This window comes from Rhinoraja longicauda, chromosome 29 (genome assembly GCF_053455715.1).
Source record: "Rhinoraja longicauda isolate Sanriku21f chromosome 29, sRhiLon1.1, whole genome shotgun sequence".
NCBI lineage: Eukaryota > Metazoa > Chordata > Chondrichthyes > Rajiformes > Arhynchobatidae > Rhinoraja > Rhinoraja longicauda.
In genome coordinates this window covers 15,080,628-15,331,009 of record NC_135981.1, presented here as the reverse complement: position 1 = coordinate 15,331,009, position 250,382 = coordinate 15,080,628, and the positions used below count along the sequence as shown (strand labels likewise).

The 250,382-nt window shown below is 44.1% G+C and overlaps 7 protein-coding genes across 10 annotated transcripts; 3 read left to right on the top strand and 4 right to left on the bottom strand.

The window, feature by feature from the left end:
* Positions 1–37,331: 37,331 nt before the first annotated feature.
* Positions 37,332–81,290, top strand: vat1 (vesicle amine transport 1). Its single transcript, XM_078424801.1, has 6 exons — positions 37,332–37,839; positions 45,491–45,701; positions 56,718–56,888; positions 57,516–57,605; positions 67,178–67,413; positions 78,542–81,290. The coding sequence occupies exons 1-6, from the start codon at positions 37,492–37,494 to the stop codon at positions 78,641–78,643; spliced, it is 1,158 nt and encodes a 385-aa protein (XP_078280927.1). The 5' UTR covers positions 37,332–37,491; the 3' UTR covers positions 78,644–81,290.
* On the bottom strand, positions 80,584–102,671 carry LOC144607754 (uncharacterized). Its single transcript, XM_078424800.1, has 6 exons — positions 102,658–102,671; positions 98,607–98,787; positions 95,845–95,948; positions 90,443–93,469; positions 88,507–88,718; positions 80,584–83,675 (listed from the first exon to the last, which is right to left on the bottom strand). Exons 2-6 carry the CDS (start codon positions 98,779–98,781, stop codon positions 83,606–83,608), a joined length of 3,588 nt encoding a protein of 1,195 aa, XP_078280926.1. The 5' UTR covers positions 98,782–98,787; positions 102,658–102,671; the 3' UTR covers positions 80,584–83,605.
* Positions 102,672–105,300: 2,629 nt separating this feature from the next.
* Positions 105,301–128,673, bottom strand: ifi35 (interferon-induced protein 35). 3 transcript variants are annotated; one of them, XM_078424736.1, is made up of 10 exons: positions 128,459–128,672; positions 127,464–127,525; positions 122,142–122,216; positions 120,198–120,356; positions 117,986–118,102; positions 115,615–115,762; positions 112,876–112,991; positions 110,056–110,242; positions 108,113–108,225; positions 105,301–106,912 (listed from the first exon to the last, which is right to left on the bottom strand). In XM_078424736.1, the coding sequence occupies exons 2-10, from the start codon at positions 127,491–127,493 to the stop codon at positions 106,721–106,723; spliced, it is 1,137 nt and encodes a 378-aa protein (XP_078280862.1). In that variant the 5' UTR covers positions 127,494–127,525; positions 128,459–128,672; the 3' UTR covers positions 105,301–106,720. The 3 variants fall into 3 exon arrangements, with proteins under 3 accessions (XP_078280862.1, XP_078280863.1, XP_078280864.1); XM_078424737.1 differs by lacking the exon at positions 128,459–128,672 and adding an exon at positions 127,856–127,945; XM_078424738.1 differs by lacking the exon at positions 122,142–122,216 and having other exon boundaries at positions 128,459–128,673.
* Positions 128,674–134,964: 6,291 nt separating this feature from the next.
* On the bottom strand, positions 134,965–141,827 carry rpl27 (ribosomal protein L27). The gene is made up of 5 exons (XM_078424972.1): positions 141,720–141,827; positions 140,012–140,094; positions 138,721–138,890; positions 135,908–136,018; positions 134,965–135,052 (listed from the first exon to the last, which is right to left on the bottom strand). The coding sequence occupies exons 2-5, from the start codon at positions 140,090–140,092 to the stop codon at positions 135,004–135,006; spliced, it is 411 nt and encodes a 136-aa protein (XP_078281098.1). The 5' UTR covers positions 140,093–140,094; positions 141,720–141,827; the 3' UTR covers positions 134,965–135,003.
* A 7,586-nt stretch (positions 141,828–149,413) lies between these two features.
* rundc1 (RUN domain containing 1) lies at positions 149,414–166,018 on the bottom strand. 2 transcript variants are annotated; one of them, XM_078424513.1, is made up of 6 exons: positions 165,597–165,993; positions 160,983–161,038; positions 159,117–159,275; positions 157,406–157,604; positions 156,352–156,462; positions 149,414–155,339 (listed from the first exon to the last, which is right to left on the bottom strand). In XM_078424513.1, exons 1-6 carry the CDS (start codon positions 165,847–165,849, stop codon positions 154,483–154,485), a joined length of 1,635 nt encoding a protein of 544 aa, XP_078280639.1. In that variant the 5' UTR covers positions 165,850–165,993; the 3' UTR covers positions 149,414–154,482. The 2 variants fall into 2 exon arrangements, with proteins under 2 accessions (XP_078280639.1, XP_078280638.1); XM_078424512.1 differs by lacking the exon at positions 160,983–161,038 and having other exon boundaries at positions 165,597–166,018.
* Positions 166,019–180,012: 13,994 nt separating this feature from the next.
* On the top strand, positions 180,013–210,843 carry LOC144607507 (ceramide synthase 6-like). The gene is made up of 10 exons (XM_078424395.1): positions 180,013–180,292; positions 190,111–190,216; positions 191,562–191,692; positions 194,571–194,628; positions 195,871–195,921; positions 198,334–198,426; positions 202,797–202,925; positions 205,822–205,928; positions 207,524–207,680; positions 210,465–210,843. The coding sequence occupies exons 1-10, from the start codon at positions 180,102–180,104 to the stop codon at positions 210,549–210,551; spliced, it is 1,110 nt and encodes a 369-aa protein (XP_078280521.1). The 5' UTR covers positions 180,013–180,101; the 3' UTR covers positions 210,552–210,843.
* Positions 210,844–220,462: 9,619 nt separating this feature from the next.
* ptges3l (prostaglandin E synthase 3 like) lies at positions 220,463–238,195 on the top strand. The gene is made up of 6 exons (XM_078424452.1): positions 220,463–220,649; positions 224,597–224,710; positions 229,019–229,085; positions 233,292–233,390; positions 235,613–235,699; positions 238,124–238,195. The coding sequence occupies exons 1-6, from the start codon at positions 220,627–220,629 to the stop codon at positions 238,193–238,195; spliced, it is 462 nt and encodes a 153-aa protein (XP_078280578.1). The 5' UTR covers positions 220,463–220,626.
* The last annotated feature ends 12,187 nt before the right edge of the window (positions 238,196–250,382 follow it).

Sequence of the window (250,382 nt, the reverse complement as noted above, 5' to 3'; positions counted from 1 at the left end):
CATTATTGCACACCCCCACCAGTTACAACTCCATCAGACAGTGCCACAGAGTGGTGGAAGGTGGATTCACATCTACAAGAGTGTTAAAATTGTCATGTGTGCCAACAAAGGAACAATGAAATGCTTTAACTGCACAATGCAACAACTACATGCAACAACTCATAGATAAATATATAACAATCAATCAGACAATAAATTCATTACCGTAATCCTAGCTAACCAAATAATGCAAACTCGGAGTCCTTAAGTGCAACCAAAGTCTCAATCCCTCTTCTGTACCAAACCCAATTTTTAAAAAAGGTTTTAGATTTTAGAAATACAACATGGAAACAGCCCCTTCATCCTACAATGGTCCTCACTGACCATTAATCACCAGTTCACACATATTCTATGTGATTCCCATTTATGCATCTACTCCCTAGATATTAGGGGTAATTTTACACAGGACAATAACCTGCATGTTTTGATGGAATGTGGGAGGAAATCAGCGCACCAGAACAAAACCCACGTGGTCACAGGGAGAACGTGCAAATTCCACACTCACAGCTATCAAGGTGAGGGTCGAACCCGGGTCTCAGGCGCCGTGAAGCTCTGACCCAAAACATGAGAACATAGCCAGAAAGTGCAAAATTAAATGGAGGAGCAGTTTCTTCCCGACAAACATCAGGCTATCTAACACTGCAGCCTCCAGGAAGCTCCAAACCACATGGACGAGAGCATTGCCTTTAACTTTGCACTAGTATTGTTTGTGTTTTATATACTGAACAGCTTTTTTGTTGGTGAGGCAACATCTCTGGAGAAAAGGAATAGGTGGCATTTTGGGTCAAGACCCTTCTTCAGGGAAAGGCCTCAACCCGAAACATCACCTATTCCTTTTCTCCAGAGATGCTGCCTGACCCGCTGAGTTACTCCAGCATTTTGTGTAAACCAGCACCTGCAGTTCCTTCCTACCTTATTTTTTGTTGTTTATTATGTTGTTTACAGAGAAATATGTTTGCACGTCTGTTCCGTTGCTGCAAGTAAGAATTTCATTGCTCCATTTCCAGACGTATGACAATAAAAAACTCTTGACACGACTCTTGAGTGTAATAATTCATTATATTCAATCACAATGAAAATTGCTCACACTCCATCCAGAGAAGAGAGAAGACGTAATGAATGTGTGATCACCGTTCTGTTAAACTGGTGCTGATATGTACCTCAGATCATTTTGAGTAAGGGGAAAATATAGTATCCATTTCAACTTGATAAAAATGCTGCATCAATTATTTACTTTTTTACGTCATTTGTGATAATGGAATTGTACCTGAATGCCTTACAGAGGAAGCAGAGTCCAATTAGTTTGAAGAAGGGTCACCTGTTCATTCCCTCCATGGATGCTATCTGACCCTGTTGAGTTATTCCAACACTTTGTGTTTTGCTCAAGAGTCCAGTGGCAGTTGATTCTACAAAGATAATAATCATCTTACAGTTTGGAAACAGTCCTTGTGTATCTTGCATTCCTTATTGAAGGGAATCAGTTCTTAGAGTCATAGAACTCTACAACACGGAAACAGGCCCTTCAGCCCACTTTGTTCTTGCCAAACAAGTTGGCACACTGGACTGGTTCTTTTTGCCTGCATTTAGCCAATAGCTCTCTTAAACTTTCCTATCCACATAACTGTCCAAATGTCTTTTAAAAAATCATAATTATACCCGCTTGTCGGGCAGCTCATTCCAGGTAGGGACTGCCATCTGAGTGAAAGTATTTGAATCTCTTTTGATCTTCATTGGATACACACAGGAGCAGTGGGGAGAAAGCCACAAGGCATTGTCCAGAGGCACAAGAAACTGCTGGTGCTGGAATCTCTGTGCAAAACACAGTGCTGGAGCAAATCAGCGGGTCATGTCGCATCTCCGGAATATTGTTACATTGAACTGACTGCTCCTTTCAGAGCCATTTACAGAATGTAATAAAAAATATTCAGAGCCAGCTTGGACAAAGAGCAATGATGAGGTTTCAATCTGGAAGCAGTGGGGGTGGAGTGCAAAGGTAGGAAGAGGTTAGGGTGGACCAAGACTGTTGTACGACCATTGGCTAACGATAGAGGGGCTACTAGGGAGGTGCAAAGGTTACAGACGGAAGGGTGAAAGGGTGGCACAGTGACGCGGCAGTAGAGTTGCTGCCTTACGATGCCAGGGACCCGGGTTCGATCCTGGCCAGGGGTGCTGTCTGTATGGAGTTGGCTCATTCTCCCTGTGACCTCGTGGGTCTTCTCCAGGTGCTCCAGTTCCCACCCACATTCCAAACATGTACAGGTTTGTAGGTTAATTGGCTTTGGTACAAATTGTAAATTGTCCCTAGTGTGTAGGGCAGTGCTAGAGTACGGGGTGATTGCTGGTTAGCGCAGACTTGATGGGCCGAAGGGCGTGTTTCCGTGCTGTATCTCTAGAGTCTAAAGTCTAAAGCTGTCAAAGGAGACACTGAATTGGATGTGTCCTCAGGTGATTAAGACACAAGTGAGGTTTTCATCAGCAGGAGGCGAGAGATATCATAATGTTAGAGACAGCTGGTCTTGCCGATGGCAGATGTGAGGGATTTGATGCACAGCTCGGCATCAAGCAGAGCAACGTGACTGGGGTTCTGTAAGTACCTGGCTGAGCAAACAGCCAGCACAGGAATGGAGTCCTGGAGTGCAGACAACCGTATGGAGACTCTGGAAGTACAGATATGAAGAGAAAGATGATTGAAATGTCATAAAGAGGATAATAAGCAGCCACGAATTCAAGAGGATCGTCAAGTACGATTTAAAATGTGATGGAGAGGAACAAAAAATATGTAGGAAAACAATTCTGAAATCCTAGTGCAAAAGTGACATTGGGACAAAACAAAAGGCAGGGCATTTATCAAATGTACAGAACATAGAACAGAACAGCACAGGAACAAGTTCCTTTGGCCCAAAATGTCCGTGCCAAACAAGATGCAAAATTAAACCTATCTCCTCTGCCAGCACATGATCCATACCACTCAATTCCCCGTGCATATATATGCATGTATCTGTCCAAAAGCATCTTAAATGCCACTGTTTTATCTGCCCCCACCATAACCCCTGGCAGCATGTTCCAGGCACCCACCATCCTCCGCTTAAAAAAAGTTGCCCTGCACATTCCCTTTAAACTTGGCAATGGTGTGAAAACGCACACCTCCAGATTCACGACACAGTTTCTTCCCAGCTGTTATCAGACAACTGCACCATCCTACCACAACCAAAGACCAGTCATGAACTACCATCTACCTCATTGGTGACCACCCTTGCACTGTCCTTGTTCGGACTTTGCTGGCTTTACCTTGCACTTATCTTGTATCTATACACTGTAAATGGCTCGATTGTAATCATGTATTGTCTTTCCACTGACTGGATAGCATGACAACAAAAGCTTTTCACTGTACCTCGGTACAGGTGACAATAAACTAAACTGAACAAATGAACTGGTTAATCAGTAATTGAGAATATGAATAAGAGGGAAAAGCATTTTCTTTTCCCTGTAATATCATGTACACAATGACAGAGAATCACACAATGCTGACAAAAATATAATGAAACTGACAATTGTAATTAGAAACGTCAAAAATGTAAAGGTCTACAAGAAATGATATCTACAGTGAAGATAATTAAAAATGGAAAGTTATCATTAAATCAGTGAAATGAATCTGTTGGAGAATATAAAAAAATAAAGTTTGTCACTTTCATGGATCCTAGTACATTATACTCTAACTACATAGTTCAGTTTGACAAGAGTTCAAATCTGATTAGAGTTAGTCTACAACATGGAAAGAGGCGCTTTGTCACAACTTGTCCATGCTGACCAAGATGCCAAATCTAAGCTAGTCCCATTCCTCAAAACCTTTCCTATCCATGAGCAAGTTACTGTGCAAAGTTTTGCAGATGCTAAACATTGGAAATAGTCAGCAGATTAGAATGTGGATGTGCAGTTTACCAGGGAGTACAAATAACTTGGAGTGTACCTGGGCAGTAAACTGGACTGGTCCAGGGACGCCGAAGCCCTGTACAAGAAGGGACAGAGCCGGCTGTACTTTATGAGAAGGCTCCACTACTGCAACATCTGCAGTAAGATGCTGCAGATGTTCTACCAATCGGTGGTAGCCAGTGCCAACTTCTTCCCTGCCATGTGCTGGGGCAGCAGGGCAAAAGCTGCGGACACCAATAGGATCAACAAATTCATCAGGAAGGCTGGCTCCATCCTGGGGTGGTTGGATTCATGGGAGGTTGTCTTGGAGGGGAGGATGCTCCTCAAACTGCGGAGCATCCTGAACAATACAGCTCACCCCCTCCGTGATACACTGGTCAACCTGAGGAGTACCTTCAGCAACAGACTGGATCCACAAAGATGCAGCACAGAACGCCACAGGAGATCATTTTTCCCTGTGGCTATCAAACTGTCCAACTCCTCCCCCCTCTGTCATGGGGTAGACTGAGACTGACTCCCCTCCCCCCACTCCCCCCAATCTTTGCACATCCCCAATCCTTTCCATTCGTCACTTTAATTTCATGTTTCATGTATTTTGTGTTTTTATGACTGTTGGCAGATCAATTTCCCTCCTGGGATAAATAAAGTTCTATCGTATCGTATCGTGTGGTATCGTATCGTATCGTATCGTATCATATCGTATCGTATCATATCGTAAGATGTGAAACAGAGTTAACATTTCGAGTTGAAGGAATTTAATTTTCACTTCTATATGGGTAGGAAGGAGTTAGAGGCATGTAGGCCAAATGCAGGCAAACGGGACTAGCCCGTTCGGCCAACTTGGTTGGCATGGACAAGGTGGCCATGGGGCTGGTTTCTGTGCTGTACAGCTTTATGAGTCTATGTTCTATACACTTAAACTAAACAGTGTTTGCTTGTGATGGACAAAAACTGCTGGAGTAACTCAACGAGTCAGGCAGCACCACTGGAGAAAATGGATGGGTGATGTCAGTCTTCAGACTGATTGTGGGGTGTGTAGGGGGAGGGGGGGGGCTGGAAGCAAGAAAAAAATAGGGCAAATTGGGGCCGGCTTTTTTTGTTTGCTGGAATGTTTGGAATTCAATGATCATCTTGCAATTACAATATGTAGCAGGCAGAACACAACTTGTTCCTTTATTCTATCTGTTTTAATGGCAATTCACGTTGATGCCACAGCGATTCAATAAAGAAAAGTGATTTTTTTAAATCACTTGCTGAGTGAAAAACTAGAAAGAAAAGCATTGTATTTAGCCACCTTTTATTGCATGGTAAAGTGTATCATATTTTAAATCTTAATTTACCATCTCCTTTGTGGGAAAATACTAAATTCTGAAGTTCAGTGAATGTTCACCAAGGTTCTGGAGGCAGTCATTGAAATAGTCATTTGAAGGCGGCTCAGCTGGTAAGAGTCACAGCCTCACGGCACCAGAGACCAGGGTTCCATCCTGACCTCAGGTGCTGTCTGATGTACAGGGCTTGTAGGTTAATTTGGCCTCTGTAAATTGCAGCTAATGTGTTGGACGTGGTGCAAAAGTGGGATAACGTAGAACTAGTGTGATTACCCGGTCGATGGTCGGCATGGACATGGTGGGCCACAGGGCCTGTTTCCAAGCAGTACCTTCCATTCAATCAATCAAAACAATTAATTAGTTTGCAAGTTAACTTTCAGGGCCTCTTCTACCCGGTCAACAAACAGAAACACTGCACTCTGATTTTCTGTCTCCATTGATGCTACTTGACCTGCTGAATATTTCCAGAATTTCTGTGTTTATTTCAGATTAGGGTTGCCAACTATCTCACTCCCAAATAAGGAACAAGGTGACATCACCGCCCCGTGCCCCACGTGACCTCAACCAGCCAGCGGCCACGTGTTCCCGCTCGACCAATGGTGGTCGCCCGGGCCGGGAGGCGGGTTGCTACGCAACCTCCAGTAGATGGGGCCCGGGCCTCTGGACCTACACTGTCCGTACCCACAGCATACGGGCCTACAGCGTCTGGGCCTGCAGCGTCTGGGCCAACAGCGTCCGGGCCTACAGCGCCCCCGGGCCTAATACGGGACGAGGGCAGTCCCATACGGGACAAACCAAGTTAGCCCAATATACAGGATTTCCCAGCTAATACAGGACAGTTGGCAACCCTACTTGTAATTGATTCAGATTGGAGTTGACTCAATCTGGGCAACATCCTGGTTAAACCTTTCCTGAACTTTCTCCAATGCCTCCACACCCTTCCCACAATGTAGTCACCAGAACTGGCCACAATGCCCCGAATGTTGTCCAATCAAGGCTTTTTACATCTGCCACAAGACTTCTGAACTTTCAATGCACGAAGGCAAGCATGACATACATGTTCTTTACCATGCTATCACCTGTATAGCCACTTTCATGGAACTGTGAACATGCTTTGAGGATCCCTCTGCCATTTAATGTACAATTTCCTTTGCATTTCACCTCCCAATATGCATCACCTCATGCATCTCCAGATTAAACTCTATCTTCCTTTTTTTCCACCCAAATTCCCAACTGATCTATACTCTACTTTAACCTTTGGCAACCATCCTGGCTATCCAGAACTCCACCAATTTTAATGTCATCTGTAAACTTACTAACCTGCCCGAGTTTATGCTCATATCCTGGTGTAGAATTAATTTTGGATAGGACATAGAACTTCCTTTATGTTTTCAACAGCACTATGTGTTCCTTCAGTTTGACATAAGGGTCCCAAAGGAAAGATAACAATTTAGACTCTCCTGCACTCATCAGGGCTACATTGAAATATCCGCTTAGGTTTATTCACTTGGGTCCCTTCACAGAAAACTGACTGTAGCATATATTTCATCTTGACGTATAATTTCCATGGAGAGTGACTTAACTCAGGAACACTAGAAATTGCTCTGTTTTATTTCCCACATAAAATGAGTGCATGGCAGTTCAATTCAGCAACACGTTGCATCATGGCCCGGCTCAGGCACAAAGGAGGTTGCAGAGTGCGGTAGACATTGCCTGGTCTTTCACAGGTAGACATTGCCTGGTCTTTCCCACTATCGAGTGCGGTAGACATTGCCTGGTCTTTCACAGGTACTGACCTCCCCACTATTGAAGGGATCTACAGGAAGCACTGCTTCAAAAAGGAGGCCAATATCATCGATGACCCACACCACCCTGGCCATGCTCTCATCTGACTACCACCATCGGAAAGAAGGTGCAGGAGCCTGAAAACCATGAAGAACAGTTTCTTCCCATTAACCGTGAGTCTCTCGAGCACGACACGACAGAAACCACAACCTCACCTCAGCAACAACGATCTAAAATGGACTGTGTTTTGGTTATACTATGTTTTCAGTTTTGCTGTTTTCTGTTTTGTGTTTTGCGGCATGATGGCCTGGTTACTGATTATTAATTAATTGCATTATTATATATTTATCTTTGTGTTATTATGTTAATGTGCTTGTAAGGCTGCAGTAAGTAATAGTATCATTGTTCTGTTGCTGGTATGTATATATGACAATTAAACACTCTTGATTCTTGAGTTGACTCTTGCCTTGACCATCTGTGTAGCTTTATGTAAACTGGTGTATTGATGTAAACATGATTTAAAAGTTTGAGGAAGAGCCAAGGCCAACTTGTGTGTATTTTGCTCACCTGACTTTTTAAGTCCAAAATTATCTGTCATTTCTTGGCTTTAAATTGCGTGAGAAAATTAAACGGCTTCCATTAGGAAAAGCACAGTTAAGTCCTTCAGCCAAACATTTCATTGTAATACTCTTCCTGTGATTAGTGAAATTCCTCAAAAATACTGCTCATTCAAACGGCAACAAAGAATTTGTGGAATTTTACGAAGTACAATTTCTTACTGTCTTTAAGTACAATGGGAAGTTTCTACAGCACAGCAGCAGATAGAATGAAACAACTTTCTGTATCAGTTTCTTGTTGCCCTGGGCACTTGATATAATTTCACAAGTGAACTTGTGCTTGTTCAGCGCACAAAGAGAAAGCCACTTGCCTAATTTGATGTGTTACATCGTCTCAATTAAAGATTTGACCCAATAATGCGGTCAATTAGCAAGAGCTAATTGGAAGGAATGGTTTAATACAATGGGTGAAGATAAAACAAATGATTTCAGTTTGTTCACTCAATTTAAATCCATTCTACATTTACTTATTTAAAGATTGGTCTCATTTAGTTTCATTTCATTTCATTTTGTTTAGTACAGTGAGAAGCTTTTGTTGCCTGCAAAGCAGTCAGTGGGTAGATAATTCATGATTATAATTGAGCAATGCACCATGTACAGATACATTAAAAAAAGATACAATGTGAATAATGTTCAGTGCAAGATTAAAGCCAGTAAAGTCTTGTCAAAGATAGTCCGAGGGTCTGTGGTAGTCTGTGGTAATATGGTTTAGTTGCCTGATAACAGCTGGGAAGAAACTGTCCCTGAATCTGGAGGTGTGCGTCTTCACACTTTATACCTTTTCTAGTTTTGGAATTAGCTGAACAAATACTGCACAAGAATCTTTCTATCAAATTACAAGTGCTGACATCACCAGTCAAGTTAGCTACAATATGTAGAAACAAGGAACTGCAAATGTTGATTAACAAAAAAACCCACTTAGTGCTGGATTAATTCAACGGTTCAGGCAGTATCTCTGGAATACGTAAATTGGGAATGTTTCAGTTCGGGGCCTGATTGGAGGGTCTCAATGAGTCTTCAGACTGATTGGAGGGTCCCAACCCAAAACGTCACCTATCCATGTCCTCCAGAGATGCTGCCTGAGTCACTGAGTTACTCCAGCACTTTGTGTTCTTTTAGCTAAAATACTGTATATGCTATTTTCAGAAATACGTAGTGCATCTCACTTAATTTACAAATTCCAAGTAATATATTAGTTTGTCAATAGGGCTAAAATCTTAGTTTCCTTAGGGTGATATTGGAAAGAAAGTGTCACAAAATGCTGGAGTAACTCAGCGGGTCAGGCAGCATCTCAGGAGAGAAAGAATGGGCGACGTTTCGGGTCGAGACCCTTCTTCAGAAACGTCACCCATTCCTTCTCTCCTGAGATGCTGCCTGACCCGCTGAGTTACTCCAACATTTTGTGATACCTTCGATCTGTACCAGCATCTGCAGTTATTTTCCTGCACAACTTGGAAAGAAAGTGACTCATAGCTATCAATAATTTGGGTTCAAAAAATATAATAAGTGCTGGGAGGACCATACTGTTTGGCAAAGAATCCAATCCTGTCATCAGATTAAAAGAACAATGATGCTAATATTTAATCTAGGTATTCTAAAGGGGGATAAGCAGAGATAAATTAAATCATTGGCTATATTCTATCAGGTTTAAAAAAAGATTATTTTATCAAACTAATAGAGGCGTGAAGGTTGGATGCATTTAACAAATTCTACTGTCAGATACGTGGTCAGATTGGGCAGGAGCACGGTGGCGCAGCGGTAGAGTTGCTGTCTTACCACACTTGTAGCGCCAGAGACCCAGGTTCGATCCGTGCTGTCTGTGTGGAGTTTGTACGTTCTCCCTGTGACCTGCCTGGGTTTTTCTTTGAGATCTTCAGTTTCCTCCCACACTCCCAAGACGTCCAGGTTTGTAGGTTAATTTGCTTGGTAGAAGTGTAAATTGTTCCCTTGTGTGTAGGATAGTATGAATGTGCGGGGATCGCTGGTCGGTGTGGACTCAGTGGGCCGAAGGGATGTTTCCACGCTGTATCGCTAAACTAAAAAAACAAACATGAGTATTGAGTATCACAAAGAGCATTGACGATGGGGTTGTGGGAATAATTATCTCGCTCTTTTTGGTTGTTTTTGAAGTCAGAGGAGAATCAAAGACCGCAGCAAGGTTTTGGAATGACTCTGCAGGAAATACTTGGTGTTTCAACATCTGGTGTTTTTGCTGAGTGGTTCTTTTACATCTGTTTTTTGCTGCTGCATATTTTGGAGCTGATAAATATGTTTGATTTCATAATAGATTCTATAGAAACTAATACAAAATTAGCCCTTGCTAAGAGTTCTTGTTAAAAGGGATTGATGTTTTAATCTCACATGGTGTTTAATGAGTTTTTAAGTGCCACGGCAAGACTTCTTCATATTTTTGCTAGCTTTTTGTTGTCTGTAAGTGTGATTGGACGGATGGGTAGGTTGTACTGAGTTCAGCTATGACTCAGTTGGCAGCAGCTTTGTCTTTACAGACGAGTTTAAAGTCCTTTAGCATAAAAATCTAGATTAATTTGATATTCTAGGTTGATTATTGCACTAATTGATGTCAGGTTCTGATATTAGACTGTTGACATTGTCATGTGATTCCTTTGTGTTGTTCTGAATGCAAGCAGACTAGTTATCTTGGCAATCTGGCTAACATTTATTCCACAATCAAATGAATGAAAGCTGATTATTAGGTCCTAACAACATTGTTACCTGTTGGAACTTGCCCAGGGTAAATTGGCTTCTTTGCTTCCCAAAACCTCGATCACTTATCAGAAAGTATTGCATTGACTGTGAGATATTTTGAGATATATTGTACGTACTGGTGTACGATGGCAGCCTCGCCACCAGTCTGTCTCATCCGTTTCTTCTTTTGTTGTTTTTAATCTGTTGTTAAATGTATGTTTTAGTGTATCTTTAGTTTTGTATTATATGGGGGGTGGGGGAAAACATTTTTTATCTCTTTCCTCGAAGGAGATGTGACTTTTTCCGTATCATATCTCTGTCCCGCACTGCAGCCTAACATCGTGGAGCTGGCGGCTTCTTGCTGGGGATCGACCTCGGGAGCTCCAACCGCGGGAGCCTGCGGACTTAACATTGTGGAGCTCGGGGTCCTTGATTAGGGATCGACTTCGGGAGCTCCAACCGCGGGAGCCTGCGGACTTAACATCGTGGAGCTGGCAATCCCTTTGTCAGGGACCGACTTCGAGAGCTCCAACCACAGCGATGTGTACTTTTTTTGTAAACCAGCATCTGCAGTTCTTTGTTTCTAGAATTTGAGGATGTTGTCAGGATTAAAGGCTGGAGCTATAGGGAGACGTTGAGTAAGATAGCACTTTAATCCTTGACGGGTAAGAGGCTGAGTGGTGATTATTCAAGAAGTGTATAAAATCATGAGGGGAATAGATATGGTGAATGCAGCCAATCTTTTCCCCAGGTTAGGGAAATCAAGAACTAAGAGGACATAGGATTAAGGTGAGAGGGGGAAGAGGGGGAAGATTTAATAAGAACTTGAGGTACAACCTTTTTATAGAAAGGGTGGTGGGTATATGGAACAAGCTGCAAGAGGAAGTGGTTGAGGTAGATACAATAACAACATTTAGAAGACACTTGGACAGATACATGGGTAGGAAACATCTCAAGGGATGAGGGTCAAACGCGGGCAAATGGGGCTATCTTAGATGGGGCACCTTGGTCACCCTGGATGGATTGAAGGGCCTGTTTCTGTGTCCTATGACTCTATAAGGATCTAAACACCAAGTACAGACTCTGTGCCATCCTGCAGGCTTTATGCCTTTATACAAGAAGAGGACATGATGAGCTGTGGAATGGAGCTTGGGGCAGCAATGCTGCGGTTTGTGACTCAATACTCATTGCAAATTGGTGCAATTTTTTTTTCAATATCAAAAAATACTTTATTCAAGTAATAAATATTTACAAAACATCTTCTTTTCAACAACTCCATCCGACATTTCCGGAGGTTACACATTCAATGCAGATATTCATTTCCAATTTTACACAGAATTCCTTATTTGGAGGGGCGTCTCTCTCCACCACACCCTGCCCCCCCCCATGAGCAGCAGCGGAAGGACCCTAGACTGTGGTCCTCCCCCACAGAGCCTTGGCGTTGGCTGCACCGAGCTTCAGTGCGTCCCTCAGCACGGACTCCTGCAGTCTGCAGCGGGCCAATAGACAATAGACAATAGGTGCAGGAGGAGGCCATTCGGCCCTTCGAGCCAGCACCGCCATTCAATGTGATCATGGCTGATCATTCTCAATCAGTACCCCGTTCCTGCCTTCTCCCCATACCCCCTGACTCCGCTATCCTTAAGAGCTCTATCTAGCTCTCTCTTGAATGCATTCAGAGAATTGGCCTCCACTGCCTTCTGAGGCAGAGAATTCCACAGATTCACAATTCTCTGACTGAAAAAGTTTTTCCTCATCTCAGTTCTAAATGGCCTACCCCTTATTCTTAAACTGTGGCCCCTTGTTCTGGACTCCCCCAACATTGGGAACATGTTTCCTGCCTCTAACGTGTCCAACCCCTTAATAATCTTATACGTTTCGATAAGATCTCCTCTCATCCTTCTAAATTCCAGTGTATACAAGCCTAGTCGCTCCAGTCTTTCAACATATGACAGTCCCGCCATTACGGGAATTAACCTAGTAAACCTACGCTGCACGCCCTCAATAGCAAGAATATCCTTCCTCAAATTTGGAGACCAAAACTGCACACAGTACTCCAAGTGCGGTCTCACTAGGGCCCTGTACAACTGCAGAAGGACCTCTTTGCTCCTATACTCAACTCCTCTTGTTATGAAGGCCAACATTCCATTGGCTTTCTTCACTGCCTGCCTTGCCTGCATGCTTTCTTTCAGTGACTGATGCACTAGGACACCCAGATCTCGTTGTACGTCCCCTGTTCCTAACTTGACACCATTCAGATAATACTCTGCCTTCCTATTCTTACCACCAAAGTGGATAACCTCACACTTATCCACATTAAACTGCATCTGCCATGCATCCGCCCACTCACACAACCTGTCCAAGTCACCCTGCAAGCTCATAGCATCTTCCTCACAGTTCACACTACCACCCAGCTTTGTATCATCTGCAAATTTGCTAATGGTACTTTTAATCCCTTCATCCAAGTCGGCCACATTCGGGCCAAGTCGGGCCAGTCGGCAACATGCCCCGACGGACAGCTACATGCATCTATAAAAACGTATAAACACCATGGCATAGCTTTTGTGAACACTACATTGCCAATGAGTGCGTGTATAACTGCTGAGAGTGTCGGAACGTTTCTTGCACAGTATTTGTCTTGTACATATTAATTATTCTGAAAAATATTTATTTTTGGAAAAATAAACACCATGGCATCACTGTGAGGTCTGCGATTTTCACTGCTACGTACAAATAAAAGGTAGAAGAAGGTAAATGTGACCAGTGTCTTCATGATCAAAGCCACCTGGAACCTGCTTAATCAGCTTTGTGAGCCACAGAATGACTCTCTGGTGTGTTTTCTAAATTCCTCTTGGTCTCCCCCCTCCTACCCCCTCCTATTTTATGGCCCATATCATCCCCACTTTATTTCTTCACTGGACATTACACAATTGGAATATGGATGGATTTATGTTGACTAGAACAAACTAAATGGATCTGTGGACCCACGAGTCCTTCACTTCCCTTTTTTCAACTTTCACAGTTTGAACTATTTAAAGGCTTACATGGCAATCGGCACCAAATAAGAGATGTGTTGTAATCCAAACTTCTGCATTATTCTTTTTGCTTTTAAAATCCGTATCAGAAAATCCATTTGTTGTTTTAGTGTTAAAGCCAAATTATAATGGCATTGTATGAATGAATCAATTCCACTGCTTGCTTGTAAAGGTCCAGCTGATCAAATCTGGTGATAGATCTTGTCATCTGGGGCAGCCCAGTGATGCAGCTGGTTGAGCTGCTGCCACACAACACCAGAGCTCCTGGTTCGATCCTGACCTCGGCTGCTGTCTGAGTGGAGTCTGCATGTTCTCCCGCTTGGGTTTCCTCCGGGCGCTCCGGTTTCCTCCCACATCCCGAAGATATGCAGATTTGTAGGTTAATTGGCCTCTGTAGATTGCCCCCAAGTGGGCAGGGAGTGGATGAGAAAGTGGGATCACTTAGAACCTGTGCGAACGGGTGAACGATGGTCAGATGTGCTCGGTGGGCCGAAGGGCCTGATTCCAAGCTGTATATCGAAACACTCTAAATTCTGTACTCCAGATCTATAATGGTGGGGGTTTATTTTTCTTCCTAACTTTGGCCGCAGAGTTTGATCACCGCACCTGATCATACCTGTGAGGAGTAATTGGGAATGTGGGAAGAATAAAATGGTTAATGGGAGGATTAGAGTAAAAAGGGGACTGGCCCTGAAGAAGGGTTCCAGCCTGAAACATTGTTTATCTATTCCCTCCAATGCAATGGATGCTGCCTGACCCTCTGAGTTCTTCCAGTGGTTTTTTGCTCAGGATTCCAGCAGTTTCTTGTGGAGCCAAAGGGCATGTTGGTGTGCTGCATCTCTCTGTGACTCTGTGTAAATGTTGTTGTTGGCACACAGGGTGATCTCAATCTCACTTGGACCAGGAAGAGAGCTGAAAAAATGGGAGTAATTTGAAAGAGTGAATGTATCGGACGTTTGTGGAGCCTTGCCAGGTCTTTTTGTCTGGACATTGAATGACTTCAACAGACTTCCAATAGAATATGTTTGGCCAGGGTATTCTGGAGCAGGACATCTTGTGGCAATTGTAAGTCTCGACCGCACAGCTACAAAGCTTCGGGGCGGGAAAAAGACTAGCCGATAAATTTTTGGGAAGTACAAAGAGTGAGAGCATTGTAAGAGAAAAGCAAGATATCAAGGTGGGTCCACAGTGAAGAATGGAATAAATGAAAGGTTGAAGAGGGAAGGATGTGGGCCAAGGAGGTGGGAGCTAAAAGGGAGAGGGAGACTGAGATTGGGAAAGAGGGTCAGAGGTGGGGAGACTGAGGGAGGGGTGATTGCAAGGAAAGGTTTCAAGGAAAAGTGTGCAGGTAAGATAATTTCTCACTATTTGTGTGTGTTTGGTCAGATTGCATCTATATGAGGCTAATATACTAAAGTTGAGCCACAGACATTGACTCTAGTTGACTTGGACTTTTTCACTTGTTTGTAAAGCGTTACTGACATTTCATGGCAGGTGCTTTTGAAATTCTTTCTTCAATGAAAGAGAATGAGCTCTAATTGATGCTACTGACTCTAATCCTAGTCTTGGATCTGTTAGCATTGTCGTACTATTGAAAATTCCCCTGGATCATAGTTTGACACCACATGGCCAGAGAGAACTGTTGTCAATAGTAAAAGGCAACTTCACACTTGTGCTGCAGGGGGTGCTGTTATGAGGCAGTCATAGTGCCAGTGCAGGGAGGAAGTGTGAGAGACAGAGTCCTATGCCCAGCGTGGCCCCTTGCCATTGTGAAGTATGTGCCCTCCCTCCACACTGGCAGGGCTTGTAGCTCGTATCTGCACAGTGAATTGTGTGGAAGGGGAGTGATGGCACACCCAGCAATAAGCTGGTGAACAAAAACCAAAGCAGGCAGATGCAGAGCAATGTGTGAATTGAACAGTGGAAATCCATACAATCATATCCCCACGCTGATCGGCTGCAGGTTCATTCCCCGTGCAATATTAAACGCAGATTGGTAGGTTGCATTTTAGAGTTTCTGTTGGTAAGTAAAGGATTGACTCAGGAATCAATGCACCAGTGATGCCATATGATAGGCATTTGACACCAGGCAAATGTCAGACCTGCTCCCAGTCTAGAAATGTCCAGGCTAATTTCCCAATGCTCAGTATCTGACCCTGAAACAATCGCTCGCACAATGTAAAGGCACAAGCAGCTTTATAGACAATAGACAATAGGTGCAGGAGTAGGCCATTCAGCCCTTCGAGCCAGCACCGCCATTCAATGCGATCATGGCTGATCACTCTCAATCAGTACCCCGTTCCTGCCTTCTCCCCATACCCCCTCACTCCGCTATCCTTAAGAGCTCTATCCAGCTCTCTCTTGAAAGCATCCAACGAACTGGCCTCCACTGCCTCCACACCTTGCAAGTTCCATGTCTGATCTTTCCAGGTGAGACAGAGGTTCACCGGCACCTCCTGCAACCTCATCTATTGCATCCGCTGCTCCAGATGTCAACTTATTTACATCGGTGAAACCAAACGCAGGCTCGGCGATTGCTTCGTATGCGTGTGATTTATGCATACAAACGTGTGCAAATGAATCCAGTTTCCACTTACTTATTTCCATGTTTATGCAAGTTTACTTTCAGCAGGAAGCTTAACTGTCATGAAGGCAGCAGTAACTTTGGTTGTTTTTAGGGTGCGATTTCTTGATTTGTCCCTGAAGTGGATGCTCATCTCCTACCGCCATAGTCAGTCTGTACAATGCAACTGTCCTAGTCCCCACTGGTGGCGTGAGGTGTGTGCCGGTGGAGGTCGCCGCAGGAGGCCCTACAGCAGCCGGCTGGCCGAGCGCTACCTGTGGAAGGAGCTGACAACATCGCTGGGCCAGGCCGACCCAACGATGTCATCGTTCCAGTGCCGCCAGGACACCCAGGCCTTAAAGTGAGAAAATATGAACTTGCTAATCACCTCGGTCCAATAGGTCAGGCAGCATCTCAGGAGAGAAGGAATGGGTGACGTTTCGTGTCGAGACCCTTCTTCTGACTGATGTCAGGGGGGCGGGACAAAGGAAGGATATAGGTGGAGACAGGAAGATAGAGGGAGAACTGGGAAGGGGGAGGGGAAATGAGGGACAGGGGAACTATCTAAAGTTGGAGAAGTCGATGTTCATACCGCTGGGCTGCAAGCTGCCCAGGCGAAATATGAGGTGCTGTTCCTCCAGTTTCTGGTGGGCCTCACTATGGCACTGGAGGAGGCCCATGACAGAAAGGTCAAACTGGGAATGGGAGGGGGAGTTGAAGTGCTGGGCCACCGGGAGATCAGATTGGTTAACGCGGACCGAGCGCAGGTGTTGAGCGAAGCGATCGCCGAGCCTGCGTTTGGTTTCACCGATGTAAATAAGTTGACATCTGGAGCAGCGGATGCAATAGATGAGGTTGGAGGAGGTGCCGGTGAACCTCTGTCTCACCTGGAAAGATCAGACTTGGAACTTGCAAGATGGCGCGATGTGGTGACTCTCCAGGTGCTGTCCCAGGAGAGGATCTATTGTATGCCTGTATAGAATGACTTGACTGCCTTGCACAGAGAGCAAGCATTTCACTGTATCTCTGTACACATGACAATAATAAACTAAACCAGACTAAACAACCTTTTTGTTACAAAGTTCATGTATTTCTTTCCTTCGGTGTGATGTTTTAAACATTAATAGGTTTGAATTTTGATTGTAAAATAAATTAATTGGGCAATTGTATTTGCATAAAATAAAACTTTCCTGCCTGTTTATCTTCAAAGCTGGGAGTGAAGTGCAGAATCCCACGGAGGGCGGGCACATCACAAACGTAGCTGACAGTAACCATTTCACACAATGAGGGCCTGCAGATAAGAGCAGCAGGAGTCCATTGGGCCATTTGTACAATAGGTCAACTTAAAGAAACCAAACAGTTCATTTATTATTCCAAAGGACAATCAGATTCATATGTTAATCTGCTGAATCCAACACCCTTTTGAATTGTAAACAATCTGATCCGAGCCACTGTGCTCCGTCCTCAATCAAGTCAAGTCAAGTCAAGTCAAATTTATTTGTCACATACACATACTCGATGTGCAGTGAAATGAAAGTGGCAATGCCTGCGGGTTGTGCACAAAAATAATTACAGTTACAGCATATAAATAAAGTTAATAAGTTACTAAACATAGCACAAAAAGTGTCGACAAAAATTTAGTCTCTGGGGTTATCAAAGTTGACAGTCCTGATGGCCTGTGGGAAGAAGCTCCGTCTCATCCTCTCCGTTTTCACAGCGTGACAGCGGAGGCGTTTGCCTGACCGTAGCATCTGGAACAGTCCGTTACTGGGGTGGCAGGGGTCCCTCATGATCTTGCTTGCTCTGGATCTGCACCTCCTGATGTATAGGTCCTGCAGGGGGACGAGTGTAGTTCCCATGGTGCGTTCTGCCGAACGCACTACTCTCTGCAGGGCCATCCTGTCCTGGGCAGAGCTGTTCCCAAACCAGACTGTAATGTTGCCGGACAGGATGCTCTCTACAGCCCCAGAGTAGAAGCAATGAAGGATCCTCAGCGACACTCTGAATTTCCTCAGTTGTCTAAGGTGGTAAAGGCGCTGCTTAGCCTTACCCACCAGTGCGGCAATGTGCGTTGCCCACGTCAAATCCTTGTTCGTGGCTCCATTTTCTTGTGTGCTGGGGTTACAGCTCCCCGATACAGACCCTGACCCACGGCTGTTCTTCTCCCTTGTCTTTGCTCACATTGTTCACCGGTCTCTTTGCAGGGCCAATACACAGGGTTGGCTTAACGGCAACTCTCAGCTGACATGAAAATTCATGCGCTGGATTATCTCACAGGCATGGAGCTTGTTTGCTCGGTGCAGCCTGATGCCATCTGCGCTCGGGGTGCCATATGGGTGACGGTAGCAGGAGAAATAAAACAAACTGACGCCAAATATCATGAAAGCAACCTGGACTGTGTGAGTTCATTGCCTGTTTAAAAGGAGATGCTTTTTTATGCTGTCAAATCCCATGCCTCTGGCGACATCTTCACTGCCTCCCTAACCCATCCATATCTCCTTGCAGCTGCTTCAGAACCTTACACTGAGCTCAGCAGAGACTAAAGGAACACTGCAGTTTAAACTACAACATGGAGACAAATACACGCACAGAGCACAATGGTAAATGGACACAGAGATTACACTCATACACACGACACACATTTACACTACACCCACACACTACACATGCACACAGACATTTACATTAATCATACATTACACACACATGCTCAATTGCACACACTTACAACACACCCACACACTTACAATACACCCACACTTACAATACACACACACATACACAAACATGCAAATGCATTTACATTACACCCACACACTTTACACATGTGCACACACCTACACATATATGCACACCTAAACATACAAACACACACTTTACCCAGATGTGCAAACACACACACACACAAACATTACAGACATTTGTGCACACACACACACACACACACACGGTCAAGGATGACTCTGGTTCTACTGGAGAACATGGATTGACAATGTTTCAGGTTGGGATAGACACAAAGTGTTGTAATAACTCAGCAAGTCAGACAGTATGTCTGGAGAAAATGGATAGGCACTGCTTTGGGTTGGGACACTTCTTCAGACCCCAGCGCTTTATGTCTATCCCAATCTGAAACAGTGCCGCTCCATGTTCTCCAGAGATGCTGCCTGACCCATTGAGTTACCCCAGCACTGTGTGTCTTTTTATGTAAACCAGCATCTGCAGTTCCTTGTGTCTACAGTCTTCCATTGACTAAAATAAACCCCCATGCAGTCATTGCAGTACACAGAGAATGCAGTGCAGATTTGAAATGGCTTGCTTTAAAGATATCAGATATTTCTGAGTCTTACGATTTGCATTTATGAGCACTTGATCAACCTTTCCCTTGACGTAGTCTGGTTGCCATGGCACCAGACAGCTCCACTTCCCTCTGGGATGTTCATCCAGGCAGGTTACCATGCACGATCACTGCCTTCTCTCAGCTTCACTCCGACCTTTCCCTGTGATGTGGATAATATTCGTCCTGTGTGAAACTGCGGTTAATCAACCAATTGCTACAATACATTCAGAGATCTCCGGATGAGCTTTCACCTAAACATTTAACCCATCGCAAATTTTCCAATATCTGTTGTGAAAAGCCTTCTCAGCTTCGAATACTTTGTTCTAAAATCCCCTTCTCATATTATAATTCTCTCAGAAATCACCACATATCAAAACCCTCTGGCCTCGCTGAAAGCTTTCTGATTCGGGCCACTGTATCATCTCAGGTGTTCTAAATTAACACCACGATAAATTAAATTCGAGTACACAACGCATCATCATATGCACTTTCAAAACACGGCTCTCTTTACAAAGGCAACTGGATGGGTCTGGAGTACATAAAGGAAACTGAGGCAGGTCAGGCAGCAGATATGATCACGAACTGGAGATCCGGTCAGAGCATGGAGGGGAGTCGGGGAGAGATACATGGCCTCCAAGGGAGTATTGGAGAGTCAATGCTTTGATAGAGATGAGTTGGAGGATGGAGAATGGGGCCTCCATGGGACAAACCGAGTGCTGGGCAATTGAGCTCACATGGTTTTCGACAATGTGAAAAACTGGAGCACGTAAACCAAGCAGTGGGATGGAACAGCACAGGGGGCAATGGTAGAGTGAGGTCAATGATTTAGGAGGAGGTCAATATCATAGGAAGAGGATCTGAAGGGTAGAAAGTGGGCACCAAAAGAGAGGTTTCAGTCTGATGCTATTCTATGAATAGACGGTTGTCCTGGCAACAACTAGTGCTTCATTTGATGGTACGCACAGGCTCGACACGCCGACACCTCTGATGTGTCACGTATGTTTATTAATCGTGCATAGCTTATGGATAACATAACATAAGGGGGGGGTGACACAATGGCACAGCGGTAGAGTTGCTGCCCTACAGTGACAGGGACCTAGGTTCACTCCTGACTACGAGTGCTGTCTGAACATAGTTTGTACGTTCTCCATGTGACCACGTGGATTTTCTCCGGGTGCTCCAGTTTTCAACCATGCTCTAAGGTTAATTGGATTTGGTAAACATTGTAATTTGTTCCTCATGTGTGTAGGAGAGTGTTGGCGTAGGGGGTGATCGCTAGTCCACAAGGACTCGCTGGGACAAAGGGCCTGTTTCTGCGATGTATCTCTAAAGTCTAAAGTCTGAATGAAGTCGGACTTAGAGTTCAGTTATTATATTACAAGTTAAAGTGTCCCCAGTGTTAGGTACAGTATATTAATGTTAAAAAAAATTGTTGATAAATGTGGTTTGGTTTTTAATTGAGATGCATACATATATATAGTGTGTATATATAGTAGGGTGTATACACACAGTGAACTTTTTTTCTCATTTATAATATTGTTACAGAGTACTATTCTAGCATATTCTGCTGCTGCAAGTAAGAATCTCATTGTTTTATCTGGATATCTGGAATATCCATATACTAAAGCTCTCGTTTGTTTGTTCCTGAACTACGGGCAAAACGGTACACGATAGCGCGATAATGTTAGGCCCACCTTACTCACCATCGTCCCTTTGGTGCTAATGGAAGAAGTTTCATTGAAATCGGTGTTATATTTTTTAAGTTATTCACATCTAAAGTTTAAATCTATCTCCTAGGGAGGGAGGGGGGAGTGAGGGAGGGAGGGGGTGAAGGGAGGGAGGGGGATGGAGTGGGGGGAGGATTAGTGGGGAAGGGGGAGGGTAAAAATGGGTAAGAGGGGAAGGGGGAGGGGGGAGGTGGGGGGGGAGGTAGGGGGCGGAGGGGGAGGGGGGTTAGGAGGGAGGAGAGGGTGCTGCACCAATGCAGGAGAGGTTTGGGCCCATCGGGTCCACTTGGTCTTGTGTGACAATAAAACACTCTTGAAAAGGTCATTAATGCATTTCACACGAGGAAGGGCACATCTTTAACCATGTAGGGTTGAAATAAACAGCACAGTAATGACCACATTTCAATTAGTATGATGAACTGGAGATTCAGATTTAAGTATTTTTCTGCTTCTTCTTTCTAATTACTCAAACCTTGATCAGGAGACACACTTGATGATGTTGGTTCAGTTCCAACATCTCATTATCTTGTTTCACGACCACACTAATCAGTTGTTTTACTCACCACTATTGGCAGCTCAGTCCAGGCTGGGAGGAGGGTGTTAATTGGGAGCACCTGGCTGTGGCAGAATGTGCGAATGCCTTTCCTGTTTCGCTTGGACTTCCCAGACTCTCCGCGATGATGTGCAGAGTGCCTTGCGAGAGGCAGCAGGTGGAGGGGAAGAAGGAAGGAAGGAAGGCTGAGGGAGGGTAGCATCAGCGAGAAGGCTCAGGCTAGTGGGAAGAGGAGGAGGAAGAGCAGCATCTGAATATGCTGCTAGACATCGGCAGGAGTGGGAGATGGGGAGGGAGGGAGGGAGGGAGGGAGGGAGACAAACAAACAAACAAACAAACAAAATCAGCACAAGATATCGTGCCAGGTGGCAGTACAGCTCTGGGACAGGCAGCTGAAGGAGAGTGATGAACATTGTAAGTAATAGAGATAGAATACAACTTTTGTACAATGAGCCACCTGTGCTCACTCACTGTTCTGGCAATGTTCCTTGCCTCATTTGGCATGCAGTCACTCCTTCCCTTCCAAAGCGGCACTGGACTTTGGCAGATAGGAGACACCAGTCTGGTGTTTACTAATGCCTACAATGGTCCACATAACTGGCAACATAACTATGGAAAACAAATGAAAATGCAATTGCTGGAATCTGAAGCAAAACTGAAAACTTTGCATGAACTCAGCCTCCAACGGGTCCCGACCTGAAATAATAACAGGGTTGTCTTTCCACAGATGCTGCTTGACTGGCTGAGTTCTTCCAACATTTTTTGTTCGAGGTACCAAAATTCTTCCGTGATTACATTTTAACTACGGCAGTTGTGTAAAGGCTAGGCTTTGGTTTAGGTTTAGGTTTATTATTGTCACCTGTACCAAGGTACAGCGAAAAACTTTGTTTTGCATGCTATCCAAACAGATCAGATATACCGTACATAAATCCAATCAAGGTAAACTCAAGTACAATAGATAGAGCAAAGGGGAGAATATACAGTGTGCAGAATATAATTCTCAGCATCAGTTCCACAGGCAGAGTCCAATGTCCTCAATGGGGTAGAGGTGAATCAGATAGTACCCTAGCTTACAGAGCCTGAGGGGAAGACGCTGTTCCTGAGTCTGGTGGTGTGCTTTTTCATGCTTCTTTACCTTCTGCTGGACAGGAGCAAGGAGAGAAAAGAATAACCGGGGTTGGACAAGTCTTTGATTATTTTGACTGCTTTTCCAAGGTTGATGGATTCAATGTGTAGGAAAGAACTGCAGATGCTGTTTTAAACCGAAGATAGACACAAAAAGCTGGAGTAACTCAGCGGGACAGGCAGCATCTCTGGAGAGAAGGAATGGGTGACGTTTCGGTTCGAGATCCTTCTTCAGACTGGTCTCGACCCGAAACATCACCCATTCGTTCTCCCCAGAGATGCTGCCTGTCCCGCTGAGTTACTCCAGCTTTTCGTGTCTGTCTCAGACAGAATCAATGGTGGGGAGGCTGCCCTGTGTAAAGGACTGGGCTACATCTACACCTCTCTGCGATTTCTTGCGGTCTTGGCCAGAGCTGTTCCCAAGCCAAGTTCTGACGCAACCTGACCTTTCTATGGTGCAACTGGAGAAGTTTGTCACTGAATGCATGCCAAATTTTATCAGTCTCCTCAGGAAGTAGAGGTGTTGGTGTGTCCTCTTGGCTGTCACACCAATGTTGTTGGTCCACGACAGTTCATTGGTAATATTAATGCCAAGGAACCTGAGACTCTCAATTATTTCCACTTCCACACCAGCCATATCTAACTGGATGAACACCATTATGCGTAGGTAACCATGTCTTTGGTCCAATGTGGACAAAACATGATTTTACAAGGACGTACCAGCACTTGAAGGCTTGAGCTTTAGGGAGAGGTTGGGATTTTATTCTTAGAGCACAGGAGGATGAGGGGCGATCTTATAGAGTACAAGATGATGAGGGGAATAGATAGGGTAGATGCACAGAGTGGCGCAGTGGTGGAGTTGCTGCCTTACAGCACCAGAGACCTGGATTTGATCCTATCTGTACGGAGTTTGTACGTTCTCCCTGCGACCGCATGGGTTTTCTCCGGGTACTCCGGTTTCCCCCTACACTCCAAAGACGTACAGGTTTGTAGGTTAATTGGCTTTTGTAAACTGTAAATTGTCCCTGGTTTGTAGGATTGTGCTTGTGTGCGGGGTGATCACTGGCCTATTTCTACACTGTACCTCCAGAAGTCTAAAGTAAAAAGTACTTGAGGGCAACTATTTTACACAGAGCATGGTGGGTATATAAAAAGGAGATACCATGGAGGGTAGTTGAGGTAGGTACTGTAACAACATTTAAAACACATTTAGACAGGTACATGGATAGCAAGTGTTTTGAGGGACATAGGCCAAACACATGCAGGTGGGACTAATGTAGATGGGGCATCTGGTTCGCATGGACATATTGGGCCTGTTTCCAGAACATATTGGGTCTGAAGAAGGGTCTCGACCCGAAACGTCACCCATTCCTTCTCTCCCGAGATGCTGCCTGACCTGCTGAGTTACTCCAGCATTTTGTGAATAAATGGGCCTGTTTCCATGTTGTATGACTCCATGGCTCTAAGTGGAGTTAGTTTGAACAGGATGTCTGTCACCAGTTTAGCTGCTGGTCCTTTGCTGAAAACTTCAATGGTGCCCATGCTTCAAGCTTAGGTAACTGGACACTCTCCAGTTTTGGCATTGAAATGTGCTGCTCAGTATCCATGTGATGGCTGAGATACTGGGATGCTGAGATAGAGGGCTCATTGGAAGTAGGTCCAATCAAGCCAGTGACATGTATAGAGTTTGGATGAACCCATGAGTGGTATTGGAAGAGAGAGGATGTTAAGGCAGCAGTTATGAGAATAGATTGAGAGATTCGAGAAAGGATGTGGCAACTTCCACTAAATGGTGCATCTGGAGACAGCCATTTTCATTAGGATGGTCGCATGGGTTCAGGGTCCGTTATTCTGCTAAACCCCAGAACGAGTTATACATGGATGACGTACTGTTTAGCTAGGAAGTGGATATCACATCAAGGATGACATGCCTGGATTTTAAGATTCCAGTTTAAGATTCCAGAGCAAAATGGACTGAGTAAAGATTAATAGAGAGTGTATCAAAACAGCCAGCTGCACAGAAAGTGGATAATTTACCTGGACAAGGTGGCATATGCATGCTACATTGCTGTGGGGAGTGGGGGATGAAAATGCACAGAAACGTTCCAAACACCCAATATATTCACGGGTGGTGCTGGAGGACAGGGGAATTGCAAAGGCAACACTTTTCCTTAAAGAAAATGTGCGGAGATAAGTCGAATAACTACAAACTAATCAGTTTTAAATCATTGTTGGATAATGTCCCAGAAACAATAACCAGAGGCAGGATTAGCATTCACGGGGATACGGGAGGGACGAGGGACGAACACGGAAAAATGGATGAGCTGGGACAAACGGCTGGCCATTATTCATCACAAATGTGCCACAGAACAATGTGATGACCACTTGATGGTGAAGTATTGGTATCGGTTTATAATTGATCCATTTCAGTATTTGCTACCAAGCAGCACTCAGGATAGTGTTAATGTGCGGGGATCGCTGGGCGGCGCGGACTCGGTGGGCCGAAGGGCCTGTTTCCACGCTGTATCTCTAAATCTAAATCTAAAATCTAAACATCAACTGCAGGCAGTCAACATCGTGAACCTGGTAAATTAAGTTCATAATTGCAGCTTTTCAATTTCATTTCCAATTAATAGTCAGGTTTAATTAATGATAGAAAGCCGGTCAAAAATAGATACGGTACCTGGGAAAAAAATGTATGCGGGCCGCAATATAAATTTGGGAAATTATACTTACTACTGATACACCAAGGCATGGACTCATTGGGCCAAAGAGCCTGTTTCTGTGCTGTATCTTTAAAGCAAACCAATGCAATAGATTTTACTCTTTTCCAATTTTGCACAATTCTGTATTTCAGAATTTCAAAGCTCAATCCAATTTATCTTTTTCAATATTGTAAATGTTTGCTTTGAATAAATCTGAGGCAATAAGCAAGAATATCACAAAGTTACCACAAAGAATAGTAGTAGGAGTAAGGATATTTTCATGAGACTGAAACCAACCAGTCTAAAATAGATAAAATCATAAGAAACTGGTTGTCTCATTTTATTTTTATTAAATAACTGTCAGAAATTTATTATTCACCGAGTGATCATGAGCAAACATAATTACTGCCCCACACCCATGAGCACCAAACACTCAAGAACTGCAGCTGACCTTTCTCTAATGCAATAAGTTGCTTCATTCCTGCATTAATTCACATAATGCAATAGCTTGCTTTGTCCATGTTAATTATTTTTTGAAACTGGATTTCTTTCTCATTTCCACAAATGTCAAACATGGGATGAGCGTAGAGATGAATAACAAACAATTCTGAGATTTAAGAAATGTAACACATATACGTTCGTGCATTATTTATTATAATGTAGCGACCATAGAGAATGGTCCAGGTCGTCGAACCCTCGGATTGGCCAGCGAGGTCACGTGGGAACGCGACCATAGGGATTGGTCCAGAGAGCGACATCGCTGATTGGCCAGCGATGTCATGTGCGCGTTTGGCGCCCGATTGAGTCAGTTCGGCGAAGTCTTCAAGGAAGACAGTAAGTTTGTATTGGTTGTCCTTTACCTTGTTGTTTAACTCTGTATCCGAATATTGCGGCTGCAATAAACTCCTCTTACAACCAACAAGTTTCGGACTCGCCATATTGGTGACCCCGACGTGATCTGGACGATCACCGACTGAGCAGGAACCCGACGCCTCGTTGACGATGACCGAGCAGGGCACACCGGAGTCAAGCGCGGCAGGCGTTCATCTACCGTTGTTTTGGACGCACGCACCGCAAGCTTGGTTTATCCACGCCGAGGCTCAATTTCATATAAAGAAGGTGTCGGACGAATCCACGAAGTACTTCTACCTCGTCAGCGCTCTATCGCCGGACACAACCAAGCGCGTGATGCGGTTCATCGTGAATCCACCTGCGGAAAACAAGTACGAGGCCATGAAGAAAGTATTACTGCGAACCTTCGGGTTTAATAAGCATGGTGGTGCGGCAAAACTTCTGCACCTACCGGATCTTGGAGACCAACTGCCTTCCGTCCTCATGGCCGAAATGATGATGCTAGCCGGTGAGCATACGGATTGCCCTATGTTCGAGCAGTCATTCCGCGAGAAACTTCCCGAGGATGTCCGACTGCTGCTCACGGATTGTTCTTTTAAGGACCCCGAAGCATATGCAGCGAAAGCGGACGCGCTCATAGCGGCAAAAAACAAGGCGAGTGGTTCGATCAACAAAGTCTCGACATCAGTGACCACGCCACAGCGACGGCAAGATGGCGCCATGTCTCCCGCCAATTCTCAGAAAGCCCGCCAAAAAGATCCGCACAAGCGCGGCTGGTGCTATTATCACCTACGATGGGGTAACGAATCCCGCAACTGTCGTTTGCCTTGTACCTTCGCGGGAAATGCCTCGGCCGATCGTACATAGGGGCAGTTACGATTGGCCAGAACCGGCGCCTCTATGTCCATGATCGATTCACGGACACAGAATTTTTGGTAGACACGGGAGCCATCGTCAGCATAGTGCCGCCGACCGACCTCGAAACCAGATCGGGTAAGACAGGTCCCACCCTCATCGCGGTTAATGGCAGCCCAATTCGCACTTTCGGTACACGGAAGATGTCCCTTGTGTTAGGCCTCCGCACGTACGAATGGCCATTCATCATAGCCGACGTCAAACAAGCGATCCTGGGCGCAGATTTTCTCTGGGCTTTTTCACTGGTTCCTGATGTCCGCGGTAACGACCTCCGACCCTCCGCCGAAGATGAGCACGTCGCTCCGACAATCGCCTCCTCGCCCAGCCCTACTGTCCAGGCCGTCGTCGCGGCCCCCGACTCGTATGCTGCGATTCTGGCAGAGTTTCCGGAGCTGCTCGTCCAACGTTTTGACACGCCTTCGGCTAAGCACGGTGTGGTCCATCACATCCGCACCGAAGGCCCTCCCGTTTTCGCTCGGGCCAGGAGACTACCGCCAGACAAACTGGTGGTGGCAAGGGCGGAGTTCAGGAAAATGGAGGAAATGGGAATTGTCCGTCAGTCTGACAGCCCGTGGGCCTCGCCATTACACATGGTCTCCAAAGCATCTGGGGGGTGGAGACCATGTGGCGATTATCGGCGTCTCAATGCTGTCACCACGGCTGATCGCTACCCCATACCGCACCTACAGGATTTTTCATCTGGGCTGGAAGGAGCGGTGGTGTTTTCCAAAATCGATTTGGTGCGAGGATACCATCAGATTCCGGTGCGACCGGAGGACAAACAGAAAACTGCAACAATTACTCCGTTCGGGTTGTTTGAATGGTTGCGTATGCCTTTCGGTTTAAAGAACGCGGCACAGGCTTTCCAGCGACTGATGGACCGCGTGGGCCGGGGTTTACCGTTTTTGTTTATTTATTTAGACGACATCCTGGTAGCCAGCCCCTCCGTGCAGGAACACCAGGCCCATTTGCGGACCGTGTTCCAGCGGCTCCAAGACCACGGGCTCATAATCCAACCCTCCAAATGTCAATTCGGCCTTCCTGCTCTTGATTTTCTAGGGCACAGAATTACCCCTGCCGGCGCCTCCCCTTTGCCCGAAAAGGTGGAGGCTATCCGGGCATTTCCTAGGCCCACCACAGTAAAAGGGCTACAGGGGTTCGTAGGCATGGTTAATTTCTACCATAGGTTCGTTCCGGCAGCTGCGCGAGTCATGCGCCCACTCTTCCAATGCCTTGCAGGGAATCCGGTAGAGTTGTTGTGGTCCCCGACCGCTGAGTCGGCTTTTACAGCAGCTAAGGCAGCTTTGGCGGACGCCACCATGTTGGTCCATCCGAGCCCCTCCGCCCCCACGGCCCTGACGGTTGACGCCTCTGACGTGGCGGTGGGCGGGGTTCTGGAGCAGCAGGTCGGTGGCCGTTGGCAGCCTTTAGCGTTTTTCAGCCGGCAAATAAATTCGGCCGAGCTGAAGTATAGCGCATTTGACCGAGAGCTTCTGGCTCTCTATTTAGCTGTTCGTCATTTCAGGTACTTCCTCGAGGGCCGCCCATTTGTGGCCTTTACGGACCACAAACCATTAACATTTGCTTTTTTGAAATTGTCTGACCCATGGTCGGCCCGCCAGCAGCGGCACCTGACCGCTATCTCCGAATTTACCACCGATGTCCGTCATGTCGCGGGTAAGCTTAATGCCGTTGCTGACGCCCTGTCTAGACCTGCTTTTCCCCCTATTTCGGCGGTGGACTGCGAAGTGGATCCCAAGGAGCTTGCGGAGGCACAGCTCCTAGCGGATACCGTTTCGGCTTACCGGTCCACCACTTCGGGATTGAAGTTGGCCCAGGTAGCTTGTGGGTCGGAGGGCACGAAAGTCTGGTGCGATGTTTCTCTTCCCCGTCCCAGGCCGGTAGTACCGCCCTCCCTTCAGCGCCGGGTTTTCGATGCCATTCATGGGCTGGCGCACCCGTCCATCCGCTCCACCTCTGCCTTGGTAGCAGCGAGGTTTGTCTGGCATGGCCTGCGGAAACAGGTAGCGGGGTGGGCACGTTCCTGCGTGCCCTGTCAGACCGCTAAAGTCCAGCGCCACGTCCAGCCCCCCGTGCAGGATTTCGAGGTCCCGGCTGTTCGTTTTTTCCATATCCACGTGGATTTGGTCGGGCCTTTGCCTTCCTCCCGGGGCTACACCCACCTCCTCACGGTGGTGGATCGGTTCACCCGGTGGCCAGAGGCTTTCCCATTGTTTGATATTTCGTCAGCGTCTTGTGCTAGGACTTTGGCCCTTCATTGGGTAGCTCGTTTCGGGGTCCCGGCAGTTATTACCACTGACAGAGGGCCACAGTTCACTTCGTCCCTCTTGGCCGCGCTGGCAGAACTGTACGGGTCCAAGTTACAACCCACGACTGCATATCACCCCCAAGCAAATGGACTCGTAGAAAGGTTCCACCGCCAACTTAAGGCGTCCCTCAGTGCAAGGCTTGAAGGCCCGGACTGGGTAGACCAACTCCCTTGGGTTCTTTTGGGCATCCGGACTGCTCCTAAGCCAGATCTCGGTGCGTCGTCCGCAGAGCTAGTATATGGCTCGACACTTCGAGTACCCGGAGATCTGTTTCCGGACCCTTCAGACCTGCTGCCTACAGTCCCATCAGTGTTAGCATCTCTCCGGGAACGGGTGGGCTCCCTGGCTCCAGTTCCGACTTCACGTCATGGGTGTCCCATGGTACATGAACCGTCTTCCCTGAAGGACTGTGAGTTTGTTTTTCTGCGTAAAGATGCCCATCGCGCCCCGTTGCAGAGGGTCTATCAAGGGCCGTTCCGGGTTTTACGTAAGGGAACGGCTACCTTCACCTTAGACATGTGCGGCAAGAGTGAGCTCGTCTCGGTGTCCCGGCTCAAACCTGCCCATTTGGACCCGGATCAACCAGTCCTGGTCGGTCAAACCCCTAGGAGAGGCCGACCTCCGTTAGTTCCGCTCAGTACGGGACCCCCCGTTCCGACAGTTCCTCCAGGACCCCCCGTTCCGGTAGTTCCTCCAGAACCTCTCGTTCCGGCTGTTCCGCCAAGTCCGGAACCTCCGGCTCCTGTGGTTCAGGCTGTCCCTCTCCGTACTCGTTATGGTCGCGAAATCCGGCTCCCTGCTAGGTTCCGCACCTCGGGTTCTGGGGGGGGGGTCATGTAGCGACCATAGAGAATGGTCCAGGTCGTCGAACCCTCGGATTGGCCAGCGAGGTCACGTGGGAACGCGACCATAGGGATTGGTCCAGAGAGCGACATCGCTGATTGGCCAGCGATGTCATGTGCGCGTTTGGCGCCCGATTGAGTCAGTTCGGCGAAGTCTTCAAGGAAGACAGTAAGTTTGTATTGGTTGTCCTTTACCTTGTTGTTTAACTCTGTATCCGAATATTGCGGCTGCAATAAACTCCTCTTACAACCAACAAGTTTCGGACTCGCCATAATAATGTCAAAAGGTGGGGCCTCCTGTTTACTTTCATACAAGATTGCAGCCATCACCCTGCAAACAGCGCAACAAAGCTCTCTCCAGAAATTGCCCAACTTGGCACAGAACAAGAGCCTGTGAAATGTTTCGACAGTGGGACAAGCAGAGAATGCAGGAATTCAGCCTGTCCGCTAACCCTGTCCAAATTCCGTGCATCTGATTATTTTTAAAGATCACAATGCATTAAAGGATGTTGCTGGTAATGGGGGGCCTGAGGTACGAGGAGAGATTGGCTGGGTTGGAGCTCTTTTATCCTGGAGCACAGCACCTTAAAGAGGCATATAAAATCATGAGAGGGCAGATAAGGTCACAGTCTTTGCCCCAGGGTCCGGGAGTCTAAAACTAGAGCGCAGAGATTTAAGATGAGAGGGAAAAGATTTAAAGAGGATCTGAGAGGCAGCTTTTTCACACAGAGGATGGGGTGGGTATGTGGAATGAGCAGTCAGAAGAGGTTGCAGAGGCAGCTACATTGCAACATTTAAAGGCAGTTGGATAGGAAAGGCTTGGAGGGATATGAGCCAAATGCAAGCAAATAGGACTAACTCAGAGAGACAAACAAGTTGGCATTGATGAGTTGAGCAAAAGAACCTGTTTCCATTCTATATCTCTTGACTCTATGAGGAGATGCACTTGCATAGCCTGTATGAACAGGTTTTAAAGAGAAAGGGGGGTGAGGGTAGACATTTCCATTTGGCACTTCCGAAAAAGACAGGACCCCGATCAGTAGTAGACTTTCAAGTTGGAGTGAACTTCTCCACTGCATCCTACCTCATGGAGAAATGAAATGGAAACCTCTCAATCAATTGCCTAACAAATCTCAGGGTAATGATTGACTTGCCACACTCATGGAGTAAGCACGAGCTGCATATCTGTGAGATACAAGGAACTGCAGATGCTGGTCTACAAAAAAAAGACGTAAAGTGCTGGAATAGCTCAACAGGTCGGGCAGCATCTCTGGAGAACGTGGCAAGGTGACGATTCGGGTGGGGGCTCTTTTTCAGATGCAAGAATTGTGTGCAATTACTGTTGTTGCAGCAGCAACATCAGACCATTGGTTCACGTTCCTGCTAATGCTCAGTGGCTTTCAGCTGTAAGCTTTACACAAGTACGTAGTATCACAGAGGTGCTGATCACATTCACTGATTCAATTTCAGCTTCCAATCCATCATGTGGTACATTAATACTGTGCATCTCGAAAGAATTTCTAGCTCAATATATGATAACAATATTTTGAAAAATACAAAAATACCTTTACTTCATTAGACAGAAATATCAGAGGAAAGTGAGTCAAAAATATCAGTGATATTCCTTTACAATCGAATAAATGTCAAAGGGATTTGTATAAATTAGTTTCACCTTAGCAAATCTGGAACAAGAAACAAAGTGCTGGAGGAACTCAGTGAGTCGAGCAGCATCTGGGGAACCAGAGAGATGGTCAGGTTAAGACAGTCAAGTCTGAAGAAGGGTCTTGACCCAAAACATCACCTATTCCTTTTTCCCCGAGATGTTGCCTGACCCGCTGAGTTATTTATCACAGGCACATCGACCCAGACATAAATTCTAGAGAAACATGAAACAGCTGATGCTGGAATCTTGAGCAAAATCAAAGTGCTGCAGGAACTCAGCGAGTCAGGCAGCATCTGTAAAGGACAAATGACATTCTGGTACAGGACCGTTTTTCAGACTGGTTGGTATGAGGGGAGATTATATCTCGGATTGGGACCCTGACAGATGACAGTTAGTCTGAAGAAAGCTCCTGGCCTGGAACACCCACGGTCTATTCCCTCCACAGATGCTGCCTGACCCGCTGAGTTCCTCCAGCAGTTTGTTATGCATACATAAATTAAACATAATTACACGTAAAATCGTGTAAGACGATTCAGTAGAAAGAAAGAAGACAGTATTAGAAAAAAGACATCCTTTTAAAACACAATCAGTTTAGCTTGAGGGGGGTTTATTATTGTCACGTGAAATGAGGTACAGTGAAAAGCTTTTGTTTGTGTGCTATCCATTCAAAGAAAAGACTATACATGAATACGATTGAACCGTCCACAGTGCACAGATGAGATCATAATCATAATTGTAATTTATTAGCCAAGTATGTTTTGCAACATACGAGGGATTTGGTTTGCCATACAGTCATACCAAAAAAGCAACAAGACACACAACTACATAAAAATTGACATAAACATCCACCAGAGCTTTTCCTTCACGTTCCCCACTGCGATGGAAGGCAATAAAGTCTTATCTTCATTCCTCCTTTATTTCGAAATAAATAATTAGAAATAAAGCAAATCGACACTTCAGATCGGGACCTTGCATCAGGTTTGAAGCCATTTGGGGTGTTTGGGGTCAGGTAACTGAGGTGATTCAGGCAAAATGGCAGCTAATCTGTGTGCAACATGCAAACCCAGTGATGAGAGAAACAGCAGACTCTGCTTTAGTGCTGGTGCTGGAGCGATAGATGTTGGCAGCGTAAGACCTGCATTATGTGGTGCCATGGCAACCTTTCCACCCACTGGAGAGGGACGTCAAGGCTGTGGTTCAGCATCTCATTGAAAGACCACGCGCAGGGCACCCTCAATAATGCACTGAAGTGGATGTTTTGCAAACATGCTCTGTCCTTTCGAGAGGATCCTGAATGCACACCTTTCAGGGACAAGAGTGGCACAGACTGAAACTGTCGAAGTAAGAGAGCAGAATGGGTAAGATTTCTGAGGGTGAACCCCTTGCCAGTTTTGCTCTCAGCTTGAGAAAGGCTGTATCCACTTCAGGCGATATGGATCCACGGTAAAATAGTGATAGAGACGCAACAGATGTACTTGACATCTGTGATAGTGTGAGCAGGTGATTGATGGCCGGCATGGACTCGGTGGGCCGAATGGACTTTATCGCCATGCTGTTTCTTTCAATCAATCAAACACTGCCACGGCTCTCAGAGATCCTCAGTTGAAAAGTTATTGAATGACGGAAGCAGATCCACCTGCTCCTTACGTCTGCCTCAACACTCATGGTGAGCGTGATCTCTCTCAGGACTCAGCTCTTCTGTGCCAGTTCAACATAGACCTCATGTCGAAACAAGGACTGCAGACGCTGGTTTGCACAAAAGGACACAAAAGGTATGGAATAACTCTGTCTAAAGAAGGATTCCGACCCGAAACATCTCATATCCATGCTCTCCAAAGATGCTGCCTGACCTGTTAAGTTACTCCAGCACTTGGTGCCCTTTCTTTCCACCAAGACCTCCGTTTCTTTTGTCAGAAGATTCAAACCTGTGCTGAGTTATCCAGGTGAACACTTGCAGTCTTTTTTCCCCAAGGTAGAGGATTCTACAGCTAGAGGTTCTAGGCTTAAGGTGAGAGTGGAGAGGGTGATCCATATCTGGAATGAGCTACCAGAGGAATCTATAGAAGCCGATACAATTACGACTTTAAAAGACATTTGTTCAGCTGTTTAGAGAAGATAGACACAAAATGCTGGAGTAACTCAGCAGGACAGACAGCATCTCTAGATAGAAGGAATGGGTGACGTTTTGGGTCGAGCCCCTTCTTCAGACTGAGAGTCAGGGGAGAGGGAGACAGGGATGTGGAAGGGTAAGGTGTGAAAACACAGATCAAAGGGGACGATGATCAAGGAAATGTAGAATGGTACATTGTTTGCTGTGGGGAAGGTGACAGTGAGATCACCTCGAGTGAACAACCATGCTGGTTCTGTAGGAGGCACCAATTGACAATAATGGCTTGATGCTCAAAGTAAAATGACAATCTGCCCAAGCATCTCCAGGGAATGGGAAGCGGAGGATGGCACAGTGTCACAGCAAGTAGAGCTGCTGCCTTACTAGAGACCCAGGTTCAATCCTGAATCCTGCTGTTGTCCATGTAGAGATTGCAAGGGCTCCCTGTAATCGAGTGAGTTTCCCCCGGGTGCCCTGTTCCCTCCCAAAGATGTGCTGAATGGACAGTTAGTTGGCTATTGTAAATGACCTCTGGTACACTTACGTGGGAGAAGCATAGAAGGGGACAAGGTTAAGTTGCGAGAATCAACAGCTTCAAGTTCTTGGGCGTGCATATCTCTATAGATCTATCCCGGGACCGGCACATTGATGCAATCACAAGGAAAGCTCTCCAATGCTTCAATTCCCTTAGAAAATTGAAGAGATTCGGTATGTCGCCGAATACTCCATAGAACTTCACCAGGTATATTGTAGAGAGCATATTCACTGGTTGCATCAGGGCCTGGTTTGGTAACTCAGATTATCAGGAATGGACAAGGTTGCAGAGAATGGTAGATACCACCCAGTCCATCATCAGGATTTGCTTCCCCGCCACCGATCTACAGCAGGAGCTGCCTCAAAAAAAGCATCTCATACCATTACTGACATACATCATCCTGACCACACACTCATCTTGCTACTACCATCAGGAAGAAGGTACAGGAGCCTAAAATCTGTGACCTCAGGTTCAAGAGCAACTCTTTCTCAGTAGTCCAGTGGGCGGCACAGTGGTGCAGTTAGATATGCTGCGATACAGCACCAGAGACCCAGGTTCGATCCTGACAACAGGTGCTGTCTGTACGGTGTTTGCACGTTCTCCCTGTGACCGTGTCGGTTTTCTCCAGGTGCTCTGGTTTCCTCCCACATTCCAAAGACATGCAGGTTTGCAGGATAATTGGCTTCTCTAAATAGTCCCTGGTGTAAAGGTGTCTGGGATCATTGTTGATTGGTGCAGGCTCGATGGGCCGAAGGGCCTGTTTTCATGCTGTACTCTAAACTAAACTAAACTCTTGAACATAGAGTCATACAGCGTGGATACAGGCCCTTCGGCCCAATCTGCCCATGCTGACCAACTTGCCCCATCACACTAGTCCCATATGCCTGCATTTGGCCCATATCCCTCTAAACCTACCCAATCCATTCCAAACCTACCCTCTCCCTTCTAAACATACCCTATCCATCGCACTACACTTAACACTGCACACACTAATGTCAGTCCAACTCAGCAACTATGATTTCCTGTGGACTTTGTTTTGATCGAACATACTTTGGTTTTGTATTATTATGTTTTAGTTACCTAGTATTACTGATTATTAATGTATTGTATTATAAATGTATATTTATCTGTGTGCTATTGCATTAATGGGCCTGTAATGCTGTGGCAAGTAGGAATTTAATTGTTCTGTTGTTGGTATATATGACAATGATGCACTGTTGACTCTTGAAATAAGCGGAGAGAGAAACATAGAAACATAGAAAATAGGTGCAGGAGTAGGCCATTCGGCCCTTCGAGCCTGCACTGCCATTCAATATGATCATGGCTGATCATCCAACTCAGTATCCAGTACCTGCCTTCTCTCCATACCCCCTGATCCCTTTAGCCACAAGGGCCACATCTAACTCCCTCTTAAATATAACCAATGAACAGAGGGATTGATAGGATTGCTCCAAGAGCCAGCATTGACTCAATGGACCGAACGGTCTCCTTTCACATCAGTCGTGCTAATAGCTGTTTCGTTTCAGTCTGTGACCATGCCAGATCCCCTTCCCTTAACATTTTTCCCTGGCTATTCACTAAAATTCCTCAAATCTTACAACATCACTGTAACCTCTCAGCATTGACACCAGGGGAATAATCTGAACTGTCAGCATTCACACAGGAAACCAGAAGTCCACTGGTAAAACAAACAGTTCAGAGTGTATGTGGCAGATAGAGTGGATTGACAAAGAAAAATCTTCAAGCCACATTCACAACAAACATCCTCCCTGACCAGGCACAGGAAGCAGAATAACGGGCCAGGCAACACATGGTGTGGGATGCAACAGTGGGCTAAATTATAGTTTAATCAAATCTATGCAGAGGAGATTACAATGAAAGTTGCCTCATGTTGGTATGTTATTGTAACATCCATCACCACAATCTTGATTTACATTTTAATATTTCCCATTGATGCTATGGGGGGGGGGGAAACCAAATTCTGCTTGTAGACTGAGTTTTATCTTGGGAAATTGTTTCCAATTAAAAATTGATTTGTTTCCTTAAAGGCGTATTATCATCTTCGGTGACCACAAAAGACAATTGAATAAGGCCTGATTAGAGATAGGGCAGAGTGGTGTGACCACAAGAAGTAACCATTGCTTTTGCATAAGAAAATAACTGCAGATGCTGGTACAAATCGAAGGTATTTATTCACAAAATGCTGGAGTAACTCAGCAAGCCAGGCAGCATCTCGGGAGAGAAGGAAAGAAATGCTTTTGTATTGTTAAGAAGGGTCTCGACCCCTGAAACGTCGCCCATTCCTTCTCTCCTGAGATGCTGCCTGACCTGCTGAGTTACTCCAGCATTTTGTGAATAAATACCTTCGATTTGTACCAGCATCTGCAGTTATTTTCTTACACTATTAGATTTATTAATCATTTGGGTGGGAATGGGGAAGAGAGGGATCACGTGTCAGTTCTGCTTAATTAATTGAGGAATATAACGAGGGCATCTTTTTAAAATGCTTGCTGTATATATAATATAAGGCTGAACAATTGGTTAAAAAAAATGTAAGGTTGACGCGCTTTAAACCCCCAGCTACTGGTTGACGGTTCAGTGACGTTGGGTTGCACTTTAAATTTCTGCTCCTTGTTAGCAGTGTATTGGCTGCACTGGTTTGCATTGGTTGGCAACTGGGCTGTGCTCCTTGGAAGACCCCTTTTGATTCTCCCTGCCTTCAGTGTAGCTAGCCTTTTTTATTTGTGTGTGTTCTATTCATTCGAAGGGAATTTGAAAGCAGCTGAGGGGGGGAAATATGACCGGAGAAGAAATCAAAGAGCCTGAACAACAGGCACAGCCACCACCGCAAGAGCAGCAAGAGCAGCCACAGCAGCCTAAAGAAGAGAGCAAGGAACCGGCGCCAGAGGTTTCCTACAAAGCCGTGGTGCTGACTGGGGCCGGGGGTTACGATAAAGTGAAGGTAGAAGTCAGGAAGGTTGCCCCGGTGCTGAAAGCAGGTGAAATCCTGGTGCGGGTGCACGCTTGTGGCCTGAATTTCATCGACCTGTTGGTCAGACAGGGTGTGATCGGCAAACACACTTACCTTGGCACTGAATGTGCGGGGGTGGTGGAGGCGCTCGGGGACGATGTGACCGATAGAAAGGTAAGGTGTTACCTGCGAAATATGTCCACCCTCTCCTCTCCCCCCAAGTCCAAGTGAGTGTGGGGAAATGAAAGCGCTGCTTCACTTGGCAGTGAGCGAAGCCACTGCCCCTCCCTATCTCCACGGACAGTCAACGGGTCGGGTGACTGAGGCTGAATATCCCTCAACCCACTGGCTGGCTTTCAGTGTGTGTGTGGGTGGGTGTGTGTTGGTCTGTGGGTGTTGGTGTGTGTGGGTGGGTGTTGGGGTGGGTGTGTGGGTGTTGGTCTGTGTGTGTGGGTGTTGGTCTGTGTGTGTGTGGGTGTTGGTCTGTGTGTGTGTGGGTGTTGGTCTGTGTGTGTGTTGGTCTGTGTGTGTGTGGGTGTTGGTCTGTGTGTGTGGGTGTTGGTCTGTGTGTGGGTGTTGGTCTGTGTGTGGGTGTTGGTCTGTGTGTGGGTGTTGGTCTGTGTGTGGGTGTTGGTCTGTGTGTGTGTGTTGGTCTGTGTGGGTGTTGGTCTGTGTGGGTGTTGGTCGGTGTGGGTGTTGGTCGGTGTGGGTGTTGGTCGGTGTGGGTGTTGGTGGGTGTGGGTGTTGGTGGGTGTTGGTCTGTGTGTGTGTGGGTGTTGGTCTGTGTGTGTGTGGGTGTTGGTGTGTGTGTGGGTGTTGGTCTGTGTGGGTGTTGGTCTGTGTGGGTGTTGGTCTGTGTGGGTGTTGGTCTGTGTGGGTGTTGGTCTGTGTGGGTGTTGGTCTGTGTGGGTGTTGGTCTGTGTGGGTGTTGGTCTGTGTGGGTGTTGGTCTGTGTGGGTGTTGGTCTGTGTGGGTGTTGGTCTGTGTGGGTGTTGGTCTGTGTGGGTGTTGGTCTGTGTGGGTGTTGGTCTGTGTGGGTGTTGGTCTGTGTGGGTGTTGGTCTGTGTGGGTGTGTGTGTCTTTACTTTTTTAAGTGAAGCCAGTACAAAACTTTTTTTTTGTCTTTCTCGTCTCTTTTCTCCCCTCCCCAGCCCAGCCTTGCAATCAGCATCTCTGCCCTTCCCTGGACCCCAGCGTGAAGCTTTTCACGTTCGGGCTGTGTGTGTCGTCCTTCATGTGTGAGAATCTAAGGTCTTTACATTTAAAAAGAAACAACTAACGCCCCCCCCCCCCCCCCCCCCCCGCGGAATTAGCTTCTATCCGAGCTTTTTTTTTAAAAACCGGGCAAGCGTCAGCGTATTAAAATATGTCCTTGAAGGAAAGTGGAACAGCAGATGTTTTGAATAAACTTGGAAATGATATCAGTCCCATTTCCTCCTCCTCCTCCTCCTCCTCGTTGAGTAACGGGACCTGTCCTTTGTGCCTCCGCCCTGTGTTACTGCAGGGATCTCCAACGTGTTTTATGCCATTTTCTCTCTCTCTCTCTCTCTCTCTGTACGGACTTTCTAAAAAAATTAATTCTGCTCACAGATATAACGTTATGCCGAATATTTTCGAAGTGCTCTGCTTTTTCTCTCCTCCCCCCTCCCCCCCCCATTCCCTTCTACTGCCACTTCATTGCACAACCGATGTTGGGACCATTGATTCGACCGCTTGTTGCTGCCCTTGTGCGTTTTCATTTCGAAGGCTTTGGGGAGTAAACGAGGAATGAACTTGCTGTCTGCAATGGGAGGCGCCCACGTCCCCACCATCTCCTTGACCCTGGCCGGCCACGCCCTGCAGCAGTGCGGATTTTTTTTTCTCTTCCCCCAGACCGCTTGTCTGAGCAAAGGAATACATTTCCACTTGTTGCGCGACCATTGTTATCTTACTCCCAATAACTTCACCAGATTGGCATGGCGCCTTCCTGCTGTGTGACTAGTTAATAACGGCATCAGTCAGGCGTTTATTCTTATTCATGTAGTGCATGGAACGATAATCACACAGGAACAGACCATTCGGCCCACAGTGTCCGTGCTGGACACAATGCCAACACCCTTCTTGAGACTAGTCACCCATTCCTTCCCTCCTGAGATGCTGCCTGACCTGCTGAGTTACTCCAGCATTTTGTGAAATAAATACCTTCGATTTGTACCAGCATCTGCAGTTATTTTCTTGCACTATAATGCCAAGTTAGACTAATCTCCTCTACCTACATTTATTCCATGTGCTTACCAAAAGGCCTCTTAAACGCCACCTCCAGTATTTGCCTCCACCTCCAGTATTTGCCTCCACCTCCAGTATTTGCCTCCACCTCCAGTATTTGCCTCCACCTCCAGTATTTGCCTCCACCTCCAATATTTGCCTCCACCTCCAGTATGTTCCAGGCACCCACCACCTTTTTTAAACTTGCTCTACACGTGTTCTTTGAACATTCCTCCTCTCACCTTAAAGCAATGGCCTCCAGTGTTTGATATTTTCGCCCTGGAAGGAAGAAAAGTTCTGACTGTCTACCCTGTCTGTGCCTCTCATAATTTTTATACACTCCTATCGGATCTGTTGGTGACAGCTGCACAGATGTGGTCAGGTGAAAATGTATAGATACTGAGCCAGTGACAGTCTTGGGAAGGTTGTCCAAATGTCGAAGGTGGGTTTTTGAGGTGAGGTTCAGTGGAGACTGGTTGCAGTTCTGGGGAAGGAATGGGGAGAGGGGATTGGGAGAGGGGATGGATTCACATGCTTGAATCGGGCTGTGAAGTGTGGTTGAGTGGTGAGCTGTTGGGTGATGGGTTTGAGCAGGTGGGTTCTGGGAATTAGGGGACCACAGGAGGTGAGAAATGGGGCAAAGCAAAAACGCAGACAATAGCCACTTCCTGAGCAAGGCTTACTCTGGGATTAAGTATCTGACTTTAACCACTCCCCATATATATCACATCAAATTTCAGTGGCAAAAAGCTCTTTTTTTCCTCGTTTCTTCAGTACCAGATAGTTTTTTTGTAGTGAGGAACTGCAGATGCTGATTTACGCAAAATGCTGGAGTAACTCGGCAGGTCAGGCTGCATCCCTGGAGAAAAGGAATGGGTGACTAGTCTCAAGAAGGGTGTCGACCCGAAACGTCACCTATTTTCTTCAGAGATGCTGCCAGACCCGCTGAGTTACTCCAGCAATTGTGTCTTATCTTCTGTATATATTGCTGCAGATATCGGCAGAGCTGCTTTGTGGACAATGAGTTGAGAGGGCAAATGTGACTTGTTGCCCAGTAAGATAAATGATTGAGTCATCCAACATTTGCCTGGTTTCTAATCTACCATTGTAGAAAAGCTTGAGGAACATATTGTATGTGTCGAAAGGAACTGCAGATGCTGGTTTACACTGAAAATAGAGACGAAATGCTGGAGTAACTCAACGGGACAGGCAGAATCTCTGGAGAGAAGGAAAGGGTGATGTTTCGGGTCGACACCCTTCTTCAGATTGTATATTGCATGTCCATCCACTTTTGCTGTTCGAACTTTCCAAAATGAAGGATGGGACAAGACTGGTCGATTAACTGTGCTCTATAGTGCAGTCTCTGCACAATATGGCCCTCCACATTCTCACACATCACTTCTGTGTCTGGGCAAAAATAATCTGGGAAAATTGAATCAATTTAAGAAGCATGCTATGAACTTTGTGTGAAAGGGTCCTGGCCCAAAATGTCACCTGCCCATGTTCTCCACAGATGCTGTCTAACATGCTGGGTTACTCCAACATTTTGTGACTTTCATTAATATCAACCAGATTGAATGCAGTTTGATATTTGTCACATTTTTGTGTACACCCACTCAACCTTTCCTTGACATAAATTTTGAATGTGTTTTCTTCCTTAAAAAAACCCACTGCTAATTATTTAGTTATGCGTAGTTAAACTTTGTGACTTCGTATATGCAGTCCCTCATACCCGACCTGTGATCCACTTTACATGCTGATCTCCTTGTTGAAGGAAAGATGAGGTGCAGTGGAACAGTTCGGAGGATGTTTTTCAGTCAATGCATGGGTTCTCGGTGAAGAGGTTGGGTGATCTAGGCTTGATCCACTGGAGTTTAAACCAAAATTGAGAAGAGACTTAAATTACCACAAGATTCTGAAGGGTGGGAGAAGAGGGAGATCTTGATGGGGTGGATGTGGAATGGATCCCTTGTACATGAAACTTATGATGAGATTGTTTTCCTGAGAGTAGTCTTCTTCTTGCGTATGGCGTGCACAGCCCAAAGTTGTAGGTCAAAGGTAGACATCGAGACCAGGGCAGCATCAGTTGCTGGGTGGATGGCCTTGATGCCACCAGGGAAAAGCCTCAGTGAGCAGTCATTCACCATGTGTGGGATGGTCTGGTCTGGATATCTGCTGTCACAAGCAGGGCTGTCTGTCATCCCCCACTTGTGCAGATGATGGGCTGTTCTTGCATGGAGGGTGTGGATCCTGGAGGTCAAATCCCGGTGGTTTCACTGTGGGGTCTGTGATGACCACTCCGTTGTTGGTGTTGGTATCTTTCCAGGCTCAGCCTTGGGGTCAAAGTCTTCCAGGGATTTGGCTGAAGACCAGAAGGGTTTGCAGGACTTCAGGCACATGTTGGGCGGATTGTTCAAGTCAGCGTGGATGGGAAGGTCAGGGTTAGCCTCGATGGTGTACCAATCTTTCAACATCCTCTCCCTTCTGCGTATGCTGGGAGGGGTATATGCTGAGAGTAGTGACTTTGACACGCTCCTCGCCAAAGGATGTTGGAAGTGGAGTTTGAAAATAATTTTAAGGTAGAGGTGCATTCTTGATAAGCAAGTTGGTTAAAGTTGCTGGCGGTCAGCAGGTATAGAGTTGAAGCAAGGATCATACAAGCCACGAAAGGCATAACGGGCTCAAGGGATTTGATAATCTTCAACTGCTATTCAAGTTGTGTGGCATACAACTTCACAGAAGTATAATGTTTGGTTTGCACAATGCAATTGAGCAACTGTTGTTGAAATTCATATGAATGTCCAATGTTATAGAAGTTTTTTTTCTGATTTAAAAAAAAAAAAAAAAAGAGGCAGGATTGTAAAACTTAATTTATTTTACCTAATGCCTGGATAAATAGTGAGACTGGGCAGAAGTGCTGTAAATGGACATTTTCTTACTTCGAAGATTTTTAAAAGCATACATTTGTGTTTCTGCAATTTGTAAGAGGGATAGGGGTAGAGTATTTGGTAGTTTGATGTGTTGAGGGAACCTGGATGTTGAATGATGCAATCTTTTTTTATGGTAAAAGAAAGGTTAGTTGAAATTATTCGCTTTGTCTCGCTTTTGAACAGTGTGAAGTTTGTAAAAGAAGAAGGGTTAAGATTGAAAAAATTAGTACATCTTTTCATGCATCTATCCCTTGGACCGCATCAGCCACAGATACTGGTATTAGATTTGGAAGAAATCAGATTTGAGTGGTGTAGAGTCACGAAAGATGAAGTTGTTTCTGAATGTGGTGTCGATGCAGCTGCTTGGGGGAGGGGCACCAAGGAACAAGGAAAGGGCTTTTCTTTTGCATAAACACACTTGCTGCTTCAGGGTACTGAATTGTGGATGAATTTGTGTTTTGCAACAGGGCGGGGGAGAAGTTAACTTTTTGAGCTTCCTTCTATAGTCCCTTTGGAGATTAGTCATATGGAAGGAGTCCTTGTGAATAACTATCTTATTAATCATTACAGACATGCTTCATTGCAGCAGAACTCACAAGGGCAACAAAACAAGTAAACCTCAATGCTGTATTAAAGTATATTTATTTCCTAATGGAACTGATCCTATCAGGTTTGAACCCAATGAAGTCACGAGTAAGCATTGTGAGTGACCTGGCTTGCATTCTATTCCCAGGCACAATTTGAACTTTCTACGAGATTTGATTATTGAAAACTCGTATGAGCTGTCTTAATGTTGTTAAAAAAAATAACTGCTACTGCTGATGAAACCAAAGGTGTACTGCACTCCCTGGATCAGACTTAAGCACAAGCAAAACTTAACATTAGCTGTAAATGTGTGTGCGGATGACCATTGCTTTGGTCGCTCTAACTGCGACTGGTTGTCCAGTCTCTGATGCTGCCTAGTAGTGACCCGGGAGAAGGTCCAGTGCTGGTACCAAGTCTCTGACTGGCGATCATCACCGACTTAGAGGATAGATGCTCTTCTGTGCATGTTTGCAGAGAAACAATTTTATTTTAGTATTGCCTTGTGGTTTTCTTTTGGATAAATGGATGAAGGCAGTGCAGTCGAGGGTTTGAGGTAAGACCCATGAATTGGGAAAAGTCGAAAGTCTTTAATTGTCCTCAGTATTGACGATTGAACAATGACGTTCTTATTTGCAGTGTAACAGGCGTCTGATCATTACATGCAGATGACGTATAACAAAAAAAAAAAAATCTTCAGTGCATCTCCATAGAAGTTCATAGTTGATGGAATGACTGGGTTGTGGTAGAAATGGCATGGGAACAGACTCCTATGCTTTACAGGTTCTGATTCCCAGTGGATGTGATGGATAGACACTGCAGGAATTCGCTAATAAATACTTTAGTTTTAGGCCTGCTGCTGTAAACTTATGCACTAAGACACTTTTTTATTCATGCCCGTGGGAAGAATCTGGCCCCAGGCCAGAGTTGGGGACCAGGAATTATAAGGATCGTAGTCAAGTGTGGATTTTGCAGGAATTCCAATCTACCACTGTAGCAGTCAACATCTAAATGTCCTGGGCGTGCAAGTGATCTTTGCTCTGGTATTTGTTCTGAGCTGCCCCACAACAGTCACAAGGATAGACACAAAGCTCTGGAGTAACTCGGCGGGTCAGGCAGCATCACTGGAGAAAAAGGATAGAAGACGTTTCGGGTCGGAATCCTTCTGAAGGAGAATTCTAAGCCGAAGTGTCGCCCATCTTTTTTTTTCTCCAACAATGTTCAATTGTCAAGCCTGACCCGCTGAGCTTTGTGTCTTTCTTCGCTATATACTAGTATCTGCAGTTCCTTCCAACACAATAGGAGCAGCGGTAGAGTTGCTGCCTTACAGCAAATGCAGCACCGGAGCCCCAGGTTCGATCCCGACTATGGGTAATGTCTATGGAGTTAGTACGTTCTCCCCGTGACCTGCGTGGGTTTTTTCCGAGATCTTCAGTTTCCTCCCACACTCCAAAGACGTACAGGTTTGTAGGTTAATTGGCTTGGTAAATGTAAAAATTGTCCCTAGTGTGTGTAGGATAGTGTTAATGTGTGGGAATCGCTGGTCGGCACGGACCTCTAACTCTAAACTAAACTAATCTCGTGTACTATACAGGAAAATTACAACTCCATGCACAACCCAAATCGAGTCGGGGTCATGCAGCATGGAAACGGTCCAACCCATCCATGCCAACCAAGACCAAGATGCTCCATTTGCCTGTGTTTGGTTCATATCCCTCTAAACTGATAATTGAATCAGATGCTGAAGCACTTAAGTATTTAAAGTTCAGTGGTGTGCAGTAATCTAGGATTTCCCGTTAATGTGACCACTAATGTATTTTGATCACAGAATCCTGGAAAAAGAAATGGGAATGGAATGGAATTCCTGTCCCTTGTGCCGAAACAGCTTGGAAAAGCCCAGGAAGATGAAGTGCCTGCACTATCCTGGCTTCCCAACCCCACCCACCCCTTCACTTTACCAATTGGCCTTTCCCCTCAACCTCGCTGTATTTCCCTGGATCACTGTCTTTTTTTTTTTTTTTTGCAACTGTTTGCCAATAATGTTACTAATTCTGGCCACTTCTTCCAAGGTTGGTGACAAGGTAATCGTGTTAAATCTGGATGGAGGACTTTGGGCAGAGTTGGTGGCAACCACAGTCACCCGCACATTCTTGATGCCTGAAGGGATGAGCTTTCAAGATGCTGCTGCTCTCTCGATCAATTACTTGGTCGCGTACATGATGATCTACGACTTCGCAAATTTGCGTCCAAATCAGAAAATTCTCATCCATATGGCAGCTGGTAAGTGTTTCTCTGTCTCTGCATAGTTTTGTGTACGTGTTATTAAATTGTTATCGTGGATTACCGGGCTCCTGTAGTTGGGCGACTGGAACAGTGAACAGTAGTACTCCAAGTGTGGACTCCGTCTTCCAATCGATTCTGCCACTTGGCTACTCTCTGGGGCAATTTACTAAGGCCAATTAAGCACCTGTCTGCATATTTTTAAATTTGCGTGAGTGAACCGGAGCACCCGAGGTCGTGGTTGAGCCCGAATCTCTAGTGCCGTGAGCAAGTGGTTTGACCGGCTGCAACATTGTGCCAAATACCTGCCACCAGTTGCCCTCTCTCCTTCAACACTAACCTCGAAGCCGTTACAAACCGCACCCCATAAGACCATGGACGGGCAACACTTCAGGTTGGGACCATTCTTCAGGCAATGGGTCTGAAGAAGGGTTCGGACCCGAAATGTCACCTATCCTTTATCTGCTGCCTAACCCACTGAGTTACTCCCACACTTTTGTGTCTGTCTTTGGTGTATACCAGCATCCACTGTTCTTTGCTTCTACTTTCTTTGGCTGTTCGTTCCATGTGCTTGCTGCTCTCTGTGCGAAAACATTGCCCTTTGGGTTCCTATTATATCTTTCCTCGTCTTGAACCTATCCACTCTAGTTCTTGATTTCCTGGGGAAATAGACTGTATTTATCCTATCTTCCTCTTGGTTTTATACACCTCTCTGAGATCACTTCTCTGCCTCCTGTGCATCAATGAGAGCCGTTTCCAGGCTGCCCGATGTCTCCCCACAGCTCATGGGGTGCAGAGGTCATTTGAGTTTCTCCTAAGTTAGTTCTTCAAGTTTCTATGTTTCGTTTCTGTTACATGTGTAATGTTGCAGCTATTACTGAGCTGAATTCAAGACAAACAATGGTATTTGTCAAGCATTTTAACTATTACTAATGCCAAACTCACTTTTCAAAATAAGCTCCTTACAACTGTGATGCTATAACCGTTCGAGTGCAATTTCTTTCGTGGGCCGAATGTCACGATCAACTTTGCCTCAGATGGCAATGTGATATTTTAATTTAAGCTTTGCGAAAATAATTTTGTAAAGGGTCTGAAGTTAGTGTTGAACATTAACATTAGTTGGAACACATCCTAAGCACCTCCTATTTTGCTTGGGAAGCTTACAACCCAATGGTATAAATGCTGATTTCTTACATTTCAAGTAACTCCTTCCTTCCCCCCACCCTAGTCATCCTACTAGTTCCACTGTTCACATCCTTGTAACCCTGTTGTTGGCACTTGTTTCCCAGCCAACAATGGGCCAGTGTAGACTCCACCCTTCCTGAGATCATTTGTTACCAGCCCTGTTTCGTTCTGGCCTTCTCTATCTTTCAATCTGAAGAAATGTCCAACCCAAATTCCTTTTCATCCCCTATTCCCTTTCTCTGGAGATGCTGCCCGACCCACTGAGTTACTCCAGAATTTTGTGTCTATCCTCTGCTCTGAATTGTGTACAATGTGGGGGAAATGCCATCTTGCAATACCAAGTAGTCATTGGTTCAGGTAAAAGATAATTAGCACCTGGTGTAGGAAAATAACTGCAGACGCTGGTACAAATCGAAGGTATCACAAAATGCTGGAGTAACCCAGCAGGTCAGGCAGCATCTCTTGAGAGAAGGAATATTTAGGACCTGGTATTGACACTTGAAGTTTAAAAGTAGAATGGTTCTGTTAACGGTACCAAATGTAGACTGTGGTAAAAGTGGATCTGAAACTCTTGTCCAGTAGTTCTGTGCACTGAAACTAATTGTGACACAGTTTACCATGTTTGGTTTTCTAGAGAATCAAACATCTATACTTTGCTTCATGTAAAATTATACAGTACTGGGAAATTAATCCAGATCGGCTTCTGTTTGTTCAGTCTGCATCTCGGCAGACAGTTTAGGCACCAACATCCACTTCCAGCTCTTGGCTATCTCAACTTAACTTCCTCCCATATTACTTCCTGTGAGGACACTTGCATGCTCCCAGTTTGTAAACTAGTTTCTACATTGTGTAACATCTTTAAAATGTTTCCAAATCTTGCTCTCCCATTAACACAGCTGACAAGCCCTCGACCGCCTTGTCTATTGTCCGCACCTATTCTCAACACTCTTTCGAGCCAGAGTTAAGTAGTTCCCTTGGATCTTGTTTTCCTTCATATTCGTCAATTATGCTTTACAATGTTCAGCCACCTTCCAGATACCTTCTCTCCTGTCAGCATCCTCAAAGAGCCAAAATCTTCTCGACCTGGCCCACTCTTCCACTTCTACCAACCCTTCCCCTTCTCTCAGCCCTGTCGGATTCTCTTTGACAGTATCCCTTCCCATCATCCAGTAGTGAAGTAGTGATTTCATTGCACTTCTAATCCAATGTATTCAATGTGATTCTCTCGATATTGGAGAAGCTATGTGCGGCTATGGTCACGAAGGAACTGAAGATGCTGGTTTACACTGAAGATAGACACAAAAATGCTGGAGGACCTCAGCGGGACAGGCAGCATCTTTGGATAAAAGGAATGGGTGACGTTTTGGGCCGAGACCCTTCTTCAGATATGGGTGACTGGTTTGCTAAACACGATTTAGTTTGGTTTAGAGATACAACATGGAAACTGATCTTTCGGCCCATCGTCCATGCCGACCATTGATAACCCATTCAGACTATTTCTATGTTATCCCACTTTCACAGCCACTCCCTACACAATAGGGACAATTTATAGAGACCAATTCCTCCCCTCCCCAAATTTCTGGTAACGCAAAACTAACTTGTTTCTTGCTAGCAGTTCTGAAGGGCATTTGCCCCATAAAGTCTCCTCTTCCTCTCCTTCCATCCCCCCCAGGATGCTACCTGCCATGTTTGTTCGTCTTTGCTCCTGTATAGGTCCGCCGACTATCATGGTTGGAAAATGGAAACGAGAAACTAAATTGTGTATTTCTAGCATTTTCCGTTTTTATCTTACTTTTTTTTTTAAATGAATGCTGTAACGATTGGTGTGGTAACATGACCACAGGGCAGGCTAGTGGCTGCTTCTGCTATACATGCATTTGTTCAGGCCACTTCACTAAGACTGGAAGTTTGAGACTGCCCCTGTGATGGTGATGGTTTGAAAATGTTCACCAATGCCTGCATGAAGCAAGCTTTGATCTCTGAAGCTTTCGGCCTCTGACTTGCAATTCCATATTCGTAATATATCAACTCGATTCAACTTTATTTTAAAGTTGCAATTTAGTTTCTTTTTTCCCATTTTCCGACAGTGATAGTCTGTGGCCCCATACAGGGAACAAAGAGGCAGTGATAGATATGTTTCCTCCAAGGTCTTGTGTGAGTATCAGCTGCCAGTTGTTTGCCTCTTGGCATTTGGTTGCATAGTGGGTAACCTCTCCCCTCATGGACTCAACTTGTTGCTGTTAACTGGTGAGGATTGTGTGCATGTTATTTGTGAAACATGCATATAGCAATCGGACTATTGCCTGAAGACACTGCTGATGTAACACAACAGACAATTTGCACACAGTCTAAAAACAGCAACAAAACGGTGGACAGTCAAGAGATCTCCTTTTTCCACCCTGACATTGAAAGGGTTTCCATCATTATTTTGATACAGTCGACAGTCTTTGATGGTTTTAAATGACAAATATGTTTGCTAGAAATTAATCAAACAGGTGCCTTCCGCAATCCAATTTCTGTTCTTATAAAATGCTTTTTTTATACATGGTGCCGCAGCTGTAGAGATGCTGCCTTACAGCGCCAGAGACCCGGGTTCAATCTTGACCAAGGGCACTTGGCTTGCAGAGTTTTACCTTCGCCCTGTGATCTGTGTGAGTCTCCTCTCGGATCTCCGGTTTCCTCCCACACTCCAAAGGTTTGTAGGTTAATTGGCTTGGTTTAATTGCAAATTGTCCCCAGTCTGTGTAGAATAGTATTCATGCGTGGGGGTTGCTAGTGGGCTCGGTGGGCTGAAGGGCCCATTTCTGTGCTGCAACTCTACACTAAACTGAACTTTGTCGTGCGGCAGTTAAATTGCGCAAAGATTCAATGAATACTGGCCAGCTTTAAATCGTGATGGGGAAACAGGTTGTACAATGCAAACCTCTTTTGTAATCTGACTTTTAATGAAGATAAGAATGCCCTGAAATGGCAGTGAATTCATTTTGAATGCGTGAAGGAGAGTTGCAAGATTATGCCGGCCAAACATTATCTACACCATCTTGTGCCACCTCTTGATATAACTATCCATGGATCAAAGACTTTTTAGGCTGAAATCATTCAAATCAACTTGGTGTGCTGAAGCTACTCCTCAACTTGGCACACGTATAAGGTGGCATGAAATGTTCTTTTTTTTTTTAAAGTTAAGATCAAAAATATTTTGAGAACCATGCATTAGATATTGATGAGGATTCCTAGTATGAAATCATTTCTACAGTGATTAAAAATGTGCTTATCAATGGCTGATATGGGAACATCCTTCTATAAACAATCAAATGGAATAGTACAATAGGGTTGTGGGTAGAGGACTCTCAAAATGATAAAATGGGACCAAAATGATTAGAATATGTCCTTTTGATTTGGTGTTGTTACCACTTGCATGTATAATGAGACAAGGCTTTACCATGGGTGACCTGTCCATTTCCAAATCTCTGCCTCTTGGCAAGCCAATTTCGTTTTGTGTTGACACAGATTCAAATCTGTGAACTGCAATTGTAATGCGAGTGGCCCGGATTGTGCAGTGAAATCTGCAATCGCTGGAGGTTTTCCAACATCCCATGGTGTCCTGTCTGCTTGGAGTCATTGTACAACAGACCTCTCATCCCACCAAGTCTGCACCAACCAAGCACCAATGAAACTCATTTTAATTCTGCCTATCTTCCCATCGAGGTTCTACCACTTGCCCATGTACTGGGGTGTGGAGAATTTCCAGCAGCCCCCCCCCCGTCTCGGGAATGTGGGGGGAAATGGGAGCAACCAGGGAAAGCCCAATGCAACGCAGAGTGACAATGCGACCTGGGCGGTAGAGTTGCTGCCTTACAGCGAATGCAGCGCCGGAGACTCGGGTTCAATCCTGACTAGGATTGTCTGTACGAAGTTTGTACGTTCTCCCCGTGACCTGCGTGGGTTTTCTCCGAGATCTTCGGTTTCCTCCCACACTCCCACACTCCAAAGACGTACAGGTATGTAGGTTAATTGGCTGAGCAAATGTAAAAAAATTTTTTTTAATTGTCCCTAGTGTGTGTAGGATAGTGTTAATGTGCGGGGATCGCTGGGCGGCGCGGACCCGGTGGGCCGAAGGGCTTGTTTCCGCGCTGTATCTCTAAATCTAAATCTAAAAATCTAAAACTTCATACGGGTGGCACTGGAGGTTGGGGTTGAAGCGGAGGCAGCAGCCCCACCAGCTGTGGTAATGCACCATCTGCATTGCCATCCCGTGCATGCAAACTCAGAGGCTGAGGGGCTCGGGGCTGTTTTCCTCACTGTGTCGTTGCACTTCCCAAACGCAATGGGGAATTCACACCAATAACTTGCAGCTAGGACCTGCTTCAAAGGACTGCAAGTGCCACGCTTGCACAGGGGGAAGTTGAGAGATTTGGTAAAGTTAATCTCTTTAACTTGTATTTGTTTTGAATATTTCTGAGAGTTCTCTCTAAGAGGAAAAAGGGCTAAACAGTTGTCAACAGCACATTGGCCTTGCCCACACAATTGTGTTAGAGGCGACCCTAATGCAAGAAGGTGCCTCATTCTTTTTCCCTTTCACCCCCTTCACGTGCACGCACACACCGACAGTAGGCTGGAACTGGCTTTGAGTTTGACGTTGAAGGCAGGACAAGGTCAGAGCTCAGCAGTGAGCACAAGCAGCTCACTGTGACTCCAAACAGTGGATCAATTGGATATAATAGAAATGTCAGGCGTCTAATCAGAGGACTGACCGAACGATCTCGTGTGAGAATTGTCCCAGCCAAGTAGACTGCTGGACATCCTCCACTGTAACAAGTTTCTGGTGAGCCTCCTTAGCAGGTCAGAAATGGGACTCTGGTTCTGAAGGGTGCACTGTGTGGAAATATGTTTTATACCAAGTTTAACAAACCACTTTAGTTTTGTGGGCCTGGCTGACTTGATCAGACAGCATGAAAGGGCATACACCAGCAATACCAGAATGTCATCTTTCAACTCTTGCATCAGTCATCCCCTCCACTCACTCCATTCCTGCATTAACCATTGATTCACTATGGGGATTCCCTGCTGGCAAATGGAGTGGAAAGGGAAAATAAGCTTTTGATTTTTAAGTTGCTTTTAAAATCCACACAGCTTTGGCCACATCGTCGCCTCCAAAGACGTGCCAGTTTGGAGGCTAATTGGCTTGGTAAAATTGTGAATTGTCCATAGCGTGTGTGGGTTAGTGTTACAGTGCGGGGATCACTGGTGGGCATGGACTCGGTGGGCCCAAGGACCTGTTACTACGATGTATCTCTAAACTACATGAAACCTTCTGGTGAAGCCTGCCAAGTGTTTGATGGAATGGGATTTCTGAACTAACCTTGCTGTCTGGACTTATTGCCTGAGTTGAGTCTGCAACACCTATCGTTTGAGCCTCTTGCATTCAACCCATCTACTACAAAAAACATGAAGAGGCTACGGGCAAGGAGTCAAGCGGCTCCCTCTGTCAGTGAGATTGCTAGTGACCAGTCACAAGCATTTGTAAGATGTCAGTCGAGGGGGCGAGTTGGCTCCACTTTCTGCATTAAATAATGAAACTGGGAGCTGGAACCAGATTAAAATGTGTGGTGAAGGGTTAGTTATTTATAAGTGCATGAATATCAGCTGGAAATTGTGACCTAACTGTACGGTGCTGCTGCCAAATAATTTTATCAGACTCTAAAATTTGGAAGATACTTTATCCATGTTAAACTGAGTAGAAATTGGCGATTTTTTTTTTTGGTATAAATCCGCACGAACCAAGATGACGGCTTCAACTGGAAATGTTAGTTTTCAAAACCATGTTAAATGTTGGTGTGGTGACAATTCTCATCGTGGATTACTGTTGTTTTGGTGCCAAACATTCTTGTTTGTTTGCCATTCGTCTTTCCCTGAACCTAGAAGTTGTTTGGAATTCCACAAACATGTGGGATTAAAGGAGCAGTGACACATGTACAGCTAAAGGAAGGATGTCACAAAGCTGGAAGGATGCAGAGGAGATCCTCCATGATGTTGTCTGGGCTTGAGTCCAAGAGCGAGGTTGGACAGGCTGGGGCATTTTTCTTTGGAGCCTGTGAGGCTGAGGGTTGACCTCACTGAGGTGGTACGAGACCACGAGGGACATTGCTGTCCTTTTCCTAGGGTTGTGGATTGTAAAACTAGAGGGCGTAGACATAAGGTGAGTGGGGAGAGATTTAAGAGGGACCTCGGGGGCAACCTTTTCACTCTGGGATCGTCCATGTGTGGAACGAACTCTGGGGAAGCTAAAGAAGCCGATGCAATTATGACTTTTCAAAGGTATTTGGACAGATGCGTGTGTGGGGAGGAGAAAGGTCTCGACCCGAAACGTCAACCATTCCTTCTCTCCCGAGATGCTGCCTGTCCTGCTGAGTTACTCCAGCTTTTTGTCTAAGGACATATACATGAATAGGAAGAGGGCTATGGGCCAAATGCAGACAAATGGAGCAGCCCAGGATGCTGGCATGGTCAGTGTGGATAAAGCAAGCTGAAGGGCTGGTTTCCATACTATACAGTTCTTGCTCTATTCTTGCGAATCTTTACAAAAATGTGGTTGTTTGTTAAGTGCTCCTGTCAGCTTCCTGTAGTCATGATATATGAATGTATTACCAGACATTTGGGTTGGTAGTAGGAAGTTTAGCATGTGTTTGGGATATTTTAACAATGCTGGTGCCCCAGAACTGTTGAGCAATGAGTGCTAAAACACTCTGGGCAGCTGTATTAGTGCATTGCTGACTGGGTTCTCTGCTCTATATTGGATGAAAAATCGAACCCAAGCTTTGGGTGAACACTGTAGGTCCCAAGTACCCAAACGCAGGGGATTAGTTCATGGAGGCCAGCCAAATTCATCAACCGTGGGACACTACTAGGATGGATATTTTGGCCATTAAGAAATGTCCACAACAGCAAACAAATGTTAGAAACACTACTGAAAGGGTGTTTAAGACCTTTAGACGCAGCACGGAAGCAGGTCCTTCGGCCCACCGAGTCCACACCGACCAGCAATCACCCTGTGCACTAACAAACTATCCTACACACGAGGGACAGTTTACCAAAGACAATGAACCACAAATTGATACATCTTTGGATGTGTGGCAGGAAACCGGTGCATCTGGGGAAAACTCACATGGAGAGCATACACACTCCATAGTCAGGATCAAACCCAGGTCTCTGGAGCTGTCGGGCAGCAACTCTACCGCTGTGCCACTGTGCTGCCCTTGTAAAATGCGTCTGGCAAAATCCAATGTAACACAAATTGCCACCACATTTCCGTAAATAGTCAAGTAATTCACTAACATAAGATCTTAAGACATAGGAACAGATTTAGGCCATTCGGCCCATTGAATCTGCTCCACCATTTCATCATGGCTGATCTTATTTTTTCCCTCTCAGCCCCATTCTCTTGCCTTCTCCTCTCTGTAACCTTTGACATCCTTACTAATGAAGAACCTATCAAAGTCCACTTTAAAAATACCCAATGACTTGGCCTCCACTGCCCTCTGTGGCAATGAATTCCACAGATTCACCACCTTCTTTCTAAAGATATTCCTGCTCGTCTCCATTCTAAAGGTGCGTCCTTTTTATTCTGAGGCTCTGCCCTTTAGTCCGAGACTCTCCCACTACTGGAAACATCCTCTCCACATCCACTCTAGCAAGGCATTTCATTATTCGGTTGGTTTCAAAGAGATGCCGCCTCATTCATATCTCCAGCAAGTACAGGTCCAGAGCATCAAACACGTCACCTATGTTAACCCACTCAACTCTGGGATCGTGCTCGTAAACCTCCTGTGGATCCTCTCCAACGCTCGTACATCCTTGTGAACCATACGATGCCCAAAACTGCTCACAATACTCCAAATGTAGTCTGACCACACTACCTTATAAAGCCTCAGCATTACATCCTTGTTTTTATATTTTAGTCCCCTTGAAATGTATGCTCCGGCAGCGACAGCGTCTTCGCCCGCCCCGAATTGCGGGGCTTGGGTCGGCCCGCCGCGGACCTTTCACCGTCCGGCGGGGGCTTCAATGTCGGGAGCCCCGACCGCCCCGACGTGGCAACTCCAACAGCCTGACCGTGGGAGAAGACGGCAGGGAAGAGAAAAGACATTCTGGCCTTCCATCACAGTGAGGAGGGACTGGAGGAGACTCACTGTGATGGATGTTTCTTTTTGTTTGGTGTTAGTGTATGATTGTATGTGTTATTGCATTTTTATTGATTATTCTTATTGGTCATTGTTGAACTGCGGGTAATGTTTCATTTCATTACACATTTATGTGTATGTGACAAATAAACGACTATTGATTTGCCTTCCTTCCTACTGACTCAACCTGCAAATTAACCTTTTGGGAATCCTGCACCAGCACTTCCAAGTCTCTTTGCATCTCTGGTTTGGATCCTCCCCATTTAGAAAATCGTCTACGTCTTTGCTCCTTCCGCCAAAGTGCATGGCTGCACGCGCTCGGACAGACGCGCTTGACTTTCAGCAAGTCTTCATTTGAAGGAGAGTTGGCTAACAGCCAGCTGAGTTATTTTCAACTGATTCCTGATTGTTACAGCTTTTAAACCTCTAGTTAATTTTTAAGCTTCTATACCTTAATGGATTGTTTGAATCCAGTGGAAATGTAAAATGAACTGTTGCGATCCTTGTGGGAAATGGAGGATTGACCTGCCAGATGACTGATATATTCTGAGTCTTTGAGTAGGTTGACCAAAGTTTTATTAGTTTAAAACCAACTAACTAGGGCTTTATTTTACCAGTGATTAGCCGTATATCTGGTACCACCTATTATTTGAATCTGATCCCAGTGGTGCCTTCATTAGGATAAAAGACAAAGGCAACCGGAAAACATAGGTACTTGGGCCCAGAGGTGAGGCCATGCAGGCCAGTATATATTTGTTTAAAAAGGGTCTTGGGTACAGATTTACTGATTTTAACTTCTGTACCTGAGCAGAACCTGCCTAACTGAAATATTAATCAACCTTTCCAAAACCAATAAAGAATGCCCTTTTTCCTTGTTGAACACCACCCCTGCCAACCATTAGTTTAGTTAATTTATTGTTGCGTGTATCGAGGCACAGTGGAAAAACTTTGTTGCATGCTAACCAGTCAGTGGAAAGACTATACATGATTACAATAGTCATCCGTGGTCTACAGATACATGATAAAGGGAGTAACGTTTAGTGCAAGATAAAGTCCGATTAAAGATAGACCGAAGGCCTCCAATGAGGTAGATTGTAGCTCAGAACTGCTCTCTAGTTTTTGACAGGATGGTTCAGTTGCCTGATAATAGCTGGGAAGAAACTATCCCTGAATCTGGAGGTGCGTGTGTTCACACTTCTGTACCTCTTGCCTGAGGGGAGAAGATGGAGTGAGAGTCGTCCTTGATTATGCTAGTGGCCTTGCCAAGGCAGCGAAGTGTAAATGGAGTCAATGGAACGGAGGTTGGCTTGTGTGATGGTCTGTGCCATATCCTCCTTCCCAGAGATTCTAATATTCCTTTAGGAATGTTTACATTAATTTGGGAAAATGTGCAATTCAAGATCCAATGTGTCAATGAATCATTTCTTGTACATGCTTATTGCTTCCCATGTTAAATAGTGCTTTAAAGACCTGGGAAAAAATTGGACGGAGTTTCAGGAATTCCAAAGAATGGGTTGTGACCGCTCTCTCCTGATTTGTTAAAGCTTGAGTGGAACGTTGACGATGGTCTTGCTTTGGTTTTTGTTAAATCTTTTGTTCAAATGCATTGACCAGTTTGCAGCATTGATCGTCTCTCATTTGTTCACGACAGGTGGTGTAGGAATTGCTGCAACACAGCTGTGCAAACTAGTTAAAGATGTGACCATTTTTGGGACTGCCTCCGCCTCCAAACATGAGAAGATGAAAGAAAATGGCGTGTCTCACCCAATTGACTACAACACCCTGGATTATGCCGAAGAAGTTCGCAAGATTGCCCCCAAAGGTAATGGGGCGGACCAGGTGGTTAATTGGGAGGCGTTGATGGGGTGGATAGTTAGAACCCTTTTCACAGGGTGGAAATGTCCAACATTGGAGGGCACAGCTACAAGGTGAGAGTGGGACATTTTTATGGCGATATGCAGGTCAAGTTTTTTTTATTTTACACAGTGTTGCGGGGGGCTGGAACACGATGCCAGGGCTGGTGGAGGAAGCGGATACAATAGTGGTGTTTAAGAGGCACATGAATGTACAAAGAATAGCGAGAGATGGGTGATGTGCAGGCAGATGAGATCAATTTAACTTGGCATCACGTTTGGCACAAACATTGTGGGCCGAAGTGTTCCTGTGCCATACTGTTCTATGTAATTGGCAAACTTCAAGTTGAAGCTGGCTTGAAGGCTATCTCATGACTAGAATGTTATTGTGTGCCATTGGAACACACATTAAATAGTAGACAGAACAGTTATTGCACGGATAAAACATTTTATTAATACATTTGCATTTAATTTTGGCATCCCCATTTTCAAGTCTTTGACATTCATTGTTCATGTATGTTGACTCAAACCTTTATTGCAACACTGGAGACACCATAACTATCTAGTTCTTCAGTGTTTTGTACTTTATCCTGAAGGTGTTGACATTGTCCTGGACCCCCTGGGAGGAGCTGACAACACTAAAGGCTTTGGTTTGCTCAAACCATTGGGAAAACTTATCCTGTATGGTAAGTTACATTGAACCAGTCACTACTCTAGAATATCAAGTCAATAGAATTGCTCTAATTACTGCATGAAGCAAAATGTAAGTATTCACTTCCTGTAGCTAAAGACCCCTGGCAACTCTCAAATGTATTGCCCATTGTAGTAGTTAGGAGAAAATGAGAGATCTCTTCTGGCCACTATTGCTTGGTGATTTTGGTGATCTTCAATGTGATTTGACCTCTTACCAAGGGACTTGAATTTGACTCTTGAATCTGTCGCATTTGTCAATGCATTGGACCTCTGTTATTGCGCTGTTGTTCAAGAGCACGAACGAATTGGAATTCAACAGGTTTCAACTTCAAGTACCGCAGTTGCTAAATTCCATCTCCAAATTAGTCATATTACTGAATAGTGGAAGTGAATACAGATTTTCCCATTAATTATTTTGCAGAGGGTCCAAAAGACCTGAACTTCCAGCTTTCTCCACTTTATTTTACAAAATGTGGACATTGCTGGCCTGTATCAAATGGCTCAAGGCGACCAATGAATACTTGGTGCTGTTGAAGAAGTAATGCCAATAATAACGAGGAAGACCACTGACCTATTTACTAGTCAGAGCTTAGTTTAGTACGGAGATACAGCTTGGAAAGGGTCTCCTTGGCCCACCTAGTCCGCGCTGACCAGCGATCCCCACACACTAATGCTATCCTACACACACTAGGGATAATTTACAATTATAACAAGCCAATTAACCTACCAACCTATACCTCTTTGGAGTGTGGGAGGAAACCAGAGCACCTGGAGAAAACCCCCGCAGGTCACGGGGAGAACGTACACACTCCATACAGTCTGCTCCCGTAGTCGGGATCGAACCAGGGTCACTGGCGCTGTAAGGCAATAACTCTACCGTTGTGCCACATTGCCGCCACATTTAACTTGGAATTTGCTGGTGATGCATATTCATTCCCTCTCATCCTTGCTGGCTGAGATCAAGTTTTGCTCTGGAACGTTGGAGGTTGAGGGGAGAGTTGATAGAAGAGAGCATTGAATGAGGCATAAACAGTCAGAACCTTTTTCCCAGCGTGGAAATGTTCCAAGACTAGGGAGTACAGGTGTAAGGTGAGAGGGGGGGAAAGTGTAATGGAGATGTGCGGGGCAAGTTTTTACACAGTGGTGCGGGCCTGAAACATGTTGCCAGGAGTGGCGATGGAGGCAGGTACGACAGTGGTGTTAAAGAGGCACATGGAAGTGGAGGGATGTGGATCTTGGGCAGGCAGGCAGGTAAGATTAGCTTAACATGGTGTCATGTTCAGTGCAGACATTGTGAGCTAAAGGGCCCATTTCTGTGCTGTACTGTTCTAGTTCATGTGTTGTGGAGGCCACCATCTGCATCAAGGACGAAATCATCCGAACGCACATTCTTTCCTTCTGCTCTGAATTTGCCATTACAATAGCTTTGTTCCTGTTTGCTCAAAGACTTGGCTACCGGAACCATTTTGTATAACTGGACAGGATTTCCTAAAGCAGTGCTTTTGTGGAGGGGAGGGGGAGGGGAGGGGGAGGGGAGGGGAGGGGAGGGGGCTTGTAACGCAGGCAGGATGTGCACAGAGAAAGCTCGAGGTTTAAGTATTGCATCTGGCAACAGTTGCTGAAATAGAGTAAAAACATTCAATGTCATTTGCCTTGTTGGTGAGATGTCAGGTTGTGTGCCTGTCCTGTTAGTAGCCCATTGTGCTGAGTATTGCCCGAGAGATGGATTTGATCAATTTAATTTTGATCAATATTTACCATTATGATTTTTTTTTTGATCAGGTAACTTAAAGACAGATGGTTAGCAATGCACTTTTTAAAGGTTAGAGATACAGCGCGGAAACGGGCCCTTTCGGCCCACCGGTCCGCGCCGACCAGCGATCCCCGCGCATTAACACTGTCCTATAACCACGAGGGACAATTTTTACATTTACCAAGCCAACTAACCTACAAACCTGTATGCCTTCGGAGTGTGGGAGGAAACTGAAGATCTCAGAGAAAACCCATGGAGGTCACGGGGAGAATGTACAAACTCCGTACAGACAGCACCCGTAGTCGGGATCGAACCCGGGTCTCCAGTGCTGCATTCGCTGTAAGGCAGCAACTCTACCGCTGCGCCACCGTGCTGCCCTAGGGAGAAGATGATGCATGGCGGTTGTGGATATTGTGAAGCCCAGTATTAATGCAAACGCTCTTCCTCATCAAGCAAGTAGTGTGGCAATTTACCAAACCACCACCTTGTAATTTCCCTTGTTACATCTGGAGCTTCCTCTGTGCTGTGTACAGGATGTCTTTGCTGCTGCGCTAGCCAACAGCCAAGGGAGGGAATCGAATTGTTCTTTATAAAAATGCATACACTGTAAAAGTAACAGGAAAGTGTGGAATGGGAGTCTGCAATCTCTGAACTTCGCTCTGAACAATTAATTACCAAAGCTACTGAATTGAGTGGTAATGTCGAAAAATACCTGGACGCCAATTGATCCAGCAAGGAAAAATAGTCAGAGTTGTGCAACACGGAAACGGGCCCTTCAGCCCAACTTGTCCATGCCGATCAAGATGCCCCATCTACACTAGTCCCACCTGCCTGCATTTGGCCCATGTCCCTGTAAACTGCTCCCATCCATGAACCTGTCCAAATGTCTTTTAAATGTCATTATAACACCTGCCTCAGCTACCTCATCTGGTAGCTCATTCCATTTACTCCCAAATGACTTTTCCAATTTCAAACGGAACCAGGAAAAATGCTTCTCGGACCTCTGTGTGAGACGCCAAGATAACTTGTGCAGTAAAGTTAGATGGTCAGTTATTTAAGATTAAAAAAATCTTTAATGTTAACTTTAAACATGTTCTCTGTGAGAACCAGCTTTTAAAGCACTGGCAAAAAGAGTGTTTTCATCCTACGACCGTCCTGATTTTAGATTAATAATGCTTTAAACTGTGTGAAATCACAATGCAAAGTAAGTGCTCTCAAGCATTCTGTAGATCCTCTGTCAAAATATACCGTTGCTCTGCAATTCCAATGCATTATAATTTTCCTGGGTCATTTGCCACATTTGTTCCATGGTTTGACATAGACATCTGTTTTGCATCCAATTTAGAGTGTAACCTGCCTTCGCTGGATCGCTGGCCCCAATTTCTAACACATTCTCCAGTTACTGAATCATAACTCTTGAAACCAAAGCTATTTAGTGCTTGCTATAAATTGTACAATCTCCCAATAATCTGAGTGATTATCTACTGCTCCGTTCCATTTTGTACAGCCTTGGCTGGCCGTAACAGAAAAAAAATCTTCATTGTAATTTGCAAGCCAAGTTCCTGCGTGCCATTTCAGTGAAAGACGAGCTGCTCTGTTAAACTCTGGCTGTTCTGCTGGTGAAGGCATTTTCAGTTATATTGGGTAAACTGCTTTAGGGTTTGGACGGAATAACAATAAAGGAACTCCAGGCATTTTTTCATATTATAAGGGTGTGTTACTTGGAGAATCTGCAGCTGAGTGACTTTTGCTCCTTGCCAACTGCCTGTGATCTTGTGGTAGGAGGTGCAATCAGACTTTGCCAAATAATTTAAGTAGTGGATGCAGAATTGACTTGGTAGAAAGAAGCGGAGGGTGGTCGGTGGAAGTGTAGGAAAATAACTGCAGATGCTGGTACAAATCGAAGGTATCACAAAATGCTGGAGTAACTCAGCAGGTCAGGCAGCATCTCGGGAGAGAAGGAATGGGTGACATTTCGGGAAGGGTTTTTTCCAGTTTGGAGGTCTGTGACAAGTGGCAAATCCCAGGCTTTAGTGATGGGTCCATTGCTGTTTGTGGTTTATATCCACTATTTTCATGACAATGTACAAGGCATGATTAGTAAGCTTGCAGATGACACTAACGTGGCTGGTATCGTAGACGGTCAAGATGGTTATCAAAGGTTACACCGGGCTCTTGATGAGCTAGGCAAGTGGGCTGAGGAATGAATGGCTGATGGAGTTTAATGCAGATAAGTGCAAGGTGTTGTTTTTTGGGAAGTCAAATCAGGGCAGGCCCTTTGCAGTGAATAGTAGGCCCCTGGGGTGTGCCGTAGAGCAGAGAGATCTAATACAGGAACATAATTCCTTAAAATTGATGTCATGCGCAAATATGCTCATTGAGAAGGCTTTGGTACATTGGCTTTTGAGTGTAGAAGTTGGGATGTTATGTTACAATCGTTAAATTCATTGGTGAGACTGCATTTGGAGATCTGTGTTCTGTTTAGGTCATGCTGATATAGGAAGGATGTCATTAAGCTGGAAAGAGTGCAGAGAAGATCTACAAGGATATTGCTGGAACCTGAGCAGCTGAGCTATAGGGAGAGGTTAGGCAAGTTAGGACTTTATTCCTCAAAGCGCAGGAAGCTCAGGGGTGTTGTAGAGGTGGGCAGATAGGGTGAATGCAGAGACTTTACCTAAAGTAGCGGAATCAAGAGCCAATGAACATATTTAAGGTGAGAGGGGCAAGATTTAATACGAAACTAAGTAGCAAATTTCAGGGTGGTGGGTATATGAAACAAGCTGCCAGAGAAGGTAGTTGAGGTAGGTACTATAACTGCATTTAAAAGGCATTGGATAGATCCATGGGCAGGTACAATTTGGAGGGATAAGGGCCGAATACAATCAAATGAGACTGGTTTAGATGAGGCATCTTGGTCAGCATGGATGAGTAGGGCTGAAGGGCCTGTTTCCCTGCTGCTATGACTGAGGCATCCGAGATGACAATGCACTGGCAAATACTCATCTCGCGTCACTAAATTATCAGGTGAATTGCAGGAGTGTCTTGCACCTCGGCATTCCAGTGGCTGGGAATCGCTTCTGTGTATTGAGGCACATGGTGCTATAAATGTGAAGTTGTCTTCTGGTTAATTGGCTTCTGGCTGGAATTGCATGCAAATTCCTTTGTTGTATCCCACAGTCAAACTAGGACCACTAATGGCTCTCCATAAAAGCTTTGGGCATGAATTATCTTTTGCACTCTAAATCAGACGGAGGTAGTAGATGCTTTGACCTGAAATAACCTTGCGGTTAATTCATGACATTCTTGCATGTGTTTAAGTGTTGATGGTTGTACTGCCAAAAACACAACCCATTCATTCCAAACTGGGGATATGATTTCTGCCTAATATCTTAAACTTGGTGCCTAAGGAATGATTGAAGTTCTCCAACTTTATTTACAGAGAAAGGGATAACTTGAGATACCATAGCCTAATATTAACCCCCCCCCCATTGTGTGCACCAAAATCAATCTGACAGTTTAAATGACCTAGGTCTAATTGTAACCTTACTGTAGATGCTTAAATAACCTCTTCCATTCCCTGGCACAAGCCCATATTCAAAAAATCTAAAATTTGGTGTTAAGCTCTGGTCTTGAATACGATTTGAGGTTGGCATTTGTTAATCTTCAAATGGTTTAAATGTAGGCTTGGACGAATAATCGAGAGCTCTTCAAATCTCACCATATTTTTGGGAAACTTTCAATTTTTCCCGCCGTCAATTCCAGCAAATGACTTCCTCGCTCACTGTGTTGTGGGTTGCAGAGGAGGGAGCTTGCCATCACTCCACAGCCAGACTCTGATTCAAAGCAGAACTTGCCGACAGTGTGCTTGTAAGTGGGTTAATACACTCCTATCATGGTAGTCATCTCAATGATTGGTAATCGTCAATAAATGTGACCCCCCCCCCTCCAGCAAGACATCCAGTGAATGAATACTAATAAAGCTAGAAGGTCAATGATTCACCTTCAAAAGTTAGCCTTGGTGAAATTGACAATGTCTGAAATTTGATCTCTCGTTGTCTATCCCTTGTTAATGTTGGCTTCAATGTTATACTAACCTTTCCTTTCCCTTGTCTACCCCTACCACTCTACCTGTCTGTTATCTCTCACTACTTGCCTCATCCCATCAAACCTCAAGCCATTCCTGTGTTGGAAGGAACAGCAGATGTTGGTTTAGGCCCAAGATGGACATAAAATGCGGGAGTAACTCAGCGGGTCAGGCAGCAACTCTGGTGAAAAGGGTCTTTGTCTGAACATCACCTAAAACATCACATATTCATTTTCTCACCAACCGACCATAGTATGTGAGGACAAATGATTATGTTTCGGACAGGGTGGTCTGCAGCACAGGGGGTACGCAGGGAACAGTGCTAGCTCCTTTCCTGTTCACCCTGTACACTGTGGACTTCAGGCACAGCTCTGCAAACTCCTATCTACAGAAGTTCTCTGACGACTCTGCCAGCATCGGCCTCATCACAGGCGACGAGGACAGGGCGTACAGAGAACTGATCAAGGAGTTTGTGGACTGGTGCCAGCAGAACCGCCTCCGGATCAACGTGGGGAAAACCAGGGAGATGGTGGTGGATTTCCGCAAGCGCAGCCAGGTCCCCCCGACACCGGTGAACACCCAGCGAATGGACATCGAGAGGATGGACTCTTATAAGTACCTGGGTGTTTACCTCAACAATAAACTTGACTGGACCGAAAACATCAATGCATTGTACAAAAAGGTCCAGAGCAGATTTTATCTGCTGAGGAGACTCGGGTCCTTTGGAGTGCAGGGGGCACACCTAAGGACCTTCTACAACACGGTGGTTGCATCAGACATTTTCTTAGGAGTGGTCTGTTGGAGCAGCAACATCTCAGCAGTGGAGGGGAAGAGACTCGACAAGCTGATCAGGACGGCCAGCTGTGTCCTGGGTTGGAACTTTATCCTTGTCTTTATTTTTATTTATAACTAGACCAAGTGAACCCGTTGGGCCCAAACCTCTTCTGCATTGGTGCAGCCCCCTCCCCCTCCCCCCCACTCCACTCCAACCCCCCAATCCATTCCCTCCCCCTTCCACCCCTGCTTATCCCTCCCCTCCTCCCACCCTCCCCCCCTCCCTGGCAGATAGATTTAAACTTTAAAATGTGAATAACTTTAAAAATAGAACCGATTTCAATGAAACTTCTTCCATTAGCACCAAAGGGACGACGGTGAGTAAGGTGGGCCTAAAATTATCGTGCTATCGTGTACCGTTTTGGCTGTAGTTCAGGAACAAACAAACAAACAAACGAGAGTTTTGATATATAGATGAATGATCTTTTGCTATCCACTTTGCTGCTGTAACACTGCAAATTTCCCTGGTGTGGGACAAATAACGGAATATGTATTCACCAGAGATGCTGCCTGTCCCACGGAGTTAATCCAGCATTTTGAATCGATCAATCCATTTGTTCTTGCTGAGGTTCAATGACTTCTCACCATTGTTAATAGCAGGATGCAGCGTAGGTTCACTAGGTTGATTCCCGGAATGGCGGGACTGTCGTATGTTGAAAGGCTGGAGCAATTAGGCTTGTATACACTGGAATTTAGAAGGATGAGGGGGGATCTTATTGAAACATATAAGATAATTAGGGGATTGGACACATTAGAGGCAGGAAACATGTTTCCAATGTTGGGGGAGTCCAGAACAAGGGGCCACAGTTTAAGAATAAGGGGTAGGCCATTTAGAACGGAGATGAGGAAGAACTTTTTCAGTCAGAGAGTGGTGAAGGTGTGGAATTCTCTGCCTCAGAAGGCAGTGGAGGCCAGTTCGTTGGATGCTTTCAAGAGAGAGCTGGATTGAGCTCTTAAGGATAGCGGAGTGAGGGGGTATGGGGAGAAGGCAGGAATGGGGTACTGATTGAGAGTGATCAGCCATGATCGCATTGAATGGCGGTGCTGGCTCGAAGGGCTGAATGGCCTACTCCTGCACCTATTGTCTAAGATACAAATAATTTATTAGCCAAGTATGTAAGAACGTACAAGGAATTTGATTTGCCGTAGTCATACCAAAAAGCAGCAAGACACGCAACTACATAAAAATTAACATAAATATCCACCACAGCGCACTGTGATGGAAGGCAACAAAATCTTGGCTTCTTCCCTCCTTTTCTCCCACGGACGGGGCAGTCGAACCACCTGCAGTCGGGGCCATCGAAGCTCCCGCGATCGGGGCGGTGGAAGCTCCCGAAGCTGGTCCCTGACAAAGGGATTGCCAGCTCCACCATGTTAGGATGCAGTGCAGACGGAGATACGATACGGAAAAAGTCGCACCTCTGTCGAGGAAAGAGATCAAAAAAAGTTTCCCCCAGCCCTTCCCACCCACATAATACAAAACTAAAGATACACTAAAACATATATTTAACCACAAACTAAAAACAGCGAATGAAATGGACGAGGCAGACTGTCAGCGAGGCTGTCATCGTGCGGTGCCACAAGGTAAAAGTGGACACGTCATTTAATGCAAGGAAGATTGGAGGCTTGTACTAACTAAACATTTCCAAGATTTGAGGTGATATTCTTGCTTGCTGACCAAGTTATTGCATTTCCCCACACATCTTGAACACGAGTCCCCAGAGTTAAATACTGAGCATCAACAATATATCCTAGAAGTATGACAACTCCAGGCTTTGCACTGCTCACCCCCCACCCCCCCCCCCCCCCCCCCCCCCCGTGCTGTTCAACGGCACATGGGCTCAATGTTTACTCCTTTGTCCTGCTAATCTACTTACCATTGCATTGATTTTTTGCCATGGTGACTGTAGAGGATGTTCCAAGCACAGTTACTTGCAAATGAATCCAGTTTGCTAAAGGCGCAGTGTTCTTTTCCTCATTAGTGAGGAGTTTGGTATGTCGGAGGAGTAGAACAGTCTGTGGATTGTGTTGCCTGTAGCAAGCAGACAAAAGCTGCCACGTTGACCAGGGGGATGTGGAGTAGTTTACATTGCGGTGTAAATTTGAATGTTTACAACTTGAGATTTTGGACATGTTATAAAACATACCCTTCATGGGAGTTGTACAGCATGGAGGCAGGCCATCCAAACCGCCACATGAGAATGGAGATGAGGAAGAATTTTTTTTGCCAGAGGGTGGTGAATATGTGGAATTCATTGCCACAGGCGTCTGTGGAGACCGTTATTGAGTATTTTTAAAGTGGAGATAGATAGGTTCTTGATTAGCAAGGGTGTGGAAGGTTACATGGAGAAAGCAGGAGAATGGGGCGGAGGGGGAAAAACATAGGACAACCAATAGTAGGAGTAGAGTCGCTGGTCTGAATGACCTAATTCTGCTCCTACGTCTTGTGGTCACGTCCTTGCCGGCTACTGGGCACGCATCATATTAATCCCATCCTGGCCTATAGCCTCGGCAATGTGCCTGCTCACCTCAACACTTCTTGACTCCTGTCAGCGACTCTGCTTCTCCCGCTCTCTGGCAGCGTTCAGGTACTTGCCACTCTCTGGGTGAAAATGCACCCTCCCCCTCAAATCTAAATCCCGTGCCCCTTACGGTAAAACTGTGTCCCGTAGTGGGGGGAAGGGTGGGAGAAACGTTCCTGCAATCTACTTTTACGTAGCATAACATGAGCCAATTAATCCAGATGGTGTGTATTGAAAGATAAGTGCTCGAACGCCAATGGTTACTGACTGCGTAGAGTGTCCGATTAAACCCATGAGGGATTGTGTTGCGTCTCTTAAGTGCCTTTCTAAAGTGATTGCATTGCATTAAAACTTGATTTGTTATTGACTCAGGTGCTTCAAATATACTGACCGCACCGAAACGGAGCCCGCTGGCCGCAGCAAAGATCTGGTGGCACAAGTTCAGTATTGATGCCTCGCAGCTAATAAACAGCAACAAAGCTGTGTGCGGATTTCAACTAAAAAATGCAGACCCTGACCAGATTGCAGACGTCTTTGGCAAGCTGATTTCTCTGTACAATGAAGGGAAAATCAAACCGAAAGTGGACTCTGTGTGGTCATTCGAGCAGGTAAGCAAGTTCACTTCCACCAAATTCATCCACATCTGCATTCACTGGGTTTGTTATTGCCTCTACAGGCCACTGGCAGGTTTTAGATGCTGGTGACAGGATGGAGTACGATTCTAGAGAAACAAGCTGCTGATGCAAGAATCTCAAGCAAAGTGCAAATTCTCATTTCAAGTAACCGTCTCCTACCCCCCTCCTCCCTCTTCTGTTAGTTTTTCCCCTACCCGTGTGCGTACACGCGTCTCCCAGTCACCTTGCCCATTTCCCCCCTCCTCTAGTCTGCTCACCTCCTGTTTGCCATTTCCATTTTTATAGTCCCCATTCCACCCTCCGGTTTACATTTCACACCTTATCTGACACCCAAGTCTCCTCTTCCCTGCTAGCATTTGTCACTTGCTCCGCCTCTCAACCCTCCATCATCTGCCAGGCGTTGTCCCACCTGCTCCTGTTCCACCTTTCTTCAGCCACCTCATCCCACCCGCAGTCCAGTCAGCCTGAAGAAGGGTCCCGATCTGAGGTGCCACCTGTCCATTCCCTCCACAGGTGAGGCCTGACCTGCTAAGTTCCTCCGGCATTTTTGTGTTTTGCAGTAAACAATGTTAATGATCTCTCATTGTATTGTTTGGAAATTCATTTGGTCTGGCATCCGGCTGGCTCGTTAACCCAGAATGTGTGCACATGGCTTTGCACTGTGGCTCAGACTGGGCTGGGAGTACAGGACAGCCCAGGGTAAGCCAGAACTCGAGAGCACAGGAACGTGAGTGAGTTTGCAGATGGAGCATGTTTCATCCTTCCCTCGGGTCAGTGGAAACATTCTTGTACCACTGTGCAACATGTTGGAGTTTTAGTATTAATAGGAGTAAGCTGTGTTTTTGAGATGGTATGCACCAATACAGTATAGTGGCACCTCTATAAAGTTGAAAACTAGATTTTAAATTTGTATTCAAAATTTGTTAAAAAAATTGGTTTTGTTTTTAAAAAATTATTAAATTGGGTGGTCAGGCCCATAGCTGAGACAGTTGATCATACCAACAGCTGGGATGTAATGATTTACAGTAATGTGCAGAAATCAGAGCATTGTGTGAAATGTTATATCAAAGGCTGTGAGGATCAACATTTCATTTTCCAGTAACATCACGTACAATGGGCTATGCTGACCCTGCCCGTGGTCTATCGTAGTTTAGTTTAGCGATACAGTGTGGAAACGGGCCCTTCGGCCCATCAGTTTCCATACCGACCAGCGATCTCTGCACGCTCACACTATCCTATACACTAGGTAAAATTTACTTTTTTTTTCACCAAAGCCAATTAACCTACAAATCTACATCTTTGGAGTGTGGGACGAAACTGGAGCACCCAGAGAAAAACCCTAACCCGAACAGGGAGAACGTACAAACTCCGTACAGACAGCAACTATAGTCAGGATTAAACCTGGGTCTCTGGCGCTGTGAGGCAGCACCTGCACTGTGATGTAACTTCAACTCCCCCTCCCACTCCCAATCTGACCTTTCTGTCTTGGGCCTCCTCCAGTGCCATAGTGAGGCCCACCGGAAATTGGAGGAACAGCACCTCATATTTCGCCTGGGCAGCTTGCAGACCAGCGGTATGAACATCGACTTCTCCAACTTTAGATAGTTCCTCTGTCCCTCTCTTCCCCTCCCCCTTCCCAGTTCTCCCTCTATCTTCCTGTCTCCACCTATATCCTTCCTTTGTCCCGCCCCCCTGACATCAGTCTGAAGAAGGGTCTCAACCCGAAACGTCACCCATTCCTTCTCTCCTGAGATGCTGCCTGACCTGCTGAGTTACTCCAGCATTTTGTGAATAAATACCTGCACCCTGGTGGCACCATATGACTGTTGGTTTTTCAAATAAAGAATGACCACCATATGACTGTTGGCCTTCGTAACAAGAGGAGTTGAGTATAGGAGCAAAGAGGTCCTTCTACAGTTGTACCGGGCCCTGGTGAGACCGCACCTGGAGTACTGTGTGCAGTTTTGGTCTCCAAATTTGAGGAAGGATATTCTTGCTATGGAGGGCGTGCAGCGTAGGTTCACTAGGTTAATTCCCGGAATGGCGGGACTGTCGTATGTTGAAAGGCTGGAGCGATTGGGCTTGTATACACTGGAATTTAGAAGGATGAGGGGGATCTTATTGAAACATATAAGATAATTAGGGGATTGGACACATTAGAGGCAGATAACATGTTCCCAATGTTGGGGGAGTCCAGAACAAGGGGCCACAGTTTGAGAATAAGGGGTAGGCCATTTAGAACGGAGATGAGGAAGAACTTTTTCAGTCAGAGGGTGGGGAAGGTGTGGAATTCTCTGCCTCAGAAGGCAGTGGAGGCCAGTTCGTTGGATGCTTTCAAGAGAGAGCTGGATAGAGCTCTTAAGGATAGCGGAGTGAGGGGGTATGGGGAGAAGGCAGGAACGGGGTACTGATTGAGAGTGATCAGCCATGATCGCATTGAATGGCGGTGCTGGCTCGAAGGGCTGAATGGCCTACTCCTGCACCTATTGTCTATTGTCTATTGACCTGGAGTAAGAGGTGGGAATTTATCGATTTAAATAGGACTGGCCATTTATCCCAACCTTCTTGTCAAAGCTAGTCAGCTGTTCCTTGTCAGCAAAGTAACTTCTGTGAATGTTGTGGGACATTCTAGATTGTAGCTTAATTTATGGTAAAACACTTCTATATTTGTGTCCTTTAGCTACTTCTGCTGCTGAAAGTGATTTTCTTTCTTTCATCTAAACTTCCATATTTGTGAACACTTTCTTTGTAGTGAGAACGACCCTCAGCCACACATACCACGAGTACTGTGACATTGATTGATTGAAAGATACAGCATGGAAATGGGCCCTTTGGCCCACCGGGGCCATGCCGCCCCTCAATCTGTGTCTGAAGAAGGGTCTCGACCCGAAACGTCACCCTTTCCTTCTCTCCCGAGATGCTGCCTGACCCGCTGAGTTACTCCAGCATTTTGTGTCTACTGCCCATCAACCTCCTGTTCGCACTAGTTCTGTTATCACACTATCTCATTCATTTCCTACACACTAGGGACAAAGAGTCCCAATCCAAAGTGTCATCTGTCCACTCCCTCCTCAGATGCTACCTGACCCACTGAGTTCCTCCAGCACTTTGTGCTTTGCTCTAGATTCCAGTATCTGCAGGTCAGCAATTGTTTAGGACTTGATGCACATTTTGGTTTGTGATAATTGCCAGAAAGGAAGCCAATACCCTCCCCATTTATAAACATAACTAGCTTTATCTAGCAAAATAGATGCACAGCTGGAGTGACTCAGTTTTATCTAGTTGTATTTTTAAACTTCAGCATATAATCCAACATTCTGGTTACACTTGAGAGCAAATGATTGTGTGCAAAGTATTTTAGGAAATTCAGACCAGACTTAATCTAGCTGCTGTGACCACAAGGTACTACAGATGCTGACCTACAAAAAAAAACAGTGCTGGAATAACTCAGCATCTCTGGAGAAAATAGGTGATGTTTCATATCAGTACCTTTCAAACTGATTGTGAACAGCTGGAAGAGTTGGAGGCCCAATATAATCAGTCTGAAGAAGGGTCCCGAGACAGAATATCGCCCATTCATGTTCTCCAGGGATGCTACCTGTCCCGCCGAGTTACTCCAGCACTATTGTGAAATAGCATAGTTGCTGAGAACGCAAAGTGCTGGAGTAACTCGAGGAGCCGGGACATGGATAAATGATATTTTGGGTATGGATCCTTCTTCAGACTTCCCTGGACTCAAAACATCGCATATCTCCAGGTGCTCAAACCTCCAGAGATGCTACAATAGACAATAGGTGCAGGAGGAGGCCATTCGGCCCTTCGAGCCAGCACCCCGTTCCTGCCTTCTCCCCATACCCCCTGACCATACTTCACCAGTGTGTGTTCCCCATAGAAACCCAGCACCTGCAGTTCCTTATGTCAACATTACATTTGCTGAGGTTCTGCAGCATCCAAGAGCCTGATGGGTGCTGAGAAGAAGCTGCTCTTGAACCTAGAGGTCACTGTTTGCAGACTCCTTCCTGTACTTTCTTCCCGATGGTATCAGTGAGATGAGAGTGTGGCCAGGATGGTGTGGGTCTTTGATATTGGCTGCCTTTTTGAGACAGTGCCTCCTGGAGATCCCTTTAGTGATGGGGTAGTCAGTACCTGTGAAACATTTACTCTAACTTTCTCCTGATGCTACCTGATCAGAATATCCCTTGCATCTTTTTGTTTTCCATTATCTGCAACATTTTGTGCCTTGGTTACCTGACTAATATATAACCCTCCTCGATTGTCACTAAACCACCTTTCCCACCCTGGTCACTCACTCCCTCCCTGCTCCTGTCGGACAGATGATACAGAAGCTTGAGAGTGTGCACCACCAGACACCGGGAGCAGCTTTTCCCCCTCTGTTATCTGCCTTCTGAACTGTGCTTCCATAAGCTGGACAACAGTCACAAATGTTTTCCCCCCTCTACCTCATTGCGAACATTAGACTTTGTCTCTGAAACTAGACACAAAATGCTGGAGTAACTCAGCAGGACAGGCAGCATCTCTGGAGAGAAGGAACGAGTTGAGACCCTTCTTCAGACTGATTCTGAACTGGCTCTGGGACTGGTGTGCTATAGTGTTGAGAACTATATTCTGCACTCTGCATCTTTCCCTTCACTCTACCTTTTGTACTTGGCGTGATTGTTTTCATGTATTATCTCATTGCATCGCATGCAAAACAAAGATTGTCACTACCTCAGTACAGATGACAATAATAAACCTATATCTTATACCCCTGTTATCACCATTCCGACTTCCACATTTGAATACAAGTGCTGATTGCAAGTGTTCCATTGGTCAGTGGTCTATCATACATGCAGTTTGACTGCTTTAGTACTGTACCCTATTGCTTTTTAATACCAATTGGTTTGGCAGCTTGCCTAGATAGACTTAATAGCATTGAGCATGACCTGAATCTCAAGTTTTTTGGTCAAAAAATAAATCAACATTTTAATTTTGCTTCATATTTCGCTAAACTTCAAAGTAGCTGTTTATCTTTCTAGATCTAGTTATTATATAAGCTCTGTTCCAAACCAGCAAACATTTTTGTTTCAAATATTGCACTAATTTAAATGTCAGAGCACAAATGTGTAGAAGACCAACGGCTTAAAATCCTGCTGTTTGTCTGAACGAAATGCCCTGGGAAACCAAACGCCATGTTTTGACCTTTTGCTGATGGGATCTCTTGTAAATTATTCTCTAAGCTGTATTGTGGGAAGAGTTAAGGCAGTAGACTGTTGTAAGCAAGAATTGTGTAGTCCCAAAATGAACCACGAAGCAACTTCTCGGTTAATTGTGTGAGGATAATTGGATGGTAGTTGATTTAGCAGTTTTATGGACATGACCTCTAGAAACGTGCGATTTAGTTTTAGAATTGTGCAGCATTTCTTGCTATGTGAAACTTGTTCAATAACTAATACCTGTGTGCGAGTAGAATTTTTAATTGTCTTCTGTTTGGACAGCCCTCATTTGCCACCTGCTGTTTTTAAATGACAATCTAGTGGTTTCATGGTACAGTATCAGTATTTTTAATGCACCCAGGGTGGGATTTGAATTTGCTTCTCCAGATTAGACCTAAGTGTTGACCAGTGGGTTCTTGAGTCAAATGTAGCCCAGTGGGTTCTTGAGTCAAATGCACACTAACCTAGAGCAGGGGCAGCACCGTGGCGCAGGGGTAGAGTTGCTGCCTCACAGCACCAGAGACCAGGTTCAATCCTGACCAGGGGGGGACTGTCTGTGTGGAGTTTGCAAGTTCTCCCTGTAGGTTTCCTTTGGGTGCTCGAGGTTTCCTCCCACATTCTGAAGACGTGCAGGTTTGTTGGTTAATTGGCTTCTGTAAATTGGCTCTAATGTGGAGGGTAGAAGTAGTGTTATGGGTGGGTGCTGGTCGGTGCAGACATGGTGGGCTGAAGGGCCGGTTACCGCGCTGTATCTCTGAACTAAACTAAGCAGGAGTACTGCAGTAATGTGGCCGCTCTAACTGTGTACGTGATTGAGGAATGTTCACCAGATGCACATGCAATTTCGAGGCTCGTCTGGAGTTGAACATTTACTCTTTAGAGTAACCTGCAGGGTCCAAATATTTTGCGCTTATAGATTATTTCAATAGTAGGAACTGGAGATAAACTTCCTGCAATTGTCAGCAGTGTTTTTTTTCCCCTTTGGCAGCGTTCTCCTGGGATGAAGATACTTGAGCATAAATCAGCACAACACTCCCCCTTTGCAGAACTGAGGAAGTGCTGCATACTTTGAGGTGCCTCTTCCTCTGCGAGATCGAGGCCCTGCCTGTGCACTAGATTAGCAGGCTCCAACTCCACTTCAAATGGCAAAGGGTGTAGAATGTGGCTAAAGGTTGCTTTTCAAAGTGCTTTATGCTTTGTTCTATACTGTGTCTCAGGCTGGCTTCTTGGATTCCTACAAACCTTTATTGGCATTTGTGTCATAGAGCCATGCACCATGTCGACCGCAAGGCTCCATCTAAGCTGGACCCATTTGCCCATGATAGACACAAAATGCTGAAGTAACTCAGCAGGTCAGGCAGCTTCTCTGGAGAAAAGGAATGGGTGGCGTTTCGGGTCAAGACCCTTCCCCATTTGCCCATATTCGACTAAAGTTTTTTTCTATCCAAGTCCTCCATTTCCTCCCACTGTACATGCATATCTTCCAGTTTTCTTTTTGTTTACCCTTCCAGCACTTTTCACATCCCTGCAGGAAGGAAATCCTGAGGGGGTCTCGGCAGGCAGCTGAGGTGGCCTTGTAGTGGAAACTCTGTTGCCATTTATCCACCAAGGGAAGCCAGTGTGGGAACACAAGGACATGAAGTATCTTTGTGCTGCTTCGAGAACTGTTCAGTTTTCAGTGCATCAGTGGCCAACTCTGAAGCAAATGGAAAGGCATCTTGATGCTTGCTGTGGTGTCAAACCTGATGGTGCTAAAACCTAAAGAACAAATGGCTGTCGTCTGTCGCGGTGTTGCCTCTGCCTTCTGAGTGAGAAGCTGTGCACTAACACCTTGGGCATCGCCCGCTAGTAAGCTGCATTGATTCAGAGTCTGGAACAAATGCTTAATGTCTGCGACAGATGTATTGCACACTTGCCTTTGGGAAGGTGCTGTCTACTGATGTAAAATTCAGTGTGCAAACCACTGGTGTCTAAGGTTTGATGCTTTCACTTGCTAATCACTGCCTTTGAAGTCCTCTGTTAGCTGATTAACATGTTGGGAGAACTGTGCATTGACTCAATGAAGACATCGCGAAAATCGCTACATATTCTCACTATTTGTATTGACTCTCTAGGACATTTGTGTCTTCAGCAAAGCGTACAATCCTAAAATGACAATTCGCAGCAAGATCAGCTTTAGCTGAGGAATCTAATTTCCTCTGTCATATCTCCTTCCACACCACCCCACCTCCATCAGTTGGAAAGGGTACAGAAAAGATTTGCCAGGCTGTTGTTTTGTGTGCTTCCATTATAGGGAGTGGTTTGATCGGCTTGAACGCTTTTCTTTAGAATACAGGAGTCTGCACAGTAACGTTTATTGAGGTGCACGTTCAGTGGAGCGTGGACAAGGTGGGCTGCAGGGTATGTTTCTGTGCGGTACTGCTCTCTGGCTGTGACTCCAAGCTAATGTACATCTCAAACAACCGCGTCTCTCAACAAGGCCGCAGCACAGACCCCTGCGATACAGTCTGAGGAAGGGTCTCGACCCAAAACGTCACCCATTCCTTCTCTCCAGAGATGCTGCCCGTCCCACTGAGTTACTCCAGCATTTTGTGTCTCCCTGTGATACAACACCGGTCACGGGCTTAACAAGGAGAAAAGCATCCATCCACCATTATTCTCTCCCTCCATCACCTAAGCCGAATTCGTATGATTTTAGATGGGCAAGTGGGTTATGTGCAGGCAGTTAAGTTGCTTTTGGCATCATGTTCAGCACAGACATTGTGAGCCATAGTTCCTGTGCTGTGCAATTCTATAAAAGTGCTCCAAATGCTGCCTCACCAAAGTTTTCTGCAGCTGCAACCTTTATACCCTGACTGGTGAAGGCAAATATGCTAAACTCCTTTTACTAATGATATCATTTTCAGAAACCTGTGGACTTGCATCTTAATACCCCTTTGTACATCAATGCTCCCAGGGGACCTGCTATTTACTGTACACTTTCCCCTTGCATTTGACCTTCCAAAATACATCACATCTTAGTCGTCTGGATTAAACTCCATCTGCCATCTTTCTCTGCCCAACTTTGAAATGATTAATATCCTTTACCAACCATCCCAGCTCTTTTCCTTGTCGACACCAGCTTTTTGGGTACATAACAATTAAAAAATAATAATAATAATCACACGATAATGACCATTTAATTTTACTTCTGGTTTATGCATATTCCCGCCCATCTTGTGCCATTGAGTTAAATAATGAAATTTTCTTCGTGATGAAATGGTGGCTTTGCAGGTGTCACATGTTTGAGAATGAATGACCAATCTAATATATTAACCAGGTACTGTCCTTGGCCATACAGCACCACTCAGTGTCAATAAGTCTACTCTGTAGTTTAATACCAGTAGAGGGCACATTCAGTGTAGTGTAGTTTGAGTGGGACTATTTGAGGGTGGCACGGTGGCGCAGCAGTATAGTTGCTGCCTCACAGCGTCAGAGACCCGGGTTCGATCCTGACTACGGGCGCTGTCTGGACGGAGTTTGTATGTTCTCCCTGTGACCACATGGGTTTTCTCCGGGTTCCTCCCGCATCCCAAAGACGTTGAGGTTTGTAGAATAATTGACTTTGGTAAAATTGTGAATTGTTGCCTTGTGTAGGATAGTGCTAGTGTGATCGCTGTTTGTTGTGGACTTGGTTGGATGAAGGGCCCGTTTCTGCACTGTATGGCTAAAGTTTAAGTAAAAGTGTGTGCTGATCCATGTCCAGAATGAATCTATTTTGTAGTTTGTCTTTGAAAACTATGGTAGCAAAAGATGTCTTGCTGATGGCTTTGTGTGTAATCTGTTCCTTGTAAATTGAAGCATTAAACATTTGGCCCCTGGACAACCCATATTGGATGAAATTATGTACTTTGCAAATAAGAACAAAATTCTCATTACAGTAATTTACTGAATGTCCTCTTTGGAATGGGTGGAGTGGTATTATAGTCAGTAAATGTCTAGCTTGGTTTCCCAAATTCACTTGTGTAGGCTGCCATCTAGTGGCGACCAGCAGTAGGCTTCCTATTAGATAAGGTTATTTAGCATTGCTTTGTAGTGTTACTTTTCCAGATCTGGTGAAGACACAAAATGCAGGAGTAACTCAGCGGGTCAGGCAGCATCTCTGGAGTACATAGATAAGCGTTGTTTCTATCTGAAGAAGGTTTCTGACACAAAATGTCACCTATCCATGTTCTCCAGAGATGCTGCCTTCCCTGCTGTTTTATTCCAGCACTTTGGATATTTTATTTTTGTAAACCAGCATCTGCAGTTCCTTGTGTCCACGTTAGCTACATCTGGTAATGTGTTACTCTATATTAAACAGAGGAGTTCCAGTTCACTATGTGGACTTGCCTACTGGCCTTTTGCTGCTGTAGCTAACTAGATTTGAAAGTCTTGCTGCAAACTCCTGATGCTAGATTTTTGAACCTGTGCAAAATGTACACGTTGAATTTGTGTAGTTCTTCTAACATTTTTCTGCAATTTAGACCAACAACCAATTTATGGATTGACGATAAAATACCAATTGTCATCACCTAGATCAATTTTACTTTGCTTCAAGTAATCCATTGTGCTGTGACCTGCTGTTAATGTGCCATACCCAAGGGAATGTTACTTCTGAAGAATCCTGACACAATAAGTCATCTGTCCATTCCTTCTGCAGTTGCTGCCCGACTTGCTGAGTTCTTCCAGCACTTTGTATTTTGCACAAGATTCCAGCATCTGCAGTTCCTTGTCTCTCCATTTGTGCTTGTGTTGTTTACATGTATTGAAAACAGTTTGAACGATACTGATGTGTAAATTCCTTTAGGTCTGATATTCTGGATCTCATTGAGCTAACACTTGACTCTTGATCTGGAGTTGGGATTGTTTCTGTTTTCTGACTGGAAGGGTGGAGTTTTCTTCTGCTCTCTCAAAATTAAAGAGGGTTTGAGCTATAAGGAGAGATTAGATACACCTGGAGGGAACCAGATGGAAGTGTATAAAATCATGAGGTACAAATAGGGTAGACAGTCAGAACCTCTCTCCAAGGGTGGAAATGTCAAAAACTAGAGGTTATAGCTTTAAGGTGAGATTGGGAAAGTTTTTGAAGATGTGAAAGGCAAGTGTTATTGTGGCGTGCCTGGTATGCACTGTGGGGAATGGTGGTGGAGGCAGCCAAGATAGTGGCACTTAAGTGTCTTTTAGATGGGCACATTGACATACAGGGAATGGAGGGATCTTGATCAGGTGCAGGCAAAGGAGATTAGTTTAACTTGGTATCGTGTTTGACAGACATTGTGAGGCAAAAGGGCCTGTTCTGTTCTAATTGTTTAGTGACCTAGTACTTAGGTGCTGTTAGGGGCAGCACAGTAGTAAAGTTGCTGCCTTGCAGCACTGGAGACCCAGGTTCCATCCCGACAACAGGTGCTGTCTGTACGAAGTTTGTACGTTCTCCCTGTGACTGCATGGGTTTTCTCCGAGATCTTCGGTTTCCTCCCACACTCAAGACATACAGGTATGTAGGTTAATTGGCTTGGGTTTGTATACTTGGTATAAGTGTAAATTGCCCCAATGTGCGTAGGCTTGTGTTAATGTGCGGGGATCGCTGGTCGGTGTGGACTCGGTGGGCCGAAGGGTCTGTATTCTCGCTGTATCTCTAAACTAAACTAAAGTTGAAGCATAATCATCTACTCAGTGCGGCAACTCTAGTTATCACTTGGGGGCAACCAACTGTTTTAAAAACCTAGTGCATCAAAAACTGGCACTTCAGTAGGATTTGTTCCCTGCTAAAATGCCTTCTCTTGCAATTTACTACAGGAATGAATCAGGTTTAATATTGCCACCTTGGTGCCAATTCCTAAGTGGGGTTTTTTTCTCTTCCTCTGCAGATCGGTGATGCAATGAGGCACATGCAAGAGCACAAGAACATTGGAAAAATCCTTCTGGTCCCTGAAGTCAAAACAACCGATGCCACAGCAAATGAAAATTAAGCGTTTACTTAAAAGGCAGGGATAACCTCATGAATTAGCTAAAACTCCTAACCTTTTTTAACCTGAAGATAGACCTGATAGTTTGAGGGTTGAAGTAGGGATGTGACTCCTGACTGATTTACCCTTCCTTGTATCAGACTCCTTAACAAATTGTTGTTTGTGTCAATGTCGCAATGGGTTTTATTTCTACGACTTAACTTTGTATTTTACCTTCATATCTTAACACCGTCCCACCCCCAAGTCCTGTCAAACTTGTTAAGAGCACAGTACATTGACTTGCAGTAATTTTTACTCTTTTCCTCAGATGACTGCTATGAATAGCCCTCTGTCTTAAGACCAAAGCTCCATGAGGTAACTGAACAGCTCTGGCTACCAGTGTCCTTGCTCTAGAAGCAAGGGTTTATCACTTGCCCTGGACAACACATATTGCCTAAAAGTGCTTTAGCCACTATATCGGTGGGCTCGCACCAAACAGCTGTTCTAGGTCATGGTGGATTTGATTATATTAAGTTCAATGGCCATCCCTTCCCAAAGTTTCAAATTGAACATTTTTTTTTAATGCAGAGAGATAGTGATTCTATAAAACCCTAAATAGGGTTGGTACTGATTGGTTCTCAACTAGTACTTTGAACCCACGGGGTTAAGAATTCTTTTGAAGGTGCCAAATGATGACATAAAATTGTATTAGGATTGTGCCAAGTTTTTTGCCAGTTGATTTGTCTTGACAAGTAAATGTGGGGGAGGGAATGGGGGGGGGGGGGGTGCTAAGCACTTAATTCTACACAAGTTGCTTTCTCTGGGTTGAATAGTGGTTTACACTGGTAGCTGTTTGAGCTTCAATTGTGACTTGCAGAAATGCTTCTGCCTTTTGTAAAAGAATAGCACTGAGGCCCATTCTGAACAAGGTGAAGCCAACTTCGCTTTCAGAAAACTGGCAGCACAGTGGTGCAGCTGGTTGAGGTGCTGCCTCACTCACAGTGCCAGAGACCTGGATTCGATCCTGACCTCGGGTGCTGTTCAACATGGTGTCTGTACGTTCTCCCTGTGACCTTGTGTATTTTCTCCCAGTGCTCTGGTTTCCTCTCGCATCCCGAAAATGTTGTGTTCTTGTTCTATGCCTGTATGAAACTTTGCGAGTCTTCAAGGTACAACAGAAGTCTTTATTACAGCAACTCAATGCTGGCAGCAAGACAACTAAAATGGCTGCAACCCCACAATCTGACTGCACACTCCACACTGTGCACAGCCAAGATAACTATGTACAAAACATCTCCCTTTGTCCTGTGCAGCGCCACCTGCTGCACGGGAGGAGCAACGAGTCCTCCCACCCCACACAGTCCATCAAACATCACAGAAAACCTGCAGGTTAATTGGCCTTTTGTAAATTGCCCCTCGTTTGTAGGGAGTGAATGAGAAAGTGGCAATAACCTGGAACTCTGAGCTGAATGGCTTGTTTCCATGCTATATCTCTAAACAAAAACAAATGATACATGTCCCTTGTTTGTTGAGTGCTGTCAGTTGTGACATTTCCAGGATGCATACCTTGGTAACCCCCCCCTTGCTACTGCTTCCTTCAAACCTGATGTTCTTGTCAATTGAAGAAGTTGTGATTGAGTGGAGAAAGTGTTTTGTGATTAGACCAGCTTGAAAGGGTAACTGTTTAACAGTAGCTCTTAATTGGCAGTGACATTGTAAATTCCACTGGGTAATTGTAGGAGTTGTGTTGCAGTCCATTCACCCTTCCTTGAGTGACCAGTTGGTACTATATCTTGCAGAGCATTTTGTAAAAACAAGGAACTCCAAATGCTAGTTTACAAAATAAAATGACAAAGTGCTGGAGTAACTCAGTGGGCCAGGTAGCATCCCTGGAGAACGTGGATAGGTGACGTTTTGGGTCAGGACCCTTCCGATGAAGGAGAACTGAAGAAGGGTCCTGACCCAAAACATCACCAATCCCTGTTCTCCAGAGATGCTGCCTGGCCCGCTGAGTTACTCCAGCACTGTCTTTTGAAGAAACAATTTTTGTTTCCTTTTAGAAACTGTCAGGAGCAACAGTAGTAACTCAATACACAAAATCATCCTCTTTCTGATGGCATTTACAGTCCCCAGAGAACATACAACAGATTAAAGAGCTAATGTTGAATCTGGATTTAAAACACTTTTGCCTAATATGTGCTGGCATCAAACCTGCAATTCAACAGATATTAACATTGATATTTTTAAATTCAAATTGGATAATAAAATCTATTGGAAGAACAAAAATGGAATGTTTTTTTCCATGTGTGAAATGGTAAATTTGTTCAATGCAACTTTTAAAGTGCTGCTGGGAATCTCTGCTGCAGCTTGTCTATTAAGACCATCCAGAATTGCCACAAGGATCTTGCAACTGTAAATCCATTGAAGGCAAGAACTGTCCTTTTTATAATGGATGGTGGGGTGGGGGGGTTTGGGGGGGAGAGAAACAGGTCAATTATTATCTGTGCTTGGTTTATTAGGTGTTGTAATGCCATCAAAAGCTGCTTTTGTAAATGTGAAGCAGTTACTGTTTAGATGGATTCTACAATGACATGTAATGCTGTTTATGCCAGGTATTACCATATGCCTTAAATGTTTAATAAAATGCATACTGATGACTCCAGCTTGCTCTAGTTTTTGTATGTGCGAGTGTTGGTCTCGTGTGATTTTTGACTGGCTGCATGTAATTAATTGCAATAGGCTTGCATACTATTGAACGACAGAAAACAGGCACAAAAAGCTGGAGTAACTCACCAGGTCGAGCAGCATCTCTGGAGAAAATGAATAGGTGACATTTTGGGTCGAGCCCCTTCAGACTGAAGAAGGGGCTCGACCTAAAACGTCATCTATTCCTTTTCTCCAGAGATGCTGTCTGACCCGCTGAGTTACTCCAGCGTTTTGTGCCTGTCTTCGGTTTACATACATTCCCTATACATTGAACTGCACATGTTGAAGTGCAGGTGTAGACATACACTGCATCGAGTTGCAGAATTTGCACATCTTAAACTTGCTGCTGGCCATCTAACATTTAAAAACACCTCATCAATTTTTGCATTCTCAACTGGAAGCCACGTATTCAAAGCACCTAAGACGAGCAATTTCACCCATATTTGATGGGTCAATGTGCAGGCAAGTCAACAGCCTGTCTTTGTCTGTTGGAGTTAACAAGTGTGAGAAGGTTTGATTCAATATCTATAGAATGCACACAGCCTCGACAATGAAAACTGACTAGATTAAGATGGGTTCCAACCCAAAACGTCACCCATTCCTTTTCTCCAGAGATGCTGCCTGACCCACTGACATACTCCAGCACTTTATCTTCGGATTCCTTGTCGGCCTGGTCTCTAATCTGTACAGCAGGTTTAAGGCTGACATTATCACACCCACGCCTACAAGTGCACCGAACCTTCATGCTTAACTTGCAGGTTTTACCTTGGCAAGAAATTGTTCTGAGTGCTGCATTTTCACTGCACCGCAAATAACATTCCCTTGCCTTTCTCAAAAAACGATGCTGAAGCTAATCAACTGTAGAGAAACCACAGGAAAAAACCATTTTGGGCCGCGGAGCCTGGTAGTGAGTGAGAGGTGACGGTGCTGACAGGAAAAAGTAGCCGTGATCCTAATGGCGGAATGTAACTTGACGAATATGCAGTAGTGAGAGTGGAGAGGTTGAGGGATACAGAGAAACTGAGACCCAGCAAGGCCAACTGGTTCTTTCCGATTGGCATTGAAACCATCAGTGCATCTGATGTCTTTGACCCATCTTATGCTCAGACAGTTTTGTTTAGTTTTTTAGTTTAGTTTATTGTCACGTGTACCGAGGTACAGTGAAAAGCTTTGGTGTGCTAACCAGTCAGCGGAAAGACAGTACATGATTATGATCGAACCATTCACAATGCAGATACATGATGGAGGGAATATCATAGTGCAAGGCAAAATCTGATTAAAAATAGTCTGAGGGTCTCCAATTAGGTAGATGGTAGGTCAGGGCTGCTCTTTAGTGGTTGATAGGATGGTTCAGTTGCCTGATTAACAGCTGGGAAGAAACTCTGTGAATCTGGAGGTGTGCGTTCTCGCACTCCCATACCTCTTGCCTGATTGGAGAGGGGAGAAGAGGAAATGGCGGGGGTGAGATTTGTCCCTGATTTATGGTGGCCTTGCCGAGGCAGCGTGAAACATAAATTGAGTCAATGGAAGGGAGGTTGGTTTGAGTGATGGTCTGGGCTGCGTCCACAATTCTCTGCAATTTCTCGTGGTTTTGGATGGAGTTGTTACAAACCATGCTCTGATGCATCCCGACTTAAAATGCTTTCCACGGTGCACCTGTAGAGGTTGGTGAGAGTTATTGGGGATCTGCAGAACTTTCTAAGGCTTCTAAGGAAGTAAGTACATGTGGGACAATAGGGAAGGATACTTGGTCTGATCGTGCAATTAAACGCTGATGCAGGAATGCCAAGTCTGCTGCTACGATGGGTTTCATTATTCCCAGATTTCGAACTTGGCCAAGAAATGATTCCCATCTTAAGTTGTTAGGTTTTATTTTGTTGCAATCTCTCGATGTGGGATTGAAATATTTGCACCTAATTTTAAACTCTCTACATGGATTAAATAAACATTGCCATCTGGTTTGTGTGTTACTATTGAGATTTTTATTTTAAACTAAATACAAATTTGCTGTAAAATGTCGGTGGAATGTGTTAAGCATCTGGAAAATACACGTGACTTATTAAACTTTGATTTCCCCAGTTGATCGGTGATCAGTTGGAAGCACTCACCGCCATTCACCATTCTGGGGAACAATGTTAAAATACTTGACTTTGGCTCGTTCAGTATCTTGTTTATTCCTGAATGTGCAGAATGGAGGAAGAGCAAACGCATGATGAAATAAAGCTGCAATAAAATCTGTACAATGCAAAAACGTCCTGGATGAGTGGTGTAGTTCTGACTTTACAGAAGCCCATAGTTCTCCAGGGCTGACAAAACCTTCCTGAAGTAGAATGTGTCAGGATAACCATTCCTGCGAAGAAACGAACAGAGTCCCTGATTATTATTTAGAAGTGATAACACTTAGAATTGAAGCAGAAAAAAATACTGCAGGTGCTGGAAATATGCAGCAGGTCAGGCAGCCTCTGTGGAGGGAGAAACAGACAATATAATCCAGTTCTGATGAAGGGTTATCAATTTTAAAAGAGGAGGGGGATGGGGAGTAGTGACACAAGGATGTTTTAAGTGACCAAGGAGGAAAAGGAGGGACTGACATATGATGAAAGAATGGGTCGACTGGGCTTGTATTCACTGGAGTTCACAAGGATGAGAGGGGAAACATATAATATTCTTAAGGGATTGGGCAGGCTAGATGCAGGGAAAATGTTCCTGATGTTGGGGGAGTCCAGAACCAGGGGTCACAGTTTAAGAATAGGGGATAGGCCATTTAGGACTGAGATGATGAAAAACATTTTCACCCAGAGAGTTGTGAACCTGTGGAATTATCTGCCACAGAAGGCAGTGGAGGCCAATTCACTGGATGTTTTCAAGAGAGAGTTAGATTTAGCTCTTGGGGATAACAAAATCAAGGGATAAAGCAGGAACGGGGTACTGATTTTGGATGATCAGCCATGATCATATTGAATGGTGGTGCTGGCTCAAAGGGCTGAATGGCCTACTCCTGCAAATATTTTCTGTTTCCATGTAACTCAGTACATGTGACAATAAATGAAACTCTACTCTTTTACTAGCCCACATTACAACCTTCTCGACTGAGTTACCTAATCCAACAATTTAAGATTTTAAACAATGCCCCCCCTATTCTTTTCTTCAAATAATGGTATCCGTCCGTTTCCTGCTCCTTTGACTTCACACCCACCTTCCTGTTGTCATCATTCTGACCTTAAACCAATTGCTAACCTTTCGTTTTCCCAGCTGTATTTTATACTTCAATCAGTTCTACATCAGATCTACTCCAGCTTTAAAAGGTCATCCACCTAAATTGTTAACCGTTCCTCACTGTCCACAGATGCAACCTGACCTGTTGTCGAGTTCCAGCATTTTGTTTTGATTCACAGCCAATTTGGGAATAGGTTTTGGCCCCGGATGTTGCAGTGCATTTCACAGCCTGTAACCACTGCGTTGTAGACAAAAACAGCAGGCTTGACAACAGCAAACATTTCCACGGACTGTGAGCTTTCAGGAGCCAAGATCTCACATGTGCCCCAGCTCATCTTGCATGGACCTCCAGGGAAGACCAGTGTGGCTGCCCACCACGATTGGGAACAGCGCCAGGGATCCAGGCCCAGTGTAATCCAGTCCAAATCTGCAGCTGGTGGTTTATCACTATTACATCCCTTCAGCCTCAAACCCTGGAGTAAGGACTAAGCCAAAAGGTAAGACCCATGGCCCTTTTAGGGGACAGCACAGCTGGCAGAGCTGCTGTTTCGCTGCACCAGAGACACAAGTTGGATCCTGATCTCGGGTACTATCTGTGTGGAGTTTGCACGTTCTCCCTGTGATCGCAAGGGTTTTCTCCAGGTGCTCTGGTTTCCTCCCACCCACATTTGTACATTGATTGGTCTCTGTGGATGTCCTCTGGCGTGTAGGAAGTGGATGCAAAAGTGGATGCAACAGAGCTGGTGAAAACGAGGGACTGGTGGTCAGCATGCACTAGGTGGGCTGAAGAGCCTGTTTCAGACTATCTCTAAACTAAATTAAGCTATTGGCATTCTCCACACATACATGGTATTCCACCTGGAACAGTACAAAAATACAGTTATTCAAAAATAGTTCTATCCAATGAGTTTTGAGGTCTGGATTTGATTATCACTGGTTTATATATTTGTGTGTCCTCTAAACCTACATCAGCACATGAGTTCCTGTAGCCATTTAAACATGGAGACATAGAGCTATATGGCACAGATAGAGGCCCTTTGGCCCACTTTGCCTAAGGTGGCATAGTGGGCTAGTCCCTTTGCCTGTATTTGGCCCATAGCAGTCTAAACCATCTGGTCCATATATCTGGCCAAATGTCTTTTAAATGATAAAATAAAATGTGACTTTGAATTCAAGATAGGGTTTCAACGCATGTACTATTGGAACATAAACCATTTAGTTTGTTTTTGTTTTCAATTATTAAAAGGTTTAAAAATAAATTCAATTGTTCTGTTTGTAGTAAGTAGCTGTACTTGGCAGGAATGCAGTCGTTGTCAGCATTGATGTATTTTTCTCCTCTAGTTTAGTTTGTTGTAACGAGATACAGTGAAAAGCTTTTTTGTTTTGCTATCCAGTCTGTGGAAAGACTATACACGATTACAATCAAGTCGTCCAGTGTACTGATTCAGGATAAAGGGAATAACATTTAATGCAAGATAAAGCTCTCCAATCAAGGTCTGGTTAAGTGAGACTGAAGTGTAATGCAGTATCACAAAATGGTGGAGTACTCAGCAGGTCAGGCAACATCTTGGAGAGAAGGAATGGGTGACATTTCGGGTCGAGACCCTTCTTCAGACTGATGTCAGGGGGGGCGGGACAAAGAAAGGATAGAGGTGGAGACAGGAAGATAGAGGGAGAACTGGGAAGGGGGAGGGGAAGAGGGGGACAGAGGAACTATCTAAAGTTAGAGAAGTCAATGTTCATACTGCTGGGTTGCAAGCTGCCCAAGCGAAATATGAGGAGCTGTTCCTCCAATTTCTGGAAGGCCTCACTATGACACTGGAGGAGGCCCATGACAGAAAGGTCAGACTGGGAGTGGGAGGGGGAGTTGAAGTGCTCAGCCAGCCACCGGGAGATCAGGTTGGTTAAGGCGGACTGAGCGAAGGTGTTGAGCGAAACGATCGCCGAGCCTGCATAATGCGGAGTAAACTAAGCCAGATCATGGCTTCTCCTATAGCCCTGATAGGTGTAATAATTGAATATTATTATTATTGCACTATCGTTGTTTATTTTTTATGTGTACATGTGTACACACACACATATATATATGTGTGTGTGTGTGTGTGTGTGTGTGTGTGTGTGTGAATGTGTGTGTGTATATATATATACTGGACTTTTTCTTGTTTATTATATTAAACGAGTACTTTGGTTCTGTCTTCGTTAGTGAAGACAGAACCAATCTCCCAGAAATACTAGGGGACCGAGGATCTAGTGGGAGGGAGGAACGGAAGAAAATCCACATTAGTCAGGAAATGGTGTTAGGTAAACTGTTGGGACTGAAGGCAGATAAATCCCCAGGTGCTGATGGTCTGCATCCCAGAGTACTCAAGGAGATGGCCCTAGAAATCGTGGATGCATTGGTGATCATTTTCCAATGTTCTCTCGACTCTGGATCAGTTTCCTGTGGACTGGAGGGTAGCCAATGTAACCCCAAAGGAGAGAGAAAACGGGGAATTATAGACCAGTTAGCCTTGCATCGGTAGTGGGGAAGATGCTCGAGCGCATTTGGAAAGCAGTGACAGGATCGGTCAAAGTCGGCATGGATTTATGAAGGGAAAATTATGCTTGACTAATCTTCTGGACTTTTTTGAGGATGTAACAAATAGAATGGATAAGGGAGAGCCAGTGGATATGGTGTATCTGGACTTTCAAAAAGCCTTTGACAAGGTCCCACATAAGAGATTAGTGTGCAAAATTAGAGTACATGGTATTGGGGGTATTGACATGGATAGAGAGCTGGTTGGCAGACAGGAAACAAAGAGCACTAGTGGGGTGCAGCAAGGCTCGATGCTGGGACTCCAGTTATTTACAGTATATATTAATGATTTAGACGAGGAAATTAAATGTGACATCTCCAAGTTTGCGGATGACATAAAGCTGGGTGGCAGTGTGAGCTGCGATGAGGATGCTATGAGGCTGCAGGGTGACTTGGATAGGTTGGGTGAGTGGTCAGATGTATGGCAGATGCATTTTAATGTGGATAAATGTGAGGTTATTCAATTTGGTGGCAAGACCAGGAAGGCAGATTATTATCTGAATGGTGTCAGAATAGGAAAAGGGGAGGTACAACGAGACCTGGGTGTGCTTGTACATCAGTCACTGAAAGTAAGCATGCAGGTACAGCAGGCAGTAAAGAAAGTTAATGGCATGTTGGCCTTCATTGCGAGAGGATGTGAGTTTAGGAACAAGGAGGTCCTGCTGCAATTGTATGGGGCCTTGGTGAGACCGCACCTGGAGTATCGTGTGAAATTTTGGTCTCCTAATTTGAGGAAGGACATTATTGCTATTGAGGGAGTGCAGCATAGGTTCACCAGGTTAATTCCAGGGATGGCGGGACTGAAATATGATGAAAGAATGGGTCGACTGGGCTTGTATTCACTGGAATTTAGGAGGATGAGAGGGGATCTTATAGAAACATAAAAATTCTTAAAGGATTGGACAGGCTAGATGCAGGAAAAATGTTCCCGATGTTGGGGGAGTCCACAACCAGGGGGTCACAGTTTAAGTATAAGGGGTAGGCCATTTAGGACTGAGATGAGGAAAAGCTTTTTCACCCAGAGAGTTGTGAATCTGCAGAATTCTCTGCCACAGAAGGCAGTGGAGGCCAATTCACTGGATGTTTTCAAGAGAGTTAGATTTAGCTCTCAGGGCTAAAGGAATCAAGGGATATGGGGAAAAAGCAGGAACGGGGTACTGATTTTAGATGATCATCCATGATCATATTGAATGGCGGTGCTGGCACGAAGGCCCAAATGGCCTACTCCTGCACCTATTTTTCTATGTTGTTTACAGTGTACTATGTTTACATATTCTGTTGTGCTGCTGCAAATAAGAATTTCTTTGTTCTATCTGGAACATATATATGACAATAAAACACTCTTGAATCTTGAATAATCAAACTGAGAGAAAAAACAAAATGGACTTACACTCCTTTCCCTCCCGTTACGGCTGTTTTATGAGGAATGTCATTCCATGTCACGTAGGCTTGCCTTCCAGGATCAGACACCACTTTGAAGATCAGGTGTTTCTCAAAGGCTGTCTGTAGCAACATAAAAATCTTCACTCCTTCTCGACAGTCTGGCAAATAGGCTTTAAACACCCCTCCTCTAAATGGCTCCCCTGGGTTTGGATCACCCTCCTTTTGAAAAAGAAAAAGTAAAGGTTAAAACTTTCAGTGAGGAGGGGCAGATTTGTTCCTCCATTCCTTGCCTCCTCCTCTTGGCCGAGAATCGAGGATGACTTGAGACAGCTCAGGGACGTGGGGTGGTTGTGGACATACCAGCTTCCACATGGTCTTGGCAGGGCAAGGTATTGGTTCAATGGCGGGGAAGTCCAAGGCAATGGGAGAGCAGGGTTTCTCTGTGCTCCAGCCTTCACCTCTCCTACTGCTCCCTCTCCCCCCATTGAGCAGTCTTGGGCCAGAGATTCCCAGGAGACTTATTCCTTTAAGGAAACTTTGGCCGCACCATTGAAGCTTTACCTCTGTCCGCCCGGTAACCACTTCCCACGACAGAGCTTGGAATGGAATGACAGTTTTGGGAGTCTGATGTCGAACAATGCAAATGACATGACGTGCTCCACATCGCTGTACAACTAGGGCCTCAGTACAGGGCATGTTGGCCTCATAGAGTCATATAGCATGGAAACAGGCCCTTCAGCCCAACTTGCCCATGCCATCCAACATGCCCCATCTACACTAGTCCCACCTGCCTGTGCTTGGTCCATATCCCTCTAAACCTATCCTATCCATGTACCTGTCCAAATGTCTCTTAAACGTTATGATAGTACCTGCATCGTCTACCTCCTCCGGCTGCTCATTCCAGTTACCCCAGCTGAGGTATTGTTAATTTGCTTATCTTTTCAGTGAAATTGGGGTTTTGGTGCGATTTTCCCTGTGAATTCAGATGGTCACTGCGGACAGTCTAGATGTTGTGAGGATAAGCAGGGCAGGGATAACTCCTGACATTGATAACTCTCAGAACACTTTCTCTTTGAGGAGAATTCAGTGATACCCTCTGTCACTGCGCCCCCTCTGTGCTTCCTACGGCTTTGACCATGGACTCAGCCGTATTTGCTACCACAGCCACATGTCTTTCCACAAACACTCAGCATGTCCCACCCTAGCTGCTCCCATTAGTCTACAGATTTATTTATTTTTTGTAAATGCTGTGGGCAGGGAATAAGGGCGTATTCCCAACAAGATAACTGAAATCAGTAACAGACACTCAGCAGTAAAAAGGAGATTAAGATAGAGAAAGGAAAATTTGGTTCATGGAAGACCGATTTGTTGTTTCCTGTTTTTCTCGCGCTAAATCAATTCTGGCTCACCATTTCCTTTATGCATGTGAGAAATAAGCTTTGGTTGAATGCTAGAATATATTCAGGAGAGATTTATTCAACAAAGCATATAATTATCTTGTATGCTCTAACTCTCTCTGAAACCTTGGCATTTAGCTATACCTATTTATCATAAAACAATTAATTTTATTGTGGTTTTCAGCATTGGACAAACACTGGAACAAAACCTGACTACAATAAGACCTACGAGCAGTGTTTTTTTTATGTCACGGTTTGCACTGGTACAGAATACTGCCACCTCTAAAAAGTTTTAAAACAAGATTTTCACATTATTTGAGTTGTTTTATGTAAACTATTTCAAAAGGTTTAATTTTTAACATGTGTTGATTTTGTACTTTTAAATAGAGAATATATTAATGGAAAAAATGTTGTTTAAAGATGTAGCTTAAATTTTAATTGACATGCGTACCGCTATTTTTTTTCTCCACAAAAATGAATAATTGCCGATACTTCACCCACAATTCTGCAAGCACTCATTAGTTCTTAACTACATATGGTTCTTACCTGTTGGATACCATCAGGGATGTCGTAGGTTATTTGCAAGGTCATTTCTCTGGTATATCCACTTACTCCAATATTCAGCACTGAAAACTCCATAGTAGGCTGGCGCTGCCTTTCATTTTTATTTGCAACAGCATTTTGAATGCAGACCGGACAACTTTGATTAGCCGTATGGCATTCCGTGCACAATAAGTGGCCACAGCCCAGCTTTGAGGACTTGCCCATTTTCTTGCAGTTGTAGCATGCTGAGGTTGATTCACCCGGCTCCAGTGCATCCATTCCTATAGCTGGACTTCTGCATTGGCTTTGCTGAGGGTTTCTCACAGTCTTGCTTTCTTGCGGCACTGTCTCATTGCTCTCACTTTGCTGCTGCACATAGTTTGGCTGCATTTGGCCTTTGGAATCTGCAGCAGATTCAGCGATATATTGACCGTTGTTTCTTTGATGCGAAGACAAGGCTGACTTATCGGTGGCATAAGGAAGCGTTGGTAATGACTGTGTTGCACTGTCCACCTTATTGCGATGCAAACTGGTCTCCTTATTGGAGCACTGGCCTTCCTTCGTTAGCCTACTGGTTGCAAAATTGAATTTATCTGGTAATGTCTTCCTTGTCTTGACTCCTTCTACATCTCCAATCTGCTTGATTGACTTCTGACTTTTATAATCAGCCTGGTCTGGTAATGGCTCAAAACCATTCCCTTCATCGAGAGTTTTTGGTGATCTCTTCTGATCCGTAAATGGGCCATATTCGTGCCTTGAATTCAAATCGGGGCCATTCCTATGGAAGTCCGGAGTGTTGGTGCCTTCAGGTCTATTGACTCGACCCAAGGATGAGAAACCATCAGCCGATCGGGTGAAGATCTCTCTTTCTGTGCCCCCAACCTTCTCATCGTCAAGTAACGCTTGCTGATTGGAAGCCAATGTGGGCCCAATGTCCATCCAGGACAAGTCTTCCAAATCTCTGCAACGTAACTCGGGCTTAACAGCTTCCATCACCTTCAAGCAATGTTCATACGTGCCGATGACATGGAAACCATGTTGAGAAGCAATGAATTTTACCTTGGGGAATGTTTTTTTTAATGTGCACTGCCATTCTTTCACAGTTTTCTCTGTGCAGACTTCAATCCCAAGATCTCTGTAAGAAAGACGATGTTGGATCAAATGCTTCATGACCAATGTGTAAAGTGACAGAATGTCCTCCTTGGCAGCTGTGACATTGTCCCTGTTCAGTGCTGTTAACTTCAACACCGTCGTGTCTCCCAGCAGTTGCTCATTTACTATAGCCACATTTCTGGTTGTAATTTCTCTTATGGTGGTATCATGGATGTCTTTCAGATAAGACCACACATCGGAATCTATCAGAAGCTCTTCAGTGACGCTCACTCTTTCAGTCTGAGCTGCTTCAGCGGGCTTTTCCTGGAATTTATGGACAGCTTCTGCGGACCGCTTTGGTTTTGAGCATCCAGAGAAACTGTTGGTTTTTCTCAAAGTTGTTTTGGTGGATTGACGTTCTGAACCTTTGGCTGTAGAAATTGTGTCCAGCAGGTCTCCCTGGTGAAAGAGTGTCCCTGCTGATGTTTCAGAGTGGTAGGACTTCACAGCGCCACGTCCTTTGCTACTTTTGTCCTGTTGTCCTCTATTTGTACAAAGACTGGAAGAATCTCCACCTCCCTGGAATAAAATGTCACTGCCTGTTTTGTCAGGATTTCTCAATAGCTCGGTTTGATCCGTCAACATAGAAAAATCTTTGCTGCTCCTAGTTTGAGACTCGTTGTTGCTTGCACCAAACTGCCCTGTTCCAATGCTTAATGCCTTGTCAGCATTTGTAAATGCCTCTTTGGTGGATGCACTGTCCTGTGGAACTTGCTGCATTTCCCAACTCCTGGTTTCCACCAGTGGACCTCTTACCTTAGTAGACCCTGTCAACAGTTGCTCAGCTGTCTGCTCAGGTTTAGGAACCAAATTGTCCTTTGCCACACTGCTTCCTTCCTTAAAAGTACTGTCAACTTTACCATTGAAGTTTGGAGCCAATTTGTGATCCCTTCTGACTTCTGTCTTTGGAGATACAGCTTGATTGATGTCCTCAAATCCTTGCAGAGAATGAGACGTATTGCTGGCATTAGCCTGGTCATTTACAGGGCCACTGCCTAATGTCACAACTTTCTCTTTCTGAGATCTTGCTTCCAGTTCCTCCTTCAAATCCTGTAGATACTTCTTGGCCAGGGAACAGTCATACGAAGTGCCTATTAAGTAAAAATAGGATGCGTCTTCGTTGAAATTTATTTGTGGGTATTGTGTCTGGATGCTTACGTAGATGTTCTGTAGCACTTTGACATCATGAGTTAGACTCTCCTTCCCGATCTGTTCTTTGCGAAGCATTGATTCAAACTCTTGGTAGAGATAAGAGAGCTCCAGATGTGCCTTCTGTAATGAGGTTGCGATCTCCAAACAGCCAGGGGCTGACTGCAGATAGACCATGGTAATGCCTCCTTCAGTGACATCCAACACCTCCACGTCGTATATGTGCAGGATGCTTTGATACCTGTCCTTACAACATTTCCGAATATACTGATAAATATCAGAGTCCATCAATAAAGTGTAATCCTTAAGAGTGCCTGTATGTGGCACATCAGTGCCTTTCCCGTCGGTCACATAAACAAAACTTTCCATTCCCGCCTTAGTTTGCAATTCTAAATCGTCCCCCTTGGTATTAGAGGCTGCGTTTGACTTCTGGGCACCTTTCCCATTGCCGTTTGAACGACTGATGGCTGGACTTTCTTGGCTCTTGTGTTGTTGGTGCTGAGTTTCACTGGGGTCGACATTGGTTTGGTCAGGGTTTAAACTGAGCAATGGATGAATCTCTCCGCTGAGTTCCTTAATGGCTGAGAATGGCCCATCCACTGTGCACTGCTCTGTTTTCTGATTAAAACCAAAATGAATTTCTTTATGCGTCTTCTGAAACTGTTTTATTAATCTTCTCCCGCCATAGAGTTTTCCATAGTTTATTATCATGGAAACACGGGGGATGACCTGATGACAAATAAAAGAATAACAGCAGTTAGAGTCCATAATAAATAGTATACCGAAAACATACAGCACAGCCCTTTGGCCCAAATTGTCTCTGTTGAACATGCTACCAAGATAAAATAATCTCTTCTGCCTGCACGTGATTCATATCCCACCATTACCTGTATATCCACGTGCCTATCTAAATGCCACTATCATATCTGCTATCAGAGCGGCACGGTGGCGCAGTGTTAGAGTTGCTGCCTTACAGCGAATGCAGCGCCGGAGACTCAGGTTCGATCCTGACTACGGGTGCTGTACTGCACGGAGTTTGTACGTTCTCCCCGTGACCTGCGTGGGTTTTCTCCGAGATCTTCGGTTTCCTCCCACACTCCAAAGACATACAGGTTTGTAGGTTAATTGGCTGGGCAAATGTAAAAAACAATCGTCCCTAGTGGGTGTACGATAATGTTAATGTGTGGGGATCGCTGGGCAGCGCGGACCCGGTGGGCCGAAGGGCCTGTTTCTGCGCTGTATCTCAAAATGTAAATAAAAATCATATCATGTAAACAACTTAAAGCTTGAAATAAAACTTAGTTTTACTTAAATGGATGAAATCTGGTAAAAAAAATTAAGTTAGAATAGTGTGCAGAGAAGATGTACGAGTATTTTGCCAGGACTTGAGGGCCTGGGCTATAGGGGGAGATTGAACAACCTAGTACTTTATTCCCTTTGAATGTAGGAGACTGAGGGGGTAATTTTAGAGAGATATCTTAAATCATGAGGGGAATAGATATGGTGAATGCACAACACCTTTTTTTTTAACCAGAGTTAGAGGAATCAAGAACTAGAGATCATGGGTTTAAGATGAGAGGTACTAGGTACTTGAGGGGCACCTTTTCTGCCCAGGTGCATATCGGGAACAGGCATATGAAGTAGATGAGGCAGGTACAATAACAACATTTAAAAGAAATTTGAACAAGTTCATGGATTAAATTTAGAGGGATATGGGCCAAATGTGGGTAACTGGGACTAGCTTGGATGGGGTATCTTTCTCAGCATGGACAGGGTGGGTCAATTTTCCTATTTCTATGCTGTATGATTCTATGAATACATTCAAACGATCCTTCTTAAGCAAAACTAGTATCTTGAATAAGAGGTTAAGCAGAACCATACAGAGAACGGGACAACACACAAAACTGTGCTAACGCTGTGTCGAAAGTTAATTTCAGAGGGATATCAGAGTCTGTGATTGTGTGTAAATAATATTTGTACACAATAGTCACAAATATTTGCAATTATTTTTTTAAACCCTTTTCCCCGTGACACTGTGCACAAGCTGACAAGACTGTATTAAGCCTGAAATAAAAGCAGTGAGAGTTTGTGTGATAATTGGATTCAATGTGCTGGCTGATCTGACTCATTTTCATTTTGATAACATCAATTCTTTTTTTTTAAATTTGACTGTTGCATTATAAATTGCAATATCAACATTTAAAACATTGAAACTATTCACATGAACATCTCACACTCCAGACACTTCAATGGGAAAGAGGGCGTAATCGGTGTTACAAATTTACACCCCAGTTTACATTATAAATGTAAATGTTTGACAGTGTGCGCAGGCACAATTTTAACAACTCTAAGGAAAGATGTAAAATTACAGGCTTTGTCATCCTGTTAATTCAGCAATAAAAATAAAAAATTAACAAAATTAAAACAGTCACTGTCAAATGAATCAACATTCATAACCAATACGTAACTTTTAAAAGATTTCCCTGTAGTCTGTACAGGAAACCTCAGGTTAATCTCACAAACTATTGTTCAATAGAAACCAGGAAAACATTGCAATTCATAAACTTGTTGCTTCTCGCAAAGGTTTTTAAGTGGTGTAGGAAAATAACTGCAGATGCTGGTACAAGTCGAATGTATCACAAAATGCTGGGGTAACTCAGCGGGTCAGGCAGCATCTCAGGAAAGAAGGAATGGGTGACGTTTTGGGTCAAGAACCTTCTTCAGACTGATGTCAGGGGAGGGGGGCAGGACAAAGATAGGATGTAGTTGGAGACAGGAAGACAGTGGGAGAACTGGGAAGGGGAGGGGAAAGGGAGGGCCAGAGGAACTATCTGAAGTTAGAGAAATCAATGTTTTAAGTACATTTGTTATTTATCCTCTGGTGAATTAATAAGCAATTGGTATTTTCTGCAAGCAGGTATAACATTTCTACTGAAGCCTCTGCTCTCAATGCATCAGGAGCATGGTTCAGAAGCTTATAGTGCACCACACATGTATGATCTAAGCCTTAACGTGGCACTTCACTCGTGACCACAACTATAAGGTAGCCATGAAATATGGAAATGAAAATCTATTTGGAAATATATAAATAATTCTTCATTTACCTCATCAACTTGGATCGCGGTATTAGCGGACTTCACTTTTAACTTGTGTTGTTCCCCATTAATTGCAAGAACATGATTTTCAATTTGGAGAACTCGCTGAGCCACTGAATAAGGAATACAAAACGATTACATTTAAGATCATAGGCACATATGTTCACTAACATTGTCAGACATTATCTGGCCCATCAATACAAGTTCTCAAGACATAAAACCTGGGATGGCACAGTGGTGTAATGGTTAGCAATGCAGCCTCACAGTGCTTGAGACCTGGGTTCAATCATGACCGCAGGTGCTGCCAGTGTGGAGTCTGCAAGTTCTCCCTGTGACCAAGGATCCTGACCCAATCTGTCACCTATCCTTGATCTCCAGAGATGCTGGATGCTCCTGTTTCCATCCACATTACCTGTGGGGTGGCACTGTTAGAACCCGGAGTGTGGGTGGGTGACTTTGCATTAGGCATTCCCCCATGCTAAACCAAACCCTGCTGTCTGACATATATTTCTGCAGACGTGGGTCAGATTCCCTGTGTAAGTTGCTTGAATTCCCATCATCAACTGTACTCCTTTCTTTGGCCATTGTTTCTTACTGAACCAGATTACTTGCTGCGTCCATGGCGTATTTACCCCTGAAGTGACTTTCTGACTCGATGTTACAAAAACATCCAATCTCGGTCTCTGTAATCTCACCTGCGGTCCTAGGTCAGGCCTTTGTCATCATCACTGTCCTCAGAGATACCTCGAATATTCCATAAAGAGGGTAGACTGTTTTCACATGTAGGGTAGGCAGTCAGAGAACCCTTTTCCCCGGATATAAGTGTCAAAGACTTGAGGGCTTAGCTTTAAGGTGAGAGGGGCAAAATTTAAAGGAGATGGGTCGAGTACGTTTTTTTACACAGAGAGTGGTGGGTGTTGGAACACACTGGCAGGGATGGTGGTGGAGGCAAGGGCTGGAAAAAGAGGGAGCAGGTAGGAACGGGGAACAGAGGGAAAATCTGCAAGCCATGAGCAGCATTAAGAAATATCGCAGGGAGCAAAATCACTATGAAGAACCCCAACAAAATCCATGCCAATGACAACACTGAACCGCTCTCCATTTCGTCTTTTGTTCCAAAGCTAGAATGAGCCTCAAAATATAAAGTGCTGGAGGAACTCAACAGGTCAGGCACCATCTGTGGGGGGAATAGACAGACAGAGGACTTTTTGGGTTGCGATCCTTCTTCTGAATGATGGGAGTATGGTGGTGAAAGCCGGAAAAGAGAGTTCGGTAACGCAAAGCATGGCAAGTGATAGGTGGATACAGATGAGGGTAGGTGGTTGTTTGATGAGGTGGAGTAAGTCACAAAGGCTAGAGGTGAAAAAGAGACAAAAGAGTGACTAAAGAGAGAGACACAAGACATAAGGAGAGAGGAGAAGGAGCGAAATGTAAAGCCAGAGGGAGGAGTGTGGGCGGAAGGCGACTTGGCGGGGGGGGGGGGGAGGGGGGGGGCAGCGGGGAAAGAGAGGGAATAAAAGGAAAATGTAGGACTTGGCAATGAGCGTACGAAGGAGGAGGGACAGGGAATAGGGTGACTGGGAGTAAGTCATTTCCTCCAACATTTCCGTCACCTGCAATGGGATCCCACTACTGGCCACATCTTCCCATCTCCACCCCTTTCTGCTTTCCGCAGAGACCGTTCCCTCCGAAACTCCCTGGTCCATTCGGCCCTTCCCACTTAATCCACCCCATCCCCAGGTACTTTCCCCTGCAACAGCAGGGGGTGCAACACCTGTCCCTTTACCTTCCCCTCTCAACTCCATCCAAGGACCCAAAACAGTCTTTCCAGGTGAAGCAGAGGTTCACCTGCACGTCCTCCAACCTCATCTATTGTATCTGCTGTTCCAGATGTCAACTTCGCTACATCAGCGAGACCAAGCACAGGCTTGGCGATCGTTTCGCTGAACACCTCCGCTAAATCCATCTCAACAAACCTGATCTCCCGGTGGCTCAGCATTTCAACTCCCTCTCCCATTCCCAATCTGACCTTTCTGTCCTGGGCCTCCTCCATTGTCAGAGTGAGGCCCAGTGCAAATTGGAGGCACCTCATATTTCGCTTGGGCAGTTTACACCCCAGTGGTATGAACATTGACTTCTCCCACTTCAGGTAGTCCCTGCTTCCCCTCTCTATCCCCTCCCCCTTCCCAGTTTTTAGATTTTTAGATTTAGAGATACAGGGCAGAAACAGGCTCTTCAGCCCACCGGGTCCGCGCCGCCCAGCGATCCCCACACATTAACACTATCCTACACCCACTAGGGACAATTTTTACATTTGCCCAGCCAATTAACCTACATACCTGTACGTCTTTGGAGTGTGGGAGGAAACCGAAGAGCTCGGAGAAAACCCACGCAGGTCACGGGGAGAACGTACAAACTCCGTACAGACGGCGCCCGTAGTCAGGATCGAACCTGAGTCTCCGGCGCTGCATTCGCTGTAAGGCAGCAACTCTACCGCTGCCTCACCGTGCCGCCCTAGTCCCACTAGTCTCCCACTAGTCTTCCTGTCTCCGACTACATCCTATCTTTGTCCCGCCCCCAACCGACATCAGTCTGAAGAAGGGTCTCGAGCCGAAACGTCACCTATTCCTTCTCTCCTGAGATGCTGCCTGACCTGCTGAGTTACTCCAGCATTTTGTGTCTACCTGGCAATAAGTCATCTTTCACTTCATCAGAAAATGGCTGGCATTTTCATGCGTTGTATTTCTGGAATGTCCTGTTTTGCAGCCTACCTTCTGCTTCCTCAAAGATGACGAGAGCAGACGAGAGTGTCTCCGAGGGGAATGCTACGTCGATGATTTCACCGCCTCCGTTCTTGGCCCGCAAGAAATGAATCGTGAGCTTGTCTTCGAGGCTCTGCTTCGAAAAGCCTCTGGGGAGGCCAGACACCTGTACAGTCCTCTCCATTTCAAACTGCAACAGAAAAGGATCGTTTCAGCTCAAAACACCAAATTCTGCATTCCCTTCCTTACAACAGTGACTGTGCTGTGAAACTATGTTATTGACTGTAAATCACAATAGACTGTTGACAAGATATGGAAGACACTATACAAAGGCAAGTTTTCTATTTCTGTCTTCATCCAACTTGGGCTCTTAGTTTCACCCAGCCAAAACTATGCTTGGAGGAGGGTCTAACATTTGTCGAGGGTCAGTCATAGAGCAGTACAGCACAGAAACAGACCATTCGGCCCACCTTGTCCACACTGACCAAGTTGGCATACTTGGCTAGTGCCATTTGTCTGCATTTGGCACACCTTTTCTATTCACATATCTAACCAAAGGCCTTTTTAAAGTCGTAAGTGTATCCGCTTCGATAGCATCCTCAGGCAGCTCATTCCAGATACAGATTACTCTCGTGATCACTTTATGATCATATTATAATTAGCGCTGGCGATGAGAGAAAGATCACAAGACAACTTGTTCGTCAGTCCACGGTAGCTTACAACCCAACGGTGCCAATCTCCCGGTTGCTATCCATTTTAAGTCCTCTTCCCATTCCCATACTGGCCTTTCTGTCCTAGGCCTCCTCCGTTGCCAGAGTAAAGCCACACGCAAACTGGAGGAACAGCACCTCTTATGCCGGCCGCTTGGGTAGCTGGTATGAACTGGTGGTATGAACAATTAATTCTCCAATTTTAGGTAATTCCATAACCCTCCCTTCTTCTCCCCTCTCCCCTGTGCCCCCACCTCGATTCGCATCTATTTCTCCCCTCCACTTCGCCTTCCTTCTACATTCCTTTCTCCAATTCCACAGTTCGTAACTCTTTAATCCTTTTCATTTCTGGCCTTTGTCTAACCTTCTACCCATCAAAAATCCCCCTCACCTGTATCCACCTATTACCTGCCATGCTTTGTCCTGGCCCTCATCTCTTCCAGTTTTCTTTCCGCCCACGACAATCAGTCAGAAAAAGGGGCGTGACTCGAAATATCGCCTATCTATGTTCTGCACAGATGCTGCCTGACCCGCTGAGTTACTCCAACACTTTGTGTCATTTGTTAATACAGTCGCCAGGGAATGCACACACAAGCATGAGAAGCTTGGGGTATTGAATGTCTATAAAAATTAAAAGGGTCCACAACAATCTGAATACAACAAATTCCTTTCCACACAATTACCCCATGGTGACCTGCAATATATTATGTTAGGATTCCTAAGGTTACTGCAATGATCCAGGTAGAAACTGCATTCCCTGCACTGGTATTTTTCATGTGATCAGGGTCATTGACTTTAGTAGAACTTGTCCAAACATGCCCACGGTATAAATAACAATGGGAAAAGATTAGAAATGCGTAGCTGGCCTGCCAGTTTCTATCAAAGAACAATGAATGTTGAGGCTCAGGAAGGTGTACTGCTCTGAACACCAACATGACTTTCTCTCTTTTGAAATTGCCTTTTTTTTGGAGCACTTACACAGTTTATCTGGTGATTTAATTGTCTGTCTCTGGCTGTAAATCAGCCATCTTTTTTCCAAGGTAGAGGAATCAAGAACTGGAAGGCAGAGGTTTAAGATGAGAGAGGAAAGATTCAATAGGAACCCGAGGGGCAACTTTGTCACACAGAGGGTTGTGGGTATATGGAACGAGCCGACGTAGGAAGTAATTGAGGTGGGTACGATAATGACACCTGAGAGATACTTAGACAGGTAAATGGACACGAAAGGTTCAGAGGGATATGAGGAATATGATGTATTCAAGAGAGAGTTAGATATAGTTCTTAGGGATAAGGGATATGGGGAGAAAGCAGGAACGGGGTACTGATTTTGGATGATCAGCAATGATCATATTGAATGGCTCGAATGGCCTACTCCTGCACCTATTTTCTATGTTTCCATGAGCCAAAAGCAGGCAATTGGGTCTAGCTGAGATGGGGCATCTTGGTCTCTATTTGGGCTGGGCAGCCTGTTTCTGTGTGTATCACTCACACCTCAACACCACAAAAATGCTGTGCAAATGGTGGAAAGAGCTACACCTCTCACACCTCCCCCATCCTACCCCAAAGAGGTGCCCCAAACCTGCCCCACCTCTGGCAGAGTCCGCCGGCCCCACATTGACCCCCCCCCCTCCCTCCCACCCACCCTCCTCCTCCTCCTCATCCTCATCAGTTGCCCCCACCCCACATGAAGGCAATGGTCGGCCCCAATCCTGAGGGAACCACTCTAGAAGAAGCAAAGATAATATGAGAAGAGGTAACTCTGGCTTTGGTTAAGAAATGAACGCTGGCCCAAACACAAGGCAAGCTGCACTCTGTGACCAACCGGGCCTCCCGTGTGGGGGGGAGGGGGGCACCTTCCTCAGTCTAGCCCAGTAGGGCCCGACCGGACTCCTAGATGGGACGAGCGGCCACAGTCCCTGGGGACCTGGAGACTGGGAGGCGATCGCACTGAGTGAGGGTTGGCGACTATTTACTTCGACCTTTGGTGCGTCCAGACTCAAATCTTCAAGCTGTGCTACGGTGCAAATGTGAAGGCATTAGCCCCGGGGGCCTCTGGACCAGCTTAGCCCAGCGAGGCCACGCTCCTCCACGGTGGGACCTCTCTGCCGGTCCCGGCCCCGGCCCCAGACATTACACTCTGGGCTTCAGGCAGGGCGACCCGTCCTGTGCCCTGTTTGTCCAAACTAACTAACTAACTAGCTCCGGCCCCACACAGTCTGGGGTCTCTCGCTGTTTGCGACTACACATGAATGCGGATGTTGCCATTTTATTTTTCTTTTGTAGCAAACCCACACGTTCCCTTCCGACGGGGAAAAGCCCCACCGGAGGGTTGAGCAATGCAATGGGCTCACATTTTCGGTCAGTCCCACCTCCCCCCCCCCTAGGTTTACAAAGGACACCAGAGCCTTACCTTCGTCGACCATCTCCACTATCCTCGAATCAGTGTTCAAAACAGAAACCAAAAACGCAGCCCGAATATCAGAATCGAAAGTGAAAGTCTGATTTCAGGGCTGGCTGCTGCAGCCCTGACTGAGTCTGATCCGCGTTGCAAGAGACTAGACCTGGCCGGGGCTTCGTCTTCCCAACCGCAGGCAAGGAGCATCAGGCAGCTCTGCAGGGGCAGGGGCAGGGGCAGAGACAGGGACAAGCTCATCTCCCCTGCACGGCAGCAGGTCCCAAACACACAGTGTTGTCCAGGGAGCCTGGGAACAAGAGGAGTCCGAAATCACTGGAGACAGCCTCGTATTCCTCTTGGCAATAGACACAGAGATGCTGGAGTAACTCAGCGGGACACGCAGCATCTCTGGAGAGGATGGAGTGGGTAACGTTTCGGGTCGAGACGTTTCCCCTGCACATCCCAACTCGTGTGTAGGAAGGAACTGCATGCAGATGCTGGTTTACACCTAAGATGGGCACAACACGCTGGAGTAACTCGGCGGGACTGGCAGCATCTCTGGAGAGAAGGAATGTCTTCAGTCTCGACCTCAAACGTCACCCATTCCTTCTCTCCAGAGTCTGCTGCCTGTCCCATTGAGGTTACCTCCAGCATTTTGCGTCCTTCCTACTCGTATTCCGCTTGGGTAGCTCACAACCAAACGCAAGAACACCGACTTCTCTGATTTCAAGTAATAAACCTCCCGACCAGCAACCCCTCTCTCCCCCCCAGCTTCCCTTGTCACCCCTGTGCAACGCACATATCTCCCACCACCCCAGCGGTCCCTTCAGGTGAGATAGAGGTTCACCTATAGAGGTTCACCTGCACATCCTCTAAACTATTCTACCACAATGGGTACACCCGCTATGGCCTCTATTGCCAGTGTGAGGCTACATGCAAACAGGAGGAACAGTACCTCATATTCTGCTCTGGTAGTTACAACCCAATGGTATGAACATTGAATTCTCCAATTTTAAGTAACTCGCCTAAAAAAAACCTCCCCTCATTTTTCCTTCTTTTCCCTTGGCACCACGTGGATGGGCACACATTCCTCGCTTTCCCCATCCCCTTCCAACTATATTTCTTCCTCTGGCTTCACATTTCATGCCCCTTCTATCTTTATCTCACAATTTTTAGATTTTGTTTTAGATTTAGAGTTACAGCACGGAAACAGGCCCTTCGGCCCACCGGGTCCGCACCGCCCAGTGATCCCCGCACATTAACACTATCCTACACACTCTAAGGAACAATTTTTAAAAAACATTTGCCCAGCCAATTAACCTACAAACCTGTACGTCTTTGGAGTGTGGGAGGAAACCGAAGATCTCGGAGGAAACCCACGCGGGTTACGGGGAGAACGTACAAACTCCGTACAGACGGCGCCCGTAGTCAGGATCGAACCTGAGTCTCCGGCGCTGCATTCGCTGTAAGGCAGCAACTCTGCCGCTGCGCCACCGTGCCGCCCTTCTGGTCTTTTCATTGCTGGCTTTTCATACATTACATGTATCCACCGATGACGTACCTGATTCTGTACCTCTTTTCCAGCTCCCCCCCTTACAATCAGTCCATAGAAGGATCCTGACCCAAAACGTCACCTATCAATGTTCTCCAGAGATGCTGCCCAACCTGCTGAGTTACTCCAGCACCTTGTCTCCCTTTATCCCCCCTCTGTTTCCTGGTGGACAGCTAGTTTTCCAGTCACACCCATGCATTATCTCCAACACCATGTAGTTTTAGTTTCACAAAGATCGTAGATTTGTTTTCTGGAAACCTAGTATATTACATCTACTGATTCCCCCTTCTCCACTACATTTTGCTTCTTTAACGAAAGCAAATAAACAAATCAAACATGATTTCCCTTTAATAAAAAATGCATTGCCTTTGTCTGATTAAAGTATTTTTTTCAGTATGCTGCTAGAAAATCATTCATAATAACCTTACAATAATGATAAAGTCTTTAAAATGCATTTTATCTTGTGATTTTAAGATTTAGCATTAACAGTTTTTGTCGGTCTTGTTTTCCAAAACAGGGAAGACAGAAAACATTTCCTATATAAGAGAAATGAGATTCTGTAAAGATTAGAGATGATGTATTCAGAGTTGATCTTTAAAACAGAATGCTTCTTACTCCACCCACTTGCCAATTAAATCATCATCTGTGTTCATCTATCACTTGCCAAGCCTAGTTTCGCCCCCATCTCTTTTCCAGTCTTCTCTTTTCCTACTACAATCAATCTGTAGAAGGGCCCCAATGCGAAACGTCTGTCCATTCCGAGTTCCTCCAGCACTTTGTGCTTTGCCCAAGATTCCAGCATCTGCAGTTTCTTGGATCTCCATTTTATTGCTTTTCCTGTTGGAGTCGTTTAGTGAGGCGGCATTGGATTATAAAACTAGTTGGTGTTGAAAACAGGATTGGATAATTTATGCGAAATTAATTGAAATAGATTGAGAACAATTAATTCCCTTGTGTGCTGGGAATAATTTTGCTATTCTGAAGCCGGCTCTCCTCAATCATTGAGAGGCAAAAAATCTTTACTGAATTGCATTGTACCTCATGAGAGAGGCATTCCCAAAGATCTGACTGCCAATGATTAAATATTCTGGTCAGTGCTTGCAGCTTAATGAAATATTGATAAAATGACTCACTAACTGAATAATGGAAGAAATATATATTTTGTACAACTGAGCAAATAATGTCAGCAATATGTTCTCAGCAAAGTGTATATCCTCAGATATGTGAACGGGCAGGAAATAGCATGATACAGACCATGTGTAGGCAGGTGGCATTCATTTAGATTGGCTTAATCGTCAGCACAGCCATGGTGAGCTGAAGGGCCACAGGGGTTTAGTTGTGGTGGGGAAGAGAGTCATCCCCTCTTGTTAGAGTCCTGTTAGACAGAAGGATGTTCTGGTATATTTCCTGCTTCATCCACAACAGTCTCTGCACTATGTCCTGTGCTCCAAGGACACACACTGAGACCACTAGTGGGCTCATCTCCATCAACTTAGTGTGGACTGCCCAAAACCTTTTGGTCTCCAGCAGAAGGAAGCATCCATGAGCAAGGGCCGTGATTAACACACTCCAAATTCCAGCACATGCTCTGGGACTCACCAAGCCAGCCCTGACCTGCCACAGCGTCTATGCTTGATATCCGCTCTCTATTGACATCCCCACCAAGGTTCCTCTGCGTGTATGGTGTGGTATTGCTGTGTCGTGTTCTCAAATAAACATTAACATTAGGTTGGAGACACAAGAAACTGCAGTTGCTGGAACCTGAGCAAAATACAAAGTACTGGAGGAACTCAGCGGATCAGGCAGCATCCCAGAAGTGAATGAACAAACACAATTTTGGATCGGAATTCTTCTTCAGACTGATTGTTCAGTGTAAGCCTGTTGACTAGTTATTTAAACAGTCACCCGTGTTGTATGAACCAAGTGTACATGTTTATTCCTATGGAAGGTGTTTACCGATGTATTTTTTAAATGGCATAAGCAGCCAATTCTTGTTCATTCAGCATAGAAACACGAGCATGCTATTAACAGAAAAGCAAACCCCTTTTAAGCTTTTATTAATATGTCTTTCACAAAATGTCCCAAGGCTCTACACAAGTCCTTTGTGAACAGAATTTGACATTGAGTAACATGAGGGAGTATCATTTGTGTCTACCTATGAAGGAATATCAGATGACTAGAGGCTTCTTCGAAGAGGAGATGTGGTGCCTAGAAATTCCACAGTATTAAATGTAAATTATGGAATTGAAAATGGATTTTTCTGGAGGGAACTGCTACATCCACCATTACCAGGTCATTTGGCAACAGTCCAGAAATTCAGCAGGGCACAGTTAGGCCTTGGTCACCCTTGCACTCCTGATACAACCTTCACATCAAACCCTCCATATGACCACCTCTTCCCACAGACCACAGATCCTAATTCTTCCAGGTTACTAACAACCACCCTAACCACAAGCATCTGTAAAGCCCTCATGAATGCACATGGACATCATCCAAAATAATCAAAAGGGGAAACTAACTACTTACAACATAAAAGGCTTTATGTTTGGAATAATGGAAGTTTTACACTGTGATATGACGTTCTACAACATTATTCCCTTATCATGTATCTATGCACTGTAAATGGCTCGATTGTAATCATGCATTGTCTTTCCGCTAACGTTAGCACGCAACAAAAGCTTTTCACTGTACCTCGGTACACGTGACAATAAACTAAACGGAACAGAACTGCTGCATTATTGCACTTTACTTGACCTTTCATGCGTTCAAGATCACAGTGAGGACACTCGCACACACACACACACACACACACTGAGAATAACAAATCTTGTGTCTATCTTCAATCCAAGCTTGCAACCCTGACTGAGGCACCAGACCTCCTTCCCCAACTCAGCCTCTCTGTCCTGGGGTGCATTTTCAAAGACAGAATTGTGCAACAGTATAGCCCTGGGGAATGTTGTAGAACAGGATCTAGGAGTACAAGTACATAATTCCCTGAAAGCATCGTCTATGTGGGATGTCCACTCGCCAATGCCGGCCCCACTAAAGTTCCTCTGCACGCATGGTGTGGCGTTCTCAAATAAACATTAACATTTGGTTGGAGACACAAGAAACTGCAAGACGCGCCACCTGTGGAGGGAACGGACAGGCGACGTATTGAGTCGGGACTGAAGAAATGCCGTCCGTCCATTTCCCTCCACAGGTGCCTCTTGACTGGCTGAGTTTCTCCAGCAGATGTTAGATGTATATGCGCACGTGCTTAACATGCTTGGTGAGCTTTGGTTGGGAATGGGGTGGGATTATCGCATTGTGGATTCCTTACACACAGCTTTGCGCACATCAGTATTAGACCCCCACCTGAATAACATTGTCTAAAAATCAAATAGGAATACAAATTATTCATTTCTAGCGCGCATTTAGCACTCCAATATTCTCTTCTGGGTAAAAACCATTGATCGTCAGATGACTAGGGGCTGTCTAGCTCAAAGCAAGTGACCGTGCTTTGCCCCTCAGGTATGTACATGATCGCGTCCACCTCCCCACCTCCGTTGCTGGGTTTCTGGAAATGTATTTGCAAATAGTCTTTCAGCTTCTCTTCATCCATTATGTCTGGAATCCCAGTAAACAGCACGCTCTTTCTGGAAATAATCTCACCAGCCTGAAGGAAAAACCAGAGTACAAAGGAAGATGCAAATAAGTTCACAAACACATGACGGAAATATTCAGCAAGTCAGGCAGCATTCGTAGGGGAAAGAATAGACTAGATATTCTTGCTATTGAGGGCGTGCAGCGTAGGTTTACTAGGTTAATTCCCGGAATGGCGGGACTGTCATATGTTGAAAGACTGGAGCGACTAGGCTTGTATACACTGGAATTTAGAAGGATGAGAGGAGATCTTATCGAAACGTATAAGATTATTAAGGGGTTGGACACGTTAGAGGCAGGAAACATGTTCCCAATGTTGGGGGAGTCCAGAACAAGGGGCCACAGTTTAAGAATAAGGGGTAGGCCATTTAGAACTGAGATGAGGAAAAACTTTTTCAGTCAGAGAGTTGTGAATCTGTGGAATTCTCTGCCTCAGAAGGCAGTGGAGGCCAATTCTCTGAATGCATTCAAGAGAGAGCTGGATAGAGCTCTTAAGGATAGCGGAGTCAGGGGATACGGGGAGAAGGCAGGAATGGGGTACTGATTGAGAATGATCAGCCATGATCACATTGAATGGCGGTGCTGGCTCGAAGGGCCGAATGGCCTCCTCCTGCACCTATTGTCTATTGTCTATTGCAGGAGTGGAGTAAGTTTCATTTCTTTCCCAGCTGTTATCAGGCACTGAGTCAGAGAGCGGTCCTGAGCTACTATCTATTTAATTGGAGACCCACGGACTAACTTTAATCCGACTTTGCTGGACTTTATCTTGCACTAAACATTATTCCCTTTATTATGTATCTGTACACTGGTGGATGGCTTGATTGCAATCACCTACAGTCTTTCTGCTGACTGGATAGCACATAACCTGTACAATAGACAATAGGTGCAGGAGGAGGCCATTCGGCCCTTCGAGCCAGCACCGCCATTCAATGTGATCATGGCTGATCATTCTCAATCAGTACCCCGTTCCTGCCTTCTCCCCATACCCCCCTGACTCCGCTATCCTTAAGAGCTCTATCCAGCTCTCTCTTGAAGAGAGCTGTACGTTAATACTATGGGACTATCTTGCTTGGGCCATCTTGGTTGGTATGGCCAAATTAGGCAGAAGGGCCAGTGTCTGTGCTGTGTGACTCGAAGCTTTCCACATGCAGCATAACTTCACTTGCATTAAAATCACCTCCACAAAGTTAGCAGAAAGTAAGAGATTCTATACCTCTATGCGCTCAATTTCACCATTAATAAATGGCGAGACCCTCAAAATGCACTTCTTGTTAATTCCTCGAAACACCACCTCATGAAACTCATTCTTTGTCAAATTCTCAGAAACTAGAAAACAAAATTAAAGGAATTAAACAGTTCAGTGTCCAAGTAATGCCTGGCGACCTTTTCCACCTCCAGTAGCAGTCACCCTCTGAATATCTCCAGAATCCTTCAGATATTCCATCCCAATATGGACTTTGATTTTGCACTATTTTGGTTATCAAGTATTATAGTTATTCATTTATTGTACGTGTATTACTAATTATTATATATTCAGCTGTGTTATGGTGTTAATGGGCCTGTTAAGATGCAGCAAGTAATAATTTCATTGTTTCATTGCCAGAACACATGACAATTAAACACTCCTAACTCCCTCCCTCGTTTGCAAGCTTGGGTTAGAATCTGCAGGAAGAGTTTGTGGTTTTCAATGTCCAGCTTCTGACTTCATGGAGACACACGTCAGATACTGCACAGATCAGAATCACACCTGGCCACCTAAAATTTATTATTAACTATTATTTCAGATGTCCAGCATCTGCACTTCTTTGATTTTCAGAAGACTTTTGGCCTGTCTTTGAAGATTTTCCATTTTAACTAACTAACCATTGGGGAAACTCTGATACTCAAAGCATCAGCTTGCATCCGGAAAGCATTTTTAGCAAAATAAAACATCCTAACCGCTTTACAAGGGAGGTAGAGCGGGATACCTTGTATTAAATATTGTGTTACCTTGTAGTGCCACCTGGGGGTGGCGATTGAACTTACTGATTGAACCTTCGTCACCAGAACTGGAACGATCACGTGACAGGGAGATGACAGTTGGAGTTGAGAAGCTCAGCTCAAGTCCACGAGTAGACAGACGTGTGGTGCTCCTCTCAACAGCAACAAGCACCTAACTGTTCTCTAACTAAGCGCGCGTGTGTTCGACCACTGTTTCGTTAATAAAACCCGTTTGATTCACGACGCTTGGTTTACTACATTGGTGTCCCGCCTTAAGCCTGCTCATGTCGACATTGATCAGCCGGTGCCCCGTCGTAGGGGATGGTGGCTTGGCCACCCACACCCACCCTCGCCTCTGTTGCTGGTGCCTCTGAGCACAGACCATATGTACACGCAGTCTGGACACCTTACTCAGGCCCCTGCTCGTTTTCATTCCTCCGGTTCTGGGGGGGGGGGGGGGGGGGGGGGGGCCATGTGGCGCCACCTGGGGGTCAAGCCACTTACTGATCGAACCTTCGTCACCAGAACTGGAACGATCACGTGACAGGGAGATGGCAGTTGACAGTTGGAGATGAGAAGCTCACCACGAGTCCACGAGTGGACAGACGTGTGGTGCTCCTCTCAATAGCACAAGTACCTAACTGTTCTCCTAACTAAGCGCGCATGTGTTCAACCACTGTATCATTAATAAAACCCGTTTGATTCACAATGCTTAGTTTACTGCAACCTTGTATTAACTAGCATAGCTGAGCTTCAATACAACCTCAGCAAATCTGTGTCAGAGTACACAATCTCCTCACAAAGTCAGAAAGCAGCTATGATTCAAAAACAGGTACGATGAAGGTGCTACAAGGTACTTATGAAAGTGTAAAAATCTGGAAACATTGGTCCAAATATATAATAAAAATGAACTGCAGGTGCTGGTTTACACCAAAGATGGACACAAAATGCTGGAGTAACTCAGCTGGTCAGGCTGAAGAAGGGTCCCAACCCAAAACGTTTACCTATCCATTTTCTCCAGAGATACTGCCTGACCCACTGAGGTATACCAGCATTTTAGGTCTATCTTTGGAGACCAATGATACTCAGGGTTCATGCATTCAAACCATGGGCAGTTGTAAATGCATATTCAACATATGCATGGATTTTCATAAAACTTTACATTTGATATCTTACTTTTTTCATCCACAAATGTAATCACCACGTTTCCAGAATCTTCCAAGAGCTCAATGCTTTTCACTTCCCCTCCATTGTGCATCTGCTTGCTGAAGTGGATTTCCAACTTGTCCAAGAGTTGGTCGACAGGAAGAATCCTTGGGATATCTGAAATCAGCACTTGATATTTGCAGACATGAGTTTGAATCTGCAGAAACAGTTTGAGTTTTTCAATGTTAAGCTGCTAACTTCATAGACAGATGCCAAACACAGTGCTGGTCAGAAATACACCTACCCGCGGAAAGCTCACAAGAGCTCTCAACGTAATGTTCATTGTGGACATGGAGAGGATGTTTCCACTAGTGGGAGAGTCTAGGACCAGAGGCCACAGCCTCAGAATAAAAGGACGTACCTTTAGGAAGGAGATGAGGAGGAAATTCTTTAGTCAGAGGATGGTGAATCTGTGGAATTCATTGCCACAGAAGATTGTGGAGGCCAAGTCAATGGATATTATTACGACAGAGGTTGACAGATTCTTGATTAGTATGGACGTCATGGGTTATGGGGTGAAGGCTGGAGAATGGGGTGGAGAGGGAAAGAAAGATCAGCCATGATTGAATGGCGGAGTGGACATGATGGGCTGAATGGCCTAATTTTGCTCCCATCTATATACTAAGACTCTTGTTTGTTTGTTTGTTTTTGACTGAACTACAGCCAAAATGGTACACGATAGCACAACAATTTTAGGCCCACCTTACTCACCGTCATCCCTTTGGTGCTAATGGAGGAAGTTTCATTGAAATCGGTGTTATATTTTTAAAGCTATTCACATTTTTAAGTTTAAACCTATCTCCTAGGGAGAAAGGGGGGAGGGAGGGACATGGAGGGAAGGGATGGGAGGGGGGAGGAGAAGAGGGGTTGAGGGGGATGGAGTGGGGGAGGGGAAGGGGGAGGAGGTGGTAGTGGGAAGGGGGAGAGGGAGGGAGGGGGGAGAGAGGGAGGGGGAGAGGGGAGGGTGCTGCATCAATGCAGGAGAGGCTTGGGACCAACGGGTCTACTTGGTCTAGTCACTTATAAACCTATGAACCTATTGTACAGTAGCTGACAGGCTAGAATCTGGAGACAAGACAGAGTAGCATGGGTTATGTAACAGAATCTACAAGACACTAGGAAGGGTCCAGATAGTTCTGTTATAGTACATGTTTTCATACAACGAATTGGATACAATGATATTGATAAATTAGGGAACACTATTTGTATTATGTGGGCCGAATTAGTTAGTACTGGATTTCAATTGGGAGATAAAGAACCACTCAAAGGTTACTTTGGGAATTGAGAAGCAGAAAAAAAACTGTCTTGGAAAAAGAACAATATTGGGGGGAAGAAAACTGTTCACATGTAGCCTCCCCACAGTAATTAACCATCATTATCTCTTAAGAACACAGACTGTCAATTTCACTGTGGGTGGCCGTTGAAGTTGGAAAGCAATCCATTCTATTGTCATGTGTACAATTATTAAACTATGTAACACACAGCCTTTGGAATTTTTAGTTTGTGATAATAAAAATAGACTTTTATCTATTTAGAAGACCTTTACTCCGGAACATCCTGTTATTTGTTACGGAGAGTCTGAAACTCACCAGCCTCTAGCCCCTTTTCACCATTGACACAATTGTGTTTAGAACATGATTTTCCGTAACATGACGTTTCTTAGAAATTCAACTATCTTGTTGCAGCAGAGATGCCTGTACATGGATAGGGAGGACTTAGAGAGATACTAGACCAAGTGGACCCGTTGGACCCAAACCTCTCCTGCATTGGTGCAGCACCCTCTCCTCCCCAACCCACCCCCCCCTTCTCCCCATTCCTCCTCCCTCCCCTCCCCCCCCCCTCATCCTCCCTCTTCCCCTCTCTCTCCCTCCCCTCCCTCCCTCGGAGATAGATTTAAACTAAAATCTGAATAACTTAAAAAATATAACACCGATTTCAATGAAACTTCTTCCATTAGCACCAAAGGGACGACGGTGAGTAAGGTGGGCCTAAAATTGTCGCGCTATCATGTACTGTTTTGGCTGTAGTTCAGGAACAAACAAACAAACAAACGAGAGTTTTAGTATATAGATGAGCAGGTGCAGGCAAGGTGGGACTAGCTCGGTTAGGCAACGTGGTCAGCATGGACAGGTTGGGCCAAAGGGCCTGTTTCCATGCTGTGGAGCTCTATAACTACAAGGGTGTCAATATTGCAATGACAGAGGCTTATTTCGACAGCCCAGAGATAAAAGAAAAGCTTTCATTTTTGCAGCACCTTCCGTGGTCTTGGGATTTCCTGAGATGGTTCACAGCCAGTCAAGTATGTTTGACGTGGATATGATACCATGCCTGGTGTCAGGACATATTCCAGGGGATGAGTACACAAATGGAATCAGTGCCAATGGAGCGTCAAACAGAAAAAGATGAGTCACTGACTGTGTTGCTTTCCAGTGAGCCTGGTGTGGACTCTTGCCCCTTGCCAGGGAAATGGACAGTTGAGACCCTTCCTCTGGACTGAAAGAGGGGACGAGGGATAGCCAGTATGAAGAGGCGAAGGGATGGTCTGCATTGGACTTCACTGATGTAGAGGCGAACACAATAGGGGGAGCACTGAATAGACAAGGTAAGAAGAGGTGCGTGTGAGTCTCTGCCTCGCCTGGAAGTGTTGTTTGGGCCACAGGATGGTGGTGAGGTTGGAGGTATAGGGAAAGGTGTTGCACCCCTTACATTGCAGAGAAACATGTCTGGGCAGGGGGAGGAATGTACAGTAGAGCAGAGCTGTAGAGGTTTGGTGTCAACGTTCAGACTTACCTCAATTTTTTCTACTGTGGGCAACTTCACAGGCCAAGCTTTTATATTAATTGCAATCTCTCCATTGTCTTCAATTTTAATTTTGTGATCTCTCATCTCTGATATCAGAGCAGCAACTGTAATAATGATTCAAAAATACAATTAAAAAAACTTACAAGGCCAGCCAATTTAATGCTTCCCACTATAGTTACAGGTGGAACAGAGAGAGCTGGAGTAAATCACCGGGTCAGGCAGCATCTCTGGAGAATATGGATAGGTGATGTTTTAGGTTTGAGACTCTTCTTCATTCTTCTATTATACTTCCAGAAAATACAATAAAATCATTCTAATCTGCATGAGAGATGCAGGAGCACTGAAGATAGACAAAGTGCTGGAGTAACTCAGCAGGTCAGGCAGCACCTCTGGAGAAAGGAATAGACAATAGACAATAGACAATAGACAATAGGTGCAGGAGTAGGCCATTCAGCCCTTCGAGCCAGCACCGCCATTCAATGCGATCATGGCTGATCACTATCAATCAGTACCCCGTTCCTGCCTTCTCCCCATACCCCCTCACTCCGCTATCCTTAAGAGCTCTATCCAGCTCTCTCTTGAAAGCATCCAACGAACTGGCCTCCACTGCCTTCTGAGGCAGAGAATTCCACACCTTCACCACCCTCTGACTGAAAAAGTTCTTCCTCATCTCCGTTCTAAATGGCCTACCCCTTATTCTCAAACTGTGGCCCCTTGTTCTGGACTCCCCCAACATTGGGAACATGTTATCTGCCTCTAATGTGTCCAATCCCCTAATTATCTTATATGTTTCAATAAGATCCCCCCTCATCCTTCTAAATTCCAGTGTATACAAGCCCAATAGGTGACGTTTCGGGTCGTAACACTTCTTCAGACATCTTCTGAAGAAGGGTTCCTTTTCTCCAGAGATGCTGTCTGACCCGCTGACTTGCTCCAGCACTTTGCATCTATCTTTGGTATAAGCCAGCACTTGCAGTTCCTTCCTACACATGTGCAGTAACATTGACTTCAATACAAACAGATTTCAGAAACTAAGTACAACAAACAGCTCGACTGGTATTTACTGCAACTGAATATCTAATCCCCACTAGAGTAAAACTCCAATAATCCAGCATTCCCCGTATTTTGGTGATGCTGGATTGAAAGATCATTTGTACTATCAGATTTTATTTTATTAATACTTCAACACACTTCTAATTCACTTTTTTTCAGATGTTACACAGAGAGATTTCAGTAATGTTATTCCCTTATCTGGACACTGTAAATGGATCGATTGTAATCATGTGTGGTCTTTCTGCTGACTGGTTAGCATGCAACAAAAACCTTTCACTGTACGCAGTAGCGCAGCGGTAGAGTTGCTGCTTTACAGCGAATGCAGCGCCGGAGACTCAGGTTCGATCCTGACTACGGGTGCTGCACTGTAAGGAGTTTGTACGTTCTCCCCGTGACCTGCGTGGGTTTTCTCCGAGATCTTCGGTTTCCTCCCACACTCCAAAGACGTACAGGTATGTAGGTTAATTGGCTGGGTAAATGTAAAAATTGTCCCTAGTGGGTGTAGGATAGTGTTAATGTACGGGGATCACTGGGCGGCACGGACTTGGAGGGCCGAAAAGGCCTGTTTCCGGCTGTATGTATATGATATGATATGATATGATACACATGACAATAAACTAAACGGAACAGCACTGCTGCATTATTGCACTTTACTTGACCCTTACAAACCCGGCAGGTTGAAAGGGAGCATGGGGGTCAGGGCGAGTGTGTGGGGAGTGACCAGGGGAGTCACTTGGTAAACCATTGGGATTCTCGAAGGGATGGTGAATGCTTTTCCTAATAGATGGTCTGCCATATATTAGTTAGTAGAAGTCAGGTCTAATAATAGAGTCTGAGGACAATCCCAAGAGATTTTATGAATGCATCAGGGGGGAAAAGGGTAACTAGAGAGAGAGTGGAATCTCATCCAGGAATCAAAGCGGTCAACTCTGTGTGGAGCCACAGGAGATGGGCAAGGTCCTCAATGAGCATTTCTCCTCTGTATTTACCGAGGAGAAAGACAGGAGGACAGAGCAAATTGGGGACAGACAATGGTAGTATCCTAATAACAGTCAGTGTTATGGTTGAAGAGGTGCTGACGGTAATATCGTGTATTAAGGTAGACAAATCTCCAGGGCCTGATCGGATATCTCCGAGGACATTGTGGGAAACCAGAGAGGAAATAGCGGGAGCCCTGGTTGAAACTTACAAGTTGTCTTTAAATACAGAAGAGGTGCCGGAAGACTGGAGGGTGGCAAATGTTGTGCCTCTATTCAAGAAGGGCTGCAAGGAAAATGCTGGTACTAGAGGCCAGTGAGCTTAACATGTGTAGTTGAAAAGTCACTAGAGACTCTCTCTTATGTTCTCATGTACTTTATAGGGAAACGAGATATCACTGGAACTGGCCAAGTAATAGGTCCAGTCCATGGATGCTGCCTGACCCCCAGTGTTACTCCGGCACTTTGTGTTTAAACCAGCTTCTGCAGTTCCTTCCTACACAAGATTGAAAGGCTGGTCAACCAATCGCTCCTTACATTCAAACAATACCATGGTCATTTGGAATCAGTTTGGAGAACCATTCAGTGTTTGTAGAGCATGATCCTTTAGCCTTGCTCAGGAGAATCCAAACTAAAATGGCATTGGTTGCAACGGATCCTTTCAGCTGCAGACTGAGTGATGGGGAAACTGTCCTACCTTTGACATCTTCGAATGTGATCAATGCGCTTCCCCCTTCAATTGGATACCGAATGCTAGGCTTGACATCGTATTTTCTTTCTTGGTCATGTTCTTCTGCTTCCTGACCAGCAAAGACCCATCTTTTCTCCGGCATACTTGAAGAAACCTGCAGAACGCCGGGAATGTGAATGCGATGGACATGCATAATAACAGCGTACCGCTTACGGTAAGTCCACAGGTTTCAACAGGGCTCCGTTCCTGGGAACTGTTCATAAGTTGGAAATGAACAAAAACAGCTCGTGGGAGAGTCACAGAGTCATAGACCTAGACAACACAGAAACAGGCCTTTAATCCTCCCTTGTCTATGCCAACAGAGTTGGCATTCTAGTCCCAGTTGCTTACATTTGGCCCCTATCCTCACAAACCCTTCCTATAGATATATCTGTCCAAATGTCCTTTCAAAGTCATAATTGTACACATTTCTATGTCTTCCTCTGGTAGTTCAATCCAGATATGGACAAACAACTGAGTGAAAAAGTTGCTCTCAAGGCCATACCCCTCATGATCTTGTACACCTCACTCGGATCACCTCAGCCTCTCACTCTCCAAAGGGAAAAGTCCCAGCCTATCCATTCTCTCCTTATAGGTCAAGTCTGTAATCCCAAGTAATATCCTGGTGAATCTCTTCTGCACCCTTCCCAACTTAGTTTTAGTTTCAGAGGTAGGGCGTGGAAACAGGCCCTTCGGCCCACCAAGTCAACGCTGACCATGGATCGCCCGTTCACACTAGTTCGATGTTATTCCACTTTCTCATCCTCTCTCTGCATACTAAGGGCGATTTACAGAGGCCAATTAACCTACAAACCCCCACGTCTTTGGGATGTAGGAGGAGACTGAAGCACCCGGAGGAAACCCACGCAGTCACAAGGAGAATGTGGAAACTCCACGCAGACAGCATCCGTAGTCGGGATCGAACCCGGGTCTCTGGCTCTCTGAGGCAGCAGCTCTACCAGCTGCGCCACTGTGACATCTACCAGCCGTGCCAACTTAATGACCATCCTTCCTGTCACTGGGCAACCAGAACTGCAAACAGTGCTGCATGTGTGGTCTCATCAACCACTAGTACAGCTCGAGAGGATCAGAGAAACAACTGAGACGGGGGAGAGAGCAGATGTGGGAAGAATGGCCGCCAGGCACAGTGGGTGGGTGAGGGAGTCTGTACAGTACTCCCAGCTCTGCCCGGCTCCACCGGGTCCCGGACTCTTGCGGCTCGAGGAGTGAGGGGAGAAGGCACAGAAATGCCCCGCTTCTACCCGACACGGGATGCCTGCAGCCCCACAGCAGTCAGCAAATCCACCCCTATTGGTGCCGCTGTTCTCCCAAATACTCGAACCTATGTACAAGGTTTTCACAAGTTGGTTCATATCCCAGGGACAACTTTATTAAGATGTGGATAGGGGACTATCAAGGCCTACAACTCCATGTTAGCAGCTATGAGTGACCAGACTGCTCTGAATGGGGCATCTGTCAAAAGTATTATTAACAAGGACAGTCCAGATATATAAAAACAACTATTCATTTTACGCAGAGTATTGGGAATCCTTTTGAGAAATAATCCCCAGGAAGAATTTCTTCTCTCCCAGCTAATTCAACTCTCCCAATCTAAGTTCATCTGGCTGGACAATTAGTTTCCTCACATTCCTACTGCTTCTTGTATTCTCTCAAGCCACCACCATCCACAGTGACCATTCCTGGGCATTAGCTAGTGCAGGTCATAGTCATAAGGCCATAGAGCTCAGAAACAGGTCCTTTGGCCCTATATGTCTATGCCGACCAAGATGCCCCAACTAGGCTGGTCCCATTTTACCCATATTTTGCCCATTCCCCTCTAAATCTTTCCTAACATTGTACCTGTCCAAATGACTTTTAAATGATGTTATTGAGCCTGCCTCAACTACCTCCTCTGGCAGCTCATTCCATACACATACCACCATCCATGGGAAAAGGTTGCCCCTCAGGTTCCTATTAAATCTTTCCCGTTTCGCATTAAACCTGCGCCTTCTTGTTCTTGATTCCCCTACCCTGGGAAAAAAAGTTCTGTGCATTCACCCTTTCCATTCCCTCATGATTTCATACACCTCTATAAGATCACCCCTTAGCCCTCCCTCTCCAATACGAGGAATAACATCCTCACGCCCAATCTCTCCCTTTAGCTCCAACCCTCGAGACCTGGCAACATCCTCCTAAATCTCCCCTGCGCTCGTACCTGCTTAAAGTCTTAGAGAGAAGTAAACCTGAGTCTTATGGGGAGCGGCTGATTCTGAACAAATCCACTGAGGAGATTATTCTCTCTACCTGATGGACTAACACATTGTTATTTCCGTCTTACCTGCAGTTGTAACACCATCTTTGCATTCAGTTCATCGAGTTTGGTTATTTTTTCCTTTACTGCATTCTGCTTCTCGGTAACCATTTCAATTTCAATTTCTACCTCATTCAGTTTCTCCTACAGAGTAGCACACACAAGTTCATTAAAAAAAAACGCAAAATCCTTTGTGGATGCTTTCAGCGGAAGAGAGGTAGGCTCAGGACAGAGGTTCCACTCCTGGGTGACGCACATGCTCACGAGAACTGCATGTGACAGAGACATAACTCATGGCAACTGAGAATTTTCATTCTGCCAAAAGTAATGAGTAAACAGAAGTGGAAGGCAATTCCAAAATCTCAGTCCGAATTTGGGAAACTGCATCAGCTGCATCAGGGCGGCACGGTAGCGGCACGGTAGCGGCACGGTAGCGGCACGGTAGCGGCACGGTAGCGCAGCGGTAGAGTTGCTGCTTTACAGCGAATGCAGCGCCGGAGACTCAGGTTCGATCCTGACTACGGGTGCTGCACTGTAAGGAGTTTGTACGTTCTCCCCGTGACCTGCGTGGGTTTACTCCGAGATCTTCGGTTTCCTCCCACACTCCAAAGACGTACAGGTATGTAGGTTAATTGGCTGGGTAAATGTTTTTTTTTTAAATTGTCCCTAGTGGGTGTAGGATAGTGTTAATGTACGGGGATCACTGGGCGGCACGGACTTGGAGGGCCGAAAAGGCCTGTTTCCGGCTGTATGTATATGATATGATATGAAGGTGTGCCAGTTGTAAGATGCATAAAAAGGGTGTTCTGACCTTTCTGCCCTGAGCCTCCTCCACTGCCAGAGTGAGGCCATGTGCAAACTGGAGAATACAGCACCTCATATTCCGCTTGGGTAGCTCACAACCCATCATTCTCCAATTCCAAGTAATTTCCATCCTAAACCCTCTCCTCCAGTGTGCACACATTTCCCCCAACACTTCCCACCAACCCAGTCACCCTGCTCCTACATATGCATATCTCCCACCCCCGACCTACATTCCCCTTTTAACCCTCCTCTTTCCCCTCACCCTTGTCCTCTTCCACCTACATCCCTTCTTACAGATTTGCATTTCATTCCTCGTCTTCTCTCATTACCTGACACCCTTGTCTCCTTTGCACCTCTAGCCTTTGTCACTTACTCCACCCATCCGTCAATCAACTCCACCCCCACCTCACCTTTACCCATCTATCACTTGTGTAGGAAGGAACTGCAGTTGCTGGTTTAAACCGAAGATACAACTCAAAAAGCTGGAGCAACTCAGCAGGACAGGCAGCATCACTGGAGATAAGGAATGGGTGACGTTCCGGGCCGAGACCCTTCTTCAGACTGGTTAGGGATAAGGGAAACGAGAGATATAGGCGATGAGAGATAAAGACTGTCTTTATCTACCTGAAGCGGGGGCTACCTGAAGTGAAACCAGATTGTCCGGCAACATTACAGTCTGGTTTGGGAACAGCTCTGCCCAGGACAGGATGGCCCTGCAGAGAGTAGTGCATTCGGCAGAACGCACCATGGGAACTACACTCGCCCCCCTGCAGGACCTATACATCAGGAGGTGTAGATCGAGAGCAAGCAAGATTATGAGGGACCCCTGTTACCCCAGCAACGGACTGTTCCAGATGCTACGGTCAGGCAAACGCCTCCGCTGTCACGCTGTGAAAACGGAGAGGATGAGACGGAGTTTCTTCCCACAGGCCATCAGGACTGTTAACTTTTATAACTCCAGGGACTAATTTTTGTCTTCTCTATATTAACATTATTAACTTTATTTATATGCTGTAACTGTAATTCTTTTTTTGTGCACAATCCGCAGGCATTGCCACTTTCATTTCACTGCACATCATGTATGTGACAAATAAACTTGACTTGACTTAACTTGAAGAACAATGATTAAAAGATATGTAAAAAAGTAATGATGATAAAGGGAACAGGCGAGAACCTAGTGCGACTTGGGTGGGGGAGGGATAGAGAGAGAGAGGGAATGCGGGGGCTACCTGAAGTGAAGCCTCTCCAGAGATGCAGCCTATCCTGCTGAGTTACTCCAGCTTTTTGTGTCCATCTATCACTTGTCAGGTTTTGACTTGCTCCAGCCACCAAACACCATGCACAGAGTGGACACGTGATTATTTCAACATTTTCCTGTCAATTAAGCGCGACCAGTCGCAAATAAATATAAACACAAAGTTATGGAAATACCAACCTGAAGATTTAGGTTCTGAGTTGCATCTTTTAATTTGTCATCCTTAATGCAGTTTTGGAAACTTTGAATACGGGCATTATATTCTTCCGTTGTCTCTTCGATTTCTAGTTTTGCTGTGAGCAAGACTTTCTTGTCGTTTAGCATTGCATTATAACGGGCCTAGTAGGATTAAAAAAAGTGCTTCATTGCAGAATCCCTTTTGTGGACCCAAGTGCTTTGGAAAATTGCAAATATTTAGGAAAGGAGGCAAGGGAACTGTAGTACATGCGTATCATGTTCACTGCATTCTACTTGTTACATCTAATGCATATTGGTGTTAATGGAGATTCTTTCTGACTTAACCAGCCCCTCCCAGTTCAGTCTCACTCTAATTTTCACTAAGCTTCAGCACATTAGAAAAAGATTTCAAACTCTTTCATTTCCTTCCTTTCTGCGCAATCAATTCTGTCAGATCCTACAAGAGGCAGCAAAGTTGCAGGGACACTGTGTGATGTTTCATCAGAGAGGAAGGTGACAGGCCCATCGATACTTTGACCACAAGCTTGATCGTGTCTTCAAGAGGATCACCTGATCCATTTCAATGGTCAATGGTTTCTTTATTGTCATGTGTACCAGGTACAGATATATATATGTTTTGCATATAGATCTGCAAGATTATCCCTGTATATAAGCACAATTGCCCCGGTCAGTACAGAATGCACAGAGCAGCCCACCGGGTCCATATGCAAGAGCCATTTCACTGCTTTGTCTCCATTTCTCTTGACGGACTTAGAAAGCTAAAATCTATCCACCTCAGGCTCAATTACATACATCAAATGACGGTGCTCTGGGGCAGAGAATTCCATATATTCACCACAGTATCTCATCTCAGTCCTAACTTGCCTAACCCTCAAACTAAGGCTATGACTATTGGTTCCAGGTTCTCCAGTCAAAAGAATCAGTCTCTCAGATTCCACCCTGTGGTCCTTCAAAAAGTCTATCCAAGTCATTAATATCACCACTCGTTCTTTCAAAACTCCAGACACCTTTGCCCTTCACCTTTCCTCTCGGGACTACACCTCTAGTCCAAGGAATCATTCTAGTAAATTTTGTTGCCTCTTCTCTGAGGCAAAAGATTCCTGCCTCCAGCCTACCCGTAAACAGACTTTTACAGGACTTTATCTTGCACTAAATGTTATTCCTTCTATCATGTATCTGGACCCTGTGGATGGCTTGATTGGAATCATGTAGTCATCTGTCGATGGGTTAGCAAACAACAAAAAGCTTTTCGCTGTTTCTCGGTACATGTGACAATAAACTAAACTAAACTAATCAAAGCCATGTCATCTTATCGAAACGTATAAGATTATTAAGGGGTTGGACACGTTAGAGGCAGGAAACATGTTCCCAATGTTGGGGGAGTCCAGAACCAGGGGCCACAGTTTAAGAATAAGGAGTAGGCCATTTGGAACTGAGATGAGGAAAAACGTTTTCAGTCAGTGAGTTGTGAATCTGTGGAATTCCCTGCCTCACAAGGCAGTGGAGGCCAATTCTCTGAATGCATTCAAGAGAGCTAGATAGAGCACTTAAGGATAGCGGAGTCAGGGGGTATGGGGAGAAGGCAGGAATGGGGTTCTGATTGAGAATGATCAGCCATGACCACATTGAATGGCAGTGCTGGCTCGAAGGCCGAATGGCGTCCTCCTGCACCTATTGTCTATTTCAGCAAGATTTCTTTATTCATATTCTCCAAACTCTCATGAAACACTTTCCATGTGACTTCCTAACTGCTTGCAGCACCTGCACAGTAACCTTGTGAGACTCACAGGAACATTACATGCATCTAAGAATGCTCAATTGAAATTTCACTGGATTACTGAACAGAATGCGCTTTTCTCGAACATATTTATAGTACACTGAGGAATTCATACGCTTGACAATTAAAAAATACCACTTCACTCTGACCTTGCATCCTTCTATTTCCTGTTGCAGCTTTTGCAGATCATTCATAGCAGGCTCCTGTAGATCCCTGAAAGTGTCCTGTAAAATAGAAACAGCCATGTGCGCAATTTTGGGACAAAGATAGAATGTAGTCGGAGACAGTAAGACTGGGAAGGGGGAGGGGATAGAGAGGGAAAGCAAGGGCTATTTGAAGTTAGAGAAGTCAATGTTCATACCGCTGGTATGCCCATAACTGCCCATGCGAAATATGAGGTGCTGTTTCTCCAATTTGCGATTGGCCTCTCTGACAATGGAGGAGGCCCAGGACTTCAAATAGCTCTTGCTTTCCCTCTCTATCCCCTCCCCCTTCCCTCTCCCAGCAGTCTTACTGTCTCTGACTACATTCTATCTTCTTTCTCCTTTGACTCCTCCCACTTCCTCCAAACCAGAGGCGTAACTATGGGCACTTGCATGGGCCCTAGCTACGCCTGCCTCTTTGTCGGGTACGTCGAACAATCCCTGTTCCAGACGTACACTGGCCCCATCCCCGAACTCTACCTCCGCTACATCGACGACTGCATTGGTGCTACCTCTTGCACCCATGCAGAACTCACTGACTTCATACACTTCACCTCCAATTTCCATCCTGCCCTTAAATATACCTGGACTATCTCTGACATCTCCCTCCCGTTTCTGGACCTCACCATCTCCATCACAGGAGACAGACTAGTGACGGACATTTACTACAAACCCACCAACTCGCACAGCTATCTGGACTACACTTCTTCCCACCCGGTCCCCTGCAAAAAGTCTATCCCCTACTCCCAATTCCTCCGTCTACGCCGCATCTGCGCCCGGGATGAGGTGTTTCACACTAGGGCTTCCGAGATGTCCTCGTTCTTCAGAAAACGGGGCTTCCCCTCCTCCATTATAGATGAGGCTCTCACTAGGGTCTCTTCTACATCCCGCAGCTCCGCTCTTGCTCCCCCTCCCCCCACTCGCAACAAGGACAGGATCCCCCTCGTTCTCACCTTCCACCCCACCAGCCAGCGGATCCAACATATCATCCACCAACATTTCCGTCACCTACAACGGGACCCCACCACTGGCCATATCTTCCCATCCCCTCCCCTCTCTGCGTACCGTAGAGACCGTTCCCTCCGTAACTCCCTGGTCCACTCGTCCCTTCCTACCCAAACCACCCCAACCCTGGGCACTTTCCCCTGCAACCGCACGAGATGCAACACCTGTCCCTTTACCTCCCCCCTCAACTCCATCCAAGGACCCAAACAGTCTTTCCAGGTGAGACAGAGGTTCACCTGCACCTCCTCCAACCTCATCTATTGCATCCGCTACTCTAGATGTCAACTTATTTATATCGGCGAAACCAAGCGCAGGCTCGGCGATCGCTTCGCTGAACACCTGCGCTCGGTCCGCATTAACAAAACTGATCTCCCGGTGGCCCAGCACTTTAACTCCCCCTCCCATTCCCAGTCTGACCTCTCTGTCATGGGCCTCCTCCAGTGCCATAGTGAGGCCCGCCGGAAATTGGAGGAGCAGCACCTCATATTTCGCCTGGGCAGTTTGCAGCCCGGTGGTATGAACGTCGACTTCTCCAACTTCAGATAGCTCCTCTGTCCCTCCCTTCCCCTCCTCCTTCCCAGATCTCCCTCTATCTTCCTGTCTCCACCTATATCCTTCCTTTGTCTCGCCCCCCTGACATCAGTCTGAAGAAGGGTTTCGACCCGAAACGTCACCCATTCCTTCTCTCCCGAGATGCTGCCTGACCTGCTGAGTTACTCCAGCATTTTGTGAATAAATACATTCTATCTTTGTCCCGCCCACTCCTCTGACATCAGTCTAAAGAGCGGTCTCGACCTGAAATGGCACCCATTCCTTCCCTCCAGAGATGCTGCCTGTCCCGCTGAGTTACTCCAGCATTTTGTGTCTACCTTCAGAGGGTGAATCACCTCGGGTGCTGACTTGCACGTAGGGCAGCTCAGATAGTCGGTGAAGTTTATGCATCCTTACACTCTCCATCAAAAACAAAAATGGACATGGTGAATCTGTGCTCTGACACCTTCATTACAGCACAAGGTCCACATAAACATCGGAGACTGTACGGCACAAATTCACTGAACCGATTCCTGGGAAGAAGGGAATATCTATCCTTGGAAGGGAGGTTGAGTGAAATGATCTGTGCTCCCAGGAGTTTAGAAGAATGTGAGATGGTTTATACAGGGTTCAGAGAAGATTGCTGTCAATTTTTTCAGCTGGAATTTAGAATCAGGCAGAACCTAATGCTAAGTGTCTAGATAGGTAAGACGATGAGGTGATGAGGAAATGTTATACCAGGGAGAAGGCAATTCTGGATTTAGTGTTGTGTAATGATCCTGATCTGATAAGGGGACTAGAGGTAAAAGAGCCATTAGGAGGCAGTGATCACAACATGATAAGTTTTACTCTGCAAATGGAAAGGCAGAAGGGAAAATCGGAAGTGTCGGTATTACAGTATAGCAAAGGGGATTACAGAGGCATGAGGCGGGAGCTGGCCAAAATTGATTGGAAGGAGGCCCTAGCAGGGAAGACGGTAGAACAGCAATGGCAGGTATTCCTGGGAATAATGCAGAGGTTGCAGGATCAATTTATTCCAAAGAGGTGTAAAGACTCTAAGGGGAGTAAGAGACACCTGTGGCTGACGAGGGAAGTCAGGGACAGCATAAAAATTAAGGAGAGGAAGTATAACATAGCAAAGAAGAGTGGGAAGACAGAGGATTGGGACTCTTTTAAAGAGCAACAAAAGTTAACTAAAAAGGCAATACGGGGAGAAAAGATGAGGTACGAGGGTAAACTAGCCAATAATATAAAGGAGGATAGCAAAAGTTTTTTTAGGTACGTGAAGAGGAAAAAAATAGTCAAGGCAAATGTGGGTCCCTTGAAGACAGAAGCAGGGGAATTTATTATGGGGAACAAAGAAATGGCAGACGAGTTAAACCGTTACTTTGGATCTGTCTTCACTGAGGAAGATACACACAATCTCCCAAATGTTCTAAGGGCCGGAGAACCTAGGGTGATGGAGGAACTGAAGGAAATCCACATTAGGCAGGAAATGGTTTTGGGTAGACTGATGGGACTGAAGGCTGATAAATCCCCAGGGCCTGATGGTCTGCATCCCAGAGTACTTAAGGAGGTGGCTCTAGAAATAGTGGAAGCATTGGAGATCATTTTTCAATGTTCTATAGATTCAGGATCAGTTCCTGTGGATTGGAGGATAGCAAATGTTATCCCACTTTTTAAGAAGGGAGGGAGAGAGAAAACGGGGAATTATAGACCAGTTAGTCTGACATCAGTGGTGGGGAAGATGCTGGAGTCAATTATAAAAGACGAAATTGCTGAGCATTTGGATAGCAGTAACGGGATCATTCCGAGTCAGCATGGATTTACGAAGGGGAAATCATGCTTGACAAATCTACTGGAATTTTTTGAGGATGTAACTAGGAAAATTGACAAGGGAGAGTCAGTGGATGTGGTGTACCTCGACTTTCAGAAAGCCTTCGACAAGGTCCCACATAGGAGATTAGTGGGCAAAATTAGGGCACATGGTATTGGGGGTAGGGTACTGACATGGATAGAAAATTGGTTGACAGACAGAAAGCAAAGAGTGGGGATAAATGGGTCCCTTTCGGAATGGCAGGCAGTGACCAGTGGGGTACCGCAAGGTTCGGTGCTGGGACCCCAGCTATTTACGATATACATTAATGACTTAGACGAAGGGATTAAAAGTACCATTAGCAAATTTGCAGATGATACTAAGTTGGGGGGTAGTGTGAATTGTGAGGAAGATGCAATAAGGCTGCAGGGTGACTTGGACAGGTTGTGTGAGTGGGCGGATACATGGCAGATGCAGTTTAATGTAGATAAGTGTGAGGTTATTCACTTTGGAAGTAAGAATAGAAAGGCAGATTATTATCTGAATGGTGTCAAGTTAGGAGGAGGGGGAGTTCAACGAGATCTGGGTGTCCTAGTGCATCAGTCAATGAAAGGAAGCATGCAGGTACAGCAGGCAGTGAAGAAAGCCAATGGAATGTTGGCCTTCGTAACAAGAGGAGTTGAGTATAGGAGCAAAGAGGTCCTTCTACAGTTGTACCGGGCCCTGGTGAGACCGCACCTGGAGTACTGTGTGCAGTTTTGGTCTCCAAATTTGAGGAAGGATATTCTTGCTATGGAGGGCGTGCAGCGTAGGTTCACTAGGTTAATTCCCGGAATGGCGGGACTGTCGTATGTTGAAAGGCTGGAGCGATTGGGCTTGTATACACTGGAATTTAGAAGGATGAGGGGGGATCTTATTGAAACATATAAGATAATTAGGGGATTGGACACATTAGAGGCAGATAACATGTTCCCAATGTTAGGGGAGTCCAGAACAAGGGGCCACAGTTTGAGAATAAGGGGTAGGCCATTTAGAACGGAGATGAGGAAGAACTTTTTCAGTCAGAGGGTGGTGAAGGTGTGGAATTCTCTGCCTCAGAAGGCAGTGGAGGCCAGTTCGTTGGATGCTTTCAAGAGAGAGCTGGATAGAGCTCTTGAGGATAGCGGAGTGAGGGGGTATGGGGAGAAGGCAGGAACGGGGTACTGATTGAGTGATCAGCCATGATCGCATTGAATGGCGGTGCTGGCTCGAAGGGCTGAATGGCCTACTCCTGCACCTATTGTCTATTGTCTATTGCAGCACATTATAAACCTTTGGAATTCTCTCCCATTGATGCAGGCTGATTTATTTTAGTTTAGCTTTGAGATACAGAAATGGAAACAGGCCCTCTGAGTCCACACTGACCATCATTAATTGTTCACACACTGGGGGCAACTACAGACCTACAAACCTGCACTCTTTGGGATGTGGGAGGAAACCAGGGCACACAGAGCAAACCCACACGATCACAGGGAGGCAAACTCCACACAGACAGCACCCAAGGGCAGGATTGAACCAGGGTCTCCGGTGCTGTGAGGCAGCAGCTCTACCAGCTGCACCACTGTGCCGCTTTTGTGTTGACTTAATTTAGATCAGTAGATTTTTGGAGAGTATGCAAATGAAAATAGACAGTGAAGAAGGGTCTCGACCCGAAACGTCACCAATTCCTTCTCTCCTGAGATGCTGCCTGACCTGCTGAATTACTCCAGCATTTTGTGAATAGACAGTGATCAGGTAGGAAAGCAATAGACGCATTTCCTTCCAGTCACAGGTTCTGCCTCAATGCCGCTGAATGACGAAGCAGTGTTAGAGGGCTGCCCTGGCCTCTACCTGGGTCTATTTCGTCTATTCTATCAGTTCAAGAACTACTGACTCACCCATCCAATTACAGCATTTGCCAATTCCATGGTGTAATTTCCACAGCTTCACGATTGCAAACCTATCACAAAGATATTAAGTTTCACATTAAATCTGTCAGCAGCAAGTAACCAACCCGATGTGAATGTAGCCCATGGGAGGGGGGGGGGGGTACATTTTGATACCACAGGTCGAATAGTGGCTGGAGGAGTAAAGCAGGTCACAACTCTGGCTCCTTCTGGCAAGGCACTGCCCGGGAGAGCAGCTAAATCTGGGTCCCGGCAGCATTTCAGAACCGCCTGGATGACACTTGACTCGCCCAGGCGATGGTCCTCGTGGGAGGGGTGGGAATGGGATGAGTACGGGGAAGGCGCCCCTTTCTAAAGTTGTTACTGTGATCTTTTATGCTCACGCATTACAGAGGAGCGAACACTTCACGACGCAGCGCAATGGAAGTCGCGGCTAAAGGTCGCCTTCAGAGCAAGTTACTACACGTTATTTTCTCAGGACCTTTAACACTTTCAGTTTCGATTCCCCGTCGTCGTCGTCCCCCCCCCCCCCCCCCTCCCGCGATCGGTACTTCTGCTCTCGATACATTCCCATAAAATACAAGTGGCCAATTTTTTTTGTTGCAGATTACAAGTTCCCGGTGTGTGGCATTGACCCAATAGACAATAGGCGCAGGAGTAGGCCATTCGGCCCTTCAATGTAATCATGGCTGACCATTCTCAATCAGTACCCCGTTCCTGCCTTCTCCCCATACCCCCTGACTCCGCTACCCTTAAGAGCTCTATCTAGCTCTCTCTTGAATGCATTCAGAGAATTGCCCCCCCCAAACCCCACACCCCAAGGACCAGTTACGGAACTGTAGCTCCTGGGTGCAGTATTGATCTCCCCGCATAAATCTTGCGCCCCTAACAAATCAAACACTAAGCATGGCACAAAGTCGGGGACTGGGGGCAAAGTCGGTCCACATTTGGTGGGATTGCGGTGGGTGGAAAACCCAAGGACTTACCCCGAAAGCAACCTTTTCTGTTGATTGACGAAGCAGCGATCAACCCGACAGCTTCCTGCAAAGTGAAACTAACACACACACACACAGAGGACCTTCCTGGGGCTGCCCGGTCGTTCACGGCGCAATGTTTGACACCAGATCCAGAGACGCCGGTCCCAGTGCGTGCTCCGACACTCACTTCAATGCCAACGACCGACTCTCTGTGCAATCGTGCACGGCTCCCTTGATTCACCGTGACAAAGCAGCAAACGCTGGAAACAGGGCCGTTTTTACAGCATTATGGGCCCCCGGGCAAAGCAGTGTACTGGGGCTCCCACCGTTGCTCTCCCCCACCCCCCTTTCCCTACCAGCCCCCCCCACCCCCCGTCGTGCCGGCGAAAAGCACTTACCGAAAAGCACTTAGCGATGGACTTAGGGTGCTACATTGTTGCGAAAAGCACTTCCAGATCGCTGTGAGAAGCACTTAGTGACCGAAAATGTTGCGAAAAAAAGCACTTACATTTTTAAAGTAGTATTTATTTATTTATTGCAAGTCACTTAACATACACAGATCAGCATGGGGCCCCTATGCTCGTGGGGCCCCGGGCAAGTGCCCATCAGGCCCATGCGTTAAGACGGCCCTGGCTGGAAACATTCGGAAGGTCAGGCAGCATCCGTGGAAATGGAAACAGGGTCGATATTTCAAATTAAAGCGCTTTGTCAGAACTGGGAAAGACAAGTTAAAGGTCCTGATCAGAAACATCACCTACCCATGTTTTCCAGAGATGCTGCCTGACCCGCTGAGTTACTCCAGCACTTGGTGTCATAAGATCATATATGATATGAGTAGAAATTAGGCCATTCGGCCCATCAAGTCTACTCCGCCATTCAATCATGGCTGATCTATCTCTTTCCCCTAACCCCATTCTCCTGCCTTCTCCCCCTAACCTCTGACACCCGTACTAATCAAGAATCTATCTATCTCTGCCTTAAATATATCCACTGACTTTGCCTCACAGCCTTCTGTGGCAAAGAATTTCCCAAATTCACAACCATCTGACTAAAGAAATTCCTCCTCATCTCCTTCCCAAAAGAATGTCCTTAAATTCTGAGGCTATGACCTCTAGTCCTAGACTCTCCCACTAGTGGAACCGTCCTCTCCACATCCACTTTATCCAAGCCTTTCACTATTCTGCACGTTTCAATGAGGTCCCCCCTCACTTTTCTAAACTCCAGCGAGTACAGGCCCAGTGCCATCAAACCCTCATCATATGTTAACCCACTCATTCCTGGGATCATTCTTGTAAACCTCCTCTGGACCCTCTCCAGAGCCAGCACACCCTTCCTCAGATATGGTGCCCAGAATTGCTCACAATATTGAGCAATATTGTCCTTTTTTGTAAACCAGCATCTGCAGTTCCTGTGTTTCCACGAGAAAAAATGAATAGGGTTTAAAATTCAGAGAGTAGTGAAGGGTTGGATATGACAAAGATCTTTTAGTTGTACAAGGTTGGGGTAGCTTGGAGCCATACAACTGGGAAACAAGCCTTCAGTCCAACTCGCCCATGCTGACTAAGATGCCCCATCTAAACTAGTCCCATTTGCCCACATTTGGCCCATATTCTTCCAAACCTTTTCTATCCATGTAACTTTCTAAATATCTTCTAAATGTTGTTATTGTACCTGCCTCAACTGCTCCCCCTAACAGCTTGTTCCATATACTCACCACCCTCTGTGTGAAAAAGTTGCCCTTTAGGTTCCTGTTAAATCTTTCCTGTCTCATCTTAAACTACTAGTTGTTAATTTCCTTACCCAGGGAAAAAGACTGTGCAGTCACCCTGCCTATTCCCCTCATGATTTTATACACTTCTATGAGATCACCCCTCAGCCTCCAGAGTTCCAAGGAATACAGACCCAATCTTCCCAATCCCACCCTATGGCTCTGGCCCTGGAGTCTTGGCAACGTCCTTGTAAATCTTCTCTGCACACTTTCCAGCCTAATGTTGTCCTTCCTACAGTGGAGTGAGCAGAAATGAACACAAATACTCCAAGTGGGACCACACTAATGTCTTGTATAACTGCTGGCTTTGTTCCAATGTCTCAGAAAACTTGGCACAGTAAGTGTTCAGGAAAGTACAGGCACTTTGAAGGGAATCCGAGGAGATGCAAGTAAGATGGGCATGAATTTGACATACTAGAGCATTTCCAAGGAATTTGACGGGAAATCGGAGATGGGCTAATGACAGCAGACTTGAAGGAAAGATAAGTATTAACGGTTTCATCTAATTTAGGTCAAGGCACTGACCACAGAACAATGACATTTGTATATGCTGCAGCTTTACAGGCCTATTCACATAATAATACAGATAATATGAAATAATCAAAAATCCAATAAATGTATAATCATAATACCAACAAACCATAATAATGCAAAACCAAAGTCTCTAGTGCAACAAAAGATTATAGTTGCTGAGGTTAGTGTTGTGTAGTGTTTTAGAGCCCAATGGTTGCTGAGTTGGGGCAGCACAGTGGTGCAGCAGTAAGAGTTGTTGCCTCACAGCGCCAGAGACCTGGGATCGATCCTGACTATGGGTGCAGACTGTACAGAGTTTGTACTTGCTCCCTGTGACTGTGTGGGTTTTCTTTGTGTGCTCGGTTTCCTCCCACACTCCAAAGATGTACATGTTTGTAGGTTAATTGGCTTTGGTTAAAAAAGGGCCTGTTCCATGCTGCATCTCTGAAGTCTAAAGAGCTGTCCTTGAACCTGGTGGTTGTGATTTCCAGGCTCCTGTACCTTCTTCTGGATGGTGGTAGTGAAATGAGAATGAGAGTGTGGCTAGATGATGTGCATCTTTGATGATATGGGCTGCCTTATAGATAGATAAGTGTGAGGTTATTCACTTTGGAAGTAAGAATAGAAAGGCAGATTATTATCTGAATGGTGTCAAGTTAGGAAGAGGGGATGTTCAACGAGATCTGGGTGTCCTAGTGCATCAGTCACTGAAAGGAAGCATGCAGGTACAGCAGGCAGTGAAGAAAGCCAATGGAATGTTGGCCTTCATAACAAGAGGAGTTGAGTATAGGAGCAAAGAGGTCCTTCTACAGTTGTACCGGGCCCTGGTGAGACCGCACCTGGAGTACTGTGTGCAGTTTTGGTATCCAAATTTGAGGAAGGATATTCTTGCTATTGAGGTTCACTAGGTTAATTCCCGGAATGGCGGGACTGTCGTATGTTGAAAGGCTGGAGCAATTAGGCTTGTATACACTGGAATTTAGAAGGATGAGGGGGGATCTTATTGAAACATATAAGATAATTAGGGGATTGGACACATTAGAGGCAGGAAACATGTTCCCAATCATCATCATATCATATATATACAGCCAATGTTGGGGGAGTCCAGAACAAGGGGCCACAGTTTAAGAATAAGGGGTAGGCCATTTAGAACGGAGATGAGGAAGAACTTTTTCAGTCAGAGAGTGGTGAAGGTGTGGAATTCTCTGCCTCAGAAGGCAGTGGAGGCCAGTTCGTTGGATGCTTTCAAGAGAGAGCTGGATAGAGCTCTTAAGGATAGCGGAGTGAGGGGGTATGGGGAGAAGGCAGGAACGGGGTACTGATTGAGAGTGATCAGCCATGATCGCATTGAATGGCGGTGCTGGCTCGAAGGGCTGAATGGCCTACTCCTGCACCTATTACCTATTGTCTATTGTCTATAGATCCCTACCATGGTGGGGTAGCTGGTAAACGTGATGGACCGGGCTTTGTCTACCACTCTCTGTAATCTGCTTCATCTTGGGCATTTGGGTTGCTGAACCAGGCTGTGATGCACCTGTACAGTGTACTCTTTACCATGGACCTGTAGATGATGGTTTCTGGGCTCAATCATGGTTTTTCTATGCTTCTTTCAGATCAAATCAGTTCTCCATCCTATTTGTTCTATTTTGTATCCTTGGTACTTGGGGAGAGGAGGAATATACCAGCTAGTCAGGGGTGGTTTAAGTGGTCTGGGCTTAGAGCTGGAGTTATTTGGTACAAAAACACTAAAGTAAAAGGAGGCACAAGGCAATACATTTGAGAACTGAAGTGGTGGAAAAGGATGAGTAGGCTGGACTTTATTCCTTGGAGCGCAGGAGGGTGAGTGGTGAACTTAAGAGTTGTCTAAAATCATGAGGAGAATAAAGAGGATGAATGCACAGGTCCTTTAACCTGAGGTAGAGGAATCTCGAACCAAGGTGCATAGGTTTAATGTGAGAGGGAAAAGATTTAGGAGCAATCTTTTCCACTCAGATCAAGATGTCAGAGGAGGTAGTTGAGGCAGGTACGATAACAGCATTTAAAAGACACTTGGAAAGGCATGTGGATAGGAAGGATTGAGAGGGATATGGGTCAGACATAAGCAAATCATACTGGTTTAGATGGGGAATCTTGGTCAGCATAGATGAGTAGGGCCAAAGAGCCTGTTTCAGTGAAGTATGGCTAAATAAAATAACAAAGTGTAATAACAGAATAACTGAATGTTTAGTTTAGTTTATTATTGTCACGTGTACCGAGGTACGGCGGAAAGCTTTTGTTGTGTGCTATCCAGTCAGTAGAAAGACAATACATGATTATAATTGAGCTATTCACAGCCTATACATGATAAGGGAATATCGTTTAGTACAAGGTAAAGCCAGCAAAGTCCGAGTGTCACCAAAGAGGTAGTTAGTAGTTCAGCACTGCCCTCTGGTTGCGGTAGGTTGATTCACTTGCCTGATAACTGTGAAGAAACTGTCCCTGAATCTGGAGGTGTGCGTTTGCACACTCCTATACCTTTTGCCTGATGGGAGAGGGGAGAAGAGGGAGTGGCCAGAGTGCGACTTGTCCTTGATTATGCTGGTGGCCTTGCCGAGGCAGCGTGAGGTATAAATGGAGTCAATAGAAGGGAGGTTGGTTTGTGATGGTCTGGGCTGCGTCCACAATTCTCTGCAATTTCTTGCGGTCTTTGATGGAGCTGTTCCCAAACCAAGTTGTGATGCATCTTGATAAAAGGCTTTCTATGGTGCATTTGTAGAAATTGGTGAGAGTTGTATGGGACATGCTGAAGTTCCTAGGCATTCTCAGGAACTAGAGGCGTGATGTTCTTTCTTGGCCGTTAATTCAATATGGGTGGTCCAGAAGATGTTGGTGATATTGACACCTAGGAATTTGAAGTTTTCAACCATCTCTACGTCAGCACCGTCAATGCAAACTGGGGTATTTGTTTGTTTAGATACAATGCGGAAACAGGCCCTTTGGACCACCGAGTCCGCACTTATGAGCTCAATGAGGCAAAGTTAAGCAAAAGTTTGCCCCACAATTTAAAATGATCATTTTGTAACCTTTAAAATTGTATTAAACTGACAGAAGAATAAAAATGTATTGGTGCGGTGTGTCACAAAGATCTTGCTTTTGCAGTTAAGGAAGGTGAGTCATCACTCATGCTTTATTTGGATTGTATACACAGGCATATATGTATGTTGGAGAGTATACACAGGCATATATGTATGTTGGATAGTATACACAGGCATATATGTATGTTGGAGAGTATACACAGGCAGAAGGATCAGTGAGAAAGGGAAGGGTATCCAATTATCAGCTATGTTAAGATTACTGTAATTTCTCGACTTCACATTATTTCACCGCAACATCAGGATTTTAGTTTTATTTTTCTGCAACCAGCAGTCAGTTGTATTGCCTGGGTGAGAGAGTGTAGGATGACCAGGAATAAAGGAGTGGATAAAGATGAGCCTGAACAACTAGAGACACAAAATCTGGAGTAACTCGGCGGGTATCTCTGGAGAAAAGGAATAGGTGATGTTTCGGGTCGAGACCCTTCTTCAGACCAGGTTTATCTTCGGTTTAAACCAGCACCCGCAGTTCCTTCCTGCACATTTAGCCTGAACAACTAGTTTCCAGTGTACTTTGGCTAATAAACCCTCTCTGCATCAGACATCACCGCCTGACCACTCACCCGATGGAACACTTGGGGAAGCTCAAGGTGTGTTAGCGTGTGAGGTAATCCTCCCATAAAACACAACCAAGGCTAGAAGGCGGAGATAGATAGCTCCTTAAACAAGGCTCCCGCTACAAATCAACTGATTATTGTTGGTTGGGCTAAACATACGTTCAAATTTATTGATCAAATGCGCAAAGCAGGACATCCCCTTTCTACATGAATGTAAGAATAAGGGGTAGGCCATTTAGGACTGAAATGAGGAAAACCTTTTTCAGCCAGTGTTGTGAATCTGTGGAATTCTCTGCCACAAAAGGCAGTGGAGGCCAATTCACTGGATGTATTCAAGAGAGAGTTAGATATAGCTCTTAGGGCTAATGGAATCAAGGGATATGGGGAGAAAGCAGGAACGGGGTACTTATTTTGGATGATCAACCATGATCATATTGAATGGCTCGAAGGGCCAAATGGCCCACTCCTGCACCTATTTTCGCTGTCTGAAAATACTGAAAACTGCAAATTTCAGTTACTTAGATAGTAAATGACACTAATAGTCAAAACATTTAAAATGAAAATTTATTTATACTGATACACAACTTAGAATCGGAGCTTCTGGAAGAACCATTTGTTTTTCCCTGTCTTGTACCTGCGAAAAAATAAATAAAAGCAAAATCAGTATTTCTTCAAGAGTTCTTACAATGTTATTTTCACAAAAAACATAATCCATATTAATCAATACAGATACCAAAAGAAATAAAATCTAACTGCATATTATTATCAGGTGAAGAAACCTCACATGATCAACTAAGATTTTCCCTTTAGATGAATGTTAGATATTAAATTTAAACCATAATGGCCTCTAGAAAAAAAGGCTATTGTGTTTATTGCACCCTCTCCCCAATTCACATTCACAGGTATTTCACCAGATAGTACAAAAGTTGAATCGGAAAGCTTGCATTTAAAATATTTCTTTTACAAGGACCATCCATTCTTCTTGCACTACTGGTGCATACCTTAGCTACCTTGCACCTAATTTGGTAGGTCATTGTTGAAGCACCTTAGGTATCTTGTGTATATAGATCAATAATTTATTTTTAAGACACAATATATGATGGAACATGCTAACCTATAACAAGGCCGCTAAATATGCACGCATTAGTCTATATGTTTTGGGGGAAAACATCAGCTGCACAATGATGAGGTTGGGAGGGATAATTAATATTTCATGTGCATTTATTCTACTTTATTTTATTGTACACTTTACCAGTTTAAACACGAGCAGCCCTTCTTTTAAGTAAATTGATATTTGCAAGAGCACAATGAATACATTCACTCCACAGATATTTTCACAGTAATGGACAACCTTTTCAAATGAAAGTTGGTTGCAAAGTCAACTTTGATCTAACAAAAGTCACACTAGGCAAACTGAATAAGACGCAAGCACAAAGTTAAATATATTTTGGCATTCAAGTTTCAACTTAATCCCACATTTGTTTCATACCTTTCTTCAAATTTTACTTTGGCTTCTCGCCTAGCTTTGCGTTTCAAAGCAGGATCTCTGAAAACATCCTTGTTCACAAGGGTCTTATCCAAGGGAATGTCAACTGAGTACCTGAAAATAAAACAAAGTCCATAATACCAACCCAGTGTCCAAGGAGAGCCTTAAATAGATCATTCATCTTGTGACATAAACTTGATATTTATTAAAAGAAGCCCTAAGTATTCTTCACGACCATGATAATGTAAACTAAAACAGTTTGATCCAAGATCAGTGGCAGGAACAGGAACTGTGCCCGAGAAGTACAGATCAAACAATTAATATTATTTTCTCTGCTCTATTGTTAAAAGAGCTTGTTAATATATGCTGCTTGGTGTTTTAAATAAAGACTGGTCACTTGACTGCAGAATAGAAGGTGGAACTACAGCCAAGAAATTATGCTTCAAGAAAGGAGTAAATGTAATTTAAAAGAAAGAAATTGCAGTGGATTGTTAAAAAAAAGGTAATGTTTTCCTATCAAATTAATCAAGGCAACCGATCAGCAACACTTTCATGTAGTTGAGGTGATCAATAAACAACCACATTCAGTACTCATTACAGTCACCAAATGAAGTGGGCAAAAGGTTTCCTTGTGGATGAACTAATAAAACGAGTTTTATTAACTGTACCCATAGGTGTTACAATTTTGCAGAGAAAAAAACTAATAGAAACTATCACAAAGGAACATGGTTCTAGGTTAAAGAAGGTCAAACACTGAATCAGCAAAACAAGATAAGTCCCAATCTCTCAGTCATCTACTGCTCCCCAGTACGTAGCCCGACAGTGGTCACTGGAAAGGGTCTCAACCCAAAACGTCACGCATTCCTTCTCTCCAGAGATGCTGCCTGTCCCTCTGAGTTACTACTGCTTTTTGTGTCTATCTTCGGTTTAAACCAGCATCTGCAGTTCCTTCTTACACACCAGTCATCAGCCAAACTGCCAGTCTCAACCCGAATATTTAACAGGAGTTTTGCTGTAAATACGTCGGTTCCCTATTCTCCAAGCAAACCCAAAGGTATCTATTTCAGTTTAAGCACAGCAGAGGAAAGCACAACAATGGTGCACTATCCCTGCACTATTATTTCCTACTTCAAAGAGATACTGAGGAGCTCAGTGGCCAAGACATGGTGGGAAGTCGTCCATTTCCTTGCACTGTCTCTCATCGCAATTCAAACGAAAACACGATTCAAGCTCCACACTGTATAAAGTCAAAGAATGGAAATAATGAAATCCAAAAGATACTCTCACTTCAAATGTTCAGGCCAAGACACATTCATGAAATCATATTTGCCATGAAGCCTTATGTATGCAAGGATGTCAACAGAACTCTACTTCAGACCACTTAGAAAAAGATATCTGCTCTGCAATAAAATTGGCAAACTTCCTTAAAAGTTACAACTTCAGGCAACTTTCATTGACAACTCATTCAGAATGGTCAGATATGTCTGTGCAAAACTAAAGTTGTCCAGCTGCAATCAACACAGAGCCTATAATAATGGTCACCTTTAAGGCAAATTCCAGTATCTGCATTTGACAAGCAATTGAAGCACGAAGCATTTTACAACTGCACTAGACCCAAGGAAAAGGAAGTCAAAGTAATACTTGGGAAATATAGTCCCTCAAAATATTTCATACTATCATATTTCCATCTCCGCGTCACACCATGAATAATCGTGTAGTGTTTTACGTCATCAGGCCACAACTAAAATGGGACCAGCTTAGATGGGCATATTGACCAACATGGACAAGTTGAGCTGAAAGGCTTGTTTCAATGTTAAATGACTCGATGTGCAATTTTTTTTTCTTCCTCTCCACCAATTATCTCACCACAATAATGACATAATACAGGCCCACCACAGATTTTCCGGCATCCTTGGTTCCAGAGCTTTTCTGGATTATCCGTTTTGCTGCACCACAGGGGTCATGGCCTCCGAGGAGTCTAATGGAACTGGAATGGTCCACCTAGGCAGCCGAGATATCGGCTCACAAAGACGGCTATGGATACGGATATGCTGCCTCCAGCGAGCAGAAATTCCAAAGCCCCGGCATCTGGAGGCAAATTCAACCCGTCAATCGGCTGTAGGTCAGCTGCGGGAACGGATCTGCCGCCTATGGCCGAGCTGGAGTTCCAGAGCCCCAACCGTAGGGGGCAAATTCGACCCACCGATTGGCGCGGAAGTCCCAATGAGATCGGCTGGCACATCCGACCGAGGTGCCACATTTTTGGGGGGACTTCCTGGGGAGGATTTCAAGCACGCTCTCATGATTTTGTCTGGATTAAAGGAGGTGTCAGACCACCAGTTGCCGAAAAATCGGTGGTGGACCGGTAACTAACTTCACTTGCAGCTAACACCAAAAGGGAGAATACCATTTCAACAGTCCCAGGTTACGGTAAAACCCATTACCCTCACCCTGAGTTAGTCAAGCACCTTGTGTAAAACTTAAGCCCTTCAGCCCGTGACTAATCTAGTGGCCCAAAAGGCATTTTGGAACACAGCATTGCAGTAGCAAAAAAATAAATCAAACGAAGGCAGGAAAAATGAGGACGGCTCGCTGGCAAACTGAATGAGGTGATGGCTTCAACTGGCCTTTGGGAATTGTGTAAAATGGTGCCAAAATCTGGCGGCTATTGAATATAGACTCAGCGGGCAGTTTCTATGCACATGGTACTTAATCAGGGATTGTCTTTATATTTGGCAATAATCCCACTGATCTATGTGCAAAAAATACAATTTACCTTTGACACACGACAATAAAAGAACCATTGAAGTACTCACCTGGTTGGCATCAGGTGGTTGTAGTTGTATACTTTCACAAAGGACTTGATCTTGGACCTCTTGGCCACCTTCTTCTTACCCATTTTGGCCGTCACTTTTCGAGGATAGCGATCAATACCAGCAACGAGGGCATGACTGTAAGGCCTATCGGAGGTTCCATCATCAATGTTCTACAAGGTAAACACATTTCATAGATCATGGAACAGTACAGCACAGGAACAAGTCCTTTGGCCCACGATGTGTGCTGAAAATAATCCCAAGTTAAACTAATCGCCTGCACGTGATCCATATCCTTCCATTCCCTGTATATCCAAGTACACATCTAAAAGCCTCCAAGCATCACCAATGCTTCCGCACCCCAACACCCTCGCCAAAGCCTCCACGTCTTTCCTGTAATGGGGTGACCAGAACTACACACATTACTCATTGTCATATGGTCATGTGGGATAGGAGTAGAATTAGGCCATTTGGCCCATCAAGTCCACTCCGCATTTCAATCATGGACGATCTATCTCTCCCTCCTAACCCTATTCTCCTGCCTTCTTCCCATAACCTGACACCTGTACTATTCAAATTGTGGTTTAACTGAAGTTTTAAAGCTGTAACATGACTTCTTGACACTTCTACTCAAAGCCCAGACCAATGAAGCAAGCATACCATGTGTCTTCTTTAACACACTATCTACTTGAATTGCCAAGTTTAATTTTTTTTAAATTTAATTTTAAAAATATTTTTCATATTTCAGATACAGCGCAGAAACAGGCCTTTTCGGCCCACCAAGTCCGCACCGCCCAGTGATCCCCGCACACTGACACTATCCTACACACACTAGGGACAATTTTTACATATACCCAGTCAATTAACCTACATACCTGTTAAGGCGTTATTCTTCAAGATTCTCGTGTACATCAATGCTTTTAAGGGTCTTTCCACTGACAATGGATACACTTTCCCCTTGCATTCGATCTTCAAAAGTGCAACTTGCTTGGAGTAATCTCCATCTGCCTTTTCTTTAACCTATATCTGTATGCTTTGACAGCCTTCCCCACAGAAACCGCCTAAGCAGGAATTCTTATTAACCAAATCCAGCTAAAACAATTTTACTGCAAAAAATTAAGTCGTAAAGTAGAAGTTCTTTGTGGATTGCAAATCCCCTGAAAATCATTATAAATGTTAATGATTTTACAAATGGAAATTTTATCGATAGGTGTGAAATTCTCCTAACAATGACATTTATACCCACTTATTTACCCACAGGCCAACATCTATTAAATGAAAGATTAAATTGCACCTTTACAATGACACCTTTGCGTCCAGCGTAGCGACCGGCCAGCACCAAAACCACCTTCCCAGGTTTCATAAACTTCCCCATTTCTGCAAAAAACAAAGATAGATTGTGTTGCAAAAGTGGCACATCAAAATATGTAACTCTTGAGTAGGAAGCTGTTCCAGATAGCTTTAGACCTGCAACCAACCTGGTCCAAAAACCTGCATCGAGACTACTACAGTATTGAGAAACTGCTGCAATATACAGCAGGTACTTTCCATCAACTGAGGTCAAACAGGGCCCTCTCAAGATCCCACTGGACTCTTTCAAAGAGCAAAAGTGATGCTGAATGGTTGAGGAGTTTCATGCCTCATCTTCTGGCTGATATTTATCCCTCAAATCGAAGATATTTAAATGATTATTATTATCAAACTGCTGTTCAAGAGGAGCAGACAATTAGCTAACAAACTCCACACTTCACTGACTGCAGGGTGCTTTGGGACAGGCTGAAAGGTGAGAAATACACGTGAATGTCCTTCACCACATCTTGCTCAATCATCCTGATTTTTAGCAAAAGGGACACAAGCATGTGCTGAAATCTTGAGCAAAGCACAAGGTGCCAGATGAACTCAGCGGGTCAGGCAGCATCTTTGGAGGAAAGCGGATGGATGATGTGTCAGGTCAGGACAAGTCTTCAGATTGATGGGAGTAGGGGGGAAAAGTTGGAGGTGAGGCGAGGGAGGGACACAGCCCAGCAGTCAATAGTCGTTTATTTGTCACATACACATAAATGTGTAGTGAAATGAAACATTACACTATGGATAGGTGAAGTTTCATGTCAGGACTCTTCAAACTCTGGCAATAGACAAGGGGGGGGGGGACACAAGCCGCACTCATCCCTTAGTACCTATCTCTACCCAACTTACTCATCTGCCCATGAAGCCCCCCTCCTGGATCTATCTATCACCGAGGATAGACACAAAATGCTGGAGTGACTCAGCGGCCAGGCTGCATCTCTGGAGAGAAGGAATGGGTGACGTTTCGGGTCGAGACCCCTCTGGCAGGTCTTCCACTCATTTCTACATCCCCCCCCCCTTCAACTCAGCTAAAGTTAGACACCTTCCCAGCTGCAGTATTTTTTCGTCAGTGCATTGGTGTCAGTGCAGGTCTTTGAGCCAACGTGGGTTGCATTCCCCTCCACTAATGCTGCCTGGCCCTCTCTGAGTTCCTCCTACACTCTGGGTTTTGCACCAGGTTCCAGCAGCTGCAGTCTCTGCCCTCCGAGCGAGCACTGGCTGCGTTGCCCAGCCCAGCAGCGACGTGAGGGGCTGATCTTAACGCCGAGCCCCCGGGCCCAGTGACACCGGAGATGAACGCAAGATGCTGGAGTAACTCAGCGGGACAGGCAGCATCCCCGGGTTGTGTCTATCTATCGTCGGTGTGAACCAGCGTCTGCGCGGTTCCTTCCTGCACTCATTGACACCGGAGCTCCCTGCCCGGCCTCCGGGGCAACGGTAGGAGTGAAGCGCCGGCGGCTGTGGTGCCGTAGCTCGGCCCGCTCAGGTGAGGCCCCGACATCAGACCTCTCATCCACCCCGTCAACCGACACGGAGCCGCCCAATACTTGTCGGGGTGTAGAGAGAGGGTGGGTGCGGCCGCGGGTCGGGGGCGCCGGGGAGGTGACGGGGCCGCGCAGCGGAGGATGGCGGCGGATTGCGAAGGGTGGCATTACCGGCTGATGCTCGATGGCCGCCGCCAGCAGTAGAGGAAGCTCGGCCGGTCCCGCTCACCTTTGACCGACTCCCTGCGACGTCACTTCCTTCGCTGCACCAACAGGCTGCAGATGCCGCAATCCCGAGCGCAAACCGGAGCGCTGCAGGCACGCAAGTCTTTTATTGTCAATAGACAATAGGTGCAGGAGTAGGCCATTCAGCCCTTCGAGCCAGCACCGCCATTCAATGCGATCATGGCTGATCACTCTCAATCAGTACCCCGTTCCTGCCTTCTCCCCATACCCCCTCACTCCGCTATCCTTAAGAGCTCTATCCAGCTCTCTCTTGAAAGCATCCAACGAACTGGCAGAGAATTCCACACCTTCACCATTCTCTGAGTGAAAATGTTCTTCCTCATCTCCGTTCTAAATGGCCTACCCCTTATTCTTAAACTGTGGCCCCTTGTTCTGGACTCCCCCAACATTGGCTGTATATATATGATATGATGATGATGATGATGATGATTGGGAACATGTTTCCTGCCTCTAATGTGTCCAATCCCCTAATTATCTTATATGTTTCAATAAGATCCCCCCTCATCCTTCTAAATTCCAGTGTACACAAGCCTAATTGCTCCAGCCTTTCAACATACGACAGTCCCGCCATTCCGGGAATTAACCTAGTGAACCTCAATAGCAAGAATATCCTTCCTCAAATTTGGAGACCAAAACTGCACACAGTACTCCAGGTACGGTCTCACCAGGGCCCGGTACAACTGTAGAAGGACCTCTTTGCTCCTATACTCAACTCCTCTTGTTACGAAGACCAACATTCCATTGGCTTTCTTCACTGCCTGCTGTACCTGCATGCTTCCTTTCATTGACTGATGCACTAGGACACCCAGATCTCGTTGAACTCCCCCTCCTCCTAACTTGACACCATTCAGATAATAATCTGCCTTTCTATTCTTACTTCCAAAGTGAATAACCTCACACTTATCTACATTAAACTGCATCTGCCATGTATCCGCCCACTCACACAACCTGTCCAAGTCACCCTGCAGCCTTATTGCATCTTCCTCACAATTCACACTACCCCCCAGCTTAGTATCATCTGCAAATTTGCTAATGGTACTTTTAATCCCTTCGTCTAAGTCATTAATGTATATCGTAAATAGCTGGGGTCCCAGCACCGAACCTTGCGGTACCCCACTGGTCACTGCCTGCCATTCCGAAAGGGACCCATTTATCCCCACTCTTTGCTTTCTGTCTGTCAACCAATTTTCTATCCATGTCAGTACCCTACCCCCAATACCATGTGCCCTAATTTTGCCCACTAATCTCCTATGTGGGACCTTGTCGAAGGCTTTCTGAAAGTCGAGGTACACCACATCCACTGACTCTCCCCTGTCAATTTTCCTAGTTACATCCTCAAAAAATTCCAGTAGATTTGTCAAGCATGATTTCCCCTTCGTAAATCCATGCTGACTCGGAATGATCCTGTTACCGCTATCCAAAAGCTCAGCAATTTCGTCTTTTATAATTGATGTCAGACTAACTGGTCTATAATTACCCGTTTTCTCTCTCCCTCCTTTCTTAAAAAGTGGGATAACATTTGCTATCCTCCAATCCACAGGAACTGATCCTGAATCTATAGAACATTGAAAAATGATCTCCAATGCTTCCACTATTTCTAGAGCCACCTCCTTAAGTACCGTGGGATGCAGACCATCAGGCCCTGGGGATTTATCAGCCTTCAGTCCCATCAGTCTACCCAAAACCATTTCCTGCCTAATGTGGATTTCCTTCAGTTCCTCCATCACCCTAGGTTCTCCGGCCCCTAGAACATTTGGGAGATTGTGTGTATCTTCCTCAGTGAAGACAGATCCAAAGTAACGGTTTAACTCGTCTGCCATTTCTTTGTTCCCCATAATAAATTCCCCTGCTTCTGTCTTCAAGGGAGCCACATTTGCCTTGACTATTTTTTTCCTCTTCACGTACCTAAATTTTTTTTTGCTATCCTCCTTTGTATTATTGGCTAGTTTACCCTCGTACCTCATCTTTTCTCCCCGTATTGCCTTTTTAGTTAACTTTTGTTGCTCTTTAAAAGAGTCCCAATCCTCTGTCTTCCCACTCTTCTTTGCTATGTTATACTTCCTCTCCTTAATTTTTATGCTGTCCCTGACTTCCCTTGTCAGCCACAGGTGTCTCTTACTCCCCTTAGAGTCTTTCCACCTCTTTGGAATAAATTGATCCTGCAACCTCTGCATTATTCCCAGGAATACCTGCCATTGCTGTTCTACTGTCTTCCCTGCTAGGGCCTCCTTCCAGTCAATTTTGGCCAGCTCCTGCCTCATGCCTCTGTAATCCCCTTTGCTATACTGTAATACCGACACTTCCGATTTTCCCTTCTGCCTTTCCATTTGCAGAGTAAAACTTATCATGTTGTGATCACTGCCTCCTAATGGCTCTTTTACCTCTAGTCCCCTTATCAGATCAGGATCATTACACAACACTAAATCCAGAATTGCCTTCTCCCTGGTAGGCTCCAGTACAAGCTGTTCTAAGAATCCAACTCGAAGGCACTCTACAAACTCTCTTTCCTGGGGTCCATTTCCAACCTGATTTTCCCAGTCTACTAGACCAAGTGGACCCGTTGGGCACAAACCTCTCCTGCATTGGTGCAGCACCCTGTCCTCTCCCACTCCCCTCTCCTCCCCCACTCCCCTCTCCTCCCCCACTCCCCTCTCCTCCCCACTCCCCTCTCCTCCCCAACTCCCCTCTCCTCCCCCACTCCCCTCTCCTCCCCAACTCCCCTCTCCTCCCCCACTCCCCTCTCCTCCCCCACTCCCCTCTCCTCCCCCACTCCCCTCTCCTCCCCCACTCCCCTCTCCTCCCCACTCCCCTCTCCTCCCCCACTCCCCTCTCCTCCCCCACTCCCCTCTCCTCCCCCACTCCCCTCTTCTCCCCCACTCCCCCCTCTCCCTTCTCCCCCACTCCCTCTCCCTTCTCCCCCCAACCCCCTACTCCCCCCAACCCCCCCTTCCCTTCTCCCCCAACCCTTCCCCCCAACCTCCCCCTTCCCTTCTCCCCCAACCTCCCCCTTCCCTTCTCCCCCAACCTCCCCACTCCCCCAACCTCCCTTCTCCCCCACTCCCCCCAACCTCCCTTTTCCCCCACTCCCCCCAACCTCCCTTTTCCCCCACTCCCCCCAACCTCCCTTTTCCCCCACTCCCCCCAACCTCCCCCACTCCCCCCAACCTCCCTTCTCCCCCACTCCCCCAACCTCCCTTCTCCCCCACTCCCCCCAACCTCCCTTCTCCCCCACTCCCCCCTTGACCTACTTTCCTAGTTAACCTCAATCCTGTTCTAATCTTCGATAACCTTTTTCACTGCCCATTATTCCACCAAGTTTGGGGGTCATTCACAAAGTTATTAACCATGTCCACTATATTCTCAGCCAAGGTAGACACAAAATGCTGGAGTAACTCAGCGGGTCAGGCAGCATCTCTGGACAATAGACAATAGGTGCAGTAGGCCATTCGGCCCTTCGAGCAAGCACCGCCATTCAATGTGATCATGGCTGATCATCCACAATCAGTACCCCGTTCCTGCCCTCTCCCCATACCCCCTGACTCCGCTATCACTATGAACTCTATCTAACTCTCTTGAGAGGCAGGAAACATGTTCCCAATGTTGGGGGAGTCCAGAACAAGGGGCCACAGTTTAAGAATAAGGGGTAGGCCATTTAGAACGGAGATGAGGAAGAACTTTTTCAGTCAGAGAGTGGTGAAGGTGTGGAATTCTCTGCCTCAGAAGGCAGTGGAGGCCAGTTCGTTGGATGCTTTCAAGAGAGAGCTGGATAGAGCTCTTAAGGATAGCGGAGTGAGGGGGTATGGGGAGAAGGCAGGAACGGGGTACTGATTGAGAGTGATCAGCCATGATCGCATTGAATGGCGGTGCTGGCTCAAAGGGCTGAATGGCCTACTCCTGCACCTATTGTCTATTGTCTATTGAAAGCATCCAGAAAATTGGTCTCCACTGCCTTCTGAGGCAGAGAATTCCCCAATTTATAACTCTGAGTGAAAAATCTGAGGCAGAGAATTCCACAGATTTATAACTCTGAGTGAAAATGTTTTTCCTCATCTCCATTCTAAATTGCCTACCCCTTATTCTTGGGAACGTTTCCCGCCTCTAGCGTGTCCAATCCCTTAACCTTGTATGTTTCAATAAGATCCCCTCTCATCCTTCTAAATTCCAGGGAAATAACTGCAGATGCTGGTACAAATCGAAGGTATCACAAAATGCTGGAGTAACTCAGCAGGTCAGGCAGCATCTCTGGAGAGAATGAATGAGTGACGTTTCGGCTGAATTCTCATTCTCAGCCAAATCCTTAATATAGTCAATGCATTTTTTGTGATGGTCTGGCGTGGATGATTTTTTAAATGTCAAATTGGAGGAATGGTATGGTTTTTAGCTATGGTACGAAGCTGGCTTTTACCACAGCGTTGACTTGCTTGTCAAATTTTAGTGCAGTCAAATATCACGCCAAGGTGTTTGACATGCGGTTTGACTAGGGAGGATAGGCTTCCAAGGCTGCCTGTTATCGTTTTGATGGAGTCGGGGGGGCCGAATAGGATGACCTCAGATTTGCTCTCATTTAGTTGAAGGAAGTTCTGTGCCATCTAACATTTTATGTCCTCAAGGCAGTGCATGAGGCTGATTAAATTTGACCAATTGTTGGGTTTCAGGGGGAGATAAAGCTGTGTGTCATCCGCATTGCAGTGGAAAGAAATGCCGTGCCTTTGAATGATTTGGCCGAGGGGAAGCATGTATAGAGAGAAGAGAATGAGGCCTAGGATGGAGCCTTGTGGAACCCCCCAGGAGAGGCTAGCTGGGGAAGAGGAATAATTGCCTATGTTGATGGAGAAACTCCTATTTTTGAGCTAGGAAACGAACCAGCTCAGGGCAGTGCCATCAACGCCAACCCCGTACCGGAGACGGTCAATAAGGATGGTGTGGTCCACTGTATCGAACGCTGTGCTGAGGTCGAAGATTGCACAGTTGCCGGTGTCGATGGCGAGAAGCAGGTCGGTGTGTACCTTCAACAAGGCCGACTCTTGGTGGGCCCTGAAACCTGACTGGAAACTTTCCAGGATGGTATTTTGGTGTAGGTAAGGCAGTAATTGATTTAGAATTGCCTTTTCAAGGACTTTTGACAGGAATGGCAGTTTGGAAATGGGTCTGTAGTTGCTAGGCAAGGTGGGGTCTAGGTTAGGTTTTTTCAGGAGGGGCTGGACCACCGCGTGCTTGAAACAGGTTGGAACAGTGCCAGTGGCCAGAGAACTGTTGATGATAGAGAGGATGCTGGGACCGGCTATTGCAATGACATCCTTCAGAAGGGCAGTGGGGACAGCGTCAAGGGGGCAGGTTGCAGGTTTCATATTGGAGACAAGCTTTGCAAGAGAGGATAGAGTGACGGGTTGGAAACAGTCCAATTTAGATGAGCAGACCAGTGAGACAGCTAGGTCACGGGTGGGAGGGGAAATATTCATTCTAATGTTCTCAACTTTGCTAGTGAAAAATTTAGAGAATTCTTCGCACTTAGCAGGGGACCCAACTAAGCTGGTACTGGGGGCGGGACATGTGACAGAGGTAATAGTGCTAAATAGGAGAGTTTTTGGAGATAAGGTCAGAAAAATATTGTGCTCTCACAGACTTTACTGCTTCCTGGTATTTGAGAAGATTGTTTCTCAGAATTTCGAAGGAAATTTGAAGCTTATCACATCTCCACCTCTGTTCTGATTTTCTGCACTCCCTTCTTAGGGCTCTGGTGGTGTCATTGAGCCATGGCCGACCTTTGGGCTTAGGCTTTTTCATTTTAAGAGGAGCAACAGAATCCAGGATGGAAGAGGAATCTTTTTATCTATCTTTTTAACTACAAAACAAATAGTATAGTTGAGTGTAGGTAATATACGTTAACTATAGTGCAAGTAAAACAAAGTTTTGGAGGAAGTAGACCAGGCAGCATATGTGGAGGGAATGGACAGGATATTTCAGGCCCTTTTTTCAGACTGAATAACTATAACAGTTCTGATTTAAAATCCCAGATCTGAAATATTAATATTCATCTCTCACTGGATACTGCATGTCGAGTTTTTTTTTCAACATTTTCAGTAAGTTTCTGAACGTTGTTGCTGCCCTTCCCACATGAACTAGATCTTGGTAATACCTACATCAGTCAGCAGATGGTTGTGGTCGCTGAGTAATGAAATTCTCAACAGTGGGTGATTGCACAATGACATTAAAATGCAGTAAAAATAATCACGAGACTGCATATATGAGCAGATATTCACAACTGCAGAGATTAAGCCCCCAGGAGAACAGTGTGTACAATGCAACTCAGGTTTGAGCAACAACACTAAATTCCAAACAGTGGGGCATTATAAAACAAATCAGATTCAGCGAGTAAATTAAATGGACAGGACCCACAGTTGACCAAAGCTTAGCCTAAAGGCAGTGTAAAACTGGTGAAAAAGTCTTTGTTTAAAACAAAATTACTACAAACACCAGCTTGAAACTGACGATAGTTCTTTAGATTCAAGGAATTGCATCAAAATCCGACATCACAACCAGTGAATAAATAGTTGCAGTATATATTTTTTATTATAACTCATCAAATAACAAGTGTCCAGTGATCTTTACTCTCCATCCACTCTGAAATTGTATATGGAAGAGGCCTCCAGGCACTTAATGACTGTTTCCAAAAAGATTCAAATATTAGCAAGTTAATTGCTCTGACTAAAACATTTTGCTTTACCATTCTAAAATTCAATACACATGGATTACTGTAGCTGGAAAGATTGACCAAGACAAAATGATTTGACCAAACCATCCCTTTTATTTCCCGTTTTAACAGAAATGTAATTGTCATATATTTACACATTTTAATTTTAAACTGTAATATATATCCCACAGGTTTTGCTTGGAAAAAGATTTTTGCCCAGCAATAAAACTTTACACTGACTATTAAATTTAGACAGTGCAGAATTTACATGTTGTTTCTAAAGTGCTTTACATGATTTTCAAAAGGCATGGGAAGGCCACCAATCAATCCTATTTGTTTAAAGGATGTACTGAACAGTTGATCGATGACTGTGAAAAAAATCCACAAGAGTAAAAAAATCCAAGCAGCGATCGTGATTGCATAAAAGAAAACAAAGATTTTTCTGAATAAATAATGAAGGGGAGTCCTGAACTACTGCACTGTTGCCATTTGTAGTTAACGTTGTTGGATTCCAGAACATCTGTACAGTACAATGCACACAGATGTAAAAATCCAAACTCAACTTTGGGAATAAAATGTCACCAACATAATTGGAACAGGAGGAAGAGGACATGGATTTGTTTGTGCAATCAGGGAATAGGTGGAATTTCATCCTTTTATTAAGCGAGAAACTGCAGTGAAATCTAGGCCATTTCTAAGCCAACTTTACAGGTGGTTTTGGAAATGATTTGCAATGCATTATAAATGTGGAGAGTATTAAATGTCAAACATTCACCTGGCATTTCAAATGAAAGGAAGTGTCACGAGATATCAATTCACAACATCTGGACTCAACCAGGGCAAACTGGCACCCATTGTCTGATTTTTGTTGTGCATTAGAAATAGATCAAATATTAATTACAGTAATACAAACGGAATGCAAATAATGTGATATTCAGAATTTTATTCTACATTTAGAACATACAACTATAATTCATGCCAGATACACTGCTACGTAATTTTACAATAAACCCCAAAATATACATTTACCTCATGTATATAATTACATTCCACAGCTTTCACCTTCATCCAGAAATTCATAACCTAGATGATATGATAATTAAAGATTTTAATGCCAGAGAAATTAAGTATATTCCAGAATTGCAACATAGTCAATAGGTCTCCATCCTGTTGCCATTTTTTTGGTGAGGTGGTGATTTCACAAACATTTCTATTTGCAAAGAAATTTGTTTTTGGATGGAAATATTAGCAAAGGCCTTTGATAAAAGTTTTCTCATACTGACAGCATCGTTAAATTTAAAGGCGGCGGCACTGCTTATTTAACTTATTTTGATTTTGTTACTTATCTTTTGGCGAGTCAAGACATGTTATAGCCTTCCCTTGATACTGTCTCAATATGTAATGGGGCTAAAATAAATTACTAAAACTAATAGCATTAAATGAACTGGTGATTATTAACTCTGGGGCTGTCAAGTAGAAACTGAGCAGAAATGTTAAAGTCTGGAACTACCGAGCCATCGCCCAACAACCATAGTCCACCACCAAGCCAAATTTGGTCTCCTCTCTCATGCAGAATGAAGTAGAATGAGTTAACCACATTTAATAAATAAATAGACACATACTTTTCTTTTTAGAAACAAGGTTTAGCTTAATGTTCTGTTTCAAACAAAAAATAAAACACTGGAATACTTGGATTAGATGGCACTGATCAAAGGCTACAGGTCATCAACAAAACATTCCCAACTGCAAAAGTTAGTATGCAGGTGCAGCAAGTGATTAGGAAGGCCAATGGAGTCTTAGCCTTTATTGCCAGGGGGATAGAGTATAAAAGTAGGGAGGTGTTGCTGCAGCTGTATACAGTATTGGTAAGACCGCATTTGGAATACTGTGTGCAGTTTTGGTGTCCATATTTAAGAAAGGATGTACTTGCTCTGGAGGCAGTGCAGAGAAGGTTTACACGGTTAATTCCAGGGATGAGGGGGTTGACATATGAGGAAAGGTTAAGTAGGTTGGGACTTTTCTCATTGGAGTTCAGAAGAATGAGAGGCGATCTTATTGAAACGTATAAGATCGTGAGGGGCCTTGATCGGGTGGATGCGCTAAAGATGTTTCCGATGTTCGGGGAGACCAGAACTCGGGGGCATAGTCTTAGAATAAGAGGGGGCTCTTTTAAAACTGAGATGAGGAGAAACTTCTTCACTCAGAGGGTGGTTAGTCTGTAGAATTCGCTGCCTCAGGGAGCTGTGGATGCAGGAACGTTAAATAAATTTAAAACAGAAATAGATTGTTTTTTAATAGACAAGGGAATTAGGGGTTACGGGGAGCGGGCAGGGAAGTAGACATGAGCTATGGTTAGTATAGTAAGACGTGAGTAAGCTCCTGGACAAGTTTCGATCGCCTAGCTTGGGGTTGGAGAGGAATTTCCCGAATTTTTCCCCCAAATTGGCCTGGTTTTTATCCGTTTTTTCGCCTCTCCCAGGAGATCACACGGTTCTTTTGGGTGGGAAGAAGGGCGATAGTGGGAAGGGGGTTGGGGTAGGATCAGCCATGATCGTATTGAATGGCGGAGCGGGCTCGAGGGGGCGGTTGGCCTAGTCCTGCTCCTATTTTCTTGTGTCTTGTGTTCTTGTGTGACAATATCTTTTTAAGCAAAGGGATCCAGGACAGGGTGGTGATTCACAGAAGCATAGGCTAAATGGTAGAGGAGGCTTGGAGAGCTCCCACTTCTACTTTGTGTATTCGTGTCCACCGATGCTGCCTGAACTGCGATGTATTTATAGCATTTTCTGTTATTTTGTTCCAAACATATGCTTTGCGGATTACAACTGCCTTGCTAAACCATGTTGGACAGGAAAACTGTATTCCGAGGATTTAATGCAAAATAAGGATTTTTTTTCTAATGTAGGAGCACAGTAGCATTTGTAATCAACAAAATCAGTTCAAAATATTTCAGACAATCTTTCCCTACTGAGCTTGAAAACAACACGGTTCAATTCATCTTTGGAAAGAAAATTTGCACCGTTTCTCATCAAAATCACATCCAACGCACTTGCCAACCATGAATCACTGTTGATGTGTGGTGAATGAGTAACAGCAAACCCTTCCAAACATTAAACAGATGTTTAACTGGTTAATGTGTTTAGATGGTGTTGACTGGTGGGAAAAACAGGTCTGAACACGAGGGACCTTTGATGCTAATCGAGACAGTCAGATGGAGGCCTGTTGTTATATCTCAAAGGACAGTAGTTTCACAGTGACAGCTCTATGGTACAAGCCTATAATTGGGTGTCAAGACCCAGAGTAGTAGCAAAAGTACAATATAACCTACATGGATCAGTGCCAGCCTCACTCCATTGCATCCTTAAATCTAACATGCTTAAAAAATACATATAATACAGATGAGTTGACGGCCTAGGATACAAATTCAGTAACCTCTAACGTGCGGAATCAGGAGCTCAAACTATAGCCCTACTGTTTCATACTGCATTGCAAACAAAATCAATCAAGACAGACTGTAAATGCAACCTGGAGAAACTCCTAGAGGAAGTTATACGAGGTTGACACAACTATTAATGCTGAAAAACAAGCAGCCACTACCTGGGGAAAAAATGTCACCATTCCAAGGACAATGAATATTGCACACCTGCTCCTCTATTGTCAATCGCAGAAGTTGGTTGGAATAGGGGCGATTGGGGGCATGGAAGGGGTTGCATAGAGCAGCAGCCAACGTACACTTCTAGCAGCAGGGACACTATCAGCAGGAGACAGAAAGCACACCCAACGCAATTAGCAGTAACTGCATCACGAGGTTTTGCAGCAACCACGGTAACTAAAGTTAATAAAACACATCTGTAAGGGAGATGCAACTTTGTAGTAAGAAGAACAACTGCCCCAGGGCACCTTAACTAAAGTGAATGAACTGATTCTCATCTCAAGCACCTCAAAAGCAACCAACATCCTACTTAACCTATGGCCTGAAATATGATTTGAATCTAGATGCAACGTCACAATCTACATTTAAAAAAAAAAGCTTTTTAAAGGGCAACCTAATATCCAAGACCAAGGATGCTTGGTGGCCATTTTGGTTGTGTTGACAGGAGTCAGGATGTGGACCTGACACGTGCCAATAATCAAGCCGTTCCTTCTGGGCATTGCTATGTTGCAAGGAATTTTTGTATTCCCGATAGTACACTGAAATATCTCTCACCCATATTTTGCTAAGCATAACCAAGGACTTTGAAAATGTGTAAATTTTCTCTCGTGACTCTGAGGGACAGAGTTTACCTCAGGTTGTGGGATAACCAGTGCAAGGCCATTGTCAATGGATTCCATTTTCACTGACCTCTCAAAGAAGCCATTAATTACACTTAACGATTAAGACATAGCGTTTGTAAAATAATTTAGAGCAAAATAAGATTACAGCACAGAAAATGACCCAAAACACAAAATACTCTGTTCTACATGTTCACTTCAAATGCTATGGATGAGTGTACCAAAAACAGTATAACACAAACATGAATAATACCTAAGCAAAAGAAAAGCCAGGATAAAATAGATTTAAAAGATTTCTCCTAAGACATCCTCGACAGTCAACATATGATTCATTGAATATATTACATCTGAATATATATATATATATAATGTAAATGATTTGAATTAAAGATATTTTAAATAATCACAAATAACAATCTAATCATAACAACCATGTAACAGATCCTCTTGTTAGCAAGAGCAGCTGATAGTTAAAAAATTAAAGAAAATGTCACACCCTAGATCAAACACAGGGTGCTTACAGTAGTCAGTTACATCATATGCCATACCCAATATCCTGACAGTACAAAGCTAATTTGTAAGACAAAAGTACAGAATGATACAGCAAGAACATTGGAGATATTCGGTGCACAGCTTGTTGATGCTGAAATGCACAAATGCCATGGATTGGTAGGTCATGGGTTTCCAAAGCATTGTCCCACATGAGAAGCTAATTAAGCCAAACCGTTAGGTTTAAGGGCAGGTCCTTTGTAATTAAAAAAGGGCGATACATTGGAGCAGTCAGCGGGGCCCAAAAAACTCATTTTACAAATCCAAAGCTATGCTTATGGCTGATGTGCAAACAGGGCAACAATTCAATGCAAAAATCTAAAATAGATTTCCCAATAAGTTTGGCAAAAGCAATCCCATGACAATATTTACTTTAGGACAAGATTTTCTAACAAAGGAACCTCATTGAATACCCTTTTCAGCTTGCAGTTCGTGTAGGAAAGAACGGCAGATGCTGGTTTAAATCAAAGCTAGACGCAAATTGCTGGAGTAACACAGCGGGGCAGGCATCATCTCTGGAGCCAAAACGGCACCCATTCCTTCTCTCCAGACATGCTGCCTGTCACAACTTGCAGTTCGTTTGCTTCTTAGCCAGTTTGCAGCAATGGGTACGTGTCTTTTTATAACGGACATTCGTCTGACTAACTATTAAAAAATGATGAAAAAGATCATGTGAATGATTGTGGTCAGTCTTCAAACGGCTGCAAGCATTTTTTTTAAGTTAGCACAAAAACAAAATCCACAATCAAGTCCTCTATCCAACAGCAGGAAATATTCCTTTTTAAGAGATGATCAATTTAAATAGTGATCGAGATTTGCAATAATATCTGCACTTCACCCAAATGTCCCATTCCTTGTAATCTCTTTACACTTTGCTGACGGCTTTATATAGAAGCACATCCTGTAATCCAACGAAGAATCTATCGTATTTTATAAATGTAATTTTATAAAAACTTACATGTCGCCATTTAAATTTGAATTAAAATAGAACTGTAATTGACCACTGGGCGAAAAAAAAGATTGTATGAATTCGAAACATGCCCCAAACATTTAGTTGAGGTTTTATAATTCATAAAAGAGCAGCATCATTTAATTTGCAAGTTATTGTAACAACTAAATTAATCTTAAATAGAACAAAATTAAACCCTCTGAATAAAATAAGCAGATCAGAAAACTTTAAAAAGCATCTTTGATATTTTTTAATTGTCTGACTGCAGTGTCGAAGGGCAGATTGAAGTGCAGGTTGCTGAGATGACTAAGAATGTTAAGTGTGCTCTCAAACCCAGTTGAAGCCATGTAGCTCCATGGCTGGTAGTGATTCCGGATAAGTGTTCCAGATTTGCAAATCAGGTTTGTCCAGGAAACCAAACGCTGCTCATTCAATGCCATGCATATCAAGGCCTTAAATTCTGAATCTTCACTCCGCTTGAAAGGGTCATGCTCAACAAGGACAGTATGAACAGCAGAGAGTAAACTTTGTTTAGGAGTCACAACACCACTCCCGGTCACCGGCAAGGCAAAAGACTGAGAGAGCTTGCGAGCAGGAGATTCTACAAAAGCTTGGCCATTTCTGGTATTGTAATATTTTACAAACAGTTGCCAAGGATGCAAGGTTTGTGCAGCGACTGTGAACGAGGGAAGGAGACATGAAATTGGGGCTAGAACCAAACTCATCCCTTGAGAGGAAGCATACAAACCGTGGCTCATCAGGTCTCGGAGGGATATTGCCAACTCTTTTCGCACAGCTGTTATAAGCTCGTTCTTCCGACCGAGAAAAAGATCACGGCTGCTGATCACATGGTCTTCTGCTTGTTGACTTAACGCCAGCCGCTTAACTTTATCCACAGCTCCTTCTAGTTTCAGCAGCAGTGGACTGTAGTCCTTGTTGCTTTCATCAGGCTGCCACAATCCACGCGGGATCTGACCAGTCGCACACCCAAACTGACTAACAGCAAACATCTGCAGCACCGCCAGTGCTCGGCGCATGAGGCTCAACCCAGTCGCTCTTATTTTCCTTGCCGTTTCTGGATCAACTGCAAAACAGAGAAGGCAAACATTTATTTTTAAATCAGCTCCAAAGCGCTTCTTGGATGATATATTTTGTATGCAATCCTAGTCATGTGAAATTATTCTCCCTCAAAATTGTCTTTGTTAAGTCTAATGACAATAAAATATAGTCGTTGCAGTATGACATTTGGATAGATATGCAGATAAGAACCTTTGTCTTGCCCCTCCTGCCTTCTTGCTTTCTTCCCCACCCCTCCAAACAATCAGTTCGACGAAGGGTCCTGACGCAAAACATCACCAAGTTCTCAAGGATGCTGCATAACCCGCTGAGCTACACTAGCACAGCATGTTTTTTTTAAATATAGATAGGAATGGCTTAGAGGGCCAGTATGCCAACTTGGTCGGCATGGACAGGTGGGAGAAGAGCCTGTTTCCATGCTGTAGAGCTCTATGACTCATTAAAAGAGTATTATCATTTGGAGCTCGAAAGGCAACTCACGTTTCCCAAAGTTGATTCTGTAAATTTGGAAACTGGACTTTAAAAATTATTTTCATAAATAACACTATATTTCCAAAATCAAGTAATTACTTTAAAACAGAAAAACAATGGGGAAAGAATTAAATATGACACAAACCATTACTGCAGAGTCAAATAACTTCATATTAGGTCTAATTATTTTTTTTAAGTAAACTCAATCATGGTCGAATGTTGCTGATTTTTTCTTTGCAATACAAAAGCCAATATATGAGTAAGCTGATCGTAATCAGGATAACTTTCCCAAGTATATTGTGAGGCTTTTTAGAACATCTATATAACCTCCGTCTTAGTGGCAAAAGACTGTGGTAATTATAGTGCTGAAAATTGTCTGAAGAACGATCATGGTCTGAAACGTCATTGAGCCATTCCTTCCATAGATGCTACTGACCCTTAGAGTTCCTCCAGAATGTTGCGTGCTGCTGAAAAGAGTTTGTCTGGAATATCACAAGAGCCCCATGAATCCAAAACAAAGACAATGCTTTAGAAACGCTGGACCTTACCTTGGTGGCTTCCACTTGACAGTCTTGAACTTGTTGCTTTGGACCCACTTGCTCCATGCACAGGACATGTGCACCTCCCATTCTCAATTTGTGGGGGGCTGCCAACTTCGCCTGTGTGATAGGTATGGGTAAAGTCCGTGATATGTTCATGAATTTCTTTGAAAACTTCACTGAAGCATGTGCCAGAGTTTTTACTTATTTCGTTTACTTAGGAGAGGAAGAGTTAAGACTCCCATTGCATTGATCATCACACCACATTGATATCTTACAGCTGGCCATGATGATTTACAGTTAGAATTACAGGTAAACCATGTGTGGCCATTGAGAGTCTAATAAAAACAACCAGGTAGGTGCTGTTGGCCCCAGCTTATGACAGAAACACAAGGAACTGCAGATGCTGGTTTACAAAGAAAGTCACAAAGTGTTGGAGTAACTCAGCAGGTCAGGCAGCAAGATGCTGTCTGGCCTGCCCAAGTTTGTGCAATTTTTTTAAACTGCCAACATAGATTGGGCAAAAACTAATCTTTCTCCTGACCCTGCTAAATTAAACAGATGAGATATACAATACTAAATAGTGTTCTTTTCTGTTTATAGTTTAGATGGAATCAGATTATGACTGAGAAAGAGCCCAAGGGAAATGAAGAAAGTGATTTATGATATTTCAGAGGGAATAATTTAATTTTAGATGTTTGGTTTTGATTCGTATGCAGCTTTCATGAAATTGATTTCTGAAGAATTTTGTGGGTGTGGTATATGTGTGGTTGACTTTTGCAACAATGTTATATCTGTTGTCATACAGTATTTGTATATACAACTTCAACATTCTGTGGAGTTAGTTACAGTAACTAAATAAGCAATACCGCACAAATGCAGGAGAATTTACAGATGCTTAGTTAATTTTGTTTATAAATATTATTCAAGCAGAGGAACAGTCTGCTCTACTTCACAAGTGCACAAAATATAGTATTTAACAAAACTGAAACAAGCATATAGTGCACACATCGACGGTAATTGAGCTAAAGCTGAAGGAGTGTGGTTTCATCGTTAAACACACCGTGGAGAAAGTTGATGAACATTTCCAGGTCATTGATCTGGGTTTTCAGCTGGACCACCAGCTGTTCTTTCACTCTGGCTGGATTCACAATTTGAGCAATTGCCGCATCAACACGATGTCGGAGTTCATCTGGTGACAAGCTGCTAAAATCTTCATTGAGGTTCACATGTAGCTTCTTAATCAATTCATCTATGATCACCTAAAAAATCAAAGGAAAAAAACAATGAAGGATTTCTTCCACAACTTTGAGGCTCCGCGTACAGTGGCCACGAGCTCACTCGTCTCTGGGCCAGAAAGCACAGTGTTCAACTTCCATACAAGGTTGAGTATGAAAGTTAGATGGCCATTCCTGTACCATACCAAGGAGTGCTACATGTCAAATGTACCAGCCTTTGAGACATTACATCAAGGCCACAGCTGTCTTTCTGAAAAATATAAAAGACCTTATAGCTGCAATGAAAAAACGGGAGTTTTTGTGGTGTCCTGTGTAAATTTAATCCTCTTAACTCTTTTTAACCAGATAATTTGGCTGTGTATTTCATTGCTGTTTTTGAGAATTCCTGTACTATGTTTCCTACATTACAACTGTGGCTACAATTGAGGGAGTATTTTTAATGGTCTGTGGAATCCTTTTTTGGCAACTCCTGGACTGATTTGCTCCCATTCCGATTTTGTGGGTTCTGAAGTAACTGCCTGGGCTAATGTAGGAAGGGCAGAAGGTGCCTGAAAGGACAGATGTGGGTAATTTGTGTGGTGGAGCACTTCGGTAGGGGTTCCCATGTGTATCCAACACATGGACTAGCATTCCCAGTAACATCTTGAATGCTCTTTCTCCACTTTTAGCAGATGTACCCCAGGGAGTTTCAGGAGTTAGTAGGGATGCTGCATTTCTCCAAGAGCACACCCTTGAATCTTTCCCCATGATCACTTGTTTCTATTCCTAAAACGCAGCTCAGAATAAAAGGGTCTACAGTGCACACCTGGTGTTAGACAGTCCTACAACATAGCAGTTTGAATGCAATTAGGGCCTCCATGTTGACCCAGGAGAGGATTGTTACATTGGTCCATTTAGCCTTCCAATGAATCTGGAGGATTTTTAAGACAACATTGGTGATTTTTTCCAGTGTCGTTTTGATATGTTGGGCATATTGGCCTGACATTCAAGATTTATGACCTTAAAGAACATGAATGACTCCGAATCTGCTCGAACACCTCACAGTGAAACAAAAACACTATGTGGCTCAAAAAGACAGCACATGACTACTACCTCAAGACAACTGAAGATGGACAATAAACATTGGCTGCAATTCTCAGATTCCATACAGATTTTTTTTAACTCCTTCAGCTTGCTCCCATATTCAGTTTATGATCGATCTTTCCCTCAATTTCCATCTACCTCTTCAGTTCTGCATCCCTTAACACTATTACAAATAAAAATGAATCAATAAATTTTCAATTGACTGCTCAATTGCTTCCTAGGGAGATGATTCTTGTGGCGCATTAAAACATTAACCCTGTTTCTCTCTTCACTGCATGAAGACACCGCATGTCTTTTTAAAAAAAATTCACCTGGTGTCTCAAAGCTCAGGAGACTTCAAGTCTAATTATTGTTTGAGGAAGCTGGGAATATTGATCGATTATACCTCTAAAGGAAAATTATCATTGAGGAAGTACTCCTTGATGATCCATAGCACATTGTTATAGGACTCACCCGCTGGCGTTCCAGGACAATCGACTGTGGGAGAGATTCGTGGTTGCCCTCTTGATAAGCAAATGTCTCTAAATCATCCAACTGGGTCTTAAGTTGTATAATCAGTTCCCTCTGTTTCTGTCGTTGGGCTTCGAGTCGTTCCAGTTTCTCTCTTTCACTCTGAGAAGCAAACATGAAGAAAAAAACAATTTCCCATTGTCAGTGTTTATTTAAAATGTCCTTTAGAAAAAGTACACATATTTATAGTCTGGCCCAAGTCCAAAACTGTTCAGGACCATACATTTACTGTCAATAAACAGATTACAAAGGAACAATTTGAAAGTACATTGTTTCATTGAATAGAACTGTTGGAAAAAATTCAGAATAGCTGAAACGCAATACAGAATCAAATCACATGAACCACGTTGGAAAATGCTGAGCGATGATTAGAAATGTAAATACAGCTACTTCCTAGAAGGGGAGAAAATATAAAATAAACATAAATTATTGGATTTGGTTGAAACAATCAAAGTAAAAGCAAGTTTATCAGTTAAACCAAATGACGTATGGTAGTTTTGTTCCCATAATCCATTCAATCTTGAATATTCAAGTAACTTTAAAAAGATCAATCCTACTTTTATTTGGTAAATTGTTATAAAACACAACTTCAAGCCCCGGCAGTATCACTTGCAGAGGCACTAAAACACCAATATATGCTGCTTGGTTTCATGTCCAGTCAACCTTTATCGACCCCAACTTAATACAATAATCAATCTTAGATACAAAAAGTTGGAGTAACTCAGAGGGTCATACAGCACCTCTGGAGAAAAGGAATAGGTGACGTTTCGGGTCGAGACCCTTCTTCAGTCTCATCCCTAAACGCCACCTATTCCTTTTCTGCTGTCTGACCCGCTGAGTTACTCCAGCTTTGCGTGTTTTTTTCAGTTTAAACTAGCATCTGTAGTTCCTTCCTACATAATAATAAGTGTTTCACCTTGCATTTGGAGGAAGAACAAATGGTGCTATTTTTGTACCTTCACATAACCTACAAGATTTATTTCAGCTAAATAGAAATCAATTCTGAAAACAAATCTCTAATTGATAGAACAAAATGAAGGACGGGGGGTTGGGGAGGGGGGAGTAAACAAAATATGTTGACCAATGTACAATGTTTTGAGAAATAAAATCATTGCGATTTTTTTGAGAAATTAAAAACCAATTGAATGGTGGAGCAAGGGCAATGAATTTGGCTCATAGCTTTAATTTCAAAACACACAAGATGGTGTATAAATTATACTTTATGATTTGAGCCATGCACAAACCAGTCTTGAATCAAAGCAGCTTAATTAATGTTCGAATACCCTGTTTTGGCATTGCATTCTCTACTTTGCCGAGTTCATTTACATTAATTAATTATGTTATTGCAACAAATGAATTAATTTTCACATTCACAATGTTCCATTCATTATGGGAAAAAAATCGTATAAAGTAAACATGCCGAAACATGCTGTTGCTTAAGTGATCCGAATAGAGATAAAATTAATCTGAAATGTTAGAATTAATTGCTTCAAATTTCAGGTCAAGTCAAGTCAAGTCAAGTCAATTTTATTTGTATAGCACATTTAAAAACAACCCACGTTGACCAAAGTGCTGCACATCTGATTAGGAAAAAAAAAAGAAAGTTACAGTGGCAGGTCAGTATAGTCTGTTTTAATACAACTATATCTTCCAGTCTATTTATTGGGCCATGATGCAAAGGTAATTTTTTTTCAATCTAATGACCTAACACAAATCAAACTGATAATCTTTGCATTTTCCAATTTGTCTGCTTTGATTATTCTTTGGGATTTCTGCTGATTCAGTTTGTAAATGCATTGTTTCTCACACCTGCTGTACTTGCTTTTCTTTGATCCAAAGGCCTTTGTAATTTATACCTCCTGGAACTGACAAAAAGCCACACACCATTAATATTACAATGTAACACAATTCAAATGTCAAACACAATGGCTATAACGAAACATTTAATAACATAGCTTCCATTGAATTATCCATCTTCAGATGAATATCCACTCGCAGCCACAATGCCAGTGCTTGTTACGCACAGCATCAACTCCACTACGATGTGATTTGTCAGTAGTAACACATAGGGGGCAAATACGAGTGACAAACTATTGGAAATTTGCCAATATTACCCCGCTGTACCAGAAGGGAGCAATGTAGAATAGTGGAAACCATAGGGCTGTTAGTCTGACTTCAGTGGTTGGTAAGATTTTAGAGTCCATTATGAAGGATGAGGTCACAGAGTACTTGGTTCATGATAAAATAGGTGCAAGTCAGCATGGTTTTGTGAAGGGGAGACCTTGCCTTACAAATCTGCTGGAATTCTTTGAAGTAAATAACAGGACAAAGGAGAGTCAGTGGATGTTGTATACCAAGATTTTCAGAAAGCCTTTCATAAGGTGCCACACGTGAGGCTGCCAAGGAAGATGGCAGCCAACAGCATCAAAGGGCAGATACTAGCATGAATAACAGGTTGGCTGGGTGGCAGAAGGCAAAGGAGGCTTTTACTGGTTGGCTGCCAGTGACAAGCGGAGCTCCGCAGGGGTCAGTGCTGGGGCCGCTACTCTTCACTTTGTATATTAATGATTTGGATGAGAGGATTGAAGGCTTTCTGGCCAGGTTTGCAGATTATACGAAAATAGATGGAGGGGCAGGTAGTGTACAGAAAGCAGATATTCTGCAGAAGGACTAGGACAGGTTGCAAATGTGTAGCAAAGTGTGGAGTCATACATTTTGGTAGTAGGAATAAAGGCGTGGACTATTTTCTAAATGGGGAGAGAATCCAGAAATCAGACGTGCAAAGGGACTTGGGAGTGCTTGTGCAGGATTCCCAAAAAGTTAATTTACAAGTCGAATCGGCAGTGAGGAAGGCAAACGCAATGCTAGCATTTATTTCAAGAGGGCTAGAATACAAAAACAGGAATGTAATGCTGAGGCTCTATAAGGTTTTGGTCAGGCCGCATTTGGAGTTTGTGAGCAATTTTGGGCACTATATCTGAGGAAGGATGTGCTGGCTCTGGAGAGGGTCCAGAGGAGGTTTACAAGAATGATCACAGGGATGAGGCGGTTAACATATGGTGTGCGTTTGACGGCACTGGGCCTAAACTTGCTAGAGATGAGAAGGGACCTCATTGGCTGTGGAGGCCAAGTCAATGGATATTTTTAAAGCAGAGATAGGTGGATTCTTATTTAGTACGGGTGTCAGGAGTTAAGGGGAGAAGGCAGGAGAATGGGATTAGGAGGGAGAGATAGCTCAGCCATGGTTGAATGGAGGAGTAGACTTGATGTGTCAAATGGCCTAATTCTGCTATCATGTGACCTTATACTCATCGGTATGGCTTGAGGCAGGATAAAAGGCAGGATAAAAGATAAACTGGCAATTAAATGTTAAAACAGCAGGAATCTTTAGTTAAACATTCAAATAAATGGATAACATTTAAAAGTCAGAATTTGCCTTTGCTATTTAAATATGAAAATTGATTAATTTTCCACCCTCTCTGGTTTCCCTCCATTTTCTGCAGAGTAGGATTTTATTTCATTCTGAGCATGCTGATACGATTTTAATTTACATAGAACAAATATATTCAAAATATATTCACTCCCAAATGAATTAGCTTATAATTTAAAACCTGATCTACCTGATTAGCATTCAGAAAGCCAACATATCTAAGAAAATATTACTTGAACAGGGAACTGAATATCATAAAATTGTAAAGTCTTAAATTTCCTCCCGTATCGTTCTTCATGAGGAATTTGCAGACTCTGGAAGTATCCAAATATTTTGTTTCAACATATTGTACGTTTATACGATCTTCTAGTTTATACTTGAGAGTATATTCTTAATGGCAAGGTATTGATTATGCTTGATACAGTTTGAGGTAGTACTGCTTAAACTCACATTTAGTAGTAATCTTTGTTAGTGCTAGCACAATGATATACAAAGTGTATCCACAATGAAGGCATACAATTTCACATGTGCCACATTCAGGATCTTAAGAGGGTATTAATCAAAGACAAGTAGTTTCACTGTATAAAAAGGTGCTGTGTGACAGAAGTAACTGATTAACTGTGAAACTTTGTCAGCAGAGTAATTTGTATTCCTTGTTTTTGGGGAACCAAAGGAAATAAACAATAGGAAAATAGAAACACAAGTATGTTTTTGATTTTGAAATATGATTTTATAACTTGATTTCAAGTCTGAAGAACCATAAGCAAACAAAATTTATGACTAGTGACTGTAGAACTGCCTAAGTGCCTCAATAATTGTACTGCGATATCTTTAAAAGATTCTTAAGATTCTTTAAAGGAAGTCAGTCAGCCCATTGAGTCAGCTCCACCATATGGTATAAGAAAATAACTGCCGATGCTGGTACAAATCGAAGGTATTTATTCACAAAATGAAGAAGGGTCTCGACCCGAAACGTCACCCATTCCTTCTCTCCCGAGATGCTGCCTGACCTGCTGAGTTACTCCAGCATTTTGTGAATAAACAGCTCCACCATATGATCATGGCAGATCTATTTTTCACCCCAACCCCATTCTCCTGCCTTCTCACCATAATCTTTGACACCCTTACTCATCAAGAATCTATCAATTTTGTTTGCTTATTGAGTAAAAATACTCAATGACCTGGCCTCCACAGCTCTGTGGTAATAAATTCTACAGGTTCACCACCGTCCTGCTAAAGAAATTGCTCATCATCTACATTCTAAAGGTATGCCCTTTTATTCTGAGGAAGTGCCCTCCAGTCCTAGATTCTCCCATTACTGGAAACACCCTCTCCATACCCACTGTATCAATCTTTCATTATTTGGTTATTCACTTCACAATTAGCCAGATACACAAGTTGCATTTTAACTCTGAGATGTTGAAATCCATCTCCAATCTCCCCCTACATTCCTTATAAACTATTATTATGGCACCGCCTAGATTTTTTAACACACAACATTCCAGGCTAGTAACGCATTGTGTATCTGGCGATGTAAATACAATGTGTAGGAAAGAACTGCAGATGCTGGCTTAAATCGAAGGTAGACACAAAATGCTGGAGTAACTCAGCGGGACAGGCAGCATCTCCGGAGAGAAGGAATGAGTGATGTTTCGGGTCGAGACCCTTCTTCAGACTGAACTCTGTCATATGTTTGTTGGTTTTGAGGTCAATATCATTCAGCACAGAAAAAGACCCTTTGGCCTAACTAGGCCATAAAAGCTAGTCCTATTTGCCAATAGTTGGTCCATATCCCTCTAATGCTGGGATCAACAAGTCAATGCAATCACAAAAACAGCTCATCAATGCCTCTACTTCCCAAGAAAATGGAGGAGATTTGGGATGTCAAACTTTGCTACAGTTGTGCAGTAGAGAGAATACTGTCTGGTTGCTTTACAGCCTGGTTTAGCAACACAAATGCCAAGCAATGAAAGAAACTAGACAATGCCTGGTCCATCACATCTACAGACCTCTCCATCAAAGGAATCTACACGAGGTGCTGCTTCTAAAAGGCAACCAATCTTAAAGACCCACACCACCCTGGTAACACTTTCATCTGACCTCTACCATCAAGAAGATGATATGTGAGCCTGTAAACCATAGCCATCAGTTCAAGAACAACTCTTTCCCAACAACTATCAGGCTCTTGGACCACTCTATAGACTGTGTCTATGATTGCACTACAGTTTGGTTTTGCACTGTTAAGGTTATCTTGCACTAAGATTATAAATTTATCATATTTTGCATTATAATCTATTTATCTATGCTTAATCTGTAGCTTTGATGAGCCAGTTAAGCTGCAGCAAGAAATAATTTTGTGGTCCAATCAGTACATATGACAATTAAACACTCTTGACCTTTCCCAAATGAAACGCACAGTGCTCGAGGAACTTAGTTGATCAGGCAACATCTGTAGATGAATCTGTGGAGACTGATCAGTCTGAAAGGTCCCAACCCAAAACATCCATCCATTCCTTCCACAGATGCTGCCTGACCTTCAAGTTCCACCAGCACTTTGAGTTTTGAACAAGCTTACAGCATTTGCATAGGAAGGAACTGCAGATGCTGGTTTACACCAAAGTTAGACACAAAATGCTGGAATAACTCAGTGGGCCAGCAGCATCTCTGGAAAGAAGGAATGGGTGACATTTCAGGTCAGATCCTTTTTCAGACAGAGTCGGGGACAGTGGAACGAGAGATTTTGGAAGTGATACAAAGTGAATTAAGGTGCGAAAAGGGCAGGTCAAAGCAGACGTTGATCAAGAAAATGTAGAGTGGTCCAGTATTTGCAGTTCCTTTACTTGTGCCTATCCATGTCATAGAGAAGGAAAGTTTGTGGGAAGTTGTGGGTTTGAACTTCTCAATGAGTACTCGAGAAAAAGTTGGGCATGGACGCATAAAATGACGCGTGCACAGTGTTTACACCAGACCCTGCCATGGGGGCAGATGCTCACCGCGTTGTCCAGCTGTGGTCCGTCCAGGGCCCGGGCGACGAAGGGCTGCGGACAGCCCTTGAAGGCGAAATCCTCCAGCTCCTTCAGCAGCCTCTCCTTCTCGTCGCTCTGCGCGTTGATGATCTGCTTGAGGCGGAACTGAACCTGGGCGAAGTGCGAGGTGAGAGCGAGAAGTGACGAGTTGAGCAGCTCCTGCTCGCCCTGTAGCCGCTGCATGCTGTCGGCCATCAGCACCTGGGCCCCGCCGCCGCATCTGATCTCAACCTCATCCTCGGGGCTGGCCACGGCCCCAACCGGGGCCCAGCGCTCCCCGCACAGCCGCTCCGAGTCAGACAGGTACGCGTCGTCCATCCCCTCACTCTGACCTGCTCCAGCTTCACTCCACCGACTGACCGGCCGCCATCTTGTCGACTCGACTTCCGCCTGGCGCCACGCACGCACGCACGGCGTCGCGGTGACGTAAGCGCGTAGCAACCGGTCGTCAGGTAAATCCAGGTGAGCAAGACCACTTGGCCCACCTCAGGCTTGGGGCTTCATTTCAAAAAGTAATTATCGAAAAACTGTTGTTCGCTGTGTCGAAGTCTTCGTTCACTTTTTGTCTGGTTCCAGCAATAATGATTGTGGTATGGCGAGTCCGAAACTTGTTGGTTGTAGAAGAAGTTTATTGCAGCCGCAATATTCGAATACAGAGTTAAACAACAAGGTAAAGGACAACCATTACAAACTTACTGTCTTCCTTGAAGACTTCGCCGAACTGACTAAATCGGGCGCCAAACGCGCACATGACATCGCTGGCCAATCAGCGATGTCGCTCCCTGGACCAATCCCCATGGTCGCGTTCCCACGTGACCTCGCTGGCCAATCCGAGGGTTCGACGACCTGGACCATTCTCTATGGTCGCTACATGACCCCCCCCAGAACCCGAGGTGCGGAACCTAGCAGGGAGCCGGATTTCGCGACCATAACGAGTACGGAGAGGGACAGCCTGAACCACAGGAGCCGGGGGTTCCGGACTTGGCGGAACAGCCGGAACGGGAGGTCCTGGAGGAACTACCAGAACGGGGGGTCCTGGAGGAGCTGCCGGAACGGGGGGTCCTGGAGGAGCTGCCGGAACGGGGGGTCCTGGAGGGACTGTCGGAACGGGGGGTCCTGGACTGAGCGGAACTAACGGAGGTCGGCCTCTCCTAGGGGTTTGACCGACCAGGACTGGTTGATCCGGATCCAAATGGGCAGGTTTTAGCCGGGACACCGAGACGAGCTCACTCTTGCCGCCCATGTCTAAGGTGAAGGTAGCCGTTCCCTTACGCAAAACCCGGAACGGCCCTTGATAGACCCTCTGCAACGGGGCGCGATGGGAATCTTTTCGCAGAAAAACGAACTCACAGTCCTTCAGGGAAGGCGGTTCCTGTACCATGGGACACCCATGACGTGAAGTCGGAACTGGAGCCAGGGAGCCCACCCGTTCCCGGAGAGACGCTAACACTGATGGGACTGTAGGCAGCTGGTCTGAAGGGTCCGGAAACAGATCTCCGGGTACTCGAAGTGTCGAGCCATATACTAGCTCTGCGGACGACGCACCGAGATCTAGCTTGGGAGCAGTCCGGATGCCCAACAGAACCCAAGGGAGCTGGTCTACCCAGTCCGGGCCTTCCAGCCTTGCACTGAGGGACGCCTTAAGTTGGCGGTGGAACCTTTCTACGAGTCCATTTGCCTGGGGGGTGATATGCAGTCGTGGGTTGTAACTTGGACCCGTACAGTTCTGCAAGCGCGGCCCAGAGGGACGAAGTGAACTGTGGCCCTCTGTCAGTGGTAATAACTGCCGGGACCCCGAAACGAGCTACCCAATGAAGGGCCAAAGTCCTAGCACAAGACGCTGACGAAATATCAAACAATGGGAAAGCCTCTGGCCACCGGGTGAACCGATCCACCACCGTGAGGAGGTGGGTGTAGCCCCGGGAGGAAGGCAAAGGCCCGACCAAATCCATGTGGATGTGGAAAAAACGAACAGCCGGGACCTCGAAATCCTGTACGGGGGGCTGGACGTGGCGCTGGACTTTAGCGGTCTGACAGGGCACGCAGGAACGTGCCCACCCCGCTACCTGTTTCCGCAGGCCATGCCAGACAAACCTCGCTGCTACCAAGGCAGAGGTGGAGCGGATGGACGGGTGCGCCAGCCCATGAATGGCATCGAAAACCCGGCGCTGAAGGGAGGGCGGTACTACCGGCCTGGGACGGGGAAGAGAAACATCGCACCAGACCTTTGTGCCCGCCGACCCACAAGCTACCTGGGCCAACTTCAATCCCGAAGTGGTGGACCGGTAAGCCGAAACGGTATCCGCCAGAAGCTGTGCCTCCGCAAGCTCCTGGGGATCCACTTCGCAGTCCACCGCCGAAATAGGGGAAAAAGCAGGTCTAGACAGGGCGTCAGCAACGGCATTAAGCTTACCCGCGACATGACGGACATCGGTGGTAAATTCGGAGATAGCAGTCAGGTGCCGCTGCTGGCGGGCCGACCATGGGTCAGACAATTTCAAAAAAGCAAATGTTAATGGTTTGTGGTCCGTAAAGGCCACAAATGGGCGGCCCTCGAGGAAGTACCTGAAATGACGAACAGCTAAATAGAGAGCCAGAAGCTCTCGGTCAAATGCGCTATACTTCAGCTCGGCCGAATTTAGTTGCCGGCTGAAAAACGCTAAAGGCTGCCAACGGCCACCGACCTGCTGCTCCAGAACCCCGCCCACCGCCACGTCAGAGGCGTCAACCGTCAGGGCCGTGGGGGCGGAGGGGCTCGGATGGACCAACATGGTGGCGTCTGCCAAGGCTGCCTTAGCTGCTGTAAAAGCCGACTCAGCGGTCGGGGACCACAACAACTCTACCGGATTCCCTGCAAGGCATTGGAAGAGTGGGCGCATGACTCGCGCAGCTGCCGGAACGAACCTATGGTAGAAATTAACCATGCCTTCGAACCCCTGTAGCCCTTTTACTGTGGTGGGCCTAGGAAATGCCCGGATAGCTCCACCTTTTCGGGCAAAGGGGAGGCGCCGGCAGGGGTAATTCTGTGCCCTAGAAAATCAAGAGCAGGAAGGCCGAATTGACATTTGGAGGGTTGGATTATGAGCCCGTGGTCTTGGAGCCGCTGGAACACGGTCCGCAAATGGGCCTGGTGTTCCTGCACGGAGGGGCTGGCTAACAGGATGTCGTCTAAATAAATAAACAAAAACGGTAAACCCCGTCCCACGCGGTCCATCAGTCGCTGGAAAGCCTGTGCCGCGTTCTTTAAACCGAAAGGCATACGCAACCATTCAAACAACCCGAACGGAGTAATTGTTGCAGTTTTCTGTATGTCCTCCGGTCGCACCGGAATCTGATGGTATCCTCGCACCAAATCGATTTTGGAAAACACCACCGCTCCTTCCAGCCCAGATGAAAAATCCTGTAGGTGCGGTATGGGGTAGCGATCAGCCGTGGTGACAGCATTGAGATGCCGATAATCGCCACATGGTCTCCACCCCCCAGATGCTTTGGAGACCATGTGTAACGGCGAGGCCCACGGGCTGTCAGACTGACGGACAATTCCCATTTCCTCCATTTTCCTGAACTCCGCCCTTGCCACCACCAGTTTGTCTGGCGGTAGTCTCCTGGCCCGAGCGAAAACGGGAGGGCCTTCGGTGCGGATGTGATGGACCACACCGTGCTTAGCCGAAGGCGTGTCAAAACGTTGGACGAGCAGCTCCGGAAACTCTGCCAGAATCGCAGCATACGAGTCGGGGGCCGCGACGACGGCCTGGACAGTAGGGCTGGGCGAGGAGGCGATTGTCGGAGCGACGTGCTCATCTTCGGCGGAGGGTCGGAGGTCGTTACCGCGGACATCAGGAACCAGTGAAAAAGCCCAGAGAAAATCTGCGCCCAGGATCGCTTGTTTGACGTCGGCTATGATGAACGGCCATTCGTACGTGCGGAGGCCTAACACAAGGGACATCTTCCGTGTACCGAAAGTGCGAATTGGGCTACCATTAACCGCGATGAGGGTGGGACCTGTCTTACCCGATCTGGTTTCGAGGTCGGTCGGCGGCACTATGCTGACGATGGCTCCCGTGTCTACCAAAAATTCTGTGTCCGTGAATCGATCATGGACATAGAGGCGCCGGTTCTGGCCAATCGTAACTGCCCCTATGTACGATCGGCCGAGGCATTTCCCGCGAAGGTACAAGGCAAACGGCAGTTGCGGGATTCGTTACCCCATCGTAGGTGATAATAGCACCAGCCGCGCTCGTGCGGATCTTTTTGGCGGGCTTTCGGAGAATTGGCGGGAGACGTGGCGCCATCTTGCCGTCGCTGTGGCGTGGTCACTGATGTCGAGACTTTGTTGATCGAACCACTTGCCTTGTTTTTTGCCGCTATGAGCGCGTCCGCTTTCGCTGCATATGCTTCGGGGTCCTTAAAAGAACAATCCGTGAGCAGCAGTCGGACATCCTCGGGAAGTTTCTCGCGGAATGCCTGTTCGAACATAGGGCAATCCGTATGCTCACCGGCTAGCATCATCATTTCGGCCATGAGGACGGAAGGCAGTTGGTCTCCAATATCTGGTAGGTGCAGTAGTTTTGCCGCACCACCATGCTTATTAAACCCGAAGGTTCGCAGTAATACTTTCTTCATGGCCTCGTACTTGTTTTCCGCAGGTGGATCCACGATGAACCGCATCACGCGCTTGGTTGTGTCCGGCGATAGAGCGCTGACGAGGTAGTAGTACTTCGTGGATTCGTCCGACACCTTCTTTATATGAAATTGAGCCTCGGTGTGGATAAACCAAGCTTGCGGTGCGTGCGTCCAAAACAACGGAAGATGAACGCTTCCGGCGCTTGACTCCGGTGTGCCCGGCTCGGTCATCGTCAACGAGGCGTCGGGTTCCTGCTCAGTCGGTGATCGTCCAGATCACGTCGGGGTCACCAATATGGCGAGTCCGAAACTTGTTGGTTGTAGAAGAAGTTTATTGCAGCCGCAATATTCGAATACAGAGTTAAACAACAAGGTAAAGGACAACCATTACAAACTTACTGTCTTCCTTGAAGACTTCGCCGAACTGACTAAATCGGGCGCCAAACGCGCACATGACATCGCTGGCCAATCAGCGATGTCGCTCCCTGGACCAATCCCCATGGTCGCGTTCCCACGTGACCTCGCTGGCCAATCCGAGGGTTCGACGACCTGGACCATTCTCTATGGTCGCTACAGTGGCATCTTTTTCCTCTCTGTTATCAGGCTCCTGAATGGTCCTTCTGCAAGCTAGGGTACTGTTCATTTCATGTGTAGGAAGGAACTGCAGATGCTGGTTTACACTGAAGACAGAGACAAAATGCTGGAGCAACTCATGGGACAGGCAGCATCTCTGGAGAGGAGGAATGGGTGATGAGATACTGCCTGTCCGGCTGAGTTGCTCTAGCATTTTGTGTCTACCTTTTTACTGTTTGATTAATCTCTGTCCCATTGTGGACATTGAACCTTGTCTCTGAAACTGGTGCACTGCAACGCTGACAACTCACAAGTTTGCAAGTTCACGTTATAGTAGAATTAGGCCATTCAGCCCATCAAGTCTACTTTACTGTTTCTCATGGCTGATCTCTGACTCCTAATCCCAATTTCCTGCCTTCTCCCTATAACCCTTGACACCTGTTGTCTATTTGTCTATCACTGCCTTCAAAATATCCACTGACTTGGCAAAAGCCCTCTTTGGCAATGAGTTCCACAGATTAACTACCCTCTGACTAAAGAAGTTCCTCCTCACCTCCTTTCTACAAGAATGCCCTTAAATTCTGAGGCTATGATCTCTGGTCCTAGACTCTCCCACCAATGGAAACATCCCTTCTACATCTGCTCTATCTATGTCTTTCATTATTCTGTAAGTTTCAATGAGGTCCCCCCTCAACCTGCTAAACTCCAGTGAGTAGAGTCCCAGTGCTGTCAAATGCTCATCATATGCTAACCCACTCATTCCTGGAATCATTCTTGTAAACCTCCTCTGGACCCTCTCCAGAGCCAGCACATCCTTCCTCAGATATAGGGCCCAAACTTGCTCACAGTACTCCAAATTTGGCCTGACCAGCGCCTTATAGAGCCTCGGCATTACATCTCTGTTTTTGTATTCCAGTCCTCTTGATATAAATGCTAGCATTGAATTTGCCTTCCTTACTACCGATTCAACTTACAAATTAACTTTTTGGGAGTCCTGCACCAGCACTCCCAAGTCCCTTTGCACCTCTGATTTCTGGATTATCTCTCCATTTAGAATAACTTGAGTGGGTGGCATAGTGGTGCTGCGATAGAGTGGCTGCCTTACAGTACCAGAGACCCGGGTTCAATCCTGACTCCGAATGCTGTCTGTATGGAGTTTGTAGGTTCTCCCTTTAAGAGGGAGAGCTCCGGTTTCCTCCCACATTCCAAATACATACAGGTTTGTAGGTTACGTAGCTTCTGTAAATTGTCTCTAGTGTGCAGGATAGTGCGAGTGTATGGGGTGATCGCTGTTTGGCACGCATTCGGTGGGCCGAAGGATCTGTTTCCATGCTGTATTCTAAACTAAACTAAAATAAACTATATTCTGCACCCTGTATCTTTCAGTTTGTTCTACCCATTGCACTTGAGTTTGGCCTAATTATATTTGTAGAGAGCATCCTGTCCGGCAACATTACAGTCTGGTTTGGGAACAGCTCTGCCCAGGACAGGATGGCCCTGCAGAGAGTAGTGCGTTCGGCAGAACGCACCATGGGAACTACACTCGTCCCCCTGCAGGACCTATACATCAGGAGGTGCAGATCCAGAGCAAGCAAGATCATGAGGGACCCCTGCCACCCCAGTAACGGACTGTTCCAGATGCTACGGTCAGGCAAACGCCTCCGCTGTCACGCTGTGAAAACGGAGAGGATGAGACGGAGCTTCTTCCCACAGGCCATCAGGACTGTCAACTTTGATAACCCCAGAGACTAAATTTTTGTCGACACTTTTGGTGCTATGTTTAGTAACTTATTAACTTTATTTATTGTAACTGTAATTATTTTTGTGCACAACCCGCAGGCATTGCCACTTTCATTTCACTGCACATCGAGTATGTGTATGTGACAAATAAATTTGACTTGACTTGACTTGATTATTTTGGATAGCAAGTATTATCGGATTTATTGGATAGCATGCAAAACAATGCTTTTCGCAGTGCCTCAGTACAAATGGCAATAATAAACCTAAACCTCATTCTCCAAGTGTAGCCCTGCTTGTAATCTGTAGAATTGTTAAAATAGTTCCCTATTTCTGAACTCCAAACCTGTTGCAATATATCCAATATGCCATTTACCTCTCTAACCATTTGCTTAATTTGCCTGCTAGTTTTCTGCAATCTGTGCATAATACCACCTGGATCCCTTTGCTCACCTACAGTTTTTCCTCAATTAGAAAATAATCTTCAGGGACTATTGGCTGATATGTCACATTACAATATATTTCCTGTTTGTGGCCATAAATGGCAATGTTTGGCATCTGGTGTAACTGTAATGTGATATGGTACAACTTACCTACTATCAAAACTGTCAATCAAACTATATAACTCGAAAATCTTTTTTTCTTTCTTTTCTTCCCCTTATACTGTGCATGATTGTAAAATGAATTCTCATTTGTATTTTTGTGAAGCTCAATAAAATAAAATAAATAAAAAAAATTTTAAAAATAAAATAATCTTTATTTAGATTCCTCTTACCAAAGCATAAGACTTACCATTTTCCAGCATTAAACTCCATTTGCTGATTTTTTTCCTTCCCCTCCTACATTCCTTCCTCTGACTTCACAATTTACAAGTCTTCATTCCTGGCTCACCTTCTGCTTTATTATCTGGCCTTTATTCCAACCATCTGCCTGCCATAAAAAAAAAGCCTTTCACCAGTACCTGTGTCCACCTATAACTTGCCGCACTTTGTCCTGCCTCTCCTTTCTCCCAGCTTTCTCTCCCCCCCCCCCACCTGATCAAACTGAAGAAGGGTCCCAACCCTTAATGTCACCTATCCAGGTTCCCCAGAGTTGCTGTATGACCCTTTGAGCTACTCCAGCACTTTGTGTCCGTTTGTATAAACCAGCATCTGCAGTTCCTTGTTTCTTCACTTGGTAATGAAGGTGTTTGTTCTCAGACTGTATCCAGAATTCTACCATGTTATGATCACTTCTCCCTTGAGAACTGGTAACCATAACAACTTTCATTGTTCCTAGCTCATTACACATGACATCTAACATTGTTTGTTCCGGGTAGGTTCAGTAGTATATTGAAATCCTTGAGGTATTCCAGTAATTCATCTTCCCTGGTACCCTTGCCAATTTGATTTGTCCAGTCAATGTGCAGATTAAAATCATTTATAATTAAAGTTCCTTACTTCCATGCCCTTGGTAGTTCCTGGTTTATGCTTTGTCCTGTCAAGAAACAAAGCCTTTGGTGTCTGTAGACTACTCCCACTTGAGTTTTCTTACTCCTGCTATTCACCCAAACCAACTCCATATCACTGTCCACTGCATTTATGTCTCTACTCACACAGCACTGATCATTTCCACTATTAACAAAGCTCCCCAGCTCCTTTCCCTGTTTGTCTCTTCTATCAGAATCTCAAATAAGCTAGAATATGGAGTTCCCGGTTCAAGTTATCATACAATCACATCTCTATATAGCTATTAGATCATGTGCACATGTTGTGCTGTCAACTGATCCATCTTGTTACCAGTGCTGTGTTCAGATTAAGAACTTTAAGTTTTGACTTTTTACACTTTTTCATTTCTCCCGGTTTACCTTTTGGTGATCAATTTGGCTTATATTTTCTGCCTCCTCTTGTCTGGAACATAGAACATAAAACAGTGCAGCACAGGAACAGGACCTTCAGCCCAAATGTCTGTGCTGAACATGATGCCAAGTTAAGATAAACTCCTCTGCTTGCACATGATTCATATCCCTCCATTTAAATGTGTTGATCTAAAAGCCTCTTAAATGCCATTATTGTATCCTCCTCCACCACCACCCTTGGCAATTCGTTCCAAGCTCCCATAACTCTGTGTGTAAAAAGACCATGCCCTGCGCATCTGCTTTAAACTTTGCCCCGTTCAATTTTAAGCTACACCCTCCAGTCATTGAGAAAACGGTTCTGACTGTCTATCCTATTTATACCTGTCAAACTTTTATAAACTTCTGTCAAGTCTTGCATTTACCCTTTCACCGTGTATACCACAGCTCATCTTGATTTATTGAGCTTCTCACTGGGACCCTCCCATCTAATTATTTTATAGCCCTTTCTTCAAATGATTCACCCCGACACTGGTCTCATCAATTAAGATGAAGCCCATCCTAGAGGAACAGTTCCCTCCTTCCCCTAGTATTGGTGCCACAACCCCACAAATCTGATCTAATTTCTCCCACATCAATGTTTGCTTTGTTTACTTCATGTGTTTACATTTCAACATGTTTACATGGACCATGTGTCCACTTCTCGTAGCTTATGTTGCCTCTTTCAATTTGCATGTGGCTCAGGTAATAACCTGGAGATTTGTGATTCTGCTTTTCAATTTTGCCCCAATTGCTTACAATTCCTCTTCCTACAGGCCCAGCAGTGTTGTTAGTGCCGATACAGACCATGGCAACTAGGCACTCTCCTTCACATTCCAAGTTGTTCTTCAATCCAGAAGAGGTATGCTGGCACTAGACGGGCAACATAACCTTCAGGACTCTCTATACTGCAAATAATGGTACCTGTTCCCCTAATCATGTTATATCCTATGACGTTTCTCCCCTTCGCCAATTTGAATGCCCACAGGTATCAATGTACCTTGAATAGCTTGCACATCCCCTGTGCAACCCTTCAATTTCATCCAAACAGGATGCGAGGAATTCACATCCACTAGACAAGAGTGAGCACCGAGTCCTTCAGGACTGCTCTCAGAATCCTTTGTTTACCTCTTCTGCAGTTACACCCTCGTTAAGAGGGGAGAGATTTAATAGGAACCCGAGGGACAACTTTTTCACACAGTGGATGGTGCGTGGATGGGATGAGCTGCCAGAGTAATTAGTTGAAGTAGATACAAAAACAACATTTAAAGAACATTAGCACATGTACATGGATAGGAAAGGTTATGTGCCAAACTCTGGCCAATGGGCCTAGCTTAGATGGTGCATCTTGTTCGGCACTGTCATACGGTATGACTAAACACTTCCTACGCTGCTGGGGGGGTATAATTGCGATGTGAATCACAATGTCTAGGTACTTATCCCTTCCCTCTTTGATGCAGAATGGTTGGAAGACAGACTTGGGGATGGAGAAGATGTGAATCAGAAACTCAGATCATTTTCAAAGAGGTTGTGAACAGCCTAACTCTGCTTAAGGTAGAGGGTAGATTTCTCCAGGGATCAGAGTTTGCTTTGGGGAATGATACAAATTTCAGATACATAACTTAAGGAAATATGTGCTTATCGAGATCTGGATCTAGAGAAGCAGCATGATTAATCAGAAACCTTGCAGTTGTTGGACAAGACGGTGATGCTGCAGATCTGGATAGCGTTGGTGCCAAAATGGAGCCTGCAAGGTCTATTCAGATGTTTTGGACAATGGCCTTGTACTCTTATTTAAAATTAATCTTCTGGGTTTAGCTTTTCCAAATTATTACACCTCTATAAGATATCCCTAGCCCCCTTTGAAAATATCTTTCTCTGAGACTAAATTCTTGGAATCATCTTTGTTGTTCATTCGCTCATCCTCCAGAGGGAGCAATGTTGATCTCAGAGGAATTTAAGTTTCGTCAAGGTTTATGATGTAATTGCGAAACAGCCCTACCCCATCTTTTCCTATCACAAGACTCCTACTGCAGGAAAGCAGCAAGCTGATCTTACTGTCACCCAATTACTTAACAGTGCAGTCTCTGGACAGCAATCACGAATGGACACCGTGCCAATTTTGTTTTTCTTTCATGTGCCCAGGGATTCAGACTCCAAATGTAGTACAACTTACCCGCATCGTCGATCAGACATCAAAATGGATCATTTACTTGAGCGCACTTCACTTGAAAGTCTATAACACTTTATAGGTTTGAAATATATTCTTTATTGTAATGTAGAAAACACAGCAGCCAATTTACACACATCCCACATAGCTATGAATGGACAACCTGTTTGGTCATGTTTGAGAGATAAATACTGATCAAGGCACCAGACAGAACTTCCTTGTCCTTAGTTTAAGTAGTTCCATAGTATTTTGTATATCCACCTAAAACGGCATACAGGATGTCAGTGTAACACTTCATGTAAAGCATAGGATTTTTGGTAAGGCAACAGGTGTGTAGGTTAACGATACGATACGATAAAACTTTATTCATCCCCGGAGGGAAATAGGTCTGCCAACAGGCACAACACATAAGGTACACAAAAACTTGAATTTAAACGTGAAAAAAAAAAGAAAAGGACAAGCGATTGTTGGCTGGCTGCTGTGTGCACAGCGCCTTAACCGGGATGAACCGGAACAAACAAACGAACACCTGCTTATCCCCTGGGCAGAGGATTCTAAAACTAGTGCCCCCCCCCCTTTGCCCACACCAGGTCCCCCTTTGTTTTCACACCGTCCGGTCCCCCCCACGGCGGGTCCTCCATTGTCATCCCCTCCCCCCCCCACGCTCCATCGCCACTGAGGTGCCCGCTGATGCCGAGGCTCGTTAATTGGCTTGGTTTCAATGTAATTTGTCCCAAGCGTGTGTAGGATAATGTTAGTGTGCGGGGATCATTGGTCGGTGCGGACTCGAAGGGCCTGTTTCCACGCTGTATCTCTAATACTAAAACTAAATGAATAAATCAGTCAGTCAGTCATCACTGCACTCAGATGTTAACCTTGATTTTGTTATGGTGTGGGACTTGAACCCACAAACCTGACTCAGAGGAGAATATTATTGTTGAGCAACTTGTGGCTTTGACTATTTCTGGATGTGATAGACTGCGTTCATTTTTATTGGTTTCAAAGCATGCAGTAGTGTAACTCAGATTGTGGAAGTAAAGATAGGTATTTTCTTTGAAGTACATATCTACAAGTAATTTCCAACACTGGCCATGTGAGAGAAAATCTACTTTTCTGGGTTTGATTGAACTTGGTTCCTAATGTACTGTGTTTAATTCCTTCTGAGCATGCAATTGCATTTGCATTTGCATGGATTGGCACAGAAGGGAAATATTTCTCTCTACCTACAATCTTCCCAATTGTATGAACCTCAATCATATCTTCCGCACCCCATCCCGCTTCCCCAACCAGGAAAACAACCCCGCTAAAATGCTTCATCCCAAGCACCATCCTTGTGAGTCTCCTCCATACTTTCTCCAGTGAAATTACATCTTTCCTCTGGAGTTGTGATCAGAACTGTACATAGTACTCCAGCTGTGGCCTAATTGATATGGTATGGAGCTGTACCCACACATATTCTATGCCTTGACTATTGTGACTATTGACGAATTATTCCACCTTCTCTACCTGTGGTGTTGCCATTGGACATGTCCACCAAGTCCCTCTGTGCTTCCTCGGATCCAACCCAATGTGTGTATCCGACCCTTATAAGTGTTCCTAAAATGCATCACCTCACGTTTTTCAGGATTAATTTCCATTTGCCATTGCTCAGTCCATCTCACAAAGAGTGTGTTATTTTGTCATAAGTCCCAAAATGGAACAATGAAATTCTTATTTGCACCAACTCATTGTTCGTTTGGTGGCTCTCTGGAATTCTCTGCCCCAGAGACTTATGGTGGCTAGCTCATTAAAAGTATTTGAAGTGAAGGTTGGTAACTTTTTGGAAGATTGGGGGATTGTAGGTTATGGGGATCTGGTCAGGAGGAGGCATTCATGCCAGGGTAGATCAGTCATGATAATATTAATGGCAAGGCAGGTTTGAAGAGCTAGGTGGCCTACCCCTGCTTTGTGTTCCCCTCAGTTGTTCATAGACACTGTCTGCCTTGACAATGTCTAGACCACAAGCCCTTGCCCTGGTTACTCTCAGACACAAAAGGTACCGCCCACGTGTGAACAAACAAACCAAACATTGTAAGTTAGAGAAATGAATCAGTGTTCTGCAAGATCCGTGATAAACTGCTCCATCAGAACCAGAGACATTTGTTTAAATTAAATCAGAATCAACACCCTTTTCATTCTAGTCTTTAACATAGAACTCTGAAAACTCTCTTAGGTACGTATGGTGGCAGGAATGCTTGATCAAAACATTTTTTTTACCAAGAATATTTAGATATTGTTTTCAAAGAAAGCAATAGTCGTTCGAAAAAAGGCAGAATATTCAGGCTTACCCCAGAAGAAAATGCTAAAAGGCATTTTTTTAAAGTGCATTTATTTTAAGTCTTTCATTCCATTTAATAAAACTATTGCAACTGCAGGGCTGGCTCAGAAACACCAACTCATCTTAAACTATTGCCCCTTGCAGGTTTGTCAACAATCAACGTCAAAGGGGAAAAAAGATTTTTTTTAAATTAGATTCGAGGCCCAGCCACTAACTGATTTGATTGGTTTTGACAGTTTTCGCTGTTCAGTTGATGGGATTGGTTCAGTTTAGCACCTTTCAATCCCTATGAAGAGGCTGATTTAAAAAAAATTAAGAATGATTGTAAAGCTTAAAGTTGCAGACAGGACAAATATTATATTTCTGGTGTTTTATTTTGAAGCATAAAATCGTGCTTATTGGTTGAAAAAAATTGCTTCTCAGCCAGTGGTGCTGTCTGCTGTTTTGTAATAGCTGTTTCGGACTTTATATTAAATATTATCTTGCTAAAAATACCCAAGCATGTTTATAATACAAGTCCAAAAAATCGATTTTTAAGTAAAGTTTGTTTGAAGTGACGCTCCAGAGTTTTATATAATATAATATATAATATATATATTACAGTACAAAAAATTGAACCGTTGGAAACTTATAGGGGCCAGTGAACAGATTAAAAATATACTGAATATACTCTGTCCCATAAAGTTTGGGACAGAGTATATTCAGTATATTTTTAATCTGTATACTCGTGTTGCAGTTTTACTCCTGTATGTTAAATTGGAGCCGCTCTGTAGTCAATTTCATTAACTGCCCCGTAATGGCTTAAGGAAAAAAAACATTATTTTTCAATCAACCAAGTATGTAACTTTTAATTTTGAAAACTAGGGGGAAAAAACCCCAAGACTATTCCTTTTCACGAACATTTTATTTTACCCACTGTTTAGACTCCTCTTACCTGCTTGTATTATCTAACTTCATAGATAGCTAATCTAATCTGTCATCATTCACCCGTCTTTCTTTAGTTTAAGAACAATACTGACCCAGAGTGTTTTGATACAAAATGGTGCGCTGGTTTGTGGAACTCGAGGCAGGAATTTGTTTTCGAATATGTTTAACCAATCGATGGTACAGAACGGCAGAGGTCACGTTCGTTGCAAGGCTTAGACTTGCTGTGTGAGTGTGTGTCTGGCAGCTCCGGCGATGGAGGGCAGCGCTTGGCTGCCGCTGTGGCTTTCTATTTCAATCTGGGACGAAGGCTTCTGGCTTCCCCACAACGTCAGCAGGGCACAGTTGGAAGACTCACAGAATCCAGTCTACCCCCGGCTCAAGGATCTGTACTTTCTTTTGCCCTGGACATGGGCTATCTACGTGTTACGGCTTCTCTTTGAGAGGTAAAGGGAGAGGGGTTTACAACGAGCAGACGGGGCAAAGGCAATCCTGTATACGTGGATTTTTATTTTGCTGCCGGGCTAACGATATTTTTTTCCTGTTTGTAAAAGTTGTGATGAAAGATTTTTGAAAAATTTGTTTTTTCTGTAATTTCACTTAAAGTGACAATCAGCGCCTACTAAACAATCTTCATATATATTTTTTTAAAAGAGGCGCTGTCAGAAAAGATCGGAACTCCCAACTTCACTGATAGACATCGAGACAATGTGCTGCCGGTAGACGTCGCCAAGCGATTATGATTCATAGCAAAACACCGCGTATGGCGGGTACACGGGAAGTTTGAGCAGCCAGGAGAGGAGGGAGAGGAGGGAGAGCAGGAGAAGGGTAGCGGGGTGGGGTTTCGCTGGGACAGTAAATAGAGATTTCGGTGGGTAGCAGCTGAGTAAGCAAGTAGGGGTAGGGGGAGGGGGAGAACGGAGAGAAGGCAATTGAGGACAAGAGGGAAAGGATGAAGTTATTTATGGGAAGGGAGAATGGGGTGCGGGGAGGAGTTAAGAAGAAGCCAGGGGGATCAGGGGAAGGAGAGTCGGTGTGTGAGCACATTCACATGGCCATATATGTAGTATGTTCGACCCTAGTCTTCAAGCATCTTGCAGCAACTTGTTACTGGACCAATACCTGGCTCTTACAATATGTGCAGCAGGCACTGCGCGTTAAATAGACAATAGGTGCAGGTGGAGGCCATTCGGCCCTTCGAGCCAGCACCACCATTCAATGTGATCATGGCTGATCATTCTCAATCAGTACCCCGTTCCTGCCTTCTCCCCATACCCCCTGACTCCGCTATCCTTAAGAGCTCTATCTAGCTCTCTTGAATGCATTCAGAGAATTGTCCTCCACTGCCTTCTGAGGCAGGGAATTCCACAGATTCACAACTCTGACTGAAAACGTTTTCCCTCCTCTCCGTTCTAAATGGCCTACCCCTTATTCTTAAATTGTGGCCCTTGTTCTGGACTCCCCCAACATTGGGAACATATTTCCTGCCTCTAACGTGTCCAACCCATTAATAATCTTATACGTTTTATACGTTTCCATATATACTTACCAAATAATCCATATATACTTATCTTCCACACTAAACGAAATTTGGGAACTGGATCGTTGGGGTGAATAACCTCAGCAGGCCCAGTTATGAATGCTGCTCTGTTCTCAGAACCTCTAGCTCAGCTGTGCAAAGTTAAGGACAGGATAAAGCTCATTCAAAGAACATAATCATGATAGACACAAAAAGCTGGAGTAACACAGTGGATCAGACAGCATCTCTTGAGAAAAGGAATCGGTGGCGTTTTGCGTCGAGGCCCTTCTTTTACTCCAGCTTTTTATGTCTACCTTCGGTTTAAATCAGCATCTGCAGTTCCTTCCTAAACATTATCATGGTTATGTGTTCCTCGGGGGAAGCAATCCGAAGGGGAATATTTCATGGAGTAAATTCTACTGTTAGGAATAAGCTAGATTGACATCCCAGCAATTGTCTCATTATCACCCAGCTCACTCTAAAGCAGGGGAGGTGAGGTCAAAGAGAAATTCTGTTGCAGTGTCGAGCAAACCCTGGGCAGAATCCCAAGGAGAGGTTCACTTTGTACCGTTGTAGTATCTCGCGCCTTTAAAACAGGATTGCTAGTGTCAGGAAGGACATGAAGCTGCAGAGCACCATAATTATTAAGGAAGAAATGCAGCCAGCTAACTCCAATGGAGTTCTCCCCCTGGCAAAATGTTGGAACATGGTCTTGAGTGCAGCTTGTTTCATCTGAGAAACAAATTCTCCTGGTAAAACCCATGCTCCCAAGCATCAGCATCTGTTAGATTACGTTATTGTCGCAAGAGGGGACTGCAAAGTTGTATGCATCAAGTGTGTCTTCAGGTGTCAATGTCCGTTGAATGGACCACCTCCTAAACCAATCAGTCATGGCATTCAATCATAGCTGATCTATCTTTCCCTTTTTGCCCCATTCTCCTGGCTTCTCCCCATAACCCCTGACACCCATACTAATCAAGAATCTATCAATCTCCTCCTTAAAAATATCCGTTGACGGTCTCCACAGCCTTCTGCGACAATGAATTCCACAGATTCACCACCTGCTGACTAAAGAAATTCCTCTTCCTCTCCTTTCTAAAGGTACGTCCTTTTATTCTGAGTCTATGGCCTCTGGTCCTAGACTCTCCCAGAAATATCCTCTCCACATCCACTCTATCCAGGCCTTTCACTATTCGGCAAGTTTCAATGAGGTCCCCCCCTCATCCTTCTAAATTCCAGCGAGTACATGCCCAGTGCCGTCAAACGCTCATCATATGTTAACCCAATCATACCGGAGATCATTCTCGTCATCCTTTGGATCATTCTCAGTCAGCATCTCGCACACAACCTGACAACTTCCAACCAACACTGGCCACAGACTCCATGGTTGCTGGACTGCTATAATTATTATAATGATTACTTCTGAAGAAACTCTTAGTTTCCCTAACTGAAACAGGTTTGATGAAAATCACCTGAGCTACAGGAGCTAGTTCATTGTAAATAATGAATGTTCTGAATTTTCAATATAACCATATCTCGGTGGGACGAAAAACAGATCTACTGGTTGCTGCATGATGAGAATCAACAAAATATCTGTGACCAAATGGACTAATGTCAGTAGGTGAAAAGAGCACAAAAATCCATCAACTAGCCGATAATCACCTGTGAACTTTACATCTCTGTCAAAATCATGAATCAAGAGGTTTTAATTGCCATATGTACCGGCAACAGAATAACACAATTCTTATTCACAAAATGCTGGAGTAACTCAGCAGGTCAGGCAGCATCTCGGGAGAGAAGGAATGGGTGACGTTTCGGGTCGAGACCCTTCTTTAGAACCGAAGGGTCTCGACCCGAAACGACCCGAAACGTCACCCAGTCCTTCTCTCCCGAGATGCTGCCTGACCTGCTGAGTTACTCCAGCATTTTGTGAATAAAAACCTTTGATTTGTACCAGCATCTGCAGTTATCTTCTTATAACACAATTCTTAGCTGCTGCGGCTTAACAGGCCTGAAAAACATAATTACACACAGATAAATATGTAATAATCAATAATACAATAAACTATGAACCATAATACTAGGTAACCATGACGGAACAAAACCAAAGTCCATAGCGCAACCAAAGACACAGTCCATTGAAGATTATAGTTGTTGAGATTAGTGTTGTGTAGCATTCAAGAACCTGATGTTATTGGGAAGAAGCTGTTTTGGACTTGGTAGTCATAGTTTGCGTGCTCCTGTACCTTCTCTCTGATGGTAGTAGCGAGATGACAGCACGGCCAGGCTGGTGTGGGTCTTTAACTTTATTGGCTGCCTTTTTGAGGCAACACCTTCTATAGAATTCTTTGTTGGTGGGGAGGTCAGGACCCATTGTGGACATGCACGGCACAAGGATAAACTCCGCTAATAGCCAAGAATGTAGGTTAGACTCTGCTGGAAGGGTCCAAAGAACTATGAACTATATCACCCCTGTCCTTTACAAGCTCCACTGGCTCCCCATCCCCCAGAGAATCCAGTACAAAATCCTCCTCATGACCTACAAAGCCCTCCATAACCTGGCCCCATCCTACCTGACTGACCTCCTCCACAGATACACTCCCACCTCCACCCTCCGCTCTGCTGCTGCCAACCTCCTGTCCCCCCCCATCCGGACCAAACTCAGATCCTGGGGGGACAGGGCTTTCTCCATCGCTGCTCCCACCTTCTGGAACTCACTACCCCAAACCGTCAGAGACTCCTCCTCACTCACCACATTCAAAACAACACTGAAGTCTCTCCTGTTCAGCACTGCCTTCAACCACTGACCGTCACCTCACCTTCTGTCTCCTTTTTCTGTTCGTTTACTTATTTATCTATTTATTTTCTTCTCTATGTTCTAGTAATCCCTGTAAAGCGTCTTTGAGTGTTTGAAAAGCGCTATATAAATGTAATGCATTATTATTATTATTATTATTATTATGTAACTGAGACTCGCATTTGAGTGTCCTTTACTCCATTCCACAGAAAGCTATTTGCCTTGGGAAATAAAGTGCGTATGATAGGGATAAGACAGTTCGAGACTCCGATCTACATAAAGATAGGACTAAAATTTATTGTAATAAAGTGCACAATTTTTTCATGGAATATATATGTGATTATACCAAATAGGGAAAAAGCTAATTTGAATCTTGTGCATTGAGAAAGGGTTAATGAATAATTTTCATGTCAAGGGCCATTAGGGAAGAGTGGCCATAATATGGTAGGATTTTACATTGAAGTGTATCCTTTTTTAACCTAATTTGAAAATTGGGAGTTAAACTTAGAAGAAATCATAAGGTATGAGAGGAGCATTGGATGTGGTTGAGAATACATTCAAAGGTATTGCAAAGGACAGGCAATGTTATTTAAACATAGAAACAAGGTGCAGGAGGAGGCCATTTGGCCCTTCGAACCATTCATTGTGATCATGGCTGATCATCCACAATCAGTAACTTGTGCCTGCCTTCTCCCCATATCCCTTGATTCCACTAGCTCCTGGAGCTCCATCTAACTCTCTTTTAAGTTATAATAAATATATATTCTGTTTTAAGGCGCAAAATAACTTAATATACAATATTAAGAACTTAATATTATATTATATTATACTTAAGAACTTAATATACAATAAAATCTATTCTAGAGGTTTATAAAGCTGCCAGAAAGTAGCAGTAGCAGTGAGGACAGAGAAATTGATTTAAAATGGAAAGACGGAATATGTGCGGAGAATGTCAAAAAATATAAAGAGACTGCAAGGGATTTTATAAGAACATAAAAAGGAAAAGACAAGGAAGGGTGTGTGTGATAGAATTGAGGGTTATGGGGGATAGTCCTGGAAAATGATCTCTAGTATAGGACCAGCCTTCATTTTAACATATGTGGAACAGGTTTGAAGGACTGGCCGGCCTCCTTCTCCTATTGCTGATGTTCTTAAGCCAAAGGATCTCTCTTACTGCAATTATGACCATCTTCAGAGCATCTTAAGTGCATGGAGGAAGATTAGATTTGGAGGAAGAGTTCAAGAGTCAAGAGTGTTTTCTTTTCATATGTCCCAAAACGGAACTGGTAAATATTTAAAAAAAACAATAATTGTGCAAAGACAAAAACAATATGTAGTTCGGGGCTTATTGGAGGTTGTAGTGTTTAATAGCCTGATGGTTGCAGGGGAGAAGCTGATCCTGAACCTGGACTTTGCAGTTTTCAGGCTCATTTACCTTCTTCCCGAGTGAAATGAGAGTGAAATGAGAGCGTGGCCAGGGTGGTGTGGGTCTGATTATACTGGCTGCCTTTTTGAGACAACTCCTGGAGATCCCATCGATGGTGGGGAGGTCGGTACCCATGATGGACTGGGAAGTGTTCTCCACTTTTTGCAATCTTCTTCGTTCCTGGGCATTCGAGTTGCCGAACCAGACTGATACAAACAGTCAATATGCTCTCTACTGTACACCTGTAGAAGTTCAAGAAAGTGTTCATCACATACCAAATCTTTTAAGGAAGTAGAGGCATTGATGGGCTTTCTTTAATGATGATGATTTTATGATTGCATTCCAAACTATTGTTGACTCCTCACCGGAAGCAGATGAAGGAATATACCTTTCACTAAACATCCAGAAAACAAAGATCTTATATTAATCTGTCCCTGGGCTACACAATATTGCCACGACAATCTTGATCTGTGGAATGCTTCAGAAAACATGGACACCACTTGGCAAAGGCAAATGTTAATGAGGAATTTCATCATAACCCTCCCGGGTGTTGGTACAGCTTTTGATCAATTGAGCAATAAAAACAATATCTCAATCCAGGATCCAACCTCATAAACTATCCGACAACAATGATCCTCAATCTCTTGTCTTGTTCAGAGACATCTAGGCACCACAAAGTTGTTTAGTTTAGAGTGAACCTACCGAGTCCTCACCAACCAGCGATCTTCGCACATCAACACTATCTCACACACACGAGGGACAATTTACACTTGTACCAAGCCAATTAACCTACAAACCTGTACGTCTTTGGAATGTGGGAGGAAACCGGAGATCTCGGGGAAAACCCACACGGTCAAGGGGAGAATGTATAAACGTTTAGACAGCACCCGTAGCCAGGATCGAACTCGGGTCTGCTGGCGCCATAAGGCAGCAAATCTACTACTGTGCCACAGTGCCGCCCTAGAAATGTGTAGAAATTAATCTTTCTACATCGGCAGTAAATCTTTCAGTTGTTCATGTAATGAGCTATAGAATGCTCATTCGAATTGGCAACAAGCACATGAGCAGCAATCCTTGAATAGGAATCAGAAACTCACCTTTGCAAGCCCTTCTAATTCCCGTGTAGATTTGCAAAGACATTGAGAGCCATAAAGTTTGCAACACTGATTAATGTCAAGGACATGCCTGGTCAAAGCCCATTTGCCTGTGCAAAGCAATGAGTGATGAGTCAGAGTCCACATGGCAGGTTATCAATTTCAGAATGTACATGAGATATATGTGGATGTTTAGAGAACATTGCATAAAATTAGAAAAGACACTACTACTGAGTGGCAACAAAAATTAAATGGTGCCAAGGGTATGTGGAAAAGGTTTTTGTGTTTATTTTGGTGTCTGTCAACTGTAACATGTAATTGTTATTTTTTGGCCAGGTTCATTCATTAAAATGACTTTACACACAGTAACTGCAGCGGCTGGTACAAATCGAAGGTATCACAAAATGCTGGAGTAACTCAGCAGGTCAGGCAGCATCTCAGGAGAGAAGGAATGAGTGATGTTTTGGGACGAGACCCTTCTTCACCCTTCTCTCCTGAGATGCTGCCTGACCTGCTGAGTTACTCCAGCATTTTGTGATACCTTACGCACAATATAAAATAGTTGAGAAAGAGGGAAAGAAAAGATAGAAAGACTTGAAAATGTCAGAAAATCGTCCTGCAAATTTCATACACAATCAATTGAGCACCAATTGTAACAACAGTTCTGAGTTGTACTTTCTCCCATTTTCCAGTAAAATCATTACATATTCAGTGACCTAAGATGAGCAAGGTTTAGGAGAGGTATCCTCAACTTTCAGAACACACAGAGTCACAGAATTTTACAGTGGAGCAGGAGTTTATCCCATCCATTATTGAATGAGAAAGTCAATTGTATACTCCCTGTTTTAATTACTCTATTCTTATAAAATGCTGCCAGCCACAACAATATGCAATGATTTAATGCCTTTTAGTTGATAACATTTCCTAAGGAGGTTTATGGGAGCATTATCAAACAAAGATACACACAAAGTGCTGAAGCAACTCAGCGGGTCAGGCAGCATTTGTGGAGAAAAAGGATGGTTGATGTTTCAGGTCGGGATGCTTCTTCAGAGTCAACGAGAAACATCACCTGCAAAACATTTTCTGCAGAGATGCTGAATTACTCCAGCACTTTGTGTCTGTCTTTAGTGTCAACCAGCATCTGCAGTTCTTTGTTTCTACATTATCAAATACAATTTGATTGAAACAGGTAGCTCGGTGGTGCTGTTGGTAGAGCTGCGACCTCGCAGCACCAGAGACTCTGGTTCAAACCCGACCTTGGGTGGTGTCAGTGTGGAATTTGCACGTTCCCCCTATGACCGTGTGGGTTTCTTCCAGGTGCTCCGGTTTCTGCCAAATCCCAAAGATGTGCAGGTTTGTAGGTTAACTGGCCTCTGAAAATAGGGAGTGGATGTGAAAGTGGAGTAACTTTTTGTTGTTGTTTATTATGGTGTTTACGGAGTACTATGTTTACATATCTGTTGTGCAGCTGCAAGTAAGAATTTCATTGTTCCGTTTCGGGACACATGACAATCAAACGCTTGACTTTTGAACCAGTGTGAACAGGTTGACATAGACTCAGTGGGCTGAAGGGCCTATTTCCATGTTTCTCTAAACGAAAGCTAAACTAAATCATTGGTGATATAGGTATATTTTCAGAAAATTCTTTAAGAAAGAGAGGGAAGTTATTTGGGAAGGGGCTTCAGGCCAAGGAAGCCAAAAACATTGCTGCCCACAGTGACGTGATTCTCAGTTTTAGCATTCATTGCACTTTCAAATATTTCTGTCAGTTTCAGTAACTTAAGCTTATTCTAGATCATTGCTAAAACCCCGTCAAGTGAAATTATTTTCTCTTTACGACCTCCTAGCTTATCCAAATGTTATATATTTTTCCCCATTTCTCAGAATCTCCTCAGAACAGATGAGAAGATCACTTATTTCCAGTTGCTCTTCATTCCCACGTAGAAATTTTGAGAAATCACACCTGTACCTGCTTAAATTTGATTGTTCTCTTTAATTAATGTTTTTAAAAAATCTATTCTAGCAATGATGATTAAAGCGTAGTTATGAACCACGACCATGGCGATAACTCACCTGTTTTTCTCTCTGTAATGTTTTAAAATTTGGTTAGACAGTTTCTTTTTGTTTTCCTAATCTCTTAATCTTTTATCACACCTGTCCTTTCGTAGGTGAGGAAGTGGTTTGGAAAATATTTGTTCGGCACCTTGCACGTCAGATTATTGGAGTTGTTACATGAACCACTTCGTACTATCAACCAGTATTAGAAAATGCTTCTTTCATAAATAGTTGTAAAAGTCCTTCAATAGCAGACAAAACGTTCCTGCAAATTGCCTTTACCTATTTTTGCGAAATGTCTCTCAGCAAATAGTAGAATTTAATCTTATATTACCCATGGAATTATACTTCCCATGCTTGTAATTTCAATACTTTATCATTCATTTTTGTGAGTGGGTCATAATCTTCAAATATATTGTGCCCACAATAACATGTGTTATAAATCTACACGATACACAATTAGTTTAGAGATACAGCGCGGAAACAGGCCCTTTGACCCACCGAGTTCGCACCGACCAGCGATGCCCGCACATTAACACTATTACACCAATTATAGTCACAGCTTAAGGATAAGGGGGAAGTCTTTTAGGACCGAGATGAGAAAACATTTCTTCACACAGAGAGTGGTGAGTCTGTGGAATTCTCTGCCACAGAAGGTAGTTGAGGCCAGTTCATTGGCTATATTTAAGAGGGGGTTAGATGTGGCCCTTGTGGCTAAAGGGATCAGGGGGTATGGAGAGAAGGCAGGTACAGGTTACTGAGCTGGATGATCAGCCATGATCATATTGAATGGCGGTGCAGGCTCGAAGGGCCGAATGGCCTACTCCTGCACCTATTTTCTATGTTTCTATACAAACCCAAGCCAATTAACCTACAAACCTGTACGTCTTTGGAGTGTGGGAGGAAACCGAAGTTCTCCGAGAAAACCCACGCAGGTCACGGGGAGAACGTACAAACTCCGTGCAGGCAACACCTGTAGTCGCGATTGAACCCGGGTCTCCGGTGCTGCTAGCGCTGTAACGCAGCAACTCTACCGCTGCGCCACCATGCCGCCCTATTGAAACAAAATAAATCATGAATGTGTCATCATTCTGTAGGAGTGCTATTTGTACAAGTATCAAATATGAATATATTACACACAATATTACTGAGAAATGTAAACTGCAAAACTGTTTGAGTTTATTAGGCTGATGTAAATCAGCACTATCTGATCAGGCAAAAACTGATCAATTCTGGCAATTGCTGTGGTCACACATTGGAAGGATTAAATTGAAGTTGCACACTTATGGAATCTGTTTGATTGTTGAATTGTATGGATGCATATGGATTTTTACCTTTGTTTATTGGTGTATGTACAATTCTTCACATTGTAGGTTTATGGCGGCACCATTTGCGAGACTCCTTGGAGTAGATTGTAGGCCTATCCAGAAGGCTCAGCAAAACATTGTTCTGGAAAAGGTGTTCAAAGATATAACCACGGTAAGATTATATGATTGAGCCTTAAATTGCAACTCATTGTAATAAAAATGATAAATGAAAATATTTGCAAACAGCAAAATTAACTGTGCCTAAAATTAATTCTTATTTTACACAATACTCAGCATTATTGCTTTTTAATATTAAAATTATCCCAAGGCACTCAAGAGAGATATATTGATTAAAAGTGGAATAACATAGAATTAGTGTGATTGGGTGATCAATGGTCGGCAAGGATTCAGTACTATCTATATCTAAAAAAAGGTGAATAGCAAATCAAAGGAAATGACAGTAAATAGGTTTTGTTCAAACAGAATTAAACAAAGTAGTCGGTTTTAGATTTAGAGTTAGAGATACAGCGCATAAACAGGCCCTTCGGCCCACCGGGTCCGCGCCGCCCAGCGATCCCCACACATTAACACTATCCTACACCCACTAGGGACAATTTTTATTTATTTTTTACATTTGCCCAGCCAATTAACCTACAAACCTGTATGTCTTTGGAGTGTGGGAGGAAACCGAAGATCTCGGAGAAAACCCACGCAGGTCACGGGGAGAACGTACAAACTCCGTACAGACGGTGCCCGTAGTCAGGATCGAGCCTGAGTCTCCGGCGCTGCATTCGCTGTAAGGCAGCAACTCTACCGCTGCGCCACCGTGCCGTTTTGCAAGGATCATTGTGGGACAAGAGTGACAAAGGGATTTGGGGCAGGATTATCAGGGGACAGGGCCTCGGGCCTAACGGCACTGTTAACAATACTAAAGCGACACAAAGAATGCTAGACAACAGAATGAGAAGTTACAGGAGGGAAGGCACGTGGAGATTGGAGAAGGATTCAGAAATGTGTATGAACAAGGCTTGAAATTGAACTCGCATTGAAGTCTTGGGAAACCAATGTTGGTCAGCAAGGACAGGAGCATTTGTTGAGCAGAATATGACATGGCTAACATGAAGAGGAGAATGAGGAAGAGGAGAAGCTGTCAGATTTGGGAGGCCAGGCAAGAAAACTTAAAATAATTAAGTCTGGATGTCTCACAGACATTTGAGTATTTCAGCAATTGTTGTTCATAAGCAAAGTGAAGGTGGAAACATTGTGGGAGTTTCTGATGGAACTACCCAGTATGATGAGCTACAAAGGGCAAATAAACATGTAGTTCATTTTCACCGGCCCCCACCGCCCCCCACCCCCCACAAACAAACAATTGCGTCTTTTTCTGAGAATCCTCCATTTCAAGTTACATGCCAATGCCGCATCAAAGGACTACAACTGTGTTTACTGGGAATTCGTATCCCAGATAAATTATTTGATCATTACCAATTTTATCTGTTCATTTTATCATCGTTTAGGAACCTGGTAAAAATCATCTGACTCGTTTGGCAAAACAACTGGATTGGGATACAAAGAAGGTGATACAATGGTTCAAGCTGCGAAGATGCCAGGACAAGCCAAGTCTCCTGACAAAATTCTGCGAGAGCATGTAACTGATTCTTAAATTCAAACTCCCATGCTGTAAATTCATAAAATACCTAACGTTTCCCACTTGGTCATAGAGCTGTATAGCATTTAAACATGTCCTTTGGCCCAACTTGTCCATGCTGTTGTTGGCATACTGACCAGTCCTATTTGGCCCATATCCCTCTAAGCTCCTCCTATCCATATCTCTGTTCAAATGTCTTTGTTCAAAAGTTATTATTGTATCCGCTTCTCTAGCTTCCCTTGGCAGCTTTTGCCAGATACGGATTGCTGTCTGTGTGAAAAGGTTGTCCCTGAGGTCCCTCTTAAATCCCTCCCCTCTCACCTTGAGCCTCGGTCCCCTAGTTTTAGAATCTTCCAACCTGGGAAAAAGACTGAGAGTATTCACTTTATTACTGCCCCTCATGATTGTGCACATCTCAGTATGGTCACCCCGTCAGCCTCCACACTCCAAAGAAAAAGGTTGCAGCCTGTTCAGCCTTGTCCTATACCCCAAGCACATTTAGTATTCCATTCAGACCAAAAGGGTATGAGAATGGCTCTGTCTCACAATGACTGTGCAAGCGCTCCTTTAATAATACTCATGTTTCTAATTCTGATTTCCTTAGCAAAGGATCTGCATTACATTTTCCAGCGTTTGACGGCACTGGGCCTGTACTTGCTGGAGTTTAGAAGAATACCTCATTGAAACGTACTGAATAATGAAAGGCTTGGATAGAGTAGATCTGGAGAAGATGTTTCCACGCGTGGGAGAGTCTAGGACTAGAGGTCATAGCCTCAGAATTAAAGGACGGTCTTTTAGGAAGGAGATGAGGAGGAATTTCTTAGTCAGAGGGTGGTGAATATGTGGAATTCTTTGCCACAGAAGGCTGTAGAGGCCAACTCAGTGGATATATTTAAGGCAGAGATAGATAGATTCTTGATTAGTACGGGTGTCAGGGGTTATGGGGAGAAGACAGGAGAATGGGGTTAGGAGGAAGAGATGGATCAGCCATGATTGAATGACGGAGTAGACAATGGGTCGAATGGCCTAATTCTGCTCCTATTACTTATGATATGATTACATTTGTGCCTTTTGGTTGAATGGAATGTTTATGGTGCTATGCTTGGTGTCGATTGTGTCTCAGATTAAGATGCAGTGATGGAAATGGTTCTCAAATTAAGATACGGTAAAATGAGGTGTAGATTGAATCTCTTGCTCTCCGCACCATGCAGGTTGAGGCAGGAACGGGGAGAAGAATAGGAAAGATCTGCCGATGCTGATTTAAATCGAAGGTAGAAGCAAAAAATGCTGGAATAACTCAGCGGGACAGGCAGCATCTCTGGAGAGAAGGAGAGAGGAAGAACCCATTCCTTCTCTCCAGAGATGCTGCCTGTCCCACTGAGTTACCACAGCAGTTTGTGTCTAACTGGGAAAAGAGTTCTGGAAAGGAATTGCTGACATGTTTCCTTGCAGCAGTCACACATAATCATGACTATCTCTGACATTAGATCTGTTTTCCACATTAGGTCTGTGGCCTGGAAGATGGAATTGAAAATAAAATAGTAGGTTTGGAAAGCAGATTAAATTAATGAGATAATTAATGAGTCAAATCTAAAAAGTTTTTTTAATAAGACAGTCTTTTGTGTGTAAATATTTGATGGAAGTATGGAAATATATGATTTTGCTTGTAGATGTTGAAAGAAAGGCAGAAAATTGATTTAATTGTCCACTTTGTTATATAAAGAAAGAAATCTTAGCACTTATATAGTCCCTTTCAAGATATCCCCAAGTTTTTTTAAGAACAAATGGGGTATCTTTGAAGTAATGTTGTAATGTAAAATATGTGGTTGCTAGTTTGTGCAATGTAGACTATTGCAAATACCATTAAGATGGTGAAGAAGGGTTCCAATCTGAAACATAGTGTGTCCATTCACTCCGCCTGACCATCTAAGTTCCTCCATTTTTTGATCTTGAACTGGGGCTGACTCAGGAAGTTCCATTCCAATCGAATAGCTTTGAAGCTAGTTAATAGACTTGCATCTTCAGTGGCGGGAAGCTTAATTGTCACCAAGACTGAAGTTGCCAATTCTTCCACGATTGCCCCAGTGTGTTCAGGACAGGGCAGCAATCAAGATTTTTTAGATTTAGAGATACGGTGCGGAAACAGGCCCTTCGTCCCACCAGCGATCCCCGCACATTAACATTATCCTACACCCACTAGGGACAATTTTTACATTTGCCCAGCCAATTAACCTACAAACCTGTACGTCTTTGGAGTGTGGGAGGAAACCATAGATCTCAGAGAAAACCCACGCAGGTCACGGGGAGAACGTACAAACTCCGTACAGTACAGCACCCGTAGTCAGGATCGAACCTCAGTCTCCGGCGCTGCATTCGCTGTAAGGCAGCAACTCTACCGCTGCGCCACCGTGCCCCTCGTCAAAAGTCGTAGAGTTGATAACATTAGTCCCTTTAATATTGTCATCGGTGCCTTTTTTTGTTTAGATATTGCGATGCCAATTACAGTGAAAGGTTAATAAAATAATAAAAACAGACAATGAATAGTCTATTAGATATCTGTTTGACATGAGAAGATGCTGATTGACCAATAACTGAGGGACAAGGAGGTTGGAGGCAAGAGATGTAATCACATCTTTGGGAATGTGTCCAACCAGACTTGGATTGTAATGAGGCTGAGAAATAGTGCATCAAAACTCATTTTCAGATGCTATTTAAAAAATAAATCATTTAGTGGCATGCAGTACCCAAAATAGACCAGATAAACACTAAGCAGCAGTTTAAATTGGAAATAAACACAAAGGGAGGCATCTGAATAAAAATATTTCTCTGCTCACAAATGTTTTACGGTGTTAATAAAGCTTTGGTTTTCTGCTTGTAGGTGGAAGTTCACCTTTTATCTCTGGGCCTTCTCGTTCAGTTTTTACTACCTGTCAAAGGTAAGGAAGCATCACTTTGATTCCCGTGATTTACATTGGAACATGAAAAGGCAATGTAATGGAATTGTATGGAAAATTGACTTATTACGCAATTCTGAAATTATTCTTTGTCACTTCTCTCCAGTTTTGACTTTTACTTTCTTGAGAATGTTCATTCTTTACTGGGCACTGGTTCTACAGGAGACACAAGAAACTGAAGATGCTGAAATCTTGAGCAATACAAAAAACGCTGGAGAAATTCACCGGTTCAGGCAGCATCTGTGGAGCGAATGGATAGGTGACATTTTGGGTCTGAAAAAACATCCTGACCCAAAATATCATCTGTCTATTTCCTCCACAGATGCTGCCTAACCTGCTGAGTTCCTCACCACATTGGTTTTTGCTCCGGTTCTCCAGGCACTAGTTGTGATTCGATATGTCTCCATGGTGATTGTCAGCAAAGCTGTTTTATGGCCAAAGTACCCACACAGAAATGGATAAATTTTCACTCATACTTCTTATTCACAGTGGTTATTGGAAGTTCATAAGTGATAGGAGCAGAATTAGGCCATTCGGCCCATCAGGTCTACTCCGTCATTCAATCATGGCTGATCTATCTCTCCTAGCCCCATTCTCTTGCCTTCTCCCCATAACCTCTGCCACCTGTACTAATCAAGTTACTGGGAACCTTGGACTTTTTGTTTCTCCTGTCCCATCACAGTCTAACAGCATTAAAACCATGCAATAGCTTTGCTCTCTTCTGTTTATCATGTGGATTTCTGCCACTCAATACGGAAATTTGGAAACTTATGGGCCACGAGGTTCAGTAAACTCCCTGTCCCTGTATAAATTCCCTTATAATCTCTAAGTTTTAAAGCTCAACTATTATCAACTCAGGGCAATTACACAAATTAACAGATTGGTTAATTTATAATCACTCTCCAAATTGCAACTGCATTACAAACACTGGACTTGGCATTTTGTCCCAATGATTTAAGTCTTGATGGTGCTCATTGAGCAAGCATCAAGTGGGCCTCAAAAAATCCTCATTGTTTCAGACACTGTCCTATGTCTTTGCTCAGTTTAATCCTTTGTCTTGGGATTAGTTTTGAAGCCAGTATCGTACTTGTTCGTTTTGCTCAGCGTTATTCCTGTGGCTGTTTTCGCAACTGCCTTTTAGAAAAAGATTATTTGAAATAAATGTACTTTACCATGTGAAATGTGACGATTTTGTTAATTCGTCTTCGTTGTATACTTTTCCAGAGTCCTTGGCTGTGGGATAGCAGAGAGTGCTGGTACAACTATCCTTTTCACGTGAGAATTGTCTTCCTTTGCGCTGATTAGCATAAGTGACATAATGTAGTAATAATAATAATAATGCATTACATTTATATAGCGCTTTTCATATACTCAAAGACGCTTTACAGGGATTTAAAGAACATAGGGAAGTGAATAAATAGATAAATAAGTAAACGAACAGAGAAAGGAGACAAGGTGAGGTGACCTTCAGTGGTTGAAGGCAGTACTGAACAGGTGAGACTTCAGTGATGTTTTGAATGTGGTGAGTGAGGAGGAGTCTCTGTAGAAGGACTGCACCCTGTGACACTGGATGAGAATGGGCTTCTATTAATGGCTTAATGAGGAAATGATGAACATTGGGAGGGGCATAATTCGATGTTCTCTGAAAAGATGATTCAGAATTATGAATTTATATGTCACTCACCCGCTCATGAGGCCAAGAGACATAGAATGTAACAGTTGCCCTATTGAACTGCATTTCTAAAACAAACAATTTGAGCTTTTATCACATTTGTGATCTGGTTTTACTTAATACAGCTTAAATCCAGTTGAGTCCAATGTACAAATTGTATTTCAATACTTAATCAGAGTGGTCACCTCTGCAAGCCCATTAAATTCTAAGAAACAACTGCTACCAACTCAACCCAACTTAGCATTGTATTTTCTCCGTATACTTGCACAGTACACTATAAACATTACTTGTCCCAATTTATTGATAATTTGTTTATTGCCCCTTCAGAGATTTCAGCTTGTTATTTACACTTAAATTGATATTTTTGTTCTGCATGGAGTTTACTTTTTATGTGCAAGAGGACACCTCCAAACACTTTGTGCTCCTACGAAAATGTTAATTGTTGAACTCATTCTGAACTAGAAAGTTTTACCTGCTTTTGCTTCCAACATTTTTTTTCGGGTCAAGCCATATTCTTTCACATCAAGTGCCGTGGGCTGTTTAGGAGTTGTCTTGTTCCAACCCCACCCAACTGCAACTTTACAATGCTCTTTAATGAGAATATATTTAACATGTTATTTCTGCAGGATAAATTTAATGGTTAATATTAACATTATTTAAATACAAATGAAAGATGACAAAAACATCTGTACAAAATCCAAGTAGTATAGAATAAATGTGCATACAAGCAGTATTGGATACTACACATGCTCACTGGATGTAGTATTGATTAATCCTCATCTTTGCAGCTGTGTTCATCTTGATGAAATGCAGAAGGGACTGGGTGACTTTATGCTTTTCTAAAAAATGGTGTGTGATCAATCCAGTTGATGTCGTGAAAGTGTCTTCATTTTATCAACCAGTTTTGGTTTGATGTGAAGTATTTTCACAATAGATTATGGTGAATGCCAAGCCAACACCACAAAACCACTCTTCATTGGCAAAGTAAGATTGCATAACATGTTTTTTTTTAATATACGTACTCATAAAGTATTTTTGTCTGAGTTTAAACAATAAAAATGGCATCTTATCATGTAGTCAGTACATCACAAAATATTTCATACATGAATTAATTTTGAAGTGATGTCAGTTTTGTTAAGTAATCAGACCAATGCCAATTTGAACACACCAACATCCCATAAAGAGCAATTAAGGTAAACCACGCAATCTGCTTGTCAGTGTTAGTTGGAGCAACACTGGATTTTCAGGATTGCTCTGATCTACATGTTAGTTGCAATGGTAAATGCTACTGGCTGAACATTTCCACAGTATCTCATTGAAGTGCCAACTTAATTATATTTTAAGCTTGAATGCTTCACACTGTAGGGCTTGATTCCACAACTTTTGGCTCAAAGGCAAGCATGTCAACAACTGAAAGCTGTACAATATGGGAATGTTGTGCGACCTCAGCACAGAGAGTTTTGTCTTCCATGGGGCATGTACTCTGTGGGATTTGCATTAAATGCTGATGTTGCATTTCATGCATGAAAGGTACTGCAATTTAAAAATTGGAACATAATGAAAAGAAAGAGGTTTAATCTGATTCTGATATACTGTATATCTGTATAATCAGAAATCAAATAGAAACTGAATAGAATATCAGGTGATTATTGACCTACTGATTACTTAACATGTGTATGATTAGCATTTTACAGATCAGTGGTCAAAAGCCCTGGTTTTGACTCTCACCAATTTCTGGTTAGGCTGCGAGCTAGCTGCTTCACATTCAACTCTACTTACCCAATTCAGTTCTATTGAAGTATTTCGAGCAGAATTTCAGAGGCAGATTGGAATGCATTACCACTGCTTTATATAGAGTCTCCCGCTATCGTTTGGTGTGACTTTCTGGGCAATAATTATATATGGCAATTAGCATGCTCTTTTAAATTCCCATTTTTATGAAAATATTTGCATTTCTGATGAAAACAAAGATTGCTTGAATTGAAAGTTAAATTATGTCATCTTTTCTTTCAAAGGAACTTTCATTTGAAGTCTACATACACTTCATGATGGAATTTGCTTTTTATGGGTCTCTGATTTTTTCACAGTTTTTTGATGTTAAAAGAAAGGTAAGACTCGCATTCCTCTGACATTATAATGAAAGTGACTGTTGTTCAATAGCTCTCATTTCTAATGTTTTGGCTGAGTTTTTCCAGCACTGTCCAGTAACGTTACTCAAAGGGGTGCTTAAATCCAAGCCATGTAAAGCGCCTTGTTAGACACAAAATGCTGCCGTAACTCAGTGGGACAGGCAGCATCTCTGGATAGAAGGAAGGATGGAGATCCTTCTTCCGACTGGTCTTAACCCTAGATCTCTGGTCTCGACCCGAAACGTCACCCATTCCTTCCATCCAGAGATGCTGCCTGTCCCGCTAAGTTACTCCAGAATTTTGTGTCTATCTTCGGTTTAAACAAGCATCTGCAGTTCCTTCCTACACTACAATAGACAATAGGTGCAGGCAGGGCCGTCTTAACGCATGGGCCTGATGGGCACTTGCCCGGGGCCCCACGAGCATAGGGGCCCCATGCTGATCTGTGTATGTTAAGTGACTTGCATTAAATAAATACTACTTTAAAAATGTAGGTTCAATAAGTGCTTTTTTCGCAACATTTTCCATCCATAGTGCTTCGCAACAATGTAGCACCCTCAGTCCATCGCTAAGTGCTTTTCGGTAAGTGCTTTTCGCCGGCACGACAGGGGGGGGGCTGGTAGGGAAAGGGGGGTGGGGGAGAGTAACGGTAGGGGCCCCAGTACACTGCTTTGCCCGGGGGCCCATAATGCTGTAAAAACGGCCCTGGGTGCAGGAGTAGGCCATTCAGCCCTTTGAGCCAGCACCACCATTCAATGTGATCATAGCTGATCATTCTCAATCAGTACCCCGTTCCTGCCTTCTCCCCATACCCCCTGACTCCGCTATCCTTAAGAGCTCTATCTAGCTCTCCCTTGAATGCATTCAGAGAATTGGCCTCCACTGCCTTCTGAGGCAGAGAATTCCACAGATTTACAACTCTCTGACTGAAAATGTTTTTCCTCATCTCTGTTCTAAATGGCCTACCCCTTATTCTTAAACTGTGGCCCCTGGTTCTGGACTCCCCCAACATTGGGAACATGTTTCCTGCCTCTAACGTGTCCAACCCCTTAATAATCTTATATGTTTCGATAAGATCCCCTCTCATCCTAAATTCCAGTGTATACAAGCCTAGTCGCTCCAGTCTTTCAACATATTACAGTCCCACCATTCCGGGATTTAACCTTGTAAACCTACGCTGCACGCCCTCAATAGCAAGAATATCCTTCCTCAAATTTGGAGACCAAACCTGCACACAGTACTCCAGGTGTGGTCTCACTAGGGCCCTGTACAACTGCAGAAGGACCTGCCCTGTACAACTGCAGAAGGACCTCTTTGCTCCTATACTCAACTCCTCTTGTTATGAAGGCCAACATTCCATTGGCTTTCTTCACTGCCTGCTGTACCTGCATGCTTCCTTTCAGTGACTGATGCACTAGAACACCCATATCTCGTTGTACGTCCCCTTTTCCTAACTTGACACCATTCAGATAATAATCTGCCTTCCTATTCTTACCACCAAAGTGGATAACCTCACACTTATCCACATTAAACTACATCTGCCATGCATCCGCCCACTCACACAACCTGTCCAAGTCACCCTGCAACCTCATAGCATCTTCCTCACAGTTCACATTGCCACCCAGCTTTGTATCATCTGCAAATTTGCTAATGGTACTTTTAATCCCTTCATCCAAGTCATTAATGTATATTGTAAATAGCTGCGGTCCCAGCACCGAGCCTTGCAGTACCCCACTAGTCACTGCCTGTCATTCTGAAAGGGACCCATTTATCCCCACTCTTTGCTTTCTGTCTGCCAACCAATTTTCTATCCATGTCAGTACCCTATCTCCAATACCATGCACTCTAATTTTGCCCACTAATCTCCTATGTGGGACCTTGTCGAAGGCTTTCTGAAAGTCAAGGTACACTACATCCACCGGCTCTCCCCTGTCAATTTTCCTAGTTACATCCTCAAAAAATTCCTTGTTGACTGACTTTGGGACAAGCCTGGCATTAAGATCACTAGGTCAGTCACTTCACAGTTGATATCCAGTGGAGCAACCATAATTCATAATCAAACAACAGAGAAATAGGTCTTTCAGCCCATCCATGCCAACCAAGATGTCCCATCTAAGCTAGTCCCATTTGCCTGCTTATGGCCCAACTCCCTCTAAACCTTTTCTATTCATGTACCTGTCCGAATGTCTTTTAAATGTTGTTATTTTACGTGGCTCAACAAATTCACCTGGCAGCTCTTTCAATATACACACCATCCTCTGTGAGAAAAAGCTGCCCCTCGAGTTCCTATTAAAAATGTCCCCTCTTTCCCCTCTTACCTCTAATTCTTGATTCCCCTTCCCTGAGAAATTGTCTCTGTGCATTTACCCCATTCATTCCCCTCATGATTGTATACACCTCTTTCAGATCACCCCTCCAGTCTCCTTCAAGATGAGAGGGGCGATATTTAAGAGGGTCCTGAGGGGCAACTTTTTCATTCCTAGGGTGGTCCATAGCTGCCAGACTAATGCTATAGAAGCAGATACAATTATGACTTTTAAACGACAATTCGACGGATACATGAATAGGAAGGGTTTAGAACACTCTAGGCCAAATGCAGGCAAATGGGACTTCCATTATGCCAACTTGGATGGCATGGACAAAGTAAGCTGAAGGGCCTGTTTTTGTACCTTACAAATCTATGACTCCATAACCCTCAATTTCACAAACTTTCAAAAATATATCTACCATCACTTTACATACTTTAGTGTTCTACACAAACCAGGGTAGGGAATCAATTGTAGTAACTTGCATGATCCAGTGCCTAGAGAACCTATTGTTGATTTTCCCAGAAATGAGCGAATATCACCATCATCTTAATACTGCTCACGTCAGTGCTGCCCTCAAATGAATTTATTCATTCTGATAAAGCTACTTTTATATAGTACATGATAATTAATATTCTAGTAGGGTTGTGTGGAGCGTACACCAAGAATTTCCTGGCCTGATTCCTGTCAATTCTGAATTAGCTAACATTCATTTTGGGGTATTCATTTTGGTTAAACCATTAGATTAATGAGGGGGCAAAAAAGTCAGAATACGAGTATTTAGTATTTCCAATAGGAAACAACATGTATAGTGAGAGTGCTGGAGCAACTCAACAGGTCAGGCAGCATCTCTGTAGAACATGGGTGGGTGACATTTTTAGGTCAAGACCTTTCTTCAGACTTAAGGTAATAACAAGCATCTGAAGTTCCTTGTTTCTACTAAATGTATAGTGATAACATATAAAGATAGATTTTTTTGCCTTGAAGTATCACTGCAATTAAGGATCCATCTGGGATCCATTTTTCCTTTCCTGCCTGTCACCCTATCCCACAATTACCCCATCCCTCCCAAACAAAGATATACTTCAATTATTTACACTTGGTCTAGGACAGATGCCATTGATAAATTGTTCAGGTCAAGCTGCAGCAAATTTGATCCCTATCCCCTGCAGCCCAGCACATCAATTTTATGGCAGATATGAAAAATGCACTTACCCCATGTAAGTTTGTTCATATGGGCAACATTCGTATTTGTAGAGTATTTGTCGAGTTTGTGTGAACTGAATGGCAAAATTAAAAGGCCTTAAGGTTCAAAGTCCCAATTGAACAATATAAGTTTCACTGATCTGGCTCCCGTCTGTGTAATTGTCTGGACTAATTTGCTGTTGGACTAACCATCTCTACTGTGTCGTTGCCTGCAGAAGGTATTGCGGCATGTTGGCGCAGCAGTAGAGTTGCTTCCTTACACCGCCAGAGTCCGGGGTTTGATCCTGACGGAGTTTATAGATTCTCCCCGTGACCTGCGTGGGTTTTCTCCGGGATCCCCGGTTTCCTCCCGTACTGGTTTGGAGGTTAATTGGCTTGGTATAATTGTAAATCATCCCCAGTGTGTGTAGAATAGCATTAGTGTGCGGGGATTGCTGGTCAGCACAGACTTGGTGGGCCGAAGAGCCTATTTCCACGCTGTATGTCTAAACTAAACTAAAAAAGGTTCACGTTGGCAGAGAGTTGGGGCAAACTAGCGGTGTTGGGTTTGGTGGGTTGGAGATCGATGGCCGATGAACTCGGTAGGCCGAAGGGCCTGTTTCCATGCTGTGACTGGACATTTCTGTAAAATGCGCTCCAACTTTAATTTCGGGGCTTGCACCAACCCGAGCCAAGAGCGTGAGAACTGGGGACCAACTCGGGACACGAGGCTTCACCACAGTCTGTTGTCTGTGACATTTATTGCGGGACCATCACTGAGTGCCTGCCGTGAAATGCTGCTGGAAACAATCTTAGCATCCGGATAATCCAGGCTAAATTTTGCTGCTTTGTTTTTAGGATTTTGTGGTTATGTGTGTCCATCATCATGTCACTGTCCTGCTGTTGACAATTGCCTACGTTGCGAACATGACACGGATAGGAACGGTTATTCTCCTCTTGCACGATGCTGCTGACATTATCCTGGAGGTAGGTAAATGAATGGGGATTGTTTAGTGACATTTTTTATTCAGTTCAGACCATCTCCCCACGCACGGCAGCTTTTGCATTGATGCGCTACAGATACTCCCACAGAGGTATACATGACACATGCATTTACATGTATCACTTACAGTTTAACGACATGATGAAAGCAACTCTCCAAATCTCTTGTTAAAAACGGCACGCGCAAATGCATCTACCTGAATAGTTAAATACATAGTCCCAGGTGTTGTTTTCATTCAACCAAACTGAAGATGTAATCCTTTAAAGTACTTTAAAAAAAAAATCATTGTTAATGATGTTAAAGAAGTCATTAACTCATCCACATTCTGATATTTAATCTTTAGCTAGACTGCTCTAATCCTTTTCTCTGTGATCGCTTATCTCATTTACGAAAACCCTACTCTCTCCCCCTCTCTTCTCCTTTAAGATGCTCATATCTTGAATTAGTCTTTGATCCTCTGTTCCTTACAGCTTTTTACGTGGCAGTCAGACTTTGATAATATTACTGTAAAATAGCCTGAGACGTCACATTAAAGACATGGCATTGCTCCAAGTTATTTTTATTTGTCAACCACAGACTTTGCTGAGGTGGGCCAACATTTATTGCTCATCACTAGATATAATTAAATTTTGTCTGTAGGAAGGAACTGCAGATGCTGTTTTAAACCGAAGATAGACACAAAATGCTGGTGCAACTCGGCGGGACAGGCAGCATCTCTGGAGAGAAGGAATGGGTGACGTTTCGGGTTGAGTCCCTTCAGACACCTGGGACTATGTATTTAACTATTCAGATAGATGCATTTGCGCGTGCTATTTTTAACAATAGATTCGGAGAATTGCTTTCATCACATCGTTAAACTAATTAAATTAAGTGGTTAGCTGGAGCAGATGAGAGGGCAGTTTTCAGAAACCATTGAATCCCTGTTAGTCTCGCTGGTCTTTGCTTTGCTTATTTGATCAGCAACTTCATTCAGCAGTGTAATGTCCTTGCTGCATGAACTCAAAAAGTACAGCAGAAGTGGCCCAATAAAAAGGTGCATTACTGCATTGGTTATTGGGAGAGGGCATCATTGGCAGACGGATTAGGAATTAGGTTGCATACTTAACTTTAGTCTGCGAGTATAATTTGATATTTAATCGAGATTAGAGGCTTCATGAACACCCAATGCTATAAGTGTTGAGTTTTGTCACCATCAGTGGGAAAAAATTGAAAGCTGAGTTGCCCACTGACTTTAAGTTTGGGAAGAATGTCATTTGTCCAAAAACAGTAGCGATTCCTGGTTACTGAAAGACCACAGTAGACTCTCAGTCTGACAATAGACAATAGGTGCAGGAGTAGGCCATTCGGCCCTTTGAGCCAGCACCGCCATTCAGTGATCATGGCTGATCATTCTCAATCAGTATCCCGTTCCTGCCTTCTCCCCATACCCCCTGACTCCGCTATCCTTAAGAGCTCTATCTAGTTCTCTCTTGAATGCATTCAGAGAATTGGCCTCCACTGCCTTCTGAAGAAGGGTCTTGACCCGAAACGTCACCCATTCCTTCTCTCCAGAGATGCTACCTGTCCCGCTGTTACTCAAGCTTTTTGTGTCCATCTACTGAAAGACCATGCTGTGTAGAGCCTTAGAACATGGAAATGGGCCCTTCGGCCCATCCGGCATATACCGAACATCAGGTAGTCATCTATAATAAAACCATTTATCAGTAATTTGTCCATAGCCCTCCATACTTTGGCAGTTCAAGTGTTTGTCTAGATACTTCTGAAACCTGTCTCCACCACCCCCTCGGGCAATGCGACAAAGAAGTTGTAACTTGGATCCCTTCTAATCCTATTATCTATTCCCCTAAACTTAGGCTTTCTATTTTTAGATACCTCTGCTGTGGAGACATACTTGTATCTCCTACTATCGCTTATGCCTATGCCCTTCATCATTTTGTTTACGTCTCCTCTGCCTAGAGGAAACAAACCCCATCTATCCACTCTCTCCTCACAACTGAAATGCTTTACCTGAGGCTATGTTCTTGTGGAAGACACAAGAAATTGAATTTCTTCAATTGGTAGAAGGATCCCGAAGCGAAACATCACCTATCTATGTTTTTCAGAGTTGCTGCCTGACCCACTGAATTATTCCAGCACTCTGTGTCTCTTTTTTTTATAAACCAGTATCTGCAGGTCCTTGTTTCTACAATGTTTTTGTGAATCTTGTCTCCAGTGCAATCATGTACTTCCTGTAGTACGCAGAACTCCAGATTGTTCACCTCAGACTGTATGATTTGAGTAATGTCAAGAGTCAAGTGTTTTATTGTCATGTCCCAGATAGAACAATTAAATTCTTACTTGCAGCAGCACACCAGAATATATAAACATAGTACATTGTAAACAATATCATAAACGAGAAAAAAAAAGTTCAGTGTGTGTGTATATACACATACCTACCCATATACACACACACACACACACACACATAAATATATAAATATATATATGTGTATATATATATATATATATATGTGTGTATATATATATATATAAACAATGGGAATTCTGGAGTGGGCTACTGCGGTCAATGTGGGAACCCACACACACGCACACATATATATATATATATATGCACACACACACACATACATATATATATATATATGCGCACGGACACACATACACATAAAAAACCAACAATAATAGTGCAATAATAGTCTATTTAGTTCAGAGCTTATTTGGAGGTTGAAGTGTTTAATAGCCTAATGGCTGTAGGGAAGAATGTATTCCCAGGATGATGAATTCCTGCCAGTTGTATGCTTCTGTGCTTGGACATGAACATGTTTCTTACAAATTTATTGATAGGTTCATGCTACCAATTACATTTTCCTTTCAACCTAGCTTGCTAAAATGGCAAACTATGCTAAATGGCAAAAGCTCTGCAACAGCTTCTTCCTGATGTTTGCCGTGGTGTTCATTGTGACCCGTCTGATAATATATCCAATCACGTGAGTAATATCCTCCTAAACTTCTCACATTTGAACTATGTCAGCTAGAGGGAAGTAAGATTATTCATTTTTGAAGGATGTCGTTTTTCCCTGACTCCGAAATGTTCATGCTCACCTTCCCCTTTTAAGTGTGTTGCCATATGGTTTCATAAACCCCAGCTACTGTATGGTACTTTAACCAAATGTTCAGCCTTCATGTACGAGTCTGAATATTATCAGGTTATTTGACTATGATGTCACATTGGGCCTAATCCAAATCTCGCCCAATTTGCAGACGCATCAACTCTTCAGTTAGCTAGAGCTTTAGGGGCTCGTGGAATCAAGGGATATGGGGAGAAGGCAGGCACAGGTTACTGATTGTGGATGATCAGCCATGATCGCAGTGAATGGTGGTGCAGGCTCGAAGGACAAATGGCCTCCTCATGCACCCATTTTCTATGTTTTCTATGTTTCTTCAGCATTCAAGGCTCAAAGCACAGTGTTATTTGTGCCCACCCCAAATTAGCTAATTCAGCACATATTCTGAAGAAGGGTCTCGATCCGAAACGTCACCCATTCCTTCACTCCAGAGTTACTCCAGCTTTTTGTGTGTACATATTCTATCATCTGTGGGATCGTCCTGTTCCTATACTTCAAGTATGATGGCACCTCTGCAGACCCAGTGGGAGCAAGTGACTGATTTAAAATAAACTTGGTTTGGTAAAAAGTTACAAAAGCCAATGAGATTAAAATTCATCACATGTACCAATTGTGAATGTTATAGTTCTTAGCCATCATTTGTGGAAGAGTCAGTGGTTCCCACATTGACCTCAGTAGCCCACTCCAGAATTCTCACAACTGGGGAGGGAAAAGGTTATCCTCAATCCCGTGAACGAAATTCAAAAGTTGCCATGAATTTAAGAGTAGGTTGGTAACTTTGAGTTCAGGAAAGCACGCTTGCCCTAGCTCTGTGTTTCACTAGTTCTTGGCCGTACTGCTATTGAGTTGCTCTATTTTTATAAGTGTTTTTATGCTATTCCTTAAGTTACATGCCAATGAACAACTGTTGCAAAGTTGCACGAGTCTCTTTATTTCCACGTCGTCAGCAATTGAGATGGGAAAGCAATCATGCGAATCTGTTCTTGCACTGAAAGTTCGTAACCGTTCATTAGGAACTGCAAAAAGCCTGTTATTCTCGAGAGCCTAATGACGTGCCATAGCCTCAATCTTAGCAGATGATAAGTTAATTTTTCATGACTTAATGTGTTTTATTTTGAAATTTTCACTGGTAAATAAGTCTCATTCGTGGGATAGGAAGTGGGATTTTAGTTTATCATCTGCTTTCACAAGTAATTTGCATAATTAGGAGGAAGCAAATAATTAGCACAAATTGTCATTTAGCACAAATAATTAGCACAAATGGGCAGCAATTTGGCTGCAAATTTCCCCAACTCCACAGGAAGTGTCCGATTTTTATTCCATTGATTTCAATAGAGAACAAGTGATCCACTCAGCTCGATTAGCAAGGATCAAAATCTGCCCCATTTTCTCATCCTGGTTTAAATTTAGTGACACCTACGAACTATTTTCAAATCAGTGATGTATTTGTTTTACAGGAGTATCAGGTCTATGTTTTTTGAAAGCTGGGAGATCATAGGACCATTCAAAACCTGGGGCTTTATCAATCTTCTGCTCATCACACTGCTGATTATGCATGTCTACTGGTCCTACCTGATCATCCGTATGGTGCTGAAAGCATTTCATAAAGGAAAGGTAAATAATCTTCCCTGGATAATGATGAGTTTATATTCTTTAGTGGATTACCTTTGGGGATAGGTGTGAAAGCAACAAAAAAAATCAAAACATGAACTTCATTACACTAAGTTGTCAATGTACATTTGCAGAGCAGAGTTTGCACGTCCACTGATAATGAGGAGAGGTAACTGTACTATGGAATGGACAATTTTAAAAATTCATTTTTCTCTCTGGATTTTAAAAATATCCTTTTGTACTTCTGCAATGTTTCAACCCCATCCTCAGAGGTGTAGAGTTATCATATACCCATTCTTATGCGGAGGTTATTAATCTTTTCAAAACACCTCATTAGTGAAGTCATAGTCGTACAGCACAGAAGCAGGCCCTTCAGCCTAACTCATGCATGCCAACCAAGATGCTCCATCTCAGCTAGTCCCATTTGCCCATCCTTGGTCCATATCCCTCTAAATGTTTTTTCCTGTCTACCTACCTGCCCTTCCATTCCAGCTCCTGAACCAAAGTAAATTGACATTGTGATTCATAAAAAGACTACTCTTGGGATCAATGGAAAGGTGAAGATAACTTGAGACTCCACAGCTGGCCAATTATTGATGATCCATTGCAAATCTGAGGGAACACAGCGGGTCCAGCAACATCTGTAGAGGGAAATGGACAATCGACATTTTGGGTTGGAACCCTTCCTCTGGACTGAAAGAGTGGAGGGGAGGTGCCCAGTATAAAGAGGTGAGGGGTGGGGTAGGAGCCAGGAAGCGATGGACAGATGCAGGTGAGGAGGGATGGATTGGTGGATGGTCAGATAGTGGAGTGAAGAGTGGAGATAACAACAGGCTGGGCCATGATTCGTGGAGTAAGCAGGGGCTGCAGATGATGTAAACTGATGGGAAAGGAAGGTTGAGTGTGGGACCAAATAACGGCAGTGGGTATGGTGGATGGGAACAGTGGTCTGATGGGAGGAGTGAGCGGCTGATGGGAAAGAAGCTTTGTGAGAGGGAGTAGGAAAGAAGATCTCAAATTGAAGGATCTAGGTGGAGAGAAAGACTGAGAGGCTGCTTACCTGAAATTAGAGAATTCAATGTTCCAGTCTTTGGGTTGTAGACTACTGAGGTGGAATGTGAGGTGCTGTTCTTCAAGCTGGTGTATGTCTACATGTGAAGGAGGCCAAGGATGGATAGGTCATTCTGGGAATGAGGAGGGTAGTTGAAGCGGTTAACAACTGGGTTCTCCAGGTGGCCATGGTGGACAGTTTGCAAGTGCTCCGAAAAATGACCAGCTTTGGTCTCACCGATGAGGAGGAGGCCACGTCGGGAGCATAGAATGAAATAGACAAGGTCGGAGGAGGTGCAGGTGAATCTTTGCCTCACCTGGATGGGCACTTTGGCTACCTAGATGGCTGGATGGATGTGAGCATGGAAGTACGTAGGGATGTGAAGTGAACGGGGAGAGCGGTACCTGCGGAAAGCAGAAAGGGGTAGGCTGGGGAAGATGTGACAAGTGGCGGGATCAAATTGTAGCTGGCGGAAATGTCGAAGAATGAAGTGTTGGGTGCAAGGGCTAGTGAAGTGAATGGTGAGGATGAAAGGGACTCTAATATCACTATTCAGTTTGTGACAAGGCTGGTGAGAACAGATGTGCGGGAAATGGAGGAGATGCGGTTGAGGGCTCCATCAATCACAGTGGGGGGGTGGGCCATCCAGTTTCCTGATGCTCGGGAGAGGAAAGCCTTATCTCAAGAACACACGCAGTGGAGGAGGAGAAAAATGAGAGAAAGGGAAGTCGTCCTTACAAGAGACGCGGTGGGAGGCTTTTCCTTCTGCTGCCAGTTCGCCAAAACCCTCAATTTTCAGTTTTTCAAATATTTGTCCATCTCCAACTTAAATATATCTCATGATCTGACTCCACCACCCTCTGGGGCAGAGAATTCCAGAGATTCGCCACCCTCTGAGAGAAGAAATATCCACGCACCTTTTAAATCATTGCTCCCTTATTTTGTCATTATGTCTCCTTGTTTGTGACGTGAGTGAAAATATCTCAACATCAACCCCATTAAGCCTTTTTCGGATCTGATATTTGAATTAGGTCACACCTCATTCTTCTTCTAAACTCCAAGTACCAGCTAAGTGTTTCCAACAAATATTGTTTTTCAGATTTCCAGCTTATTAATTTTCTTTTTTTCTGAGTAGATTCTGTATGGTCCTAAAATTGCACTTGTTTTTTAAAGCCCTTGAATGTGTCAACACCTCTCAACTGCATATTCTTTTGTCACATAACATATAGCATCTCTCTAATCACTTATCATAGCACAGGAGGCTGTTTGGCCCACAGATCCATCCGTACCAACTCCCAGCATAGAAATCCCATCAGTCCCATTCCCCCTCATTGTTTTTCTTTTAGCTATATACCAGAGCATTCCCATCAATTCCTCTTTGATTTCTTTGCCACATACCAAGTCATTGATGGCAATGTACCATCGCCATTCTTACCTTGATGCATTCTAACACTGACAAAAATGTGATAGGCAAATACAACCCATGGAATGTGGTGCAAAATATAGTCACACAGCATGGAAACAGGCCCTTCAACCCAACTCGTCCTAGCTGACCTAAGCTAGTCCAATTTGCCTGTGTTTGGCCCATAACCCTCTAAACTTTTCCGATCCATATCTTGAAAATGACTGACTAAGTGATGGAACATTCATTTTGAAATCACAAATTCTTAAACACTGGAAAAAATGATAAATTCCTCGTGATTTATACCTAAAAGTGTGATCTCCTTCATGGTCAGGTATCTAAAGATGAGCGAAGTGATGTAGAGAGCAGCTCTGAGGAGGAAGAGCAACCTGAACAAAATGGCCATGAGAAAGCATCGTAATGGCTGACCAAGATATTCCACAGTTTCTCAGGATGCAAGTCCAAGCTACAAAAGAAACACGAAGCATTTTATTTAAAGAAAAACAGCTATTTGCTACATATGTGTTTGCAACATAATTGACTGAAAAATATTAATTGTGGACTGTTTACAAAGTTATCAGATATGTATGTATTTGCTAGATCAGAGTATTACACTGCATCATTAAGGTCCAAATTACAATAGTAATTACAATGCAGATATTTTAGCATGAGTTGAATTCTTTTGACTTCAATTTCTAAAATAAACTTTATAGGCCCATGTTTCTAAATAAGAAACAGTTTTGTCATTTACTTTATAAGCAAGGTGACAATGATTTTTTGAAGTTGGATTATTGTATTAGAAAAAAATGTTCTGACGTTATTTTAGTCTCAATGACCCTTGAGTGAGAAGGTCCTGGAAAGGGAAGAATGGGGGGGGGGGGGGGGGAGCAGGAATTTGGATGAGATTCCCATTCCTGACTTGACCTGAAAAGTGGATCTATGATGATGCTGCAAGTGAAGGATACAATTTGTCGTCCCATCGACTGTTGAAAATACTTTTTCCCTATCAACCGTTTAGACTCACCGATGAAGATAGATAATAATAATAATAATAATGCATTACATTTATATAGCGCTTTTCATACACTCAAAGACGCTTTACAGGGATTTAAAGAACATAGGGAAGTGAATAAATAGATAAATAAGTAGACGAACAGAGAAAGGAGACAGAAGGTGAGGTGACCTTCAGTGGTTGAAGGCAGTACTGAACAGGTGAGACTTCAGTGATGTTTTGAATGTGGTGAGTGAGGAGGAGTCTCTGACGGTTTGGGGTAGTGAGTTCCATAGAGTGGGAGCAGCGATGGAGAAAGCCCTGTCCCCCCAGGATCTGAGTTTGGTCCGGATGGGGGGGGATAGGAGATTGGCAGCAGCAGAGCGGAGGGTGCAGGTGGGAGTGTGCCTGTGGAGGAGGTCAGTCAGGTAGAATGGGGCCAGGTTATGGAGGGCTTTGTAGGTCATGAGGAGGATTTTGTACTGGATTCTCTGGGGATGGGGAGCCAGTGGAGTTTGTAAAGGACGGGGGTGATATGGTCACGGATCGGGGTGTGGGTGAGTAGACGGGCAGCGGAGTTTTGAATGTATTGAAGTTTACTGATGATTTTTGAGGGTGCGCCATAGAGGAGGCTGTTGCAGTAGTCCAGACGGGAGGTGATGAAGGCGTGGATGAGGGTTTCTGCAGCTGTGGAGGAGAGGGATGGACGGAGACGGGCAATGTTTTTGAGGTGGAAGAAGGCTGTCTTTGTGATGTGATTGTCGAAGGAGAGGGTTTGATCAAAGATGATTCCAAGATTCCGGATGTGAGGGGAGGTGGATACTGGGAGACCATCAATATTGAGGATGAAGTTTTGGGTGGATTTGGTGAGCGTTTTTGGACCAGTGATGACGATTTCAGATTTGTTGCAGTTGAGTTTGAGGAAGTTTGATTGAAGCCAAGATTTTATTTCAGTGATGCAGTTTGTCAGTGTAGAGTGTAGATCACATGGATGAAGAAGAACGTGGAGACACAAGAAACTGCAGATGCTGAAATCTTGAGCAAAACACAAAGTGCTGTGGAACTCAGCAGAACAGGCAGTATTTGTGGTGGGAAGGGACAGGTGCCATTTCGGGTTGGGAGCCTTCTTCAGAAACTAACAGTCCATCTGCTTATCCATTCTCTCCACAGATGGTATTACATTATGTATCCCTGATTGGGATGACAACAACCTTACACACAAAAATAGTGCAGGAGAAATTCAGTGGGTTGAGCAACTGTGGAGGGAAATGGACAGACATTTCGGGCTGTGACCCTTCAGTCTTATTGAATTTGAAGATGGGTCTAAAGAAGAGTCCCGACCCAAAATGTCGTTTGTCCATTGCCTCCACAGATTCTGCCTAACCCGCTGAGTTCCTCCAGCACTCTATTTTTGAATCAAGATTCCAGCATTTGCAGTTTCTTGTGTCTCCACTAAGATTTTTCTAGATTATCCCACCAGAGAAAATAAGATTCTGTATCTACCTTTTATCATTCTAACAACAAGATCGGATCATCCCTTGACCTTTAAACACAAATAACACAAAGATTAAATCTTGAGCACTTTAAACACTTGGGTGGTAAGGCACTTGATGCTGCATGCACTGAACCAGATGTCTTTATTGAGGCAGGTCCTTATATAATTAAGATCGTGGACAATCTCTAAGCAAGAGGAGGCGCATTTCCTCAGGTTTACATTCCAATTACCAGTCTGCAGATGATAGCCAGCCTTACTAATTTTTGTCGGTGCTTTCTTGTAGACAAAAAGGTGCCAGAACACAAATCAATTAAAAATTAATCTACATTTATCACCATTTTTTTCCCCATCAATATAACCCCCTCTTCCATTTAGAGTCTGTTTCCAATCTATTTCTAATTTAATAAATTAATAATGAAAACATGTAAAATTGACTTTTTAGTTCAGTAATATTTAAAGATCAAGAAAATCTAGTTTTTAAAAACTTTGTAGAGGCATTGTTTTTCGTGCACTGCCCTTTAGTAATTTGTGTTCACAGATAGCTAAACCCATTCTTTCCTCCACACCACCCACAATAATAATGGCAACACACCTAGGAATGGTGATAAAACATTTCTAAATTCTGCCAGTTTTCTTTTTTATCATGTTATTCATTAACTTCTAATTATTTTAAAAGGCAAAGGTTCTGAAGTTATCTCCCCTGTTATTACACCACTCACATAAGGTATGATTTGATTTGAATTCCACAATCTACATTGTCTCTTAATGAATGTGTGAAAAGTTGAGAATCCTAATACTGTACCGAGTCCACAAAAGCTACTGTGTAAATGTGCCTATTTTTGTATGTTGACAGTCCTCTACTGATCCGTTTGCCACAAGGCACCAAGCAGTTTAAAGAACTAGTATGATGATAAAGCACAATAACTTCACGTACATGTATATGATTTCAAAAATAATTGCTGAGACTGAGGAACTAATGATAATAACTATTTAAAATTCATGCTTTCTAGAAGGTGAGAGATGCACACTAAACTACTTTGGTGGCAGGTTACTTGCAGAATTTGAATGCTGCATAGTATTATCTGTTTATGAGGTTTCTGAAGAAGGGTCCCAACCCAAAATGTTGTGTCCAATCCCTCCACAGATGCTGCCTGATCCACTGTTGCTCCAGCACTTCATGTTTTGCTTAAGATTCCAGCATCTGCAGTTGCTTGTTTTTCCATTCTCAGTGTACAGTAAACCCTCACTACAACGGACTATGGAAGGGGGGAGGGGAGAATGGTTTCCATTATTACCGATTGCTATAACCGAGTAAGGTATTATCTTTGAAAAAATAGTAGGAAGAACCAACTGCAGTTGCTGGTACACAAAGTGCTGGTGTAACTCAGCAGGTCAGGCAGCATCTCTGGAGAACATGGATAGATGATGTTTCAGGTCGCCACCCTTCCTCGGACGCTTGGTCCGGAACTGGGCGTGGAATCCATGGTGAGTTGATGTCCCCGGCAAGGGTGAGGGGAGTATCAGTGGAGACAATGAGCATGGCTCATGGGTGGCCGAAGGGCAGATGAGGTTCGTTGGTGGCAGGCGCAGCTTGGAAGTGGCCGGCGCAAGCCGCAGGGGCTCGGGGGCAGTCAGCACTGTGGTGTGCGGGCAGGTGGTGCTGCAAGCGGCCAGGGAGGCAGTGCAAACCAGGGATGGCATGGGTAGGTCAGTCTGTTATAACCAAAATCCGTTATAAAGAGGTCCGTTAAAACGAGGGTCTACTGCACTGTTCATTTTGATTAACGAAAGGATAACTTGCCTTTCACATGACCAGGGCCTTCTCAGGAACATTGTCAGGCAAAAACTTGATGCAAGTTATCTTCTCAGAGGGAATTGCCGAGGGCAATAAAGGCAGGCCGGTTTCTGTATTCTAGGAATCAATTCAAAGAGAAAAGAACAAATGTGTAAAGCTTGGTCGAAGAGATGATTTTATTGAGTGCATTTACAGGAAAAAGAGAGGAAGAGTGTAAAGAGTGGGATTCCTGGGCTTGCGGTCCAGACAGCTGAAAGCACAGCTAGTGATGGTAAAATACAGGAAATGGTCATTGTACTATTGGAAGTGCACAGGGATAAAAAGATCAAGGCCTTGGAAATATCTTCAGACAAGCAATAATTGAATGTAATGGATACACTAATCCTGATAAATTATTTCATGCAGGTACAAAAGTGTTACCTCATGGTGTGTATTAAGCAAGCTTTATATATAATACAACAGAATCAAAATGCTATGCATTGAATGATCAGCTAAATTGAATTAATCAGCTTTGATGTTGAGGGGAGGACTTCATAGGTTGCTATGGCTAAAAGACAAGGACATTAGCATTAGTACTTTTTCCATCGGTTGGTGACTCACAGGTAAATGGTTTCCATTCAGGTTATCTCGCACAAGTAGAATTAGAATGTAGACATTTGATACACTGCATGAGTAACTTAATATGGTGAGTGTAATATTCCTGGCAGGAACAGGTGACAATGGTTCGCAAAGCTTTTTAGCACACAGGAGTTGTGACTAGGTCTATTGTAGGATAATTGATTGGTATTGATTACTATGATTGTAAAGAACTCCATTACGGTTGTATTGTGTGACTATCAGAATGGCAAAAGCCAAGCATTGTCTTGTTTTTGGTCTAGCAGTTCATATGTTCCGATGTGGAATAAAAGGAAGATATTTTGCGTGTGATTTAACATCTGTGTACAGTTTAAATGGAAATAAAAAGAAAACTCAGATGCTGTAAATCCATAATAAAAACAGAAAGTGCTGAAAACTAACAGCAGGTCAGGCAACATCCATGAAAGAGAAATGGTTAACATTTCAGATCTGGAAGCCTGGAATTTGAAAGATTATTTCTGCATTTCACTCCACTTTAACTGAGTGCCTTCAGCATTTTCTGTTTCTGTTTACACTTTCACATCATTTACACTTTTATAATCAAAATTATTTAGATGCCAGAGGACTGCACAGTGGCCAATGTTGTTCCTTTGTTTAAGAGGGGAAATAAAGATCATCCAGGCAATTATAGGCTGGTGAGCCTCACATCGGTGGTAGAGAAGCTTTTGCAGACGATTCCTTATGATAGGATTTACACACATTGGGAAGTGATTGGGATAATTAGGGACAGTCAGCATGACTATGACTGCAGCAGGCAATGTCTTACAGACCCGATTTGAGTTATTTGAGGAAATAAGATGATCCACCCAGAAAGTTGTGAATTTGTGGAATTATCTGCCACAGAAGGAAGTAGAGGTCAATTCACTGGATGAATTTAAGAGAGAGTTAGATAGAGCTCTAGGGGCTAGCGGAATCATGGGATATGGGGAGAAGGCAGGCACGGGTTACCGATTGTGGATGATCAGCCATGATCACAATGAATGTCGGTGCTGGCTCGAAGGGCCAAATGGCCTCCTCCTGCACCTATTTTCTATGTTTCTATGAGGATAAGGCAGTGGATGTTATCTACATTGATTATAGTAAGGTATTTGTTGAAGTCTCTTGTGATAAGCATATACAGAAGATTAGTATACATGGGGTCTAGGGTGATTTGATAGTTTGATTCAGAACTGGCTTACGCATAGACAGTAGAGGGTTGTGGTAAAAGTGTTATTCTGAGTGGAGATCTGTGACCAGTGGTGTTGCACAGGGATCAGTGCTGGGGCCACTGTTGTTTGTGATATATATCAATGAATTGGACATCAATGTAGATGGGTTGGTTAGTAAACTTCCAAACGACAGAAAAATTGGTGGAGTTGTGAAAGGTGAGGAAGGCTCTCAAAGAATACATTGAAATATAGATCAGTTACTGATATGGGCAGATAAATGGCAGATGGAGTTTTAATCCAAGCAAGTTTGGGAGGTTGAATGTAAGGGGAAAGTATTCAGTTAATGGCAAGACCTTTAACAGCATCGATGAAGAGAGGGATCTTGAGGTCCAGGTCTATAGCTCCCTGAAAGTGGCAACACAAGTAGGTAGAGTGGTAAAGAAGGCATATGGTATGTTTGTCTTCATCAGTCAGAGCATTGAGTATAAGAGCCAGGAAGTCATGATGGAGCTTTATAAAACTTTGGCGTAGTTGCATTTGGAGTATCTGGTGCAGTCTGCCTGCCCCTTTACAGGAAGGATGTGGAGACTTTGGAAAGAGTGCAGAAGAGGTTTATCATAATTCTGCCTGGATTAGAAAGAGCAAGGGAATGATTCACTGTTGAAAGCCAAGTAGTAACAGCTATTCTGTATGATGAAATGAAGAAATAATGGGAACTTGTTGGAATGATAATAATTATCAACGATGACTTTAAACTTCATTATATGTATAGGACAAATCAAATTTGCCAAGGATTATATTGAAGGCGAGATCATAGAATGTATTCAGGACAGTTTCATAGAAACATATTATATAACCAATTGAAGCAGAGCTTCGTTTATAATTTAGAGAGACAGTATGGAAACAGGCCCTTTGGCCCACCACGTCCAAGCTAAGCATCGATCACCAGTTCACACTTGTTCTATGTTATCCTACTTTTCCACATCCTACACACTGGGAACCATTTCGTTGAGGACCAATTAACTTACAAACCCACACATCTTTGGGATGTGGAAAGAAACTGGAGCACCCTGAGGAAACTCGCGGGTCACAGAGAGAACATGCAAACTCCGCACAGAGAGCACCCGAGATCAGGATCTAGCCTGTGTCTATGGTCCTGTGAGACAGCGGCTCTAGCGTCTGTGCCACTCTGCTGCCCAGTTTAGATCTAGTCATGTGCATTGAGCCAAAATTAGAAAAAGATCTGTTTGGAGATTAGTGGGCAAAGTTAGAGCACATGGTATTGGGGGTAGGGTATTGACATGGATAGAAAATTGGTTGGCAGACAGGAAACAAAGAGCAAGGATTAACGGGTCCCTTTCAGAATGGCAGGCAGTGACTAGTGGGGTGCCGCGAGGCTCAGAGCTGGGGCCGCAGCTATTTACAATATACACTAATGATTTAGATGAAGGAATTAAAAGTAACATTAGCAAATTTGCAGATGACACAAAGCTGGGTGGCAGTGCGAACTGTGAAGAGGCTGCTATGAGGATGCAGGGTGACTTGGACAGGTTGGGTGAGTGGGCAGATGCATGGCAGATGCAGTATAATGTGGATAAATGTGAGGTTATCCACTTTGGTGGCATGAACAGGAAGACAGATTATTATCTGAATGGTGTCAGGTAGGGAAAAGGGGAAGTACAACGAGACCTGGGTGTCCTTGTACACCAGTCACTGAAAGTAAGCATGCAGATACAGCAGGCAGTGAAGAAAGCTAATGGCATGATGGCCTTCATTACAAGAGGAGTTGAGTACAGGAGCAAAGAGGTTCTTCTGCCATTGTACAGGATACTGGTGAGATCACACCTGGAATATTGTGTGCAGTTTTGGTCTCCTAATTTGAGGAAGGACATTCCTGCTATTGAGGGAGTGCAGCGTAGGTTCACGAGGTTAATTCCCGGGATGGTGGGACTGACATATGATGAACGAATGGAGGAACTGGGCTTATATTCACTGGAATTTAGAAGGATGAGAGGAAATCTTTTCGAAACATATAAAATTAATAAGGGATTGGACACGCTAGATGCAGGAAACATGTTCCCGACGTTGGGGGAGTCCAGAACCAGGGGCCACAGTTTAAGAATAAGGGGTAGGCCATTTTGAACTGAAATGAGGAAAAACTTTTTCACACAGAGATTTGTGAAACTCTCTGCCTCAGAAGTCAGTGGAGGCCGATTCACTGGATGCATCAAAGGAGAGTTAGATAGAGCTCTTTGGGCTAGCGAAATCAAGGGATATGGGGAGAAGACAGGAATGGGGTACTGATTGTGGATGATCAACCATGATCACATTGAATGGTGGTGCTGGCTCAAAGGGCCGAATGGCCTACTCCTGCACCTATTGTCTATGTATCTATAATCTTCTGACAACAGAGTGACCATAACATGATGGAATTTCACAGCTGCAGCCATGTATTCTTCAATGGTAAAGTTGGCTAAATCAGATCGGGATGCCAAATGAAATGGTAAATAAACGAGGGAGACATTTTATGAACGATTTCATAATTCCCTAGAAAAAATAACAAATGATCCATTCATGGAAAACAAAAAAGCTAAAGCTAATGTCAAATTGAAAGAAAAAGTGGTCAAGAGTGTTTAATAATTATACGAACTGGCAACAGAACAATACCATTCTTACTTGCTGCAGCTTTACAGGCCAGTACATGTTCTAACACACAGATAAATATCTAATAATCAATCATTCAATAAATTAATAATCAGTAATACCAGGGAACCAAAATGTGCTCTGAACATTACAAATAGGCCAGAAGAATGGGAAATATTAGCAACCAGCAAAGGATACCAATAAACATAATAAAACTGGAAAACAGATTATGAGTGTGAACCAACCAGAAATATAATTACAGGAAGATTGTCTCTAAGTTTACAAAAGGGGAAACTAAAGAATCTGAAGAAGGGAAATGGATTATGTGCAGGCAGGCAAGAGTCAGTCTTGGCATCATGTTTGCCACAAACATTGCCAGCTGAAGGGCCTGTTACTGTGCAATACTGTTCTGTGTTCTCTGTTCTATGGGGATCCCGACCCGAAACGTTGTCTGTCCATTTCCACAGACGTTGCCTGACCTGCTTTCCTGCACTTTGCGTTTTAACTAAAGTAAACTTTAGAAGGATGGAAGTGTGGAATTAACAACCGAAAATAAGGAAACCTTGAACAACCATTTTGCATGTCTTTACGGTTGAAAAAAAGTCAATGTATTCCAATAGTAGAAGAAAATTAAGGGGGGGGGGGGGGGATTGGATGGGTATTATAATCACTAGGGCTGACCTGAAGACTTAACGAGAACCATGTAGTGTAAGAAAATAACTGCAGATGCTGGTACAAATCGAAGGTATTTATTCACAAAATGCTGGAGTAACTCAGCAGGTCAGGCAGCATCTCAGGAGAGAAGGAATGGGTGACGTTGGACTGTGGGTGACGAAATCTCGTGCAGCGTAGGTTTACTAGGTTAATTCCCGGAATGGCGGGACTATCATATGTTGAAAGACTGGAGCGACTAGGCTTGTATACACTGGAATTTAGAAGGATGAGAGGAGATCTTATCGAAACCTATAAGATTATTAAGGGGTTGGACACGTTAGAGGCAGGAAACATGTTCCCAATGTTGGGGGAGTCCAGAACAAGGGGCCACAATTTAAGAATAAGGGGTAGACCATTTAGAACTGAGATGAGGAAAAACTTTTTCAGTCAGAGAGTTGTGAATCTGTGGAATTCTCTGCCTCAGAAGGCAGTGGAGGCCAATTCTCTGAATGCATTCATTCAAGAGAGAGCTGGATAGAGCTCTGAAAGGTAGCGGAGTCAGGGGGTATGGGGAGAAGGCAGGAATGGGGTACTGATTGAGAATGATCAGCCATGATCACATTGAATGGCGGTGCTGGCTGGAAGGGCCGAATGGCCTCCTCCTGCACCTATTGTCTATTGTCTAAAAGACTTGTTTTTTTGGATGACAAATATAGGTAATTCTGATTCTTCAGACTGATTGTACTCCGGACACTGTTGAATGTCCCAGAAGCTAACTGGTGGGTGGCTGGGCTTCAAACGAGGGCCAGGGATAAAGGATTGATGGACAGCACAGGCCAGCGTGGGGGGTTGAGGCAGCAGCTGCAACAGTATGTGGGCGGCAGAGGAGGAGGGCGCAGGGTCTAAAACACATCAACGTCTCTGTGGGGAAGGGCCAGCTAAAAATAGCAGCTGCTTTTGCTGCCCTTCAGGCTGGGAACAAAGACTCTCCGCAAACATTTTCCCACCGTCTAATCCACGACTGAAACTTTCAACTTGTTTTTTTAAAAATCTTTTCCTTTTCTTCCCCCCTCTTTTGCTTTGGGTTTTTTCTTGTGCATTTTTTTTTTTGGTGGGGATCTGGGTGAGGTGACCATGTGTGAAGAAGACGAACCCAGGTAGGTCACGGTGTGAAGAGTGTCCCAGACTTGCCAGGGCAGGGGGGCGGTGGTTGCCGGGCATCTAACCAACGAGCAAAAAGCAAGTGCGATTTGTTTCACTAAGAATGGTTTAATTGCCCCAAAGTTCAGCACAGTTACTAATACAGTCGACTGGAAGTACTAATGAAGAGTGGGTAAGGGAGGGGGAGGGGGGAGGGGGGGGATCTGCTGGGGTTTGTGCCCCGTGTCGCCTTTAGAAGTCGAGATGGACACAAAATACTGGAGTAACTCAGCGGGACAGGCAGCATCTCTGGATACGGTGTAAACCAGCAACTTGTAGTTCCTTCCTGCACACTTCAAAAGCGTTTAATTGTCAGAGGTGCCTGCAATGAAACGTAGGAACTAACTTGCTGCACCATAAACGCAGTGACACACAGTTAAATACATGATAATCAATAGTACAATAAATTAATAACTAATACTGGATAACCATAATAGTGTCAAAAACAAAGTCAGTAGTGTAACCAAAGACACAGTCCATATAACATCAGGGTTGCATCAGTCTAAAGAAGGGTCTCGACCCGAAACGTCACCCATTCCTTCTCTCCTGAGATGCTGCCTGACCTGCTGAGTTACTCCAGCATTTTGTGAATAAATTGCTGAGGTTAGTGTGGTGCAGTATTCAAGAGCCTGATAGTTGCCGGGAGGAAGCTGTTTTTGAACCTGGTGCTCACGGTTTTCAGGCTCCTGTACCTTCTTCGCAATGGTAAGACGAAAGTGTGGTTTTGGTCTTTGATGATATTGGCTGCCTTTTTTGAGCCAGTGCCTTCTGAAGCTCCCTTCGATAGTGGGGAGTTCGGTACCTGCGATGGCCCAGGCAATATTCTACCACTTTCTGCGGTCTCCTTTTGTTCGAGTTCGAGTTGCCAAACCAGGCCTTGATGCAACCAGTCCTTGTGCTCTCTACTGTACACCTGTAGAAGTTTGATAGAGTAATTCTTCAACATACCCAAATCTCAGACTTTTAAGGAAGTAGAGGCATTAGAGTCATACATCATGAACCTATGAACGCCTACAACCTTGCCCTCATCAACCTTTTTGGTTACTTCTTCAAAAAATGCAATCAAATTCCAAAGACACAATCTTCCACGTACAAAACTATCCCTCATCAGCCCCTGTATATCCAAATGCATATCTTTCTCGTCCCTCAGAATCTTCTTGAGTAAATTACCCACTACAGATGACAGGCTCCATGAGCCATAGTTCTTGTAGGTCTTTGCAAGCACAACACTCGAGAGCCTCTATTCATCTGGCATCTAATGATGATTTCTATATCTCGGGTCGGGCTCCTGTAATTTCTTCTCGAGCTTCCCACAGCGTCCTCAGATATATCAGATCAAGCCTGAGAGATTTAACTACCTGAAATGCTTTCTTTGTGGTTACTTCAATGTGCTGGGCCCAGGACAGATCTTCAGAGATATGCTGAAATATGGTCCCCATTCTGGTGCTAGAAGACTTCCATGTGATCATCATGTGGATACCAGGAGTTCCATAATTAGTTTGTGAGATTCTATGCTGTAGGCTTTTTATTTGGAATGTGCATGTTGTTGGCAAGTCCAGTGTCCACCCCCCAGATGGTCTTGCAAAGTGGCGAGGAGATGGAGCCTACAGGTGCTTCTAAAGGGCTATTGGGTAGGGAGTTTCAGGGTACACCCAAGTGATGAGAGGTCAGTGATATATATCCAAATCAGGAGGCTAAGCACCGTGGGGAATCTGCAGTGATGATGTTTTCCTGCACCCTCTGCCCTTGGCCTAGAGTGGTGCATGCAGTTGATTGTTGTACTACCATCAATGGGCAACTGAAAATGGGAGCAAGGTCATTGATGGAGCAGCTGAAGATGGTTGGGCACAGGATACAGTACTGAGGAACTGTTGGGGATTGTACAAGGCTGCGATCATCGGTCTCCCCAATCCCAGCTGTTATCAGACATCTGAACCATCCTACCACAACTAGAGAGCAGTCCTGAACTGGTATCCACCTCATTTGGACTATCTTTAATCAGACTTTACTGGCTTTATCTTACACTAAATGTTATTCCCTTCTCATATGTCTGAGCACTCTGAATGACTCGATTGTAATCATGTATTGTCTTTCCACTGACTGGTTAGCACGCAACAAAACCTTTTCACTGTATCTCAGTACACATAACACCAAACTAAGCACAACTAAACAAAACCATTTCCTTTTTTGTTAAGGTATGATGGCAGTGGAGTATTTTACTCTTGAGTGCTGTTGTTTTCAGTTGATCTCAGGCTCCTTGTAGCCATACTTGGGCAACAGCTGCCAAGGGCGATCACTTTCACCTCACCTCTGGAGTTTGGCTGCTTGGTTCATGGTTGGATCAAGGATATGATGGATGAGGTCTAGAACTAGGCAGCCCGTATAAAACAAAAGCACACAAAGTGCTGGAGTAACTCAGCAGGTCAGACAGCATCTCTGGCGAAAATGGATAGGTGACATTTCAGATCAAGACCTTTCTTCAGACGGTTGTTTCTACCTTTTTTAGTTTACGTAGCGATACGGTGCGGAAACAGGCCCTTCAGCCCACCGCACTGACCAGCTATCCCTGCACACTAACACTATCCTAGAGACAAATTACATTAATACCAAGCTAACTAACCAACAAATCTGTACATATTTGGAGTGTGGGAGGAAACTGAAGATCTCGAAGAAAACCCACACAGGTCACGGGGAGAACGTACAAACTCGGTACAGACAAGCACCCCTAGTCAGGATCGAACCCAGGCCTCTGGTTCTGTAAGGCAACAACTCTACCACTGTGCCGCCCTTATAAAACCCAAACTGGCCACTGGTGAAAAGGTTAGTGCTCAGTTGGTGCTGGTTAATCACCAGTCAATTGTACCTTCCATCAATTTGCTGATGGTAACAGATTCATTGGGCAGTAATAATTGGATTGAATTATTCCTGCTATTTTCCACGTTGTAAGATAGATGCCCTCACTGCACTAGAACTGTGTGGCAAGAGGGGGAAATGAAACAAATCAAAAACTAGATGACTGTGTCTGAAAATAGATTAAGGAATATTTTCAGTCCCATTTTAGTCTGTATAGAACCACCTGCGAAGAAGTGTCACGACCCGAAAAGTCACCGCCTCCTTTTCTCCAGAGATGCTGTCTGACCCGCTGAGTTACTACAGCTTCTCGTATCTGTGTGCAGATCAGCAGAGTTGGGTTGGCACCAAAAGGGACAAAGAGAAACTCTGAGATTCGCAGGCAACAGAAAGTGAAGGAGTCAAAAGAAGGGAGAGGTCAGTTAGGAACCAAAAATAAGCTAATCTTGTGGAGACTGAAAGCTTGGGTGTGTTTATGAAATGAGTGTCAAGCATTTTTGTTCACTAAATAAGAGAGTGCCGTCAGTCCCACAGCAGTGACGAATGTGGCAGAGAAACTAAATAGGAAGAAAACAAATAGAGAAACTTGAGGAATTTACAAGGTTAGCATTGTTCAAAGTAAAACAAACTGATGCATTTAGACATTCATCTGCAGCCCGATGGCACAAATCGGATCAGGAGGTTAAAATAAGTTATCAAAATTGTGGGACAGAGTCATTGCACATTTAACATAATGGTCCAGAGCCCACTAAGTAATTTCACCTCCCCAACCGAATTGTTAACTTGTGTAGGAAGGAACTGCAGACGCTGGTTTATACCGAAGATACACACAAAATGCTGGAATAACTCAGCGGGACAGGCAGCATCTCTGGAGAGAAGGAACGGGTGACATTTCGGGTCGAGACCCTTCTTCAGACCCAGAATTGTTAACTTTCGCTGCAAAGCTATAAACTTCTAAACAAACATTTGCCTCTCTATGGTTCTAGTTCTGTAAGTCAACATTGAAATAAAAGACAAACTGCAGATTGATTCACATTTGTTTTTATTTTTTCAGCCAACCAGCAAAAACACAATGGTATGATCGCAAGAACTATGTGTTTGTTGAGTTCTGCATAGAAGATAGTATGGATGTTGAAGTTGTAATTGAAAAATTCAGACTGATCTTTAGGTAAGAAATACCTGCAATTATCCTGACTCATGTATTTCATTGCTATTAATCATATGAAAGTGTTCTGGTGAAACAGATATGTGAAGGATGTCCTCAAGTTGGAAAGGGTGCAAAAGAGATTCACCAGGATATTACCTGGACTAGAATGCTTGAATTACAAGCATGAATTGCAAGAATTACACTTACAATGAGGAAGTGCTGTGATGACAGTTAAGTTTTAGTTTATTGACACAGTGTGATATTCGCATTGTACATAGAATTTGGATAATTGTTTATAAACTGCATATATGTATGTTTGCATGTGTGCATATATGTGTATTGTGATGTCTTGAGAGGTCGGGAGCTTTTCTCTTGAAGGTTGGGAGGTGTGGGTGCCGGAAATGAAGACAGAAAAGTTCTTGTTTTCAAACTTAAATTCCATATATTTAGTCTTTTCCAAAAACAGGTAAACTTAATTGTTTACAGACAGGTACACAAAACCAAAACAGGTAGTTAAATCAAAACTGTAGCTTGCTGCCTTCTTACAAAATATAACTCAAACACTACTTCTCTCCCTCTCTGCTCCAGTCGTTGTCTCTCTCTTTGAATATACTGTTTCCCTTCCCTTTTAGCTCTCTCACTGAGGCAATCAGCTCATCTGGTTCAGCTAGGCAGCAATCAGTGTCAGCAGCAATCAGCAGCAATCAGTAGCAATCAGCAGCAATCAGTGTCAGCAGGGCAGGCAGCCCTTCTGCCTATGGGTTTTGTAGTTTTTTGCTGGCAGCCATGATGGTTTGTAGTCCTTGTTGCATCCACCGGGAGGAAATGTATCTCCCCTCTATGACTCTACCTCTCATGATATCACATTATATATGTATGTATGTGGCATATGCATGGATATATGTATGTGTGTATATGTTTGTGTATGTGTATATATATATATATATATATTATATATGTAGATGAGATAAAGTTTGTGAATTAATTGATTAGTAGTGGAGACGGAGTAGGAATAAATAAGTGTATACTTCCTCCTACTCCTTTTCGAACATGTAAGATTTAATTTGTGTTTATGAGAATTTATTCATTGAATTGCAGATAGGTTTATCATTCATTTCATTTTATTGTTATTTTGTTTTGTTTTTATCTTTTTGTTTTACATGTTCGAAATAAAATATAAACAAACAAACAAACAAACAGGGAGAGGTTGGGACTTTTTCGATTGTGTGCATGAATTTGACGAATGACCTTATTGAGATATACAAGATCATGAGGGACATTGATAAAGTGAACGCTCACTGGAACAAATGAATGAAAGATATGCAAAAAAAAGTAACGATGATAAAGGACCAGAGCATTGTTAGCTGTTTGCTAGGTGAGAACGAGAAGCTGGTGCGACTTCGGTGGGGGAGGGATGGAGAGAGAGGGAATGCAGGGGCTACTTGAAGTTAGAGGAATCAATATTCATACCACTGGGTTGTAAGCTGTCCAAATGAAATATGAGATCTCCAATTTGCGTTTAGCTTCACTCTGACAACTCATTCATTTGTTCTCTCTCTCTACATCACTGACCATATCTCTCCTCTCCCTTTCCCCAGACTCTCAGTCTGAAGAAGGGTCTCGACCCGAAACGTCACCCATACCTTATCTCCAGAGATGCTGCCTGTCCTGCTGAGTTACTCCATCATTTTGTGTCTGTGGGCAGATATATGGATAGGAAAAGTTTAGAGGGATATGGGCCAAATGCAGGCAAGTGAAATTATTCCAGTTTACCAACTTGGTAAGCATGGACAACGTAATCTGAAGGTGGACACAAAAAGCTGGAGTAACTCAGCGGGACAGGCAGCATCTCTGGACAGAAGGAATAGGTGACATTTTGGGTCGAGACCTTCTTCAGAAGGGTCCATTTTCGTGTTGTATAGCTCGAACTATGTCTCTATATTATGTGGTAGAAAGTTGCCATTAAATGTCTTGCTGTGCCTGCCTCTACGAGAAGGAATGAAATGCTCGGTGGTTGGTGATGGAGCCTTCACCAGCTGTCCTTTGGTCAGCCTAGAGGAGATGTTTCACTCCATTCACAGATACCACAGGGAACTTCGCCTGAAAATTTAAATGTGATTTTAAAAAAATTGAATGAATTCATTCTTCAGGATACAGACTTCGCAGGTGAGGCCAATATTTATTGCTCATCCCTAAACTTGAGATGGTTGAAAAAATCTGCTCCCTTTTATGCAAAAGGGTCTCAATTCAATTTTGCAGCTTTCTTAAGTTTTGCACAGTTAAAACGTTCCACAGTATATTGATTACATGTTGCATTATGATATTAATAAATGATGCAAGCTATCTCGTTTTACATGTACTAAATGCAATTTAAGGTTTCCATGGATATTTTAATGCAAATTACCTGCAATCTCTTACCATGTTGTCGAACACTTGGGAGTTGATTACTTGGGAATTGATTACTTGGGAGTTGATTACTTGGGAATTGGTCACTAAGAGACTTTCCCCAATACGAATCAAAATCATGTCTGTTAATAACGTAGAGATACAAAACTGTTGTCTTTTCCATAATATTTTGGGTGAGAGAATGGAGAGAAAGGGTGAACAACAGAATGCATTTAATGGCCATTGTGGAATTTTTTAAATGAACAACATTTTAAAATTAATACAATGCTCAACACGTTTCCATTGTTCCCAAAAAAGATCTGAAACTGCTGCTGATCTCCTGACTTGCTCCTCAAAATTAAATAATATAAATACCATACCACATAGAATTAAGTGAAAGACGTGGAGTTTTCTAATTGTCACTTGCATCCAACTTTCTGGGTGAATGTTGTTGCCCACCATGCAAAATGTGAAAAATAAATTCACTAATATGTCAACTGCAGCCAAGACGTAGAATATTGCAGGAAAGAAGTAGGCCCTTCAGCCCAACTTGTACATGCCAACCACAACTATCCCATTGATGGGGTACACTGATCCCATTTACCAGCTATTAAGAGAGAGAGAGAGAGAGAGAGAGAGGAGAGAGAGAGAGAGAGAGAGAGAGAGAGAGAGAGAGAGAGAGAGAGAGAGAGAGAGAGAGAGAGAGAGAGAGAGAGAGAGAGAGAGAGAGAGAGAGAGAGAGAGAGAGAGAGAGAGAGAGAGAGAGAGAGAGAGAGAGAGAGAGAGAGAGAGAGAGAGAGAGAGAGAGAGAGAGAGAGAGAGAGAGAGAGAGAGAGAGAGAGAGAGAGTACAATGACATTATTTAGAAGACATTGGACAGATAAATGGTTAGGAAAGGATTATAGGTTAAATGTGGGCAAATGGGATTAGCTTAGTTGGAGCTACTTGGTTGGCATGGACGAATTGGGCTGAAGGACTCGATGACTCTGCAGCATGATAGTGATACAAATAATTGTACTCTCTTTGAATATTGAGGTTTAGTTTAGAGATACAGCACAGAAACTGGGTCTGCGCCGATCAGCCATCCCCGAACACTAACACTAACACTACGCATACTACGGACAATTTACAATTATACCAAACCAATTAACCTACAAACCTGTACGTCCTTGGAGTGTGGGTGGAAACCGGAGATCCCCGACAAAACCTACGCAGGTCATGGGGAGAATGTACAAAGTCCGTACAGACAGCAACTGTAGTCAGGATCGAACCTGGGTCACTGGTGCTGTAAGGCAGCGACTCTACTGCTACGCTACCGTGCCACCCAAACTTTGTTTCTATCAAGCATCCCAATCAAGGCTCCATCACTGTTACCTCAATAAATGGTCATATTGGGGGATTGTTTTTATTTTTGTATCTGCTTGGCAAGGCCTGAATTTATTGCCCCTCACTGGGCATTTATGTTGGCCACACTGGTGGAAGTGGAGTGCGTAGACCAGACCAGTGAATAACGTTAGATTTCCAGCCCGAAGGACCAGAATGTGGTAGACAATTGTTGCTTGTGAACACTGTTCTTTGATCAGCAGTGCTGAATGAGTGTTAGAGCATCTACCCCTCCTGACTTTCATCCTGCTGACATCCACAACCGCCTTAGCCCGAGTGTGTAAGAAGGAACTGCAGATGCCGGTGAAGTGTCAGATGAAGGGTCTCGACCGGAAACTTCACCCAGTCTGATGAAGGGTCTCGACCCGAAACCACATCTATTTCTTTTCTCCAGAAATGCTGCCTGATCCGCTGAGTTACTCCAGCATTTCGTGTCTACCTTAGCAATAATGATCCAAATCAAACTTTCTACCCCAGAGCCTGCAAGTGCAAGTAATCATCCTGATGTTTGGGACATTATGAATCGATGTAATTGTGATTTTCTTTAATTTTATCCAACAGTTGCAAAACAGTGGATAACACCAAACTCTACAATAACATTGAGCTGTACACCAGAGTGGAGCCAAACGTAAGTTTGTGCGTTGTGATCAAACGTCAATATTATCGGAATAGGCTGACAGTTTCACGGCATTTATTCAGTGGAAGCTTTCATTATGTTTCAGGGTGATAAATGCATTGATTTTACTCCATATTTAAAACGAGAACAGTCTAACATCAGCTAAAGACAACATACTGTTGGCCTAGTCTCACAAGGTCTTGTATGGTGTACTGTGAAGCTACATAAATCAACTGTAATTTGACAGTGCGGATCTTTATGTGGAGCAGCCGGAGAGCTGATATCTTTGACCTAATTTCCATTTGGTCTCAAGAGAAAAATAGTCAACTTCCCTCAACACCAAACAAATCCACGTCCTTCGCTGCATCTTGATACCCTTTGCTCTCATTCGAGTCATAAGTTCATAAGTTATAGCAGCAGAATTAGACCATTCGGCCCATCAAGCCTCTTGCCCAGAGTAGGGGAATCGAGGACCAGAAGACGTAGGCTCAAGTTGAAGGGGAACAGATTTAATAGGAATCTGAGGGGTAACTTTTTCACACAAAGGGTGGTGGGTGTATGGAACAAACTGCCAGAGGAGGTAGTTGAGGCTGGGACTATCCCAACGTTTAAGAAACAGTTAGACAGGTACATGGATAGGACAAGTTTGGAGGGATATGGACCAAGCGTAGGCAGGTGGGACTACTGTGGCTGGGACATGTTGGCTGGTGTGGGCCTGTTTCCACACTGTATCACTCTATGACTCTATGTCTACCTCACTATTCAATCATGGCTGATTTATCTTTCCCTCTCAACATTATTCTCCTGCCTCCTCCCCATAACCCTGACACCCGTGCTAAAGTAGAATCTGTCAAGCTCCGCCGTAAAAATATCCATTGACTGCCTCCACATCCTCTGTGTCAATAAATTCCGCACATTCACCACCCTCTGACTAAAGAAATTCCTCTGCATCTAATTTCTAAAGGTACGTCCTTTTATTCTGAGGCTATGGTCAGGAAACTTTACTCTCACATGTACTGGCAACGGAACAGTGAAATTCTTACTTGCTGCAGCTTAACTGGTCTGTAACTGCAAGAACAAACAGAATAATACTGATCAATTATGCAATAATTTAATAACAGTAATATTGATACCAAGGTCTGTAGTGCAAATGAAAACTTCATTCCTTCAAATGCCACTATTATATTCCTGTACGTTTCTCCTTGCTTGCATCTTTCTATTCCTGTTCAAGCCCACTGCTGCATCTTCCAGCACCTGCCCATTTCTTATAGTCTGCCATCAAATTTGCCTCCTCTAACAATACAAGTTTACGTCACTGTGAAGATCTCTGCCTCTTCAATCCCTCTTCAGTCTGCTGACGAAATACTTTTTTCCTGTTTCTCCATGATTCTTTCAGCCACTATCTCTCTATTTTCCAACTGCCTGGGATTCCTCTCCTGATTTACCCAGATATCCCTTGCTCAACATTTTGAAAGCCTTCAGGCCCGACAGTAACCATGCCCTGTCTCAACTTCACCCTTTCCCTGAAACCAGTTTTACCTCCATTCCCTCAAGCTCACAGCTTTTGTGTCAACATACAGGCAGTCATCCGGTTACACACTCCCAGCTTATGGACATCCCCACACGTGAACAAATGTCCTATGAAAGGCAGAACTAGTTTGCTCTCTCTCACTTTTAGTAAATGTTCTCTTTTTATCAGTCCTGTGTGCTTTTGATCCCATTCATTACGGTACTGTGGAGGTATGGTTACCATAGATTGATGTTTGTGTAATTTATGACTTATTGCCCGAATCGGCTTCTGTATGTCTGTAAAACTGAACCTGTTTGTTACAGAGAACTGCCTGTACAGATAGACAATAGACAATAGATGCAGGACTAGGCCATTCGGCCCTTCGAGCCAGCACCACCAATGTGATCATGGCTGATCATTCTCAATCAGTACCCCGTTCCTGCCTTCTCCCCATACCCCCTGACTCCGCTATCCTTAAGAGCTCTATCTAGCTCTCACTTGAATGCATTCAGAGAATTGGCCTCCACTGCCTTCTGAGGCAGTGAATTCCACAGATTTACAACTCTCTGACTGAAAAAGTTTTTCCTCATCTCCGTTCTAAATGGCCTACCCCTTATTCTTAAACTGTGGCCTCTGGTTCTGGACTCCCCCAACATTGGGAACATGTTTCCTGCCTCTAACGTGTCCAACCCCTTAATAATCTTATATGTTTCGATAAGATCCCCTCTCATCCTTCTAAATTCCAGTGTATACAAGCCTAGCCGCTCCAGTCTTTCAACATATGACAGTCCCGCCATTCCGGGAATTAACCTAGTATTCCTACGCTGCACGCCCTCAATAGCAAGAATACCCGTCCTCAAAGTTGGAGACCAAAACTGCATACAGTACTCCAGGTGCAGTCTCACTAGGGCCCTGTACAACTGCAGAAGGACCTCTTTGCTCCTATACTCAACTCCTCTTGTTATGAAGGCCAACATTCCATTGGCTTTCTTCACTGCCTGCTGTACCTGCATGCTTCCTTTCAGTGACTGATGCACTAGGACACCCAGATCTCGTTGTACGTCCCCTTTTCCTAACTTGACACCATTCAGATAATAATCTGCCTTCTTATTATTTCCACCAAAGTGGATAACCTCACACTTATCCACATTAAACTGCATAGCAAGATAAGCTTAACCATGAACAATCTGGTGTTAACTGGAAATTATGTAGATGTTCTCCATCGTTAATTTGGGAAGGACTTTATTTTGTACCTAAAGATTAGTTGAAATATTGAGGGGATATTTGCAGCTCAGTACCTGTGCCCAATCTGCCCAGATGTTACCAGTATTGGTTTTATTATTGTTATATGTATCTCGATAAGAATGGAAAAACTATTGCTTGCTATCCAAGTAAATCATAACATGCACGAGTATAATCGAACCATACCAAAGACCAACAGGCTGGTCCCTTTGCTAAACTAGTGGTGCCTCCAAGCTTGTATCCAGGGCAGTAATATAAGAAGAAAATAATACCAGTTGAAATACTCCATGGAGAAATTAATCAGCAACATGCAAGGCTGGTGTTGATATCTTCACTAGCACACCATGGCCATGATCCCCAATAATTCTCTAAAGGGGAAGTTCTAATGATCTAGTTTTGCAGAAGCCACACCTGGCTATTATCTCCTCCACCGCCTTCCCATAAACCCTTGGACTCCTTCCTTGGGCTTGCACAAGGGTCACTGCTGATGAGGTTGGCTGGTTACTCTTGACGTTTATGTTCAGATTTTAGTTTAGAGATACGGCGCTGAAACAAGCTCTTCGGCCCACCGAGTCCGCACCAACAAGCGGTCCCCACTATCCTACACACACTAGGGACAATTTACATTTATACAAAGCCAATTAACCTACAAACCTGTACGTGTTTGGAGTGTGGAATGAAACCGAAGATCTTGGAGAAAATCAAAGATACTAAAGGAGCAAGATGGACCACTCCGTTGAAATTGCCTATACTGAAGTGTAGTACGCAAAGGAGCGGAACGTCCACCATTTTAGTAGGCAAAACCCGCCGTTCGCTATGCCTCTCGCAGTGTAATCAGTGTTTTGGGGGAGAAGTATGTGTGATGATACCATAAAAATGCAGAATATATCTCGTCTATCAATTCACAGATATTTGTTATTTTTCTTTTTAAATGTTTCTGCGAGTTTCTGCCTACTAAAATGGCGCCATTGGCATACTACGGTTTTTAGGGTCGAGTGGTCTATCTTGCTCTGCTCTATTATCTTTGGAGAAAACCCACGCAGGTCACGGGGAGAACGTACAAACTCCGTACAAACACCCGTAGTCAGGATCGAACTCGACACTGTAAAGCGGAAGCTGGCGCTGTAAAGCAGTATCCCTACCGCTGCCCAACCCAAACTGACTGGAGGAGCAACCAATGTTGGTGGCTGTTGCTGAGGACCTTAAAGAGTAATTTCCTTCAATATGTGGACCCTTGGTTTAGAAAACTGTTAATCAAGCTGGTCTTGAGTCTGGCCCCAAAAATATCAATGAGTAATGAAACAAAACGAAATATTGTTTTTTAATGTCTGCTTAGGAAAAAGGATAACACATCATATCATCTTTGAATGGTGCGTAATTTGCAATAACACAGTATATTATTAGTTATGTTAGGAATTCAGACACCCTCTTTTCCTTTCATCATTATTTATTTCTTCCACCGATAGGATTCGAGGCACAAACGCTCAGATAGGTCCATTACTCTCTTCATGAGGAAAGTCGAAGGTAAAAAAGCTTGGCCAAGGTTGACAAAAGAAAAAAACAAGGTAATGTAACTGGATTATAAAGTGGGAGAATTGATAATGAGCAAGGCATTTTAGTGGTGTCATTTAAAAGCTACGGAAGATTGTTTGAGGGTATTGCAGTGTCTTTGGTGAACCTTGATCAATGGCAACATTGGTCATCATTAGCCAGAGATGCCTGTCGCCCGCTACCAGACCCAAACTACAATGCCAAGCAAAACGTGCTGTGAGTGTTCATACAATGGTTTCCATTGAGAACCATCATTTTACAAGGTGCTTTGAAGTCCGCTGACCTGCCAGAGTTCTGCAAGTCATGCAGTTACTGGAGATTTACAGCATCACTTTAGTTTAGTTTAGAGATACAGCGCGGAAACAGACCCTTCGATCCATTGAGTCCATGCCGACCAGCGATCCCCACACACTAACACTATCCTACACACACTAGAGACAATTTACAATTTTACCAAGCCAGTTAACCTACAAACCTGTATGTCTTTGTAGTGTGGAAGGAAACTGGAGCTCATGGAGAAAACACACACAGGTCATGGGGAGAATGTACAAACTCTGTACAGACAGCATCCATAGTCAGGATCGAACCCGGGTCTCCAGTGCTGTAAGGCAGCAACTCTACTGCTGTGCCACCGTGACGCCCAAACTTAATTTGCTGCACTTTTGTAGAAACCGCTCCCTCTGGTACTACAGAAAATACTGCAAGTCCCCAGCACTGTGTCATTCTAGTGGCTAATCCTTGCCCATTAGAATTTCTAGACTGCTCTCTTTTCTGTGCGTTTTCAATGGTCATCATAAGGATATTAAAGTGATGTGGTGCATCTTAGCTCAATGTTAATATAACAGGTCTACTTATGCCGTGGTGAGAAGAACAAATTTTAAGAGTCAAGGGAGAGTGTTTAATTGTCATTTGTATCGACAACAGAAAATGAAATTCTTACTTGCAGCAGTTTAACAGGCCTAGGGCCTGTAAACGTAATATGCACAGATAATATATACTAAAAAAAATAAAAATCAATAAATGAATAACCATAATACTATTGTAAAAACTGCTATCCTTAGTGCAATTAAAGACAGATAATAGAAGATCATAGTCGCTGAGGTTAGTGTTGTGCAGTTATCAAAAGACCGATGGTTGCTGGGAAGAAGCTGTTCTTGAACCTGATAGTCACAGTTTTCAGGTGCATGAACCTTCTTCCTGATTTAGTTTAGTTTAGTTTAGAGATGCAGCGTGGAAAAAGGCCCTTCGGCCCACTGAGTCTGTACTGACCAGCGATCCCCACACCCTTACACTATCCTGTACATACTAGGGACAATTTTACATTTTATACCAAGCCAATTAACCTACAAATCTGTGCCACTTTGGAGTGTGGGTCCGGAGATCCCGGAGAAAACTCACGGGGAGAACATACAAACTCCGTACAGACAGCACCCTGTAGTCAGGATCGAACCCAGGTCTCTGGCGCTTTAAGGCAGCAACTCTAATGCTGTGCCCTGTGCCGTCCTAAAATGTGCTATCCTGATGGTGGTAGTGAGATGCTAGTGTGGTCAGAGCAACACTGGTGCATATCAGACTGCCCAGCCCAGGATAACCAGTTGGAAACATGAACTATTTACATGGCTGGTGATCAACTGGTAATTTGTTTTTGTAATTGAGCTTTATTTGTGTATATACAGTGCCCTCCATAATGTTTGGAACAAAGACCCATCATTTATTTATTTGCCTCTGTGCTCCACGATTTGAGATTTGTAATAGGTCCTCTTGTTGATAAACAGCAATAAACGTTTGTAAAGGACATGGAAGGACTGGAGGAAAGACTAGGTCCTGAGAGCTCTCTTATACCTGCATGAAGGAGGTAATTAAACACACCTGAGCAATTACAAACACCTGTGAAGCCATGTGTCCCAAACATAATGGTGCCCTGAAATGAGGGGACTATGTATAAACACAGCTGTAATTTCTACATGGTGAAACCAAAATGTATAAAAATTGCCTTTATTAAAATCTGACAATGTGCACTTGAAACCACATGTGTTTTTTTTCTATTACAAATCTCAAATTGTGGAGTACAGAGGCAAATAAATAAATGATGGGTCTTTGTCCCAAACATTACGGAGTGCACTGTACCCATGTCCCAAAGGTAAAATGGAAGCTCGTGAACTGAATGACTTGTTTTTCCAATGGGTACAGAACGGGCTGGCAGATCGTTTAAACTCCTGTTTGTTTGTTGCTGCAGCATGCCTGGTTAGTTGTGGACTTTGATAATTGGCGAGATTGGCACGATGATGATGAACAGATAATCTTCATGGAGCAATATGCAAATGCAAGTTGAACCTCTGTCATACTTTTGGCTGATGTTAAAGAACCTTTTAACTCCCCTCTAGTGCAAAATAAAACAGACTACGTTACAGCACAGCTTTTTTTTGTACACATCAATTGCATATCAATTAAACATTAAGCTACATTTCCATTAATATACCCAACATTTGGGATGCATTAACGTAATATAAGTGGAACTCTGAATCTAAACAAATAAATGTTCTAACACATTCAGCTAAACACAAATAATACACATGTGTGGCAGGTTAGAGGTACCAGTATGTTGTACCACCGCATACCATCACAAGGAAAGCACTGCTTTACATGACCCTGTATAATTTGAGGTAGTCGGTTTGTGTCAGAGTGATGCTTGCTAACTGTATTTCCCTTCATGCTCTGGTAACTACCGCCCCCACCATAAACTAATCATATTGATTTTAACTTCAGTAATTAGTTCCTAAACATTCATTCCCAGTGTCCCCCACCTGTCACCTGTAAACATATCCAATCATGCAGCATATTGCCAGAAATACCATCACATACTTTTCCCTATTATAAGCTAGCTATTTAAAAAAAATTATGTTGGAATTCCTTGTCTAAAACAAAGAATAAAATTCTCTGGATCCTCTTTCAATAGATAATAGACAATAGGTGCAGGAGTAGGCCATTCGGCCCTTCGAGCCAGCACCGCCATTCAATGTGATCATGGCTGATCATACAATCAGCATGTTAAAGCAATCAGTTCACCAATTTCTTATTTTCCATGGCATTAAAATCAAATCAACTTTTCTTAACACTTTGCAGTTACATCTTTATCTTCCCTTCTGATTATTTGTCTTTAATTATCATATGTGTCGCTCCATCATTTTCTGTTCAGCATGTGACAACATGACGACATACTTTAACTCCATCCACAATGTAAGGTTCAATGATGGCAAGATTTTTCAGCTTTGGTTTGTGCAAAAGAAATCATTGCTCTCACTCCAATGAATATTATGGCCTGTTAAATAGTAATAATGCAAAAGTACAGGGCTGTGAGGTCAGTGCATTAACGAATGCATTCCCTTCCTTAGCCTTTGTTGTGAATCAGTCTGTGTACTGTTCTAAACTAGATTAGTGCTGGAGGCAGGTAGTCTACCACTGGGACACAAAAAGCTGGAGTAACTTAATGGGACAGGCAGCATCTCTGGAGAGAAGGAATGGGTGACATTTCGGGTTGAGACCCTTTTTCAGACTCAGTCTGAAGAAGGGTCTCGACCCAAAATGTCACCCATTCAATCTCTCCAGTGATGCTGCCTGTCCCGTTAAGTTACTCCAGCTTTTTGTGTCCATCTTTCTATCTTTGGTTTAAACCAGCATCTGCAGTTCCTTCCTAGGATGAGAAGGATGAGAGGGGATCTTATCGAAACATATAAGATTATTGAGGGGTTGGACACGTTAGAGGCAGGAAACATGTTCCCAATATTGGGGGAGTCCAGAACCAGGGGCCACAGTTTAAGAATAAGGGGTAGGCCATTTAGAACGGAGATGAGGAAAAACTTTTTCAGTCAGAGAGTTGTAAATCTGTGGAATTCTCTGCCTCAGAAGGCAGTGGAGGCCAATTCTCTGAATGCTTTCAAGAGAGAGCTAGATAGAGCTCTTAAGGATAGCGGAGTCAGGGGGTATGGGGAGAAGGCAGGAAAGGGGTACTGATTGAGAATGATCAGCCATGATCACATTGAATGGTGGTGCTGGCTCGAAGGGCCGAATGGCCTACTCCTGCACCTATTGTCTATTGCCTATTGTCTACACATTTAGTCTACCACTTGGCACACCTCTCCCACTGACCCGGACACATTTTTTTCAGGGTAGGGTCGGGTGATGCGTATGAGGCTGTGGATTGCTTGTTGGGGAACGAGATGCAGTTGGGGAGTTAGCGGAGTATGATAAGTGATATAGTGAAGGAACCATGAGAGACCTAAGCTTACTCAAGGAGTGTTCCTGATTCTGGTTCAGGAAGAGCAGCTTCCCTTCATGGTATATAAAAGCAGGCCTCACTAATCTTTGACTGGCTATTGATAAAATTTTGCAGAAGTGGCATCCAGATATGCATTACACGAACTGGAGGCCCCTGTGCATGCCAGCATCCTCCCTATGTCTGTGCATCAAACTGGTGGATAAATCACAGACTTCAGATTCTGCAAATTTCCATTGTTTTATCTTGCATTACTAGTTTTACTGCATTACATAGTCCAACCCAACCAGCTGACACGTGAGATTTGTATCTACAGTTCCGGTATATAATTATATTTTATTATATGATATAATTTTACCAAATTATAAATGTATTTATTGATGGCACTTTTAGTGACGAAACACGTTTGATTTCAAAAGGTTATATTTTGGGCTATTGCATTTTTGTTTCTCAGCTTAAACTTTTATTTTTCAGATGATGAAAGAAATAACAGGCACTGCGAAGCCTCCTACAATGGATGATCTGGATGTAAATATTCAACCATAGTTCATTTTGACTTGTAGATTAATTTGGTAGCCAAAGTCCAGCAAAGAGAACAAAGTCTCTGTATATGCATTATCAACTGTGGAAGCAAAGGGCAGGCTTCCTTTTCCATTAGAAAGATCACCTGGGCAGAGGCAATGCAGGAGGGGCATTTACACAGGGTTGAATATACCTCCACAGAGGCTGCCTGACCTGCTGAGCTCCTCCAGAACTTGGGGTTTTGCTCAAGTTTTCAATGTCTGTAGTTCCTTGTGTCTCCATGAGAATGCACACATCTACCTCTAGTGTAGGAAGTGGAAAATTTAATCTCACCCACTGGAAAATTTAATCTTGCACTCTTTTGCCCATCTTGTCCATGCGGCATATTGGGCTAGTCTAACAAGCCTGCATTTGGCCCATGGCCCTTTGAAGCCTTCCTATCCACATATATGTACAAAAGAGATTTAGATAGAGCTCCTCGGGTTAGCGGAATCTACGGGCGGCACGGTGGCGCAACGGTAGAGTTGCTGCTTTACAGCGAATGCAGCGCCGGAGACTCAGGTTCGATCCTGACTACGGGTGCTGTACTGTAAGGAGTTTGTACGTTCTCCCCGTGACCTGCGTGGGTTTTCTCCGAGATCTTCGGTTTCCTCCCACACTCCAAAGACGTACAGGTATGTAGGTTAATTGACTGGGTAAATGTAAAAATTGTCCCTAGTGTGTGTAGGATAGTGTTAATGTGCGGGGATCGCTGGACGGCGCGGACTTGGTGGGCCGAAAAGGCCTGTTTCCGCGCAGTATCTGAAATATGAAAAATATGAAAATATGATATGGGGAGAAGGCAGGATTTACGGGGTACTGATTGTGGATAATCGGCCATGATCACGTAGAATGGCAGTGCTGGCTCGAAGGGTGGAATGGCCTACTCCTACACCTATTTTCTAAGTATCCCTGATGCGTTTCAACAATTGTTCTCCAATCATTACTGCAATTTTTTTTCATATAAATGCCAGCCAGATACAATTGGAAGATGGATGTTCATTTAAGCCTTGTGGGTTACATACCCATGTCTGATCCAAGTATTCAGCACTGGCCATGTTCTCCAGAGATGTTGCCTGACCGGCTGAGTTACTCCAGCACTTTGTGTCCTTATTATTAAACCAGCATCTGCAGTTTCTTGTTTCTTAATCAGAAAAACGGAATGGTTTGAGTATTTTATGCTCAAATATTAATACTTGTTATTAAGCAGCTAGCATGTACAGTGCATTAGTGATGGACAAAGGTCTAGATAGTTTTAAAGGTTTGATATAATTTGATGCCTTGGTTTTGTTGCCCGATAAAAGAAAGACATTTCTGAACTTAAAGGTGTCTCTGGCTGTTTGAGTGAGTCGCTGCTGACCAAGTATCTGCTGCCTGCTTAGGGGGTTTTGTTGACCAATTGAGCTCTTATCCTGATGTAAATACTTTGTGTTTTAACAGTTAATCAACGACAGTCTAGGGCTCATCTGCGGCTGGACATTGAGAGTCAGAGTCTGGTGGGGACACTCCCTCTAAAAAGGAAGGGATAAGTGGCAAGGATATTTTGTTGAAAGATAGGTGCAAACACTAGAGTATGACACAATCGAATGTAGAGACACTGAGAATATATGAAGAGTTTTTGCACAGATCTTGTTTTGTATATATATCTTTCATTTTGAATAAAGTTTATTTTGGTTCAAAAAAATCATAAAAGCATAAGGCTGCTGGCAGACATAGAGATTTTCTCAAAAATTGGGTACTCTCAAATCACATCCAATTCTAGATAAGAAAGCACTGCACCTGCTCCACCTTAACTACGTTTCCTGTTACCAATTTCCATTGGTTTTGGGGTGGAAACTTAAAACACCTTCCAGGAAGTTGTGATATTTACCCGATTCATGAATCCTTCAATAATTTCTTTGACTCTTAGAAATTTTTGATGAATGAAGTGATTTTTCACCGACTCTTTGCACACTGGAATGCACTGTATAAATATATTCACCATGCATTCCAACCAGGCCTTTTCAATTCACAGACGTTTGCTTGATCACACATTCTTCAATAACATATCTCTTTCGTAAATCGAGAAGTTACTGTACATTTTGATGTTGATTTGCCTGCTCAACATGGTCTGTTTTCTTACACTAACTTTACCTCTTTTCTCTCCTCTAGGATTAATCTCTGGATGGTGTTGAAGGTGTGTTTATGAAACGTAGTCTTGTAGTGTGAATGACAATGGCTTTTGATGCAGTACCTCTGATATAAGAATCTAATTATGGTACCACATGAGCAGGTGCACAATACACCAAGTCACAGAGACGTATAGCATGGAAACAACCTGCCCATGCCGCCTCAACTAGCCCCACTAGCTGCTCGTGCCATATGCCCACCAGCGTCTGTGAAAATGTTGCCGCTCTGGTTCCTATTAAATCTTTCCCTCTTACCTTAAACCTATGTCTTCTGCTTTTTGATCCCTCTACTCTGGGTAAAAGACTGCACCTCCCCGATCTATTCCCCTCATGATCTTATACACCTCTGTAAGATCACCCCTCATCCCCCTGCACTCCAAGGAATAGTCCTAGCCTGCCCAAACTCTCCCGATAGCACAGGCCCTGAAGTCCGGAAGACATCCTCCTAAATCTTCTCTGCACTCTTTCTAGCTTACCAACATCTTTCCTTGACAGGGTGACCAAAACTGAACACAATACTCCAAATGCAGCCTCACTAAATACTCAGCAAGTCGTGATGTATGTCCTTAGAGATTGGCCGGGTATGCCTCAAGAGCATTGGTAAATGTGAACGTAATGGAAGATCTCTCCAGCCCTGTCCTGTGGTAGCTGGTGACTTCTGTTTGCTATGAGAGAGAGACTATATTTGGTATGTGTTGGCAAGCAGTGAAAGATCAATAGTTGGTGTGCAGCCAGAGTTGGGAGTGTGGGCCAGATGTGCAGGGAGCCAAGTTCCACGGTGTGTAGTTGGTTTGTGGCAGGGTTGGTGGTTGAGAACACAAAGGTTCAGGAGCACGTGTGGGTTGGCAGCTGGAGTCAGGGTCCAGAGTTCTTGTGTGTTTCAGCTCGACTTTCAGAAAGCCTTCGACAAGGTCCCACATAGGAGACTAGTGGGCAAAATTAGAGCACATGGTATTGGGGGTAGGGTACTGACATGGATAGAAAATTGGTTGACAGACAGAAAGCAAAGAGTGGGGATAAATGGGTCCCTTTCGGAATGGCAGGCAGTGACCAGTGGGGTACCGCAAGGTTCGGTGCTGGGACCCCAGCTATTTACGATATACATTAATGACTTAGATGAAGGGATTAAAAGTACCATTAGCAAATTTGCAGATGATACTAAGCTGGGGGGTAGTGTGAATTGTGAGGAAGATGCAATAAGGCTGCAGGGTGACTTGGACAGGTTGTGTGAGTGGGCGGATACATGGCAGATGCAGTTTAATGTAGATAAGTGTGAGGTTATTCACTTTGGAAGTAAGAATAGAAAGGCAGATTATTATCTGAATGGTGTCAAGTTAGGAAGAGGGGATGTTCAACGAGATCTGGGTGTCCTAGTGCATCAGTCACTGAAAGGAAGCATGCAGGTACAGCAGGCAGTGAAGAAAGCCAATGGAATGTTGGCCTTCATAACAAGAGGAGTTGAGTATAGGAGCAAAGAGGTCCTTCTTCAGTTGTACCGGGCCCTGGTGAGACCTGTGTGCAGTTTTGGTCTCCAAATTTGAGGAAGGATATTCTTGCTATTGAGGGCGTGCAGCGTAGGTTCACTAGGTTAATTCCCGGAATGGCGGGACTGTCGTATGTTGAAAGGCTGGAGCAATTAGGCTTGTATACACTGGAATTTAGAAGGATGAGGGGGGATCTTATTGAAACATATAAGATAATTAGGGGATTGGACACATTAGAGGCAGGAAACATGTTGCCAATGTTGGGGAGTCCAGAACAAGGGGCCACAGTTTAAGAATAAGGGGTAGGCCATTTAGAACGGAGATGAGGAAGAACTTTTTCAGTCAGAGAGTGGTGAAGGTGTGGAATTCTCTGCCTCAGAAGGCAGTGGAGGCCAGTTCGTTGGATGCTTTCAAGAGAGAGCTGGATAGAGCTCTTAAGGATAGCGGAGTGAGGGGGTATGGGGAGAAGGCAGGAACGGGGTACTGATTGAGAGTGATCAGCCATGATCGCATTGAATGGCGGTGCTGGCTCGAAGGGCTGAATGGCCTACTCCTGCACCTATTGTCTATTGTTGCACAGAGAGGCTGGAGGAGCCGTGGTGTAGGCTTGGCGGTACCCACCTCTCTTTTCATCATCTCTGCAAAGTCCGTGCCCCGATCACTGATGAATGATGAGGATTGAATGGCAAAGAGAACGGTTGATAGAACTTTTGTGATGTTAATAGTAAGAATAGAAATAATCAAACAAAAAGAGCAGACCAGCAAATACCAGCTTTTGTGCATTTTGACCTGCTTAACCTGAGTACAGAATGCAGCCTTAATTATATTATGACTCGTAACAGACAACACTTTTCTTAAAGTCATGAAGTTGAAATTGCTGGTGCAATTGACTGCTGAAGCAACTATGATGTTTTACAAAACAATTTTATAGCTTAGTTCAACGATTTTTAAAGTTGAAGTTTGAATGAAGGTTTGGAGACAGAAAGTATATTGTCATTAGTTTGACTCCCTTGAAACTCAAAGTGCAGAATGATTATCTGAAATTTATTTGCACGCATCCTTCACAGAATATACTGACAGCATGTGTTAAGTGATAACAGGTGCTGTTAAAACACTCTTGATTCATTCAAACCAATAAATCTCTTACTGAGTGGGAGGATTTTTTATTTTACAGGAAGATGAAAAGCTGGGACTTTGAATTGTAGAGTAAGCCCATTTGTAAATGGGAGCTGGTTATTATTATCTTAGCTCATTGCAGAATCTTCTATCAAACTGATGCATGAGTGATATTGTGAATTGTGCTTATCTATTCCATTCAGAAGGTACATCAATGTCTGTATCTGAAATTCGAAAACTAATTGTTGTACAGACTATAAGTTTAGAGAAACCATTTTGAAAGAATGACAGCGGGTCAGGCAGCATCTCTGGAGAAAAGGAATAGATGACGTTTCGGGTCGAGACCCTTCTTCAGGCCTGACCATCTGACAATGGTCACTTATTAAAGATTTAAGAGGGTATTTACAAAATAGTTCTGAATTCTCACCTCTAGGTTTATGGGCAGAAGGATACCAGCAGCACAAATGGAAAGAAACTGGAAAACCTGTCAGGAAAAACAATTTTGTATTGAATTATTAAAAATCTTTTAGAAAATGCCTTTGTACCATAGCAGCTGCTGCAGATTGGCAGATTGTCACCTATTCCTTTTCTCCAGAGATGCTGCCTGACCTGCTGAGTTACTCCAGCTTTTGGTGTCTGTCTGTCTTCGGTTTAAACCAGCATCTGCAGTTCCTCCCTGCACATTTTGAAGGAATGATAATTTGCATGTTGCAGGTTTGGAAGTTGCCCAGGCACTGGTGACCCGTGTCTGGTGTAGGGTTTAAAGTACAAACGTGTATTAAATAATCCAAGAAAAACTACATGAAGTCCATCAAGACAGACTATAATCAGTGTAATTGTGACAGCTCCTGAAGGAGGCAGAGTCGCACTGGGAACTAGCTGTTCATAAAGTCATAAGGATCAGGAGCAGAATCAGGCCACTTGGCCCATCATCTATTCCACCATTCAATCATGACTGATCCACCCATTCTCCTGCCTTCTCCCCATAACCTCTGACACCTGTACTAATCAAGAATCTATCTAACTCAGCCAAAAAAATATCCACTGATTTGTCCTCCGCTGCCTTTTGTGGCAAAAAAATCCACAGATTCACCACCCTCTGACTAAAGAAATTTCTCCTCATCTCCTTCCTAAAAGAACATCCTTTAATTCTGAGGCTATGACCTCTAGTTCTCGACTCTCCCACCTATCATTAGCAATTCACCTCGTGCAGTGGCAGGCCTAGTTCATCACTGTGAGGAAATAGAGACTGTTCAATGCATTTTTTGTAACTTTGTCACCGCCAGAAACATGCTGACTCGTTTTGTATACTGCCTAGATGAGGTCCGCTGTATGATTTTACAGGATTGTTTGCAAAAACAAAGAATTTCACTGTACATAGGTATATGACAATAAAGTATCACTGAATTTAATAAACGTAACCTATTCATGCACCAGCTCACCAACACACTTCAGCAGTGGAGGGAAAACAAATTATTGTCTTGTTATGCTTGGCTGTATAAACTATTAAAAATCTTTGGTGCTTATCCTATTATTAAACCACCTCTGATCTGCCAATATTTCGGAATAGAATCTGACAATGGTCACTTATTAAAGATTTAAGAGGGTATTTACAAAATAGTTCTGAATTCTCACCTCTAGGTTTATGGGCAGAAGAATACCAGCAGCACAAATGGAAAGAAACTGGAAAACCTGTCAGGAAAAACAAATTTTGTATTGAATTTTTTAAAATCTTTTAGAAAATGCCTTTGTACCATAGCAGCTGCTGCAGATTGGCAGATTGCCTATGTTTACTTTAATTAAATCACAGGTTGTATTTAAGCTTTGAAAGTAGATGGTAATCTCCAGAGTGTTCTGTCTGTGCCTCAACATTGCCTCTGATTGTGACCAGTATTGCAGTACACTGTCTAATAAAGGAACAGATGAAAACTTGGTCAAAAGCAACTGTCTCGAAAACAAAGTGACGTGGAAACACTAATAATTTCTGTAAGCTGATGCGTTCAGAACTTGATTGACCTGCTTCAGTTTGGGAAGTGGCAGAGGATTATTGCCATATTCATAGTAACTAAATAAAATCATGAGAAAATCTTCTCTGTTCTTTTTCCGTCTTTATTTGACTGTCTACCTGGATCTGTTCTTAGTTTCAGCCATACTGAATACAGTCCCTGTTAACCCATGCTCATGTCAAATTCCCACAACTATTATTGTCTTTTACTAATGTTTCTTTATTTCCCTTGTCTCCCTGCCCAGCTCTATTCTGTTGATCCTCTTGCATTAGATAATTAACTGCTAATCATTCAGCTTAAGGCTAGGTCTCCATTGGCCATGTCATTTGAGTTGAATTAGTGCTTCAAAAATGTAATCTTCCAGAATGTGGAATGTTCCGTATTATTCTAGTTATTATTTGGCCTTGTGCATGTCCTTGCTTAGACTTGATATCAGTTAACATTGTACTTCTCACATTTTAACCTGTTGCCTACTGATTACTGTTACTGTACAAGCAACTTACTACATTTTTAATGGCCTCGTTTTAATAGGTATTATTTCCCAAAGTCTTTTTCTTCAATTTCCAGAAAGCTTTTATCTTGTTTTATTTTTCGAGCCTTTAATCCCAGATATATTGTGGCAATAAAAATGAAAGAGCAGTGACCCCATTTTATGGTCTGACAGGCTGTTGCAACATGCATGTTCTAAATTAGTTATTACTTATTCTGAAACTGAGAGGCAGCAAACACACTCGGCTGAAGTGAGGTGGAAGCTATTTGCCACCTCTCCAATGACTGATTGCGTAGTCGAAGTTTAAGAAGAGTTAAAAATGTCTCAACTCCAAATCTGTTTATTCTTGTAGTCCAGCAGAACCCTGGCACCATTTGAAGTGAATAGGAATTTTAATCCTTATAACTTGAAGTTCCTTGGACAGCAACACGGTATCACAGGATGAATCCCGGGTTTGCTGGTAAAATGCTTATCTGAAATCCAAGGCATGTGTGGTGACTCAAGCTTTATTTGGGCATAAGAGATAATACCCAAGGCATTGACTGAAGCACTTGCATTGGATAACAGGAATGTTGAAGTAAAGAGGAGGAACAAACTTTGGAGAGCAGAATTCTACCCGCAGTCTTCAAAAATGTGCACCAACACTATTCTCTGAAACAGTGAATTTCTCCCATGCACGGTGAGTTGTGCAATCAATGCAATCTGAAAGTTGTCCGATAAAGCTTAGAACATAGAACAGTACAACACAAGAACAGGCCCTTTGGCCCAGAATGCCTGAGTCGAATATGTTTGGAGTTTAGAGACACAGCATGGAAACTGGCCCTTCATCCTGTAGTGATATTGCAGGGACTACTTTGTTGTATCACAAGGACTACTTTGTTTGCCTGTGTAGTAACGTCTATAATAAGAGAATTAGGTGATTAGGTGGCCACTCTGGTTCCAGGTGGCCATGGAATAAACAGCCTGGATTTAAGCTCCAGCATTATAACCTTTTAAACTCGTGTACTTGTGGTCCGTCCAGGGTCATAACAAAGGTACAACAGATACCGGACCACGAAGTACAACACATCCCACCTGGTCCATGTTGACCATTGATCACCTGTTCACATTAGTTCCATGTTATCCCACTTTCTGTCCATACTCGACACACCAGAGGCCAATTAACATACAAACCCACACATCTTTGGGATGTGGGAGGAAACGGAGCACCCAGAGGAAACCCACGCTGTCACAAGGAGAACGTGCAGACTCCACAGAGACGAGGTCAGAATTAAACCCGTTTTTCTGGCACTGTGGGGGAGGCAGAGAGGAAAGCTCTTCAGCGGGTAGTCCATAGAACTCAGAAGACTATCGGAACACAGTTACCAGCCTTGGAGGGCATCTACAACACACGATGCCTCAGAAAAGCCACCAGCATCCACAAAGACTTCACAACAGTCTGTTCGAACTTCTACCATCGGGCAGACGATACAAGGCCTTCTACGCCCGCACCTCCAGACTCAGGAACAGCTTCATCCCCAGGGCCATAGCTGCTATGAACCGGTCCTGCTGAGCCAGATGGTCACATCGCACTGTGAACCGGCACAGATTTACTTGCACTTTATTCTATTTTAAAACTGTTCTAATTTGCTTCATTGGGATGTTTAAATTAATACTGATTAGCTAATTGATTTATTGCATCGTATGGGAGGCACATTCCCAATCTCGTTGTACCCCTGTACAATGACAATAAAGATTTATTGTATTGTATTGTATGATGCCACGACCAACTCTAATCCGCCTGCACATAATCCATATCCCTCCGTTCCCTGCATATCCATCTGCCTATTCCAAAGTCCCATGTATGCCACCTCTGTATGTGCCCAAACCACCACCTCTGGCAGCACGTTGCAGGTGCTCACAACTCTAGAGTCTTGTAAAAAAACTTACCCCGTACATCACCTGCAAACTTTGCCCCTCTCACCTTAAAATTATGCCTTCTCGTATTTGATATTTTCACCCTGGGAAAAATGTTCTGACTGTCTACCCTATCTATTCTTCTCATCATTTTGTATATTAGGTGAACTGACTCCAAGGATCAGCCAGAATCCAGATGGGCCCTGCAAAGTTTCCAACTTCACCTACACTTTTAAACAGCTCAAGTATGAATCAATGTTCTTGGCACCAACGTTACAAGTGTGTGAACATAGATTGAATTTTGTTATTTCTGTGAACATTCTGATTGCCACATTTTTTAAGGATGTGAAGACCTGAGGGAAGGTGGAAAATGGATTTACTGGTGACGCAAGAAACAGGAATCAGCCTGAAGAAGGGTCATGACCCAAAGCATCATCTGCTAATTCCCTCCACAGATGCTGCCTGACCCATTGAGTTACTCTAGCACTTTGTTTTTACTGGAATGGTTCCAGGGAAGAGGGATTTTTTTGCTGCGGATTAGACTGGGTAAGCTGGATCTGTTTTCCTTGCAATAAAGAAGCTTAGGAGCAGCTTAAAAGTCACATAACATGGAAACAGGCCCTTTGGCCCATCTCATCCATGCAGACCAAGATGCCCTATCCAAGGAAGTTCCATCTGCTTGCAGAACTAAGTCCCGACCCGAGACATCATCGATCCATGTTCTCCGGAGATGCCTCCTGTTGTCACCCCAGCACTTTGTGTCCTTTTGCTTGCATATGGCCCATATTCCTCGGAAGCTCTCCTGTCCAGGTGACTTTTCAATGTTGTCATTGTACCTCAACTACTTCCTCTGGCAGCTCATTCCATTTACCCACCACCCTCAGTGTGAAAACATTGCCCCTCTTGTTGCTGTGCAATAGTCGACAGCATAGTGACTGATTGAGATGTGGTAACTGGAGAGACACTGTTCCCACTTGCAGGTTTAGTTTCGAGAAGCAGCATGGAAACAAGGCCTTCAACCCACCAAGTCCATCGATCACTAGTTATAGAAACATAGAAAATAGGTGCAGGAGTAGGCCATTCGGCCCTTCGAGCCTGCACCCCCATTCAATATGATCATGGCTGATCATTCAACTTAGTATCCCGTACCTGCCTTCTCTCCATACCCCCTGATCCCTTTAGCCACATGGGCCACATCCCTCTTAAATATAGCCAATGAACTGGCCTCAACTACCTTCTGTGGCAGAGAATTCCACAGATTTACCACTCTCTGTGTGAAAAAAAACGTTCTCATCTCGGTCCTAAAAGACTTCCCCCTTATCCTTAAACTGTGACCCCTTGTTCTGGACTTCCCCAACATCGGGAACAATCTTCCTGCATCTAGCCTATCCAACCCCTTAAGAATTTTGTAAGTTTCTATAAGACCCCCTCTCAATCTTCTAAATTCCAGCGAGTACAAGCCGAGTCTATCCAGTCTTTCTTCATATGAAAGTCCTGCCATCCCAGGAATCAATCTGGTGAATCTTCTTTGTACTCCCTCTATGGCAAGAATGTCTTTCCTCAGATTAGGAGACCAAAACTGTACGCAATACTCCAGATGTGGTCTCACCAATGCCCTGTACAACTGCAGCAGAACCTCCCTGCTCCTATACTCAAATCCCCTCACTATGAATGCCAACATACCATTCGCTTTCTTCACTGCCTGCTGCACCTGCATGCCTACTTTCAATGACTGGTGCACCACGACACCCAGGTCTCGCTGCAGCTTCCCTTCTCCTAATCGGCCACCATTCAGATAATAGTCTGCTTTCCTGTTCTTGCCACCAAAGTGGATAACAGGTTATATGTTATCTCACTTTATCATCCATCCCTACCTGTCCCTATACCTCTTCCCTCGACTCTGTGCAAGGACCCCGACAGTCCTTTCAGGTTAGGCAGAGGTTCACTTGCACGTCCTCCAACCTTATCTACTGCATCAGTTGTTCAAGATGTGGACTCTTGTGCATCGGCGAGACCAAACGTAGACTGGGCGAACGTTTCGCTGAACACTTTTTTTTTTTTTTTTAAATCAAAAAATACTTTATTCAAATAATAAATATCATTTACAAAACATATTTTTAAACAAGCCCATCCGACATTTCCGGAGGTTACATTCGATACAGGCATTCATTTAGACATTTACATACATTTACCCATTATCCCTTATTTGGAGGGGCGTCTCTCTCCACCACACCCTGCCCCCCATGTCCAGCAGCGGAAGGACCCTAGACTGTGCTCCTCCCCCACAGGGCCTTAGCGTTGGCTGCACCAAGCTTCAGTGCGTCCCTCAGCACGTACTCCTGCAGTCTGCAGCGGGCCAGTCGACAACATTCCTTGACGGACAGCTCGCTCCGCTGGGAGGCCAACAAAGCTCGGGCAGACCAAAGAGCGTCTTTCACCGAGTTGATGACCTTCCAGCAGCACTCGATGTCAGTCTCGGAATGCGTCCCTGGGAACAGTCCGTAGATCACAGAGTCCTCTGTGACGGAGCTGCTCGGAATGAATCGTGACAGGGACCCCTGCAGATCTCTCCAGACTCTCTTGGCAAATCCACACTCTGTGAAGAGGTGGACCACCGTCTCCTCTCCGTAGCAGCCGTCCCGGAGGCAGCGTGCGCTGGTAGTGAGGTTCCAGCGGTGCAGGAAGGATCTGACTGAGAGGGCTCTCCTCACCGCCAGCCAAGCCAGGTCTTGGTGCTTGTTGGTTAGTTCTGGCGATGAGGCATTTTGCCAGGCAAGCTGGGCAGTCTGCTCTGGGAACCACGCCACAGGATCCATGGAGTCATTCCCCTGCAGTGCCTGCAGGACGTTCCGTGCTGACCACTGCCCGATGGACTTGTGGTCAAAGGTGTTGGTCCGGAAGAACCTTTCCACAAACGACAGATGGTTCGGCAATGTCCAGCTGACTGGCACATTGCGTGGCATCTGCGCCAGGCACGGTAGCGCAGCGGTAGAGTTGCTGCTTTACAGCGAA

Excerpts from the sequence above, each read along its gene's own strand:
- vat1 (XM_078424801.1), top strand. The coding sequence starts at position 37,492 with ATGACCGGAGAAGAAATCAAAGAGCCTGAACAACAGGCACAGCCACCA. Across the intron at positions 37,840-45,490 it reads ACGATGTGACCGATAGAAAG|GTTGGTGACAAGGTAATCGT; the intron begins GTAAGGTGTTAC and ends ACTTCTTCCAAG. Across the intron at positions 67,414-78,541 it reads CTGTGTGGTCATTCGAGCAG|ATCGGTGATGCAATGAGGCA; the intron begins GTAAGCAAGTTC and ends CTTCCTCTGCAG.
- LOC144607754 (XM_078424800.1), bottom strand. The coding sequence starts at position 98,781 with ATGGAGAGGACTGTACAGGTGTCTGGCCTCCCCAGAGGCTTTTCGAAG. Across the intron at positions 95,949-98,606 it reads CATCTTTGAGGAAGCAGAAG|TGGCTCAGCGAGTTCTCCAA; the intron begins GTAGGCTGCAAA and ends TTCCTTATTCAG. Across the intron at positions 88,719-90,442 it reads TCCCTGATGGTATCCAACAG|GAGGGTGATCCAAACCCAGG; the intron begins GTAAGAACCATA and ends CTTTTTCAAAAG.
- ifi35 (XM_078424736.1), bottom strand. The coding sequence starts at position 127,493 with ATGGAATTGGCAAATGCTGTAATTGGATGG. Across the intron at positions 118,103-120,197 it reads CTCAGAACCTAAATCTTCAG|GAGAAACTGAATGAGGTAGA; the intron begins GTTGGTATTTCC and ends GCTACTCTGTAG. Across the intron at positions 115,763-117,985 it reads AGATGGTGTTACAACTGCAG|GTTTCTTCAAGTATGCCGGA; the intron begins GTAAGACGGAAA and ends GGCGTTCTGCAG.
- rpl27 (XM_078424972.1), bottom strand. The coding sequence starts at position 140,092 with ATGGGGAAGTTTATGAAACCTGGGAAGGTGGTTTTGGTGCTGGCCGGT. Across the intron at positions 138,891-140,011 it reads GCAAAGGTGTCATTGTAAAG|AACATTGATGATGGAACCTC; the intron begins GTGCAATTTAAT and ends TTTACCTTGTAG. Across the intron at positions 136,019-138,720 it reads AACCACCTGATGCCAACCAG|GTACTCAGTTGACATTCCCT; the intron begins GTGAGTACTTCA and ends TTTTATTTTCAG.
- rundc1 (XM_078424512.1), bottom strand. The coding sequence starts at position 165,947 with ATGGACGACGCGTACCTGTCTGACTCGGAGCGGCTGTGCGGGGAGCGC. Across the intron at positions 159,276-165,596 it reads GACCACAGCTGGACAACGCG|AGTGAAAGAGAGAAACTGGA; the intron begins GTGAGCATCTGC and ends TTTGCTTCTCAG. Across the intron at positions 155,340-156,351 it reads GTCAAGTGGAAGCCACCAAG|TTGATCCAGAAACGGCAAGG; the intron begins GTAAGGTCCAGC and ends TCTGTTTTGCAG.
- LOC144607507 (XM_078424395.1), top strand. The coding sequence starts at position 180,102 with ATGGAGGGCAGCGCTTGGCTGCCGCTGTGGCTTTCTATTTCAATCTGG. Across the intron at positions 180,293-190,110 it reads TTACGGCTTCTCTTTGAGAG|GTTTATGGCGGCACCATTTG; the intron begins GTAAAGGGAGAG and ends TTCACATTGTAG. Across the intron at positions 190,217-191,561 it reads TGTTCAAAGATATAACCACG|GAACCTGGTAAAAATCATCT; the intron begins GTAAGATTATAT and ends ATCATCGTTTAG.
- ptges3l (XM_078424452.1), top strand. The coding sequence starts at position 220,627 with ATGTGTGAAGAAGACGAACCCAG. Across the intron at positions 220,650-224,596 it reads TGTGAAGAAGACGAACCCAG|CCAACCAGCAAAAACACAAT; the intron begins GTAGGTCACGGT and ends TTATTTTTTCAG. Across the intron at positions 224,711-229,018 it reads AAATTCAGACTGATCTTTAG|TTGCAAAACAGTGGATAACA; the intron begins GTAAGAAATACC and ends TTTATCCAACAG.